This window comes from Meriones unguiculatus, chromosome 7 (genome assembly GCF_030254825.1).
Source record: "Meriones unguiculatus strain TT.TT164.6M chromosome 7, Bangor_MerUng_6.1, whole genome shotgun sequence".
NCBI lineage: Eukaryota > Metazoa > Chordata > Mammalia > Rodentia > Muridae > Meriones > Meriones unguiculatus.
Genome location: NC_083355.1, coordinates 77,316,518 through 77,556,662, shown reverse-complemented (window position 1 = coordinate 77,556,662; position 240,145 = coordinate 77,316,518). Strand labels below are relative to the sequence as shown.

At 46.0% G+C, this 240,145-nt stretch overlaps 3 protein-coding genes, 2 long non-coding RNA genes and 1 pseudogene across 14 annotated transcripts; 4 read left to right on the top strand and 2 right to left on the bottom strand.

Moving 5' to 3' along the window:
* The first annotated feature begins 18,447 nt into the window (after positions 1-18,447).
* Pygl (glycogen phosphorylase L) lies at positions 18,448-48,522 on the top strand. The gene is made up of 20 exons (XM_021653988.2): positions 18,448-18,805; positions 22,745-22,846; positions 25,558-25,636; positions 28,304-28,407; positions 30,406-30,537; positions 34,147-34,258; positions 35,508-35,590; positions 38,086-38,229; positions 38,695-38,787; positions 39,381-39,527; positions 39,824-39,987; positions 40,466-40,580; positions 41,220-41,321; positions 41,444-41,591; positions 41,723-41,781; positions 41,886-42,027; positions 43,247-43,454; positions 44,569-44,703; positions 45,094-45,160; positions 48,158-48,522. The coding sequence occupies exons 1-20, from the start codon at positions 18,563-18,565 to the stop codon at positions 48,329-48,331; spliced, it is 2,553 nt and encodes an 850-aa protein (XP_021509663.1). The 5' UTR covers positions 18,448-18,562; the 3' UTR covers positions 48,332-48,522.
* Positions 48,523-49,112: 590 nt separating this feature from the next.
* Abhd12b (abhydrolase domain containing 12B) lies at positions 49,113-102,866 on the bottom strand. Of its 3 annotated transcripts, XM_060387599.1 has the most exons (14): positions 102,746-102,866; positions 86,726-86,866; positions 71,559-71,686; positions 70,066-70,165; positions 67,664-67,783; positions 64,891-64,921; positions 62,711-62,756; positions 62,476-62,605; positions 62,033-62,070; positions 60,001-60,080; positions 51,308-51,390; positions 50,034-50,112; positions 49,412-49,530; positions 49,113-49,302 (listed from the first exon to the last, which is right to left on the bottom strand). In XM_060387599.1, the coding sequence occupies exons 3-14, from the start codon at positions 71,584-71,586 to the stop codon at positions 49,275-49,277; spliced, it is 882 nt and encodes a 293-aa protein (XP_060243582.1). In that variant the 5' UTR covers positions 71,587-71,686; positions 86,726-86,866; positions 102,746-102,866; the 3' UTR covers positions 49,113-49,274. The 3 variants fall into 3 exon arrangements, 2 of the variants coding, with proteins under 2 accessions (XP_060243582.1, XP_060243581.1); XM_060387598.1 differs by lacking the exons at positions 86,726-86,866; positions 102,746-102,866 and adding an exon at positions 76,662-76,836; XR_009592984.1 differs by lacking the exons at positions 49,113-49,302; positions 86,726-86,866; positions 102,746-102,866 and adding exons at positions 50,423-50,586; positions 76,662-76,836 and having other exon boundaries at positions 49,490-49,530.
* LOC132655427 (uncharacterized) lies at positions 93,171-96,504 on the top strand. The gene is made up of 3 exons (XR_009593240.1): positions 93,171-93,208; positions 93,975-94,086; positions 96,244-96,504. It is a non-coding gene; the product is annotated as an uncharacterized LOC132655427 (long non-coding RNA).
* Positions 102,867-107,516: 4,650 nt separating the features above from the next.
* Positions 107,517-114,535, bottom strand: LOC132655244 (uncharacterized). The gene is made up of 4 exons (XR_009592983.1): positions 114,493-114,535; positions 108,669-108,733; positions 108,009-108,125; positions 107,517-107,902 (listed from the first exon to the last, which is right to left on the bottom strand). It is a non-coding gene; the product is annotated as an uncharacterized LOC132655244 (long non-coding RNA).
* LOC110558842 (ubiquitin-conjugating enzyme E2 C-like) lies at positions 110,955-111,366 on the top strand (annotated as a pseudogene).
* A 1,901-nt stretch (positions 114,536-116,436) lies between the features above and the next one.
* On the top strand, positions 116,437-217,496 carry Nin (ninein). 8 transcript variants are annotated; one of them, XR_009592982.1, is made up of 32 exons: positions 116,437-116,597; positions 125,561-125,764; positions 138,257-138,338; positions 149,629-149,798; positions 164,131-164,170; positions 165,523-165,713; positions 170,381-170,527; positions 171,683-171,850; positions 172,336-172,472; positions 172,784-172,924; positions 173,153-173,327; positions 176,437-176,547; positions 176,932-177,021; positions 180,004-180,142; positions 181,738-181,859; positions 182,649-183,130; positions 184,009-186,042; positions 187,293-187,418; positions 187,517-187,586; positions 189,322-189,534; positions 192,851-192,964; positions 196,192-196,314; positions 197,037-197,150; positions 198,378-198,524; positions 199,986-200,165; positions 201,213-201,362; positions 202,668-202,769; positions 206,854-207,051; positions 210,985-211,098; positions 211,180-211,289; positions 211,817-211,896; positions 213,711-213,726. XR_009592982.1 is itself a non-coding variant. In XM_060387593.1 (31 exons), the coding sequence occupies exons 2-30, from the start codon at positions 125,582-125,584 to the stop codon at positions 211,880-211,882; spliced, it is 6,129 nt and encodes a 2,042-aa protein (XP_060243576.1). In that variant the 5' UTR covers positions 116,437-116,597; positions 125,561-125,581; the 3' UTR covers positions 211,883-211,896; positions 213,711-213,848. The 8 variants fall into 8 exon arrangements, 7 of the variants coding, with proteins under 7 accessions (XP_060243576.1, XP_060243574.1, XP_060243575.1 ...); XM_060387593.1 differs by lacking the exon at positions 211,180-211,289 and having other exon boundaries at positions 213,711-213,848; XM_060387591.1 differs by lacking the exons at positions 211,180-211,289; positions 211,817-211,896 and having other exon boundaries at positions 213,711-217,496.
* Positions 217,497-240,145: the final 22,649 nt, after the last annotated feature.

Sequence of the window (240,145 nt, the reverse complement as noted above, 5' to 3'; positions counted from 1 at the left end):
ATCATCTGTCACTATGATGTTTTTTCTAGTTAGAACCTAATTTATTGAATGGGTGCTATCCTGTCTACGTCTGTCTCGGGTTCTCGTGGCTGCAGAACACTGTTGCGGGACAACACGAGTTTGGTCTTTGGTTTATGCTCCAATGAGACTCGAAGGCTGGGCCGCTAGTTACTCTCTTTATTAAATCCATCCCGCTGGTTAGAGTTCTAGTGACTTGTAACAAATAGTTTACATTGAACTACAACTATAGATGCATACAGCTACTGTGCTAGAAAAAAAAAATCTGTCATTCCTGGTATCCCAATAAAGGGTTTTTATGAGAGGAAAAAAATAACATGTCTCTAAAGAAGTTCTTTCTAAGTGTGGACATATTTGGGGGCCCAAGTCACCTTTGTCACGGCAGCATAACAAAGTGTGACCAGGAAGCCGTCCCCAGGGGGCTTGAAGGAGAATGTTCTCCGTGCATTCCCGTGAGGCTCTGCCTCTGGATTTTCCACAGCCCCTAGCCTGGCCGTGACATAACACGTGTGCATATATGGAATGCTTTGGCCTGTATCTCCACACACTGAGATGTGACTTCAATGAGCCTGCTTCTCCAATGGCCACAGACCTGCGCTGCAGGATAAAAGAGGGTGTCCCCAGCTCCTGTAACGTTTTTAAACAGCTAAATGACACAACTGTTTTCCTGTAACCCTGACCCTAGAGATGGCCTTTTATTGTTATTCACCCTTACTAGAAGAAAAGCAGGGACTGGAGTGATTGCTCAGTCAGTAAAATGCACGCTGGACCCAACTCCAGTCTCCAGAACACAAGTAAAAATAGCAAGCAGAATGTCCCATTCTGTAATCCCTGCACGGGGGAGGTGGACACAGGAGGGTACACACACACACACACACACACACACACACACACACACACACGGAGGGGGGAGGTGGGAGAGATAGACTATGTAAGTCACTGAGTGCTGATCCGAGTTGCAGTTGCCCAGAGTAGCACGAGGCACCTAGCCAGCAGCTGCTGCCCTCTGTCCATTTGGTTTCTATCTGGTCTTTTCTTTGCCCTCTAGTGGGGGGACTTTTCTCTGCTTCTTTTATTTCTCCGGTCCATCCCTGCCAGGTTTTCTTCTCCTCGCTGCTTAGTGAAACCCATTAGCTGCTCTGCATTCTTCTGTGCTGCTAAGGTTAATGGACTTTGTGTTCCCGGTGTTTTCTCATAGGAGTGATGAACTGACTTGTTAGAAATCACCCTATTTTCCGGAAACAGTGTCTTTTCTTCTGCCTCTAATGTATGCATTTATCTTTCAGCCATCTACTTAATTCACAGATATAGAAGGGGGAGGTCGCTGTTATATCCAGATTTCTGAATAGAATAGAGGGAACTATAGTATTAAACCAGGAAGTTTTCAGCTCACACTGTAGTACAATCTTTATGAACACTAGAGACAACTGAAAATACTTCCCAAGTATGCATTTCAGCTGTCCCTACCAAGCCTGGGACTTAGTCAATCAAAGATCTTGCAATGTATCATCTTTAACCGAGACTACCTTGATCTTTCATCACTCTGAAGAACTAGCCTTTGGGGATAAGCATGGAATTTAGGTGCTGAAGATGGGTGAACCATAAGAGCACCCAGGAAAGCAACAGTCCAGACCTTTGATTAGTGACCTCTCCACTCTGCTAAGCTAAGAAACACTGACAAATACCTATGTGGGGTGTTTCTCTGGGCAGAAAGGGGGTTGGGAAGGAGGACCAAAGTGTTATCAAATTTCCTTTTTAGAAATAGATCTCAGAGACTTGGACAGTGACAAAAATTGTTCAGCCGTGTCAATGTCTGAAAAGCCACGGGGAGGTACATTCTGAGGGAAAGAATCAGGGCCCAGGGATATCAGTCGGCGGGTAATTGTGCGTGTGTCACATGCTCAAAGCTTTGTGTTCTGTTCCAGGATCATATAAACCCAGGGTTATAGCAGACTGCTCGGCAAATAAAAAGAAAAGTATTTGGCCCACTCTTAGCAACCCCAGCATGCATTTTTACTTCCTCATTCATTGGAGAGCATTCAGCTTTTAACTAAAGGAAGCCACATGGCTTCTCTCTAGCTCTCCCAAATCGTTACTCCTGCACCGTGGAGCCAACATTAAGTAAAATAAAGGCTACTTTAACAGAAGGACCTCAAGAGGTTGAGACAGTGTGTCAGACAGTCTAAAGTAGCTGCTAGGTGACTAATGGGCAAATGAGCAGGTAAAATACAATGCAGGATACTTCCTGAACAAAGGGATGGATGATTCATGGGGAAACGGATCAGGATGGCCCACAATTTTAGCACACTATTCAGAGGACATATATTTCATCTCTCTCTCTTTGTCACCGTCTCTCTCACACTCACTTTTTATTGATTCTTTATGAGTTTCACATCACGCACCCCAGTCCCACTCATCTCCCTGTCCTCTCATTTCTACCCTTTGCCCTTGCAACCTTCCCCACAAAATTAAAAAAAAAAAAAAAAAAAAAAAAAAAAAAAAAAACCTCACAAACAAATAAAAAAAAACATAGACAACATCTGTTGTGGAAGCTGTAGTATGTCACAGTGTGCCCAACAGTATATCCCTCTGTTCCTCCATCTTCCTTTCAAATGTTCATTACAATGAGCCATTGGTCTGGTTCGCCATCTTAGTGACACCCTCATATTGGTTCCTGATCAGGACTCCTACTGGTTACCCTATTATTGTCCTGTGTCACAGAAGTCCTTCAGCTTTGGATCAGCAGAACTGGCCCTTTCATTCATTCCAACCATTTATGGATAATATACATTTTTGGGGTGAGCCAATTCAGAGCCCTGGCTCTGGGCCTGGGTGGTAGCGGGGTGATCAGTGCACGAGCTCTCCCTTCTCCACACAACCAGGATGCGCTCTCCAGGTCGGCTCCAGCTGTGCCATGCAGTGCTACCTGCCATCAGCAGGAGGCAGGGTCAGCTCTCCTGCTCTCATGCCCTCTGGGCCGGCTCTCCTGCACTCATGCCTCCAGAGCCAGCTCTCCTGTGCTGGCCAGTCAAGTCCCAGGGTGCACTCTCTCAGCCCGGACAGGGCTAGCCCTCCCAACCATCCCAGGTGGTCATGGGTGAGGGAGGAGAGGGCATCACCGCACACCTATGCCACCTCACAGCAGGTGAGTGGTGGGGCCAGCTCTTGAGTGGTCTCGCCCCTGGGGCTGCCTCACCTGTGCCTCCACCATCAGGGTCAGCTCTGCTGTGCTGTCCAAGCAAGGGTGCGCGGCCTGCTCTCCCAAGTGCTGCATCTGGTGAGGGGCAGGGCTAGCTCTCCCGAGCTTAGGATCCATGCCCCTATGGGCAGGTTTCCCAGCTGCAGGAGGTAACAAAGGGTGGGAGTAGCAGGGAATCGCCTCTGTGCCTGTGCCACCCACGAGTGGCGGGATCAGCTCTCTCACACTCACGCCCACCACCAGGGCCAGCTCCTTTGGGATGCCTGGGAAAGGCACAAGGGCCTGCTCTCCTGGACACTGCAACCAGGAGGGGGCGGGGCCAATTCTGCACAGCCCCTGGACCTCCACGTGGTCCCCAGAGGCTGTCCCAACCAGAACTCAGACACAGCCCTCAGTAGCAGCTCGGGCTGGAAGCTCACCATGGCCCCAGGTGGCAGGGCTGGCCACCCGCACCTTCAAGTCTCCAGTTCCGTCTCTCTTCATATACTGCTCAAGCTGCTCCCCTTCTCGTTCTCTCTCCTCTGACCCCTCTCACACAGTGGTGGCTGGAGGGCCCTGGGAGGAGACATTCTTTGTCAGTGCCACACGGAATGGCGGCAAGCTGGTGTCTATGGCCCGCCTGTGCCATGCGCCATTCTCTGGCACCCTCCTCTCCTCTCCTGTGCCGCCTGGATTTGGTTTGGTTTGGTTTGATTTGATTTTTTTTTAAACAGCTTTGGCCACCAAGCCAGGCATCAAGCTAGGATGAGCAAAGGAATGCCATCTTCTCTAACCCTGACTGATCTGAGAACACCACCACCACCAAGATGTCTTCTTGCACACTGCCAGGAGGTACTTCTTGGTTTTTTAACACAGAGTTTCACTATATTTCCCTGGCCGGCCTGAAACTCACTCTGTAGTCTAGGCTGACCTTGAACATGGAAAGATCCTCCTGCATCTGCTTCTAGAGTGCTGGGTTTACAGGCCCAGGCCAGACAATTTTCAACTTGTGAATTGTTTGTTTCTGGAGGCTTCTATTTGATATTTTCAGGTTGTCGTTGGCCATAAGTGAGTAAAACTATAGATGGCAAACTATATGAATAACAAGTGAATAACAAGTGTGTTGGGGGGGGGGAGGAAAGGCATGTCAAACATAAGAATGAACTGTGGAGTCCAGGACAGCCAAGGCCACACAGAGAAACTCTGTCTTGGGGGTGGGAGGACGTGAATTCTTAAGCAGCCTCTGCTCTAGCTCTGGTTCATGCTATGCAGGCTGTGTGTGCCTGGAGAAATGATAACATTCACCCACAGCATCCCAAAAGTGGAGGCGATCACACAATTGTTCTGAGGGCTTAATCGAAGAATGTTAGCATCAAAACTCAAGAGAGTGCCAGCCATTCCACATGAACCTGAAACACCCTCTTGTAAGGAGGAGGGTGTCCACGAGACTAGAAGTAAACAAAACGTGCAAGCCCAAGAATGATGAAACAGGTTCCCAAAGCTGGTCCAGAGACTATACATGACTGCTGGCTTTGAACTTACAGAGATCCACCTACCTTTGCCTCCGGAGTGCTGGGAGTAAAGGCATGTACCATCACTGCCTAGATAAACTTTTCAGTATTTCATATTTGGTACCTTAATCTTTTAAATGTTATATGGTGAAGAATATGGTTTGTTTTCTAATTAACCAAGTTCTAAACTAAAAAATACTTTCAAATTTATGTAGAGAGTGTGTGTATGAGTAAGCGTACCATAGCACCATTACTGAGGTCAGAGAACAATTTGTGGGAGTTGGTGTTCTCCTTCCGTTCTGTGGGTCCTAGGGATCAAACTCAGGTCATCAGGCTTGATGACAAGACCCTTAGCCATCTCCCCCATCCTGATTGACCAGTTTCTGAATAATATTTTTCACCATTTTGAAATAATCCTTATCTCCTCCTTTGTGATTCTCTGTTCAAACTACATGAAAATTTCAATTAACTTTTTTAAAGTTATGCTGTAGTTGTTCTTGGGTATTGTTAGACCTTTATGATTATTGTTATAAAAGCTCCATCAGGTACATACTTTGTCAGAATATGATGGTAAGAGTCACTGAACATCTATGCGCCCCTGATAAGGCATGGAAGAAACAATTCCAACCAAGTGTAGCCTAGTGAGGCAGTGAGTTTAGTGGGGTTACTTACGGGAGCGGAAATGACTCAGAGGCAGCTGCATCACTGAAAAGCCCAGAATGAGTGACAGCTCAGGAAAACTGCATCTCGAGAGCTCTAGGCAGACATACACACACTCTCTCTACATAAATTTAAAAGTATTTTTTAGTTTAGAACTTGGTTAATTAGAAAACAAACCATATTCTTCACCATATAACATTTAAAAGATTAAGGTACCAAATATGAAATACTGAAAAGTTTATCTAGGCAGTGATGGTACATGCCTTTACTCCCAGCACTCCGGAGGCAAAGGTAGGTGGATCTCTGTAAGTTCAAAGCCAGCCTGGCCTACAGAGAGCTCCAGAACAGCCAGAGCTATACAGAGAAACCCTGTCTCAAAACAAAGCGTGAATGAGAAGGCAGTGCAGTTCTCGCCTTGGGCACATATGCTTCTGGTAAGCAAGCTAGCCATCTCTCCAACTGAGGAGATGCTTCCCTTGGTGCTTAGAGCATCTAAGCCTCTGCTGGGTGTGTCTTGAGGATGGAATCAGTTAAAGCACCGCAGCATCAAGATGTCAAACCAGGGGCCCAAAGGAAGCCCCAGGATACGGGAGCCTGGAGCTGGTGACAAATTCAAATTCATTTCACACAGCTCTCTTTTATTTGGTTCTTCTACCATTCTGGAAGTCTCAGGCATCGGGCTTCCTTCATCCAAGTCTTCAACAGGTACCAACAGGGAAACAGAATAAAAGGAAACATATTACTACTAGAAATATTCCTTCAAAGTCTCCACGAAACAGGGAAACTGAGGAACGCTGGTTCCCCCACCAAACTTGGCTACCCCAGTGTCACACTGGTTATGGTCTAAAACCTCCTGGGGCTAAAGTGACAAGAGCGAGGACTCCGGACTCCTGCACTTCATTATTTCCCAAACGCAAAGATGCTTGGTTTTTTTCCATTGTTTTTCACATTTAGCATCTTTCCGACGAAGACACATTTTATCAACTGGACTGTGTAATCTGGGCACTTGAAAGTCTGAGGCAGAGGGATCATAGATTTGAAGCCAATCTGGGCTTCCCCTGATGAGCACCTCCCCCACCAAACAAACAAACAAACAAATAAATGAAAAACAAAAACAATCCTGGTTCTCAACCTCTGCTGTCCTCTGAAGTCAACTCTGAGATTAAAGCTGGGGTTGAGGAGTACTTCGTTGACAAAGCACTTTGCTGTGCAAGTGTCAGGATGTGAGTTTAAGCCCCAGAACCCATGTAAAAAATCCAGACCCAGCACTGCTCTTGTCAACCCATGACTGAGATAATGGAGGCCGGAAGACCCCTGGGGCTCACTGGCCAGCTGGTCCAGCCTAATCTACAGGCTCTGGGCCAACAAAACACACTGTCTCAAAAAGGAAGGGTCTTGAAGAACAGTGCTGAAGGTTGTTTTCTCATTTCCACACACATGCTGGAGCACCTAAATCCACACGGACGCGCACGCGCGCGCACACGCCAATGCCGCACCGCCGATTTCATTGCTCTGGGATGCTACGCGGTGTGAGAGACTGTGGCTGTACCTGCTCCTCTGGTGGGTTTAGTAGCACAAAATGCTAAAAGGCCCCTCGTGAGGCCCGAGCAGCGCACACTTGACTCACACAAAGAACAAAAGGCAAGGTGTCGTTCCATCGGTCTGTGGCTTCTGTTGTGCCTTTCGTATTGACGGCTGATGACTTAGCCCACTTCCTAACTGCCACTAAAAGGGGCTCCTAGCAACCCCTTCGTGAAGCCGGGAAGGTGGCTTGGTGGTAAAGTGTTTGCGGCACAGGCGGGAAGAGCTGAGTTTGGATCCCCAGCACCAAACACAAAGCTAGGTGTGTTGCGTGCACCTGTAACCCCAGAGGCGAGCAGGGGAAGCAGAGACAGGCAGGCTCCTCCAGAGACTCTGCTTCAAAAATAAGCTGAAAAGCAATGAAGGAAGACACCCCTCCACACATGCCGCACAGGTCAGTGTACACGTGCTCCTGCAGATTGCGTGTGCACACATACACACACACACTCCATCACAATGTGGCATAAAAAAGAAAAGACAGTGCAGTGCGTATGCCTAGAACGATGGTCATACATTGGAAAATTTGTTGAACCAACCTACCAGTTTTCCTTTTGTGATTTAAATGTGCAACCGGATATTTAAAGTGTCATCACTTAGAATGCCTTCGGATGACTGGTGAGGATTCAGTGTTGGCAGAGACAAGAATTGTTGATATGCAGCTATTCTAAATAACACCCACTTTTTCTTTCCAGTCTCTTGGTCAAACTCCCTTTTTCCTTCCGTTATTTAACTCCTTTCCTTCAAAAGGCTGCACATCTGAATCAAAATGTCTTAGCGAGTTTTCTGTTGCTATAACAAAATGCCTGGGTAGTTATAAATTTTTAGAAGTCGATTTTCTCAGGTTAGGCTGCTCAGCGCTCCAAAGCAAGCTGCCCTGTCTGTTCAGCTCTTGAGAAGGCTCGCCTGTTTGTATCACATCGGTATAGTGAGGATAAAAAGAAAGCTGTCATATGACAATAAAGGAGGCAAGAGGGTTCACAGGCCAGGCTTGTCTTTTTATGCAGGAACTAACCTGGGTCCCAAGAGAACCGATTCTTTCTGAAAGCAGTGCTTCTGATTGCCTAGACCTTATCCAAGGGCCCCCACCTTTGAAAGGTTCCTCTACTTTACCATTGCCACACCAAGGACCAAGCTTCCCAGGGTATGAATCTTTGAGGGATACATATATATATATATATATATATATATATATATATATGAAATCTCACTCATACTGGATCTAGCAACTACAGTCCCCCAAAGAAATAAATGCATAGAAATAACAACAAAAAAAATGCAGAAAACTATTCACAGCAGCTCTGCTAATGACCCACTCTAGCTATAACTTGTCTTGGTTTCTTTTCTGTCATTGTGGTAAAGAGCAACGTAAAAAGGCAAACGTTTATTTTAGCTCACCGTCCGAGGTTACGGTCCCTGGTAGGAACAGCACAGTGGTAGGCGCTTCTGATAAATGGCCACATTACATCCAGGGCCAAGAGAAGAGAGCAGTGAACTCACTCTATCCTACTTGGGGGTCACAACTTGTGACCCGAGTCCTGCCTGGCCACCAGTCCACCATAAGCCAATGAAAAGAGCCTTATTAAAAATGGAATAAAAGAGATTCCTCCAACGTGACCACTTTGGGAAGAGGAACAAAGAGATCCGGTGAACCCCTCAAGCCTTGTGTCAGGGTCTGGAGATGAGACCAAAGTTTAAAAAGAGAGCCAAGGGTGTGCTCAGCCAAATGGACCCTATCCAGGTGTGTGCCCACCCACCGCTGACCCTTCATTGTCTGGGTATCGGTCTCAGGTGAGCTGACAAGCTATGTGAAAACTTCCTCTGGGAGACAAGTTCCCTCCCTGGCTGGTGCCTATTTCTTCTCCCAGCATGAGATCCTGGAGGAAATTCCCATTTATGGGGGGGGAGGTGCTCCCTTATTCCCATCACCTCACAGTCAGACTGGGGAGCTGTGTCTCTCTAGAAGACCTTCATTTCTGCCAGGCCGGTTGCTTTAACGCCTGCTAGCGCTCAGCAAGTCCTCTCCGTTGTATGCGGTCCAGGAAGGGTCCTGCCCGCACTAGAGATGAGTCTCCCCACATCAGTTAACTCAGCCAAGATGGTCTGTGACCGACATTTTCAGAAGCCAACCTTAATCTAGAGCAGTGGTTGTCAACCTTCCTCATGCTGCGACCCTTTAACACAGTTCCTCACGTTGTGGTGACCCCCAACCATAAAATTATCTTGTTGCTACTTCATAACTGTAATTTTGCCACTTTTACGAATCGTACTGTAAATACCTGATATGCAGGGAACTGGATATGTGACCCCCAAGGGGTTTGACGCACAGGTTGATAAACACAGCTCTAGACAATCCCTCACAGGTATGCCTGGAAGCCCACCTCCTCCGCATCAGGTTAACAGTTAAAACTGACCACCACACACAACTCAGATGCCTAGCAACAGGAAAACCGTACCGTGCTTACGTACTGGAAAATGAGACAATAAAACAAAAGCATATGAATTTGACAGGAAAACAAAACTTGCACACATAATGCTGAATAAATTAAGTCAGATGACCAGAGACTAGGAGAGTCGAAATTAAACAAAAATAAAAAGCAGGCATAAAAAAAGTCGTTTACACTAGGCATGGTGGCCTGTGCTTGTGATCCTGGCACTCGGGAGGCAGAAGCAGGGTGGCTGCAGTGAGTTAGAGGCCAGCCTGGGGTAGAAGACCCTGTTTGTAAACAAAACAAAACATTTGCACCCCTGGAGATTAGGATAACAACTGTCTGTAGAAGAGACAGTGACCAGAAGGGGACAATAGTTAGGAGTTAATGAATTATTTATCTCTACCCACTGTAAACAGACTTTAGATTTTACATCTGTCTGCTGACGTACTTTGCTGGTATGAACTGCCTCTCAAAAGAGGGGCTACAAAGAATCGAAGGCAATATCGTTTATTTCAATCTATCTATTACATGAAACACCAAGAACAATGACATATGTGATATTTAACACGTGTGTGATATATTATGTAGTACGTATATGGACTGTATATTTAGTAAGTCCTCATGAGCATAAAGCTGAGGATAGCTCATTAATTCCAGCACAAATGTCATCAATTCTTGCTCCCATTTCCGACAAACGTCCCAGCTTAGAACACAGTGTCCTGCATTTCCAGGTATCTCCAGAAGGTGTCCCCATAAGCTCCCACTCTGCGGCAATGCCCAGCTCCTGACCCCACTGCAGACTCCCCTCTAAGCTGTATCATAGGCGGTATAAGGGGCCCGGGGAAAACAGCGCTTCTGGGAACCGAGTAAAGCCCCGTGGGTAAAGTCTCCGGTATTTACTGACTGCTCGCCACAGCCCTGGGGTACACTGGCTTCTAGGCGGCTGAGCCAGGAAACAGAATCCAGAAAACTACCGCAGTGAAAATTAGAGCTCTGACAGCTAGGGCCTCTTCCTGGGCAGGCTAATCATCAGACTCCTGCCCTTAGGGTGGGTTCTCACCAGAATTGCTTCTGAGCCCCGCACAGCCACACACAGCTCTGAATCTCCACCGATCTCACTGATGTCACTCTGACCCGTCTGAGCAGTTCCCAGATGTGTCCCGACAGGCTAGACACCTGTACCAGATGCCAGCAGAGGCCCCCTTTACTCCATTAGTCTAACCTTGTCAGTCAGAATAGATGGCTGGGAAGTCATCCAATTTTGAGCATTTCCCAAATCCAGCATAACAATATTGAATTCCTATGTTTTTACTTATTTGATTTTCCCTAATGCTCTGCATTAGGATAAACTATTTCTTTGTATTTAAGTATATTTACACCTAAGACTTTGAGAGGGAGAAACCATCATCTACTCTATGCTCTGGGTAGAGAGGTAAAAATAATAAAGTCTTGTTTCTCTTCTCCTGGTTATGGGTTATTTTCTGTGGGTGTTTTGGTGCGTGAATATCCAGAACAAAAGGAAAAGGCTGTGATTCAGCCCCATGTTGCCGAAGCTCCGTGTGTGCGCAGTATCCAAAGGACAAAGTCCTCCACCTGCTGGTCTCAGGCTGAGTCCACAGCTCACTCACACACACACACACACACACACACACACACACACACACACAAGGTTCAGTAACCTTTCCATCAAATATCTAAAACAATGTCTGGTGAAAATTCAGAGCTGAGGGCAGCCTCGTGTTTGTATCTAAAGCTGGAAAGATGCTGTGATTCATGACTGATACCAGAGCGAGGAAATAAAAGAAATATTATTTCTCTTCAAAGAAGATTCAAGATACTCTTTCCATCCTGTAACCAGACTTCGGGTTTGAACTACTTGTTGCATTTGTCTGTTTGCTTGCTTACATCAGCATTTTCTGATTGTCTAGCTATTTTCACGAGAATGTGGAGCTTCAAACAATTTTAAAGCTCTTGGTAAGGAGAGATCTGGCCCTGATGTTTTTGGTTGCTTAGCAGCGTGCACAGAGTCTGGCTGCTTTGCTTAGTATTTCAAGCTGACCAATACCTGCAGATCTTTCATCCAGGATGAGAAATGACCATAGGGAGTCATAGCCAGTCCAGGCTGTAAACTGAGCATGCTCTTCATTGGTATACACACCACCGCTAAGTACAAGAAAGATCTGGAATTATCCTGACTGCAACCCACCTAAAACAAGACATGCAAAGAAGTCCTGCACTTTTAAGCTAACAAAGATCACCCTTCCACAGCCAAACCCTTTACTTTTAAGGTTTTAAAGAAAAGCAAATCAAAGCCAGGCGTGTTGGTGCATGCCTTTAATCCCTGCAAAGGAGGCAGAGGTGGGTGGATCTTTATGAGTTCGAGACCAGCTTAGTCTACGTAAGCCAGTCCAGGACAGCCAGGGCTATCACACATGGAAAAACCATGTCTCAAAAAACCAGAGAGTAAGAGAGAGATTGAAATATTTAGCATTTGTGAATCTGGGGTTTTTAAGTCTTCAGATTTCTTCCCTCCATGGAGCGAAGTCCAACACACCAATATGGCTTAGGTCGGAGTCTCTCCCCTTCTTGTTTTTAATTGTTTTGTTTCCTTGTGGTGCTCAGGTCGTTCCTCGGGGCTTGCACATGCTAGGCCCATGCTCTGTCACTCAGCTCCTTCCCTCAACCCGGGAGTCTCCTGTGCTCAATCGATTGAGTGCAAAGAGCAAGTCGAGGCCTGCCGTCCAGGGGCAGTTTGCTTTCGCAAAGGTCCTGGGAAAGGGTGAAGGAAGGTCAGCCCTTGACAGTGCTGCATCACAGCGGGCTGCGGAAACTGTGCTTACCACACTTCTCCCTTCCCCAATCAGGGTTTGTTCAGCTCTCTCAGCACTCTTCCAGACTTATTCTTCTCATGCATTCCCTGACACAGTTAAGTGACTGAAGTTTGTTTTGTTGCATTCATAGTGATAACAGAGGGTAAAGTCAAACTATGCATGTAATACAGCTGTGCATGACATATATATGTGTGTGTATACATATACATGTGTGTCCTCCAGTAAAGAAAAACATAATGAGTCCATTCAATTGCACATGCCTCAACATGGATCCCCTAGAGCCAAGGTACTCAACGCTAGAAGGAGGGCTGGGAAGCCTCCCCCTGGTACCTCTATCTTTGAGGATCCACTGAACTAGTGTTCAGCCAACAGCAACCCCCACAACTACTAAGGACCAGGGAGATAGTCCTTGTAAACACATCTAAGATGGGACTGCTGAGGCCCTTCAAGGAAGCCACTTCCTGCCTGGGGCTCTCTATCTGTTCAGGCTTTCTGTCTGTTCAGGTGTTCAAGCATGGATTCTCTGACATGCCCAGACAATCTACCGATTCTGCTATAAGCAGGCCCCTGGCTCCTCACTGCAAAACTAGTGACATACCTACCTACTCCCTCCATAGCCCAGTGGTATATCACCCCATCCTCCCCAGACACATGCCCCACAGATTAACGTGCAGTTCCAACATGAGAAGCTCATGCCTTCCACAGACAGTAAACACACAAACACACACCTGCTAGCCTAGCTCCTCGGGGGACACGGAAAAAGCAATCAGGAGAAAATGAACACTGTTTTGTATTCCAAAGGGCAAGTTTTCATCTCAGTAATGCCATTAGCATTTTCTGGCACTTGGCCACCCATCTCTTTTCCAAACTAAGCTGCCTTGAGGAATGAGAAGGCCAGAGCATTTCTTGATTTTGCATCATCTGATATTGGAGTCACCAGATTATGTACTGACACATCAAAACCATCCATTATTTGAGGGACAGGCCATACATCTCCACAGCTTTTCAGGAACTTCCACTGGACCACACCCAACTACTGTACTAATGAGCAAGTCAAATATGATAGGAAATGAAAGCTTCAGGAAGAGCTGGGTGTGGTGGCACACACCTGTAATCCCAGCACTCAGAGAGGCAGAGGCAGGCAGATCACTGTGAGTTCAAGGCCAGCCTGGTCTACAAAGAGATTCCAGGACAACAAAGGCTACAGAGAGAAACACTGTCTAGAAAGAAGGAGGGAGGGAGGGAGGGAAGGAAGGAAGGAAGGAAGGAAGGAAGGAAGGAAGGAAGGAAATGCCAGGAAGTAGGCTTGCTCCAAGATAAGCAGATACACTCAAGTTTAACATCAACTGGTTGCAGTCACAGCCAATTACCGAGAAGACGATACAGACAGCCACCGTGCTTGTGCCCACGGGGTACTTGGTAGTCTAATAACTTAGGCTCTCAGTGGATGTCTGAAACAGCAGGGTCTGGATGGGAGCATTGGTGGTCGGATTCATACATTCTGTGCACGGATTAAAATGTACTTACTTCTGCTCACTAAGCACCAAGTGTCACTCTGAGGTCACATTGCCCTTCTCTCCAGGCCATGTGACCTGTGTGGGGGGCCACTTTGGGCCATTTCAGAACTCAGGAAAAGCAGGTCAGAAGGCCAATCTAGAGCACAGAGCAGCCCAAGCAAACAGAGGACTCGGGTTAGCTGAGGTGCAGTCAGAGCTCAGGCTTACTCAAATCTCAAAGCTGCTTCATGCCAAAATCTGTGCTCAGGGATGTTAACCTCTGCAACGGACTTGTGAAGTGATCTTGAGCAAACCTGAGAGCCTAGGCTTCAGTTCTCTCAATGGTAAAGTGTGGAGAAAGGCAGAAATTGCCCCACTGCACTGCTGAAAGGTTCAAATGAAGTACTGTGCGTGAGACCTAACCAGAACCGCTGGGCATGATGGATGGCTCAGGCCCGGAATCCCCAGAGCCAATGCTGAGGCAGTCTTTATGAGTCTCAGGCCAGTGTAAGCTGTAGTATGGGATGTTATCTAAGAGAAACAGAGTCTCTGAGTCCCCGGAAATATTTTAGTGGTAGTTTTAGTGGCGCGGACTATGGCATCTAGCCCTGCTTTGAGACACGGAAGATATCCAGTTATCTTTATCTTGTATCTTTCTGTGATGGGCTTCCCAGTCACCTGCTACTCTGGGCAGAACCGTGGGGCTCTAGAGAGCCTGCCCTCTCTACAGTGTCTGCACAGAGGCGGGGCTTGCACGGCTGCACACCAACGGCTGAGCACTCCTCTTGACAGCTGACCAGCCTCAGAACTGCCCTGTGGTCTTGGGAGAATCTTCCTGGCACTCAGTAGTCTGGGACAAGTCTACCACCTATTTCTCCTTCGTGGGGTCACACTTGGATCTGACAGGACTCACTTGGCCAGCCTGGCTCCCTCCTGGCTAGGTCTCGCACAGGCGTTTGCCCTACGAAGAGCCTTGCAAGTCTAATCCTGTCCCCGGTGTCTGAGTCTATGAAGACCTGAACCAATCTAGGCTCCCAGGGTTCTATTCTGACAGTGAGTAAATTGTACTTGTCTTGGGAGGTCTGGACAGGCTGTCCAGCCACGAACAGAAGCCTTTTCATTACGGCGGTGGGAGAAGCAATGAAGAGGGCACAATACAGGTCTTTGTCGGTATCATGAGCTGTGGGCAACTTAAACCTGCTGCATTTTTAGAAAGCCATAGTGCTTTAAAGGTGAGTTCTTTAAAAATATTAATCTTCTTGGTCCAGTAAGTGAACTCTCACAGTCTTGGGTTCCTGGCCTAGGACACAAGGAATAGATGGTAGGTTTATAAGCAACCTGGAGCCCACTTTGGTTCTCAAACATCACATGTCAGTGCCATGCTTCCCCCCCCCTTTCTTTCCTTCCTTCTTTCTTTCTTTCTTCCTTTCTTTCTTTCTTCTTTCCTTCTTTCTTTCTTTTGTTCTTTCTTTTTAGTACTCACATACCAACCTAGATGGTTTTTCTAGATACAAATTTACTTTAACATAAAATTTAGAAAACAAAATTTATGTCAGAACATAAACTGGGAAATCAGCATTTTCCCAAACAGAAAGTAACTTAAGCACTGAAACCTAAAGAAGGCTAGGGTTCATCCCTGCTTTCTGATAAAAATGGATTAACCAAAAAAATAAAATAAAAAAAAAATAAAAAATGGATTAACCAATGCTAAAGATGGTCAAGAAAGTCTAAAGGAACTAAAGTCTAAAGGTGACTGTCATGGAAGGTCCCATCTACAGCGTACTTGGTTGATCATGTCCTCTTTTGTGTGTGTGTATGTGTGTGTGTGTGTGTGTGAAGTTACTTTGAGGGGTATTCTTCAGCCACCATCAGGTTTTTGGTGTTGTTTTTTTGTTTGTTTGCTTTGTTTTCCTTTCTGTAAAGACAAGGTCTCTAGGTAGCCTACGAACATCAAGTGTAGCAGGGGTCCTCTGCCTTTGACTCCTCAGCCTTGGCATTATAAACACACTCTACACTCTAACATTCAAGGGCTCCATCTTAGGTGTTCCTGTTTGCATGCTGAGCGCTTTACCCACTAAGTTATCTCCATGGGCCCAGTCATAGTCTCTTTAATGTGGCTGGTGGCACAGTCCCTCCTCACACTCCATAGCTGGAACAGCATGTGGTCTAGTTCTTCTCCCATGTAGAAGAGATGCTGAGCCCAGGGTTGGGGTGGGCTCCCTGACTCTATACCAAATCAAGAAAATAGTGTGGTTATTGTTATCCTTGCTCACAGCAGGAATCTTGTCCCCTTGGGTAGACCAGAGAGGTTGGACCCACCCGTGTGAAGACATCCCTAGCAAAACTGGAAAGTTGCCTTGGCTTTTGGAATCTTCCAAAGTTTGGGCAGTTTAGATATAGTCCATGACAGCAGGACAATCATGGTTGTGGCAGGTTGAGGAGCTGTCCACCCTGCACCCACAGTCAGGAAGCAGAGAGGTGAGCACCGGTGTTCTGTCCCTTTCTCCTTTTGTCTTGGTTTATTCATTCCAGGACCCTTTGCTGTTGCAGGATATTTGATCCCACTGTGAAGCCCGAGGTGAACTGTAAAAATCTGTTTCTTGCTTGGTGTGGTTTGGGCCTAACACACGCCTTTAATCCAATGACTTTGTGTTTATTGTAAATAGGAGATTATGGTGTGGCTCAGGCCTAGCACTCACCTTTAATTCAAGAGCTTTCTGTACGAAGGATTTAATAAAGTTAACCCTAGGTCAAGAGGTGGAGCAAGAAACCAGCTGACAGAGATTAAGTAGAAAAGCGGAACTTTTGAGAGAAGGGTATTTAAGACAGCATAGAGAAGGAGCTTTTGGCCTTGGGAGTTTGGCTTTTGTGGGGGTTAGCTCTTTGGCTTTTAGCTTTTGGCTTTTTCCTCCTGGGTTGTCAGCTAAGCTAGCAAGCTTTAAACTTTTGGCCTTTTGACTTTTGGGGCTTTTAGCATGGAGCTTTTGGTTTTGGCTTTTTCTTCAAGACATGAACTGAAGTAGGAAGGTCAACTGGGTGCTTTCTCTGCCTCTCTGAGCTAGCTGGTTCACCCCGGCATCTGGCTCCTGAGCCTTCACTGGTAAAATTGAATGCCTAGTATTTTCTTTCTTTATAGCGACACTTTCCCATGGATGGTGTCAACCACCTTCAAAGATGTCTTCCTTCCCTATATCTAAAAACACCATCACATCCCCAGGGCTGTGCCCGGTAATCAGTTATTCCAACTCCAGTTGAATTGTCAATGAAGATTCATTATTGCAGCAAAGATGTCACCTTAAAAAAAAAAATCTGCCAAACGACCTTCTCATTTGGGGCCCTTTCCGAACTTCACCATGTGGCTCTTTTAGGTCAGGCATTCTGACCAAACTCCACACTCACTCTTAGCTCTGGGTATTCTGGCCTCATTCAAATCCGACCCTTTCCCCATCTCACCAGGCCATGCTGTCCTCGAGGCCATTGCATAAAGCCACTTCAGTTTTCATCTGTCCCAAAGCCTAGAGCCCAAACCTTGGAAGCTAGAAGGATGGAGAGCTGAAAATGGAGCCAGACCTGTGATAGCAGAACTTCCATTTGTAGGGTAACGGCTGATTTGGTATGAATCAAGTAATTGAAATCCTACTCCAGCATCTACTTAAAATAATTAGCTTTATTTAAAAAAAAAAAGGGAAGGCAGGAAGGAAGATAGGAAGGAAGGAAGGAAGGAAGGAAGGAAGGAAGGAAGGAAGGAAGGAAGGAAGGGAGAGGGAGGAAGGGAGGGAGGGAGGAAGAAAGGAAGGAAGGAAGAAAGGCACAACTCTGACAGGGACCCTCTAGGTGGCTCAGCAGGTAAAGGCACCTGCTGCCGAGCCTGACCTCTTGTGTCATCGATCCCAGCAACCTCCGACCTCCACATGCCTGTGTGCACATGTCACTTCCGGATCCAGTGCAAAGATCACACACCAACCTCTGCTGGTGTCTCCTGAACATAGAGCAACTAACCAGTTGTGCCATGTACAAGTAACCGCGAGTGGCGGGTCTCTGTCACACACACACACACACACACACACACACACACACACACTCCTCTTGTCCCTGTGCTCCATTTGGTTAAAGCAAACTGCAAACAAGGGGTCTCGAGTTGAACTCCTGTCCCCCACGGAGCCTGAAGGAAGCTTCAACTCAACAGAACCCTTGCAGATCCCGGACTTTTACACCTAGTCACCCCACCGACTGTGGCAGGCTGCTGTGGGCTGGCCCTGCAGGATCTAGGGGTCAAGAAACCCCATCCTCTGTCCTCAGAAAAGAAATGGATAGATGATAGATAGATAGATAGATAGATAGATAGATAGATAGATAGATAGATAGATGAATAAATACACAAATAAATAAAAGAGTCCTCAGAAAATAAATAAATAACAACCGGGGTTCCCTGAGAATCCAAGATGGGGTGATGTCAAGGACTGGGGAGCAACACCGGGGCAATCAGGGTTAAATCACACTGCCCGAAAAGGCAACGGCTTTGCCGAGATCTCTGCGAGCGAGCGAGGCAGCTGAGGCCTCCTACCCAAACAAGCAGCACGACTGGGTCGGAGCCTCCGCGCGCTACGTGACCGGGACGTTCCGGGAGCGGCAGGAAGGCGGTGCCCGCAGGCGCAGCGCCGCCCCAGGGGCTCCCACGCCCCTGGCGGGCGGGCGGGAGGGACTGCTCCGGGCGCCCCGGGTGGGCGGGAGCCGAGCGAGGGGCGGATCCCCCAACTCCCCAGAGCCTCAAAAGCGGCGTGCAAGCGGGGGGGGGGGGGGGCCGGGCCAGTCCCGCAGCTGCCGCGCTCCTCCCGGGTTTGCCCCTCCGCCCTCCACCATGGCGAAGCCCCTGACCGACCAGGAGAAGCGACGGCAGATCAGCATCCGCGGCATCGTGGGCGTGGAGAACGTGGCCGAGCTGAAGAAGGGCTTCAACCGGCACCTGCACTTCACGCTGGTCAAGGACCGCAACGTGGCCACCCCCCGCGACTACTTCTTCGCCCTGGCGCACACCGTGCGCGACCACCTGGTGGGGCGCTGGATCCGCACGCAGCAGTACTACTACGACAAGTGTCCCAAGGTACCCGGCGGGGGGCGTCTGTCCTCCCTCCACACCCCGTCCTGGTCCCGAAATCTAGGCGGGCAGCGGGGCGCGGGCTCGGCCGTCCCCCCCCCCCACGCTGACTCCCCCCGCAGCGCCGAGCCACCGCGGCGCTGCGCTGCGAGATCCGGAGACCGACTGGTGGGCGGCCAGAGCCCAGGCCTCTCCCTCCCGCCAACTTTGAAAACTTTATGGGGTGCACCCTCGGCACTGAAGCAGGGGGACGCGCACCTCCTAGGCGCACCTCCTATGGGAAGTGTCTAACTCGGTTCCGGGCCCGTGACAGCCCGCCCCGGGGCGTTCGTTGGGGGGGGGAGGGGGCACTCGGGAAAACCAAAACAAAAAGCCCCGCCTTGGAGAACCGAGCTCCAGGTGTAGCGGAGGAGGAAGGAAGTGTAGAGTTCCTCAAGGAGCGACCCTGCCCTGGCCTCGGGGCTGCTCAGCCTCGCCGCGCGGCAGGGTGATGGGGGAGGTCGCGGCCCAGATCGGGGAGCGGAGGCTGCGGTTCTGTGCCGAGCGGCTCACCTGCAAAGGTGCCTGTGAAAACACCCCTCTCCCTTCCAGAGATGAGGGGCGCGCCGCCTTGTGAGGACCCTTTTCTCCTTCTGCCAAGGGGCCAGAGTGCGGAGTCCCTGGGGGTGTTGGGCTCGTTGAGGGAGGAGCACCGTCCCGTCGTGACCCGTCTAGGTAGAGACCAGAAGCTAACAGGAAAGGTTAGGGAAGACCGCGCAGTCAGACCCTGGCAGTGTCCTAAGGAGGACAGTGAGTGTTTCAGAAGAGGAAGCTGGGAAAACTGGCCACGGAGTTGTGTTGGATCCCGGAGGCCATGGGGGATTCGTATACATACTTATTAGGCGTTTTAAATGTATAGAAACGTCGAGGAAAGTTACTTGTGCCTGAGAACTATGGGCGTTTCTAAGACTGAGAGAGGAACTCCCTTAGTAAGATAGTTTGGTTGTGTAGGGCCCTGCTGGACTGCTACCCAAACAGAACAATTGCTCGTGTGTGTGTTCCCAGATCCAAACATGTGCTTAGAAAACACTTTCACGTCTACGTCCGTCCGCTCTGCAGCAGTGAGCGCCAAAGCGCGGAGAGATTTGCTCTTTCTCCTCCGATGGTAATCTTCCTGGTTCTCTGGTTAGTTTTTCCTGTGACTCTGTCTTCCTGGGCAAGGGCAGAGCAGTCAAGGCAGGGTTACGCCGCAGGGCGGCAGGGCACATGTTGCGACACTCTTCTTAGAAGAGCTTGCAGATTCTTCAAAGTTTGTTTCACGCGGGTTCATGGCGTTTCCTCCATGATGGCCTCTGTGGAAGCAGGGGCACTGCAGTCCTCACAGAGAGCGTGGGTAAAGCCGGGAGCTGTGTCCAAGCTCCTCCTCCAGCCTCGCTCCTCGGTGTGCCCATAAGTCACCAGGTTCAGACTCCAGCCTCAGCCCCCATCTACCCCCCACCCCGGTGTAAGCATGCCAAAGGTTGAGGAATAAGAGAAAATAATATTACTGAAGCCTCTTCCGGTCCCTCAGGAACCCCGAGTCACGTTCCTCACAATCCTGACCTGCCCTCTTGCTTTTTAATCTAAAGGCTCTGCGTCACCACCATGACAGTCACTCCAGCGAAAAATTTTGGGCTAGCTTTTGACTGCCTTTATTTTCCCCTTTCAGATGTCTGCAGCGCCCCTCCAGACTTCCCACTCTCCCAGGCCCACTTCCCGCCTAGCTGAGAGGCCCTACAGGTCTATTCTAAAGGGAAATACACTGCTTTGCTGGGTGGGGTGGGGCTCTAGGTGGTTTAATTCCGAAGCTTTGGGCTAGCCTCAGTCCTGCTCACTTCAGCGACTCCAGCTTTTTCAGTCACACCTTTACTGTCTCCGTGGGCTCCCAACGGCCGTGCGTTGCATTCCCATCGCAGCATAGGCCTCTGTCCAGCCGAGCTTCCTAAAGCAGCGCATCTTGACTCTAAGGTTGGCTCCAGACCCTGACATAGTCCTCAAGTGCTTCATGCCATTACGTGCCTTTGTCTACCTTCCTCTCTCTTCTACTTAACCGTTCCCCGCTTGAAGTGACCTTCCCAGCTCGGGTCTCTGGGTACCACTCCTACCCGCCCGGGCTTGCTGTCTGGTTTCACACACCTGACAGCGTACTCAGACAGCAGCACCGAGGTCTTCCTCTTAGTGCTGAAAACAACGTAAAAACTGTTCTTAAAGTATTGATGAGCGTTGCATCATCTTTATTCTACCTTTTCAAACCTTTTGCAACTGTTTTTGTATAATATAGATAAAATATTAGGAGTGGTTTGTGTGTGTAGGTTACAAGGTAAATGAAGACTCAAATATTTCATCATTAGGAATATGTAATAAATGTCCATAAGACAATAGGGGAGCAAAAGATCTATAAAGTATATTTTCCCTCAAGAAAATGTTATAGGCAGTCACCTATAGCTCCTGTCCTCAAAAAGTCTGTCATACATAAACACACTCTGAGCAAACCCATCTAGAACTGGAAATACCTTAAATATTTTAAAGACGTTATTTGTACCAATGGATCCTAAGTCAGTGCTGCTTTGGACTTAAAAAGAAGGTCAAGAAACTTAGCACAAATGCTGTAATTCCAGGGATGCGACTCTACAGTTGCAAATCCAGGGTATGGACGTGTTTACAAATGAGCTTTGTATAGATCACTGAAACAGGAAATGGGACCCTGCTCCATCAGAGAATGAAACTCCAAGTATGAGAGGCTAAAAAGAGATGAACTTGACCTCCCTCCTGCTCTCTGGCCTCGCGCACGGGAGCCCCAGCTTAGGGTCAGAGTGGGACCCAAGTATGCCCCAGAAAGATGCCTTTCACTAGCATACACAGGCTGGCAAGGGTCCAGGAGTTTTCCCATAAAAACTGGACAAAAATGCTGTGCTCTGAACAGCAGTGTGAGATGCCCTGGCAGGATACAGTGTTGACCGTGTGTGAGAAGGTTCTGAATTCAGTTGTTTCCTAAAGGGAAAGAGTGAAATTTCTAAGTTAGTGTGATAGTGATTTGTTACATGAACTCTATCATCCTTCTCCTCCTCATTATTATTTATTGGGTTGCCAAAAATACTTTTTTTTTTTTGTTCTTCTTAGCCTGTGGAAATGGGGAGTCCCAAAATTTGAAGTGACTGCTCTGTTTTGCGTCTGTTAGAGAATGGGGTAACTGATACAGAGAGCAAAGATTCCTGACAGAGGCCTCTGTAGCCGCTTACTACTCCATTCTTTTAAATTAGCAAACTGTGCTTGCATTGAAAACGGTTTTAGCCAGGTCTGAACTTTGTACCTCTAGCTTCTGCCTCTGCTCATATTTACCTGGCTTTTCCCATGCCAAAGGCAAACAGTTTCTAAGTCCGTAGGGAAATTTAACATCTCAACAAGAACAAATGCTTATAAGCCTTGGGAAGTGTTCTTGCTAAAAGACCTGCTCCATAGATTTCCTGGGGTAGTCTTCATTCCAAAGGTAAGCAGTCAATGAAGGAGGAATAGTCTCTAGCCACGGAGTGTAGGGGAGCCAGTCTGCGTGTGTCTTAAGTGACAAGGTCAGAACCAACCTGCTTGATCCTTAAAGTGAAAGGTGAAGAAAGGCAGTCCAACTGGTTTGTTTAAAACATGTTTTATTCATGGTGGGGGAGGAGGGGGACCATTGAAAATGGTTAAATAGACAAAAGATTTCGAACTGCGTAGCCAAAAAGTAGTGTATAGCATGGGCTCCTCATTCAAGTAGTAGATGTCTTACAGCATCCCATCAGGAGACTGTAAGAGTCTCACTTGACCATGAGTTAAAGTAGCCCAAGCCCTAATGTCTCTTTAATGGCAGCCTAGCATGGGTTTGCATGTTATGTGTATTGACAAATGTAGTTGACCTCACAGGAGAATGAAGGCCTTTCCTCTCTCTTTTAGAGGGTTTATTACCTCTCCCTGGAGTTCTACATGGGCCGTGCATTACAGAACACCATGATCAACCTTGGCTTACAAAATGCCTGTGATGAGGCCATTTACCAGGTTTGTTGTTCTCGCTCACCTCTTCTTTCTCTGCATTTCAAGTTCACTTTAACACACATGCACACACACACACACACACACAAACATACATGACCAATTGCTTCTTCTAATAGGGCTATTACAAACACTGAGAAATATATACAAGTTGAAGGTCAGGGCCTGGGTGTAGTGTAGTACCTTTAATCCCATAACTGGAGAGATAAGAGCAGGTGGGTCCCTGAGTTCAAAACCAGCCTGATTTATAGGGTGGAGGGGGAAAAGGAAGTTAGAGAATGGATTATGTATCACACATGAGGATTTTGCTTTGCAATCAAGGTCTTAGATAGTTTCTCAGAAACAAATTACATTTTTTAAGTGAACCTTTTAAAAGTCTTTATTGCCTGACAGTGGTGATACACGCCTTTAATCCCAGGCCTTGGCAGACAGATGTAGGTAGATCCTTGAGTTTCAGGACAGCCAGGGCTACACAGAGAAACCCTGTCTCAAAAACAAACAAACAAAGAAGCCTTTAAGTTTCTGTTTGCCTTTTAAGAAATGGTCGAAGTTTGACAGTTATTCATATATTCGACAATATGAAAATGATAACCTTTTGAAAACCCATTGTCATGGTTCTCTCTTGCCTAATGAGTTGTAAACACACTTCCTCCTTAAGGCAGTCTTAACTGGCTTGTTTGCTTATGTGGACGTATTTAGCCCTTCTTACTGGTGTTTCCTCACCAAAAACAAGTAGTCCTTTACCTTTTTTATGTGACTGAAAGGAGGAGAGTATATTTACAAAGACAAATATAAATGAGACACTCTCATAAAGGGTCAAAATGTTCCTTTTCCCAGGGCTGGGATGGTCCCTAGTGTGTTCCGCTACTTCTCACTCGGCTCACCTCCATCCTGTGGGTTAGGTAGAGCACTTCCTGCCAAAAGAAGAGTGGCTCTCCTCCACTTCCCTTTCTTTACTTCCCTTAATAGTAAAAAAACAAAAATTGCACACCTTCCCTGGAGTAGTGTGTAATCATGACCTGCATCTTCATGGTCAAAGTTTAGAGCCATTTCTCAATTTTCCACTCTGCAGCTTTCAAGATCCCGAGTGTTAGTTGGCATGGACCATTGGCTGCATAAGGACCTGGCATCCCTAGTTGTCGGGGAGCAAATCCAAAAGCCCCACCCTCCTGAAATGATGCGGAGCCATGTCTGAGTTCCTATAAGGGGCTGGAGTAGCTTCTGTAAAGATTTAGTGATCAGCCCTTACATAAGAAACTAAGCGGGCAGAAGGGAGGATCCAGAAAATTGACTCAGAGGAAACATGGTCATCACTTCAGGCAGGTCTTATGCATGTGTTTTCAATATTGAAATTAATTTCCCTTTAAAAGCTATCCAAGAGCCTGTGGGATGACTCAGCACGTAGAGGTATCTGCAGCCAAAATTGATGACCCAAGTTCAAGCCCTGAGACCCACGTGGTGGAGTAGAACTGACTCACAGGTAGTCCTCTGACCTACACATGAGAGGGAAGTGGGAGGAGAGCAGAGGGTTTTTGTTTTTAACTATCTAATTTGGAAGGGGGTCATGTGACTGTCAGGTAAGGCCTTGGCTGTTTCACAGCAGACTACCCTTCATTCGGGTCAGTTGAGATTATCATCTGGCCCACAGAGGACAGGCCGCTGGTTTTATCAGAACACGAGTTTTTTCCGGTAAGATAAGAGATCCACGGCGCACTCCGACAGAGATCCTGTGCTAGTGGCTTCAGAAGTGTGAGCCCAGCACTTTGGAGAAGGGAGCTAACCACGGTCTCCGAGTTCAAAGAGGCACCTTGGTCACTCACACATTACACACACCAGGGAAAGTGGTGGATTCTGGCCCTATTCATTGAGCTGTAGATGAGGCCTCCTGCTGGCTGCCAGGCACTGGAGCTCCTGGGCTATAGATCACTAACTGGTTTGGGCCTATCAACTTTTGACTGTAGTGAATCAACACACTGTAAACTCGAAAAGTCTGACCTTGTGCCTTTTGATCATCCTGTCACCCCAGGCCAGTCGATGTCAGTTTGGAACTGGGCTATTTCTGAAGTTTTAATCTCATGATATATTTTTAATTTGTCTAGATTTGATTTTTTTTTTTTTTAAATCGCACCTGTTTATTTGCGGGTGTGCGTGTGTGAGCACATGTGCGCTGTGACACAGTAGCATGCATGTGGAGGTCAGAGGACAACCCCTGAGAACCTGTTCTCTATTTCTGTCATGTTTGTCCTGGGATTCAAACTCAGGTCGTCAAGGTTAGCAGCAAGTACCCTTACCCACTAAGCCATCTCACTGGCCCCATACTTTTTTTTTTTTTTTAAGTAACAATAGCTAACATAGGACATACTTGCCCAAGATCAATGCTGTTGCTTTGTTCATATAATCTCATTTGACTCACAACCCTAAATTAGGTAGGTACTTTCATTTTCACAAGGGAGATTCAGCATTCTGTCTAAGGGTCAGTGTCAAGCAAGCATCACATGGTCCACAGCGGATACCTAGGATCCATGCTTCTCTGTGCCCGGCTAGTCCATCTTGTACCACTGGCACCAGCAGTTACCAACTTCTGAAGTTGATATGCAGTGCCAGAACAAGCTTCAAGCAAGCCAATCCCGGGCCCAGCGCACAGATGACCCTGGTACCTGGCTGTTGTCCCTGGAGTGGCCTGAGTGTGTATCCATATCCAATATTGTCTTTCTCAGCTTGGACTAGACATGGAGGAGTTAGAAGAAATTGAAGAAGATGCTGGGCTTGGCAATGGTGGCCTTGGGAGGCTTGCTGGTAAGTGATAGCAGGCATGAGTTATCTTGTCTGTGCTTTTTTAAGAAGGAGAAAGCATGGCCTCACTGTAGATGCATTTGTTCTTGACTTTCCCCTGTGGCCTGATCAACTGCACATAGAGAGGAGAACTTGAAGAAAAGAGGTGTTGCTTACAGCCTTTTCAGACGTTGCTTAAAACCCCAAAGCTAACCAGATCCTTCCTGTTCATTTGAGGGTTTCCAAAGCTACCCGTTTACTTCACTGCTGTTTGTTCATGGCTGGTCAGTTCCCATAAATCCTGGTCTTGCCTTGCAGGCTTTAGTTTGCCTTTTTGATTGACTGGTAGGCAGTGATGTCATTAATACACCCCTTTCTGTATACATAAAAACCGTGTTCTTTGCTCTACTTGAGGAATGGCTTTGCAGCAAACAGTGAAGAAAATAGTTTAAATATAATACTAGCTCCACTTGCTGTGACAAAATACTGAGCAAGAGCAGCGTGAGGAAGGCGGGGTTTACTTCTGCTCAGAGTTCCAAGGCACCGTGGAGAAGTTGTTCTAACAGGAGCCTGACCAGCTGGTCACGTGCATCTGCAATCCAGAAGCAGAGGGGAGTAAACATTTCTGCTCAACCAGCTTTCTCCTGTTGACACAGCTCAGGGCCCCAGACCATGGCATAGCGCTCTCCTCATTCAGGGTGCGTTTCCCCACCTCAGTTTCCCCATACTCAGTAGGGTATGCAAATAACCCTACTCAGGCATACCTGGAGATTTGTCTCATGAGCTATTCTAGATCTGGGTTGACCTGATATCAAGCAATGTACGCTATAATCAAGCATCTCCAGTGCTCAAAAGATTTCTCCAAAGCAAAAGAAGACAATGGGAAAGGGCTGTTTCTAAGACCTCAAAGGAGGGTGTTGACATGGACATCCTTGCCTGGTTGGGGAACTTGCCCGTGTGAACCACCAAGCTCAAAAACAAAGCGAGTTACATTAAAACCCAGACGGGGTGATGCCATTCATATTCTTTAAGAAAGTAAGTTCTGTGTATGGAGAGACACAGGGCAGAGTCTGGAATTGCAATCCTAAATTGAGGTTAAGTGTTAAAGGCTCCTAGTGACTCCTAGAGGAGCATGGGATTGAGGGAGGTATTCAAAGAGGATGGATGCTTAAAACAAGTCTCTTAATTTTCCATCTACTCAAGTTACAAGAAAGTCATTTGCATCATTAGCGGCAGCGTCCTTTAGTGTGGCTGCTGATAGTAAAATATAGAAAAATACTTCAGGGTAGGCTATGAAGTTACCTAACTGGATTCCCCAGACTTCCCTGGGCCATGGCAGCACTAGTGGAAAGCCCACCTAAGAATAAGAATTGGTCTGCTTTGCTTTTGTGTAAAACCCAGCTCTTTGGTATGGGCTGGCAGTGTTCACTCTGCTCTGGACCTGGCTGTAAAGGCCTTGCTCCTTTGCTGTGTGGGAAGGCCAGAGAATAGAGCTGCAAGAGAATAGAGAACAGAGCTGCAACAGAGGCTGGGTAGAGCTCAGATGATCTGGTCTCTTGCTTGACTAGGAAAGTTGGAACTCCACCTGCTCAGGCTCTAAGCATGAATGAATTCAGGACCTAGGGGATACCAAAAGAGCCACAGGTCAGACAAAGCAGGGACTGGTCCTGTTAGACCTACTCTAGATTTAGCTCTTTTTTTTTTTGTTTGAATCTCTGTCTTAGAGGTAGAGTATGAACCCAACCCTTTCATTTTGAGTTATTTCTCCAGTTCCTTTCAGCCTGAATTCCTCCTGTAGGTTTCCTCATACCCTAACAGCTCAAATTCCCAAGGATGGTCAAATTAATTTAACACTTTGGACTGTATCCAAGCACTAGATGGGACTTTTCTCTGCTTGCTGATTGGCCCTTCTAACTCAGATGCCCAATCATTAGGTAACAGAAAATCTAATTAACAGTAGCATGGTGAACAGGGAACAAAAATTCCCAAATGTTGGGGCTGATTGATTCAGCAGCTCTATTGCACCACGGTTCTCTATGGTTCTCCTCTTTCCTCACCTCACAGTACAAAAGAGAGACAGACAGGAAAATCTTCCACTGAAGCCCACTACTCTCAGCAGAATTCCTAGTACCGTGGGTGGACTGGAAGCCGTGGCTGCCAAGGCTAATGGCTGTTGCTGATGGAAGAAATAAAATTACTACAATTGGTTAGAAGGCTTAGTTCAGCAAACTGGGATCCACTTCCTGATCCATGTAATCTGCTTCCTGGAACATATGGTTACTAGTGTCCAAAGAGCAGTGGAATTCTATCCATCAGTTAGGTGCTAGGGAAGAACAGGTCTCAAATAAGTTTCTCTTTCTTGGGGAGACTGTTGAGCAGGCAACCAAACATAGAGACAGCGTCTCTTAGAAAAGCAACTATGTGTGACAACAGTCAACCTACCCCAGTAGCTTCCATATTTGTTCTCAAACAATGCTAGTGTGTGCTTAATGGTTATTCAAAATAGTGAGGAAGGACGTGATATCTATTTTCTTAAATATTTTTTTACTGTCCCTATGGTATTAATTCTATAGTTAGAAAAAAGTTACTTAGAAACAAATCATCCCTGGTAGAAGACTTGTTTTTAAAAGAGATTTGACATAGGTGTTAAGCTTGCTGATTCTGTCTTTTTGTCCCCTTGGTCAAATTCAGCCTGCTTCCTGGACTCCATGGCAACGCTGGGACTCGCAGCCTATGGATACGGCATCCGTTACGAATATGGAATCTTCAATCAGAAGATCCGAGATGGATGGCAGGTATGCAAGCCATCTTTTGCAACGCTGTCACCTGAGCCTTCGTGAGCTCTTTCTCTGTGTTCTGGCGGGCGCGTAGTGTGGGCACAGCGCTTCACTGATTTCTCTGCTGTTGGGCTGACAACAGTGGACACTGTCCGCTCCCCTCTGGATAACGTGCCTGAGCCGAGAGCCTGTCCAGATCATTTTCACCTTCAGGCTGATGTCACCTGGCACAGTGCCTGGCTCTCGCTTGCTGGGTCGTGGCCTACTTCCTTAACCTCATTAACTCTCAACTGTGTCATCCATAGAACAATAGCAGTCTATATGCCTCTCGTGTGATGATTAAGAAAAATAATCTTCAGTAAGTCACCCTCGAGACTGCCAATAGCGGGCGCTCACTGAGTTGGGGTGACTGCCCTCACTCCTGAGAGTAGGTGAGAGTGAGGCCTCAGGGGGAACTCTGAAAATATTCACCACAGGGCCCTGACTGTGGACTGCGCTCGTGTGCAACATTCTATGTCAAAGCCCACAGGAACACAACAGGAAGCCTGTGGGTTAGAACTGTGACCTCAGCAGTCCTCCACGGTAAGGCACGCATTGCTATTTTGCAAGACAGAAAACTGTCTTCCAAAGCAGAGCTTCCCACATCATCCTGCTGGTCAGCAGGGGTTCGTGTCCACAGATTCCCAGATCCATAGTGTCAAGATTCTTGCGTACACATGAGTCTCGCCCTCCTGCTCATGACCATCTTATACATAAGCGATCCACCCATCTATCTGTTTGTATCTAAAGCTGTGCGTTTGCATGTGGGGGCCAGAGGTTAGCATGTCTCTATCTCTCTCCACCTTGTTTTTTCATTATTATTGTTATTGTTATTATTATTATTATTTACAATTTATTCATGTCATAGCCCCCTCCCTCATCTCCTCCTTATTTTTGAAACAGGGCCTCGTGAACATGGAGCCCAGTGATTTGATTAGTCTGGCTGGCTAGCTGTTCCCAGATGCACTGTCTCCATACTCTTCCCCACAATGCTGGGGTTACAGATATTTACCCCCATATCGGGCTTGGATATTGGGACTGGGGATCCCAACCAAGGTTCTCAAGCTTGCTCCTCAAGTACTTTACCAGCAAGCTTTTAACCACCTGAAAAACCTCACAAATGATGTATTAGTGTTTTCTTAAATCTATAACCCCTCAATACAGTGGTGCTAATTGTTTAAGTCTTCTTGTTTGCTTACTACAAACCAAAATTAATACAATATACAGAACACCCTAAATAGGAATTCTGGTTTTAAATTTTTTGGTAAGAAACAGTTTGTTATAAAGTAACAAATACTTGAGGAAATGCTGAAATTGTCAATAAAATTAATTCCTTACATTTTAGTATAGTGTAACTCCAAGATGAATCATAATACATCATTTGTTGCCAAGTCAAAGTTCCATAAGGATTTTATGGATTAAGATGAGCAAAGACTGTGAACTTCTCCATACCTATGCTGAAATGAGCTTTAGAAAGAGAATGGTCTCTAAGAAGCATTTCCTAGCTCAGTTGGTACATTCCAGGCACCAAAATCTTGACTGAAAACCTCATGTAGGGCCTTATGCAAGAACTCAATGGCCAGAGGTCTCAGAACACCTTCCAGATGTGAAGACACGCATGGGCTCAGAACCTCCCAGATGTGAAGACATGGGCTTGGAACCACAGAGCCGAAGTCAATCTTAGCTCTATCATCGACCTTTCTAACATCAATCTTAACTCCCCATCTATGAAAACAGTGCAATTGTAGTTCCCTCCTCTAGGGATGCTATGCGAGAGAATAGCACAATAGCACATATGAAACACCCATGTCGCTGTCGGTGAGCATTGTGGTAGTTGTGTTAGAATGTAAGATGTTAAAAAAGATGAAGTGAGGTTTGAAAGAATTCCTGTAAAAGATATTTTGGTTGTGATGTAATTGAAGAAGGGCTAGGACCTCATCTCCTGAACAGTGCATTCTAAGCCATGTCCATTTGTAGGTAGAAGAGGCAGATGATTGGCTCCGGCACGGGAACCCTTGGGAGAAGGCTCGTCCTGAATTCATGCTGCCTGTGCATTTCTACGGAAGAGTGGAGCACACCGAGACTGGGACCAAGTGGGTCGACACCCAGGTAATCGGGTTTTCATGGCAAGCTCTTTATTTCAGACAGCACAGCGAATATTACGCTGAGCATACGGTGTACAACAATATCAAGAATGAAGTATTGGCCGGTCATAGTGGTGCATGCGTTTAATCCCGGCACTCTGGGAGCAGGAGGATCTCTGTGAGTTTGAGGCCAGCCTGGTCTACATAGAGAGTTCCAGCACAGTCAGGGCTATGTAGAGAAAGCCTGTTTCAAAAAAAGGAAAAGAAAAAAATTAGAGTGATGTCTTGTATATCAAATAGCAGAGTGAAATTGTGTAAATAAACACGCTTTTTCTCTTCATGCTGCCCATTCCTTTAGGAGATAAGGGCACTGAGGCCAAGAGGGAAGAGATTTCCCTGAAGTGAACTAATTTACCAGGATCATTCTGCAGTCAGCTTGCAGAGATTAATCAGCTCTGTAGCACCTAGCACAATTAGCTCTCTGACTTTATGTTTTGGTTCTTGAAATATTTTAAATGATTTTTCTCAGCCCAACATTGTCTATTTTAGTGCTGTACTTTTCAAAAGGTGATCAAGGCTTCAGCTCATGGCACAGTCCTTGTGCCGTGCCAGATCACTTCCAGAAAACTGACGCTGCTGCTGCTTCAAGGGTATTTCTTCTGGAATGAGGCCCCTCCCCCCCACACACAGTTCAGTTCATGTACGGCCCTATCACTGTCCAGTGGCATCTGTGATTCTCTTTTTCTCTTCTGGTGCATGACCTTATTCTCTCTTGGGCTGCCTTGTCTAATCAGCGCAGCTTTACTTGATATGTCTACTTAAATAAAGATGATCTCAGGCTGGTGTTTATCTTAGTCATTCTTCAAACCCCTAGTAAAAGCCAACTAAAATGATGTCCTTACGTGTGAAATGCAATAGCATGCTTCACCATGCCTGGCTTATAGCTATTCTTTTTTTTTTTTTTTTTTAACTACTGGTTTATTCTGCTAATCCTTAGGAAGATAATTCAAAGTTCAGGAAAATACTTTAGAAAGTGTTTGCTATCTGAGCGTGAACTGTCGTGGCATGCTAAGTGACAGGTGAGAACTAACACAGATAAAATGATGCAGGGTGCAGACTGGTGGTTTGACGTGAAGAGAAGTTCCTGCTTTGTTTACTTTGCTTTTTGTGTTGGTTAAAATATCTGGCCATAGTCTAAGTTGCAAATGCCGGTCACAAATGCTGCCGTGGGAAGTGTAAACAGACCAGTTTATCCACTTTTAAGAAATTTGGTACAAATTTGGTATTAAACTAGTATGGGTATAGAGTTTAATGCCTGAAACTTCATTACCAAAATCTATGCAAAATTATCCAGTTTATACAATCAAAACCAGAAGTGTTCCATGTAATGAAATTTTGGGTTTCTTTTAAAACTCAGTTATACAAATATGTTTTTTGTTTTAATCCCAAGTGTGGGGTTTTAGTTTGGGCTTTAGTTTGTCCACAGCTAATAATTGCCTCCTGAGGGTCATGGTTTTAATTTATTTTTTATATTTTTATTTTTATTTTTTTTTTACAATTTATTCATTATATATCCCAATTAAAGCCCTCTCCACTCCTCCCAATCCCATCCTCCCTCCCTCTTCCCCCCTTTCCTCTTCCCCTAGTCCACTGAAAGGGGGAGTTCTCCTCTGCCATCTGCCCATAGCTTATCAAGTCCCATTAAGAATACCTGGATCTTCTTCCTCTGTGACTTAGCAAGGCTGCATCACCAGAGGCAAGTGATCAAAGAGCAGGTAACCGAGTTCCTGACAGGGGCAACAGCAACAGAAATAGCAGGGGGGCCACTGTCTTTCCTCCTGCCTTGTGCAGCACGGAGAGGAGTGTGGTTTAGGACTGACGGATATAAATTCGAGAGCCGAGAAAGAGCAGGTGGCGGTTTGGAGAGGCCAGAGACGGACGATATGGCAGCTTGGACAGATGGAGAGAAATGTTTCAACACAGCAGCTTGGAGGAGACGGCTTGCTGAATTTGCTGCTGACAGATTGGTATATCCCGAAAGAACCTATTGACTCTAACCAGCTGGGAGAAGTAAAAGGGTCTGTGCCCCTCTCCCCTCTAACCTTCTCTCTCCTACCTAGGGGTTGGAAGAGAGAGGCTTTAAGGAACCCCAATAAAATAGAGTTTCAAATGAGTGTCAATGGACTATGTGGCCTGAGCTAGTTTGTTTTTACAAAGCACCTCTTTATATATTCATTGCAAATCCAGAAATTCAATTGGAAAGTGCTTGTTTCTATGCCTAGAAAAAACGAGGTTGTCGGTCAGACATACATGAGCTAACTGAAGCCTTGCAGGACTTTATGGATGAGAGAGTCATCCCCAGGATCAGCCCCACATTTGTAGCTGGCGAGGTCAGAGAGCATGAGGCCAGAGCATGCAGGGACTGACCTCCAAAAAGCCGAGCTGTTTGTTTGCTCTTACGTAATTCAGGTCCACAGGGAAGTGAACACCAGAGAGAATTAGCTGTGCTGGTGATGAGTGGGAGCAAACCTAGGAAAGATGAAGATGGGAAGCAGCAGGAAGAAGGGGGAAGTCTTCATGGGACAGAGGTGCCACCAATGTAGGAGAAGGAAGGGTTCTTGAAGGAACAAGTGGCTGAGGGACCACGGTGTCCCTGTGGAAATGCTGTCGTGTTCTGAGCATGTTGGAGCGTTGTTCCTCGGACTGCCTCTGTAATGCTGGGCAGAGCAGAAGGAAAAGTCTTGTTTAAACTCAGAGTCATTCCTGATCTACAGTGACATCTCCTAGTTGGTGACAATTTGCTTTAAATAAATAAATATGTGTGTATATATGTATATATACACACAAGGCCTTTACTTCTTGGTGAAAGATATTCAAGTAAGAATGATTTATTTCGTTAAGTTCACAGAGAGTGAGCCGGACCAAATGAAGTATCATATCCTTCCATGAAGTCATTCTGTCAGTCTTCTTCCTTGGACTTCGATGAGACAAGGAATGAAACCGGGTCTTTATTTTTTTTTTTCATGATTTTTTAAATATCCTGTGAAACAGTTCGCTTCCCTGTCCTTCTATCTGAATGGCTGTCACAAAGACGGGGCTGGATTTTCCAAAGCTGGCATCTTGAACCCAGCTCAACTAATTATCACCTGACTTGGCAGATCACTGTAGGAGTCACTAAAATAGCTTTTGGCAACATAAAAAAAAAAAAAAAGCTGGCTAGCGCAGCATTTGAAATGCAGTGTGGGAGGCGCCTCCATCACGTCCCTGTTCTGCTGAACTTTAGCGTACCTGACATCGGATGGTTGAGTGACCTCCGCAGAGCCCTTAAGTGGGTGACATTCACGTCCATGCACGTGTGTATCCCTTTGCTTCTACACCATCGTTTAGTAGCTTAAGCCCCTTTCCGCCATTAATACATCAGTCCTTTCCAGTGTCCCTACTTCCGGGCAAGGAGCACATAGGAACTCGACATTGATATGCTCTGAGGGGCCAGCAATCCGGTGACCTTGTCCTTCGAGTCCTGAGACACACTTCTTGGCTCTGACGTACACAGTCTGAGTATGTGATGCAGTCAGGGACAGAGTTCCGTCGCAGCCCCCAGCCACTGCTCAACCTGCGACATTTGACTCCGCAGGTGGTCCTGGCTTTGCCGTATGACACCCCCGTGCCTGGGTATATGAACAACACTGTGAACACCATGCGCCTCTGGTCAGCGCGAGCGCCAAATGACTTTAACCTCCAAGACTGTACGTATAGCATCGTCTCTGCTTCCTTTGTGGACGTGGCTTCTTGATGTCAAATTGAGGTTAAGAAAAGCCTTGAGCTTTTGATCTTTGAGCTTTTGATCAGTAACTGAGAAGGCTTTTTGTTGTTATTATTATTATTATTATTATTATTATTGGGTTGTTTTTTTTGTTTTGTTTTGTTTTGTTTTGTTTTTTGAGATAAAGTGTCACTTTGTAGCCTTAGCTGGTCTGGACCTCACTATGTGGACCAGGCTGGCCTTGAACACACAAAAATCGCTTGCCTCTGCCTCCTAAGATTAAAGACATATGTTACCATGTCTGGCTAAACTTGTGTTTTGATATAAGTATAGAAGACTTTTTACTTTTTATTGATTCTTTGTGAATATCCCATCATGCACTCCAATCCCACTCATCTCCCTGTCCCTTCATATTCACTCTTTCAACTTCCCTCCTTTCCCTTCCCCACCCAAAAGAAGAAAAGAAGGTAGAATAAAAAAAAGGAATAGTCTCATCATGAAAAGCTCTAGTGCCACAGGGTGTCACACAGTATCCCATTTTGTCCACAACAATGTTCATTGCAGTGAGTCATTGGTCTGGTTCAAAGCCTCTGGTTTCTGCCACACTACATCCTCAGCAGGACTCTTCTTGGATATCCTCTTGTTGCCCGGTGTCATGGAGGTCCTGCAGCTTTGGATCTGTAGGACCAGCCTTTCTCATGAGCTGCAGCAGATCATAAATGGAACAGATGTTGGGGTGGGCCAACTCAAAGCCCTGGATCTGGGCTTGGGAGGTAGCTAAGTTGGTCAGCCTGCCCGTTCTCCCATGCCCACAGCACCAGGGTGAGCTCTCCAGCACTGCCCAGGCTAGCTCACCCAATGTAGCAGGCAAGGGGCAGGGTCAGCTCACCTGCTCCCATGCCAGCAGGACCAGCCCTACCATACTACCAAGGCATGCAGCCAGTGAGGGACAGGACCAACTCTCCTGCTCTCATGACCTCAGGGGTAGTTCTCCCAACTGCCACCTGGTGGGCTCGGGTAGGGCATGACACTTTTTTTTTTTAAGCCATACTTTTAGAAGGTTGGGACTTAAACTCTTACAGGAAGCCCGGTGTTAAAATTTATTGAAACCCTTAGATTTTAAGAAATCCTAAGAATTGTACACATCATCAGGACATTGGATGAGATCTAGAGACTTGCTGTAACAGTGGCCAGCTTATCTATTTACTGTTTTTTTTCTACATTCCTTTCAGTTAATGTTGGAGACTACATCCAGGCTGTGCTGGACCGGAACCTGGCTGAGAATATCTCCAGAGTGCTCTACCCCAACGATAATGTGAGTAATACTGGGTCAGCTTGGACAGCTTACTTCCCAGAGCCTCTCCAGTAACCTGCAAAACACGTGTGCAAAATAAGCGGTGTCCCTTCTGTATGTCCCCCCTACCAGTGAAGTAAGGAAAACAAATCTATACAATTCATGAGATGAAGCTGGTATTTTGCTTTGACTAGTGGACCTACCAATTTGGAAGATCCATAGATGTATTTCAAAACAGAAGCTAGATATAAAAGATAAACAAAGTGCTAAAAAGGACTGATTTTGTGCCCAGATAGAAACTTCACTGGCAAAGTTAAAACTGAGGAGATTCCCTTCCTAGTTTCTAGTCTCCTTCTGAGGCACTGAGAGGCTTCTGATCATGCACAGGGTAGACACAGCTCTGAGGAATGCCTGACATCCTCCATAATTGGTTGTAGTGCTCAGACTCATCTCCCATGACCTTGCTCAGCAGTGAGAGTCCAGGGGCACTGGCTGGCCACCCTGTTCTTTCCCACTCCCATTGAACAACTCCAGAAAATGCTCTGACCTCTGTGTTTATCGCACAAATTCTGACTCATCTTGAGGGCCCAAATCAAGACTAGGTCTTCCAGATTTCCAAAGTACCATGACTTAAAAATTTTAAAGAAATTGTTCTCAAGTCCATCTCCTTACTACTAAGGACAGAGATACTTTTGTTGCCAGGACTTGAACAATTGTCTAGATTAATAGCTGCTCAGTTTCATCATAAGCAAGATCATTGTGCTTTTTATTTATTTTTTAAGACTACCTCCATTGTAAATTGTATAGTGGTATGTGCTATTGGAGAAACATTAATCTATATAAAATTAAGAATGTAAAAAATGTGATTCTACCATCTAGAAATTCTCACTGTTAATATCATCACAGACATCTTTTATTTGTTTATCTAGTTAGTTTCTTATTTATTTTGGTTTTTTAAGACAGGGTTTCTCTGTGTAGCCTTGGCTGGCCTCAAGAACGCACAGAGATCCGCCTGTCTCTGCCTCCTGAGTGCTGGGATTACAGGCATGTGCCACTGTGCCCACCTGACAATCTTATTTTAATGACTAAATCCTAATTTATTTTATTTTTAATCAAGCATGTACATGTTTGGAAAGACAAGTTTGAAAAGGCAAGGAGCCAGCCATTTCATGAAGCTATGACTTCAGGAAATAGTAACAAAGCTATTACTACTTTATGCTTTTTCCATGCGCACAATCGTTTGTTTGATCCCCCACTACTGAAGACAAGCCTAAGCCTCATCTTTTCACATCCACCCCACCACCGTCACAGAAATGTTTCTCCTTTTCTCAGTGTGAAGACCATAGTCTTCACTGGGCTCCCCAACTGGTGCTTGCTCAGTGTAGATTCGTGTTGTTCTGCGCCTTCTCCCCCACCTCCACCCCCACCCCCACCTTGTTTCAGAGACCTCCTATCTGAGGTCATTGTTTCTAGGTTCAGTTCTGGGTTTGCTCACCATTTCTTGTAGTGTACATTCTTCCAGACCTCCTGGGAACCGGCCTTTGTGAGCTGAGTTCCCCCAAGACCTTGTGTGTCTCGAAAGCGTTTGCATTGGACCACACTGATGCTTTGTCTGTGTCAGTGTTTAACAGGGTCTACTCTTACCGCTTTCAAGTTTTACTGTCTCTGAAAGCAAGTACAGCGTAGCTTTGATCTGGTTAGTTTCTGTGAATCATCAGTTGATGCTGGTGGAATCAACGGCAGCTGTCTGCGTTCTGCGGTTTGGTTGGGAGAAGACTCGAGCGTGTCAACACTCACTACATCATCGGCTTTCACTCACTGCCCACTCGCCACATTTCTCAATATGAGGTCTTTGGCATCCGGCCTCCACTGTGCCCTTCTGCAGGATTTCTTGAGGTCCAAGGTCAGCTATCCCTTAGGCAGCTTTCACGTCATCCTTCCCTCCATCTCTACCCCTACTTTCAAAGGAATTCGTGCTGCCAGTTTCCGAGCAACCCAGTTTCTGAGCTCTGATATACAAACTGAGGTGCCTCGTGGTGCTTCTCTGCTACCAGGCCAAGAGCTGCTTTCTTGAGTCTTCTGGCTGATCTCCACACTCCTGCCTGTTTGGTTGCTACTGTGCTGGAGAGATGGCTCAACAGTTGACAGCTGGTGCTGCTCTTGCTGAGGGCCTGGGTTTTGTTCCCTCCCCCACAATCAGGTTATATAGCCTGTAGTTCTAAATCCAGGAGGTCTGGTGCCCTCCTCTGGTCTTGAGGGCAGTGCACTCGACTGTACACACACACACACACACACACACACACACACACACACACACACAGTGTTACTACTGTTTCTTCCGGCCTCTTTACCTTTTGTCAGAACACCCACCCAAGAGCCCTTGGCTGTCAGGGAACAGGATTTCAGGGAAGCAAAGGTTTCTCATCCACCCTGCCACCTCTCCCCAGACGCCAGGCAGGGGACACTGATGTGAGCTCCACTGCCACCCACTCTGACTCCGTTTCCCTGGCTTGAAGTTTTTTGAAGGGAAGGAGCTGAGGCTGAAGCAGGAATACTTTGTAGTGGCTGCGACCCTGCAGGACATCATCCGGCGGTTCAAGGCCTCCAAGTTCGGCTCCAAGGAAGGTGTGGGGACCGTGTTCGATGCCTTTCCGGATCAGGTGAGCATGCAGACCAGTGCTTCTGAGCGTCCCTAATGCTGAGGCCCTTTAATGCAGTTCCTCCTGTTCTGGTGACTCTCAGCCAAACCACAAAATTATCTTGTTGCTACTTCGTAACGGTAATTTTGCTACTGTTATGAACCACAATGTAAATATCTGATAGGGGACTCCCAGGAAAGGATTTGTTCAGCCTCTGTGGGGGTCACGACCCACAGGTTGAGAACCCTTAGTTCAGACTGTAGTCATAGGGGATGATTTCCATCAGATGCACACACACACACACACACACACACACACACACACACGTGCTCAGATAGTTCGGCGGGCAGAGCACATGTTTCATTCAGCCATATTCCCTGGGAGGTGGGTGCTTTGTTTAGTGCCTCTAGATGCTTGGGAGGACAGGAAGCCAGACAGACCCAGGGCTGTCATCCACACGCACATTGACGTCATTTCTCTACCCAGGTAGCCATCCAGCTGAATGACACACACCCGGCGCTCGCCATCCCTGAGCTGATGAGGATTTTCGTGGACATTGAAAAACTGCCCTGGTCCAAGGTCTGACTGGCTTGGCTCCTTTGTCTTTAAAACCATTCAGAAAGCAGCTTTGTTTCTGTTCAAAATGAGTTTCTGTGGCTGGATTCCCACAGTTGAAGGTGTATCTTGCCCTGATGCCAACATGTCTCCATGCTTAGCATTTCACGGGCAATGCAGGCAAGCACAGCAGGAGGCGGGCCCATAGCTGCGCTAAGGATCATGTTGTGTTGAACATATTTTGTTTTTTTATCAAATGATCTGAAGTTCTGCAGCACCAGAAGATAGCTAACTAAAAGTGCTTTGGGAGGCAGCATTTTGCATGGGGTTGGTGCAGGGGTTGGGGCCAGGCACAGGCTTGTGTGTAGAGGCCGGAGGACAACCATGGGTGTTGTCCCTGGGGGGTGGGGGCAAAGTTGTTTTCTTCCCCTGAAAACACAAGGCATAATTAATAATACTGTTACCTGGACCATTCGTGCAGAATCTGTGCGTGCAGAATCCAGCGTGCCCGACCGTGCCCATTCAGAAACGCCTGTGGGACTCGGTGGCCGCCACAGGCGCTTGGCCCTGGGCGGGCGTGCAGTGAAGGGGCAGCAACTGACCATCTCTTCCTGCAGGCCTGGGAGATCTCGAAGAAGACCTTCGCCTACACCAACCACACGGTGCTCCCGGAGGCGCTGGAGCGCTGGCCGGTGGAGCTGGTGGAAAAGCTGCTGCCTCGGCACCTGCAGATCATCTACGAGATCAACCAGAAGCATTTAGACGTGAGTCCCCTCCGAAGCCGCTGACCCTCTCGTCAGAATGTGGCCGAAACACGCCCCCTGGCCTCTGCTGGTCTCCCTTCCTAAATGGGGGCCTGGCATCTTTCAGTCCCTGGTAAAAATCGCTCAGGTGGGAACGGGCCCCGTTCAACCTGTGTTCTTGAAAGTGTGAAAGGGAGGGATGGCATCTCCGCCACTAGCTCTGCCTCTTAGGAGATTTTGCTCAGGGCATGAGTAACATCCCCGGGCTGCTCTAAAACCCCCAGTGGCCAGCCTGATCTGTGTCTTCCTTCGCCTAGAGAGTGGTGGCTTTGTTCCCTAAAGACATCGACCGCATGCGGAGGATGTCTCTGATCGAGGAGGAAGGGGGCAAAAGGATCAACATGGCACACCTCTGCATCGTGGGCTGCCACGCGGTAAACGGCGTGGCGAAGATCCACTCGGACATCATCAAGACCCAAGTGTGAGTGGTGAGACTGGAGCTATGGGCCTAACCCGGATCAGTGAGGGCAGTGGGGCCTCTTCACACAGGCCCTGTTCAGAAACGAACAGCCTGGGAAATGCTTTCAAGTGCTGTCGTGTAGGGAGAGAACTGTTTTCTTTAAAAGGAAGAAAGATGAGAGTGCCTGATCCTCCCTGTACCTCCCCAATTCTACATTTATGAGCAAAAAAAATTTAACTGTCTGCTAAAAACCTTGATCTATGTGTCACAGCCAGGAAGTCATATGGAAGGGACTAGATTTGGGGCAATTGTTTTGAATTGCAAATGAACCTCTTCTATTTAAGATGACAGCCGTAGCTGCTGCGGAGTCCTCCCTTCCCCTTTATTTAATTTCCCCGAGCCTACACTTGGCTTCTGGAGTGTAACTCTGAGCTTTACCCAACAACAAGGACTCTGCCCATTTCAGCCAGAGTCAGCGGTCTATCGTTTTCATCTCCAGATTCAAGGACTTCAGTGAACTAGAACCAGACAAGTTCCAGAATAAAACCAACGGGATCACCCCGAGGCGCTGGCTCTTACTATGCAACCCAGGGCTGGCTGACCTAATAGCAGAGGTAAAAGGAGGTGCTGAGGGGGTGGGGGGCTGCTGGGAACGGGGGAGGCAAATGAAGATAGAGAGATGGGGCAGACCCCACCCGTGGCAGGGTTGGCCTCTGAGTAAGTGGCTCACGCTGTTGTGCAGGGGTGATTTAATTTTATTTGAATTTTATGTGTTAGTTACATGTTTATGGGAGGAGTATAAGCAGGTGGATGCGGGTGCCCTTAGAGGCCAGAAGATGGGGTCCTATCTCCTGTGGCTGGCCCGTTGTGAGCCTCCCCATGTGGGTGCTGGGAACCAAACTCGGGTCCCCTGTGAAACCAGCATGTGCTGTTAACCACCGAGCCATCCCTTCGTCTCCCAGCTTGAAATTCCTTCAACTTTGAACGAAGGGCCTCACAGAGCTGGTCCTGGCCAGCAGCACCCACTTGACACGCAGATGGGATAGGGTGTCCACTGGTGATGAAAGGCTACCAAAGCTCAGAAACATAACAGAACCTGGGTTCTTGGTCACCGCTGTCTACACATCTTTTATATTTAGAGTTCTTCCCACATAGAATGTCTAGGAGCCCCTTACCATCCTCTGGTAAAAAATGTGCCATGATGGGTCTGATTACTGTCTCAATTAAGATCGCCTTCTCCTTTAAACTGACAGAAAATTGGAGAAGATTATGTGAAAGACCTGAGCCAGCTCACAAAGCTCCACAGCTTCGTGAGCGACGACATCTTCCTCCGGGAACTAGCCAAGGTGAAACAGGTGAGGTGCCAGTGAGGGTCCCTGCCCTCCGCTTGACGTTGAGTATTTGGGCCCAAGCAGAACCCCCCCACCCCAAGCTCCCCAGTGAGGAGGGCCCTGACCTGTCCACTCTCTCTCCACAGGAGAATAAGCTGAAATTCTCCCAGTTCCTGGAAAAGGAGTACAAGGTGAAGATCAACCCATCCTCCATGTTTGATGTCCACGTGAAACGGATCCACGAGTACAAGCGGCAACTCCTCAACTGCCTGCATGTCATCACCATGTACAACCGTGAGTTTGGCTGGAGCATACCCCTACCCTGTAGCCCCTTCCTTGGGGTGGGGGGAGGCAGCGGTCTCGAGGTTGGCCCCACCGCCTCCACAGCCACCGTCTTCCTTCCCATCTCTATTCACCTTTTTAAGGCATCAAGAAAGACCCTAAGAAGTTCTTCGTGCCAAGGACAGTCATAATCGGCGGCAAAGTAAGTCGGCTGAATTTCATGGGGACTTGGGGGCCCTAGTCTCTTGCTGTGTGCCTTCCCTACCCAGGGGGCCTTCTCTCCACACACTGCTGTTTTTCCCCAAGGCGGCCCCGGGATATCACATGGCCAAAATGATCATTAAGCTCATCACCTCCGTGGCAGAAGTGGTGAATAATGACCCGGTTGTCGGCAACAAACTGAAAGTCATCTTCTTGGAGAACTATAGAGTGTCTCTTGCTGAAAAAGGTAGCGTCCTCATTGTGAAGCGTCAGGGAGGGACGGGGCAGAAGCTGGGCTTACTTAGGGTAGAAATGGAGCAGTTGACCCCAGGGAGCTAGTAACACAATAGGAGGCAAAGTAAGGTGTCTTCTACGATGACCTATGACCTATGAGGCTGGTGTCACACAATCACATTTGCAAGTGCCTGCTTCCTCCAGTTGGAGAGCCGGTGACGGTGACTGTGGAGATGCTGAGGTCTGGCCATAGTTCCCTGCAAAGGGGGTAAAGGTCTTCAGTTGCCAGCCCAGGTTTTGCAAGCGAGCATCAGTTCATGTTGTGACAGCAAATGAGGACAGACATGTTGCTGCCAAAGCACGAGGCTTAGATGTGCACTCAAGAATCAAACATAGAGTTCCCACACTGGGGCAGGCAGGCAGGAAGCCAGTGTCCCTTTCTTTACCACTGGGACCTTCGCTTATGCACAATCCACCCTGGCAGAGAGGCCACCCACCAGCCAGTGCCAACTGTGTATTCACCTACTTCCCAGACTGTAAAAAAAAAAAGTAAAAATCAACTTTCCCTTTGTGGCACTTTTGGGTCCCGTGGTGTTACTGCTTAAAGAGGAAGGAGCCAGGTTCCTAAAGTTACAAATGAATACAAATCCCATCCACAAATAAGCTCTCAGAATAAGGCAGACTCGGGGTTGACTTTTGTGTGAAGGGGCTTGGAGGTTCAGGCAGATCTGACTTGGGTGTGCATCAGGCTGAAGGGGCAGAGCTTGAATGTCTGTCCCGAGGCACAAGACACCTCAGCTGCAGTGACAGTGGTAGGAGCAGAGGAAGAAGTGGGACAGTCCAGTCCCTCACAAAAAGAAGAGATGAGGAAAGACCTGGGGATTCTACGGGCCAAGAAATAGAAGCTGCGACGTTTTATAAAGCAGAAGAAACAAAAATGGAGGGATAAGGGGGTGGGAAGATAGTGTCTCGTTTACAGCTCAGAGCAAGTAAGACACTCCTTACAGTATAGAAGAAGGAAGAGTGGTGTAAGCAATAGGTATAACGCATCTCGAATGAGCACAGTAGCTGCCCGGGTCAAGGAGAAGGTGAGAGCCGTCCTTCCGTACCACTGAAGGTGTCCTGGGGTGTGCACATACTCCTCATCAGCTCCAGGCCAGCTAGATCAATGCTCACATGAAGTTAAGGATCTGGAAAGGAAGCAGCACCATATTGACATGGCCTCTTTGCAGTCATTCCAGCCACAGATCTGTCGGAGCAGATCTCCACCGCGGGCACGGAAGCCTCCGGGACAGGCAACATGAAGTTCATGCTGAATGGGGCCCTGACCATCGGGACTATGGATGGGGCCAATGTGGAAATGGCAGAGGAAGCTGGCGAGGAGAACCTGTTCATCTTTGGCATGAGGGTAGATGATGTGGCCGCCTTGGACAAGAAAGGGTGAGAGAGCCGTTGCCCTTTGTGAAGCAGGTGACCCCCGTGAAGGGACGACATCTCCAAGGGTTTACTCCACATGCGGCAGCCCACTGAGACCTGGTCTCCTGAGGTGTAGAGACAGCATCTCCCATGAGAAGTCGGGACCTGCTAGCCACAGATAGCCTCAGCGACCCAGTGTAACTAAAGGATGCTTAGAGCAGATGCGTGGACAGATTGCCCATAGCTACCAGCCATGGCAGCTCGGCCAGTCATCCCAGCTTCCTGGGTCTGGGATTTCTACTTTGTTCAAAAGATGAGGCAGTGTCTAACCAGATGTTCTTATCATGTCAAACCATTCACGGTGCTCATTGAAGACAATGGTTCTCAACCTGTGAATCATGACCCCTTTGGGTTTGAATTACCTTTTCACAGGGGTCACCTAAGACCACCGGAAAATTTTTACATTATGATTCATGACAGTAACAAAAACAGTTCTGAAGTGGCAACAAAATAATTTTATGGTTGGGGGTCACCACAACCTAAGGAATGTATTAAAGGGTTGCAGCATTAGGAAGGTTGAGAACCTCTGTCTTCCGACCTCTGAGTGATGGATCCAAACAAGACAGAAAGTAAAGAGAGGTGTGTCTCAGCAGCGTTTTGTCCTCCTTTTATATCTGGTTGAGTTTATTAACCTGAGTTCAAGCAAGAGCTCAAAGGAGCCCCAGGAAATTCAGAGGATGCGAAGTATACTTTCTGACCCTTAGAAGTAAGTTTCACTTAGTAGCATCATGAATTATAAAACTGCTGGTTTGACGAAAGCAGCTCGGTCCCGTAACACCGTACAGTTTAGAGCCACAGTCTGCTTTAAAATAAATCTTACCTATCTATCAGATTAGACTAGAATTTTCATTATCTACTGTTATTAATGCTTTTGATTATAAGGAATGAATCAGTTGGGAGGGGATCAATTAGGATATAGCTTTAAAAAAAAAAAATGTACCCAGGTTGAAATCTATAATGTTTTCTGTGAACGCTCGTGTTTCTGTGTGTATTTTACAGCAAATAAGGTATCTGGCATTCTGCTCATCACACACGCCAACAGGGCCTTCTCTCACCACCCGCCCACTCTTTGCTACAGGTACAAGGCAAAAGAATATTATGAGGCCCTTCCAGAGCTGAAGCTGGCCATTGACCAAATAGACCATGGCTTATTTTCTCCCAACCAACCTGACCTCTTCAAAGACATCATCAACATGTTATTTTATCATGACAGGTGAGTCACGAAACAGTACTATTTGGTGTATAAAAATGGGACAAAAACATCTCTCCTAACAGCAGCCCACTTGTGTAATTTAGCACGGACTCATGATCTGATTCGCTGGCATAAGCTTGGGGGCAGGGCTTCCATCACAAATGGTTAAGGCTTGAGAATTAGACTCATATCTTGTGTTCTTTCGATCTTTCCACTTACACACTCTACTCTCGCATGCATACGCATGATGATGTATTTGCGAATGGGGAACCACAAAAGGGTGAGTATTCTTTCTGGACAGCCAGGCATGCTTGACAGTAAGCAAAGGGTCAGTTAAGGTGGGATGTCTGTTAATGAAGCTGTTCTGTCTGTTTTTCTTCCCAACATCGAACGCACCAAAAACAACAATAGATTTAAAGTCTTTGCAGACTATGAAGCCTATGTCAAGTGTCAAGAAAAAGTCAGTCAGCTGTATATGGTGAGTATGTGATGGGTTTTAAATAGTTTGCCATGAGCCAGGCATGGTGGCGCATGCCTTCAGTCCCAGCACTTGGGCGGGACAGGCAGGCGGGTGTTACTGAGCTCAAGGCCAGCCTGGTCTACAAATCGAGTTTCAAGACAGCCAGGGCTACACACAGAGAAACCTTATCTCAAAAACAAAATGAAACAAAAAATTTGCTATGGTTCATTATTTTTTTTTTTCTTTTTATGATATCTAAATAACAGGGCCCCACTGACCAATCAAACCCAGCAAAGATTGGTAGAGTACTTGCCTGGCAAGCACAAGGCTCTGAGCTTGACAGCCCCCTCCCACAGTGCCACCAAGGGGAAAATAAAGAGACAGATAGCAAGTGAAAGAACTTTCCAGATGTTCAGATCAAGTTTACAAGACATACTGGGAGGACCATTCCAGAGGTTGGAATTTGAGATTTCAGTAAGAATTGTAAGCTTTTACAATACTCTGATTTAAAAAGAAAATCATCAGTGATTTGTATTCATTGATCACCTGCTGCGTAGCAGGCCTGTCTCAGAGGCTTGAGGGGCCCCTCTGTGCTGAGCTCCGCCCCTCTTCCAGCAAGCTGCCTGTAGCCCCAGGTTTCTTGCCTAGAACTACACAGTCATCGAGGCTGCTATTTGAAAATACAGGTGACGACTTACCCTCCACCCACAGCGATACCCATGTGGTGGGCAGGCTCCTCCACTGATAGTTGAAAATCTTACCAAGATTATTCTGAGACCAAGCTTCAGTTTAGTTGGATGGGAACTGACCAGGCATTCTTCGAAAACTGCAAAATAAATTCCTCCCCTGGACCAGTCTTGTGGTGATACCAGATCAGTAGAATATAAATGTACTGAAAGAAGAGAGCTTTATATATGATTATTAAAAAAATAAAAAATAAATAAAAACCCAAAGGCTATGTGAACAAACTTCCACAAGAAGTTATGCATTATCAAACAGCGCTCCGGGAGTGTCCTGGAAAGGTGTGTCCAGAAGAGCAAGCTCTGAGCTGAGACTCCAGGCAGGTGAGGGACAGGACAGCACCCGCAGCTACCCTTAAGGCTCGTGCTGCTTTGCAGCCAGCCCTCAGCTCCTAGGTTGAGTCAGAGTATCTTCCTAACAGAATGTAAACATATGTTCAGGTTCATGGCTGTGAACAGTGAGGCGTTGCTGGAAGCTGCATGGCTCACTGGCCACTTCCTGAACATGGATGAGAACAGCCCTTGCAGCCCTGGGAACTCAGAGGGAAGAGAAGTAGAAAGAGCCGCCTGGAGAAGTAGAGAGCAACAGCGACAGGAAAGGAAAGCATGAGCAAGGGCAGGGACTGACGTCAAGGACAGTTAGGCACAGCGGGTCTTCCATTAAAATTAAGCCCAAATCCAAAGAATGCCCATCTGGAGCGCAGCAGCGTTTCATTCCTTCCTGCGTGTTTGTAAGCGCACATTGTAACCCTCTACTCCTGACGCTAGCTGCGTTGCTGAGGTCAGTAAATGTGCCTTGCATGGCTGGCCAGTGTCCTTGCTATCCTTTTCAGTTGCTGCTTTTATTTCTGTATAGAAGTCTCCAAGCCTGAGTGGGCTGCCATGCTCTCTTTTGGCATAGCTCAGGGGTATGATGATAGTTTAGTTCTTATTTTAAAAATTTCCTAATGTGTTAACAACTTTGAATAACTTCCAATAAACTCACAGGGATCCAGAAAAAAAAAAAAAAGGACTGTAAGCTAAATATATTTTATATGCTTTTATGTATATAAATGTAACATTTTGAAACATTTTTTGATTGAGAATAAGACCTTAGTTCAGTTTTGAAACCCCCAGAGGGGTTGTGGGGATTTAGAGCAAACCTAAGGAGGTATAGGCCTTCAAAAGGAACAGGAAGAGCTAAGTGGGTCAGCCAAGCTTTCCCCTGCTTTGCTAGCTAATGTTCACTGTTTTTCAGACTTTTGGAGTCAGAGGTTAAATCTCTTTGCATGACCTGAATATTAGTCCCTTTCTTTACGTGTATGTAGCTGAAAGAGAGGTCATTCCATTTATTTTTAAAATTTATTTTTATCTTATTTATGTGTGTCTGTATTGGAAGCCTTAAGATGTGCTAGACCCCTCGGAGATGGAGTTATAGGCAGTTAGGAGCTACTCTGTAGAGATGTGGGAACTGAACCCAGGTCCCCTAAAGCAGCGACAAGTGCTCTTAACCGCGAAGCCCTCTCTGCAGCCCTAGCTGTCTCCATTTATGATAAAGCATGGGAAATATGGCTTCCATGCTGACCAATTAGAGAATCCCTACCCAAAGATATTCTCTCTCTCTCTCTCTCTCTCTCTCTCTCTCTCTCTGTCACTCTCTCTCATACACACATGTACTTTCTCTATTTTTGTATCTCTTGTCCTTCTTCCTCTCCCCATCCCCTCTTCGTATCCCTTTCTCTTTTCCCCTGTCCCTCTCCCTTTTCTTCTCCCTCCCCTCTCCCCCCCTTTTGTCTCCCAATTCCCTCTCCCATATTCCTGTCCTTCTCTGGTTTCTCTCCGTTCCCCTCTCCCTGTCCCTCTTCCTTGTCCTATTTCTCCCCTCTCCCGCTCCCCCTTCATGTCCATGCTGTTGCTCTTGCTCACTTGCTTGCTCTCTTGCCCCCTCTCACTCTTTCCCTTACTCTCTCTTGAGAGATAGGGTCTCTCTATGTAGCCCAGAATGGTTTTGAACTTGAGATCTTCTTGCCTTAGCCCCTTGGAGGCTGGGGTTTCAAGCATCCACCACCACGCCATTGGTCATGGTTTCTCTTAAAAGGAAAAACACTTTTTCATCCCTAAGAGAAATATGTGCTGTATATGAGGAAAGCATAGTCTTCTCTGGCTGGGTGTCAAGAGCAATCTCACTTGTAAATCATTCTCCCTGTCATTCCCCTATGAAGTGGGTTTAACCCGTTGTTTGGCAAAGCTAGCCAGACACACGGCCCCGGACTGTACATGCTTATGTTATTCACAGACACAAAAGGCCTGGAACATGATGGTACTCAAAAACATAGCTGCCTCGGGGAAATTCTCCAGTGACCGGACAATTAAGGAATACGCCAAGGACATCTGGAACATGGAGCCTTCGGATCTGAAGATTTCCCTGTCCAACGAGTCCAGCAACAGAATCAGCACCAATGGGAAGTGAACAGTAATAGTGAAATATCTCTCAAAAACCCAAAAATGAGTGGCTCCTTATTGAGCTTGGGTATCTGTATAGCTTTGTTGATACTGTTTTGTTATTGAGTAATTAGTTCATTGTCTCTGGGGATGGGAAGAGGGAAAAAAATCTATGGCTGTATTAGAGCTAAAAATAAAATGTCAACTTCCAGTTGTCAATCAGTAGCCTGCTAGGATCACTTTCCTCAACAGTAATCAGCCAGAAAACTGCTTGGAACTGCTTAATACCATTTAAATGAACTGAGGTAAAATATTTTCCTTTCTTACACGACTGTCAGAGTCCAAGCTCCAGGCCGCTGTCTCAGTCTGCGCAAGCTGTCATAGCAAAAGGTGCTAATCCAGGTAACTTACAAACCTATTGAGTCTCACAGTTCTGGAGATGGGAGAAGTCCAAAATCAAGAGGCCCACAGAAGCCACTTTCTGGTTCCTACATGGTACCTTCTCATCCTGCCCTCTTCCAGGGGAAGGAACAGAAAGATTTTTTTGGACCTGTGTTTTAGGGACCTAATTTGATTCCTAAGAGCCCAGTTCTCAAGACCCACTCTCCTCCAAAAGCCGCCACCTCTTGTTACCACCACACTGGCGGGTAAATTTCAACACAGGAGTCCAGGCACTAGCAGCCACCTTACTCACAAATATCCCCAGCAGGTTTCACACGCAGACATTTATAGATGAGATCAGATCATGCTCAATTCTGATTCTCCACATTGAGGATCTGGCATGATTCAAAAGGCGAACGACGATGAACTAAAGAACATTCCATACAGCTTTCTTTATTCAAGTGGCAGGTGACCTTTGGAAGCCACCAGGACCTAAGCTCCTCCAGGCAGCCCCATGCAGTTTCGCATAAAGAAACCAGAAAGCTCTTGTGCCCTTTGTCTTCACCGGAGATTGCTGCTGCTCTCAGCTCTCACGCCCACTGCTGGCTCAGGAAGTCCCTGCAGAAAAAGAACCCAGGTCAGCTCATGCTTGGTCTGAATAAGCAGTGCTGCCCTGGTCACCCCTGCAGTAGAGGGGTTGGTCGTGGTGGGCGACAGCAGTTCTCACCTCACACTTCTTAGCAGCATGGGACTTTTACAGAGAAGGTTGTGATGGAAGCCGGGAGGAAAGACCACCATTTTGACCCTTTCTTTGTTCCTGTAGGCACTGTGTGCTATTTCATAGAGCTGTAAGAAATGCAAAGACAAGAGTCAAAGGTGGTCATAGAGTCAGGGCTCTCCTGGTGGGATTTTCCTGACAGGGCAGGAACTTGGGGAGTCTCTCATAAAGTCAGAGACCTGGGGAACGTCCAGATCCTCAGTTGGTCCTTATAAGCTGAGGACCAGAATGCCGGTGACTAATAGAGAATACTAATGAACTCCCATACTTGCCCCGAGCACACCTCACTGCAAAGGCTCACATAATCTCTATGGGCCCACTCCAGCAGTTTAAAGGACAACATCATGAGAGGTGACATGGGGGTCCCACTTAATCACAGACCCTGGGTTGTCAAGGTCTGCCCCTACCCCAAAACTTCTTTAAACTTAAGTAGCTGAGAACACTGACACTCATTGTTCAGATGAACAAGCATGGCTCTTGAGGGGTGTAAAGGATCCCCTGTAATGTCAGAGACCTCTAGGCTCTAACCAAAGGTCACCTAGCTGAAGAAATGGTAGGGCACTTGGCCTACCTGCTTCCCGCACTCCAGGGGCACTGTCCTGTCATCTTCTCCATGCAAGATGAGAAGTGGGGAGGACAGGTACTTCACACTGGGAGCAGAAGGGAGATAAACACCCAGTTTAAGAACTCAACCCACGCAGTTACAGTTTTAGTGACACATGGAGTTATGGGGTTTGCCCAAAGCACAATCAATCAATCAATAAAATCTTGCTTCCAAAAAGTCACAGCCTCATGTGTGCCAAACTTCACCTGGGAACCCTTTTATCCCCATCCCCGTGCCCCTCTGTTTCATCTGCTCAGACAACTGAACTGAATTGGTTCACTTCTACATGCAGTTTGATAGTGCTGAAGAAAATACACACTGAAGTAGCGGATCTGTGTGGCACTAGTAGTCCTTACCTTTTTCTTTATTCTGCTTCATTGTGTAATGCCTGAAGCATTTTAGAGATGGCCCAGCGGTTAAGAGCACTGGCTGTCCTTCAGGTCGACCTCTGTGGCAGCTCACAACCACTTACAACTCCAGGCCCAGGGGATCTGACGCCCTGTTTTGGCCTCCTTGGGCACTGAACAAACATGGTACCCAGACAAAGTACCCACACACATAAAATTAAAATAAATCTTTAAAAATCTATGAGATAAGACAAATTATAAAGCTACCAGAGAACCTGGGACCTTCTTGTAGCCATTTATTTACTTCTCCCCGTAATTAGAGAGTGGGCCCACAATGCCAGGTGCAATTATTCGCCTGATTAGCCCAGTTCGGCAACAAAAAGTCTTGGGCATGCAAAAAGCCTTCCACTCTCAGGGCCTACTCCGATGCTGCCCTGTCTCTCCAACTGCTCAGAGTGCTACTCTCCTCGAGGGCTGAAACGGGGGGGGGGATATATTTGCCTATTTGGAAGCATTCTTAAATTATTTCTGATCATAGTATCTATTGCTGGGTCAGCTCAATGGTATGATATGGGTTTGAACCACATGGGGAATAAGACCTAGCAGTCAGGGGTCCCCCCATAGATGGCTAGGCTAGACCCCAGCAGCCTTTCACATGGTCTATAAAGATGCATCTTTATGATGTCAGAGAACGTACTGGATTGGAGAAAGCACAGACTCAGGCCTAAGGAGAAGAGCAGATTCTGAAATGTGTAGAAACCCACCTCCAATTCTAGTGCCCATCTCCAAGACTAGCCTGAAATCCAGAGAGAGGTAAGGCCTATACCCCGAGCTCTCAACTAGTATGCCATGACAGTTACTCAGGAGCAAGAGCAAGCATCTTGGCTGGCTTACTTTTCGTCACTAGGGAAGACTATTTTGTCTTCTTTAAGGGCATCCATAAGCGTTCTCAAACATCTTGGAAGCTTCCGGTAAATCTATTTTTGAAAAAAGAAAAACCAAAGATGTTACTTCTTGTCCCATGGCTAGATTACATGGTTACATGGTCTCAGAACATCTTTCCCAAGCAGACATGCAATTTACTATAGCCTCTCACTACATCAGCTCCAAGCAGCAATGGAACAGCCACTCCCTACACTAAACTTAAAAATAAAATAAAAAACCTTGGGATCTTCAAAAGCAGTTCTTAGAGAGATGGTTCAGAGGACAAGAACACTAGCTGCTCTTCCAATGGTCTTGAGTTCAATTCCCAGCAACCACATGTTGTCTCACAACCATCTAGAGTGAGGTCTGGTGCCCTCTTCTAGTATGCAGGTGTACATGCAGGCAGAACACTGTACACATAATAAATAAACGAATAAAATCTTTAACAACAGCAACAAAAAAAGTAGTTCCTGTAATTAAAAAATTTGGAGGAAAAACGAGAAATGAGCAGAAAAACAAGACACGCATCAGTTCTACCACAAAAATAACCGTCGTTAACACTTGGCTGTATCTTCCTATATGGCTTCGTTTCAAATGCACGTGACAGCCAGGCTCGTATTCCTCCGTAAGGGAACAGTAACATTCAAAATATAATGCAAGCAGACTTAGCCAGTTTATTTAGGGAGCAGCGCTCAGATTAGTCCATTCTGGTAAGGGGATTTGATGCTCAGATAATTGGTTTGAGAGGGTTTGAACACTCTAAATGGTTGGAAGTGCTTTGTTTTCACAATGTTTTAAAACATTTCTGGTTTGACAATGGCTGCAGGACCCCAAATGCACCAGTTGTCGCACACATGCTTAAGTTTCCCTCTAATGACAATCTGTGGCGAGTCGTGTGGGAGCTCAGTCTGCCTGTCATCACATAAATTAGTCCATAAGCCCGAAAAGCTTCTGTTTTAACTGAAAAGATGGAGCAGGGGACAGGAGCCCTGCACACCACCGCACCCACCTCCCACCTTCCTGCACCCCCAATCCAATCTTTGCCCTCTGTCTCCATTGTCTCTGGCCACTCTCTACCTTTGGCCGGATGCAGCTTCTTGCTTCCTCCCTCCTCTCCTGTAAGTCAGATCCTAGCACTGGTTCCCTTAACACCCTCCAAGGAGGCTTGAATTAAGCCAAAAGAAGCCCCTTGGCCTTTGGAGCCCTGCAGACGTGGGTGGCTGCTCTGTTCCCAGCCTTTTGTCGCTTGCTGGCTGACGTCATCAAAACAGCATCCTTACTTTTGCCTTTCTTGCAGCCATGGACCTCTGGATTTTTGCCTCAGTAGGTCTCAGCTGACTTCACACTTTGTTTCCTTTTACGTTTTGTTTTTGTTTTGTTTTGTTTTCTAATTTTTGAGGCTATAACTGAATTAAAAACATTTCTAGTTTCCCTTTTCTCCCCCTCCCAAACTCTCCTATAAATCCACCCCTTCCATTCTTCTTAAAATTCATCACTACTTTTTTTCACTAATTGTTATTCTATGCCTATATGTATATATATGTATACATATACATGTACAAATATATACTATTTATATGTTCCTAAATATAATCTGTTCGGTCTGTATGCTACTTGTATGTATGTTTTCAGGACAATTTTGTGGAAGTTTTTTTCTAGCCAGCTATGAAGTATTTATTACTTTTAACATTCCCCATGATATAGTGTTTCCCCTTTCCATCAGTATTCTTTTATTGGGTCCGGTTTTCTATTTCTCCTACAAGGATATAACTTCTTCATTGGTCTGGGGGTGGAGGCGTGGTGTGCAAGACATTTCTCGTTTCTGCTGTTACTCTCAGGATCTAGAAGGCCTCCTGGTATGTAATAGATGTTCAATAAATATTTGCTAATGGTGGGATGGATCTTTTTGTGCAAATGTCCCCGGGTGGACCTTAAACAGTTCATCATTTTTTTTTCTCAGTGGAGCTGATTTTCAAGGTTTCATTCCTAGAATGGATTTTCACAAAGGAAAGACTGGCGGAGTCTCACACGGTTCTCCTACTTAGAGGGGAAGGTGGAAGGACCCAGCGTGATGAGCAGGACATTGCAAAGGGACAGAAATAGACACAAAATAGGCCAGCCAACGCCAGCAAACTTCACAGTTTTTTTGTTTGTTTGTTTGTTTTGGTTTTTTTGGATGAAAACTCAGAATCATGCCAGACTGGTTTTGAACTCTTGATCTTCCTGCCTCAACTTTCTGAATAGCTTATATTATAGGTACACAGTGCCTCACTATTAAAAAAACAAACCAAAAAACAAAAAAAAAAAAAAACAAAACATAACAGCAACAACAGATTTAACATCTGTTGTAGAACGTGTGCACACATGTGTGTGTGCATGCCCACACAAGCACACAGTCATGTGCCATGTGAACATGGAGTTCAGAGGGCAGTGTGTAAAAACTGGTTGTCTCCTTCAGCCATGCGGGTTCTGGGGTTCGCATTCCTCAAGCTTGATAGCAGGTGCTTTAACCCAGTGAACCATCTCACCTAGCTTCCCAATTTTTAAAAAAGAAAAAGAAAATCATTAACCTGCCTATAACCTGCCTCCTGAAGTGTGCCACTAGTAAATGGTGACTTCCTATATGTTACAATTATTTTAAATGTTTGTTGTTGTTGTTGTTTTCTGATCTTTTAGAAGGGGATTCACAACTCCATAGGGAGTTTAGTTTGCCAACTGGCACAGGGCAGGGAGGCCTGCCCCAGGAAGAAGGCACACTCAGGGTGCGGGCCGCTGCTTTGCCGGCTCAGGGTCTGTCTGGCCTGCACATCCTCCAGCTCTCCGGGAATGGGCCACCTTCAGGAGTGTGCTGGCTTCTCCTGCTGCCTTTCCTCCTTCTCCTTCCTCTGCTTCCCACACTGAGGGCTGAGGGCGAGGTGACTAGGTTTGCTTTCTCTTCTTTGTCTCCTAACCCCGCCCCTCCCTCCTGGAATTGGGACTCATGGGAGAAAAAATTCAATAAGAGAAACCCTTCAGCAATTCATCTCGGGTTCTAAAGAGGGAAGAAGAAAGCAGACCCAAGCCAGCCTCCTCCCAGCTTTCCTCACTCCCTACCAGTGGAGGTGGCTTCTGAGACTAAGAGGTCATATGGTTCCGCCCAGACCAGACCACAGAGGCAGGCTCTTAGTTCATCTTCCTTTCTTTAATGTTCTTTTTAGTCCACTCTGAAACAGAATGATCGGGGGACAGGAACAGACATTGTTTGGGATCCTGCCGGCAGCTAGGTACTTCCCAGGCTGTGTCTTATTTGGATTTGTTTATTTGTTTTGTTTTGTTTGGTTTTTTGTAGCAATCCTGTGCATTGGGCATTGTCAACCATATTATTTTTTTCCTAGTGGGAAACTCAGAGGAAAGACCAGCTTAGGTGATGCCAGGGCCCGGGGGAGGGGGAGGAGGAAGGAGCCATACAGGACTAGTGGCAGAGGCTAGGTTTGAACCCTAATATGTCTGAACCCATCGTCCATGCTCATCACTTGCACCATCCGAGCTTACAAGACGGACCAGCTCTCTGAGGTCACTTCCGGCTTCCATCATGTCCTCTCTGTCCAAGCAGAGCATGAGGTGGAAGCCGGATGTGGTACCGCAGTGCTGGCCTGCTAAGTGTGTATTATGCAAGCACAACTGTAGTTGCTTTCTGTCTGTCTGTCTGTCACAGCAAATCTGAATAAGCTTTTCTTATCCTAGTTTATAGATGAAGCCACGAGAGCATTAAAGAAAAACAAACAAACAGCTGTTGGGTGATAATTCAGAAATTTAAACCTGGGCAGTCAGACGTGAGAGCTAGGGTTCTTAAAGACTGGGAAATACCTGGGACAGTAAACTTCTAAGCTGTGGAGCGCCTATCACATCAGAAGGCTCCTGGTCTGCAATTTTAAACCGTACCAATGTGCAAAAGTCGCACCCACTGAGCATAAAACATAAGCACTTTGAATGCAGATCTTTCCTCCATGGTCTCTGTTTCAGCTCCTGCCTCCAGGTTCCCGCCTTGAGTTCCTGCCCTGACTTCCCTCAGTGGAGGAGTACAAGCATGGACAAAATAAACCCTTTCCTCCCTGAGCTGCTTTTGGCCATGGTGTTTTATGACAGCAATAGAGACCCCAGCTAAGAAAGCAGTCTACACCTAGATCGTGATAGAGTTGAGGAAGGAGTCAATGACACACCTAATAATAATTTCCCAAAACTGATAGGGGTTATAAAAAATACTCCTACTTCTCCTATATCGTCAAAAAGAAATCACAATGGTATTATAAAATATTTTCGCTAAATGACAATTAAGTGTGTAACAATGAAAATATTTAATTTATTGCATATGTATGTGTATATATGTATATGTATATGTGTGTGCACGCATGTGTGTGTTTTCATGCCACAGGGCAAATGTGGACATCAGAGGATAACTTGTGAGAGTTGGTTCTCTCCATCTCTTCCAGGGATTAATTTAGGTCACCAGACATAGCCGGTTGAAGGAGAATGGCTTCCATAGTCTCGTATAGTTAAATGTTTGATTCCCCCCATGGTGGAATTGTTTGGGAAGGATTAGGAGGGGTGGTCTTATTAAAAGAGCTTTGTGACTGGGGACAGGTTTTGAGGCTTCAAAAGACCCACACCATTCCCCCTGTGCTCTCTGCCTCCTGCCTGTGATGGGGATGCGAGCTCTCGGCAGCTGCTCCATCTACCTGCCACACAGCTTCATTCCACCATCATGACCCTAACCTTCTGAAGCTGTAAGCCCAGGCAAACTCTTTTTTTTTTTTTAATAAGTTGCCTCGGTCATGATGTTGTAATACCATAATAAAAAAGTAAATAGTACATCAGGCTTGGCAGTGAATGTCCTTACCCACTGGGACACCTCGCCAACTCTTGAACTAGCTGACAATGAAAACGAATTTCAAAAGTTGTGGGATTCAGAAGTATGACTTAGGTAGACTATACACTGATGCATACCCAAGTAAATTATTAGATGATGCTGGGCATAGTGGTGCACACCCTTAATCCAGCATGCAGGAGGTAGAGGCTGGCCAGACCTCTGTGAGATGGAGACCAGCCTGGTTGACAGAGAACATTGAGGACAGGACAGCCAGGCATGCCCAGAGAAACCTTGTCTCAAAAAATAAAATAAAATATAAGTAGTACTATCTCAAGAAATTTTCAAATAAATATGAAAAAAATACAACAAGAAAAATAACGATATACTTGCTCTGACCCAAAGGGCTGGGAAGAGACCAGCAAGGGAAGATAAAGGTAAAGATGGAAATTAAGGGAACAGAAGCCATTCGGTCAGATGACAGAAAACTCGACAAAATCAACTGCTTTTTGCTACGCTTGTAGGCTGCCTCTGACTCACAGATGCTTCCTCTTGTCTTGGGAGACAGAGGCCATGGTTTCTGTCCTTCCTCCATTCTCTACCACAGGGACAGCAGAAACAACAGGTCTTAAAGCCTAGCATCCATGGGGCTCACTTGGAGCTTGACTCTTCCTGCGGCCTGCTCTTCCCTTTTCCTTATCTTGCTGTCCCATTCCCTTGTGGGGCCTTCCTCAGTGTGCTCCTGCAGTCAGGCACACACAAAGTCCCTGCCTTGGGCTAGCTTCTCAGATAGAGTGTTAGAGGGCTAAAACTGAAGAAACCTAAACGACACATAAGCAAGCAAGCATAAATGTGAAAGTAAACAAAAGGCAGTAGAATGCTCAGGTATCATCAGAATTAGAAAGGTATCAGCTTCCCCAAATGGAACAACAGATCCAGTGAAATCCCAATCAACCCTCCAGAACCTGTTCTTGGCAAAAGCATTCAAAAATATGTATATATGAAAATATACAAAGGGTTGAGAATAGCCAAGGCACCAGGCAGCAGCGCTGGCAGATGCCTTTAATCCCAGCGTTGGGAGGCAGAGGCAGGTGGATCACTGCAAGTTTGAGGCCAGCCTGGTCTACAGAGTGAGTTCCAGGACAGCCAGGGCTACACAGAAAAACCCTATCTTGGAAAAAAAAAAGAGGGGGAGGAGCAGGGGAGAAGAGCCACGGCAAAACTTGAGAAACGGCTCGAAGAGCCCTTGTTGCTCTTGCATAAAGGACCCAGGTTCAGTTCCTTGCATCCTCATGGCGGCTCACAACAACCCCTAACTCCAGCGACCCTGGTGCCCTCTTCTGCCCTCCTTAGGTACAGCATGCATGTGGTTTACAGACATGCAGGCAAAACATACATAAACATGAAATAAAAATTACAAAGGAAAAAAAAAGTAAATTAAGAATACCGCAGGCAATGTCAACCATGGAGAAAAGAGAGGAATGTGTAGAGCAAAGCATCAAGATATGTCATATACTAGAGTGATTAAAATGCTGTGACAGTCACAAGAGAGTGGACAATGAGGAGAAGTGAGACTCTACCAACTGTGCCAGTGTGCACACGCCCCAGTACACGTAGACACTGGCACTGCTGCAGAAGGAGCGAGTTCATTTTCTAAGGGGTCCTGGCCCCGTGGATGCCTCTCCTCACACAAGCCTCCAGACCTGTGAGTTCTGGCTTTGAACATAAAAGATCAAACGGTTTCTAGAAAAACACCTGCATAAACATGGGTAAGCAGATTTTTTTTATAAAAAAATACGAAACACAAAATCACGAACTTCAAAAACAAAACTGGCAAAGTGTTCCACATTAAGTTTAGGAACAGTGCGTCACAGCAACAAGCCAGTAACAGAGGGAAGGGGCCGGGCAAAGTTCTGTAATCCACCTGCAACACAATTTGCTAATGACTCATGCGAGCATCTACAAAGAAGGTCCACGAGTAAAATACAGCTCAATTCAAAAATGGGAGAAAGACGCGAACACGTTCGTAAGAGATGATATCCAAATGGCCGATAAACACACAGCAATGCCTAATCTTGTTACTCGCCAGAAAAAATGCAAACACCAGGGCAAGCCTGTGATGCAATTATGATTCTCACACGCTTGGCGAGGTAGGCTGCTAAAATCCCTTTTGAAAAACACAGAGCAGTGTGAGGGCTACAGCAGGATCTTACGAGCAGTAATTCAGTCCTTGGGCCCACCCAGTGACAGGTTTGCACATCAGCAGACCACAGTAGAAAGCTGGACAGATGGCTTAGCGGGTAAGAGCGCTGGCTGCCCTTTTCAGTTTCCGAGTCCCAGCACCCACAGGGCAGCTCACAGCCATTTGTGACCCCAGTTCCAGGGGATTGAACGCCTTCTTCTGACCTCTGCAGGTTCTGCGTGCAGAACATGTCTCTTGTTCTTGTCATACACTCACACAGATGAAGAAAAAATAGAATACAAGTATAAGAACACACACCGAGGGACATAGCTTGGTGGTAGAGCATTCGCCTACCATGCGTGAGACCATAAGTTCAAGTCCCAATGCAGAAAGAGAGAGAGAAAGAGAATATACATAATAACAGTGTTCTAAATCGCCTCAAACCGAGCGAGTTGAATGTGAATAAGTAACAGGATGGACCCATTGATGGTGGAATCTGCTTTATAACTGAATACCATATAACAATGGAAATGGCCAAGCTCCAGTGTTACACATCCAGAATAAGACTGCATACGTGGAATGTTGGGTGAGAAAAATAACTAGAATGTAACCTGTGTAATTATACTTTTATACGGAGAAGCTCAAAGAAAACTACCTTTCAGAGACACACATACAGGTAGCACCACTGCAAATAAAGACATAGCTGTGGCGGCCTTCCCATGAAACCCTTCAGCAAGCTTCAGGGTATTCTGTTGTGGCTTGTGGTACCAAACATTTCAGAAATAAGCAGATGAAAACATCCCTATGATGCCTTACAGCGTGGAAAAGTTTACGACGTGTGCCTGCATCTCCTCTAAAACCGCTGCCTTTTCCTCAAACTTCTCTGCCAAGCCCTCATTTGCTTGCACTCCGTCTGAATGTGTGACTATAAACAACTGAAAATCAGGCCTGGACTAAGAGTGTAAAATCAGGGTCATGGTCAGGTGCAGTGCCTCGTGCTGTAATCCCAGAAACCCGGAAGCTTCAGACAAGAAGACTGATGCTGGTTCGAAGCCAGCCTGTGCTGCAAAGTGTGCGCTCAAGTGCAGTCGAACTAAAAGCTGTCTCAAAACAGTAAGAATAATAGGACTAAGAACAATACCAACAATAGGATAATGTGCACAGCAGATTCTTTGGACCCATATTTATGTTTTACTTTCCTGAGAAGACTGCTGTCTGTATCTGGAGTACCATGTGGGAGCACTTTCTCTAGAATCTTCTTTATGATAAAGTAATGTAAGAGATGGCTGCCATTCATAGAGCCGAAACGTGCAAACTCTTATTTGCAATTTAAAATGAGGAGTTACCATTGTAAAGCTACACCCAGTGAGTGTAACAGTTATAAAACTGTGTGCTCACTTCAGGGACACATGAGCTAAAAAAATACAAAATATACACAGTTAATTTGGGGAAGAAAATATTTCACGCAGTCAGTGCCTCGGTCTGTTAGGATGCTTGAGCTTTCAGTAGTCAACCAGCCAAGACTAGACCAACTCCGGAACACATGGAGCTCATTAAAGAACGGAGCTGTTCTCATAAATGCCTGGGTATGGAAACAGCCTGCACATCTACCCGGGGCAGGTGGGATGGGAGCCTCACCTTTAGCAGAGGATAGTTGATACTCGCCACCCACATGTTGGTAAATGGAGCTTCTAAGACAATGGCATCAACTGGGCATCCTAGAAAATAAAAACAGTTTTTTAAAAATGAGCAACTCCCCTCCCCAAATACCAAAATACCACCCTCCCTAGATAAGGGGTCCTCAGGGTCTTGTAGATAAACTGACTGCATCAAAACCATTTGTGTAGTGTTTTAATATACACACCCCACCCTTTAACCCCACACTGTACCTGGGGGGCAGTCTTGGGGCAGGGGCTAAGAACATGTGTGTGTGTGTGTGTGTGTGTGTGTGTGTGTGTGTGTGTGTGTGTACCTGCACAAACATCCACCCATACATGCTCACGTGTGCGCACATGTATATACAAGCATGAATGCACATTTGTATACATAAATGTGTAGGCCAGAGGTCAACCTCAGATGTTCATCAGGAAGCATTCACCTTGTCTTTTGAGATCCAAGAATACACACACATGCAGACAGAGGTATGCACAGAGACATGTACATACATACATACACCCACTACACACACACATACATGATTACTACATATTCAGGGTTTGACAAGGAGGTGGGGAGACTCTAGACCATTTCTCTGAGTTTTGGCTATGACCTCATTTTAGGACTTCATTTTAGGAAAAACAGTGCGTTAGATACAAAGCAGCTCCGATAAAGGCCGAGTCCAGCTTCAAATCAACTTAACATCTGATTTGTGGCTTTATCCACAGTGACTTTATCCCCACCCAAAATACTTAGAAGGAGAAAAGTAGAGTATTCCTGGAAGAAGAGAGCATCACCCCAAGTTCTCAACCTATCACTTTCCAAGTGATTGCTATCGCTTAATAAAAAATAACTAGGTCTATGACGAGACCAGGCTGTAGCTCAGTAGTGGTACCTACCGTGTATGAGGCACTGGGTTTGCTGCCCTGGCACACACTTTTAATCCCAGCACTCGGGAGGCAGAGGCAGGTAGAGCTCTGTGAGTTCAAGGCCAGCCTGCTCTACAAAGCAAGTTCCTGGACAGCCGGGGCTACACAGAGAAACCTTGTCTCAGAAACAAAACAAAACAAGCAAGCAAACAAAAACCCTCAAGTCCAACGACATTTTTACTGGAGTCTTAGAGAAAAACAAGTTAGGCAAACTGTTAAGTCTCCACAGCTGCCAGAAGTCAGGGGTGGCTAAGAGGAAGAAGAGAGAAACGTGGAATTAAGACACCACTCTGTGGACAGCTGCACTGTCCGCTGGAGGAAGAAGAACTGTTAAAGTGTTAGGGTAAACACAGGATATTTATCCTTAGGCATAAAGACAGACAGACACAGAGACACAGAGACACACGCAGAGAGAAAGCTTACATGTTTTTCAGTGAAAGTAGACAAACAGCAGTTAGGATCAGTGAGCAACTGCCAAACGAAACAAAACCACAAGCAATTGGTCTTGGGATTTTTTTTTAATTTTATTTTCATAGCAGCATTGGGGTGTTTTTTTTTTTCTATACATGGAGTAAACACTAATTTTTTAAACAAATGGTCTGGTCCTAAAAACAGGGATTCTAAATTCATAACGCCAGTTAGAAAAGCAAGAAAGTAAGCTGACTCTGATACACTCTACACAAGCTCTGTGACAATCACCGACATGAAAATTATGGGAAACGGGCTCCAGAAGGCAGTGTTTTTATGTGGTTTAGAAAGAGGACTCTTTGCGACCAAGACTTGCTGTATATAGCTCAGGCTACCTCAGTCTCAAGATCTTTCTGCCTCAGCCTCCTGAGCAGTGGGATTACAGGTATGTTCTCCCAATACCAAGTAATTTTAGTTCTTTTCTTACTGTTTATTCTTAATTTCACAGTCCAGAAGAGCCGCAGTCACACTGCTAAAACTCCTTCAAAATTGGGGCGCCTGGAGCGGGGGAGAGGACGCTGCGGTCAGTGTGTTCACAAAGTTGCTAGGACCTCCTGACTTTATGTTTCTCTACCTCAAGCCAAACAAACACCTTCCATTTTAGAAGTTTCCGTTACCTTTCGCCTCTAACGCCCTGGCAGCATTTGTTGCGACTCTGTAAAACAATGACAGTGAACATGAGTAACAGTGGACACCATGGTCTCCGCAACCCAGGACCAGCGACGGATGAATAAAGCTCTGGACTCGCCCTAGAAAATCCAGACGGACACGCAATCGTGCCCAGGCATCAAGGGATGCTGCAGAGCTTAATTTAAGCATCTGATTCTTTAACGCTCTCAAAAATTATTCCAGGATAGACGCCAGTGCCAACAGTGATGCAGGGAGTTTAAGGGACTTGCTACTGTGTTACAAGCAGGCCTGCTGACAGGGCAGGCTCTCTGACCATTGCTGGGGTGAGAGAGAGAACAAAGAACGGAGGTATCCCAGTTTGGCCTCCCTTCCACTGTTGGCTGTGCCTTTCCAAAGACCCACCAAAGATATCTCTTCAGCTCCCACTTACCCTGTACCCAGAGAATGGCCCCAGAGGCACACGGGAGTTCTACCACTTCTTGCCTTGGTCCATTCATAGACACAAATAGCGTCTGTGGTTAGTCCCTCCTCTGTGGGCGTCCCCGTGGAATCCCCAAACCCTGGCAGGAACAAGAGGCGAAGACAGTATCACGCCCTCCAAACCAACGAGCCGTCCAAAGCCTTCTGCGCCCGACACATCCCCGTGCTCCGCTCTCAACACCTACCTCTGTAGTCCACGGACAAGACGTGGAAGCCGCCCTCGCTCAGCACCTACACACCAAAGGAGCGGTTAGAGAAGGCTCCTCTCTGACACATCCATGTGCCTAGATGTAGTGGGAGGAAGATGTGTTCCGAGCGGCTGGGGTACATACAGCTCGCTGGTAAGGCTCATGCCGAGGTTTGAACCCCAGGATCACAAAGATTCTGGGTTTTTTTGGGTTTTTTTGTTTTTTAATCTAGAGATGAAAATCTGTGGGAAAGATGGAAAGCAGCCCAGGTCGCTTACATCCGGGCTCTGCCACTAACAAGCTGTACAACCTTAGCCTGCTAGTTAGACATTAAGTTATGTAAATGTTATTCGGGGTTCCTGGAGGGTTACCTGGGTATTGGGCTTATTTATGCACCCGATTCCGTGTCACAGTTTCATTTGAGCAGTTTCTAGAGCCCGAGGTGAGGCTCAGGGGTCAAGCGCTTGCCTAGCATGCTCAAGGCCCTGGGCTTCATCCCTGAGACCTCACACGCTCTGAAAGAATGAATGAATTTCTCTGAGAATGAAACACTACACAGAGTTGTGGGGAGAGGCAGTCTTATAATGGGGAGGTGTTTATTTTGATTATGATCAGAAAAAAGATATTTTTCAACTAAAAAAGAAATAGAGATCACCACACAAATATATGAAATCATTGCCTAGTGTTGTCAAGTAGGTAAAAAAAAAAAAAGAAAGAATATGAAAACTTAATTTTTAAATAAGCTAAAACACAATATACAAATAGATTTTTCCCCCACGTTGTCTTTTTTTAAGATTTATTTATTTATTATGTATACAATGTTCTGCCTGCATGTGTGCCTACACATCAGAAGAGGGTGTCAGATCTCATAGATGGTTGGGAGCCACCAGGTGGTTGCTGGGACTTGAACTCACGACCTCTGGAAGAACAGCCAGTGTTCTTAGCCGCCGAGCCATCCCCCCAGCCCCAGAAGAGATATTCTTAGAGATGTATTTTTGTAGACAAAGAAACTGAAGTGAAGAGTCATAGTAACTAGTTAGAAGTTGTTCATAGAGCTAGTTATGGGCAGAGCCAAGACTCCCTCCCAAGCCTGCCTGGGCCTGCCTGCGTCTATGTCCTGTGGCTTCCTGCTGCCCAGATGTGCATGGCTAAGGCTCACCAGAAATCTTCAACTTTCAGATCAAACTACAAGTAAGAAAGAAACTGGAACTTTCAGGTTTAGCCAGGTCACGTTACCTCCAGAAAGCTGGGTAGCACCAGGGAAGCGGAGGAGGAATGGCCAGGAGTGGCTTGTGGCAACCCACATAAACAGTAACAACTCTCACCCTCCTCAGAAAGTAAACAACACAAGAAAAAAAAAAATAGGTACCCTAAGTTTTCTGCAGCTATACTTTTTTTTTAAGTAAATCCAAGGAAAAAAGTGAAACTTTATTAAAACATCAGTGGAAGAGTTACAAGTTATTTTTGAACAAACTGAGAAAGGTATATAGCCTTTAAATTAGTAATTGTAACCACTATGTGAAAATATGGAAAATAAAGCCGTGTGTGTGATGCTGGCCTAAATGCAGCATTTGGGAGGCAAAGGCAAGCCGGAGCCCAAGGTCAGCCTGGTCTATATAGCAAATTCCAGGCCAGACAGGGTTACCAAATGAGACCCCATCTCAAAAATAAATAAATAAATAAATAAATAAATAAATAAATAAATAGGGAAAACAAGATAATGAAAAATGTTTATAAAACAATGTTAAAGCATGGAATATAGATTTTTATATACATACAACTATAGTATCAAAGATTTTATATGAAAGAGAGAAAAAGACCAGTGAAGTATGAACACAAATAAAAGTACTAGATTAGGGAAGTGGCAGGGAGGAGGGGGAAAAAGGAGAGAGCTAGAGAGAGACAGAGTCAGAGAGACAGAGAAAATAAAGGAAGGAAGAAATGATTTGATAAATATAGATTTTTGTTTTAAATCAATCACCTGTCCAGACAGGCTCCAAAAATTGTGGAAATGAGGTCAAATTCATAAAAGAGTTTTGAGGCCCAGAATTATTCCCATGTGTTTCTCTCTCTCTCCCTCTCCCCCTCTCCTCCACCCTCTCCTTCACTCTCTTTCTCCCTCTTCCTCCCCCACCTCTCTCTCCCAGACAGATCTCTCTGCGGCTTCTCAGACATACCTTCATCAGCTTAATTCTGTGACGAGCTGCCCTGTAGAGGAGAAAGATGGAGGGGAAAAGTGCAAGAATTAGGACATAGTATGGCAAATTCAATAAAAGTCACTCTCCGGCTTCACCTGATCCTGCTCATGCTTGCCCCCTTTTCTCTCCTAGTTTAGATTTTTGTTTGTTCTGTTGTCGTTATTGTTGTTTGAGACATGGTTTCACTGTGCAGCCCTGGCTGGCCTCAAGCTCCCAGAGATCTGGCCTCAAGCTCCCAGAGATCTGTCTGCCTCCGCCTCCCAAGTGCTGGTATTAAAGGCATGCACCATCATACCTGGCCTAACATTTGTCATTCTCTCTTCCTTCCTTCCTTCCTTCCTTCCTTCCTTCCTTCCTTCCTTCCTTCCTTCCATCTTTCTTTCCTTCCTTTCTCTCTCTCTCCCTCCCTCTCTCTTACTCTCATTAGTTATGAGAAATAAATAACCAGGAGAAAAAGAAATGCTTCTAAGTGGCAAGGCCAGCTTGCCCATGTCGGGGCAAATGACTGAGCCCCACTCCTTGCCTTTCCTTGGATGCACTGGTCTCTCCAGGGCTTCCCAACATGCACACTTTTGAAGTGCCTCAACCCATCTCCTCCGGGGTCTGTGCCACAGAGCTTACCTCTAGGTGTTTTCTTGTAAGCTAAAGGAGAGGTTGGAAAGAGCGACTTTGGAACCGGAGGTTGAGATGAGGTCACCTACACTCAATTACGATTTCCTGAACCCCATTATCTCTGCCTCAAAGTACAAGAAGAAATGAAAGACAAAGAGTTGCCTTTGCAACTACAAAACACTCCCCCCAAAATGACAGCATCTACCCTCACCTTAACAATAGAAGACAGAGACTTAACACAAAGGCAGAAAATCCCTTAAAACAAACAAACAAAACAATAACAACAAAAAACCTTAGGCCTTAGAAACAAAATCACTCAATGTCAGTGATCCATGGAACCCTGGAACGTCTAGTTAAAGCTGTAAACCCATTTCCTGGAAACAAAAATGGAACCACACTTCAAATTTTATATACGACTTTGCTGGATTCCCCCATTGATCTGAAGACCAAGCACACTGATTTTGGTGCATTGACAAGATCCCTTGCTACTTCCTATTTGGGGAACGGTGCTGAGTCTTCAGTACTGTGAGCTCATCGGTGGCAGGAAGCTTGGACTTCAGGGTGGAGTCTGAGGAGGATGTGGGCTGTCAGTTTGGGTCAACTGAGGACAATTTCAGGTTCACACAGAGGCACAAGAATGGCAGTGTGGTCTACTGATCCTTTAAATAGACCTACTGCAACACTGTCCAACTTCATAAATCAGAGCGATGTTAAGCAAGGCTGACCATGTTTGGTTTCACCGAAAAATCTCAGGGAATGTGATTCTAAAACAGACAGAGTGATGCCTGAGAAAGCCATCACCTGACAGAAAATGACAGACAATAGGCACAGGCGAGCTAGCCAGAGGGCAGGTTCCTGAGCCTGTCACTTGGTTTGAAGTGTGCCAGCCCCTCCTCCCAGACATGAGGGAGATTGTGGGTTTACCCTATATGGCCCCTCCCCCAGGCAGAGCAGTCCTGCTGTCCCCAGCTGATAGTCATCTGGGCCAGGGAAGGCTTTGAGAACACATCAAAGGACAACAGGCTTCAGGGAGGCCGGCTCTGTGACAACGCCAGACAGGGACCACAGACACTGGACTGAGGCATGACTACGTTAGGGTGGAATTTATCAGCGTCCCCAGTTCTCTGGTTAGAGTTCCAGGTGGCTTTTCCCAGACATCAGGATTCTGATGAATGGGATTCATGTTGACTAAGGGACTCTCCGCTGTCAGTTTCTAGAAGAGACCATCAATGTGGAAATTGCTCTTTGTTTGCTCTTTAATGCATTCCTAAACGTTTTCCAGTCCTTCGTGGGTTTGTCAATCCATGCATTCAGAGACTGTTTGGAACTTGCAATGGGAATGCATGTGGCACAGAGAGCCACGCGTATATCCAGAGAAATGCAGGGAAAGCTTTTACAGGCCACGTGAGGAGGACTGCAGGAAGCCGTTTGGAAACAATTATTCCTAGCTACAAGGACTGAAAGTCAGAGCTGCTCCAGTCTGAGGCTGTGGGGAGAGTGGCTGGGCAGATATTCCCTCGCACAAGAATCTGAGGTCCCAATGCCGTTTGTGCAAAGCCATGGTGCTGGCAAGTCCTCTGTGATGGCTCTTCCTGTCGAACGCACACGCGAGACCCCTCTCCTCCTTCCAGCCTGCTAGTTCTAGTCCTGTCTTAGTTTAAAAAAAAATTAATTCCATTTTGATGCAAGCCATCATCTTGAATCATCTTGAGGAGTAAAGAAGCCAGTGGCTTCACTGGAATGGAGATATCCATTTTGGAAGAATTACTACTCCCTCCCTTTCAGAAATAGTTCCGCGTCATTCTACACCCAGACTGCTTGCTTAAAGAGAGTGTGTTTGCAGAACACCTTCACATTCCAACAACGGAAAGAAATAGATGAGGCAGGTCTGCGGTCGAAAACTCCCTTCACTCTCCCATGGCTTAGGAATGTTCTTAATCTCTCAAAGAGATAGAAAGATGGATGGATGGATGGATGGATGGATGGATGGATGGACGGACGGACGGACAGATAGATAGATGGATAGACAGACAGATAGATAGATGGATGGATGATAGATAGATAGATAGATAGATAGATAGATAGATAGATAGACACACAAATAGATAGATAGATAGATACTCCAAGCAGAGGTGCTGACCTGTTCTGTGCACTGCCATGAAGATAAACAATAATCGGGTTCCCATCGTGAAGGGCAGCTTCGTACCAACAGCGACTCTTCCCCTTGGCCTCGTCTCCCCGGCAGCTGGGAACTGTGTGCCTGAAGAACGAGGAGAGGTTTTACAGAGCTGCCGAAGCAGAAACTCACTTCCCGTCCATATTTTTATGAGAGATATTATGTATCAAAAATAGCAGCTGTGTGTACGCATATGTTAAAGGCACTTTTAAAAGTTTTCATGTGAGAAACACATGCATATTCTCAGAGCACAAAACATCCAAGGAAAATTGCTATTCTTTCCCACCACACCACCCAGGGAGTGTTAACTGTTACAGTTTTGACTTTACTCACTTCTGTTTCTGTTAAGAAATTTCCAAGATTGCAGTTCTTCGGTGCAGGCCACTGAGATAACAGCAGCAGCAGCAGCAAAGGTTGAAACAAGTAAAAGATCATCGATATTTACCCAGAACTTGAGCATAAACCCGAGTGAATATTTTCTCCCTCTCGGTAACCCATGTGTTATTAAGACACTCATACATTTCAATAGCTGCTCACGTTTTGATGCTCAGAGTTCAGCATATGAACAGGTGTGCGTTTAAACACACAGTTAAAGGTGTTCAACATGATGTGACATAATGGCTAACACACCTGGGAAGAGGGAACCTGAGCTGAGGGATGGGCTCCCTCAGATTGGCCTGTAGGCATGCCTGTGCTCTGTTTTCTCTGTTGCTAGCTGGTGGAGAGAAAGGCCCAGCCCACTGTGGGAAGCGCCCCCAGGCACCTGGGTCTGGACTGAGGAAGTAAGGCAGCTGAATGTAAGCCTAGGAGCAAGGCAGTTAGCAGCCATCCTCAGCTTCTGCTTCAGTTCCTGCCTCCAGGTTCCTGCCCCAGGTCCCTTCCCTCTTTCCTCAACCATGAAAGATGAGATAAACCCTTTCTTACCACAACATAAAGCAAACTAGGAGAGCACTCTACCCACCATTATGTGATGGTTACTTCAGAGCCTAAGTTGGGCAGCTAACGGTCAGCCTGTAACATACTTCAGGCGTCTTCCTAGATTACACACACAGGTTTCTTCTCCACAGACAGGCCTCTTCGCTTTAATTTCTTAGCTACCCAGCTCTGAAGTCAGTGCTCAGGGAAAGCCATGCAGGCTGACTAAAGAGACCAGGTGGCCTCGAGATTATAAACACCTGTTTTTGAGTTCTTCTGTCTTGTTCAACTAACAAAGCACTCTGGCAATACAAGTGCTGCATTGTATCATTTCACAGGGTTCATGCAAGCCAACAGGTGATGAATCTTCAGTCCTCTCAGTCCCCAGCACTTCCGGAAACACAGATGTCCCTGTCTCCTGGGTGAGCTGATCATGAACACAGCTACTGCCCCAGGCCCATGTGGCCAACCAAAGTATTCGCTAGACCGTCCCTGAGGGTGAGGAAAAAGTTATATGCACTGTTCCAGAACAGTGGAACAGAACAGTTGGAACTTCAGACTGACAGAGATGAACTAGACAACAGAACATTAGTGGCAACTAAGAGCAAGAGGTCAAAAGAAAGACCCCAAGGGAAGGGGTCTTCCCAAAGGGAAGACCTCAACAGAAATAAAAAAAAAATAGAAGGCACATGACCTCCTTTGACCTTGGTTGAATATTTTCCAGATTAATTAGGCTACTGATGAACCCACCACTGGGTCTGTCCACTCCTGGAAGCTGTAGTCTCATTAGAAAGGCAAAAGTGAGGAAATAATCACAAAACATGTATTCTGTTATGATGGGAAGAAGCATTGGGCCCAGGTTCCCACAGCACATTTACCTAAAGAGGAAGATGAAGAGCAAGGGAAAGGAAGTTTTCCTGAAAATGACCGGTCGAAGTGAGACCCAAAACATGAGGTGTGGCTAGCTGGGCAAAAGGAGGGAGAAGTGCAAGTCCTGGCTGTGGTGTTGGTCATGGAGCTAGTGTGTCTGGAAAAGTGGAGGGATGACAGCAAGGGTGGGTGGAGGAAGGCAGAAGTGGGTGGGGCCGTTTGTAAGACTTCACACTCCAAAGCAAAAATACCTGTCAAGTAAAATGGAGCAGGGGAGCTGTCGCAATAAAAGGAAAGGTGTATGGAACAGCTTCTAGAAGCTTCCACAGCCAGTCAGGATCCCAGGCAGGCAGCATAACACCACCCCTCTCAGCACTTCTAGCAGAAAGTTCTGCACTTGTGCTGTCTGTCTGTCTGTCTTTCTCTCTCTCTTCTCCTCTTTCCTCCTCTTTCTCCTCTTTCTACAGTTGATGAAGGTGAGAAGGATCGGGAGGCTGTGACAATGGGTCAGCGGGTAAAGCATTTACTTGCCACGAAAGCGTAAGAGCCAGGGTTGGGAAGGTATCAGTCAGCTCACTCACCAGACGCCGAGCAGCACCCCAGGCTCAGGCCGGAGGTAGAAGTTCACAGTGTGGTCGATCTGCGACTCGGGTTTCTTTAAATCCACAAGGGGAGTTTTATCTGTGAAGCAGAAATCAGGATCAGCCCTCAGCATCGGGCTCCATAGCTGTTCATGACATGTTTTTTTTAAATTTCATTTTTGCAAGCCAGCAGTTCTCGGCCTTCCTAACGCTGTGATCCTTTAATAAATACAGTTTCCTTGTGTTGTGGTGACTCCAGCCATCAAGTTATTTTGTTGCTACTTCATAACTTTAATTTGCTACTTTTGTGAATCATAATGCAAATATCTGTGTCTTCCAGTGGTCTTAGGTGACCCCTGTGAACGGGTCATTCGACCCCCAAAGGGCTCACAACCCACAGGTTGAGAACTGATGTTGTAAGTGGATCGGTTCTAAGCTGCAAGCTAAGCAAGAAAGCGCTCGTGCGCTCCTCATCCTTTCTGGAGCTAAAAGTAGAAGAAAGAAGGTGAGTAGAATCAGGCGAAAATAAACCACAGGGAACAGCATTATCACTAGCTAGAAAGCAAAACAAAGCCACATACAATAGAGGGCATGACACTGAAAGCTAGGCCTTCAGTGTTCCAGAGGGAAAGAAATCAGTCTCTCTGTCTCTCTGTCTCTCTCTCTCTCCTTATGTCTCTGTGTGTGTGTGTCTCTCTCTCCTCTTCCTTCTCTAACTGATGCAGGTAAGAAGGAGGGGCAGAGGGCTGGGGTGATGGTCCAACAGATAAAGCATTTGCTTGCCACACAAGCGTAAGAACAAGAGTTAGGATCCACCACACCCACATAAAAGGCCAGGCGGACGTGGTGGTCAGCCTGAAATCTCAGCAACAGGGAGGAAAAGCGCTGTGTTTTCAGGGTAAACTACCGAGACTAGCATGATCTGGAACTCCTCTTCAGCAAGGGAAGAGTGATGGAGAATACCCACGTCAGCACACATACACACACAAATGTTCACATTCGCATAGGCATACACATATATGCACATACATGTCCACACACTCATATATACACCTACATGCACATACAAACATACAGGCACACACATGTACATGTGCACACAGACATCGTACATCACAGAGACAAAAACAGACATACAGACGCACGCTCTCTCTTTATAGTAGTTTGGATGGATTTGTGCTAACCTCCAAAGTTAATACAGTAGATTTCTGACCACATGAGTCTAGTCAGGGTTTTCCTTGTGTTGTGACTGTGAGAGAAGTGAGTTTTTGTTTGTTTGTTCGTTTGTTTGTTGATAGGGTTTTTCTCTGTGTAGCCTTGGCTGCCCTGGACTCGCTTTGTAGACCAGGCTGTCCTTGAACTCACAGAGATCCACCTGCCTCTGCCTCCCTGAGTGCTGGGATTACGGGGGTGTGCCGCTGTGCTCGGCTAAGCAGTGAGTTCTTTCTTTGGGAGAATTTCTGTAGGAATATTTATGGACAGTACATACTTACAAAAGTTAAAATAGATCAGCATATTCATCAGAGGAGGGAAAATGTGTTCCTTGAAAGATTTACTCGTGAAGCTTCGATATTCGGCAGCTATTTTTCTTCCAAGAGCTGAGCAGGAGCGTGGGAAAAATCTGCAAAATATTGAGGAATAGGCTTTTCAAGATCAGCCCAAGTTTTGTCTTGGTTTGTTTTTCTCTTAAGATTCAAACCCATCCTGGTAGTGGTAATGAGCTCCTTTAATCTCAGCACTCGGGAGGCAGAAGCAGGCCTGGTCTACAGAGCAAGTTCCAGGATGCACAGGACTAACCCTGGCATGTAAAAAAATCCTTCACATAGCTGCATGTAAAGTGGCATTGCATTGGGTGGGCAGCCAAGTAAGGAAGGGCATCAGACAGAGCCCCCTGCTGGTCTCTCTAAGAGCCAAGTACGGCTGGCGCAGGGCGGACGCTCTGACCATGCCTCCGGGTGAGCAGCCCCTCAGAGGCCTGGACGGAACCCCAAAGTCAAACACAAGGAGCTTCAGACAGCTTAGCCAATGCCTCAAGTAGTGCCCCAGCTCAGTTAGCTCTGAGTGAGCAGCCATCAGAACCACGCTCTTCTGACTGGGTCTCAGAAAGTAACCTATGGAAGAAGACTCCACCTCTACGAGGACAAGGAGCCATGAGCAGCAGGCACAGGAAAGGGCCTCAAGGGGCCTCACCAGAGCTGGAACCAGGACAAGGTACGATTGGATCACACGCATCTCCTCCTCCTCCTCTTGCTCTTCCTTCTCTTTGGATACTTTGTGTGTGTGGTGTGTGTGTTGCCAGCATGTATGTTTTCTTCTTAAATTTTTACTTGTTTATTATGTAGAGTATGTTCTGTCTGCACGTACACCTGAGCGCTAGATCTCGCGGTTGTGAGCTGCCATGTGGTTGCTGGGAACTGAGGGACCTCTGGAAGAGCAGCCAGTGCTCCTAACCTCGGAGCCATCCCTCCAGCCCTTTCCTTTAGTTTTTCAAGACAGGGTTTCTCTGTGTGGCCCTGGCTGTCCTGGAACTCGATTTGTAGACGAGGCTGGCCTTGAACTCAGATGCCCGCCTGTCTCTCCCTCCTGAGTGCTGGGATTAAAGGTGTTCCTCACCCATGACCCTCCTGCCTCTTTTACTGTTCTCTGCAACACAGCTCCTGGCACTAAATGCCATGGCAGCCCAGTGACTGCTCGCTAAGGCCATCTATGTCGAGAGCCACTTTTTCCATGAAGTTCAAGATTGTGTCCTACTTTTGAGACGTATGTCCCTCATTATGCACATCCTTTCCCTGAGGTAACTGGTCAGCACTAACTGCACGGTGTCATGTTCTTAGAGGCTGCCATGATCCCTCTGCTTCACCAGAGGGGATCAGGTGGTAACAGCTCTCATCTTGCTTTGCATATGAGGAGTGCCAAAAGCCAAGACTCCTTCCTTCCCAAGGTTACAAACCAATGAATGCACCACTGTCCCCCAGTCTACCTGACCCTGGGATTTTGCCATGCTTTCCACGAAGCTGTCATGGACCTGCTGAGTTCTACATGCAAGCAAAGAGGACCCCCACAAAGAGGACCCCAGGAACAATGCTGGCCTCCACCAAAACTCTGCTCCCAGAGAATGGTATTTCAGACTCCCTTCCCCTCACCCTGTCCCAGGGTCTCTTCTTATCTCCTTTCCCTTGTCCTGCCCCTGTATTTACAGGAGCCTTTGGTTATGGAAGTGGACAAACGTCTAAACAGTTCTCCCTCAAGTGCAGATGACTTAAAAACAAAAGCCCTTATCTATATCTAAGGCTTGAAGAGAGAGAGAAGATGAATCATGGATTTTGAACACTTCTGCCAATAGTGGAAAAGCTGTGCAAGCTTGGAGCAACAGGTAGTTCTTCAAATGTATAACACACGGGCGACTGCCTACCCACAGAAGCATCGGGAAAGGCATGAAGAGGACTGTTGCATAACACTCTAACACAGTCCCCAGGAAGGCAGGAGGAAGGGCAGGCCATTGTTCTGGTTTTAGAGATGAAAATCACAATGCCTGGGCTCTGCTTTGAGCCACAGATCAAGGCAACTGGGGCAGACGGACCAGGAGCCTGTGAGGGGGGGGTTCCTCCTGCTAACTGTCTCCGCATCCCAGCCCTGCCTTCCAGGCTCCTCCTAAGTTATCTTTTGAAGGCACAGTAGTCTCCTGCTAAGCTCCCTTTTGAAGGTCTGTCTGCTGGGGGAGCAGAGGCACTGGAAGGAAATATGTCTCTTTCTTTTCCTTTATCTTCTTCTTCTTTTTTTTTTAAGTAATAATTTATACAGGACCTTTTTCTCAAATAGCTCAAGGCACTTCAGTGGAAGCCGCTGCTGGGAAAGAAGAGAATGACCCTATCCCCAGCATCAATAATGCAAAGGTGCTTCTTTTAATGAGGGCGTTGTCAATTTGACTTCCCCTAGATCAGCAGAGGATCAAAAGTCACCAGTGGCTACCAGACCTGATTTGAGCAGGGGAGGCAGTTTCCGGCCAGTCCTGGCTATAGGCTGGCTACATCAAATGGCCACCTTGGTACTTGGGTGTTCTTTTACCTGCCTTTTGATCAGCTGCAGCTGTAACCACAGGGTGCCCCTGCCAGGGGCCAGAGGACCTTGCTGGGTGATTCTTCCTGGTGAAAACCTGCTGGACCCAGAGCTTAGGTGAAGCAAGTCATTCCTGCCCAGGGTGTCCACAAACCTGCTTTTGGGGCCCAAGGTCAGCCACTGTTCAGCCAGACAACTATCCCAAATATTAAGACAGGTTGTACCTCCATCCCCTGTGCCGACTGACACAGCCAACACGTGTTCGAGGAGTTCCAGGTTATGCCCTCCGCCAGGACTGGCACCCTGCATGCACTCAGGTGCTTGCTGGTGACAGAGACTCTATACAGACCTTCCTGCTCTCTGGTGGTTTTCCTGTGATTAGCCCGTCTTCTCCACTACGTGCCCGGCCCCGGGAATTATGTTCCATAACACAGCTAATTGGACATCCCTCTCGGTCTAGCACAGGGCCAGGCCCGATCCGTATCTGCTGACCCGAACGCGGTGCAGACTGGCCGATGCCTTTTCTCTACAAGAGGAGGCAGCAGCGGTAGGGGCGCAAGTGGGGACACGAGGGCTTCACCGCCTATTTATGCTTTAACTATAACCGAAAATTAATCAACATGAGCTCTGCGGGTGCAGGGACTTTTGTCTGTTTTCTTTACTCCTGTGGATACAAGACCCAGGTGAGCACGTGATAGATAAGAGATGGCCAGCACTGTGGGAAGAATTAGTCAGAACGTCTAAGGACAGAAAGGTGATGACTTAGAGCAGTGGCCAAACTAAGGGGAAAACAGCCTTTAGGCTTCCTCTTGGCTTCTTTCCTGTGAATGTTTTCCATTTCCTGTTTTAAACTATTTACAAGTGAAGATTTACTGTCATGGTCCCATCCACCTAAGTAGTGACCATGTCAGACAAACAGGGAACATATCTCAGTTTTTTGTCAACTCGATGGACTTATCTAGGAAGATGAACCTAAGCTAAGAAAGTGCCGCCACTAGATTGCCTGTAAACGAGTATGCTGAGGGAGCATTTTCTTAATGATTGATGTGGCCAGGCCCAGATAACTAGGGGTGTTCCATCCTTGGGCAGGTGGGCCTACATAATTTTGAAAAGCAGGATGAGCCAACCAGTCAGTCATCAGTATCCCTCCATGAGCTCTGTTTCAGTTCCTGCCTTCATGTTTATGCCCTAAGCTCATGCCCTAATTTCTCTTCATGATGGACTAAAAGCTGCAGGATGAGATAAAGCCTCACCTCCCCAGCTTGCTTTTGGTCATGGTGTTCTACCACAGCAATAGAAAACAAACCAGGACAAAAGCCCAATCACTAAAGATAGCGGCTGATTTAGGGGGGTCTCCTTCTGCCTCATACATCACAGTAGATAGCGCTGTACGGGGCTGGGAGTGGTCAGCACCCTGAGAAGGCTGGTGAATCCAAAGTCCTTGGGCTCGAAAGAGCAGCAGAGCTCTGGCCGCTGGAACTAGGTCTGTGCCTCAACACTTCTCATCTTAGATCAACAGTCCTCAGCTCAGATGAAGAACTGTGCCAATGTGTTATTCCTTCCTGAGTCATGGGAGAATTCCCTTTGCTGAGGCAAGTGGTAAAGGGTCCTATCAACTCTGTCTTCAGCAAAGTAGCTGGCTCTCAGGGACTGTGGAGCTAAGATCCTGTTGGTTATTCTCCCTGGAGCATTCCAAAGGGAAGGCTCCTGTGTTTGTCTGTGTTTGTCTGTGACCCTAGACAGTTTGTAACCGGCACAAATTAACATGTAACAGAAATAAGAGACATAACAAAATGACCAGTACCTTCCCAGGTCAAAACAAATGGGCTACACCCATCTCCTAGGGGCACTGGCTCAAACCCAGCACTCTGCTCCACGCAAATAAAACTAGCGATGTGGTACTGAGCAAAACAAGTGACTGGAGACAACTGATTGTTCAGACCATGAGACAGAATGTTTAAAAGCAAACAAAACACCACGATAAGCAGACATTTTCAGACATAAAGAATGCTAAGAATGTACGCAGGTAACCCCACACGGAGTGATTTCAATATACTCAGAAGTTCAGCCGGTCCTTTAAACACACACCTGGGAATCCACACCTGAGGAACCAGGTATTTGTCACTATGTCCTTCTCCACCTACACAGGCCCTTTGGCCTTAAGAGATACCACCCCAGATTGCAGCACACCGAATATCACGGCTGCCTCCGTTATTAGTAATATTTAAATCCACTGGTAGAGTTGCAAACTGAACAGGTAAGAGAAATGAGAAACCGTCTTTTCATGCCTCATTTCCAAAGCCCTTACACGGTTCTGAAAGGCCAAACCTGCAGGCCTCAAGAGTTAGCAAGGATGTGGAAGCCGGGAACCCCACCCCGCCCCCCAGAAAAACAACAACAAAACAGCCCTAACGCTTCAGTGCCCTCCAAACCACAGAGAACCATGAAAGAGTTCTGATGACCCCAGCAACTGCCTTAACCCTGCCTGGGACCCTATAGGGGCCTGTGAAAATGACTGACCCTCCGCCGAGCACACTCACCGAAGGTTCCTCAAGACCATTTCCCACCAGGAGGCCACGCAGTTAGGGGGCCTGGCCTCTGAGGCTGCTTCACAGTCCCTAGCGTCCATCCCGAAGCTTTGGCACGGCTGAGGGAGCTGCCTCAGCCACCGGGCCCAGGTTTGTCCTCTCCTCCCCAGCTGCCCTGGCTCCCGCTCTCTTCCTCCACCCAGAGGAAAGTTTGGCCACCCACCTGAGGTCCCACCCATCTCCAGAGCTGGAGCTCCCTCATTGGTTGGTCTCATACCCAGGCAGGCAAGGGATGAGTAGAAACACATGGATACATAAAAATAACTATGTGTCACTTTGTTTACGTTTCTTTGTTTTCATTCTGTATCCCTAGGAGTTTTGGCAGATGTTCACCTTTGGTTGGGCCCAGAGAAGAAGGTAAAAACTTTTAAATTAAATCATGACAGTGGTTTGCTGGGCACAGCTTTATAAGATCTGCCTGTCATTACTGTCACAAGAATTTCTTTGGCTCCTTTTGGTTAAGAAACAATTGAAAGACTGGAAAAATGGCTTCGTGGTTAAGAGCACTGACTGCTTTTGCAGAGAGCAGCATACACTTGAGCTCAGAACAGCCTATAACTCCAGTTCCAGAGGCTCCCATGGCCTTTGCGGGCACTAGGCATGAAAGGGGTGCTCAGGCAGACACACATGCAGACAAAACACATACGCATAAAATAACATACAATTTTTTAAAGGTTCATCTGTGGGGGGGGGAGGTTTATGAGCTACATAATTACTTCATGTGTTCAGAAGGAAAATCTTTTGGGTGATTTGCTTACTTCTCAGTATATGGCAGAACCCATCCTTGTGCCAAGGAGTGGACATCTTGAGATGGCTGGTACAGGTTTCATACAGTGGTTTTATCTTAAGAGCAGGAGCTACAGGCCTGCCAGAGCTGCTCTGCAGAAGCCTCAGGGCCAGGGGGTGGGGATAAGGAGGAAAAGGATGCAGTGTGATGCCAGCATTGAGACGTCCTCCCTGAGCAAGGCATGTCACCCCCAGAAGCCAAATGGGATTTTCTGTCGTGTAAGGGCTCTGTGGGATTTGACAGTGAGGTCCCAGGGTAGAGGAACTCTTCTTGGGGAAATGGAGCTCTCTGGAAGAAAAGATAGCAATCAAGAAGGAGGTGGTTTCATGAAGGCTAAACCATGTCATAACTGGCAAATGCAGACTATCCATGTCCTTTTACTCACTCTGACCATGTCCATCTCAGGGGCAGCAGCGGGGTTGAACCTCCCTCTGCCTTCCCCATGCCAAGCAGGCATTCTCCTGCTGAGCTATATCGCTGGTCTCCTTTATGTCTAGCTCTTGAGACAGGCGCTCACTAAGTGACTCAGGTGGGCCTTGAACACACTCTATACCCCTGGTAGAAGTTCAGCTTGTGACCTCTCTGCCTCGGCCTTGGGAGTAGGCAAGATTATAGGCCTGCGGCTCCAGGCCCATCTGCAGGTGTCCTCCTTCTGACTCACATCTAGACCACAGGGCAATGAGATGGGGCTGAGTCTGTGGTGCTCATTAGTGGGATTAGCTTCCTGGTAGGTGAGGCTGTTGCAGCTGAGAGCTTACAGGGCCACACTCGTCGATGAGAAATGTTCTCAAGATCCCATCCCAGGAGGTGGTCATGAAGGTGGCCTGGAATTTCAGAGAGCTTATCCCAGGCATCTCTGGAGAGACCAGGGAGAGCTAGCAGGAGAGGGAGCCAAGACCAGTTGGCCTCGGAGGACACCAGATTTTATTTCTGGGTTGAGAGAACAGGGCCGTTCAGTTGAGCAGAACCAAGTCCAACATCTGAGGAAATGTTTTAAATGATCAGCAAAGTCTCTATGGCTGGAAATCAGGGCATTCTCTTCTTGTTCAGATTTGTAAATCAATGCTCTGGAAGAGGCATTCTCCAACCTAGACACACACACACACACACACGGTTTCCTTTTTTCCAGGCTAGCCTTGAACTTTTAATTTTCCTACTGCCTCTACCTCCAAATTTTGACATGACAGGCATGCCCCACCATGCCTAATGCTTTTCAAATGGCACATTTTAGAAATCAGAGAGCAGGATCTCCAATATGATTTGGCATAATTAAAAAAGAAACATTCTTCCATTCACTTTTAGGTATTAAGCACCACACTGGGTACCAGAGGAATAAGAACCAGGATCCCCTGGTAGGGAAACCTGTTGCAGGATATTTGATCACACTGTGAACACCGAGATTCTGCCATTTACTGGAAAAACCTGTTTCTAGCTGTGGTGTAGCTCAGCCCTAGCACACACCTTTACTCCAAGAGTTTACTATAAACAGGATTAAATAAAGTCAACCATAGGTCAAGAGGCAGAGCAAGCAACCAGTTGACAGTGAGTGAACACAGGATAAAACCATAGAGAGTGAGAGGAAATCCAGAAGACAGAGAGACACACAGCAAGTAGAAAGAAGGGACATTCAATCTGAAAGGTTTTTAAGACAGCATGGAGAAGAAGGGGCTTTTTTCTTCTGGGACCTCAGCTGAGGAGGAAGGTCAGCTGGGTGCTTTCTCTGCCTCTCTCTGAGCTAGCAGGCTTTCACCCCAGCATCTGGCTCCCGAGTCTTTATTGGTAAAATCGAATGCTTGGGATTTTGTTTAAAAACAACAGAAACCGGTCCAAGAGGCAGTCCTAACCGAATAGAACAGGAATTAAAAAGTATTCTACATCAGAAACCAAACCAGAGAATAAGAGTTCTGGTGTGGAGAGAGGGGGTAGAGAAAGAAAAGGTGATGAGGCAACATTTGAAGGTCTCAGGCAAGTTTATGTCTCAGGAGTGCTGGTGGTAGCCTCAATATAAATGCTCACAGACCTGAACACCTGTCAAGAGTGCATTTGGAGCTGCCGGATCTCTGTGAGTTCAAGGCCAGCCCGGTCTACAAAGCGGGTCCTAGACAGTCAAAGCTACACAGAGAAACCATATCTCAAAACAAAAACTAAAAACAAGAGCGCACGTGGTTGTATGTAAATTTCACCTGCATACACCAGACTCCTCCCATGTGCTGGGCTGGGGATTGACCCAGACTCTTGGTATAGGCTAGCTAAGCCCTCTACCATGGAGCTGCACCCAGCCCAAGCTGACTTTAGTGTCATCAGCAACATGTACACAAACAACACATATGAACGTGCCCTGTGTCATGTTGTGTGAAGGTTAAGACAAAGCCCCTGGAGTAGATACAGCCGAGACCAAGATGTTCCATCAGGAAAGAAAAGCTCAGCTGGAGACACGATCATTTTACCACCTAAAATTATCCTGGACAAAGGGAATGGGTGACGCTACTGCCTCCAGCCTGCCTGCCAGCTGTGGAGGTAAACAGCTGGTGAGGAGGCATTTGTAGCTGTTGAACCAGCAAAACAATTACTGGTTTTCTGTTACCCCAGGGTGGGACGGATCTCAGACCAAATGCAGACAGGAAGATGCCATCTATCTCTCTCTTTCTGCTTTCCAGCTGCAGATGTGGGGTGAGTGGCCGCCTCCATCCCTGGCTGCCATGGCTGAGCTGATCTCACTCCCAGGACTCCCCAAACTTGAGGAGTTGCACCCTCAAACTGTGAGCCAAAATGAATCCTCCCTGCCTTCGGTTGCTCTGTCAGGTGTCTTGCCACAGGGATGATGTCGTCATGAATACATATGGGTAAATGAGCATTAAATTTTTAGGAGTTACAGCCTGCTCCTCAAAGTGCCCCGTCAGTGTGTGGTCAGTGTGTAATCAAACCAGCACAGCACCGAGCCAGCTGCCCTCCTGCATTTTACCTTCCCCTCCTTCTCACACTCTCCGGGCTTCCTGTGCGCAGAGAGATTTGAGAATTCAATTCTGATGAAATCCAAGTGAAATATTAATGGGTCTTAGGCTAGTCCCAGGAGATAGGGAGCAAGTGAAGGAACCCACTCACGACATTTAGTTTTCTATGTGGAAGTTAAAAAAATTTTTTTTCATGTATTGAAGACAATTTACCTCATAAGTTCAAGGGTGAAAGTTGGGTCAGTCTTGTGTGCCCACTGTAGATAGTTAATATGGGCTTCCTGTTAGCTGAAGGGGCCGTTTCTTTGAGAAGTCACGAGGTCATGGGTCCCTTTGAGCTGAAGTTGGAAGCGCTCAAGTGCATTTTCCCTTCTGGTGAGCTCTCCACATTCCACAGTGTGCCCTGTACCCCGGTTCCCCTTGTTCTTCTATGACGAGAGATGACAGGTAGTTATGGAAGGGCACCCCTGACCTCCCATAACTAGACCTCCCATTGCCTCCTGCCTGTCTGGGTTCCTGTCGGAGGACCTCCAGCTGGCGACTCCTTAGGTTAATTATTTTGGAGCTGGTGGTGTAGTGCAGTACAGGGAATCTGGGTTCAAAATCCTATCCCCAGCTCTTCCAAAGGCAAATGAACTATTTTCCACGGTTCCTCCCCAACTCAGCTTCTCTTCTTCTTGTTTATACAAGGATTTCAAAAGCTATCTTCAGTCGTTTGGGAAGCTATGCACTTAAGCACAATTAAATATTCTACTTTGGCCAGTATTTTAGGTCTCAAAATCTTTCCTTGGTCTTCAATAACCACTCAGAGGGAACTGCACAGAGAGGCTTGTGGCTGTCCTTGCTCCTCCAAACCCAACTCACTTGTAAGACTTTGTCTCGTATCGCAAAGAAGGGTACCATTACCTTCGAAAACAGTGTTCATCTCTATCTTACTGTCTCGCTAAGTCCAGCATCCCCGCCAGATGGAATAGGACTATGTCCTCATGTTATATTCATCTATTTGACAGGTAGTTTTTAAAGCGGGTGCTGTGTATAGTAATCATCTTTGGGAGCTCTAATTTTATGCAGGGGCCTAACAACATATGGAAAGCTGAACAACCACCCAGGAGTCACTGCCGCGTCATAAATAAATGTAAGAGATAGTACACATTCCCACAGGCTCAACAGGGAACATCTTTGTAGGCGGAAGAGGTCAGGGAAGGATTAAAGGGAGGCACCACTCTGTTGCTTAGAAACAGCCTCGGAGATGGAAGATAATTTAAAATGGCTTTCCAGAGAATCTCACAGAATGCTAACACTGGGAGCCATGCATAGGCAATCGTTTAATCTGCTCTTGTCTGTCATAGAGGAAACAGAGAGCCAACCAAGGCCAAACGACCAGAGCTACGCCGCATCACCCTCACAGAGTAGCCGCTGTCTACGCTGTCTACAAGACACAGTAACACAGCTACACTGATTCAACACAGCAGAACCTGTGAAGAAAGCATCCTGCATCACAGGCGCTGGGCAGGGCTATGATGGGAAGGGGGGAGGACCAGGGGCTGGCTCTGAGCCTGCTACTGCTTCCCTACTCATCCTTGAGAAGAACAGAACCCAATGGCTCTGATTTCTCAGGCACGAGGCACTTCTAATTCCTGCGTCAGATGTAATCACATCTCGTCTGCATGCACGGATACCTGGATGATACCCTCCAGGGGAAGGAGGTGCACATCGACTCTGGTGAGGGAAAGCCCCTAGATTTGCTTTTGGCACTGACAGGAAAGCAGGAAGTCACCCACAGAGGAAGATTTTTCCCCCTCTTGGCGCCTACTCCATTTTGTTTTAGGTTTTGTTTGGCTTTGTTTTATTCGATTTGATTTTTAGAACATCCATTAAATACACTCAGAAGAGTTGACTTAAGCCAACCCTAAGGTTGTTACCCTAGAGACAGTGTCACTGGAAAGGCAAAAATAAAACCACACACATGAAAAGATGGAGAAGACCAAAAAAAAAAAAAAAAAGTCCAAGCTGTAGAGAAAGCAAAACAGAATTGGTCACTCTGTCCCAAAACACACACGGTTTCCAACTAGGAGGCTTCTGGCTTCCTGACAGTGGGGCAGATGAATCCATTCCCTTTCTTTAGATCATCAGGCAAGCAGCCGCAGGTCCGTCCTCCCCCTCCCCCACCCTGGCACAGCTGGAGAGTGTGAGCCCTGGCACAGCTGGAAATTAGTGCAGTTTCTCATCTTTGCCTTTACTTTTTAAACAAGCAGGAAGCAAGCCCAGGAGACATCCCCCTGGAGCCTACCCAAACCATGATGTCAGTTAGCCTGGGGCTTTGTTCCTTATCTTCCCTGGGCCTGGCGGTGCTCCTCTTGGAACAGCCTGCCCCTAGAGAGGTGTTTTGAAATAATAATAATATGTAGTATGAAGTGAGATCATAGATATGAAAGCTCTTCTCTGAAGTTTTTTTTTCAGCCTACAATGCACAATATTGATATTATTTATTAATGACTTGATCTGTCTCGGGCTCCTGGGCAAATATGGCTTCATTTAAAGAGCAACCAGCAGCACAGTGACTTACAGAGTAACGTGGAAGATTAATTACTAATAAATACAAATATGAAGATGGACAAGAGTTCTGGCAGGTGCCTCTTCTGGTTCACCACTTCTCAAAGGGAATTAAGAGTTGCTATCAAGCAGAGCCATCCCCTTCCAGAGAGACAAAAGAGTGTGGGAGAAGGGCCAGGAGAAGCGTTCACTCTCCTGTCTGCTAAGTGTCAAAGAGGGGGTCGTTGTTCTCCAAGAGACTGAATCCCAGAACTCTAAACTGACTTAGCAGACCGAAGTCCAGAGGTGAGTGTTGACTCCCATTGTGAGGTGACTGATGAAGCAAGTTTCATTAATCCTTAGGTATATTGGGCGGGGTCATTCATGTGGGGGGGTATGTGTGTGTGTTGTGTGTGTTTATGTAAAAAGCCCAAGGTCAGCCTTGGGTATTGTTCCTCAGGAGTGGTCCACAGTTAATTTTTCTTCTTCTTCTCTTCCTCCTTATAATTTACTAATAGCCAAACTTACTCTAACTAATCTACCTTATGACATCACTGTTTTCTTTCACTAGAGCTATCTATGTCCCCAACTTTGAATGGAGTCAACCTTCTAAGTAGGTTAAACTATATTTATCCTGTAGGCCCAAATGTCCCCAAGACCTCTGACCTAGCAGTGTGATGGCGAGAGGGCTGTGCCCAGCAAGGAGCACGGTGGCAAAGGCAGAGGTGCGAACAGGATTAGCAGTAGCTCATTTTAGGACTTGGCTCCTTCAGCTCAGAGTACATAGAGAACAGATCCTCTGGGCAAACACAGAAAAGTATAAACTTGCTCAGCAGCTACAGGCCCAGGCTTTCAGGAAGACAATTCCATCTTGGTTATAAACACTGATGGCCTGAACAATAGAATTGTCTTCAATGGCGCCGCCATTGGGAAACTCCATGACTGACATCCGGAGCTGCGGAGGCTTGCCCTGTTGATTAGAACAGTGTGCTCACTGGCAAATGCAAGATATTTTCACCAGCCTTGACACCCAACTAGACAGTTATCCCAAATCTCCTCCTGTGGGGAGACTCTAAAGCAGCCTCTGCCCTATACAGAATTTCTTTCTCTCAGGGCTGCATGGTTACAGCTGTGCAAAACCTGGATCATCACTACACAGGAAAGAAGGAGTTTGGTCTGCAGGTTTTTAATAGCTCACAAATTATGACTTGTACCTCAGTGTGATCCATAAGCCCTACCTGACCTTCCGGAGAGACAACGCTAGCTTTGGTCTAGTTCACAGGGGCCTTTGAGCAGAAGCACTTGACTGAGCTCACCATAGAGCTGTCTGTGGGCGGAACTTGAGAGTCACCAATAGTCACAGAGGAGCGGTCAGGCTGTGACGGTGGCTATGGGAAGTGCCACTGCGACGTGGGAGGGCTTGGGGAGGGATGCTGGGAGTGGGCAGCTCTTTCCTCCATACCCATGATACGCAGGAGGAGACCTATGCATCCTTTCTGCATTAGAGGACATTTCTGCCTCTTGATCTATTCAGGACAGAGGGTTCTTTCCGGATCCTATTTAAGGCAACAGGATTATTTTGTGAGACCTTAGTTTCTAGGGAGCAAGAAACAGTGCATCTAAACTATATGGATGAGCAAGAAGACGAAAGAATTGGTGCCTAACAGAGACTTTAGGGACTCCTGGCTTCTCCTAAGAAAAGCTATTAACTAACATCAGGAAGCTTCACTATATATATATATATATATATATATATATATATATATATATATGTGTGTGTGTGTGTGTGTGTGTGTGTGTGTGTGTGTGTGTATTTTTTTTGCGATGGTTTCACCATGCAGCCTTGGCTGGTCTCAGACTCACTACATAGAACAGATTATCCTCAGTCTCACAGACAACCACCTGCTTCTGTCTCCTGTGTGCTAGGATTAAAGAAAGGCACTTGCCACCATGCCTAGATCATGGGGTTTTAAGATCTGCTTTTATTTATGTGCATGTGTGGGGATCTTTGAGGATATATGGCCTATGAGTACAGGTGCCTGCAGAGGCCAGAAAAGAGTATAGGATCTTCTGGAGCCATAGTTACAGGTAGTTTATGGATGCTGGGAAATTAACTTTAGTTCTCTGGGAGAGCAGAAAGTGTTCTTAGCTGCTGTGCCGTCTCTTCAGCTCCTGATAGAATGTTTTAAATCTATGCGTCAGATAGTATCTTCTACTGTAAAATGAATTCAATCATCCTCACTACAGAGTTGTTAGAGAATGTTAGCACTGAGTGTGCATCAGTGTGTCCGCCCTGTGGTTCCTCAGGAAAGCTACCACCAGTGGAATTGACATAGCTGTATAATCATGGTCCATCCCCTATAAGAGCTGAAAGTATTGCTTTAGCAAAGGCACAGTGAGTTGGGAGGGGACAATACAACGAGGCATCTGAAATTAAAGATGTTCAAAATTCGCTTGGAGCGTGCAACTCCTGTTTACAAGCTACGACCTCGTTTTCTTTTTCTCCCCTCCATCGTCCCAGGAGCTAACAGACTATAGGCAGCGAGCAGCATTAACCAAGGAGAAAACGGACACGCTGTTGTAGTTCTTACTGTCCAACACGAGGGGGAAGTAGTGAGCCAGCGAGGAGGGAAAACAATGCTGCATCTCCCAGCCGGAGAGTTTGAACCCAAGAAGAGATACTACTGGCTGGCTCGGCTGAACATCATTTGAATCTCTCTTAGTCGTCTAAATTCAGTTATCGCAAGTTCTTCTAGCATATGTTCTCTTCCCTAAGCTAGCGGTTCTTTCCCTTTTCTTTGAGCCTGAATCGACGGCCTTCTTTTCTGATCCGTTACAGAAGCTGATTATCTTGACGCTGACAAACTTCCTCCTGCCCAGTTCAAGTTGAAGTTCCGGGCGGAGGGAAGACGTCCAGCCCCGCGGCTGCGCGCTGCACAGGGCCGCCAGCGCGGCCTTGGTGGAGAGCCTCGGCGGGCTGGGCGCCCACGCAGAAGCTTGGAGAGGTGGGTTCCCAGCGGCGAGAAACAGGGGCGCACCTTCTTCCAGGAAGGCGTCTTTCCAGCCTGAAAAAAACCTGCTCTCCTCGCTCTCTCCCCACCCCAACTTCTGAAGAACAAGATGGGCCCAGAGCCAGCCCCCTAAACCCTCAAGTGAGCAGACATCAAGTAGGAAAGACAGATGGAAGGCAGTGAGGCTGCAGCAAGCCAGTCCTTCCTCCCGGAAAAGGCACACCCTGGAGGGAAGTTGGGGCTCCCCACGTGGCCCCAGGATGCAGCATGTCGGGGAGGGGGAGGTAGTCCCTCCCCACATGAGGCCTTTTTGTCTGCCTGTCAGGCTGGGTTGTATTTTTAGACTTAGCTGGGCCTTCGCACAGCTGCTGCGCCGCTGCTCTCCAAAGCCCAGTTTTGAGAGCTGGGCCTCCCCGACCCTTTGTCTGCCTGGACGAGCTGGAGAAGCGGCAGAGGGGGAGGAGGGAGGTTAACGGAGTTCTCGCCTCCGCTCCCAGACCAGAGATTAAGTCTTGCCTGCCTGCCGCACCTCGCAACATCTTGTCACCGGAAGCCAGCCCCGGACCTCCAGCCGGAAGTATGCTCATAAGCGAGAAGGATGCTCAGACCCAAGAACCACACTCAAAGCCAACTCTCAGGCACTCTGGTGAACGGGTTCTTCCTGCATGTTCTCTTGCAGGCATTAATTTCTTCCTCTCTCAATAAACAAACAAATTAAAAAAAATACACCATTACCATATCATTTCCTTTCAGCTTGCGACTCCGGAGGCACGATTTCCACTTCTGATGTTGGCGGCTAGTTTTGAGGTCTCGCTGGACTGTGACTTCAAACCTCTCCCATTCGTATTTTAAAACCTTATCTGCAGAAGAGGTTACCTATAGGGAACAGGAGGGAAGGGGAGAGGTTTAATTTTTAGTTTCTTCCATTTTCTAAACGGTTCGGTCTCTTTTCGAGCAATGAGCTGCTGTTTGACAACGGGAGTTCTTTAAATGGACCGTCCTGACTAGGGCATGTGTCCACCTCTCTCTTAAGCTCTAGGACCCTCTTCAGTGCAGACCGGGCCTTGTGCGCGCGGCCTCAGCCTGTGAGTTCAGCCGCGAACCAGCCGAGCTGTGGTCAGCGGGCTTTGTTTCCTTGGTGTCCTCCGTCCCTGCTGGCTCTAACACTTTTTTTTTTTTGCCTCCTCTCCGCAGAGGTCCCTGAGTCCTAAGGGGAAGGATTGGATGGAGACATCCCGTTTAGGACTGAGTGCTCCAAGGTGTCTCTGAGCATAGTCTGCCTAGGTCTCTCTGTTTGTTTCCATCTGATGTAGGAGGAAGCTTCTCTGATGGCTGATGGCGCCGGGCAAGGCGATGATCTATAAGCAAACTAGAATGTCCTTGGGCGTCATTTTATTGCTATGTTCCTCTAGCAGCCTGTAGTATTTGGTTTTCCCCTAGGTCCCTGGCCAAGTCTCCGGTACTTGGCTACCCAAACAATATTGAGTATGGATGGGTTCCACCTCATGAAGGGGGGCTGGGCCCGTGGCACAATGGATAATGTATCTGATTAAAGATCATATGGTTCTCCTCTCTCTCTCTCTCTCTCACTCTTTCCCTTTTTTCTTTGATTTCGAGACAGGGTTTCTCCATGTAGCCCTGGCTGTCGTAGATAGGACTGGCTTTGTAGACCAGGCTGGCCTCGAACTCTTGGATCTGCTTCTGTCTCCTGGGTGCTGGGGTGAAAGAAGTGTGCCACCACCCACGGGTAGGTTTATTTCTTAACCAAGTCTGTAGCCCATGCTGGCTTCAGACTCTTATGTAGCTGACGATGACCTTGAGCTCCTCATCCTCCTGTCTCCTGGACCTTGTAAGTGCTGAAAATACAAGTGTGCACCTCCAGGCTCGGCTGAGATCTTTACATTTTAGAGGCTCACATAGCCAGGCAGAGAACAAGAGGGCCTGTTCCCCACAAGGTAAAACCGGAAGTGTTAATATGGTCCAGGTCCTCTGCTCCCAAGAACGCCTGTACTCCAGGGCTCTGCTCTGAGTGTCACACACATAGCCTGTCACATGATTTCCCCCCCCTCCAGCCCTCAGCAGCACAGGGCCCTGCAGTGAGCCCCATTTGCAGGGAAGCCCTCTGTCCTGACAAAGCATCCTGCATCCTTCTTGAGCATGTCAAGAAGTGAGGGGTGGCTGTGATGCCGTAGCCAACACCAGCTAAAATGGCAAGCAGAAAGCTACATCACACTGAGGAGCCTGAACTGTATCCCAAAGACAGCAAGCAGGCTAGAAGAAGTGAGGCATTTCATGATCATATTTGGATTTTTAGATAGGTCGTAACTTTGAAAGGATGCTGGGCCTGTCTAGTATGGCAGTGAGATGGCTGTTGTAGGGGTCTATCCAAAAGAGAAGAGAGGGAGAAAGGACGGATGGAGAAAGGGCAAATACAAGGCGGGACTGGCATTAGGAAAACTAGCATGCATTCCAGCGACATAACAGGATCCATGAGACTGGAGGGCAGGTTGTACAAAGTGCAGTTTATGGAAATTTATAGACAGAAGTCTGTCCTAGACAGAAGCAAAATAGATCGCTGCACTGCAGGTCAGGAGAAAGTATTTCTATCTATACAAATAAAACCATAAATGTGGGCTGTGGCCACTGGAGTGTTACCTGGCCTCCTCAAAAGCTGCTGGCATGCCCCAATTCAGTTCAAGAGCACTCTGGCCAGCCAGACAAGCTCAGGTGTTTATTTTTTCTTGATGAATCCTGTAAGATTTGGGATGTGTGCCAGGTCATTCCTTGGGCAAAACGACACTTAGGACCAAGATGGCTGTCATTTTGTCAAACGGGGTTCCCTATAGCAATGGGACCTGATGTTCAGTGCCTGGCTGAACACTTGGTGGAGGGGGATCTTCATGATGTTCTGAGAACACTGGCATTAAAACAGGCTTAGAGGGAAGGGAGGGCTCTGTGTGAGACAAGGTAATCAGGTCAGTGGCTGGAGGCATGGAAAAAGGAAGTGTGTGCCCAGTTATCTTAAAGCAGCTGCCCCTCACCCAACTAGAGCTCAAGGGTCTGTGAACTTGGATGGGAGAAACATCCTATTTTTATTTTCACATTCCCCCAACTACAGTCTATTTCTTCTATGATTAATACAAGAAATTTCATATAGGATAGTAATATCAAAACCTGTGACCTCAGCATCAATAACCATCAGAGATTTTTGTATCATATTTTCATATCACATGTCAGTTGTGGAAAATATCTCTAAGTGTCATTTGTGTTCATCACTAATTTAAATGCTGGTAATTGGACCTGACACTGGACCTAGGTACTGTGTTTTGTATAACACCGGCATATCTGCATGTACTAGCGTATCAAAATGACTGTAATTTTGAAAACCATATTTCCAAAAATGGTGTCTTTCATAATCTTTTTTTTTATTTTATATATTAAGAAGTATTCTGAGAGGCAAGTCAAAGTTCGTTAGACTGTCGAGTGTCTTAGTGATAGCAAAACATAAAAATAATAATAATTTAAAAAAAGCTTTGAAACCCAGGTAAAATAATTTACACCATTAATGCCGAAGCTGAAGGATGAAGATGGACCCACGCTGGCTGAGTGACGGCGGGACTGAGAGCAGTGGGTTCCAACATGCCGAATGCAGGGCAGGCAGAGGTCATCTGTAGAACGTTTGTCCTGTGGTGGCTGTAGAAGGACTTGAGAGCTATCCGGGGGAAGATGAAGCGCCCATGGGAGAAATCTACTCCAACAACTGCCCAAGCTTATGACAAAATGACGGGCACGCCCCAGAAAGAGTGTGCAAAAATGGGATGGTTGAGAGGGCTGGACCCAGCGACACAGATCTAAGAAAAGCTCCAGGGAGAGCTGACAATCAAACGGTCTGAGGCAAGGCTGGGGAAACGAGAGAACATGGCAGCCAGGGTGAGAGCAGTTGGCAGAGTAACAGACAAGACTGAAGGGGCTCCAGGGGAGTTTTCTTAAAGCTAAGACAAGGAATTGCAGTGAACTGGGGGAAGGAATCAGAACAAGAAAGAAGAGGCCATGTTCAAGTCCTGTCTATACTAAGCTTGCTGTGTCAACACACACCAAGACTCCGGGCCACTCTGGAGGCTGGGGTAGAGGTGCAGCTTGAGCATGGGAATATGGCTTCAGCCTGGACAACATCATGAAATCTGAAGGGATGTAGACAAAATGCAGTATGAGGGGAAAAAAAACAATGGCTGGAAAGACACACAAGGTGGGGAAGGTTAGATGCGATTAGAAGGCCTCCAGAACAAACCTATGCAGTGGGTGACGAGTGGACCAGACAGGGTTGAGGACTGACCTTGGAGACTGGAAAGAGGGCAGTGAGAGAAAGCCTTGTCTTCTGGATGGATGGGTAGGTGGGTTGGGCAGAGGCAGGGACCTCTGAGAGACAAGTGGAACAATGGAATAGGAAAACAGGTTCCTTTTGATTAGAAAGCATAGGTAGACTTGTCCTTAGTTAAATCCAGGTAAAAACCAAGAACGCTGGGCTTTGGGCTGTAATCCCAACACTCAGAAGGAAGAGGCAGGAGATGAGTTCAAGATTAGCCTGGGCTCCAGAGTGAGATCCTTTCTCAAAACAAACCCAAAAAGTAGAACCAAAAGGTTTAATCCTGGCACTAGGATGGCACTGGGAGTTCAAGGCCAGCTTGCTCCACAGAGCGAGAGCCTGTCTCAAAAGAACAGAAATGAAGAAGGCCCTGCCCTATTCCTGTTTATTCTGGGCATTCAGGGCTGTGAGGCCGACCACGCCATTAGAGAGGACAGCCTATCGAAGAAGGGAACACAGAACTGAACAAACCAAAGCCAAGGGCCAAGCAAGTATTTCTGTAGAATGAGAAAGAATATCACACAGAGTGGAGACGTTTAAGAAGATAAATCTCACAGACCTCATGAAAATCAGAAAATGAGATTTAACTGATGAACACATTTCTGTAGGACTTTACTTTCCCATCATTCTTGGCTGTATATTTCGATCCCTTCTAAATGACAACTTTTGTAAAACTTCCTCAGGACCAGATGGATAAAGACAGGGTTTCTTCTAGTATGACTGACTGGCGTTTTTCATATTGCTGGTTGGGATGCAGCCAGTGACTGTGCAGCTTCACATACAGGCGTTTCTCTTTTCTAAAACAAAGTCTCACTCGTGGTCCTAGTTGGCCTAGAACTTAACATGCAGACAATATTGTTGAAATCATGGTAATCCTCCTGCCTCTACCTCTGGAGTACTAAGATTATAGGTGCAATCAATAAATCAGTCTTTCTTTTTTTTTTTTCTTATTTATTTATTTATTTATTTATCTATTTATTTATTTTTGAGACAGGGTTTCTCTGTGTAGCCTTGGCTGTCCTGGACCAGCTGTCCTGGAACTCACAGAGACCTGCCTGCCTCTGTCTCCTGAGTGCTGGAATGAAAGGCGTGCATACTCACAGGGTTTGTCCTTAAAGTGAAACACTTCTGCTTTGACTCTCTCAAGAGTCAAATTCTCTCTTGAACATTTCATACGTGAGAGGATTGCGAGAATGTTCCTGACAGTTCTGGCTGCACAGCTCTAGCCCTGCCTGTAGCCAGGTTCTACGGGACTCAATTCCACCAGTGGGTGCTGCCTTATGCCAAGGCCCAGACGGTGAGAGGCATCCCGGAAGTTGCATGGACCTTCACCAGGAAGGCCAGACTGTGTTTCCATCTCCGCTTCCTTTTAGCTAGACCCCCGAGCGCCTTTGGTCACTTCTGTGTTAGCAAATGCAAGTAAGAAGATGGTATGTTAGCCAGTCATAACTCTGAGCTCTCTCACTGTACAACATGAGGACTCATTGTTAGAAGCTCTCAGTGCCTGGAAAAGACCAAGCAATCGTGAGGCTTTGCCGTCTTGGAAACTCTTCCTCTGCCTCTAGGGCAGAGCATCGGTGGCCATGATAAGGCCAGCATTTCAGATGATGGGAGCTGGCAATTGCGCAGGGCCTACCCGGGGCAGCTCCCTGTGTGAGCAGTCATTTAATCCTCCTGTGGTTTGGATTCAGCTCGTCTGCCAAAAGTTTGTGTCCTGCACACTTGCTCACCAATATAAAGGTATTGAGAGGCAGAGATCTAGGAAGGTCAAGGGCTCCATCTTCAGATGGGATTAACGCAGTTCTCACAGGGCTAGATTCCTTTCTGAAGCAGGAAGTTCTCATAGAAGGTGAGCCTGGCTTCTCCCTAGTTTCCTGCCTCCCGGGCCATATCCGTGACCCCTCAGAGCCGGGCGGCCTCCTTTCCTGCGTCCCCACCATGTTGTGGGGTACCCGTGAGGGCTCTTGCCAGAGTCCACAGCACCATGATGTTTGGCTCTTTAGACTTTCAGCCTCCAGAGTCACAAGCCAAATCAACGTTTATACATTACCCAAAGTCTGGCGTACTGTCAAGGCAACCCGAAAGAGCTACCATAAACCCAGTGGCACTTGATGCTGTAATTCCCACTTTGCAGATAGGAAAAGTTAGGTAACCTGCCCATGGTCGGAAATGTAGTTTGAGACCCGGGATTTGAACCCAGGCTGTCTGGCTCAAGCACGCCCCGGGGACAGTCTCCTCACCAGCCCTCACTCTGCCCCAGACTGTGCAGTCTCTTGCCCTTATGACAGGGTACAATTGTGTCTCAGGAGCCATAACAATCAGCTCACAGGGACGCCAGAGTCTGCAGATGCTTAAGCCCTTTATATCAAATTAGCATCAGTCGCATAAAACCTACAAACATCCCCCTTTAAATACCTCAAAGTATACCTTACATATAGTGCAATGTAAATGCATACGCAGATAGCTGTTATGCTGTATTTTCTATATAATTCCAGTTTAGTACAGATAAAACCCTTAAAGACTATCGGCTTCAAACCAGACCCTTGGTTGAACATATGGCTATAAAACAGTGAATACTGAGAGCCAGTTGTGTCTGTTTAGCCAGCTTCCCCGTTGTCTGTCCTTGCTTCTAACAGACACTGTGAGGACAGGGCTGTCGGGCTGTCCTCCACTCTGTCCTTAGCTCTGAGAACAGTGCTCAGCGCACAACAGGTACGTTCTGCATCTCTGTGTTTTCTTAGACTCTTTATGCCTCTCACAGGAAGTAATCTGCCTAAGAAACTGAAAACGAAAGTGCAAAGAAAAAGGAGGAAACACACTTAACCGTCACCATCTGGTTCAGACACTGGAGGAGGGTAGGAACTTCATGGTCCCCGAGGGTCAGCTCAGGGAGGCTGTTCAGAGCCACTGAGAATACTCAGAGTTCAGGAGGTCCTGAGTGTCCAGCTCAGGCCTGAAATTTGTAATGTGAGTGGCCCACTTCCCCTTGACCCCCAGCAGTGTAAGGAAATGAACAGATGGCTGGATCTAAGTTGAGAAAGTTAAAGGGGGCAAGGACATAGTTTCTGGCTATGCGAGTGTCCCGAGCGACGAGTTATTATTATTGTTGTTGTTGTTGTTGTTTTATCTAAATTATTTTATGCGTTTGAGTGGTTTGCCTTCGTCTGTGCACCACATGTGCTGGAGCTTGAGGAGGTGGTGAGCCTCCCTGTGGGGGCTGGGAATCGAACCTGGGTCCTTTGCAATGAGTCCTCTTAACCACTGAGCCAGCTCTACAGCCCCATCTGAAAGATGAAAGCCTTTTGGGCTCTGAGGCAGGAAGAACTGATGTCACGTCAGGAAGATTGGGGCCTGGCAAGGTGATGCGCAGGAGAGGGGATGGATGTGAAGCCCGGGACAAGGTGGAATTTCAAAGTTCAAGGTTCAGGAGGTGAGGGAGTTCTGGGCACTGACTGTGCCTTGTAATAGGATAGGAGAAATGGATAGCAAGGGAGCGGAACCTAAGGTGAGTTATGGGAAATGAGAAAACTTGATAGTGTGTGACATAGGTCCAAACGTGTAGGGATATCAGCTCAAACGGCAAGCTGTAAGCCTTACGTATTTCAAATTTCACCTTCTCAGCAGCTCACCTGTGGTAAGAAATGCTCTCTGCATGGTAGTTCTAAAACAGCAGCCCACCTGAAAGTGACAAACCAGGATTCCGGCATCACCTCTGCCCAGGGGGGCTGTCAAGGTAAGAGCGGTCAGTTTGACTTAATGAAGGTCTGGTTCTGTCCCGAGAATCCTTTGCAATTAGATGCCAAGCTAGCTAGCTTTTGTTTCATTGCTGCAATAGAATGGAGTAAACAAAAGAAAGGAAGGCTCATTTACTTCATGGTTCCAGAGTGTCTGTCCGCCATGGTGGGGAGGGGAAGTCATGGCAAACAGGGTGCAGAGAGAATGAGAGTCGAGGACCAGGAACAAGGCATGTTCCTGACAACCTGCCTCCTGCTCGCCCCCATGTTTCCATTCATTACCTCATAAAACAGCCCCAGCAGCTGGGGACTATGTGTTCAGCACACAAGCCTGGAGATGACGTTGAGAAGTCAGGATAATTTGTCTCCGTTTTAAAACCAGGCCTGACTTTAGAAGAAAAGTCATCCATGCCAGGGACTAGACCACAGGTCGCCAATTCCAGGAACAAGACCATAAACCCTCTCCCCAAGGAACAGCCTGGAGATAACCACAAGAATGGGAAAATATCTTGTCTCAGGATGGGACAGCCTTACCTCATCCTGTGGCTACAAACATTCCTGGCACAGGAATGCAGCCCACCGGTCACTTGGACGCCACCCAGCAAGCCAATGAGGAATCCACTCGTGTAACTGCAGAGGCACCCACCAATGAGGTTTCAGATTACCTAACCCTTGCTAGAATTCATATATATGTGTGTGTGTGTGTGTGCCCCAAGTCACTGCAGCAGATGCCCCGGGCTGAGGCTGTCCCAACCCTCCCCAGGGTGTGGGATGGCCACCAAGCTGAGACAGCAGGCCACTCCAAGCCTTCGTGATGCCCCACAGGTGGGGTGACCCACTGATGCCCCTGCCCCCTTTCGGCAGCAGGGAATCCAAACTACCGACAACATATCCCACCCCCCACCCCCAAGAGCTATATTTAGAGGCTGATTGAATCGTAGCAAGAGTTTCCTGCCAGTTCCCCTTTCTGCCTCTGGGCAGTCAGCCTCTCCTTCCCGCCCTGGGGCTGCGGAGGCAGGAGACAAGATGGTGCCAACTCCTCAGCTGTCCGTGGTGACTCTTCCTGCCTCAGCCTCTAGGACACTCTCCAGCCTCGGAAGGGCCCCTGCTGTCATGGGAGCTGTCCATGATAAGGACAACCTTCCTGCTTCAGCCTGCTGCCGTCACAGTGAACTCTGTAAATTTTGGACGCTTTGTATTCTTTCTAGCCCCCCAAGGCAGAAAAGCCATCAGACTTCTGCCTGAGGAAGCCCCAGCAGCCCAGCCACCCCAGGCCCCAACCCCAACTCCAGCCCCTCAGTAGGACTCTCCCCAGATGATGCAAATTTGAGGTGAAAGGATTGGACAAAAGCCCACCAATCCCTGAGCAAGAAAACCGACCAATCCCTGCACAGGAAAGTCCACCAATTCCTGAGCTTCCCACAGCTCCGGACTTGAAATCCCACCAATCCACGCGCTGGAAATCCCTGCTCCCAGAAAGCTCCGCCCCCTAAGAATTCCTTGCCCCAGTTCTCGGCTGCCTCCTCACTGGAACTCAGCCTCCTAGGCTCCTCTGCTAATCAGAGGATGGGGCAACCCTCATCTCTGTTGAGAACTGGATTTGCCGCCCTGAAGAGTCGTGAGTTTTGGAACACCTCCCCACCCGACCAGGAAGGCAGGCCAACCAACAAAAATAACACTCTGCCTCCGGCCCCTGGAAATTCATCACCATCTTGCAGTGCAAACTGCATGTCGTCAGTTTCTTAAAGTCCCCCAAATGAACAGTTTGAGCACTGTTTATAAGTTGAAATCTCTCTGAGACTCAAGGCGGGCTGCAGTCCCTGGGGCAAACAGCACATCCTACAGCTCCCAAGATGGCACCTGGCACACAGCTGACATGCCTCAGCACAAATAGAGTTGTGTGGTCCCTCCTCTGTGATCTCACTGGTTGCAGCCCGCACGGCCTTTCTCTTGGACTGGCTTCATTAGTAGCTTTTTGTTTTGTTTCTGTGTGTTTTTCGAGACAGGGTTTCTCTGTGTAGCCCTGGCTGTCCTTAGAACTTCACCCTGGAGACCAGGCTGTCCTCAAACTCAGAGGTCTGCCTGTCTCTGCCTCCCAAGTGCTGGGATCAAAGGCGTGCCCCACCATGCCTGACTGGCTTTTTTTTTTTTTTCAGCAGGTGTTCCATGTTCTTGATAGCTCCAACATTCTACTGCCTCCATCACAGCCCAAGTCACCTTCACAGCTGCACACATCGCCCTTTCGGGGGCTGCCTACAAGGATTCTAACTGTGCCGTGGATTGCCGGATCTTCAGGCTTTCCTCTAAAGTCTCTTCAGCCTGGCAATTCCTGGCATTCCACACTACTGCAAAACCAACAACACACGGACAGCGCTCATGGTCTGCCAGCTGCTTGAGCAGCCGCATCGGCCTCTGAGTGCCCGTGCAGCCGGGCACAGTGAAATGAATCCTGGGAGCACACAGCTTCTGAGGCAGCTCTCTGTGCGACCAAGTCGCTTCCCAGGCGTTTCCTTCTCAGATGAGGTTAGATTTTCACATCCTCCAGCCTGCTAGGGGTGGGGTCTGGCCAGTTTCTGACATGCCCTGAGGTGCCTTTCCTGTTAGAATGGTAGGCACCATTTTCAGTGGCACCAGTCCCATCAGAAGCCAGGCCTTCCTTAGCCTCAGCTTTCCACTTTTCTTAACAAGCTGCTTGGGCAAAATGGAGACAAATTCTTTGCTACAATAGGATGTGAATGGTCTCCAGTTCCCAAGCCAGTCCTGGCTCCCAGCTGAAACCTCCTGGGCTGTTGGTGTTGGTGGCAGTGATGGTTGTATTGGTGGTGGTGGCGGTGGTGTGTATGGGGGTGTTGGTTCAGGTTTTACATTTTTAGACAGGGTCTTCAGTAGCCTACACTGCTGTCAAATTCACTATGTACCTAAGGATGGCCTTGAACTCCTGATCTTCCTGCCTCTTACTCTCAGGTGATGGAACTACTGGTATTTTTCAACATGTCTAATGTCGTTCTGGTACACTGAGCTCCCATAAACATCATCCATTAAGTTCTTAAAGTGTTCTAGGTTTCCACTTCTCAGTGTTCTAGGCTTTCCCCACTCACAGTGTTCTAGGCTTTCCCCACTCACAGTGTTCTAGGCTGTCACCACTCACAGTGTTCTAGGCTTCCACTTCTCACAGTGTTCTAGGCTGTCACCATGCACGGTGTTCTAGGCTGTCCCCACTCACAGTGTTCTAGGCTGTCACCACTCACAGTGTTCTAGGCTGTCACCACTCACAGTGTTCTAGGCTGTCACCACTCACAGTGTTCTAGGCTTTCCCCACTCACAGTGTTCTAGGCTTCTGCCACTCACAGTGTTCTAGGCTGTCACCACTCACAGTGTTCTAGGCTGTCACCACTCACAGTGTTCTAGGCTTTCCCCACTCACAGTGTTCTAGGCTTCTGCCACTCACAGTGTTCTAGGCTGTCCCCACTCACAGTGTTCTAGGCTGTCACCACTCACAGTGTTCTGGGCTGTCACCATGCACGGTGTTCTAGGCTTTCCCCACTCACAGTGTTCTAGGCTGTCACCACTCACAGTGTTCTAGGCTGTCACCACTCACAGTGTTCTAGGATTCCACTTCTCACAGTGTTCTAGGCTGTCACCATGCACGGTGTTCTAGGCTTTCCCCACTCACAGTGTTCTAGGCTGTCACCACTCACAGTGTTCTAGGCTTTCCCCACTCACAGTGTTCTAGGCTTCTGCCACTCACAGTGTTCTAGGCTGTCACCACTCACAGTGTTCTAGGATTCATTCATTATTCATGATGTTCTAACCACTCACAGCGTTCTAGACTTAACTAGAATGACTAGAATTCAAACTTTTTCAAACTCTTCTGAAATCCAGCCCTACAGGCTTCTGAACCTCATCATCAGAGAGGGACCGCCACAATCCCCCTTTGATACCAATGTCCTGTAGTTATCATTTACATTTTTGTAACCAAATATAAAAATAAAAAAGGAAGAAAGAAAGAAAAGAAAGAAAGAAAAAGAAAGAAAGAAAGAAAGAAAGAAAGAAAGGGGAGGGAAATGGTGACTTATGCTCACCATTTCAGTGGTTCCATTAACTTGCCAGAGAAGGAGTGGTGAGAGACACACATCCTCACGGCAGAGAGAAAAGAGGACCAAGAACTGAGCATGACTCTCAGTGGATGAGTCCTACTGCCCTCTTTCCTCCTGAAGTTCCAGTGCCTCCCAAAACAGCACCATCAGCAGAGTGCCAAGCACTCAACACGTGACTGAGGGTAGCTCATCTTAAAACCATAACAAATATACAACTTGTGATCCCAGTACCTGGGAGGCAGAGGCAGGAGAACTGCAAGCTCCAAGCAAGGCTGGGCCACATAGTATTTCAAAACAACAAAACACGAAGGGCAACACAGATGGCTTACTAGGTAAAAGTTCCTGCCATACAAGCCTAATCTGAGTTCAATCCCCTGAGTTCACGGTGGAAAAGAAGAACCAACTTCTGCATTTTGCCCCCGACCTCCATATGCGCACCACTGAGCATGATTGAGCACGCGAGCACACACATGAATAGTCACTTTATAGATACAGATTAAATTCTTTTTTGAGGGGCTGGAGAGATGGCTCAGCGGTTGGGAGCACTGGCTGCCCTTCAAGAGGACCCAGGTTCAATTCCCAGCTCACTCACGTGGCGTTACTGTCTGTAACGCCAAGAGCTGATGCCTCCATACAGACACATATGCAGGCTAAATACCAATGCATGCAAAATAAAAATAAATAAATTACTTTAAAAGTCTTTTTTTGAGATGATACAAAACCATCTCTACCCCCCCCCCCACACACACACACACTTCTTCCATGGTGAATTCATTATAAAAGATCTTTCATCTTTGGAAGTTCATGTTCTAAAGCTACAAAATACTCAATAAACACATAAATAAGCCTTGAACAATAGTAGAGTGGGAAAAAGCTCTTAGCTCTCCCAGAAACCTCATCTATGAAGTGATCCAATTACAAATATGATCAACAAATACATCTCCTGGGTATTATCCGGCAGCTTAAAAGAGAAAAGATAAGAGCTTGAAGCAGGATGCAATGTCCAGCGAGGAGTGCGATTTCAGTTTCTTTCTCTGTTAAGGACAGGAGATAGGGAGAGAAAAACATTACCTAACGAGGAGTCTGAAACAGTGAAGAAAGGCACTAGAAATCCCAGGCTAACTGTAGCCTGCAGATGAACCGATTACACTCCCCTTTAAAGAAATTTATAAGGAAAGCGCTCTCTATGTGTTTCACCTGAGGGGCTAAAAGAAAAGAAGGGGGCGAGGTGGGGGAGCAGAAGCTTCCGGAGCCAAGGTAGCTGGTTTGGCAGATTGACAGGCACCTGGGTAGGGTTTTGGAAGTCAGAAGTAAAGGAATCCCAGCACTGGATCCTCGTGTGGATTGGGTTTTAGACGCTTTCTAAATCGACAGAAGCCATTTTGCCCTTTCCATTTCCGCCTCTCCAAGACAGATGGAACACCCTCAACAAAGCCAAGCGAAGGCAGAGGATGCAATCTGGGATATTAAAAATAAGATCTCTTCCAAATCTTCACAGCTCTTTTAAAAACACTTCCACCGAGTGTTAAAGCATCTCACTGCAGCGCCTAAAAATGGAAAGAAGATGAGGTGCCCTGAGGGGCTCTTATTTCAAAAGCAGCCAGAACTAATATTTACTTCTCAGGAGGGGCCTTTTACACCATCAGCAAAAGTGACCAAATTTAGTCCCATGTGGACCTGAAAGTGATTACACCCCAGAAGGCTTTCCATTACAAATCTCTAAGTGTAAAAAAAACGCTGAATTGAATCCAGAACTGAAACAAATAGGCGAGTGTAATTAATGTTCAAGTTCAATATTAATATATTATTGGACTCCAATGAAACATCTTATCCCATTAACTATTTTGAAGCAACCCATGAAAACGTCAGATTTTGACATCTTATTCTCTATCCTTACCACTATACATTCTTTATTACACAAACAGCTTGAACTTTACATTTTTATAATGCTTAAAGTTCATTTTTTTATAATATTTAAAATATTATAAAATATTATAAGAGCCACCAATAGTGGCTCTTGAGTTTTTAATTTTCTATGTGAAACTAATTTATTCTGAGCCATATGTAATTTCCACTTCTCAAGGCATAGATTAACCTTATAAAAGTATGTTCAAATATCACTGTTTGGTTGTTATCATCTAAAAAATACATCAATATTTGATTAAGTGTAAATAGAATTAATATTTTCTTGTCTTCCCTTGCCACTGGAACATATAAACAAATTAGTTGAGATATATTACTGATGGAAATTACATAGAAATTACTACTCTTTCTTAATTATGGATTCTCCTTAAGCTGGGGAACAGCAAGAAAGAGACAGTTGAAGCTCATCCAAGACAACTAGAGAAATTGGCTTCAGACCACTGCTCAGCCAATGAACAAACAGGACACTTTCAGATAGTGACAAATAAAATGAAATTTGTTTTGGCCACTGATAGTGGCCAGGAAGAGGGTGACAGAAGGCCTGGGGTCAGGGTCAGGGAATTAGAAAAGGTTGTGTTTTGGTGAGGATCAGAGCTGTGAGGAGAGCATGAGGAAGGAGACTCCCAAAGGCTCTACCTAGTATAAAGCTCTCAATAATACCATGGAGCCTGCTGTGTTCTCCCAATACAAAGGCCAGCAGGACCAGAGAGGTGGAGAAAGTGGGCTGGAGTGTTAGTGAGAAATAGAATCTAGGAAGTTAGGCTGGGCCTGGGTATGTATGGAAAAGCAGAAGACCAAATTGCATTCTGCATTCTGAGAAAAACCTCCTTGTCTAAGATGAGGCCATTGTAATGCAAAAAAAAAAAATTTTTTTTCTCTGTTTCTATTTCCAACCATGGAGAAAATAAAACCTTTGTCTCCTAGCTACTTCCTTTGTTGTGATCTCACAAAATCAACTTGAGAGAGAGAGAGAGAGATTATACCTGCTCAAGGTCCAAGCATCAGAGTGAGAATCATCAAGGTTGCACGAACGAGAGCAGCTGGTGACATCGCATCCATAATCAAGAATGAAACACGTTGAGGCTGCACTTCATAATTCCCTAAAAGACAGACTCCGGGGGCATCCTCAGATCTAATAGTCAGCACTTTGCCCTGGTTTCTTAAGCTGTTCTCCAAACCCCTTAGCATTTGCTGGGTGCTGGGAAGCATCCTGTTAGAACAGGCGGCCGGGTAGGCTCCCAGGTGAGAGCTAGTGAAACAGAAACACCAAACCACAAGCCCATCCTTCCGGTGCCCTGTCCTCTAGCCAGCCTTTTCCAGACGGGGCACTGTCCCATCCGATAGATTCATTGGGAGTCTCACTTCGTATTCGTATTTGTATTCACATGGCCGCGACTCCTTCTGAGGGTCTGCCACAGCCCCAGAAACACTGGAAGGACCCAGCTCAATCCTGGGGTCTACAGTGACTGTTGCTTCAATTGTCACAGCTCCCAGTGAACAGGACTGTCCTCCGCCCTGATCGCAAACTGTGAAAGCACTCCCAGAGAGGATTAAAGTGACAGGACTTTTCACCAGGTTCCCAGCCTCCTCTGTCCCCTGCTTCTCTGGAACTTCTGCACAAAAAAAAAAAAAAAAAAAAAAACTACTCTAGAAACATCTCTTACCCATAAGCTAAGTGTCCCTTTTAGAACGCATCTCTGAAGGCTGAGATGGAATCTAAGTGCCGCCATATTTTAGTTGGACAAGATACTTAATCTCTGTGTGCTTGCTTTCTCACCTGTAAGGGAGAGGTGCTAACCATTCTGCCCCTGAAGGGAAGACGGAGGAAATGGCTCTCTACAAAGCGCTTGGAATAAGCCTGCAATGGACTGAGTGCATTCCTTCCCAGCATCATTTTCCTGTTCATACAGCTAACACATCACACTTAGATGGCAAAATGCTGGCTCTTGGATGACTGAGCCATCGTCGACCTCCCCGGCTAAGAGTAGGCTGCTAGGGGGAAGTGCATGGCAAGGTCACTCAAAAAGCTTGATGGGGCAAAGTGAGGAGGTGAGTGTCAGATGCTCAAAGAGACATTTAATAACTTGTGGTTCATTTACTCTGAATAATGCATTGAAGCGAGGACTCGCCGAAGCTTTATTTGGATTAAATTCCTGGCTGTCCCAAGGCTCCATTCCCTAGCCAATAAGCGTAGGGCGTGGGCAGAGAGATTCTGCCCTCAACAGTAAGTATCCAGTTATTAGCAGGTTCTGCCCCTCTGGGTCTCTACTGTTGCATGAACAGTCCCCCAGGGAGAGGGCAACAGGTGTCTTCCTCCTCAGAGCAGGGCACCAAGAACAAACCAAAGTCTGATGCCATCAAACTTGGGAAAGCATTGGTTTTATCGGTCTTATTTACAGAACACAGCTGAGGGGTTACTTACATGAACTTGGGTGACCCCAAAGTAGTTACGCCCCCGAAAAGTGGCGTGAGCCCCAGAGTGGATGATAACTTCCCTAGAGCTTCCTAGATGGAGTCCCCACTTCAGTTTGCCTTTCACAGTCTGTACCTTCAGATGCAGTGAGCTCCCGTGTAACTAGGGCAGGGGGATGCGCAGCCAGCCGGGAGGTGTAGAGCCGTGACCTCCCCCACCCCTTACCCGTTTTATGAAGGACTGTCTACAGTCGGCAGGCCTGATCTTGAGGGTGTCCTGCAAGCAGTCACAGCTGGTGAAGGTAGTGGCTGCTGTGCTCAGAAGGGCAGTGAGCCACGTCACCCACCCAGCTACTCAGTCAAGGCTCCACCTCTTGGGTTTTTGCTTGGCTTCTGCGGTTGTTAGACACCACAGAGCTTAAGACGTCTACTGGACAAACCAGACTAGGCTTCTCCGTGGTAACAACAACAAAGACAGCACATGTCAGCAGTTTGAAATAACCGTCACGTCTTGCCTATGTTCCAAAGCCATGGAAGAGATGGGAAGGCCTGTTCCTTATGCCTCTGAAGAACCAGGCTGGTACCGCTAAAGGTTCCCTGGACATAGGAACAGAAAGAATGAAGTATAACAAGCCACATGTTAGCTCTTAGAAACTTCTACCTGGAAATGTCTACATTGCAACTCATATTTCATTGGAGAAAGAAAGAAAGAAAAGTCATTTGGTCATGGGCTTATAATTATGTGAGCTCTTCCTGACGGGAAGTGCCTCAGATGATGGGGACTAATAAGACTAGCCGCCAGAACAAAGAGTTGATGGAAATGGCATTTGTAAACAATAAAGGGTTGTTTTCTCCTTCCACATAAGTCTAGAGGCAGATGGGGTCCAAGCTAGAAAGCCCAGTGTCTTAAAGATATATTCAGCAACCCATCTTATCTCTGTATTTCTACTTTGCAGTTCTTAGGCTAACAGCAGTATCTCAGTCAAGGCTGTAGATCTTATCCGTGGCTGGATTATCACATGTACAACCAGACATTACACAACACCCAGAGAAGAAGAGCAGCCACATCCTCCATGATTGTTAAATTCTTTCCCAGAGTCCCGGCCTACTTCCTCTGGGCCCATAGGCCAGAGTTCAGCTATGTGCCCATGCTCTAGCATGAAAGAAAGCCTCATTTCCCTATCTGTACAAATAGTCTTGTCTTTCTGACTTTGCTTCTGTTTCTCTTTTACAGATTAAGCCCACAGTCTTGTGCTTGCTAGATATACTCAACTCTTGGCTCTATTGAGACAGAGGCTCTCTAAGTAGCCCAGCCTGGTCTTGAACTTGATATCTTCATACCTCTACCTCCCAAGGGCTAGGAATACAGGTTTCTATCCTCATACCTAGTAGCAATTCTGGTTTCTATAGGAAATGGGGCACTGACTAGGCTGTTCTATGGAAGGATCAAAAGGCCAAGACCAGCCTAGGCTATGTAGAGAGTCTGAGGCTGGTCTACATAGAAAAAAAGGGGTCTCAAGAAGAAAGGATGGGAGGGAGGCAGGGAGAGATTAAAGAAGAGGAGGAGGGAAGAGGAGGGGGAGAGAAAAGGAAAGGGGAGAGGAGGAGGCATAGGAGGAGAACACGAACCATAAGGAGTCAGAAAAATATAACCTGTTTTTACCACTTCTAGGAAGATCTTTTGTTCGGAGTATAAACAGTGAGGGACCACTGTTTTGTGCATCCCTTCACAAAAGCTTTCATTTGCGCTTATGCGTTATTCACAGGGGACTAACTATGGACAAATAAAGAGAGCAAAGCTGGCATTTAAGAAGGAAGGATCGTTTACCTAAGGGTCAGGGAAATTAGAAACTGCTTTGGGTTGATATTCCATCCATTTCAAAAGAGTTGACCAAAAGAATCCACCACTCCCTTTGCTGTGACCCCTCCATTAAACCTAAAAAAATTAATGCTCAGTTCACTCTTTTCCTTATCTGTGTACCTGTCTGTCTCCTCCCCCAAGGCTGAAAATTTAGACCATTTCATCTTTTTTACGCCCTAATGGATAAGTTCAGTTGATCTCTCCATACACCTGAGCCTATTGTAAGTTCTGAGTAAATTAACTCTCGTAAGCCAACAACCTGTAAGGGCCCGTGTTGATACCTGTGTTTCCTAGACACAGAGGGCACAAAAGCTAAACCATCTGATAAGATAAAAGTGTACAAGCAGGAAGGCGGATTTCAAGCGGAGTCAGCCTTATGGATATGCTTATCACCGCTGAGCCTGACACACTTTCTACATGTGAAGGTGGAGAAGAAAAGGCATGAGGAACAGTGGATATCAGCTTGCTTTTACACGCTCATGTTTGCACCATGTGGGACCCATGCCGGCGCCCCTTAGTTCTGTCTCTAACTTCTAGTACTCCTCAGCACTTAGGGGGAAGGGAGGGACTGAGAGACAAGAAGGGAAAGCGCTAGTGTTTCTCTGTTTCATTTTCCCACCTCTGCTTCCTTTGCAGTGTGCGGGAGCAACTTTGTTTCTGCAAACTAAGTGTCACTTAAGATAGGAACTGTCAGAGTTTCTGAGGCTTAGGGGCTCTGCAAGAGAAAGTTGAAATGTAACATTGTAACCTAGCAAAGCAGCTCTGCTGGCCTTCTAAGTCACTCTGGTTTTGAAACAATGTGTCTCACATAAAATGTGTCTTTTTTTTTTTTTTTTTTTTTTTGTAATTTGGACTTGTGCTATTTCTTCTAATTGTGTACCCTTTGAAATGTCAGTGCAATGAAGGGATGCCAATTTCTTCTTGGGCGTACTGATTTATTTTCTTAAAAGCAATTCGAGGTCATAAGTAATGAATGGCAGTAATTAAGGACCAGGAAATGGCCATGGTCAGTTGATGGGACTATTGCTCCAACATCCTCTTTGCAAGCCGCTTGTTGCATTAGACAGATAATAGGCTATGAGCGTTAAAAGCACTGTTTTCCTTCTTCCTTTCAGTACCATTATCACAGGATTCTGCTCCCCAGGATTGTTCTAACAGCCACACAGAGTAAAGCTATCAGATGCGGTCTTCAGTCCAAGCAGACTCGGCTCCAGAGCAGAGCAAAACTGTGGGAAAAGGGAACCGATGCACTTTTTGCTGGCATGTGTGTAAAACTGTATTATTCTTATTCATGAAGGACATGCAAGTCTTCTGCTGTCGATTCTGTTGTTTTGAATCTTATCCAGACAGCTGTGCCGTGTGTGCACGTGTTCACCGGAGGTGGGGTGGGGTGGGGGAGGGGAGTGGTGTGTGTGTGTGTGTGTGTGTGTGTCCACGTGGAGCCTAGAGAACAGCCTTGTCTTTCACCCTCAGGATCATCACCCACCTCCTTTGAGACAGGGTCTCTCATTTTGCTGGCCATCACTCCATTAGCCATGTCTGGACAGTGAGGCCCTGGGATCACCTGTTCTTGTTCCCAGCTCTCCAGCACTCAGTGTGTTTGCATGGGTTCTGGGGGCCCAGCTAAGGTTCTCAGGCTGACAGAGATACAGCCCCAGGTGAGGCAGCTGATTAAAAATAAATCACATCTATTTATTTATGTATATCTGAGTACCAGTGTGGAGGACAGAGGACAACTTTTAGGAGTTTGTTATCTCCTTCTACTGTGTGGGTCTCGGGGATTGAACTCGGGCCACCATTAGGCTTGGTGGTAAGTGCCTTTACCTACTGGGCCATTTCACTGGCTCCCAAGCAGCTAGTTTTGTTTCTTTTTCAGGCATTTGATCTAAACTTGAACTAGAACTTTGTGAGTCTGTAAATACCTCCATTTTTTTATTTGTTTGTTTTTATTCTTGGGTTTTTATATTTTATTCAAATTTCTTTGAATTTGGGGGATTTTTCTTTTTAGGTGTCTTCTTCAGTTTCAACATGTATGAAAATGATCTTCTGGACTTTCCCCTCTGGCTTCCTCTTGGGTCCTAGCTCTTTGTCAACACCAGCCTCATACTCCCTCTGATCCAACTCCAAACTTTTTTTGCCACTTGTGATAGCTTTCATTTTGCTTCCCATGCCCACTTAATTGTTAAGCCCAAGTGTTTAGTTCAAAGAACTGTTATTATTATTATTTATTTTCTTTTCATGTCCAGGATCCTGAATCACTATTTTCCTAGAATATTGTGATAGCCTCCATATTGACTTTTGCTATCTGCCTCTTTGCTTTCTAGCTCATCTTTTATAATTTCTAAGAGAGAGAGATCATATTTATCCCCTGCTCAGGTATCTACAATAGCTCATGATTCCTAGTTTCTTAAAAGCATATTCTCTTTACTTATGTTCAGATCTCCCTTGGCACAAATCACTCCCCACGATCGCTCCTCCACAGACGCATCTTTCCCCCAGATTCATTAAGATGCTTTTGGGTGTATCCATCTGGCAGGCTCCAAAGTGCCTTTCAAGGCTTCACTCAAATATCCCCTCCTCCCATGGATCTCAAGGCAGAATTCCTCACTTCTTATTTTATTCAAGTCTTTATTCAAGTCCTGCCCTAGGTCAAGTTGCCAGAATCATACTCTGAGAGGAGGCTGTATGGGAATGCTCCCGGAAGAGGGCAGTGAGTGAGTGTAGCAGGTAGGAGAGGGAAAGAGGCTAAACAAAGGGGAAGAGTTTAACGCCAAGCCTCAAGGGAGCCCTTTACTGGGACTCTCTGGGTAGGCGTTTGTCCTTCTCCATGACAAAGCACTGGGCATTCATCCTCCCTTACTGAGCAGTCGCTGACTAGAGACTGCCCCTTCCCCACCAGCACTTCCTGCTCTTGCCCATTGACTCATGAAGAGTGGTAGAGGCAGGTGACTGGAACCAGAAACATGTTGTAGCTGCTGATAAAACGACCTCCGAGCAACGTCAGCCTTGGGCATTGTGGTACTCTGCCTGGGAACCCTCGGATTGAGCATGGTTACGGTGGATGCTGAAATACCAGGAAGCAGAGACTGCTTCTTAGTCATCTATATCCCCGCCGCAGACAGGATATCATCTTGCAGTTGGTAAGGGCTTAAATAGCATTTATTGACTCAAATCAGACACTGCTCGATCTATGGCTTTTGATCATTTTGTTGGCACTCCTTCCTCCCACCCCAGGGGTTTTTTAGCTCAACTTATAAAATTTATAATTTATGGAGTTTCAGAACTGGAGGTCCAACTTTTCTTCCTGGTACAGCAGCGTGCTCAGCACATCTCTTCCAACATTCCAAGACAGGCTGCTCGCTCTGTTCAGTCAAGATGCCAACTCGAGAATCATTTCTGAAAGATCAGAGCCAGCCTCGCTGCCAAGAGAAGGGGTTCTTGGCACGCAGCGGACCTGGTTCAATCTGAGATGGCAGATGGTGATTTCAACTTCAGCTGAATTCCTGCTGAAAAGTGTTTGAACTGCAGATGAGAAAAAGCTTCTATGACAAATTTCCAAGCGTGAGAAGCTTCAGAGGGAAATGGCAAGTGTCGACTCCCAACCCCCAGCAACCACATGCACACATACCTCGGAACTACTGCTGGCATCTGAGGCCAAGATTCCCACAAAGATGCCTTCGCTTCTGAGTGCCATGTGCATCCCAGCTGAAGCTTCGCTGAGGTTCAAGTGTCTTCACGGGGTCCGCTAAGGGCAAACACAAAGCAGAGCTTTGGCGGAGTCTGTCCCCATGGCTTCAGAGACGGCTTTCCCTCTCCACCTCCGGCCAGTAGATCATCGGCACATCTCCACTCCTTAAACACTTCATCAGGCCATGGACTGGGGGCCTGGCATCCCTTTTGCAGGTTCTTCATGCCTGAATCTGTGTGAGGACTTGACGATTGGCTCTTGCAACAGTCATCAGAAGACAACCTCTTTATAGAGAGCTGGACACCCCTGGAAACTTGCTGCAGCCCCGACAGGGTAACAGCCAGCGGCTTACTAGTGCAGCAGAATGAAATCCAGACTCCCCTGACTTAATTTAGGGACAACTCTGAGGTGAATTTTTTTTGCCCTAGAACTCTTGCCAACGTGAGGTTGAGGCTGGTACTTTGCCTGAGGTAACACCCTTATGTGATTCCTTCTCCCTCTCTCTGTCTTGCTCCACCCCACGCGCCACACTCCCTTGTCCCTTTCTTCTTGACACACACACTTAATTACCCTTAATAAAACTCTTGTACAAAGCCTCACCTCAGGGTCTGCCCGGGAGCAGACTTAAGATGATTGTGGACAGGAGAAGAGTTCTGGAAGTGCTCCTGCATGGTAGGTATTACACGTGATTACCATGCTACGACAGAGGGGGCGATGCTCTCAAGAGCAAGGGGTGCATGCATTTCCACTTTATGAACCCAGATCTCAGAAGGGGTACTGGGGAACTGGGTCCATAAGAGGCTTGTTTCACAAACATCAGGACCTGAGTTCAAATCCCCAGCACCCATACAACAATGCATTGGGGAAGCAGAGACAAGACAGGAGGATCTCTCAGCTTCACTGGTGAGGAAACCAAGTTAAATCAATGAGGTTCAGGTTCAGGGAGAGACTCAATCTCCAAATATAAGCTGGAGAATAATTGAGGCAGACACTTGACATTGATTTATGGCCTTACATTCTCCTATGTGTGCACATGCACACACAGGAACACATACATATACTTATTCAGAGACAAAACCCCAACTGGGAGTTTACAGGATACTTAATCATGGGAGGTCCATTTGCAATTGGCATTTGTAGAGGCAGAGAAGCAAGGAGAGTGAATCCTAGAAGATGGCCATAGGGGCCATGAATGACTGTTATCAACCCTGGACATCACTGGTGAGAAGAGAGCATGGCTTTGAGAGCTGATGACAGAGCTGTGGGAAGACAGCTGTGTGACGAAAGCTGGTCTCTGCGGCTGACCCTACCGAGATCCTACAGAGATCCTGTACAGTGGGCTCATTTCTTCTGAAAATTGAGGGGAAGAAATTTTTTTTTTTTTTTGGAGAACTGAGGGGTTTAGAAGATGGCCAGCCATCGTCATCATTTACTATTACTATAATAACAACAATAATTATTATTATTACTTTGATAACGTGCATTATTTCCTGCCTCCTTTTAAAATTTGCCAGCATCCCCATCAGCTGAAACCAATAGGGTTCCAGGTTCAGGGGAACATTTTGATGGTCACCAAGGGTGTCCTCCTAGGGCACGGCACAGGTGGAGAAGGGCAGAGAGTGGATGAGGAGGGACAGATGGGAGCTATCCAGCATACCTACCTCTCACAGACACAGAGGGGCAGACAGACTGACACACACACACACACACACACACACACACAGGTTTTGATTTTCGGGCCTTTACCAAATGCACATAAACAGACACCACTTTTTCTCCCTGTTGGTTTTTCTTTTCCCCCTTCTGCCTTATTTGTTTTCACCTTGGGAGACCCAGAGACAGACCAGCGACTGTGGGAGCAAGGGCCCGTAACAATCAGGAGGAAGTCTAAGTGCATTTTCATTAGAGTCTGGGTATGGCCACCAGGTACTTCAGAATTGGCTCTAATACAGCGGCCTCCGTGACAGAGCTTTATGTAGATTGGACACGACTCTCAGAGTTCGCTGCCGTAAAGATTTAGCACCCCTTTGACCTTGGAATTTTGGTGTACAAAGGTCTAAATGTGACCTTAGAAAGACACACCAGTTCTGCCACAGTTGAAAACAAAATGCAAATCAAAGGTTTTCACGTTGCTATCTGCACGGCCAAACCTATCTGATTGCACCCTCATCAACCTGTGCAGAGAGGCCATCGTTATTTAGATTACTTCCCAGTGTCCCTCTTCCTGAGAACAGCAATATCTTCTCATTGGTCTCATTTTCTCTTTTCATAATAGCCATTTCCCATGGGTTTCAGATTCCAACTGTTGAGAGAGTAAGAGTAAAAAATCACCTAGGGCCTTTGAGATTAATCACGGGGAACAACATGGGTCCTCAGGATGCTGGCGGGGGCGGATGTAAGTGGAGGATGGATGAGGCCGAGGCACCCACCCTCTCACATTTCCTTGGTGGACCAGCAGATGCCACTGCCTTCCTGGCCTCTGGTCTTCTTTGCTAGGCTCCCACCAGATTGAAGGAACAGGTGAGGTGAACTTAAACCGTTTCCTAGTTTATCATTTCTAGTTATTAATATGCTGTGCACTGGGCTGGATGTGGTGGCGCACGCCTGTAATCGCAGCTCTCGGGGAGGCAGAGGCAGGCAGATCTCTGTGAGTTTGAGGCCAGCCTGGTCTACAAAGCGAGTCCAGGACAGCCATGGCTACACAGAGAAACACAGTCTCAAAAGACAAAACAAACAAACAAACAAACAAAGAGCTGTCCTTTCATCTCCCAACTCCTGTCTTGGTGCCAGCGCTCCTGGGATGGCCTCACAAAACCGCGCACACGACCCAGCTGCTGCCAGCATCGCCGAGGGGCCCTGCGGGCAAGAGGCCACCCGCAGGAGCTGATGACACTCATGACGTCTGGTGAGAGAGGAATTTCCGCCTTTCCGGAATCAGACAACCTGTTCAAGTGGGTAGGGACCATCCACGGAGCAGCCGGCACAGTATAGGAAGAGCTGAGGTATAAATTCTCCCTAGAGTTCCCCCGTGACAGGCGCCCACGGAGAAGTTCCTCACGCCCCGCTACCACCCCAGCGTGGGCACCAGGGTAGCATCTGCCTGGACGGCCTCAAGGATAAGCGGTCCGCACCGTCCGACGTCAGGCCCATCTTGCTCTCTGTCCAGAGCCTGCTAGGCGATCCCAACACCGATAGCCCTTTGAACACACATGCTGCCGAGCTCTGGAAAACCCCACAGCGTTTAAGAAGTACCTGCAAGAAACCTATTCAAAGCAGGTCTCCAGCCAAGAGCCCTAATACAAACTGTCCAGCTTCTCTTTAGTGTCGTCTTTGTTCATGATGGTCTGTCCTTTCCTTGACTTCTAAGTTGTGATGTTACTTAGTTTTGTTTTCTTTTTTAATTAAGTCTGCTTGAACCCTTACAATGTAGATTAAATACACGTTTATTATTTTCGTATAAAGAAACATAAACACATATATGTATATAGAGAGATATAGATCTATAGTACATGGGCTCCTTTCTTCTGAAAATTTAGTTTAAGAACTATTTTTGAAGACCTGAACGGCATAGGTGACCAGTCTTTCTTGTTACTATTATTATTATTTACTATTACGTTATAACTATCATTATTACTACTGTGACAACTTGCATTATTTCAACACAGCTATTTGGGTCATCTCTAATCAGTCCCAGGGAGGAAATGCTAATGGGGACATGCCCAGGCTTGGGGGTCAGATACATCCAGTTTGTGATCTTCAGCTCAGCAGTAGCCATCAGTCTATATGACCATTCTGAAGAGAGATGGACTATAAGCAAAAATACCTACCAGGAGCCAAAGAATCACACAAACACGATTTAAAAAAAACTAATTGGTTCTAATACTGATTAAATGTTAAAAAGATAATATTTGGGGGCATATTAGATCAAATAAAATGTTAAACAATAATTGTATGTGTTCATTTTACCTTTGAAAATAGGGCCATCAGCAAAAGCTTGAGCAACACATGTGGCTTACTTTTTTTTTTTTTTTCTACTGGACAGAGCTGTTTTAAATAGGTTTGAGTTTTTGTTCAAATGTGGTCTCATTTGGGAAAATGTCATTTTTCATTCAAAGCTCTTTTACTTTAAATGAAGATTTCACATCACATGGGTCAAGTGTTTGGGGAAGGAACATCACTGCTTTCTAAGCTAAAATGCCATTTCCTTCTCCTTTGAATGAAGCTGCAGTGACCGGCATTTTAGAAGAGGGGGCCATTCCAGGTTCTGGACTCCTGGAACGGGATGGTTCCTGGAACCATGAGCACGCACCATCCTCTCAGTGTGAGGATACTGAAAGATCCTGGAGTCCAAGGGCCAATTCCTACTGTGCCTTAAGTTTTGGAGAGAATGAACATGGAACAGAGACCAAGGTGCCAACTATGTCACAGGACTGGTGATCTGGACAGAAAGAAAAGCAGTGGCAAGATTCAGAGGTGCATGTGCAGAGCGGGGTGGGGGGAGGTTGGCTTCCGTGAGAAGAGGCATTTTCACAATGGCTGAGCCGAACCCCAGGAGAGCATGCGAAATGCAGTGGTCTGAGCAGCAGTCATTTTTTAATGATATCTTTTGCTCTCTGCTTTGGTGCGCGTTGCCCAGCTTGTTAGAATCCAGTGCTGCCCCAAGCAATCCCCTGCTCTCTCACATGTGGGTGTATTTTTTTTTCTTCTCTCAGAGCAAGAACTGAGAATGCTTCCTTGGAACATGGAGACAGGCCTGGGTGCTTTCAAAATTTGAGCTGAGTGCATCTCCTCTACTTTCATATACATCACAAAGGAGAGTGAGAGCCCAAGTCCTCAGGAGAGTCCCCAGGGGCCAAGGCTAAATGGGCCACCTTCCATCCATTCCTTTTCTCCGCTTGTGTTCTTTCTTCCTGCCTGGCTGTTAAGTCTCCTAGTTCCTGGCATGCATCTCTGGGATACAGATTTTTTTCTTTCTCCCTCTTTCTTTCACTACCCTATCTCCTCAGGGAGAAAGCAGATGTCTCCTTTCACTCAGTTTCTGGGCTAGCCAGGAAAAAAAAAAGTCTACATTCCTAAACTCTCTTCTCACTTCTCCCCCAGTCTCTCTCTCTCTCTCTCATTCTCCTTCTCTTTCTCTCCTCCTTCTCCTCTTTCTTGTTTTTCAAGACAGGGTTCTCTGTGTAGCACTGGCTGTCCTGGAACTCACAGAGATCTGCCTGCCCCTGCCTTCTGAATGCTGGGTTTAGAGGTGTGTGCACCACCATGCCAGGATTATAATCTTGTTTTTTTCATCCCTCATTCCCATCTCTTATCTCTACTTTCCTCTTCTCTCTGTCCAATACATTTTACCTGTCCTGATTCTGATCATTTATGAAGTTTAAAGCCTGGTGTGGTGGTGCATGCCTTTAATCCCAACAGCAGGAGGCAGAAGCAGGTGGGTCTCTATGAGTTTGAGGCCAGTCTGGTTTACAGAGTGAGTTTCAAGACAGCTGGGGCTTTGTAGAGAGACCTTGTCTCAAAAGAAAGCAAATCAAACCAACCAACCAAACAAAAATAATAATAATAAAGTTTCCTCAGGAAGAAACACAGTGACATACTGTTTAAGACCTGTGCTTCAGTAAACATCTACGTTTTAAATGACTGACACCTTCAGCCCTGTACTGTAGAATGTAGCAGAAAACCCCCAAACAACAGTGCAAATACTTGGAGGACCCAGGCTCTCTTAACAAGGTTCTGTAAAATGAGAATTAAAATCAAAAGCAGATTTTCAAAAAATCAACAAATAAAAGGTGAAATTTGGCTTGAAAGATTACACTAGGCAAACGTTCACAAGTCTTTTTATCTTGTTATTTTATGTGTAAAGTAGAATTAAAACTATTTCTGCCATGAACTGATGGGCCTGCTCTTTGATCACCTCCCCCTGATGGGGGAGGGCAGCCTTACCAGGCCACAGAGGAAGACAGTGCAGCCAGTCCTGAGGAGACCCGAAAGGCTAGGGTCAGATAGAAGGGGAGGAGGACCTCCCCTATCAGTGGACTGGGGGAGGGGCATGGGTAGAGAGGGGGGAGGAAGAGTAGGGTTGGGAGAGGAGGCAGAGAGCTATAAAGGGGATAAAACAAACAAACAAACAAACAAACAAAACTATTTCTGCCAAGCCTTAGGCTGGTTCTGAGGGAAGTCTTTGGTTTTTATGCCTGGACCAAGGCTAATTCCTGCCCTGTGCAACCTAGGACGCAGTCACACACAGTCAGTTCTGGAGGTGCCAAACAAGCCTTTGACCCCAGCATTTAGGAGGCAGAGGCAGACCAGTCTCTGAGTTCCAGGACAGCCAGGGCTACACTGAGAAACTCTGCCTCAGAAACAAACAACAAACAAACAAACAACAACAACAACAAAAACCTGCCTCAGACAGGCTCTCACCAACCCCGCACTGCCCAGCGGCAGCGAACTGCCTGCCTTCCCGCAGCTTCTTCCTCTGTGAGAGGCTGGAGGCACTCCCAGCGCTAACTCCACCCCATCCCACCCTTGCAGAAAACCAGTTCTGGGTTTTTCTAATCACAGGATCCCTAGCAATCTGTGCTTCCTACACAAGTAGCGAGCACTGTCTCCAGTACCCTTTGCCCCAAGGAAAACAGCTCAGAACCAAGCCGCTACCACACCCTCAAGGATTCTTGGCGGTTAAAGGGACATATGGAGAAATGTCCAGCACCATAGCTTCCACGGCAAAGTCTGGGAAGGGCAAGAAAGCTGCCTCCTCGCCCTTCCCCCCCTGAGGCTGTAGGCGGCTTGAGTGTCCAGCAGATGTCATTCTCTTGCTCATGACATCTCTGTAAGTACCCTGGTGGTGGGCTGATGAATGGTATTGTATAACTGAACAGCCGTGATTACGGTTTGTAAGTTTCTATGTGCTAAAAGGGCACAGGAGCTTGAAATGCCCCTTATTCTCCCAGATGCGCTGGGTTGGAGAAAGATTTGGAATTTTTAGATAACTGGCTTTGTTACATGTTTCCTAAATTTTGAGATAATTGTAGATTCTTTTAAGTTGTAAGACATAATATAGAGAGAGAGCCTCTGAATGCTTTAATCAGTTTCCCCCACTCTGCAGAACTGTAGCACAATACAATCAGAAGAGGGACCAGGCCTTGGTCAGCGGGGGCGCGGGAAAAGCTCACCGTTTGTTTTCACAGGTTCTAGTTTGTGAGCACTGAGTTCTAGGAAGCTATACCACATGTGTGATGTTCTTCTGAATCCTTGTCTGTGAAGGGCTTTCTGTGGGAAGCTCTGGCTTCCGGGACTTCCAGCTTCCTGCTTTTCAAACGCTGTGGTGTCTACCTCCTCAGGGTGATGTCACGAGGGGCAGGTCACATCTGTTATTTCCAGGATCCTGAACTTTACCAGTTTACTCTCGTCACCTAGAAGGCTCAGCGGCAATGGGGGCTTTGCCCAGCTTCCTTGCGGAGCTAACCCGTGGGTATAATAACCCAGGTAGACCCTTTCCCAAGGGGGTAGAGGTGGAGGCTGCAGAGAAGCTGCCTCGGGCCTGTAGCTCCCTCCACCTCTGGCCTGGATTTGCAGTCCTGTCTGACTGCATTGTTGTTAGGAAGCATAGGGATGGGGGAAGCCCTGAGATGAAGTCAGCAATTGTTTTGAGGATGCTGTGTGGAGCAGGCACGGGAGAAGGCGGCGGGGTGAGAGGCGGAGACCCACCAGGCCACCTTGACGGCCCAGGGACCACCAATTCCAGTAACTTTCCGTGCACTCAGGCTGTGACACGGTTGCTCGCACCCTCCGATGGCTGCACCAGGGGCAGGGCAGTTGTGAGGATGAGGCGGCAGCCACTGGTGCTCCCAGGAGTGGTTCTGACAGCCAGGGAGGTCCCAGGGCCCTTTGCTCTCTGGGGCCCTTCCCCATGACCTTCCAAGGGCTTTCTGGGGGCTAGGAAACGCAGGGTGGCTTGCAGGTGACAGAGGGACCCCGGACCTTCACTAAGGCCGACCGGCCGGGGCCTCCATCCTCCAGAAACGCCGTGGACCCAGCGCCAAGGGCCACGTGCCGGCGGATGCTTTCGAGAGGACAAGGAGGAGGAGGGCCAAAGGGACCGCGTGGTGGCAGAGCCAGCCGGGGCGCCGAGGAGGCCGGCAGGGGCAGCAGGAGCGGTACGCCGAGGGAGGGCGTCCCCGAGTTCAAATCTCCCCGGCGGGGGTTGGTCCTCCCCACCCCGTAGGCTCTCAGCCAACCCCCGCCCCTCCCTCGGCCGCGGCCGGAGGAGGAGCCGCGCCCCGGCCCGGCGTCCCCCCCCCCCATCGACTCCTCCCCACGTGGCCGGGCTCTTCCTCCCCCCCCCCCCCGCGGCCCGATCTCCCGGCGGCGGCGGCGGCGGCGGCGGCGGCGGCGGGGAGCGAGCGCGCGGAGCCAGGGAGCAAGCGCGGCCGTCCCGAGCCGGAGGCCCCGCCGAGCCCGAGCGCCGCGGGCATGGCGTGCGCGGGGGCGCGGGGCGCCTGAGCCCCCCCCACCCCTCGGGGGGACGCGGTGAGCGACCAGCCGGGGAGCCCCAGCCCGGGGGTGGGGGAGCGCGGAGGGAGGGAGGCCTGGACTGCGGGGTGGGGGCGGGGGGGACCCCCCTCGCCGATCCCGGGGTTCCCGGCCGGCGCGGTGGGGGGGGGGACGGGGAGGGGGACGGCCCGGGGTGGGGCTCGGTGGCCGGCGGGGGGAGGGGCCGCGGCGCCGGCGGGGGCGGGGGCGGGGGCGGCGCCGGCGCGCTCCTGTGCGCGCTGGGTCCTTCCCTATGGAAATGACGCCCGCGCCGGTCCCCAGTCGCGTCCCCTGGAAGGACGCGTGCCCGGCTCGGCGGCGGCGGCCCTAACAAAGCCCGCTTGGCCCCCGGCTGGGAGCTCCGGAGGCGGCCGATCGCTCCCCACAGGCCGACGGGAGGTAGGCGGGGACGGCCGGGGCGGACGCGCGGGGGTCTGGCGGGTGAGCATCCCCACCCCTCCTCCCTCCCGGTGGGCGGGCGGGCAGGTGGAGCGGGGACGCCTCTCGGGTTGCTAGGGACCTGGGCGGGGCCGGCCCGCCCTCCGGCCACACCTCCGCCGCCTCCCGGCCGCCCTGGGGCTCCCGGAGCTGAGAGCCGCGGCTGTGCCTCTCGCTCCGGCGGCGCGGGCGAACAGAAAGGGCTTCTTGTTCCGTGGCTCCGGGCCGCCCGGGCAGCCCCGACCGCCAGAAGCCGAAGGGGGGGAGGCCTGAGTGGGGAGGCCCCCCTCCTCCAGGGTGTCGGAATGCGCCTCCTGCGAGCGCAGAGCTATCTGGAGTCGTAAAAGTGGAGATTTTTAGAAGGTGCGTGGGATCCGGGGCAGGTCGAGGCTTCGGGGGACAGCTGGCAGGAAGGGGGGACGACGACGGGACATCTGGACAGATGCTCTGAAACGCGCGGTCTCCGGAGCGGAGGAGTGTGGGGTGAAGCGAGGCCAGGGTGTAGGTAGGGGAGAAGTAGCCAAGACTTCTTGGCTACCAAGAAGATGGGAACCAGCTTCTGCTCAAAGCTCTGTGACACTGAGAGATGGGGGCGTGTGTGTGTGTGTGGGAGCTCCCAGCCCCCGCCGGGACAGACCAGGCGAAGGTGCAGATGAAAGGCGATCTGGAAGAGTGCTCCGCCGCTGATCGTGTTTCCAGACAACTTGGTTTTGATGAGACGGTCTCATTGTCCCTCACCTGGACTAGACCCCCCCCACCCCCGCCCAGGCGTTGAGAAAGTCCTGAGAGGGCTTTCCAACGCGGCTCAACCAGGACAGGTGTGCGGTTGTCTAAGTGGCAGCTTTTAGGGGGCTCGTCCCAATTAATCTCATCACAGCAGCCTGAGCTGGGGTCTTGAAAGCACCACCTGTGTCTCAGATGCGCCGTGCTGGTGTAAATTTGTCTGTTTGCATGCTTCCCGAGGCTTAACAAACCCCAGGGAAGGACTTTTGGTGGCACTTGTGTGGCTTGTTCTAGCGGCTTCTCCAGTGGCGAGCGTGGGCTGCCCTGGAATATTATTAGGATGTCTTGCTGTAGAACTGAAAGTAGCTGAAAGTAGCGGTGCATGCCTCTAATCCTAGCACTTGGGGGCCAGAGGCTGGAGGATCTGAGTTTGAGGCCAGCCTGGACTACAAAGCGAGTTCCAGGACAGCAAGGGCTATGTAGAAAAACCCTGTCTCAAAAAACTGAAGAGAGAGAGAGAGAGAGAGAGAGAGAGAGAGAGAGAGAGAGAGAGAGAGAGAGGGAGAGGACCTAGCAGTGAAATACCCTGTCAGTAAGGTTTCAGGCTGTCTGAAAGAAGAGTTGGTGTGGTCTTTGAGCTGTGGTTGGTGTTCACAGGGAGGTGATGGGAACAGTCCCGGGCAGGGGGTATTGGGAACCTGTTTATTTTCACGGCTCTCTGATGCTCTGGAGGGAAGCCTCCTGAGCTGCAGTGTTGAGAAAGCAAATGAATTGCCATAGGCAAAGCCATCGCCAACAGGGGTACGCTGGGGCAAGGAAGAGGAAGCCACTCTTGATGTGGTCATCTTGTCGAAATGTCACGGTGCAGTCATTTTAATAGGTCCTTGCTCAGAAGGTCACACGTTCTGTTTTCTTACTCCTTTTTCATTTTAGATATGTAATGGTCCTTCATAGCAAAAGATGTTAACTCACAGGACAAGAATAGGGCGCCACTGAATTCTGAACAGCGAATCTTAATAGTCAGTGTTCTTATCACGAGTCAAATGTTGTTAAAATAAATTGTTTTAAATGTCACTGTAAATGACTTTCTAAACTAGCATTTTACCAGCCTTGATGCTTCCATTTTGTGTTGATAATGAAAATACATTTTATAAGTCTTACCCTGATGGAGGCTTGGCAGTTACACCAGGACATTTTAGAAGGATTCAGACAGCCCCAGCTTTTCAGAAGATTTACTTTTATAGTTGCCAACTCATTTGTAAGCCAATAAATAATGCAGTTTGAATTCTGACTATTGATCTTGCATCTGTTGGCCAGAGACTTGTGGGGTGGGCCCACTGAACTTCACAGAAAAGATACATTTATCCAATTATATTTACAAATAAGACGATTTAAAACATCATGGAATTATGCAAATGAAAACTTCATTAGAAATGAGCTCATTTCTTTACTGCAATTTGTATAAGCAATTAGACACTCACTCTACATGGAAAGTGCTCAAAGCATCAATATCCTAACACCTCAGCACAGTTGGGGAAATAACGTTGGTAGATGTGAGAACAGACATTCTCTGCTCTTGCCCTAGGGAGCTCATAGCTTCAGCCATCCTAAATTAATTTATGTAAATGCAGCTCGAGAAATGAAAGTTGTTTCAGGCTCTCTCTTTTAGAAAAAAAAAACAACAACACAGTAACAAACCCAAAACTCTGGGGTTTTTCTCTTTTTTTTTTTTTTTTGTTCTGTGGCTCCTGTAGTTTTGCTTTAGTCATTGAATACAGGTTACTGGATCTTTGTTGTGCAAAGCTGTTTTTCCCTTCACTGATTAGGTAATCCACCTGCTATTAGGTGTAACAAAAGCCTGGGTTCGCGTCAACCTTCAGGGCACTAAAACACTAAAGCCTATTTAGGTTCCACAGTTGACGATAGATGCTAGCAGGACGCCCTTGGCACAATAAAATCTGAGGGTATGGGTAGCAAAGTTTTTCTTGCAAACTCATTTGAATGTGAGTTCTCCCTGTTCGGTGGCCTGTCGGAGTTCATGTTACATATTATTTTTCTGTCTCAGCTCTATTCCTGGTGATGCTTTTGGTTTTCAGCTTGAAGGGAGGAGGCACTATTTGAGTAGGGAGGAGACATTTGGCAGTTTGTGGCCGAGCAGCAAGCAGTACTTTGAAGAGGTGTTTTAGGTAAAAATGGGGCCATTGCTTACTCTGGGGCCAGTGCTAGACTTGAGTTTATTCTCCTTATTATATCTCTATCTACCAAAATTAGTACAAGATTATGCCTGGAAAATTTTGCAGCTGGTAAAAATGTTGGCGGAAAAGAGGGAAGAAAAAGAAACACTTTAATCTGACCATGGGCATTATTAGGGTCTAATGAAGGTGTAGATGAAAAGCTTTAGCAGGCAGGGTTTGTCTGTGCTCATCACTGCAGCCCCAAAGTAATGAAATGAGTCACTTGGTGGCCACTGCCTGGGCTGTGGACCCCCAACAGCTGTGTCTGAACACAGGTCCGAAAGCATCTATTATGATACTCTCGAAAGGAAAGAGGCTGAGCCCAGAGGGGCATGCAGACATTCCGCAGAGCTGTTCAGCTGCTGAGCCATCTGGAAGGGAAATAAAAGGCCCGGGCTAGGGGCTCTGGCATTGTGCTTGTTTATTATTTGGTTTGCACTAGCCAGACTTTGTCCCCTTTCCACTCCCTCCAGCCCAGAACAGGCACCCATGTTGGCCGGGCTTCCATTCTTCCAAGCTCCTTCCTGTAGCCAGGTGTGGGGAAGTTGACGGGTGCACTTCGCTCTGACCTTCTGCTGAACACTTCATTTCTCCAGTCCCGCCTCTACCTGTCTCTTTCGAAGCCTTAGCTGGCACTGTGTGTTCATCGGCTGGGGGTGCACAGATCTGTGATGGCCCTCTCTGGCAGCGTGCGGCCTCGTTCTGGGTTCTTTGGGAGAAAGATGCTCCGAGTAATTGTCATGAAGGGCAGTTATTGGATAGCCAGTGTTTTGATTGCTCATTCTGCCCGTGGGCCTCTTATTTAACTGTCTCTAGTTAGAATGCCAGCGTGTTGCCCATACCAGCCCTTTTAGTCCTAAAGGCGTCATGAAGGCTTCTGGCTAGCTGATTGAAGCGGGGGGTGGGGGTGGGGGGGGCATTGGTAAGGTTTCCCTGAGGTGATGCTGTCATCATTAAACTGGAATTGTTCTTTGCAAACTTCCAGGAGAATTTACTACCCTCATTCAGAATTGTTAAGTTCCTGCTGCTGCTGGCTTCCTGCTGGGCCTTGACTCTGGAAAGCACTGGCTTCCCAAATTAGTCATTAAGTATTCATTTGGGGGAAAGACATGGCCACCTTATACAAAAATGTATTTTTCAGCCTCAAACCCCAAAGCCGCTTCAGGAAAAGAAAGAGAGTGCTTGTTGTATCTGCGTATTCCTAGAGACTTGTAGACCGTACTCATTTGGTCAATGGACCAAGGTAACTGTGGGTTCCTCCACCCACTTTGCATTTCGATTTGGAATAGTGTGTGACCGGAGACTGGCCAAGGTTTCCTCAGCACTGTCCATCTGGTTGACACAGGAAGGGAACACACGTTTCCAGGGGTGTCATTTCAGTAGCCCCATCATTCATCATAGATAAGGCTGAGGGACAATAATGGTCACACTGGTAGACTCTTAGCCCCTCCTCCACTCTACTGCTGTGGCCTGGAAGAGGCTGCTTAATTTGCCTGACCCCAATTTTCTGCATTTGAAATGGGGAAGTGATTCTGTCTGTGCCCCTGAATTAGGAGGATTAAGTTATATGAATGAGGTGGTCTCCATAAAGTACTTGGTGTAGGCCTGGCTCACAGTGAGTGCTGGGAAGAACAGGATGATACCTTCTGAATTCCCTGCTATTTGTCAGTAATCTGTCTTTTAGGCTCAAGGAGCCAAGCATGACCCGCTATCATCATCATTTATTAATATAATGATGTTTACCTGGGTAATATCAATTATATCAATTGCCTCTTTTTTTTTTTGACACAGGGTTTCTTTGTGTAGCCTTGGCTGTCCTAGACTTGCTTTGTAGACCAGGCTGGTCTCAAACTCACAGAGCTCCGCCTGCCTCTGCCTCCCTGAGTGCTGGGATCACAGGCGTGCGCCACTACACGGGGCTCAACTGCCCATTCCTACCCTCTGTTCAGCAGCATTCCAAGTCAGCTTTCCAAATCAGCTGCTTCACTGTTCTGCCGGCTTCGGCCTGGCTGACGTAAATTCCTCTCCTAAGCTCACGCTTCCTTTCCAGACCCCCGGTGTCTTTTTGCTTGATTTTTCAGCTGCTGCTCTTGGACCTTTTTCTCTGAGCCTAGCCACTTCCACTAGCTTGCCCTACTTAGTTCCGGAACAACCCGTCCAGATGGCTGCTGTTACTCTCATTGTCTAAACAAGGGGACTTGACTGGAGTTTTAGCACAGAATCTCCTCTCGAGTCTTGTCTCTTAACCAGAAAGTGCAGCTGGAGTTTGTGACTCCGTCAGTGTAACCACGAGTGCCCTGACTTACACTTTTGATGACGTCACTGGAGCCGCTGTTGGTGCTCCGTTTCCCTTCAGTTATGCCCAAGCCTGAGAGTGCCCTTGAGAAGGGGAGAGGTGCATGTGGAAGAGGTCAGCGCAGAAACCATCTGGCCTCTCCCACCGGGGTTAAGTTTCCCTTTCTGGAACCTTCAGGACATGAAGTCAGTCCGTTAGTTAGTCCCTGGCTTAAAGAGCAGATTGTGCTGTTCGGTTGGGGGTTGGGGAGGAAAGACAATAATGAAGCAGAAACTATGGCCCTTACCCTCGAGTTTCTGGCAAGCGAGGAGGGGAAAACATTCTTGCACGGGGAGATTACAGATGAACATTTGGAGAACTGTATCAACCGGCAGGAATGCGTTTGGTGCCAGATGAGAACTGACATCTTGCCGCCATGTGTAGCACCTCGCCACCCCTGCCTTCAGGGATGGAACACCTGTCCCACTGGGGTAGAGCCCCCCTTCTCCCATGCCACCCTGCCCCCACGCCCTCCTCACCCATGCGCCCTCGTGCACCCCTCACCTCCTATCCTCATGCACCCCTCCCTTTCCACCCCCATGCACCCCTCGCCTTCCACCCCCACTCCTGCCTTCATCAAAAGAACACCCTCCTAAGCTTGCTGTCTGGGGAACCTGGGAGATGAAGTGGAGGGATAAAGGAAAAAAAAAAAGCTGCTTTCCAGTGAAAGACGTTTTGATCTAGTGAAAACCCAACAGCCTCCCTAAATCAGATATGCTAGCTAGCCAGATTCAAAGCAGCAGATAGGGCCAGGTCTTCTCAGCACTGGCTGAGTTTCATTCTCTTTCACTGACTTCCGACCAGTGGTTCTCGACCTTCCTAACGCTGTGACCCTTTAATACAGTTCCTCATGTTGTGGTGACCCCCAACCATAAAATCGTTTTCATTGCTACTTCATAACTGTAATTTTGCTGCTGTTAGGATCATACTGTAGCATCTGATATGCAGGAAATCTGATATTCAACTCCTGTGAAAAGGTTATTTGACCCCCGAAGGGGTCACAACCCACAGGCTGAGAAGCACTGGGTAATGTTTCTAAACATTAAAATAATGTTAGAAGGGGAAAGTGTTTGGATTGTTTCAAGTTTATATACAGCTATCAAGCAAAAGTAGACTTGTCTGGCTTTTCTGACGTTGGTCAGATCACAACCCAGAGAGGACTCTGAGGATGAGCCCCCCAGCTGTAAAGATTCCAGAGCCCCTGGAGGGATCCTAGCAGATCTTGGTTGACAATTAATTGGCCCACTCTAGGCGAATCTCATTAGCCAAGCTTGGCCTTGTCTGAGTTTCTTCCTTTTGTGGCTTGGTTTGACACCTTGGTGTTTCTTTTTTTCTGAAGCTTTGATGTTTACGTAGCACTCCCAACATATTTTGAAAACATTTACATACTGATGAGTTAACCCAACAGACCAACCCTGGGAAGGCAGCCAGAGTTGGCTGCACCTCAGTGGTTAGCTGCTGATGGAGGAGGCCTGGCGGGGCCTGGAAGCTTGGGCTCACCGGATGCCACAGCAGTGCTTTCCTGAGAAGTCCTGACCCTCAGCTTCGATGCAGCATCATTCGGCTCATCTTCCGAGGTCACCTGGTTTGGGAGGCCATGGGCTTGTCTTTGGTTTTGTTACTGATTTTTGTCTGTTTTGAGAACTCACTCTGGCCTCGAACTCACAGAGATCCTCCTTGCCTTGAAAGTGGTGGAATCAAAGGTGTGTGCCACCAGGGAGATGCTTGCTCAGGCCTGTCAGAGTTTGGACGGTTGTCTGTGGAAAGAAAGCAAACAGCCTAGTGAGGGCGGAGTTGTCTCAGAGAGCTCCATTGCCTTGGTGCCTTGCTGTGTGTCACAGCTTGAATTACAGGGTATCTGTGTTATTGGGAGCTGCTCTTTGGATTCTGACTCAGGGCTTTTGGTTAAAGGTGCTGCTTTCATTGTCAGTGCCATTGGAGGCTGAACCCAGGGCATGTCCATGCTAAGCATACGTGATGTACCGCTGAGCTACATCCCCAAGCCGGGTGGAAGGTGCTGTGTTTGTAGTCAAGGAGTTGGCTAGAAGCCTGATTGCAAACAGCTGAGGTCACCATCCCACGGGTATGTGTTATGTTTGGTACCCATTGGTTGCATCATGAAGTTTCTTCCAGGTGTACAGCACTTGGGCTGGATCCAGCACATTAAAAATTGATTATTGTATACAAGGAGAAAAAAAAGTCTTTTGTTTATTGAAATAGGGCTTCTCTGTGTAGCCCTGGCTATCCTGGAACTTGCTCTATTGATCAGGCTGGCCTCAAATTCAGAAATCCATTCACTTCTGCCTCCCAAGTGTTGGGATTAAAGGTGTGTGCCACCACTGCCTGTCCTACGAACATCTTATTCTTGAAGTAAAATACCTGGAATTGTGTGGTTTTATTTTTAGCAAAAGATGACTCAGAGTCTTTGATGACTTGGGGTTTTTGGTACTCCTGGGGAGGGTGAGAGCCTGGGACCTGGGGATTGGGAGGCAGTGGGGGATCAGTAATGGAAGACGGGGCAGCCAGGAGTGAGTTGCTGGAGATGGTGGAGTGTAGAGATGCTCTTTAACTCTCTGAAAACAAGCAGAGGCTCCTCAGGAAAGGCTGTGGTGTTTAGGCCTTTCTCTAGGCAACTATGGCTCACCTAGAACCCCCTGGGACTACAGAGGGGATCCTCAGGGAATACTTTCTGTCACACTGCATGTAATTGCACTAGCAAGGCTAATTGAGTTGCTTTTGGAGTAAAAAGGCATCTGGGCCCCTGTAAATTGGGAGGCGGCTGAGCCAATGTCCCTGTTGGAGCTGCACTGCACTGCGAATGGAGCGGAAGCCATCAGCGTGGCCACACCTCAGATCCCAGCACGGGGGCAGATTGTCTGGAGCTTGTTGCCTTGCCTGGCAGCTCTGACCTCTGATCTCATCTGACCTGGCTGGCTGCAGAAGAGACTTTCACTTTCCTGAGTCCTTGGGGTTGATAAGGGAGAAACCCTCTCGGGTCTGAGTCTGAGACAGGCCATTCACCCAGGGATGTGTCAGGAGGGCAGACTGCCTGCCTAAACCCTTCATGCTGGTAATGTAACATTGCAGTTGTGCCCCGGTGCTGATGTGTAGAAGCACTGGCCTGGCAGGGCCTTGCTGCAGAGTGTTCCAAGTGGCTGATGGGGTTTGGGGGAGATGCTTGCATCCGGAAGTGACCTGCCCCAACCTGTCTTCCTCTCCATCCCACACAGGTGAGCGCCGTGGGCTATGGGATGGATGAGGTGGAGCAGGACCAGCATGAGGCCCGACTCAAGGAGCTGTTTGACAGTTTTGACACCCTGGGAACTGGGTCTCTGGGTCAAGAGGAGCTCGCCGACCTCTGCCATGTCCTGAGCTTGGAGGAAGTGGCCCCGGTGCTACAGCAGACATTACTTCAGGACAACCTCTTGGGCAGGGTAAGACCTGGGGAAGAGCAGAGTTTGTGGGAAGTGGGGACAGTAGTGGCAAGCCACGGGTGTGTTGCAACTTGTCTCTTGCAACCCGGCCGTTGGCCTGGGACCTGTAGTTTGCTCCAGTGATAAGGGTGTGATAAATTTAGTCTGTGCTTGGACTTAAGTTGCACACAGAGCATGATGGGTAACAGCGAAGTAGGCTGTTTCCCAGACATATTTCCTTGTTCTTTGTGGGTCATTTTATTGAATCCACATTCATCATTGGGACAGAAAAGGGAGGGCTGAGATTTCCATGGAAAAGAAGGAAAGGGCAGGAAGGGAGCTGCCCTTTACAGGAAGAGTAGCTTTCTAGCTTGACTTTTAAAAAGCTGTTTTGTGTGTATGGAGGTGGGGGGTAGGAGTGGAGAGCCGGGGGGGTTTTGGAGTGGGGTGGGATGAGGGACATCATTTTGAGGTGAAGCTTAAACCTTCCATCCAGGAAGTAAGTCAGGAAAGTGAGCACAGCTCAGGCAATTTCCAATCCAACATGCCCAACACACACTGGAAAGACATGTATGTGAAAGCCAGTGATAACTTGTACAATCGACAACTTCGGCCATGTTCCTCCTCCCTGCCCCAGATCAAGTCATAGGTAAGAGAAAGAGGAAAGAGGTCCCCGTTGCCCCAACCCCCCAGCAGTGAGGAGGTCTGTTCCATTCTGAGAATGCCTTCGGTTCTCCCATTCGTAAGCATGAGCCCCTTTTACAGTGCTTTGTGTAGAGTTTCTCCGCTCTTGGCGCTGGGACAAGGCAAAAATGAAAGAGGCGGGACCTCAGAGCTCTGCGGGTAATTGTGTCACTTTGTACACAGGGTTTGCCATGTGCTCTGATAACTCAAGGAGGCAGGCATGAAGTTTAGCCTGAGTCTGGACTTCCAGTTATTCCTTTCTCGCTCACTGTCTTTTAACGGAAAAATGGATGAGTGACCCAGGGCAGACCCAGAAAACATAGGGTGCGTGTCATGCAAAGGAGACAGACCAAGCATCAACCATAAGATTAATGTACAAAAAAAAATTATACTGGAGGCTTGACATCATGGGTGTGAGGTCAATCAGCTCACACTTAAGCAAAGAGAAGTTGAATTTGTTGCCCAAAAAGTAGGGCCATTCATGGTCACTCTGAGAAAGGTCTGGTGTTTGTGAGTGCTTAGGAAATGCTAAAAAGGCTCACTCCGAGGGCAATACAAACTGCGTGGACAGTCAAACCGTTTACTTCATGGTGTATGATGTGCTCCAGGTTACAAGCACGGTGGAAAACAGAGTAGAATCTCCTCAGAGGATTCCCGTCCTTGGGGGATGATGAGAGTAGTTAGTTGCTTTAGTGCTTTAGAAGGCACGAGGAACCATGCTTTGACTGCTGGTCTCCCTGAGAACTTCTCCGAGTGAAGGGGGGTCCTCCACCGCACCCAGATCCCACTGGCAGCAGCCGCAGCCTGCTAACGGTTCCCTCTCCAGATGCTAGGCCCAAACCAGGGGCCAGTCATCGATTGATTTGTTAATGGCCTGACACCACCAGCCTGCCTTCTTACATTTGCTATTTGCCCGAGAAATGAACACCTAAGCGGTCCAGAGTGTGATATTTACTTAGTGAGCCGGTGATAAAGTTAAATAGATGTCTGCACATCGATTTCACGTGGGCGGTCCCTGGTGATTGTCTTGAGAGACAGGGTTGGCACGAATTAATGCACTACTGTTAAATTTGCATTTTTATGAAACTGAATTATTCTCCTTGGTTGAGCGCATAAACTTGGCCATATGCTGTGAAGATGTCTCTCAGTTTATGATTTTAAGTTGTAAAGCAATACATCCCTTAGAGTTTACTGGAGCCATGTTACATGACATTTTATGTGACTTCATGTTACCCTGAGTAGGGACCACACATTGTTAAGGAATAAATGTTAAAAATTACCTTCATTTTAAATGACACATAGTAACTGTGTGCCTTGCATCATGATCAGGGCGGCATTTCCTTGTTCTGCGAGTATCACAAATCCTTTCTATTATCTTTTTTGAAAATATATTTTGTTAATCATTATCAACTATAATTATTCTATTTTTTACATTTTGATTTATTTATGCTGTGTGTGCGTGAGACAAGAGTGACAGTCAGCAGACAATCTGTGGTAGTAGGGTCATTCCTTCCACCATTTGGGACCTGAGGATCAAACTCAGGCCATCAGGCCTTGACAGCAAAGCTTTTTACGAGTTTTTGTTGTTGTTGTTTGCTTGCTTGCTTGTTTTGTTTTAAGTCAGGGCCTCACTCTGTAGCCCTGGCTGGCCTCACACTTAAAAGATCTTCCTGCTTCTGCCTCCCAAATGCTGAGATTAAAGGTGTGTGCCACCATGCCAATCCCGTTTTTCCTTTTGATTGCTTCTTTGTTCTTTATGTCAACACTCTTCTCATTAGAGGAAAAAGTTCAGGCCTGGGCCTATAGCTTAGATAGTAAGGTGCTTACCAGGGAAGGCCCCAGGTTCAGACTCCGGTTCTACCACCAGCAAAGGCTGGGAGGAGTTTATAAGGACTAGAAGCTTAATTTAAAGAGTAGAGAAAGTAGGATGACAAGTCTAAATATATTCACCAGTTTATTAAATTAACAAGGATATATTGTATGTCCTGTGTGACAGCCATTGTATCGGTACAATTTACTAATAATATCTACTTACACTATAGAGGTTTACAAAATTGGCTTTTGGGTACAGTAGAATCCATCATCTTCTTAGATGCTTATGACTAGACTTACCTTTTGAATATAAATGCACACCCTAGCTGAATGTAACTTTTCTTTATGTGTGTATGTGCATTTTCACACATTTGCTAATGACCATTTCTTTTCAATGTAGAGTGAGTTGGTCTGTCTGGATTCACAACTGAAGTCTGTATTACCCGGGTCCTGTTGCATCCTACTGTCTGGATGTTTGAAAGGCGGAACTTGTGGACCCTTGATTTAAAGGAAAGGTGCTCGTGTGTGTGCTCAGTCCATGTCATCAGCCCAACACATGTGAGGCCCCAGCACTAGGTCCTCCTCAAGACACGGAAGCTTTGGGAGTCTGGTTGGGGGATGTGCTTAGTAAGTGGGCGGTGAAGGAATAGAGCACTCACACAGGAAGGATGCCATGTTAACTTTTACCAAGCAAGTAACCCGACATTAGGTGCCTCCTGTTTCTTGTGCCTTTATTAATTTGTATCAGTTTTAAAAATTAGCAATGGATTTTAAAAATACTTTGTTTCTTGTGTTTTTTAGATGAGGTGTTCCCTTGATCCTCTTTTATCAGCAATTAGGATACAAAGGTGATAGCTTGCTTTGGCTTGATAGATAGCTTCGATTTAGTTTAGAGGTGATTGATAGATAGTTTGGATTTGGTTTAGATAAATAGCTTAGATTTTGCCTGATGGTTTAGATTCAGTTGATCTGCAAACCTTCAGACTATATTCATGTTATGCAGTGCATTTATTTTCTCTTCCTTATCCAATATGGCAACTTTGAGATGAGACAGTTCCCTGAAGTTTTGAAGGCTTCTGTGGCTGTGTTCCTCGACACGAATCTAAAATGGCTTGTGCTCTTGGCACAGCTGCCCCCGTGAAGACAAGCCACCTGAAAGCAGAACTCCACTCCCTCTCAGAGTCCCGTGGGGACGTGGGCTTTGAAAGTAACATTAAGCTGGGCATATCGGTGTCTTTAACTCTTGCGCTGGGAAGCAGAGGCAGGAGGATCTCTGAGTTTGAGGCTACTCAGGTCTACAGAGTGAGTTCCAGGACAGCCAAGGCCATACAGATAATCTCCGTCTTGAACACTCCTCCCTCTTACAAAAAAAAGTTTGTTGTTTTTTTTTTGTTTGTTTGTTTGTTTGTTTTTGTTTTTCAAGACAGGGTTTCACTGTGTAGCTTTGGCTGTCCTGGAGTTTTTAGACCAGTCTTTGTAAACCAGGCTGCTTCAAACTCACAGAGATCCGCCTGCCTCTGCCTCTCCAGAGTGCTGGAATTAAAGGCATGTGCCGCCACACCCAGCTAGAAAGAAAAGTTTTAATATTAAAATTTGATAGCTGTGCAAACATGTAATTTAGCTCCACTTAACTTTTCATTTCAAAGTGCTTGGGGTTCTTTAAGAAATATCACAATTAAGTTTGAATGGTGGATTTGCCCTTCATTTCCAGGTTGTTAAAAGCTTATGGTTTCTTCCTCTTACACATAGTTATTTGAAGAGTAAATCTGAAACAGAGAAGGGCTTTCTGGCAGTGGTTATTTGGACTCATCCCGAGTGTATGCAATTACACTCGATCATCAGCTCCTGCCTATTTTTACCCTCTCGCAATCATGCTGCCGAGGGATGGGAAGAGCTCTCGTTTTCCTTCTGTTTAACCTAGAGTGGTGAGGACTGTTATTATTTGTGCTGGTTCTGTGACTCTGGGTAAGTCGCCCTTCTCCTCTACAAGAGCCTCATTAGGGCTGACGTAAGCTCCACCATGCTTGTGCTCGACCTGATGGGGGGGGGCATCTATTCTGTATTGATGATTTCATGTCAAACCCACTACAAAATGAACTCAGATTTCCAATCCTGTGACTCCTTCCATCTCAGAGTATTTAGTGTGACAGGAAGCAAGGGCAGAGAGGTGACCCTGGACTCTGAAAAGGTGGGCAGGACAAGACAAGCTCTGGATGGCCACTCTCATCTGTCTGCATTGTTCTCATAACACCCGACTTCGCAGCCAGAGATGATGCAGTCAGAATGGCTCATTAAAATTTTCCAATATTTCCTGATAGTTTTTATGGGTAGCTTCTTGTCTGCCAAAGGGTATTTCATGTCCTTCAGTTGTCCATCACAGCTATTAGTCATCAGGTCTCATCTGTGTGACAAAGAATCCTTGTACCTAGAAAGGCTTGTTCAAGGTCAGATGACTCATTTGAGGCAATGCCAGCCTGGGATGCTGGAATAGCCAGCCCTTGCATTTAAGCGCATGCCTCTGCAGGGTTTTCTATGCTAACTTTGAAAAGATGACTCTCACTTTTCACACTCCCTCTAAACATCATCACCACGGTCACTGCTACTGCGACAAGTTCACAGAGACAATGTACTGTCATAGTACACTTCTTGACGTCAGACCTCAGTTCAAATACTGTCTCCCACCACTTTTCAACTACTAATAGTGTCAAATACTCCAAGGCCTGTTTTTTTTTTTTTTTTTCACCTGCAGAATGGAAAATGCAATCAGTAGGTTTCTTACAAGGCTGATGGGAGCTGACTGAGGTGTGTACACCAAAGGCCTCGAAGAGAGCAAGAGATTAATAGCATCTGGTAGAATCTCCCCCCTCTATAAGAATGCATCTCTTTGATAAATGATGACTTTGCCCGTGGTGATTTTTCTAAGAAAGCTGTGAGAGTAGTGAATGGATTTGCTGGAAGCTTTCGTGGTTTTGCGCGTCTTTCCCTATCTTTAGCAGGACTCCTTACACCAGTCTTGAAGCATGACTTCAAACAGTTGCCGAATGTTCAAAACTTGCTGTCACCTTTTAGATGGTCTTTGCTTCTGAGCTGTCTGCAGCAAATGACTGCTAAGCATCTTGGCCACCAATGCTTTATTTAGAGTAAAACATTTCATAACCTGGTCTTGTGTGGAAGCACACACCTGTTTGCTAGTCTGTGAGGTTTCCCCTTGAATAGACTATTTTCTGATGGGTTCACGTTTCTGTCCCCACCTCAATGAACCACGTCCTGAAGTTTCTGTCATGGATTTCCTTGTGTATTAGGAGATACAAACCAAACTGTATTCAATCATGGTTCTGTAGCGCTTTGTCTTACCTTGTTCAACACTGGTTTGAGTTCTCTAAGTTTGCGTCTGTGGGAGATGCATGCACTTGATCTCCATGACTGTGCAAGCTGATCGTGTACAACTTTACATTCTTTATTCTGCTCCGCATTACAGCTGTTCTTGTTCTGAACCAGCAAACACCGCTTTGCAGCACTTCAACTCTCTCTTTTTTTTTTTTTCCCTTCCAGAACAGCAAATTGTTTTCCCAAAACAGCATTCATACAAAATGTGGCAGGGAATACTGATGAGGTAAATTCTGTCAAGCGGTGGTGACACATGACAGAGAGAGAGAGAGAGAGAGAGAGAGAGAGAGACTGGGACACTCAGACTTGACTAGTCTTCCTTTTACTGTAGTTTAAATGTCATATGTGTGTTTAGTCAGGCATGTAATTCCTGCAATGCTGCAAACTGCCCTTTAAGGCATAGATAGAGAGGTGCTTAGGAAGTGAATGGCAGCAATTATTCAGATGAGAAGTACCAGCCCGGGCACCCGCAACCTGGAAGCCCGCTCGCTGCCTTGTATATTTGTATATTTCTACATTTGGACCTAACCCAGTGGTAAAGCTCCCTCGGAGGGGAAAAAGGGTACTAAAACTTGTTAGTTACTGAACACCAGTGAGCTCACTCTGGATGTCATTCTTAACAATAGGGGCCATTTACCAGCATCTTTCAGTTCTGGGTTGAACCCTGAGGGGCTTTTTTTTTTTTTTTTTTAACTGAATCAGTATTCATGAGCATTGATGGAAAAATGCAATCACCTACCTCCATTACAGAATGGTCTCCTTGAATCAAAGATGTGGCATTTACTGCTGTTTAAATCCCGGAGCCCAGTGTCAGCATGCCCTTGCAAGAAGGAAAGGAAGATAAAACGAGGCTTGAAGCTGTGCTAATTGTTTAAAGCTGTTCAACGAGGCTGCTGAGTGCTGTCTGAGGTTTGCTCGAAAGAACGGACTGACTAGCATAAATGACATTAGACAGTGGAGAACCTCTGACGTAACAATCATAGATGCTTTATGTTCTAAAATGAGACTGAGTTTCCACTCTGTATGTTCGTTTTGGAAACCCTTAACTCTGCCTGCGATTATCTTTGAGAAGCCAAGGTCACAAACCAGGCCCTGTTTCCCTTTCCACTGGCCAAGTAGGACATGCTGACTGACCAGGGGCCCCTGCCAGCTTGCTTTGTCTCTTTCCAGGTACTCACCAGATTCTATCTTCTTGTCGATAATACACTCTCCTCTCTTCCACATTCCATTCTCCTGCTCCCTAGAGTGTAGCTGATAAACTCCTTGAGAGCAGAGGTCAGGTGTCTTGAGTTCAAGTTCTCCTCTGCACGATGCTCCCTTTCAATCTCCTGGGTAGCAGGCTCTCTTGAGAGGTCAGGTCACAAGTGAAGTGGGCTGGAGTCAGGCTGCATCTGGAAGAGCCTCATCGGAAGGTCTGGTTCCCCAGGTAACCCCTGTCATGTCTAACACATGTGGGCAGGAGCGAGGCACAAGCTTTCTCTCAGGAACCCTTAGCTCCTAAACTCATAGGTAGGATCTTGGATGGGTGCTGTAAAATTCAAAGACAAGCTGTCTAGGAGAAAACCTTCAAGAGTGCCCCGCTCACCTTGGATTATCTGAGACGCACAGGAATAACACTTTCCAATAATGGAATCCTTTTACTCCATGTACTGACAAGCACGGGAAAAAAGATTAACCACTAGAGAGTCAAAAAATTGGTTTTATGTGATCAAAGGGTTTATTACACATAATTAGACTGTACTTAATCATTTTTGCCATATTAGCTTTCTCAATGTGGTATGAAAAGGGGACCTCAGGCTTCATTTAGTAGCATGTACGTTCTCGTGCCAAACTAAACAATCCCAATCCCAGCCTATTAGTTTTTGAGTGTATATATTTCATCTTTTAAAATAGGTTGGGGGGAGGTTCTGTCTTTTGCTTGCTGTTTCTGGGCTGTAGTGGGTGGAGCACAGCAGGATGGTGTTTGCATAAAAGCAGTGGTAAGAGCCAGGTGTGGAGGGAGACACCTTTAACCCCAGCACGCATGTGTGGTGGGAGGTACTGGAGACAGGGCTCAGCAGTTAAGAGCGCTTGTGTTCTTGCACCTGGCACACACACAGTGGCTCACAACCATCCACGCCTCTGGTTCCACGGGACCCAGCACCCTCTTCTGCCTTCCGAGCACACACACACTGTGGGTGAGACACTCATAAAGTGGATGCATCTTAAGACAACAGCAGCTAAGAGCTCCTGCATGGGGCCTAGGCATCCTGCAGTTCTCATGGCAGGTGCGCTCTAAGATGTAGCCACCCTCTGGCCTCCTCGCTGTCTGCCATATGGTAGATAATCAGATAATCAAGGCTTCGGGATTAGGGACCTACCATCCCAGATGCTTCTGCCTGCTGCATTCTAGTAAAGGCCCTATAGAAGGCCTTTACCATTGATTGAAAGTAATTCCGGGTTATAGGTGCCTGTGCCTTGTGTCAGGGGAGATTAGCAGACCCTGGGGTGAGTTTATAACTGATACTTATCGAGCTGAAATAGTGAGGCCCAAACTTGGCATAGAGTCTCCTCAGGTAGAGTCTCCTGTAACTCCGGCTGACCTGGAACTTGCTCTGTTGTTCGAGGCTGACCTGGAACTTCTTCCAAGTCCTGGGATTATAGGGAAGCACCGCGACGCCCAGGTCACAGGAAGACTCTCTTCTGTGACTATCAAAGCAGAACTGTAGAGACGCCGCAGAGACCTCCGGGGTCACATATAAAGGGCCTGAGTTTCTCAGGACAATTTCTTTTAAATGAGCACTCCTCTCTGCCCTCCCCACCCCCACCCCATTTCATTTAGCACTGCAGGAGGGGGGAGAGGGGCTTCATTCAGGCTCCTCTCTGAGTAAGTCATTATGAAACTCAGAGATCTCCACGTACCACAGAGCAGCTTTATTATTATTATTATTATTATTATTATTATTTTATTCTGAATAACTCCACAGATGTCTGGAGTAGACGGGCCCCAGAATCTCCCCACTGCTATCCCACCCTCTTGGAGCTTGACTGTGGCTATCTATGCTTTAAAATATGGCCCCGTTTTTTTCTGTGTTGGGAACAGTCAGTCCAGGATTAGTTATGTTAGTATTAACTACCGCTTGTGGGGGCCTAGTAGGTCATAGAATGTCCTAGACATTTTACATGACTTCCATTTTACCTCCCTAGCACCGCATTAGGGGAGCAGTATTATGAAATCATAAACGCGTGCAATGCTCTCAGCACGGTGCCTGCCTCATTGTCCTACGACCCGTTTCCTGTAAGCCTGCTATGCATGAAGACAGCGAACCGTGTCATTCCCATCCCTGCCATGCATGGCACATAGCGGCTGCTCAGTCCATGCCTGCCCAGTGGGTCCTATGTGACATTTGCTAGATAGCTCCAGTTGGCGCAGGGCTGCGGACGAAGACTCAGGGCAGTTAGGCAAGCTAGGCGGCTCACAGCGGGGGATGAGCAGCAGACTATCTCCCAGCCCCTCTGCTGCCTGCCCTGAAGAGGAGGGATGGTTCCAGGCCTTAAGACACACCTGTCGTGTCAGCCGAATGAGCACGGTTTGCGTTCCTGCGAGTGTTTAATCGTTTCGTGGACCATCCCGTTGCTTTAGCAGATGTTCTCCTTGGACGCACTTCCGTTGAAGGTTTATTCTAGCGTGTTGATTTCGGAAGTCCATATCTTACAGAAAATTTGCCAAGACAGTAAATATTAACTGTTCTCTATATACACATACACAAATATGTATGTATGTATGTATGTATGTATGTATGTATGTATCAAGCCATCAAGTATAAAAGTAACTTTTATTCCATTTATGTCTCAAGAGACTTACTGCCTCCGTCTGCTAACCTAGGCCTAGTCCTGGAAGCTTCGAGCCTTCCTACAATCTAACCTAGGCCTAGAATGTTTCAGCCTTCGAAACTTACTGCTTAATAGGCTCACTTTTGTTCTTTCTGAGCTCATAGCGGGCTGCTTCAACTCAGCTGTTCTGGCTCAAACTCCTCTCCCAGCTGACTTATTCAATATGGCTTCTCTCTAGGTCTCTGAATTACTCTGCTTGGCCTCAAACTAACTCAAGCAGTCTGCTCTAATTTTCTGGCTTCTTCTCATTCTCTGGCTCATTCAGTCTTCACCTGAGTTCTCTCTCTGCAATCCATCTTTCTATTGACTGTCCCGGTAAAAATGCCTCCTCTCTGCCTCATTGCCCCCTAAGTAGCTTCCCTTTCCTCGATCTTCTTGTGAGAGTTGGCCGTATCCTATTCTGTCAAGTCTTTCTCTGATTTCTGTCACTGTTTTTGCCACTCATTAGATATCACTTTCAAACATGGGTGCTTCCTTCCACAAACTAACTTTACCGTCATTGTTTGGGATTAAAGGTACCACCATGCCTGGATCTAAGCTTTTTTTTTTTTTTTTTTTTTTTTTACCTGAAACTTGCTCTTTACCAGCCTGGTCTCGAACTCAGATCTGCTTGCCTCTGTCTCCTGGATAAAAGACATGTTTGAATTCCATCTGGATCACACAGACCTAGAAAGTCTTTGGGTGTGATCTTTTGCCAGGGCAGCCGTATTCTGAATTAAAATTCTTCTATAATCAAGTTATACTCTTTACAGAGTATAATTGCTCTATACAGCAATTAGAAAGTTACGTAAAGCCCACGTGATCTAAAAGGAATGTAGGGGCTGAAGTGATGGCTCAATGGTTAAGAGCAGTTGCTGCTCTCCGAGATCTGGATTTGGTTCCCAGCACCCCTCCCAGGTAGCTCACAACCACCTGTAACTCCAGTTCCAGAAGAGCCAATGCCCTCTTCTGGCCATGATGGGCACCTCTGTGCACATACAAATAAACAGGTGTGAGCACACACAAGTACACACATGTTATATATTTTTTTTTTAAATCTCCAAGAGGAATATAATTTGTGGGAAGTTTTAATGAATCAAAGTTAGTGTAGAAGACCTCACATCTACGTAGGAAGAATGTGCCAAATTATAACTAAATACGGTCTTGTTTGTTTTGTGGGGTTTTGTTTGTTTGTTTCCAAGGCAGGGTTTCTCTGTCCTTGAACTCACTCTAGCTCTAATTCGGGCTAGCCTCAAACTGATCGAGCTCTGCCTGACTGCCTCTGGAGTGCTTGGACTGGAGGCAAGCACCGCCATGCCTGGCTTGTTTTGTGTTGTTTCGTATTGGTTGATTTTAAGACCTTGAGCATGGTAGAACAGTGTACAGCCACTGAGCTACATCACAAGCCCATCTGAATTCATTATTTCTTTATTTGCTTAGGGACAGGATCTTACTAAGTTGCTTGGGCTAGCCTGGAACTTACTCTGTCACTCTGGCAAGCCTCAAATTTGTAGCCCTGGTGCCTTGGCTCTTTGGTAGTTGTAAATTCAGGTGGCAACCCCTAAGGCCAACCCAGACTTCGGTCTTATGACATAGTCTCAGGATGGAGTCCTCTGCTTTGCTTTGTATTGTGCAGATAGGACAGTATGTGATCTTTCCAATGTTTAGATAAGTACTATGCTTTGTTGATTTTTCTAAGTTTAATTTGGAAGTGTTTTTTATTCATCATTTCCATTGAAACTGCTGTCCATGCATACCCTGTGAGTAGCCCAATACAAAAACCATAAATTTACTTAAAGCGTTATAAGATTTTTTTTGTTTATTTGTTGAAAAAAAGTGATTGTGTGGTTCTCGAACAAGAACTTGGTAGATGACAGCACTGTGTCACACTGTCAAAAAGGCTAGGCTCACCTGCCAGTGCTTTGGAATGACATTCAAGAGCCCTGTAGTGGTGCAAATATCACCTTTAACTACTTTCATTTTTGTATTATGACGGTATAGGATTCTGGGAAAATAAGCGGCACACAATCAGACTCGAATTATGTTGACTAGAAATGCCACCTCTCCCTTCTGGCCGAGGCTGAGGTCACTTAAATTGAAGGTGCAGAAGAAATCGTTTGCCCTTAGAAGCACTTCTGAAGAGTGTTTCTGTAAGTCAGCCTGGGTGGCCCCCTGCTAGGCAAGGCAATTATATTTTCATGAACTGATGAAAGTGCTTCTCAGGCTTCTTGCATTCTGTGTGTTTGCCATTGATTTTTGCTTGTTTGTATACTCGCAGGGACCTGGGAGATAAATATTATATACTTGCCCCAGGCAAAACGGTATGAAAGTCTTCCCCAAAAGAGCTCACTCACTTCCAGACTATCTTGGAAGATGAAAGCATCCATGGGGCAGCGTGACAATGGGTCATTCACTTGAGAAGTTTTTCCTAATGCCTTCCCCTTCTGATCTTGTTTAAAAGGTAAAGGCAGTTGAGGGTTCAACACGTATCTTCCCGAGTTCACAGAGGGTCTGCTAGCTAGCTGATCTCCTCGGGAGCTGAACAGATACACGTGTTTGCATGAAAACACCAGTGTGTTCGTGGTTCTGCACGCCAGAGAGGATCAGCCCAGTTTTTCAGTTGCTTTAGAAAGATGAAGGAAGAAGAGAACAAACGTGGGTGATGATTTGTTTCAAGGCTGTTCGGATGGGAACAAAGAGTACAGACACCTTGCAGATGGGTTTGCCTTCTCAGGGCTGCGGAAAATGATTTTACATTTATTTTTAATTGCCTTTTAGGTACATTTTGACCAATTTAAAGAAGCGTTGATACTTATCTTGTCCAGAACTCTATCCAGTGAGGAGCACTTTCAAGAGTCAGGTAAGAGCACTGACATTTCTTTCCTACATTCCCGTTTAAAAGATCTCCAGGAGGGCCTGGAGTTGTAGCTCAGTGGTAGAGTGTTTGCCTGGCATGCATAAGGCCCTGGGTTCAGGCCTCAGCTCTTCCACAAAAAAGTCTGAAAAGCTTCCTGGAGGAAAAAAAAAAATGAGGACCTTATAGCATGCATGTGGAGGATTTGGGTGATTTAAACCATTATCCCCAGATTCTCTCTCTCTTTCTCAGATTTAGTTATTATTTATACAGTATTCTGCCTGTAGACCAGGAGAGGGCACCAGATCTCATTGTAGATGGTTATGAGTCACCATGTGGTTGCTGGGAATTGAACTCGGGACCTTTGAAAGAACAACCAGTTCTCTTAACATCTGGGCCATCTCACGAGAGCAATGAGTTTTAAATGAAGCTTCTTTACCACAGCAGCACATTACAGAAGAGGTATTATTCCGAGGCAAGTGTTGATGGTGTAGCAGTGATTGGTTGGATCATGCAGAGGGAAGCTGAACAGTAGCTCCTTTGGCCTTATTTCCCCTTGTCTGTGTGAGCGTTTGATCTGTGGGAAACTTTCCTGAAAGAAGAAATGAGCCCAACAAGAGGGAATTCTATGTGGGTCCTACTGAGTAGAAAACCCTCTATTTATAGACAGGATCAGATGACAGTGTGATGACATCTCTGTTGACCCCCACTCACAAGTGTATATTTCTAGCACATGGACACTTAGTAGCTAGAACACTTAGTAACTGTCATGAAAGAAGAATAACTGTGTATCTCACTGATTGGTTTGTTTGTTTTTTTGTTTTGTTCTGTTTTGTTTTGTTTTCCTTTGAGACACAGTTTCTCTGTGTAGCCTTGGCTATCCTGGGCTCACTTTGTCAACCCAGCTGGCCTCGAACTCACAATGATCTGCCTGCCTCTGCCTCCCTGAGTGCTGAGATTAAAGGCATGCTCTACCACACCCTTCTCCTCACTGACCTGTGTTTTTTAAAGAGTGCCATATATTGTAAGATATATAGTTATATCTCAAAAAAGAAAAATGTCAAATAATAATCTAAAATGTTATTGATGATAAAATATATCCTAATTAAAAGGTGTTCAAACCTGGCACTTGTGTACGAATGTCTTAGGATCAAAGAAATATGGTAAATATTTGAGGGAAATTCTGAAGTATAGAAACTTTTATTTAAGTATAAGGAATTATGGACTCATGGGCTAGAGATAAGGGCTGGAAAGGGGCATCAGGAAATTCTGAGTGCTGTAACTTCTGTCTCTTTTCAGGAGAACCCCATGATCACATGAGCTTTTCCTCCCCATACAGGGATAACTATACTACATAAATTACACCTCAATAAACCTGACTTTAAAAAAAAGAAAACAAACAAGAAATCATAGTTCAGTCTGAACAGGAATCATTAGCCTTCTGTGGCGTTCTTTAGTGTGACCTGTTTACATAGAACCCAGATGGGAACTCATTTCTTATTTTCACTGGTGGCCTAGGTCTCCATTGTACTTTGTAAAGTGTCCCAGATTTGGCTCATGTGTTTTGGGCCTTACCTTTAATGATGTTTTGGATTGTGGGTTAAGTCTCCTGATTTTGGCTAATGGTATCTCTCTTCGGTAAGGCCCAGGTAAGTTCCTGGAAGCTCTTTCTGAGCCTGGGAGAGAGGTTCTTGCCTTCTTCACACTTTTCTAGGCTAATAAAGACTGTCCATAGGTGACCACTACCGGAGCATGGACTTGTGTTACTTGTGGGATCACACACCTTTGTTGGTATTTTTGCTTTTTAAAAGTTTGTCATCTTGATAGCAGTTATACAAGATCCGGGGGTGCTGGGTGGAGGTGGTTGACTGTGGCAAGTGTGAGCAAGTTAGACACAGTTTTGTTGTCTTCCTGTGCCTTCAAGTGAACTTGGAAGGGGCGGCCTTGACATTAACCCACGCGACACTGTCACCATCCCTTTCTCGAAAACCCGTGCTGTCATCTGACGGAAAATTGTCACCGTGAAAATACAGGCTTGTGGGGACAGCACAGGTGAAGGCTGCCGCTGGAGTTGCACCGTGCCGGGGCCTAACAATAGAAGAGCTGTGAGCTCGGGAACTGCCAGGGAGCCGGGCCGACAAAGCTGGCTGCAGGTGGCAGCTTCGCTTCTGCATGTGGGCCACGCTGCCACGCAGGCAGGGGCTGCCATTTGGACCACACTTCCAGGACCAAACACAGAAAGCATTCTTGTCGTTTCATCATGTGCCCGAGCTGTCCTCAAACCGGTGTAAAATGCAGCAGTAATATGCCTGTGAACAGGGCAGCATTTCAGCCTGTATTTCAGTGATGCTGCTAACTAACCCTTGTTGTAACAGGATACAAATCCAGAACAGAACCAGTGCCTTGAGTAGTTTACCTACTAGAAAGCATATATCATGGCCCAAGATACCCACGCTCCCTGTTCTGTTCTGCATATCCTTGCTTTGTCTGTTACTTGCCTCTGTCTCCCTGGTCCCTCCGGTTGCTCATGGCTATCAGGCCATTTTTCCACCAACACATGCACCTACTTACTCTAAATCTGATTCTTCTACCCACTCAGCCTGACTGGCGTGTGTGTGTGTGTGTGTGTGTGTGTGTGTGTGTGTGTGTGTGCAGAGACAGAAGGGGCTCAAGGGCTGTTTAGCAGACTGAGTTCACCCATACCTCTCCATGATAATAACCGTCCCTTAAACAATAGACTGCAGCATTTAGGGCTGTCATTTTCTATAAGCCCAAATATGGGCCTAAAGGAGGGCAGAGCCTGTGTGAAGTTCCATGAATAAATTATAGAGAAAGACATTAATACTGTGTCACCAACACATGCACAGAACCTAGCTTTAAGCCTTTTTTTTTTTAAGATTCATTTGTTTTTAGCTTATGTTATGTGTATGTGCCTACATGTATGTGTGTGTACCCCATGTGTGTCAGTGTCCAAAGAGGCCAGAAGGGGTCATCTGATCCCCTGGAATTAGAGTTACAGGCTATTTTGAGCCACCACGTGGGTGCTTGCAACCCAACCAAGTCCTATGAAGGGGCAGTAAGTGCTCTGAACTGCTGAGCCATCTCTCCAGAACCTAGTTTAAAGCCTTTTAACCCTCAGATTTGGCCCTCAGTCTGTGCAGCCTGTCCCAGAGTCTGCCAAGGGGTCCTAGGTGACAGGAGGGAGCAGCAGGTCATGCCTGACGGTGGGTGACAGAGAGAGCTGTCCGTGTCCTGGCATCATTGGGATGCTCAGAACTTAATTCCTCTCTTACCACATGGACCTGCATTGTGGTGTATTTGTCAGGCTTTGAAATCCTAGTGGACTTTGAGAGAAAAGATAAAACCAGGAAGGACACTAAGAAGACAGGGCTACAGTGTATAGTGAGAGAAATCCAGATAGTCATGAAGTGGCAATGGTAAGATGTCTATAGGACAAGACATCTGCATCTGTATTAGTCAGAGACTCTAAAGGAACAGAACCAAAGGAACATATGAAATACATAAGCAGTATATCTACACACACACATACACACACACACACACACACACACATACTGCTTATAAAATGGAGTTTTCCAGACTGGCTTACATGATGGTGCCTGGACAACCCAACAATGGTTGTCAAAATGCTAGAGAAGCAAGAACAGGGAGCTCAGCAGTCCCCAGTGAGCCCTGAACACCCACAAATGCCCACCCTTGAGAGTCACTGGTATTAGGTACCTAAGGACAAACATACTGGAATATGATGTCGGTAGAGGAGAACAGGAACAGCTACAGACCCACCCACTCACAAAGACGGCAAGGCGGGTGTCCCACACGGTCTCAGCCCTTTCACTGGATTTTTTTAATCATGGCTGACCTTGGAGGGATGGCACAGCCTACTTCGAGGATGAGGTCCACTCCCCATCACCCCCCCCACCTGTCAGTCCACTCTAGAAATGTTCTCGCAGTCACACAAGTGAGTTTCATCAGTTACAGGCACTTCCTAATCCACTCAAGTTGACAGTCCAACCATCCATTACAGCACCTGACCAAGCAATAGTCTAGAAAAGACTTCTTGGTAGGTGTGAAGAGCCTAGAGCCAAAAGGTACTGGCTCGGCCTCTTCAGCGGTGCGACCTCACACGGCCTACCTTTGTGATCTTTGTCCAGCTGATATCTAAAAGGGTTTGGAGCCCTTTCAACTCCGAGTTTCACTTGAGTTGTCTCCTATTGCCCAGATGGCATCATTTACATCTCCGGGGAAAGCCGGTCAACACTAGCTTTCTCTTTCTATAAGATTTTACCTAACATAAATTGACACTGTAAAGTCCTCTGAAAGGCAGCTGCTCACTGCACTCCGCGCTCCCTTGGTCTTCCGATAAAAGGCAGTTGCACATAAATAATACAAAGCAAAGCTCTAAGGAGATTTGAGAGGATATGGAGCTGTCGTTATTTTTATTCTGTGGTCCTGAGCTCTGCCCTTTATAACTTCTCTGCTGCTATTTTTAGCACTTTGATAACACCAGAGTTTTAATTCTAAGACTGTAGGAGTTTTTTTCCTGTAAGAAGCAGTAACAGTAGAGACACAATGAAATTTAGATAAGGACAGGACAATGGGCTGTGGATGATAGGGTGTCCTTTGCTGCTTCCAGCCTAATTAACAGCCTAAGTAACGCGGTATGGCGTGGGCTGTTTAAGTTTTAAGTCACGTGTCTGGAATAAGAGAGGGGTAACAACTTATTAACTATTTATCCAATTTGTAATGACTTTGGATTGCTGGCCTTTTGTAGTGGAAATGCTGGCATTACAATGCACAGTGCCAAAATACTCCTGGCTCCAGTCTGCAGGGCTTTTGGCTTCCTTTGATGCCTCTTTCCACTACGTTTCTGTTGTAGAGTAAATGTTAGCATAATGCAAGAAGCCCACTGCCTTTTCTTTGTTCATGGGGCTGGGAGAGCTCAGTTTGGAAAAGCCAACCCGGGAAAACAGGATGGGGCATTGTTCTGGCAGGTGCTAGTTTCCGTCTCAGAGCTCTAATTCCGAGAGAGCCATTTCAGTTAATTGTAGTTGTTCCCCTTATATTAAAAAAAAAAAAAGCCTTAAATGTAAAAAAAACATTCCCTCTCATTCACTCAGCAAGCATATGGCAGAGTGAGTTCCTTGGGTATTAGACTATATCCTGATTCACAGTGATCAAAGGCGTGTTTGCAGCCCCTTACAGAGGCACTGGGCTGAGCTCTGGAGTCTGGCTGCAGTCTGTACTTGGTAAATCGTTGTACATGCATAGACAAGCTCAGGAGGCTTGTCTGGGACTCTGCTTTGGCTGAGATAAGAACATGGGCTCTTTTCGCCTGATGGTAGTAGCATGCTGATTGCAGTGGTCAAAAGTTATCTCCACCACCAGAATCAACCACAGAAGTGAGTATTAGAATGTTTATATCCGGGGCATGATGGTGCAGCCCTGCAGTCTTAATATTTGGGAGGCTGAGGACTGCAAGTTCAAGGTCAGCCTGGGCTGTACATTGAGATTCTGACTTAAACAAACAAACAAACAAACAAAAAGATGGTATTTGCAAGTTGTGAAACACTTGTGCCTGCTGGTAGTCAGGTAAAAATGATAGAACCTTGGCCGTGAACTGTAACGATGCTCTTGGCTCATCAGGGCAACGTAACGTAAATAATCACGAGTATGGAAGGGTACTCACTTTGGATAGTATGTCTGTAGGCAAATTGTGGCTTGTGTGTATATTTAGAGACCAAGCAGTTATTAAAATGCCATAGGGAGTTGCTTATTGTTAGGAAAATGTTACTAAAAAATAAAAGGCAATCTTTTAACAATCCATGCAATGTCCTACAAAGACCCATGCTGCTTACACTTAGAGAACAGGGTGCTAATCTCCATAATGAAAGAATGTGCTTGGGAGTAGTACATTTTATTTCAATTGTGGCAAGTGTGTAAGGAGGCTCCCACATGGGGGACACAAAGGACGTGAGAGTCTTCGAGAGTCTGTTCATCTCTCTCACAGCAGCCTAGGCATGAAGGTGAAACCAACTAATAGGGAAGAGAGAATCAGGACAAGATCAAGATCAGAACAGCTCTGGTTTCTGATATCTTATTGTACATTTGCCACTAATCTGACATGTTCGAAAAAAAAATGAGACTGAGGAGATGTGCTGTGACCTGAAGGTTGGGAGACTCTTCCTGACTCTGTTTCTCCTGGTGCCTACTGCTGGGTACCGCTTCCTACTCTGATGGCTTTGGGATGCCCCCAGCAACACAGCAGCCTGGATGGAAGGGCTAGAGTACAGGGCGAAGCTCCCATGATGAGCTGCTAGGCGGGACCATGACCTTGCTCCATGGCACTCCTTTAAGGAGGAAGTGAAGCCTTCATAAAGTTAAGAATTCCTAACCCTCAAGACCTTGGCGGAGGAAGTATCTTGTTCTGGGTTCATTTGGCTCCAATGCCCGTATTCTTTCCATGAAGTTCAAATGCCCCAGAAAGTGTCACAGTCTAAAATGGATAGGAAATTCTTAACATACAAAGGTGCTTTTAGAAAAACATGGCTGTGGCCATTATTAAATTGGAAGCTGCAGACAGTATGAGTTACACAACAGCACAGGAGAAAAGGTACGGAAAAAGTTGTGCCTAGAAGTTCCTTGAAGGAAATGCTTAGAGCTGAGCCTTGAAGAATGGGGAAGACTCAGTCAGAGAAATGTGATTGCTCTCTTCTGCAAAGTGATGGCAGATGTGGAGCCTCCTTGTGGCTCAGCCAATCAGTCCTCCCAGGCAAAGCCTGGGAAGCTCTGTAATTGCTATTGGTACACAGCTTTCCCTATCCGTGGCTCCTTGACTTCTGTACATCTAAGATAGACTGTGGAACTGGCCCAGTCAGCCCAGGGTGTGGCCACACCACAGTCCTCTACCCTCTTCAGCAAGCTTTCTCCTCAGAGCCTTCTGGATCTGGCAGAGCTGATCAGAGCATTTTTCTAAAACTGTATCCTCCTGCAAGAAGCATCTCTTGAGTAATAACTGATGTACAGACTGCCCCTAGAATTCTCTCAGCTGCACCCAGGGGTTGCAGGGTGGGGATGGGGTTGTCGCTGAACAAGGCCAGCGCAGTGAGACCCCAGAGAGAAGAGTAGTTGGGGAATAAGGTAGCAATGTTCCAAAACCCAAAAGCTGCTGTCTTGGAAAGGGTGTGTGGGATGGTCATGAACCCTTACTGATGTTGTCTTTTCTGGGAAGCAAAAGCCACGTCAGACGGCTACTGCCGAAGTCTTTCTGTGTCACTCATCCTCTGTCTTTCTTTTCTTTCCCATTTCTGAGCCAAACCCATTCCTTACCTTCTCTGGCCACTAACCTGATTCTCTACCCTCCTCCTCTTTTCCTTGCTCTCCTGTACTCTTCTCTCACCTTTGATCTCCTCCTGATCTTCTCCCCCCCCATCGAATTCATTTGTTCCCCTTCCATCTTCATGTTTCCCTATGCCCTCATAGTTCTGCCTCCATCCCTCTCTTCCCATCCCCATCCCCACTCATCCTCGCCTATCTGTCTGTCTGTCTTTGTAGTCTAGCTTGGTTGCTCTTGGATTCTAGCCCTTTGCTTTGATTGTATTTAGGCTCGGTTGTGGTTATGGACTCCCCAAAGCCGTCTACCCTCGGGATGTAGCAGGATGGGGGTGGGGTGATGCAGCCAGGCCATGCAGTAAGGGGCTGTACAACAGGACCATGTGACCCCCTAGGCTGTGCTGACAGCCTTTCCAAGAAAGCTTTTTGGGGATGTTTGTCTTGAGATTCACACACAGTTCATTTTTTATCCTTTCTCGTTTTCAAGCTGAGTTCAGGCATCCTGTGAGCTGAACAGAAAAGCAATTTGAAGGCTCTCAAGTAGCACCCTCACTGCTACCCTCCTGGAGTCTTTGGAAGGGGGAGGTGATGACTGACTCTAGAGAGAGCTCGGCAAAGACCCCTTGAGCAGATGCATCTGATGTAGAAACTCCACGAGAGAGGCATAGTCGTGGACTGAGGTGCCAGTGTTCCTGGTGTCTCTGGCAATGATGTCCTTGGCTCACTAAAGGGTCAGGAAGGGAGACAGGAAGCAGGAGCCATTTTGGAAGAAGGTTGGTACCAAAAATGGCTGGACTCTCTTCTTCATCCTTGGAAACAGTCTAAGAACATTCACAGAAGTTTGATTTAAAACATGATTTAAAACAAACACTCATCATGTCCCTCAATGGTCATGAGATAATCGCTCAGGAGTCCAGTAAAAATGAGTTGAAGGAATCCGCCTCACATTGATGGTGAAGCTGCAGGATTCTACCTACAGCTGGGACTATAGGTCCAGCTTTGACTATAGGTCCAGATGCTGACATTGCAAGCTCACGCTCTCATGCTCGTGAAACAGGCACTCCCAACTCATACCTCCCCCGTGTTATCTTTGTGCTTGAAAACAGTAGAAATGAAAAAGAAGAGAAGATGACTCATGACTATCCTTTGCAAAAGCTAACTGCCAGGGACAGGACAGTCCTAATGTCATGCCTTATCTATCCTTGTCTATCCTTGGAGCTCTGGCCTATGCTGAAGGAAGGCCTGAGATGTAGTTTCATTTCTCCATAAACCAAAGGACCCCATATTATCTGGCCCCAGTAAGATTGCTTCAGAATGAAGCTCAGAAAAAAACTATTGCTTCTGGGTACACTCGCAGAGTAAATCAATTTTGCCGCAGGGTGGCAGTTTCTTCCATTAGTTGTGTTAAGGGCAGACACTGCATTCTTCAGTTTGAGTGAGAGTATCTTAAAGTCTGCAAGTGGCCGATGTTTGGACTGCAGCTGCTACTGTGGGAAGTCCTGCTGAGAGGACTTCATTCTCAGATGCTCACCACTGCAAAGGCTGTTGCTCATGAATGTTCTTTCTGGACCTTCCTACTCCCGGGGCCTCTCCTTCTTTCATATAAACTCAGCCTTGCTGATGTTCTTAATAGAACAGGGATGTGTGGGTGTGTGCCTCTAACAGGGAGCTGTTTCTAACTGCTGAGGTGGGCTTACTTTTTATTGCTCACATAGATGGTTCGGGAAACTCTAACAAGGAAGCTCAGTAGTCCACCTTTCTTTTGTATGTGCTAACATCTTTATTCTGGTGAGATTTTCACAGGACCTGGAAACACACGCTGGCCTATTGTATATGTGCATTATATAGATATACATATGTATATATGCACACATACATATATATATTATACAAAAGATATTAACTTAAAATTTGCTTACAGTTGGTTATTATAATAAATTGTAATTTAAGAGGTCTTAAAGTTCCTAAAGGAAACAAAAAAGTAACCCCCAAATCTACAACAATTCCCCCATGGTTCACAATCAGCCACTTTTTGTTTGTTTGTTTAGAAGGAGAGCTATTTAGATTCCACCAATCTGTGTGCTGGGAGAGTTAGCAATACTAGCTAGGAAGCCGCTTCACCCACAGGCAAGCCTAGGGCTCCATCCCCAGGAGACTCTGTAGAGAGCGCTGATTCCCCCTTCTGTCAATTTTCCCTTTCGGGTGTACTGCAGCACACAGGAAGGACTCCTCTGCCAGTCCTATCCCCAGGTGCAATCTCCTTCTCATGCTCGGAAAGCCCCAGGTTTTCTGTTCTCCTTTTAGTCTTTTCGAAGCCCTCCTAGTCCCTAACGGTGTATCCTGTTGTCTGGCACTAAAATCTAAGAACATCTAATAAATTAAGAATGCTTCTGCATTGCTTCTTGTCTGACCAGCATCCGTGGGTGTCAGCTGCCAGCGAGTAGCTCGAGTGTCTGGTCCACTCCCGAATAGACACAGGCTGACACACTCCCTTCCGAGGAAAGGTACCTTCAAGGGTGCATGTCATTCTAAATATAAATTCTGTATGCTTAAGCACTTCCTGTAAGAGAATAGCTCTAGATTTAATGAAATGACTTGGCTGGGACTTATGAAAGAGCTGCATATTAATACCGCTGAAAATTGCATACCTGGTATAAATACTTCACTCTTAGCTTTCCTGAGCATTTCAGAATGCGGTGAGCTACATCTGTGAGCATCACAGAATCTGAGCTTGTGCCCAAGGAAGGGCCATTTGCCCTCCCAGGGATGCTGAAGTAAGAGTCCACCCACCCAACCAGGCTTCCACTGCGGGTGAAGGAATGTTTTGTTTCTTCAGCTCATATCTGATTACTGGTGCTTGCGCTGATGATATGTCCACACCTCAATGAAAACTCTTGTATCTGAGTTCTGAAATGTGACCAGACTGTCGTGTCCAAACAACACCCAGAGAGTGTGTGTGTATCTGCAGAGTCAGTGTGTATCTGCAGAGACAGATGCTAACGCAACGGAGAACAAATCATCGCCAGTCCTTTTTGTATTTTAGTACAACATTTTATGTTTATTCCCCTGGTACGATGCAAAGTGCTTGCAGATCTTGAGGATGACATTTGAATGGAGTGAAGTATTTATCTTTATTGCTTCAGAGCACTCAGAGTAGAGAGGGGCAGCCTGCTGGTGGAGGTGGCGTGGAGGAGGTGATGGCTGCGGTGGTAGTGGTGGTTAGAGGTGCGGTGCTTGGTGTGTGTGAGGCGCCGGTGGTGGTGAAGATGAAAGCGGTAGCTGTTGAACCTGAGAACTGCCACTCCAGAGCTCTGGAGTTCTTCAGAGCCCGAGGCTACTCTACCCTGGACGTCGCCCTTTCTGATGCTGAAAACAGAAGCGGCGCCGTTTTTATTCCCCAGCTTACTGTTCTGCGATCTTACAGTGAAACCTCAGTGCCAGGTTTCGAGGAAGCGAGGCGCTCTCGCTAATCGATGGGACCCCCCAGTATCAGCTCTGCTTCTCTGGGAGATCAGAAGGTAGAACAGTTAACGAAGGGGTCCCTGAGGGTGCTTCCCCCTCAATGGTGTGGACACTAACCTTTCAGAACCCTACCAGGTCCAGGACTTCCCACAAGGTGCCTCTTAGATTGTTCCCCCCTTCTCTCTCCTTCTTTTGCCCTCCCACACTTAAAGCCACCAAATTACCAAATACATAACCAATCGTCATCAACCCCTTTGCCCCTTTTTGCCAGTCACACAGATGCAGGTGTTGCTGGCTATCCGAGGCAGATACTGCTCTGCATCTGACCTGAGGACTCACGGGCGCACGGCCGCCCCCGCTAGCTCACGGGGCTAGTTTCTTTGCGGGGGGAATCATACAAGAGGCTGTGCCCCGCCACCCTGCAAGTGGCAGTTCGGGGCCTCCTCTCTTGTAACGGGGCCTTAACTCTCGTCTCCTTGTCCAGACTGTTCACTAGAAGCTCAGCCCAAATATGTCAGAGGCGGGAAGCGCTACGGACGAAGATCCCTACCTGAGTTCCAAGAGTCTGTGGAAGAGTTCGCAGAGGTGACAGTGCTTGAGCCGCTAGATGGGGAGGCGAGGCCGTCGCACATCCCAGCCGGTGACGGAAGTGAGGTAAGGAGCTCAGGCCGTCATCGATCGTGGGCATGCGCGCTCTGCGCAGGAGACAGAATGCAGGCGTTCATGGTGCAACGGGCTCTGCTCAGACCTGGCCCCTCTGTAGTTGTCCCTCTTATGACTCTTGGACAGAGATGCTAATCTTCCAGCCTGCATGTGTCGCAGAGTTCGGGAAACTGACATGTCTGCGTCTCGTTTCTGCTCAGTTATTTTTATACCGTTTGCTGTTCTTGTAGTTCTCCTTGGAATTGTATCTCCCCCCACCCCCGCCGCGCCCCCACCCTGCTATGGCACTTTCGTCTTAAAAAGTGACTCAGAAAGCTAACCAAGGGCTCAGCGGGTAAGAATATCTGCTGAGGACTTGAGTTCAAATCCCCGGAAGGCCTCTGTGCTTGGGACTGGAGACAGAGGCAGGAAGATCCTTGGTCGGGGTGGTAGAAGGGGAGGAAGGTAGCTGTAAGGATGAAGACAGGATTGTTTGGGCTTCGTGGTGGTCAGCCTAGTTCCAGGGTCATGAGAGAAGGATGCTGTCTCAAGGGAATAAGATGGAGAATGCTGAAACAGTACACACGCCATCCTCCCCTGGTCCCTCCACAGACATGGGTCAACCATCCATGCACACACGTGCGTACACACTACCCTCACAAACACACACCTCACATACATGTGCACAAGTTTAAAAAAAAAAAAAAAGAAATTTAAAAGTAACGGACTCTATCACTGTCTCCAACCTCAAACCATGAACCAGCTTCCGTGACAGAAGAATGGAAGTCACACATTCCAATTTTTTCCAGGTTTTTTTTTTTTAGATTTATTTATTTTATGAACATAAATGTTTTGCCTGCTTTTATGTATGTGTGCCGTGTGCGTGCCTATTGGTCGAGGATGTCAGAGGATAGCATCGAATCCTCTGGAACTGGATTTACGGATGTGAGCTGCCATGTGGGTGCTGGGACTTGAACCTGGGTCCTCTGCAAGAGCAGCCGGTGCTCTTAACTGCCGTGCTGTCTCCCCGGCTCTATGTTTTAGTGTTTTAAAATGGTCTGCATTTTATCTCTCAGGATGTGATAAACCAGTTCAAACACTGTTCTTGCTTCAAAGCATGGGCTAGGGGTGCTTTTCCAGGGCTTGGCCATTCCCAGACCTCTTTCTCTTCTCTGGGCTTGCCACCCCCAGGCTCAGCTCTCAGGCTGGTTCCCCCTGTCTTCCTTGGTGTCCTTTTCATCCTGCACACCATTGTAATCTGTCAGAGAAGAAGAAGCAGTGACGCTTTCTTTAGTCTTTTTTTATGGCTCATTTGCCAACAGCCCACTTATAGAGCATGATCAAGAATGCCTTGCTGAGCAAACTCTAAATATTTCTTGCAAATCTCAGCCCAGATTGGAGCTGTAAATATTCCAGACACGAAGATGAGCTGGGAAAGAGACAAAGCCCCTCCGATTTCTGGAAGAGTCTGCCAAATGCAGGCTGACTGGGTGTGTGTGTGTGTATGTGTGAGTGCTCTTGTGCTTTTCAGTGTTTATTGCCAGCTTCATTTCTTCCCCACACCTAGTGTCCTTTAGGTCTGCAGGTATCAGGATGCTGAGGACAGATGTTTGATTGCTGAGGGCATCCTTGGGAGCAAGCCTCCTATAGATTTGAGTAGATGGGGATGCTAACCAACCATAAATACACATGTGCACATACCCAGTCAGCCTGGGCAGGGACGCTGGCCTTCTCAAGTGCTCAGTTCGGTGGTCCCTTCCTTTCCTGGTCCCTTTGAAACATTAAAACAGAGACTTTTGCCTAGAAAAACACACATACTCACACAGGCACAAACATCGTGCGTAGACAGTTTTAAGGGGGCAAAAATCTGCATACATTATGCAGCTGAATATTCATAACACCGTGTTTTTCCTTGCTGTCAGGGAGGGTGTCCTCTTACTATATAAAATCTGTTTCATCGTGAGTCTGGGCAATATGAAATTTAATTGGGATATACATCTCGAAAAAGAGTCTTTAACGATTTAGGAGGTAAGCTTAATTATTCAGAGACTCTTTTTAAGTCCAGTATCTTATCTCTTGAACTGGTCTCAAGATATTATTACTTGGTGCCAAGAAACCCCATAACCATTTATATTTTTTCACACAGTAGTTTCTACTTACTCTCCAGGGTTACCCAGAAAGCCTCTGGGCAGAAGTGGCCATTCCTGGCAGTGTATCATTGGTCTTTGTTAGCCCTATCACTGACTTACTGGGTAACTGACTCTGCTGGAGTTGCTATTTTAAAAAGAGAGCCTCTGATTTCATCCGTAAGCAAACATGAGTTGAAGCCCGAGGCCGGAGAAACCTCGCTGTAGGTAAAGAGCAGGCTCATCGAGAGAATGCCCTCACCCTCCGTGTGCTGCAGCTTCCCACGGATCCTCCAGAAACCTCAGTGAGGACCTTTTGACACCCCAGTCAGAACCCTGTTCACCACCCTCTCCAAAAGAGCTGTAGGCCGAGGCCTGGACAATGTCCTTTCTCTGGGTGTCTCCTCCCAGCAGAGGCTACCCACTGTTATCAGCTGCTGCATCCCACACCAAAGCATCAGGGCATCAGGGCGCCAGATAACACACTCATGCCTCGCCTGTTGAGATCGTCACACAGCACCCTGCCTTAAAAAAACAAAACAAAACAAACAAACAAAAAAAAAACCTGAGTCAATCCTGCCATTTCTGTCTTTTTAGTGCTATAGATGGAACCCAAAGCTTGGTTACACTAAGCAAGTCGCCTCCCGCTGAGCCCCCAGGCCTGTCGTTTTCCAAATCACTTTATCTCTTCAAGTTTTGAATGTTTCCATTGAGGTTCAAAGGACGAATCCCAGTTTTGTGCGGCTGCACGCTGGCAGAGGTCTCGCTCTCACTGGCCACTTTTCCTGGGGCACTCAGCCCTGTGTTGTAGTTTTATGAGCGTGTCACTGTTGTGTCCCCAACAGTGGTCAGTTTCTGCTTGAGCCTCAGCAATGAAAAGCTACCTGTCCAAGGGGCTTGTTCTGGAATCGCCGTCCTTTGTACAGAAGCTGTCCGTGCATCCAAGGGGGCAAAGAGGTGGAGCTGTCGTCCTCGTTGGAGAGTCCCTCAGCTGCGGAGTGTAGGGAGTTTGTATCTGTCAGGGGTTCTCTGCACTGTCTTCATTTCTTCCTCCTTCCTTGTCACCTAAGAACCTGATGTTTCATGTCTTTGGGGCTGTTGAGTTTCATCATGGGGAGGTATTGGGGCTGGGCCTGCCCTGGGCTGAATGTCAGGGGTGGGGAAGCTAGAGACAGACTTCTTCTATCTGACAGATGACTGCTTGGCTGGCCTTCTAGGTCTGCCATTTCTCCTGCTTTCAACGGGTCTGGTTGCCACCTCCGCCCCCAACCCACCCTCCAGAGCGGCCTCAGAGCTTCCCAATGAAGACAACAAAAGGATCAGAACCTGTTATCAGGAGTTGAACAGGGGGAGGTCTGGCTGTGTTCCCCGACGACGGGAAACTAATTTTAGCTCCAGGTTGAGTCCAATCATGACTTCACTGAGGTCCTCTGGAGGCGTGGGCGGTAGGATGAAACAATGTCCCACTCACCTATCAAAGCTGTCCCCGGGCGGCTCACTTCCCACTAGGAACTCACCCTCGCAGGACAAATGAGCGAACTGTGTCTGAAAAGAATTCTTCTCTTCCCTCTGGGGTTATCCAGTCAGGCTCACACTTCTGCACGAAGGCTGTCATTTCTCGGCCCTGGGGATGGCAGTTCACCATGTCTTTTGTATCGTTGTTTGGTCCAAAGCCCTTCTCCCATAAGAACAACCCAGACTATTGGTAATTCTCTGCAGTTTACCTATAATGGCACTTTTTCTCATACTCCTGGAAAGGTCCACATACGTAGACAAGTGTGAGTGAGGCTATTAGAGAGATTGCTTTAAAGCAGCTAAATAGATATGTAATGTAAGGCCCGTGTGAAGCTCCAGGCTTCCTTAGTCAGGCACCACAACTTGATGCTCCTTACAGCATGCCTTTGTCATGAGCTGTGGGGGAAGGCTCATAGGGTCACGGGCATAGCTGCTGTGCCTCTCCTTGTACAGAATATATGAAAAGAAACTGTCTTAGGACTGGAGACACGGCTGAGCCGTTGAAAGAACAGGCTGCTCTTGCAGAGGACCCAGGTTCAATTCCCAGCACCCATATGGCCGCTCACTGCTGTTTGTGACTCTAGTACACAAGAAATAAAAGTAGAGAAAGAAAGAAAGAAAATGAACCTTGCCACTAGGCGGTTTTGGTCATGCTTAGCTTTTGTTTCTGTTCGCCTGTGTTGAAGCTCCAATAAATTGTAAGCGTATTCATCATCTCTGGCCCTTCCCCACTCCCTTGAGCTTTTACCAGGCAATTTGATTCTTTCCTGCTGAAAGAGAAAATGCCTAACCTAGCTATCAAGTATGTCTCCCCTGCCACGTGTAGTTTACAAGGCCGTAAAGCCATTCTATAGGAGAAGACCTCTGCGAATTCTGCAGCGCTGTGTATGGTCCTTCGGAATTCCATCTGGAAAGCAGGGCACAGAACGTGTGCCTTCGCAGGGCAGGCAAAGCCCACCAAAGGCCGCAATGTGCCTGGCCTCCGAGTTTAGTGTGTTTATCTGGCGATTGGATCCCTGGGGAGTCTGACCTCTCCTCTTGGCTAGGACTGAAAGGAATGGTGATTTTTCTCTTTCTTATGGGATCATTTTCCCCCGAGTCAGTTCAAGTGGACATTCTACTCCGAGTGAATCCTGGCCAACAAAGGGCACATTCTTGGTCCCGGTCTAAGGTGTGACTATCAAGAGGGTTTTGGTTGACACTGTTTGTGCTTTACTTTATTAAGAAACAGAAGTGAGATTTCAGGATCTTAGGAGTACATTTTTAGCCCCTTTGATGAATAGCTTGGGCTTCAGGCCCATGTTCCCTCACAGGTAGCTAGCAGGGAGGGGGACAGAAAGCCACACACATTTTAATTCTAGTCTCTATTCTTCAAGCTCGGCAGAAAAGACTGTGTAATTAATACAATTGGGGCAGGGCCACTTCGCTTTCTGCCCTAGTTGAAAAAACAGGGGACACCTTGTTAACTGCTTTCCTCTACAGGGAATAAATTGGGTCTATAAGATCCTTATCAAGAACAAGAGGTTTTGAACGATTATTTCTTCAACTGCAGACAATGATAATGAAAGTCAAAACCGCTGGTTCACAGGCTGCAGTTAAGTGAGAACCTGAGGGAGAAGTTAAATCTGACGGGCACACAGGCCCAGGGGTGGTCGGGGGGTCCAGGCGTTCTGTTGGGCTGTGCAGGTGAGAGGCTAGCTAGCATGGCGCTTGGTTAGTCCGCCAGCAACCCCCACGCCCAAAAATAAACCCTTAAAACAAAAAACAAAACAAAAAAACCCGATTTGCTGCCTACATCAATTCATACTGCTTTGAAAAATCTGAAACTATCTTTTCCTTATGTTATTTTCATATAGGTATAATCTGGTGCTGAAAGCATTGTATGGGTATTTATTCCATTGTAGGGGTCGATATTTAATTGTGGGACACATGTGCTTTTTTTAGTAACTAAGAGAAATTCCACTCAGGTCTTTCGTAGTTGAAACATACATATTCTTTCTTCATTGCCCCATTTGTATCCTTAAAACACCATTGACAAAGTAAGCAGTCTCCTAATTGATGCCATTTTTTCCCCAACTAACGGGATGACATCCTCAGGATACGCATTTTTGTTAATGGTACCTCAGTCTTCCCTTTCTGTGTTTTCCGTCTCGTTGATCACTTGTCTACTCCCATATGGGATTGTAGATCCCTTGAATGTGACCCATGACCCCAGAAGCCTCTTCAAAGATAACAAGACAACTCTTGTTCTTACAAGGCTTGCAGACCGTGGTGCCCTGAAGTGCATCTCTGGGGCTGGAGGGATGGCGGAGTACTCTTTCAGACAACCTGGGTTCAGTTCCTGGCATCCATGTCGCGGCTCACCACTCTCTGTAACTCCAGTTCTGGGGAATCTGACACCCTCAAGCAAGCATACATGCAAGCAAAACAGCAATGCACAAAAAACTAAAATTAATCAATCATTAAAAACAAAAAACCCTCCATCTCTACTCCACAGCCTTCTAGATCAGAAATTTCTGATACTTTTCAACTGGAAACTTAAGACTGACAGCAAATCAAAATCCAGCTAGTGATGATTCATATTCTAGTGATGATGGTAACCCTGCCCAACCAAACCGTGAAATATGTTCCATAGACGAGCGTTTTGCTTACTATCCATTCAGCGGCTGTGATGATTAGAAGTATAAATACTACCCATTCTAGTTAATGAAACCCACGTAGTGTTTTTCTAAATTTAGGTTCAATCTAATGTATCTTCCAAAGGGGTATGGAGACTTCCTCCTTTTAGGACTTTAAAATTCACTAACCTCCAGCCTTGCTAATGGAAAAGGCTGACACCGAGCATTTCTTTGCAGCACTTAAAGGCTTTTTGGCCATGCACACTAGGACTCACGTGAATATGCGTGCATTTAAAAGCCATGCATTAATTCTCGTTGTGCCAGGTTCTTCGGAGATGAAGGCACTAATTTGCATTCTAGTCCAGCAGCTCCTCCCTGAGTTCAAAACAGAGAGGTTGGAGGCTGGGCCTGTCAAGGTTCTCCACTGCCTTGGCCTTCAAAGGTGGCAGAATGGGAAAAGAGCCCCCATTCCCAGGAAGCTTGTCCCTGCAGAAACAAAAGCCAGACCTCCAGGCACATTCAGCTTCCAATACCTAGCTTAGAGTGCCGCTTTCTGAACATTTAAGACGAACTGAACACACCCCGGATGCAGTGCTCCCTAAACAGAATTTTGGTCCTCTTCAGAGATCCCTTTGCTTTGCTAGTTATGCTCCCCCATTTAAAGGAGACCCTTGAGCTCAGCCTTCTATGCCGTTTTGTCAACAGAGGAAATTGTGTTGCTCTTCCTCTGGGCTTACAAGGCCCTTCCCTTTTCAAAATTAATGTGCTTCAGTCTCCCGGGCCGCAGAGATCAGCCCAGCAACCTCTGTCTCGGAAGAATAGCTTCGTGTATGCCCATAATCATTTTAATTAGCCATACATTCTGTAGGGCGCAAAGGTCTTAGCTGGAGCAGATGGCTAGTGGAGGCAGTGGCTGGCCTATTGTAGGCAGGGGCCACACCAGGGCCCAAAGGCTGCAGATGCCGGCTCCACTTTGCGGCTAGAAGCCGGGGATCCAAGAGACTCTGGCCATCTGCTCTGCTGTCCCCCAAAGCAGGTGTCCCTCCGAAGAAAGCATTCCTGAAATTGGTGCTGCCCGAGCGGCTGATGCGTGCGAGGTACCTCAGCCAGCTGTAAAGCAATCCATCTGGCCACAATGGCCAGCGTGACACTAAGATGTGTGGCCCTTGGGACTGGTACAGGGGCATCTTTTGTCTCACCGAGGATGGTGAGGACCACTCTCTGAAGTAGCCGTTGGGGGCCAGACAACCTCTGACCCCAGGTTCTGTGTCTGCCCTGTAAGTAAGAAATCGCAGGGTAGCCCCTGCCCGATCGTACCACCCAGGGTCCCTCTGGGAAGCAGAAGGTTCCGGGGAAGCTCTCATTTCACGTTGACTCCCAGTTGGTTGTTTCATCATGATCACCATGCCAAACCCGTAGCTCCCCCGACCCCCAGTCTTCTGAAGGCATAATTGGCAACAAATGTATTATTTAGTCATGAAGATGTTTTATATCCGAGGATATTTTGTTAGTTGTGTACGGTCTGAACTGAGTTAATCAAGCCAGTTCACCTGTCAGAGCTGGAGTTGCTAATCTCTTCTGGGTTATTCCCAAAGCGGACATTGGACTGTCTGGTTTTGTTTTGTTTTGTTTTGTTTTTTTGTCCTCATTCTGCTTTGAGCATCCAAGTGGCAGAGTGTAACTAAGAGCTACCAAGAGCCACCTGTTTTATTTGGTTAAAAGCAGGCCCTCTCAAGCCTCACTGAGTTCTTGGCCCTGTCCGGTGCTTCCAGTATGAAGCATGCCTTCACAGAGAAGAACTTTCCATAAGGAAACTGAGGCATGCACAAGTTGGTTAAATGAGTAGGCCAAAGTCCCCATTTCCCCAAAGGACAATGAGCCCCAACAGTTCAGCTTTCGGGTTCAACTTCCTGGGCACAGCATTATTCTGGCAGGACAATAGCGACAGCTGGCCATTGCACGCTTACACCTCCATGCCCTGCTCACAGGTTGGTGTACCGTCCCCACTTTGTGGGTGAAATGAGTTCCTGAGCGGTGACAGGAGGTGACTGAACAGAGAACCCAGTCTGTGCCCCACTCTTCTCCACTCGTAGCTTTGCCTTCTGTCCTGAGTGGCTGAGTATAACGGGATGATGCTTACATGTGTGGATACCTGCCTTTTCACGAGCTGTTCACAGGCACCCACCCACTCAGGCGACCCATGGCTTCACAGGGGTGAATAGCCATCTCTTCTGGTGAACTCAGCATCCTTACAGCAGCTCAGCCTTCGCGCCCCCCTGCTCTTGCCCTTCAAAGACTTTCCTGATTACCCTTTCAGGTGCCCCGGACTGACCTGTGTCTAGAGGCCATCTGCCAACTCTCACGACTCCGGGGTGACCATCAGCCATTAAAGGACCCCGTTCCACAATAACGCCTCCTTTTGTTGGCGCTGTTTCAGTGGCTGAATGATTGAATCCCCCAACCTTCTAAACTGCACCCTCCCCGACCCTCCAGCTTTTTTAATTGGACTCCCTGGCTCCCGGCAGTAAGAATGAAAGTCAATGGAGTGTGAATGAATTGAATCTTCCCTTATCCACTCCACCCCCACCAAAATTGCAATTTAATAACAAACAATCAGCCTTCATGTGCTTCCCTCCCTCTTAAAGGGACAGACCCTTCCTTTCGTCTAGGGAGAGGGAGAGCTCCTGTCATGTTAAGGTGAAGAACTCTGGTCTCTGGCAGAGGTGACCTTGGAATGAGATGGAGCAGTTGGGGTTCCGGCAGGATGACCCCAGCTCCACCAGAGAAGCCTCTTATCAAAGATTACGGAAGAGTGCTGGGGAGATTGTCGCCCCAGAGTTAGCTCCGCTGGTTACCCCTCACCCTGCCTGCCCATTATGAGAAACTGTTGCTGCTAGGTGATGCCAGGGCTTTAAAAGCCCAGGCTGTGTTAGGCTACCCTGTAATTTTTTTACTAGTGTATATTGTACATAATAATAGGTTTCATTCGGAGATCTGCATACATGTATTCAATGTAGTTTTATTACATTCACTGCCGATTTCCTTTCTATTGCTAACTATTCCCCCTCCTACTTTCACATCTTTTCTGGTGATTCCCTGTGTTTAGTTCAGGTGGTTTTTAGGGGGAGTCCTTTATGGGAGAATGGACAGCTGACCAGTAGCTGGCTATCCCGCTGAAGAAAATGTCTTTCCCACCCACAGGGTGGGGCCTTGTGTGCCCCTCCCCGATCTGTGACAGAATGTTGAAGGTTTTGTGTGAATCGATCTTATGAGCGTAGTTAGGACTCTGTGAGCTCCAGTGCTGTGTCTGTGGCGTGACCAGTGTGGGACTAGCTCAGAGACTGCGTTTTGGGATGGTTGCCGTCCCCACCGCAGGTCTTAACGGGCAGGCCCTGATCGGTCCCACTCTCTGCTGAGCTCCAGAGGCCTCGGTACCTGAGCAACACTGGCTTTCCTCCAAGCCTGCACCCAGCAGATTCTGTTGCAGACGGTAACTTACCAATGGGAGCGAACCGGAGTGATTGCAGTTAGGTTAGCAAGGCCTGGGCGAGGGGAGGGGGCAGCAAAAACAGTGGAGGAAATAAAAAGTTTCTCTTCTAGCCCCTCAACTGCAACCCGAATTATTTTATTATCTATTTCTTTCCAGTCTTCGTCTGGTTATATAAATATTCGTTGCCAGCAATGATCATAGCGCAGATCACATTTTTGTCGCGCTCCTTCATTTAACGTTTGCTGAAATGTTTTTCCACGTTCCTACATGGGTTTGAAATTACTTTTAATGACTACATTATCTTGTACCATTGTGCTTTATGCTCCATTGTTGAATACTTAATTTGTTTTAAACACTTCATTGTTAGAAAAACTCCACAATATACATCTTTGGGCACATGGCTTTTTCTTCATCTTTTTAATTGCCTTTAGACAGCAAGTAAAATTATTGGGTTGAAGGGTGTGAGTATTTTTACTTTGATAAAGTCGGTTTCATTATGAAAATAATAATATCCATGAACATGGCTGCCAGTCACACGTGGATAGGCCTGCTTCCGACTTCAGTCTTGCTGGGAGTGAGAGCTCTCGCTTAAATACTTAGATAATTCAATACTAACGGTTTAGTAATGACAATCATGAGCCCTCGGCTTCAGTTCCTGTGACCCTGTGCCGAATGAGCCGTACTGCCGTGAGTTGCTGCCACGGCGAGGCGGCCATCTGCATCCCGTGCCTCTCTGCAGGCGCTCAGTGGTTAGGGTACTGTTCTTGCCCAGAACACCCCCGGCCCTGCTGTCAGTTCGGTTCAGTTCCCAGCATCCATGTCAGGCTGCTCACCGCTGCCTGGACCTCTGACTTGAGGAACTCTGACAGCTTCTTCCAACCACACCTGCGTGTAGCCAGCATGGATACACGCGAACAGATAATTAAAAAAAAAAAATCTTTTCAAAAGGCACAGACAGGTATTTCCAGAGGCACACCCAGATGAATGGTTTAATTCTGAATACAGAGTTGAAAAGAATTCCACAAATACAAAGCTTAATATGTGTCACATCCACTGACGTAACGGGACTTTAGAGTGCTTATGTGCCAGACCCAGTGCTAAGCACTTTGCCATTCCCCCAGTGAGTTCACACTACTTATTCCCATTTTACAGATAAACAAACTAAGTCCAAAGAGATCAGGGAACTTACATGAGATTAACCCCAGAAGTGAGCTGGGATCAAGTACCAGGCAGCCTACCTCCAAATCTGTGCAGTAGCTTCCATGCTAGACCTTCCATTGCTCAGGGGTGAGAGATGGAGAGAGAAGGAAGCAGGCAGACCTGTGAGACACTGGAAACTATGTGGGAGCCTCTTTGTTCCTCGAATGCTTTGCTCACTATTTTAACATGCATGGGAAAATACATGAGCAAATGAGAGAAACCACACATACCCCGTCACCTTAGGGACTGTTGCCAAAGGTGTTTTTTTGAAGTTGTGTTTCATTTTTGTTCCAAGATGCTATGCCCCTTCCGAGGCCCTTTATGGCTTGAGCTCAGTGATAGCGTTTTCCTGACCTTTCCCCCTATCCGTGTCTACTGTTTACAAAAGTCAAGAACAACCTGTGGTTGAATGCTTTTGTTTGGACCAGTGGTTCTCAGGTCATAAATTCCGTTTCTTAGGATTTAGTGGGTTTAATTTTAGGGTCCTGAGATGCTGAATAATAATGAACTTGCATAATTTCAGATGCTAAGGTAGGGTGAGGGTATGAATCGGTCTGCTGGCGGGCACGGTGCTTCTGGTATTGGACCTCTATTGATTTAAAGTCTTTATAACTAATGGTTTAATTCTGATCAGAAACGGTAGCTGGGGGGCTCCATGGAGGAAGGTTGACTGTTGCTCGATCCCTGCTTCAGCAGGCCACACAGCTTGCAGCTTAGGTCTCCATCTTTATCTAGAAATGGGGGGCGAGCGGGCTGATGAATCTGTAACCACAGGAAGCAAGGAGAAATCACCTGGCCCTGGTGCTTCAGTCCCAACGATACCTTGTCCCCCAGTCACTTTCAGTTGTGATCTGGATGGGCTGCAGCCAACCTGGCCGCCTTGAGGCATGACCTTTGGCTGTCTCCGGCTCAGCAAGAATAGTCTGTTTTAGGACTTCGCTGTGAGGTTTCAGCCTCCTGAGTCCATGGCATCACTAGGGTCCCTGTGGAATAAGAGTTGTGACTCGTAGTAGACACTTGTCTCTAGTTGAAGACATAACTGCCGTGAACGTGATGGTTAATGTAGTCAACTTAGCGGGCATGGCGGTGAGGGGTAATCTAAATCAGATTAACTGAAGGGACGACACCCATGTAAACTGTAGGCCATTACCATCCAACGGTCCCTGATTAAGCAAAAAGGAGAAAACGAGCATGAGCAGACGCAGACACTGCTCTCTGCTTCCTGACTGGGGACACAGTGTGTCTAGCTGTCCCCTGCTCCTGTGTCACACCCTCCTTTCCATGAAGGACTATGTCCCCTAGAACTGTAAATTGAAACAAACCCTCCCATCCTTCCTTTGCCCCTGTCGGCTAACCAAAGCAGTGAAACAGTGTGGGGAACGGAGCAGATGTGCCAAGGTTGCTTGAAAGAACATTAAGTCATGCCATCTCGAGCTACTGAAAGACAGTGTTTGATGTAAGTGTTTTGTGTGTGTGTGTGTGTGTGTGTGTGTGTGTGTGTGTGTGCCACAGCACCTGCCGTGGGAATCCAGGCCCTGCAGACTGGAGTTAGTTAGGCTCACCTTATGCTGTGTTTATTTCAGAAGTCTAAGAAATCAACTAGCATTATAGAGCTCAGCCATCCCAGAGAACGGGCTGGTTACTTAGTATGAAAGACAACTTTATTCATTCAATTATATCTGGTTTTCTTCCCCTTTTAATATTTTATCATTTTTTGGCTGGTGTATGAAAAAAATGGGTTTCATCTACTCTACCTGTAGCCATTATGAAGCCCAGGCTGACCCAAAACCCCAGTCCCATTCCTTTTTGCCTCCTGAGTGCTAGCTACAGGACCACCACATTTGTGGATTAAAGTTGTATGTTTGCTAAGACAGTGGCCTAGTTCTGAATAGAAGAGTCCTCTTTTCTCACTAGGACCTCCTTCACTGGTGCAGAGCCTCCATGTGGAATAGGGCATCAGGAGGCTTGCTCAAGAGGCCCAAGCCGTTGGCAGGGGACCCAAAGCCACGGAGGACTTACATGTTGTAACTGATCAGAGAAAGACTGACATAGAGCTTGGCCAGTGCAGCAAGGGCTGGCTTGTTCCTGACTTGTGATGAGAGGCTGGTTACCAAAACCACATGCTCTGACCTTGAAGAAGACTCACTCGAAGCTAACCACGACAAGGGGCCAAGTTCAAACAAATGCCGTTGTGGTCAATGTAATTTACAACCAGCACAGGGTGTACCTAAGTCGGCTTTCTGCTCTGACTGTGCGGACTACATCTGTAGTTCTCTATTTCTCTCAGCAGCAGGAGCACCAGACTCATTCTTTCTTCAGCAAATGTTATGGACTTGTGTTCCCCCTATTTCCTGTAGTTCAGAGTTTAGCCGTTGCTGCTTTTAGGAAGTCCCCCTCTTCTTCTAGGTCTGATGTGTCTTACCTAAGAACCAGCATATCCGACTTCCGCTTTTTCTGGTCCCTGTGTCTTTGTTAGCACGTGTACTTTTTTGAGATTATAATATAATTACATTTCTCCCTTCCTTTTCTTGCTCCAAGCCCTCCCCTCTACCCCTCCTTGCCCTCTTTCAAATTCGTGCCCCCTTTTATTCATTAATTGTTATCACATGCATAGATTGATGTATATACATAGATATGCCTAAATATAGCCTGCTCATTTTATATAATGTTACTTATGTGTGTGTTTTCAGGGCTGACTACTTGGTATTGCATAAACACTTGGTGTGTTCTTTCCTGGGAAAGATGATTTCTTCTGCTCTCAGCATTCTCTAGTTGCCAGCAGTTCTCTGTGTAGGGTTGAGGCCCCATCTACTTTGGCATGTGTCCTCCTTGTTCAGCTCACGTTCAGGCAGTCATGTTGCTTAGACTTTGTGAATGTAGCTTCTGGCGTTACTAGGACACATGCGCACAGAAGCCCCTGATCCTCGGGCCCTTACAGTCTTTCCACCCGCTCTTCCGCACATGTACTTTTTCAGACAAGAAGTGTGTGTGTGCTGCTCTTGCGTGTGTTCCCATGATGTAGCAGGAAGGTGAGCACTCGGAACATAGATTTGTAAATTTGGATGAACGTTTGCTGGTTGGTGAACTTTGGATGTTCCTTTATGGGCTGGATTAATGGGTCATAGTAGGTTCTATTGTTGAGTAAGGAACCTTGAAAACGATAAGACAAATTCCTAGTGATGTGAAGAGACAGCACTTAGCGCTGGTGAAGCCGGCAAAAACCAGTCTATTTCAAGAGGTTTCAGCGTCTTGATTGGTTGGTTGACTAAAAAGAGTCCACACTGACTCAAAGGCTAAAGTCACATGACTAACCCACGCGGTGACTCGTGAGCTAAAAGTAATCCAGTCCAGAAGCTGGGTTCAAATGCTCACCAATTGTCTCTTGCCTTTTCTAGCGCTGGGAGACCCAACGCAGTGAGGAGTATGAAGCGGAAGGTAAGAGATGATAGTGGGGTGGGGAGGGACTGCCGAGGAGGGAAGGCCCCAGCCTCTGTGGCTAAGGAACTCTTGGCACCCACTTCCCTGCTTCTCCCACTGGAAGTAAGCTGAGTGCTAACATTAGGACCAATAGAAACAGAAAAAAAAATCATTTCCAAGTGACACTTGTACACTTCAAATCTTATTAGCATTGTGAGAGAGAGGGCAGCTAGTTTGCAGCAGCCGCTTACATACATACCATTTAACCTGTGGGCAGACTCTCAAAGAAATGTGTGAAAAGCCCCAGTGTGAAGGATGTACTATTTATTAATACATCCCTCCAAGTGTCCAGGATTTATAGATACACCAGACGCCGAACACAACACTCCTACAGCCACCAGATGGCACTGTGGTTCAGCCGCGGGACCCTCAGGCCGCTTTCCTGCTTAAGCCCAGATGAGCTGTGGTTAAGTTTAATTAAAACAATGTGTTCTCTGGCTCTCGGAGCTGGAATAACAGGACAGTAATGGGCTTAATTTCCATCAATAAATAAGTACCCCTTTCAGTCCTCCATGGTTCTTCCAGGTACATAAAATCGTGCCCATAATTATCCCACGTTTAAGTGATAACTTCAGGGGCTGGCACACCGCCAGTATAGAAGCAGGATGGTTAATACAGAATAGCCTTGGCATCCCGGAGGGTTTGACCCTGTCTGTAAACAGAACTTATCGTTCGTCTACAAACACTAACAGACTTGTAGTTTGCATCCTCTCTTCTTTCAAGTTACAGTCTTGGGTTTCTTTCAAGTTTAGGGTCGTGGGTCAGAAAGATTTGGAAAATAGATGAGCCTTGAGAGGCTCCTTATGCTTTAATACTTAGACCAGAAAGAAAGCAGAAGTGAAAGCTCCTGGAAGCCGCAGTCAAGGCATCTGAGCTCGTGCATACGGGACAGTGTTCCTTTCCCATGGGTGACTGTCCCAGAGCACAAAGTACCCCCACTTACACCGGGACTTCAGCACAAAAATCAAAGCGGGGTCAGCATTTATAGTTGTCTCATACAGTACTTATCTGGGGGCTGGAGAGATGGCTGAGCGGTTAAGAGTACTCATGGCTCTTTCAGAGGACCCAGTTTCAGTCACCAGTACCGCAGGACGGCTCACAACCATCTGTAACTCTGGTTCCTTCATGGGCACTAACTTCCTGAATGTAGTGTGCAGACATACATGCAAGCACAATACTCATACATGCAAAAGAATAAAAACGCAATTGAATTACTTTCCAAGGGTGCATCTATATGTGTATATATAGGTAATAGACACTGTCTGTCTGCAATTCCTTTGGAGGCAACACAATTTTTGCTCTGATTTTAGGCCAGCTAAGGTTTTGGAACCCAGATGACCTGAATGCATCGCACAGTGGGTCTTGTCCTCCTCAAGACTGGATAGAAGAGAAACTGCAAGAGGTCTGTGAAGACCTGGGGATCACTCGGGATGGTCACCTGAACCGGAAGAAGCTGGTTTCCATCTGCCAACAGTACGGACTGCAGAACGTGGACGGCGCGGTAAGCCCCGCACTGTTCTGGTTTGAGAATGAGGAGAAGGAGCTTGGCTGCCCACTTGCTGGGAAGAGCCATACTGTGGCTTCCACGTCAGAGACGTGGCGTTCTTTTCTCCTAAAAAAAACATCCTACATGTCTTGGGGAAGGTCATGGTGTGTGGCAGGGATCGACGCTGACACAGCTGAACTTCCTGAATGTATGGTATGGCTGCCTGCTGTGTTAAGTGTGAGAAATCAGACGAGTCGAGCCTGTCCAGCCACACAAAGCTGTAGAAACAACCAAGGAGTAAAATGTGGGGAAACGTGGAGGAAGGATTAAGGAGAGCCACAGGCTTGACTTAGGAGAGAATTTTGAAGTCCTGATGCGTTTTCCAGTTTGGAAAGATCTCAATGTCCTCCTGGGGTAGACTGAGCGGTGCACAGGACAGGCGGCCTCACTAGCCACAGACTGATGTCTGTGTTCTGCTGTGAGGAGAGCCCTGGTTGTGTACAGCAACCGGATCCTGGCCGTGAGGGAGTGGGGTCGGCAGGTTGGTAGTTTTGATAGCGCAGAGTCTTGAAGCCCCCAGAGTTTATGGTGTAAGATTCTGCTTTACTTTTTTCTGAAGACTCAAGAGGGGATCTTCAGGATTAGCTGAGAAGCACAGAAAAACCTTGAATTCTAAGACTTGTCTTTCAAAAAAGCTACAAATAAAGATTAGGGGGAGTTAGAGGCTAGGAATACAGTCATTGCTCCAGAATCCTTGATTATAATGATATTTGACACCACGCTGGCTGCCTCCTCGGGGAAAAGCGGTAGCAGCAAATTCTAACTAAGAAAGAGAAGGATCTTTAAAAGCTGCCAAGCAGCCTGACTTGCAGGAAAAAAAAAAATTGGGTTTTCTTTTTTTCTTTTTCTCATATGACGTGACCATTATATAAACCCTCTAACAACCTTTGTAACATCTCAGTGCTCATTTATTTTTCAACAGTGGTTACTGAGTCATAAAATTAAATTAATTGTCCTAATTTCTGAACCAGTGCAGTACAAAGAGCCTCGGGTTGTTTTTTTCTCTTGTTTTTTTTTTTTTTTTTTTTTTTTTTTTTTACTCTTTTACCAAGAAACATTGCACAAACTTGAGTTATTGATCTGAGGACAATTCTTGGAAGAGAAGCTGCAGCCACTCACATGGAACTGGCTTCCTTTTCTTCCACGGGGGGGAGCTCCTAAAACCTGAGACGACAAAGGGGCACATTCAGTGCACATTCAGCTCTTTCCCCGCACTACGCGAATTAGGAAGGCATTGCTCATCCAGCACGCTCCCGCCCAGTGTTCCCACCCTTTCCCACCAAGAGGAGTCAGCAGATGCCCTGCAGCTCATGTCCCTAAGCTCTGAACCCAGAGGAGCTGAATTCGAGCTGATGTTATCAACGCGGGAGCCTGGAATTTAGCGGTTTGGACTTCATCAGCCCTTTGCAGAGGAAGCCGGTGATGTCCCTGCTGCTCCCTGTTTTTATGAAGGAGGACTAGACTCGATCCTCTCTGGTAGTCACTCACACGCCACTTTCTGTAAGCGAGGACAACGAAGAAGGCAGGGTGGTCAGGCTAGCTCCCTCAGAGCCACATCAAACCCAAGGATGACTTCGTTTGGCCCCGTTCAGTATTTTAAAAATTGGACTTTGAGGCACACTCTTTAAAACTGGAAGTTTGCCCTGAATATTTGGTAATAGCAAGCCACAGCCATTTTCTCCGGAGACCACAGGCAGCCATGTGCTCAGCAAGCTTGGTCCCTGCCACTTGCTTTCTGGTCTCTGAAGCCTCCATGCCTTGGTCACTTGTGTCACTTTTCAGGCCACTGTGGCTGTCTCCATTCTTGAACCTTATTCTACACACTGGTTTCCAACCCAACACACTGGGAAGTCAGCCACCCACAGACCTGGCCAGGGTGGGAAATGAAAATGTCCTTGTTCTAAGAGGGGCTCCTGTTCCCAAAGAGGCCAGGTGCGTCAGTTGCTCAGGTAACCTGCATTCTCTTGAGCTCAGTTCTGACCACCGAGCCCTTTCTGTAGTCATACCCACCACGTCTCACCCCAAGCTCTGACCTAAAATAACTGGCAAGAGTCTACTACTCCAGCAATCTGAATAGAATAAGTGATGACGGGTGATCAGGCCACATAGAAACTACACTCATTTGCCTAAGGTCATGGGTTTTACGGACACTTCTGGTTGGATGGTTCTCAAAGCCATTTCCTCTAGGACATTGTTTTTGTTTTTGTTTTGTTTTGTTTTGTTTGATTGGTGAGAGTGAGACAGAAGAGTTGAAGGATTTTGGCAACCTCGGCGTCTTGTCCCCAGTGTACAGGATTCTGTCAGCACCTCTTGTGTCTTCCCCAGATTTCCAACCTCTAAAAAAGTTTCCTAGTCTCAGAATACTATCCCAAAGGAATCATGTGTTCTCAGCGGTCCGGACATCACATGGGAGCTGCAGTGCCGCCTTAGGCCCCTCCCTTAGCCTGATAACAGCAGTGCATATTAGAAGATCTCGTGATTTCTGTTCTGTTCTCAAAGGCCTGGCTCACAATAAACTTTTATCATAGTAGGAGGTCTGTGCCTTTCCTCTTGTCTGTGGCTTCTGTGACTCATGCTACCCTTTCCCCTTTTCCATTCCTGTGGGACCAAAGAACAAACCATCTCTGACAAGCGCCCAAAAGGTTTATGGTCCAGTCTCCCTGTTCCTCGTTATATGAGGTTTTAAAATTATATGAAAGCCCTCAGAGAGTACAAAGCGGAGAGCCAAAACTCCTTCATCTGTCTATATCTTGAGATCCTCCTTTTACACATGCACACAAGATCATTTTCACAGAGAGCTGGTCTTTCCCGGACTAACACACTAAAACAAAACTTCAGCGAGTTCCAAGCAGCGGTCACTGCAGTCCGTCTCAGACCAGCTTTGCTGTGCTAGCATGCTGTCTGAATTTTCCCCCCTCATTGCTCTAATAAAAAGCCCTGACAAAAGCAGCTTAAGGGAGAATGAGTTTTATCTTAGTCACTGTTCTAGTGCCATGACAAAGCACCATGACCAACACAACTTATAGAAGCCTTTCACTGGGGGCTTGTTTACAGTTTCAGAGGCCTAGTACATGATCATCATTGCAGGGAGCAAGGCTACAGGCAGATAGGCACAGGACTGGAGCAGCTGCCAAGAGCTTACATCCTGATCTGTGGGCAGCCGTCAGGGGGAGGGGGGTGAAAGACTGCCTGATGTGGGTTTTTGAAACCTAAAGCCCTTCTCCAGTGACACACCCCCCTCCAACAAGGCCACACCTCCTAATCCTTCCTAAACATTTCCACTGTGGACCAAACATTAAATTATATGGACCTCTGGCTGTTCTCATTCAAACCAGCACAGATTTATTCTGCCCCTTCATTCATGCACAGTCCATCATGGCATGGAAGTTATAAAGAAGCAGGCACTTGAGTCAGCTGGTTATCACATTCCTAATCAGGAGCAGGTAACGAATGCATGCCGCTGCCCAGCTCCACTTGGACAGTCCAGGATGCCAGCCACAGTGGGCAGAGATTCCCATTTCAATTCATCAAGATAACCCCTCATGGACATGGCCAGAGGCCCCCTCAAGTGATCCTGAATCCTGTCAAGCTCACAGTTAGCACTAATCACCACACACACCAATTTGAAAACTTAAGTATGAGCAAGATATCACTTAGAACCACCATATTTTAAAGGAATAATGAATGTCTAACTTACATTTTGAGATTATGAGGAGCTGTATGTTTTAAGGAATTTTTTTTTTAAGATTGTGACATTTAAGGCTGCCTGTCCTAGAAGGATGAATGAAAGAAAAAAACAAAACAAAAAAAAAAGTTGATTGTTATGACTGCATATGATTACAGAGGTGATGGAAGTTGAGTTTTATTTCATTTGAGTGAGAGGGGACGGAATCATTTCTGGAGAGGGAAATTCTTTTATGAGAAGATAGAGACAAAATTATGTGTCTGGAGTCCTAGGAGTCAACAGTGGTGTGGATTTCTGCCGGCCGGAGGTGTGTTGTGCATGTGGTATTTGTGTGTTTAATTCTCTGAAAGACTCCACTCAGCAGGGGGTCAAAGCAGATGCTAGGACTCACGACCAAACTTTGGGCAGAGTGCGGGGAGTCTGAGGGAAGAAGAGGGAAGATAGAAAGACCCAGAGGGGACAGGAGCTCCATAAAAAGACCAACAAATCTGGACCTAGGGGGGCCTGCAAAGACTGATGCACTAAACAAGGACCGTGCATGGAGAGGTCCTAGACTCCCTGCTCATATTGCCCATAGGCAGCTCAGTCTCTATGTGAGCCCCCTGATTAAGGGAATAGGGGCTGTTTCCGACGTGGACTCTGGTGCATACTCTTTGATCACTTTCCCCGGGTGGGGCGGCCTTGCCAGGCTACAGCGGAGGACGGTGCAGGCAGTCCTAATGAGGCTTGAAAGGCTGGTGTCAGATGGGAGGAAGGCTCCCCATTTCTGAGGACTAGGGGAGGAGGATGCGGGCGATGGAAGCGAGGGAGGGCGGGACCAGGAGAAGATGCAGGAGGGAGCTATAATCAGGATGTAAAGTGAATAAACTATAAAAAATAAATTAAAAAAAAAAACCAAAAAAAAAAAAAAAACGACAACACATGATTACTTTCCTAGATGCTAGAAGAGGTCTTTCTCAGTCTTGACCCTGACGGTACGATGAGCGTCGAAGACTTTTTCTATGGTCTTTTTAAGACTGGAAAATCCCTCACGCCATCGGCGTCTACTCCCTACAGGCAGCTAAAGCGGCATCTCTCTATGCAGGTAAGAAATCAGTGTGCAGAGCTGGGAGTGGTGGCACACACCTGTTGTCCCAACACTTGGCGGGCAGAGGCGAGAGGGGGCGGTGCAAGCTGGAGGTTAGCGCCATCTACACCATGAGACCCTAGCTTAGAAAAGAAGAACCAGCAGAACAGTATCTTTCAGAATAAGTGCTTAAAACCCATTTAGTAATTCTGAGTGAATTAACCTGTTGTCTAAAGCAAAATACCAAGGAGAAGAAGTATTCAGCGAATGAGAAAGACTAAGTCATTTGAAAGGAAAGGAAGGATTGAAAAATGGCGACAAACTACAGAGTGTGAAGGCCACTAATTGTGCCTCATGATGAAGGGTAGAAGAAACCTGCTATCAAGTAGAGATGCATCTCTTCTAGGGTGAAGAAGCTCTCCCAGAACTGTTTCTTTCTGATAAGCTTGTGGGCTTGAGTCACCAGGAACCATACATTAAAGACACAGTATTGTAAATTTAAAAGGTATTGGGCTAAATAATGTTTCTTATTTGCCCTATAAGAAGACACAGACACCTGTTAGATTTTGTAATTGCTTTATTTACTTTGGGCTGGCCAGATATTTCACCTACACCATCTCAGCAACCTCACCATCTATCTCCCGTCCCCCATCCAATGTCATCTGCCTTAACCATTCCTGTCTGGTCTGGGCTCCCTTCCATCCCACGAGAGTTGCTTATATTTTTCATGTTGGTGTTTTCTCCATCCATGCCGTCCTTGGAGTCCTTCCTCCCAGCCCAGGTGGTTCCTTCTCCACACTGACCCATTGTGGTGTCCTCCTCTCCCCTCCCTAATTCTTCCCATGATTCTCCTGTCCTCAAAAGCCCAGGAATCTCAGCCACACCTACCAGTTCTGCCCTGCCCAGGTATAAGCCATTTAATCAGCCAATCGGGTAGTTTTACACAACAAGGAGAGGCGTATCCAGGCAGCCACAGTGTCTTGAGGGCCAGTTATTAGCATCAAAATAATACAAGCGCCAGACCAACCCCCAAGAGCACAGCATGGCTTTCTCCCTCTTGCCTCATAAATTAACTTCTGCTCTCTGTAGCCAGGACTGGGCAGTCCCAGTCTTGATCAGCATCTAGCTGGGTTTCTGCAGTCCAACTCAGTTTTCATAAGGCTCTTCTTCCAGTCTTTTGATGAGAGTGGACGGCGGACCACAACCTCGTCAGCAATGACAAGCACCATTGGCTTCCGGGTCTTCTCCTGCTTGGATGATGGGATGGGCCACGCGTCCGTGGAGAGGATACTGGACACCTGGCAGGAAGAAGGCATTGAGAACAGCCAGGAGATCCTGAAGGTGCGACCGCAATCCCAGGAAAGGGGTGTCAGCTTATCTTTCGAAACATACTTGACCTGATTTATCCTTAATGACTTAATGTTTGCATGATCTCAAAAATAATTTTTAATTTTAATTTTTCCTGCCTGCTTTAACCAGAAGCCTATGGCTGAGAGTATTTCTGTGTTTTAACCTCAAGTTATTGATACAGGAAAGTTCTTATCTCATCTTTGGTTGTTAGAGTTTGAAATTATACTACTACATTTGTTTACAGTGTGTGTATGGTGGGGGATGGATTTCATAAGATACAAGCAGCCTAGCTTAATTTCCTTAAGAAACAGTGTTTCTAGATGAAAGCTGTTCCTAAGGAGAGGGACCCCACTCCCCCCACCCCACCCCACCCTACCCACTCTCTAGCCTGGCTTCAGTCTGCCTCCACACTTTTCTGCTTTCTGAAGCTGGGGCCTGTCATTTGTTTTGACTCTATGTGGTGTTCTGATTCCCAGGCCTTGGATTTCAGCCTGGATGGAAATGTCAACCTCACAGAGCTGACGCTGGCTCTTGAAAATGAACTTTTGGTTACCAAGAATGGCATCCACCAGGCAGCTCTGGCTAGCTTCAAGGCTGAGATCCGGCATTTGTTGTAAGTTGAGCAGAAGGTTTGCCTGGCCCATTCCCTTTACAGCTTGCCTCCCATATCACCGCCACTGGGCACATTTTCCCATCCACAGGCCAGTGTGGCTGTCCTTTATCTCAGCTGAAGGGGAGTGAGTAGGGGTTCTGATTGGCTGGAGCGTCTGAAGGCCTTTTTGTTTGCGGAAGGTTTTGGCTGTCTGGGTTTTGTGTTTGTACTGAAGCAAGCCAGATGAGAGGCTTTTTTTTGGGGGGGGGGGGTCGAATCTCCTGGTTGCTTAGAAACAGCTTCCTACCAACTCACTTTATTTCTGATTCTAGGGAACGGGTTGACCAAGTGGTCAGAGAAAAGGAGAAGCTGCGGCTGGACCTGGACAAAGCGGAAAAGCTGAAGTCTCTGATGGCTTCAGAGGTGGACGATCACCATGCGGCCATCGAGCGAAGGAATGAGTACAACCTCAGGTGTGACCAGAAGGGCGACGAGGTTCAGGGTCCTTCCCTATCCCTCCCAAACCCTGCTTCTCACCTCTATCCTTCCCCACTCAGGGCAGGCAGGGAGGAAAGAGCTGACTGCAGAGGTTGAGGACACACTGAATCTGTGCTTCCGTCTCCAGTTTGGGGATGTCCACCTACTGTCCTCCAAGGGACGTAAAGGCCACCTCTTGGTTTTCCTATCGTCCCTCCTCACAGGAAACTGGATGAAGAATACAAGGAGCGCATAGCGGCCTTAAAGAGCGAACTCCGCCAAGAGAGGGAACAGATCCTGCAGCAGGCGGGCAAGCAGCGGGTAGAGCTGGAGCAGGAAATCGAGAAGGCCAAAACAGAAGAGAACTACATCCGGGACCGCCTTGCCCTCTCCCTGAAGGTAAGCTTCTTCCTGTTAGCACTATGGTCGGGGTCCACGCTAGGCCTAGAGCACTAGCTAGAGCACTAGCTCCCTGAGGGTGTAAGTCTGCATAGGGCTAAAATCCAAGGATTCTCCCTGGTCATGGCCTGGACATGGTGGTGGCCTTGCTAGCATCTGGACTAAAGGAGTCCCAGGTCTGGTGTGTGGACAGCATCCATGAGGATAGCCTGTTCTTCCCAGCAGCCTTGGCACTTGCTCCTCAGGACTGGTTGGGACTTGTCTGACATCGTCAGTCCCAGAGACGCTCCCTAGGTTTGTCCTCATCCTCAGCATCCCCTTCCTATCTGCCCCCCAGTCTCATCCTCTGGACCTCCAAACATGACTTCCCTCTTGTAATCCTCCCTTCCTCCCTCTGCCCCGGTGGAGGAAGCCGACCTCTTTTCAGGACTCCCATTCCAGACAGCATAGTACTAGGCTCCTGGGGCCCACTGCTTACAGGGGAGCCTTGATGAAGCTATTGAAGCCTGTTTCCTAATGGACAGAAGGTCACCCAGCAGCTCTTTCTCCTTACTTTAGTGTGGTTATCATATCAGATGGTACAAGTAAGTTATCTGCAGGACCGCAGGTCCAGGGAAAATGTTTGCTACTGTGAGGTGCCCCTCAGGTCCACACAGCTGCGGAAAGGCGGAGCCAATGAGTGTGGGAAAGGGCCAGTCCTGCAGATCCAAAGCTGCAGGATCTCTATGGCACGGGGCAACAGCAGGACATCTGAGAGGATCCAGTATGGACAGTGTAGCAGAAGCCAGAGGCCAAAGGTCATGGTAGTGAATGTTTGCAAGTAAAGAAGTGTGAATAAAAGGGAATACTGCGGAACACACTGTGACACACTACAGCTTTCATGACAAGATGTTTTTATGTCCTGTTTATTTTTTTAATTTATGTTTGTTTTTTATTTCTTTATGGGGGAGGTTGCAAGGGATGGGGAGATGAGCGGGACAGAGGTGAATGATGTGAAACTCACAAAGAATCAATTTAAAAAGTTAATTTAAAAAATGGAATGCTGGCCATCACAGACATTGCCATGGTGATCATCCTTGCTGCTATAACCCGGTAGTTCTCAGCCTTCCTAACGCTGCTGTGGCCCTCACGTTGTGGTGACCTCCAGCCATGGTTACTTTCTTGCTACCCCATAACTGTGATTTTGCTACTATTCTGAATCATAATGTAAATGTCTGTGTTTTCTGATGGCCTTATGTGACCCCTGTGAAAGGGTCATTCCACTCCCAAAGGGGTCACAACCCACTGATTGAGAATCCATGCTCTAACCTCAGCTACTCGCAGTGTCCCACCCCTCCCATGAGCGCCTGTTCCTCCACCATGCCCCTTTCACCATGTCCTATGGGCTACCTGCCCTCTCCTCCTCTTCCTGTCATTAGGAGCTCTAGCTTTGCTGTTGTAGTGGTTTGCATCCCTGCCTCCCTCTTGCGGTCCATGGGAGCAGCGTCTGGTCTGGTTTCCAGAGCAGCAGCAAGTATCTGGAATGCAGGGTTTGCTCCTACAGGCTCAGCAGCAGAGTGTGGATACTCTCTGAGAGACAAAAGTAAGAGTTGGTGTTCTAGGAGAAGGTAGTATTTTTTTTTTGAAGGCTCTAAGTACATTTTTTTTTTAAACTCCATATTGCTATGTGAGAGTGTGAACTAGAATACATTAAAAATATACTGGCTCTTTATTCTTTTGGCAAAATGTACTTTGAAAATAACATTCTTCCAATCAGCCCTTAACATTGGAGAAGAAAGAAAATATGTCAAGTGGCAAGTCTATACGGCTTTTTTTTTTTTTTTTAACAAATGTGGGTGACATCTTTCTAGAGAACTGTGAAAGATTTTTTTTTCTTTTTAATGGGAAAGAAAGTTTGTGAGTTTCAGTTGGTGTGTGACTTTAGCTTAAACATATTAGTTATGAACTATTTATGGGTAACTTCTATATCCTTAAACCAAAATTATTTATAAAATAACTATAACCTGTAATGTTCAATGAATTAAAATTAGTTTTAGATGCACTCTTTTTGTAGTTCTGAGTTTCTTGCTATGGCTAGACAAGGAGATTCTTTCTTTCTTTCTTTCTTTCTTTCTTTCTTTCTTTCTTTTTTTCTTTGTAATGTTAATTCGTGGGGTGGGCCACACGCTGACATGGGGAAGTCAGAGGGCAACTTTCAGAAGACACTTCTCACCTTCCTCCGTGTGGGTCCTGGTGAGTCACATCAAGATTGGCGAGTGCCTTTGTGCAGAACCTGCTGAAATGGAACTAGAAGTGGAACTTGTTATAACCAGGCTTCTTACACTCAACGATACATGAAGAATATGTCATTTAAAATGCTCCAGTGTGACACTGTATAGGAATAAAGTAAAGCCACATATGTGTATATATACACATACATACTTTCTTTTTTAAAAAAAATAGTTTATTGCTATCAAGATACATTTTCCATATTTAAAAAGTGAAATTAAGTTTGAGTCATTTAATTCAGTAGTTACAAGGCATCATCAATTTGAAATGGAACCAGTGAACACAAATCACCGTGTGCTGTCTTCTATGTTTGTGACTTATTCTGTGTGATCCAGTGTGTGTTTTCCTATGATAGTGCCTGGCTCAGCTGTTTATAGATGAATTTCAAGTGCTCAGTATCCACATGGATAGCTAACACGTGGAACAGCACAATTTTGTAAGGTTTTAATTTTTTATAATTTATTTTTACTTTATGTGCCCTGGTGTTTTGCTTGCATGCATGTCTGTGTGAGGGTGTCAGAAGCCTTGGACCCGGAGTTAAAGATAGGTGTGAGCTGCCACGTGGGTGCTGGGAATTGAACCTTGGTCCTCTGCAAGAGCAGCCAGAGCTCTTAACCACTGAGCCATCCCTCCAGCCCCTGTAAGGTTCCTGTTAAAGGCAGACTTTTGTGTCATGAGCTAGGTATTAGCCTTTTCATCATCGTTTGATTTCTGGTTTTCTCTAGCTTTCATGATAGACAGGTTTCTTAATCCTAAGCCCTGGCTTGTACTCCATACAAAATGATGAAACAGTTTTCTGATTTCTGACTTGTGCCACGTTTATTTTCCCAACTTTCTCAAGGAAAACAATCGCCTGGAAAATGAGCTTCTGGAAAATGCGGAGAAGTTGGCAGAGTATGAGAACCTGACAAACAAACTTCAGCGCAATTTGGAAAACGTGTTAGCGGAAAAGGTAAAGCTGTCCACTTCCGATTTCCTGGTGAGCTGCCCAAAATGTCACTCACCCGGAAGAGCAGAAGCAATGCCAAAAACATTTTTTATTAGGGAACTGTTTGGGTACCTAAAGGAAGTTGTAACGTCTCAGGATGGAATTTAGAGTGGTGGCTCTGAGGGGGAGCATTGCTTGGCACCAAGATGGGCTCCCTACCCAAGCTGAATGCGTCATTCTTGGATGTTTTCCTCCTCTTCCTGTTGGTGGTGTCTCTGCTTAAAGGCCTCATTCCTGTCATATTTGGGAGCTTGGGTGACACCCGAAACTGGGATCTTTGGAATGTGATAGGTCAAAGATGGGCCCTTGGGAAAAAATGACAGCTTTGTGTTTTTTTGTCCTTTCTAGTTTGGTGACCTCGATCCCAGCAGTGCTGAATTCTTTCTTCAAGAAGAGAGGCTGGTGCAGATGAGAAATGAATATGAGCAACAGTGCAGGGTGAGTGGCTGATGAAAACTCAGAAACACAAGGGGCCTGGGTTCAAATCCGAGCCTCAGCCCTTCCGGGACTTGTCAAGCCCCTGAAATCTGTGCATGCCCTAACTTCCTTTAAACACTGAAATGAGTGCCCTCCCAGAGGGCGGCTGCACAGGGTCAGAGAGAATCTGTCTAAATGCTGAGAAGAGAGCCAGGGAGATACTGAGCACGTACAGGAATGTTAGCTATTAATATTATTCAGTATCCTAGACTGTAAGCAGTCATACTACTAGCCTTCAGGTCGACCTTGTCTTGCTGCTGTATGGAGGACTATGCAGTTTTATGCTGAGTGAAGAAACACGTGGCTGTATTGATATGCTTATCCCAAATTAGCTTTCCCTAGCTGATCATAGCGAACTTGATATGACCTGATTTCGTTCCGTGATATTTTTCTGAACATTTTCCTTTGTTTGAAAAATGCAAAAACTAGGCGCAGAAACCATTCAAACTTTTAGTTTGTAGGCCATTTCCAGTGCCGAGCCCATACAGCTGTTCTTATGAATAGCAAGAGTCTCTGTTTGTTTTGTTTGTTTTGTTTTGTAAGACAAGGTCTTACTATGTGGCTCTGACTGTCCTGGAACTCACTCTGTAGACCAGGCTCTCCTTGAACCCAGAGATCCACCTGCCTCTGCCTCCCTGAGTGCTGGGACTGAGGGCGTGTAGCACAGCTGCCCTGTTCTGTTTGTTTCTTAAGTTAACTCCCCTAAGCTTAGGAATTTGATTTTTTTTTTCTTAAGCCAAACATAGTTATTTAACAAGGTACGCAGAACCTAGTTCTAGTTCAAATACAGTCCATACTTGGGCAGAGATGAGGAAATCTTTCCCCTCAAGTGATTGCTTCTGGCCTGGCTGCTCAGGAGCCGTGAGTGCTCATTTAAGAAGGGACACGTCTCTGGTGGCTGCATTAAGTTTTGTCTCTTAGGTCTAATCATGTAAATTAATGAACTCATCAGTAAGACCTGCTACTGAAACCATATTATATACCATACATTCCGCGCATTCAAGCAGTACAATGTGTCTTTAATTATATTCAAACAAATGTGCAGCCTGACTCTAACTCAGTGTGAGAGTTGTCATCACCCCCAAGAAAACCCTGCTCCACTTCAGCCAGCTTCTCCTACTGCCCCATCATCAACCCTCCCTGCCCGCCCCCACATGTCCTCTCCCACCCTCCTTTTACACCCACCGCCATCCCACCCCTCCTCCGCCACAGGCAACTACTGCTCTGTTTTCTCTCATGTAACAAATGGATGCCGTCCAGGTTCATCATGTTGTTACATGTATCTGTGCCCTGTTCCTTCCAGTGCGGAATAAATCCCATTGTACAGCTATGTCACACTTGTTCATCGTTAATAAACGTTTGGGTTTTTAGGGGCTGTCATGAACAATGGTTCTATACAGATTTTTACATGGGCTTATGCTTCATTTCTCTTACGGTTTATCCCAGGAAGAGTTCTCCTGGGCCATAAGACCAATCAGTGTTTAACTTCTAGGAACTGGTAGACCTCCTCTGTGGCGGTGGCACCATGTCATTTTCCTACTATACGACAGTCTCCATTCTCCCATCTTCGTTTACAATTTTTGCCACACACCATCATGGATTTTATCATTCCCCCTGATAGACAACAGAATTGAAGGTCTTCTAACATACTCGTTGGCTGTTTGTGTATCTTCTTTGACAGCTGTCTGTTATAGCCTTTGACCATTTTTATGTTGAGTTCCTTGTCTTTGAATTCTAATGTGAATTCTAATGATCTTTATAAATTCCAGATACAAGTGTCTTATCTGATAGGTAACAAAACTGTCTTCCAATTATATATTTTGTCTTTTTACTTGTATAAAAAAATTTTTTTTATTCATTATGTGTATATCTGTTTGTCTGTATTGTTTATGCGCATGAGTGCAGTAACCACAGAGGCCAAAAGAGGGACTCAGATCCTCCCGGAAGTGGGAGTCACAGGTAATTGTGAGCCACCTGACATGGGTGCTGGGAACCAAACTCAGATCCTGTGCATGAGCGAGATTGTAGAGGAATGTTGATTCAGAACATGGCTGCTCTAGTAAGAGATCACGTCCAAAGACCTTCTAGGTCTGTGTGATCTGGAAGGAATACAGACACACCTTTAATCCAGGAGACAGAGGCAAGCAGATCTAAGTTCAAGGCTAGCTTGGTATAGAGTACGTTTCAGGTAAAGAAAAGCTTAGGTCCAGGTGTGGTGATACAGGCCTTTAATCCCAAACAGTGAAGGTAAAGTTAGTTTGTAGAAGAAAGCACCCATGTTTGAAAGTGATGCCTAATTGAGTGGCAGGAACAGCGATGAGTCAGGGAAAGACTTGACAGAATAGGATATGCTCAACTCTCAGAGAAGAGAGAGGGAAGGGAAGCTACTTACGGGACAATGGGGGGGAGGACACAGTTTTTACTGGGGCAGTAATTCAGAGATGGGCTGCAGAGAGAGAACTCAGGTGAAGACCAAGTGAGCCAGAGAATGAGAAGGAGCCAGGAGATTAGAGTAGTTAGTTTGAGGCCAAGCAGAGCAGTTCAGAGGCCTAGAGAACAGCCAGACTGAATAAGTCAGCTGGGAGAGGAGTCTGAGCCAACAGTTGAGTTAAACCAGCCAGCCCCAGAGCTCAGAAAGAACAGGAAAGGGTGGGCTTATTAAGCAGTAAGTCTCAGAGGCAGAAAACATTCTAGGCCTAGGTTAGCAGATGGAGGCAGTAAGCCTCCCAGACAGCAACTGAAACAGGAGAATAAAGGTTGCTTGTACACGAGATGAGACAGGCTCCTACCCGCAGTCTCACTTCAGGCCCCATCTTTTTTACTTTCTTGGTGCCTTTTGAAGCACAAAGGTTTATATTTTGGTGTTCTCCAGGTTATCTGTTTCTCTTGTTGCTTGTGCTCTTGATGCCACATGTAAGACTGGCGTTGGTTTCTCTACTCCAGCTGTTACAAGACCAAGTGGATGAGCTCCAGTCGGAGCTGGAGGAATACCGGGCACAAGGCAAAGGGTTCCGGCTCCCGTGTAAGGACTCGCTGTCCGAAGAACTCGGTGTTCACAGTGGCAGTATTGAGCCCAACCAAGGTAAACACATCTGCACATGCTCTCTTTGGTATCTGGATTTGACTTAGTTTTTAGAACCATGGCTTCATGCCACACTGCAGAACACTGGCATCCTGGAGTGTAGGGAGGGAGAGACTCTGGCAGTCTCATTTCTTGAGCTATTTCACTCGTGGCTGGGTTTTTCATTTGTCCTTGAGGTCTCTATAAAAAAAAAAAAAATTGTGACTTTGATATTGCTGACTCCACCTCTCCAGTGTCTGCCTGGTATGAAGATGGTTTGGAAGAGTTAGCCAGCCACACACCACAGAACCCATCGCTGATTTTCATAGGCTGGCTAGGCTAAATGCCTTATTCGCCTCTCCAGAACAGCAAATAAGAGCTCGTGGCTTTGTGAGCAAGATGATGAGGAGCAAGGCTGGGTGGCAGTACTGTTTGGGATCCGTCATACAGTTGCTCTCAGCTCTTTGCCTGAATCCTGCCTCTTTCCCCAGTACCTTGGGTCCTCATTTCAGCAACGCTCCTATGGGTTCTGCTGCCTTCTCCCCTCCCTTTGGTTCTCAGGAAGGTATATTATTCCTTCCCGAACCTCTCTGCTACAGTATCAACAGGCAGCTGGGGAAGAGGTGTATGAAGTTGTGAGGGTTTTTGTTTTTTGTTTGTTCATTTTCTGGGCTCACTTGATGTAGCTCTTCCACCTGAATGTCAGCTCTTAGATCCAAGAAACTCTGCCATCCTTGAGTGGGTATATGCCAAAATACATGAGGAGAAAGCCCAAGGCCACACACTCAATCCCAGCTGCTAGAACTCCACTCAGGAACAATTCTCCATCTGTATACATGTATCCAGATGAAAATTATTTGAGTCTCACCGCCCTAAGAGATTTCTACCTAGTGACAGATATACTTGACCCGGCGCTAGCTCAACCCTCAGCTTCTGCTCATATTTTCAATTATCCCTTGGTGCTTATTGTGGGCAGTGGGAGAAGCAAATTCACATGAAGGTGTTGAAGATTTTCTCCCAAGTTGCCTTCACCCATACCGCTGACCCATCCCGTTTGTAGCTGATTGTTTAAGGTGAAAATAAGCTAGACCCCTATACACCATGACAGTTAAGCAATCATGTACAGTATTGAGGGTTGGATTAAGCATTGCGGCCCATGAAATTAGCTCCAAAAGACACAGGAGTAAGGGTGCTAGCCGTTCATCTGGTCCCCTGCCACATCATCCGTCTGAATTTGTCACTGGGTAGTTTCTGGATAGACAAAATGTTGGTTAGTTTGACCAAACTTTACCTCATGCTGTCTCCTCACCACACAGCATTTTTGCTGAGAGCTCACAGTCCACGTATCCCACATACACCCGTCTATCATTCAAAGTGATGGATCCTGCAAAGGTTTGGTGCCCCGCCTGTATTTATGAGGATCTATTTGCCTTCTCCCACTTGTTGCCTTGATGCTTGAAAAGCAGATAATCTTTCCATGACTTCTGTTGTTTCCAAGTGCTTTGTGCATGGGAAATCGGGCTGAAAAGGGTTCCTTAGTGAAGCCACCCCCCTCGCCAGAGTGTGCCACTGACTCTCAGAAGCTTAGGCAGGGTCATCGGTTCCGTGTTTTTCAGGGCTGGATTCTGAAGAATGCAATCCGCTGAATATGAGCATCGAGGCAGAGCTGGTCATCGGGCAGATGAAAGAGCAGCACGACCAGGACCTGTGTCACCTGAGACTGGAGCTGGAAGAGAAAGTAAGTTCTGCTTTACAGTCTCACTCTCTGATGGCTGAGTTCTGCCTGCGCATGGGCGTCTCTGCAGCTAGTCTAGCTAGGCAGCTTGCCCAGGGTATCCTTTGCCTCGGTTTCCCTAGTGCTGGCATCACCAATAAGAGCCAGCATGCCCAGCTTATGTGGATTTTGGAGATCAACCTGAGATTCTTGTTATGTCTCCTCAGCCTCTGCTTTCATTTATTCACTCGAGTTTTACTGGTTTATGAAGAGAGCGGATCTTCACATGTGCTTCCTTTTGCCTTCACATCTTTCCTCGCCTACTACAAACTCAGGGTTGTAAAATATCTAGTGTAAGCCTTCAAGTGTTTCTCCAACTCTGTAAAGTACTCTGCAGGCCGCATGAAACACAGAGTTGTGCAAGAAATTGTTAGTTCCTTGAGCGACCCTAGAGCTCGCCAGCCAGCCAGCCAGCCAGCCTAGCCTATTTGCTGCATCCCAAGCCAATGAGAAAACTATCAGAAGAAAGAAGGGACAGGGGATAACACTGCAGTGACTCACCTGTGCACACTCACTCCTGCACGCACACCTGCATGCACATATACAGAGATGTACCTAAACAAATAAAAGCGGACCTTAAAGCTTGCTTAAAGTTTAGTGTTTTACTTGAGGCAGTTTTGAGCTAAGTCACTTTCAGGCAGAATGAGAAAACAAGAGTTTCCCACGGGACAGACAGAAGCATGTTCTGCCCCCAGACCCCTTCTCCATTGCCTAGAACCCAGGCATCCCATGGTTTTCACTGTCCGGTCCTAGGTGCACCATTACGAAAAGCAGCTGGATGACAGCCGGGCGGCCCGTGAGAAGGAGCAGGCGGCCATGAAGCAGCAGTACGAGCGGGAAACGAACACCTTGGAGAGACAGATAGCTGACCTCCGTGGCGAGATCGCGGACCTGCAGGGGCAGGTGGCGGTGCTGAAGGAGGCCCAGCGCAGGGCCAGCTGCAGGCACGAGGAGGAGAAGCGGCAGCTGCAGGCGGTGTTCGGCGAGGAGGAGGCTCGGCTGCGGGAGGAGCTGCGGGAGGAGCACGAGCGGCGGCTGCAGCAGGCGGAGGACGGCTTCCGCCGGCGGGCAGAGGCGCTGGCTCGGGAGGCTGCCTCGGCGGAGGAGAGGGCGAGGGACCTGGAGCGGTCACACCAGGAGCAGCTGCTGAGCCTGGCGGAGAAGCACGCCCTGGAGAAAGAGGAGCTGAGGAATGAGCTCTCGGATCGGCACCAAAGGGAGCTTCGGGAGGGAAGGTAAGGAAGTGCGGGGGTGGGGGGCAGCCCGGACACAGCTTCCTGTCGGTCCTGGAGGGCCTGGTGAGGGGCGCAGAGCAGCCCATAGATTGAGCAGGTGCTTTAAAAATTAATCCAACGAATTTTGCCCCATTGACCAGGGAGCCTCCCTTGGTGTCTGGGGAGGGGGGTGTCACTCGAATTGTTCTGAGGTGTGTGCCTGTGGGGGAGGACGGGCAGTTGGAGGGATCGTTTGTTTGAGACCTACCGTCTCCCTGCTCAGGTGGGGACTAGGTCCTTCCTACTTCGGTGCTGTTGCTTTCTGAGAAAACCTATTTAGGAACTGGGTTCAGGACATGGCACACTTCCTCCCTGTTACGAAACGGCATTTTGTGTTTACTGTCCCTGTGTGAAAGCTCAGGCATATCTGAGGCATTTCAAGCTTCCCACCTTGTTTTATTAATTAAGAGGCAAAAGCAGAAGGTAGTTATTAATATGTCTGATTTATGCAACTGAAATACTACCATACCTGCTTCATTCAGGTGAAAAAAATATTTCCCGGATGAGGAATGAGGTCACTATGTCTTTGGTCACTTAATGTGAAATGCCAGTTCAAGGCATCCGTTTAAACCACCCAAGTACATTCAGGATTCCAAAGGATTTGGTTTTGTAGGCTTCCCCCTGATTCAGAGAAAGATAAGTTTTCTTCATTCATGGCCATTGGCCCAAGCTCCCAGAAGAGAGATCCCTTCCCAGTACACATGAACCACATAGGAATCAGATCATTGTAGAAAGTGGTCCCCGTTGTTTGCCCAACAGCCTCTGCGTGTGGAAAAATGCTGGGTTTATTTCCAGAGTTGGCAGCGGTTTCAGTAATGCTGTATGTTGACCACATTTAGGGAAAAAATGGAAACAGAGTGTAATAGAAGAGCCTCTCAGCTAGAAGCCCAGTTTCAGGCTGACTGTGAGAAAGTCACTGAGCGCTGTGAACATGCCCTGCACAGCCTGGAGGAGCGCTGCCGCCGGGAGCTGAAGGACCTCCTGGATCAGCACATGGAGGAGAAGTCTCAGTGGGAGTTTGAGAAGGATGAGCTCACTCAGGAGTGCACGGAAGCTCAGGAGCAGCTGAAGGAGCTGCTTCAGAGGGAGAAGGCCACCGCTCTGGCCCTGAGCCAGGAGCTGGAGACGGTGGAGCAGACGTACAAGGAACACCTGAACGGCCTGAGCCTGGAGAGAGAGCGGCTGCTGGGAGATCTGGAGGACTTGAGGAACGCGTCGGAAGAGCAGCACAGCCTCCTGTCCGAGCAGATCTGCGAGCTGAAGAGAGGTCAAGAGAGAGAGCGGAGGGAGCGAGAGCAGGGGCTGGGCCAGGCCGGGGCCTCCGAGAGGCTGGCCAGCCGGCAGCTCGAGAGGCTGCAGGCTGAGCAAGAGCAGGAGAGGCGAGAGATGCTAGGCAGGCTGGCGGCCCTGGAGCGAGAGAAGGCGGAGATGAGCGCGGAGATGCGCAGGCTACAGGATGCGCTGGGGGACGCGCGGCGGCAGCAGCAGCAGCAGGCCTCTCTGCTGGCGCTTCAGGGTGGCTGCCTGGAGGAGGAGGCAGAAGGCAGCGGAGCCCTGAGCCTGCTGCGGCAGGGGGAGCGGCTGCTGGAGGAGAACGGAGACGTCCTGGCCAGCCTGCAGAGAGCCCACGAGCGGGCAGTGAAGGAGAACGCCAAGATGGCCATGGAGATCTCGAGACTGCAGCAGAGGCTGAGGAGGTTAGAGCCGGGCTCGGGGGCGTCCTCCTGCACAGAGGAGCGGATGAGTGAGGTCTCCTGGAGCTCCCGGGGGCAGGCGGAGCCGTTTCTGTCACAGATGGGGCGAGGAGAAAATGCAGCCACTAAGTACATCCTAAGCGACCCGGGAGACCGCGAGGCCCCGGGCCTGGGAAGCCCAGGAACAAGCTCTGCGCGGAGGCAGGAGTCGGAGGCCTCTCTCGAGTGCTTCTCCGAGCCTGACAGCAGCGAGGACACCAGGACAGAGGACACCACGACAGGATCCTGGGACCCGAAGAGCCAGGTCCTGCAGCATCAGGGGCAGCTCCCAGCCTCACGCGCGGACTGCGGCCGGCTTTCCGAGAGGAAGCGGGACCTGCTCTTTGAGACCTCCGTGCTCAAGAGGAGACTGAAGACGCTGGGCCAAGCCCCCGGGGCGGCTCCCTGGGACAGGGCGTCCTGCGAGGACGCCCGCCTGCGGGCTGAGCTGAGGCTCGCCGAGCCCCGCTACGGCCGGTCGCTGGATGGCAGCCAGGAGCTCACCTCCGAGGTCCTGAGGCTGCGGGGCGAGGTGAGGAAGATGGAGGAGGTGATGGAGACCTTCCTCGGCCCGGAGAGGAGTCACGATGAGGTGCAAAGGGAGAATGAGGAGCTTGGGGCCCTGGTGTCGAGGCTCCAGGGGAGGACGAAGATGATGCTGGAGGACGCCCCGCTGCTGGGCCACAGCCTGGAGGTCATCTCCGACGAGGAGGTGCTCGAGCTCCTTCGGGCTCCGGGAGAGGCCCTGTCCACCGTCCACCTAGAAGGATGCAGGCAGGGAGCCCAGGGCCGGGAACAGGGTGGCGCTCAGCGGCTCGCTGCCACCGGAGCGCGCGGAACGGCCTGGTTCCGGGCACCACCGGAAGAGCCCGGCGCCGAGAGTCAGGTCCTTCCGGAGGAGAGCGCCGCCCTCCGGGGCCTGAGGGACACGCGCCTGCAACACCAGGCCGCCATCGCCGAGCTGGAACTGGAGAAGCAGAAGCTGCAGGAGCTCACCAGGAAGCTGAGGGAGCGAGTGGCCGCGCTCGTGAAGCAGAGGGACGCGCCTCCCCAGGGAGAGAGGGAGGAGGAGCTGAAGGCCATGATGCAGGACCTGCAGACCACGTGCGGCGAGATGCAGCGCAAGGTCGAGCTCCTGAGGTAACACCCGCAGAGCGCCCGCTCACCTCTGACCTCTGAGCTGACCTCTGACCGCCGCTGCTTGCCGTGCCTAGAGACACTAACCTGTTAGTCCCGAGAAGATCGGTGCCCCAGCCGTCCGCTTCTGTGTGTGTTAACAATAGAGTAACCCTGCCTAGGAGGCGTCCCCCCTTCCTTGTAGCAAATCAGTGTTATCCCTGCGGCGGTGGGGGTGTCTGCTATTTAACCACGTGTTCGTCCTTAGCCCCTTCCCAGCACTTACCTCTTCTGGATGGACCCGCACCCTCTCGCTCAATGCTGCTGTCCTCCCTCTGATGAAGCATGTTACATCGAGGGAATGCCTCTCGCGTAGTATTAACCCACCTGGTAGATGACAGCGTTCTTCTTACACTAACATAGGAAAACGTACCGAATGGATTATGCTTTTCCCCTCCATACTTCAAGCATATGCCGGTGTCCTGCAAGCAGTAAATTTTTATCTTAGAACATCTGATTTTTTTTTTTTTTTTTTACACCAAGGCCTTATCCAATTCTAATAAACATGCTTGAGGGACGAAGACAAAATGAACTACTTTTAAAAGCTGCCAACCTGACTTGGTGAAATGCGACCGGACCGCATTTTGGTATTCTAGCCAAGTTGGGTTTTTCTTTAATCTGTAAAACATCACATGGTGTCAGAAGTATCTTAATGGTACAAAACAAAATAATTCAGTTGGGAATGTTGAGTTTCCCCTTCCTCAGACTGTGTTTACTTCATAACCTCAGAACATAGTGAGAAGAATAAGCTGAATAAATTTTGGTGCACCCCTCGGCCTATGCGGTATATTGCCTTTCTTTAGGTCCCTAGGCATCTAAGCTAAAGCTCAAACCCCTAAATAATGTGGCTTTTGTCTGTTCAGAGCAGGGCAGACTTGAGACTGAAGTAAATGAAGCTGGTTGTTCAAAGCAGCCTGCCCACCACTGAGAAGTCAGCACCCGGCATTGGCTTTGAGTCCTGATCCCTGTCTCCATGCTCAAGGATTTCCAGCCACACAACCTCCCCCCATGTCTTTTAGTGAAACTCTTATTTCCCAAAAGTAGCTACTCAATATGGTACAACTTGATTTCCAAGTACAAAGAGTCTACCAATTTAGACTTCTACTTTAACTGGCATGAAATTCTTACTATATTGGAAGTTACTAGAAAATATTTCCCAAAGATGCCAGATGACTGCCATGTTGTAACTTTTTTTTTAAATCTCTACACTTCAGATATGAATCTGAAAAGCTTCAAGAGGAAAATTCTATTTTAAGAAATGAAATTACCACTTTAAATGAAGAAGATACCATCTCGAGCCTGAAATTAGAGGAATTAAGTGGATCTCAGGAAGAACTATGGTAAGACATAGCACAGTTAAATCTGACAAGGACTGGGAACTACTTACCTTCAGTTTTAAAAGCTTCACTCCTGAATCATGTTTTCATTGCCCCTTTAGGCAGAAAATAGAAACTGTAGAACAGGAAAAGGCTTCAATTCAGAGGATGGTTGAAAAATTAAAGAAACAGGTAAGGAAACACTTAAAATTTCCCAGTGTTTCTTGACTCAGAAATTTTTTAATGTAAAATTTACAAATGAAATAAGTTACTGGGATAGTATGTTGTGCACAATGGTAAGGTTGTAAATTCTGAGGCTGATGGTGGAAACTCAACTCATAGTGACTCAAAACTAGGTTCCTGGCCTCGGAAAAGTAGCCAGACTATTTATAGACCCTAAGTGTATAATGCAAGCTTTATATCTAATACATGTGGAAAGCCCTTATTGATTTTGATTAATGTCAGCTCCTTCGTTTTTCTGGTTAAATGCAGAAAGTTTCAAGCAGAATTCACAGATCCAGAATGCCAGCAAATCTGCATATCACTTCACAGACTTGTAGCTTGTTCAGCTGGCTTGTGCCATCCAATGCTCATTTTGTATAATCTTGCAACATGTATTCAAGGATGGGAAGATTATTTAGGGACACATCTGAAATAGTCACAAGACAAGGACATACTTGGAAAAGGAATATTTTTAGTACCCGAAGTAGCCAAGGTAACATCCAAAATATGTCTTGTACTACTTCAAATAAGTGGCAGAACTCAGCTGAGACATAGGCAATAGATGGGAAGGATCAAATCACAGACATAACAGAACATGCAGGAAGGCCAGCTTCAGAGTGTCAGGGAAATTTAAATAGCCTCAGTTTTTTTCACCTACTAAAAGTTAAACATCCAAGAGTATGAGAAAATAAAATCTACATTGTCGAGAGTAAACTGATAGCTCTCCTACAGAGACTTGAGAGCCTTCTGCCAAAGCATCAATGTATATGCTTCCTTTGTAACTCAGTAAGGCTGGACTAAATAAGCAGAAACAAGTGAACCCAGAAATGCTACCGTTTTGTTGCTTAATAATAATGAAATGATAAGACAAATGTGTATATCCATCTGTGCGGAAATGGATAGCAGCTATATGGGAAGTCTTTTTACGTAAAATCCTGTATTCATTACAATATGTAACATATGGTGCTCTCTAGACACACTAAGAAAGAGAACATCTATACACTATCATAAGTGGAAAAAGCAGGCTGTTCAAGCATACAATGACTCTTTTTATCTTTATTTTTTGGTTAAAAAAAGGTGGTATTGTATGTGTACAGAAAATGATCTAGTGGTGTGCACATTCAACTACAAAGAATCAGGCACCCTGTGGCCTGAGATTAACCTGTGTCTAACTTTTTTTATACATCTCTAAATTAGTTGAATTTGTAATAAGGAGCATATGTTGTTTTGTTATTATCTGTGACTAACAGAGAGCATGCAAAGGAAAATTAAATTTATTACAAAAAAAAGGCTCTTTATTACAAAAGGGGCTTCCTCCACAGCAGTGGTTCTCAACCTGTGGGTCATGACCCTTCAGGGGGTTGAATGAGCAGTTCTCAGGAGTCACCTAAGACCATCGAAAAATACAGATATTTACATTAGGATTCATAATAGCAGCAAAATTACAGTTATGAAGTGCAACAAAAAATAAGTTTACAGTTGGGGATCACCACAACATGAGGCACTGTATTAAAGGGTCCCAGCATTAGGACAGTCAGGAACTACCATTCTACAGTCAGAGGGACCAGGGATAGACGCAAGGCTGCAGAGATGTGTTTAAACTGTACATTGAGAGAAGAGAAAAGTCTCAAAATCTGCTTAAAAAAAAAAAAAAAGCAAAAAGTAGGGCAGCAAGTTTTTTAAAACATATTTCAATTTTAATTAGGTTGCAGATTTAAAAATCAAAAACCAACAGTTGGATTCAGAAAATACAGAACTCAGCCAAAAGAACTCCCAAAACAAGGAAGAACTGCAAAAACTTAATCAACGTCTGGCAGAAATGCTATGCCAGAAGGAGGAGCCGGGAACTTGCAGCTCTGAAAAATGGGAACAAGAAAATGCAAGTCTGAAAGAAGAGCTGGATCGCTGCAAAGTGCAGGTAGGGTCTGTCTGTCTGTCTGTCTGTCTTGGTTTTTTTAATGTATGCTTTTTTCTTTCTAATTTTGCTTATTTATTTATGAGTGCTCTGTTTACATGTATGCCTGCACTCCAGAAGACGGCATCAGGTTCCACTATAGAGGGTTGTGAGCTGCCATGTGGTTGCTAGGAATAGAACCCGGGTCCTCTGGAAGCGCAGCCAGGGCTCTTAACCACTGAGTCATCTCTCCAGCCCCAGCCTTTGCTTTCTTAATCCAAAGAAAGGAAATTTCTTATACATAAGGCCTTAATGATTAAGTCAATATGGTACTGGCCCATAAACGTATACTCCAAGTCTCTCTAAGCTATGAGCGGGGATAGACCGTTCTTCACAACAGGTGGAGTGCAGCTTCGCAGAGCAGCTGTAAACCAGGAGTGCATCTGTGAATTCATCTCACCTGTGATCAGAAATCTCTCTTGAAAAGAATCACGCTTGTGCCAGATATGCACAGATTTCTTTTTTAGTTGATACTGTTGTTGATGTTCCCTAAAGAACACAGGTAACAAATATTTACTCACTGTTTACATTGTACTACTGGAGATGTGCTAAAGCCTTTCAATGAATGTAAGTAGGTTCTGTGCAAATATTGAACCAATTTATAAGGGACCTTGAGCACCCGAGGATTTGGATACCTTGTGGGGGGAATGAAAGGGGTCACTCTTGCAACTAATCCCCCATGATATCGAGAATATATGTAATCAAGGTGGTTTCTTAACCCACTGGGGTCAAGATGGAGTTAAAAAAAAATGTACCTGGACTAATTGGTAGATATGTTGGAATAGATTCAGATTTTATAACATGAGATGAACCCCAACTGGAGTAAGACACTACATATAAGAAATAAAACTGTCAGACACCAGAAAAACACTAGTGGGAAGTTGTCTTTAACCTCAGAAAGAAGAGATGCTGCCTCTCTCTCTCTGTAAAAACCCTTGAAATTTAGGGACAGGGCTGAAAAGATGGCTTGTGGCGAATAGCATTAGTGCTCGAGTGGAGGACCCTTGTTTGTTTCCCAGAATGCACACGGCAACTCACAACACCTACAACTCCAGTCCCAGTGGGTCTGATGGCTCTGTTGCCCTGTGAGGGCTACTGTGCGCATGTGGTGCACATACATACAATTCATACATACATACACACCCACGGTCCATAAATTTAAAATAATTATTGTAAAAAGAAGAGAAAAACTTAGGGACATAAAAAAAAAATAATAGCAAAGTAGGAAACCAAGAACAGAGAAGTTTGGTTTTTGGTTTGTTTTTTTTTTTTTTTTAAGATTAAAATGTCTCTCAAAACTTTGAAAAGACACTCAAAAATCAATCATAATTAGAGAAGTGCAAAATAAACAGTACTGGCATGTAAGTCCTCACTTGAAAGACTGGTATCTATTTTAAAGAGTACAACAGCCTGTTTTCTTGGCAAGGCTGCGTTGGCAGACGTCTCTGTACGTTGTGGGCCTCGTGCACTGAAACCACCCATGCAGAGGTATTTTGGCACTACCTAACACTGTTACATTTGTGTTCACCTTTTGCCCAGCAATCTCACTGCTAGGAATTTGGCCTCAAAGTATTCCTGCAACAATATGATAAGTTCTACACCTGAGAATATTCATCCCAGCTTTGTTCATATTTGCAGATTTGTAGGGACAATCAGTATGCTCGTGCACGGGAGAGTGACTGAGTTAGGTGTTGTGGCGGCATCCGTATTATGGGTACAACTATTAAATAGGGAGGGACATGCAAAGAATGAGAAGGTTAACTGGGTGGTGGGGGCAGAGAAACGATCTCCGGCATGCTTCTGTGCATGTAAGGACAAAAGGGAGACACTGGAGAAGAAGCACACATGCCTGTCAACATATCTAAAGGAACTCTAGGAGTGATAAACAGGCACTGAAGAAATGGTTGCAGAGGAGTCAGGTGGGAAGGCATGCGCAGTGCAATGGGAATGAGGTAGAATGGCTGAGGGTGAGAGCCACGCTTTGTTGAGTTTATCTTGTACAAAGCTCTGACTCATGTGTTTCACATGCTTTGGTTCCGTTGTTTGGTTTGGTTTTGCTTTTCTCCCGATTCTGGGAATTTAACCTGGAGCTATGTAACTGCCAGGCAAATGCTCTGCCGCTGAGCTCCATCGAAGCCCTGTTTCACGCAGTCTTTACAGACCTCAGATAAACAAAATCAACCGTGATGGGTGTGGGAACACAAAAAGAGAACACAAGCACTAACAAATGGAACTGACACTATGTAATAAAAGCAAAGTAGAGAAAAAAAGGATTAACAGTCCATAAATGCTTTAATAATCTAGCCAGAAATCGCAATTCATGTGGGCATACAAGCTTATTTTGTGTCGCCAGAAGTGAATGAATAAGTGAATATAGCATAAACTAAGAACTGTGTTTCTCACTGTTGGAGAAGAAAGTTGGCAGTGTCAAAATGTAGAGGGCTAAGGTGAACCCTCTGATGTTGGTTCACGACTTACGACATTAGTAAATACACACACACACACACACAGTACATATACAGAGAGCTAGAGAAAGAAACATAGTTGTGTTTTCATATGGGATAACCAGATCTTGAATTCTAAATACCATTTTCCTATAAAAGCACCTTGGAAAAATTACTGATTCCAAAGTTAGAACGGGAAAAAAATAAAAGTCAAACCTGAAAAATGTCTCACCATGCCAAACAGAAAAAGGTGCTACATATACAAATAAATATTATAAACAGGATAAATTCAAAACACACACATAAAGGAACTCCTAACAACCCAGACTCAAACAGTTTGATCAGTGAAATAAAGTATAGAATGAAATAAGTGTGATAGATATCTGAGTACATATTAGCATAGATTGATTGAATAAATAAATGGAGAGAAACAATTGCTCTTATAGAACCTTAACAAGTGCAGAAATGAAGGAAGAAAACAGAAATTCACCCATAGGAAAACCCCAAGTGATAATTAATCATAGCCAGAATGTACTGGTGTATAGTGGGATGGATAGGCAGAAATTCGAGGAAAGAATTTACACAATATCAATATATCTTTATTCAAGGGAAGGAAACTTTACAATAGAGAAACATCCAAAGACTTGGACCGGTCATAAGGCCCATGCTATATACATGGAAAGTCTTTGAACATAATTTGGCTCTTTCACTAACTATGAGGATCAATGGTCTAGAGCAATGCCAATCGAACGGGTATTGTTTCCTAGAGATTGTGGGCTTGGTGAAGTTTCCCCAGGCAATGACTGTGTCCGTTCTGTACCTGCCATCTCTCTTAGACTTCCACTTTGGTGTCTTCTCTGGAGGCAGAACTTTCTGAAGTTAAACTACAGACTCACATTGTGGAACAGGAAAACCTCCTCCTTAAGGATGAACTGGAGAAACTGGAACAGGTAAATCTGGGCTGCTGGGGTGGCATCTCCAGCCACCAAATGCCCTTTGCGCCATGGTTGCTCAACCAGCTTTCAAGTTGAGGACTTGAATTCACAAGGGTGTTCCTAAGGGCTCTGGCTGCTAATTCCCTAGTGGAACAGCTTGTTTCTGTGGTAGAGTCTAAAACTCTATGAATCCCAACCATCTTAGTTTCAAATTTTTGTTGCTCTGCTTTCTCCCAGCCAAATAAAAAAAGTAACATTAGTTTGTCTGATAAGATGGTGACTTTCTGACTCATGAATTCCAAAACTGTTCTCTGATTTCTGGGGGCCCAGATGAAGTGGGTCCCACCCGGGTCTTTTCTTTGTGGCTGGCGTGAGACACTGCCTAGGCGAGTAAGCTCTCTAGCATCCTCAGATTACACTCTCACACATTAATAAATTTAACGTGTAGAGCTTAACAGGATGTTGCCTGCTTGTGTTTCCAGCACTCAGGAAACTGAGGCAGGAGGATTGTGAATTCAGGATTAATGGAGGCTACACAATAGGGCCCTATCTCAAAAATAATTAGTTTGGTTTTCAGAAAGCTATTTCAGAGTTCCAAACAAAGACTTGATTTTAAATGTAGAAGAGGGTATACCTCAAACAAACAAACAAACAAAAAAACTAATGATGAAACATTGTCCAATCTTTATTTTTATTACGTGTAAGAAGGTTTCCGTTGAACCAGTCTCACTTTATAATAGAATTTAGTTGCTCCGCTCCTTTGTCTCACCCTCAGATAACTTTGTTATTTGTGATAGCAGATTATAGAATGCTCCTTCCTGCATCTGTTCAGCCTGTAAGCATAAAGTGTCCTTCCCTAGATACTGTAACAGTCAGCGTAACTTGGTTCACGCTACAGCTGAACCATCTGTACTGTTTGAGCTGATCTCTAATTGACTCCTAGTAATGGTGTCAGACCTCAGAGCACTCGTGTCTTTGGTAACGCTGCACACAGGACTGCTGCCAGGCACATGTCCTGTAAGACTCTTTCTATGTCAGGCACTGCAGTAGAGAGGATCTTTTCTGCCACAAGTAGGAACTTGTTGGTTCCATATACCGTGCTGGAAGCTAACCTTCAGTCTTTCTGTGAGGGGAGAGTCTCCCAGAGCCATTGCTTCCAGTGTCCCATTTCTGCTGGACCATTGAACGCATTGCTTGCTTGGCCTTTCAGTGATAATGACCAGTCCGTGTGCATGCCGTGTGCCATGTTTGCTGTGTGGCCTTGCTAAGCTACAGAGCACAAGAGAAAGAGCAGAGTTGGAAGAAAAACGACACGAGGAGGGCATCATTTGGCACGTCTTACTACACACTTTTTTCCAGGGCGTTGATAGAAATAGATGAGATAGCCATGAGTCCCTGTGTGCACACAGAAGGAAGTCATTTTGTCCTGAGGGCTTTTGAGTAAGGTGGCGTTGGCTGCCAGCCCGTCCTTGCCGTGCAGCTGGGAGCCAGAGACCATTTGTTACCCTGTCTGACACTGGGATTTAGAGCTCTGGAAGCACTCCGTATATATTATGTATCAGGCCAAAAAGAAGCATGAAAGTCCCCTGCTGGTCTGTAGATACTCAAGTGGCAAGCATTGCAGGTGTGTGGTAAGGTGGCCAGATGCTGGGGAAAGGAGAGGGTTCCATATTAAATTAATGCACAGCTACTTTAAAGGATGCTTTCTCATCTCTTTCTGACTTGAACAGGCTTATGATGTATGTTGGATTTGCTATAGGTTGAAAACAAGCTTCAACCTGTAAAATCTATTTTTTTCCTAGTTATTTCCAATGTTCTGTGGGAGGCCTTCAGGTAGGAAGATGGCTGATCATGCTGGTCGTAGAGAATTGAATATGGGAAGGACCAACACACAAGAGGAATGCTCTTATTTAAAAAATGTATAAAGAACAGGAAGGTGTAAAGGGGCATGGGACACAATCTGCTCCTAAGAGTGGTTCCCAGTTAGGTTGGGGTGAGAATTGTCTCCCAACACCAGGGAATCTTTGGGTTTCACTAGTTGGGGGATTAGTATTACGAAGGGTAGTCGATAAAGTGGATAAAGAGATGCTGTGAAACATCCTTCAATGCACAGAAAGACCTTTGCAGCAAAGTATCGCAGGTGTTGATAGTGCCAGTGTGGATGCCGAAGGCAACAGAAGCAGCCTAGTTTGCCTCAGCTGTCAGTGGAGAGAAGGAAGCCCACATGTCCCTCCAATAGCGTGCCACTGGGAAGCCCATCAGGCTTTTCCCAGGGGAAGGGCACAGCCCTAACTTGCCACCTGCTGATCCTTGTGTGTGGCAAATACCAATCCCTTAGTTGGTTTTTGTTTTTGAAGCAAGATCTTGATGGGTAGGCCAGGCTTGCCTCATACTTCTCATCTTCCTGTCTCAGCCTCCTGGGTGCTAGGATTATAGGTATGTACAACCATGCTATGTAACTCTTTTCTTATCTTTGTGGAGACAGGGTCTTATAAAGCCCTGGTTGAACTAGAAACACCTATGTATATAGCCAGGACTGGCCTTGAGCTACTGATCCTCTAAATTAATGCTTCTCAACCTTCCTAATGCTGCAACTCTTTGATACAGCTCCTCATATTGTGGTGATTCCCCAAGCATAAAAATTATTTTCATCGCTGCTTCATAATTGTAATTTTATGACTGTTACGAATCGTAATATATAAATATTACGATTTATATTATATTTATATTATATTTATATTCTGTGGAGACAGAGGTTTGCCAAAGGGGTCACACCCCACAGGTTGAGACCCACTGTTCTAAATCCATCTCCACCTCCCATGATGCTCAGCTAATCCTATGGTCTTGACTGAAATGGCTTGAGAAATATATTTTGAATACCTTTTAAGAAGCATGATTAAAAAGACTGTAACATGTGTTCCATGAGCAGAAGTTAAACTGATGGAAGGAGAGCAACGAGCTGTTTAACTGTGACAGGAGAGCTGAAAGCTAGGATCACTCTTTGGCAGCATCTGCCTCCACATATTGAAGCAGACATTTCAGTAGTCAGCTAGGGAACAGTGAGAGGCTAGCTGGGAACAGTTAGTCAAAGTTAATGATAGGCTGCTAGAAGATGTATGTCCCTTGAAATGTATCCGAGGTTTCAGGGCCACGAAAATGCCCTGTTAACAAATGCCTCCCTTTCAAGTCTGTAGTATAAACATAGCTGTGATGGCAAGGCTCATTTGTTTAATCTCTTACAGCTGCACAGATGTCCTGACATCTCTGACTTCCAGCAAAAAATGTCTAGCATTCTAAGCTACAACGAAAAACTCCTGAAGGAAAAAGAGGTCCTAAGCGAGGAATTAAACAGCTGTGCAGATAAGGTAGTTAGAGCAGTAGGCTTTCCATTATTGCCCAGTGCTTGCCACAGCAGGCACTTCCCTACGGACTGTGGCCCCTGGGCTCCCGGTATTGGCCCAAAGTTATAGACGCAATTATGCGACCCTAGGCTAGTGAAGTCCAGAATATGATGTTGTCTCATTGAACGGATCATGTTACCTTTGCTGTGTTTATAATATATGTAAAACACTATTCTATGGTAGAAATACGGCTTTTATCCCCTGAGATCTATTTCATAGGCAAACACTTTTTTTTCTATTATGCTTTCACTAACAATACAACGATGTTGCTTTTCTTGCTCTGCCTGCCTCATAGGCATTATTTATTTTCCTGTTACAATACACTTGGAAGATTTCCAATTGCCTTTTTAGCCCATTTCTCGGCCCTCAAAATAGGAGACATTGAGTGGAAAAAAATAGAAAAAGAAAATCCCAGCAAAGAAGAGAAGCCTGACATTAAGTAGGACGCAGCCAGGAATGCTCCACCCCGCCCCCCGCCCCCCACCCCCTACCCTGCCTGCTCCTTAAGGCAGATAGGCCCATTCTTGATGGAAGTGATGGACACCTCCCAGCCCCCATCTCCACCCCTACCCCGCTTGCTCATAAAGGCAGATAGGCTGGTTCTTGATGATGGTGGTGGAAACTGTAGCTGGGTCTGTATGAGCTTGCAAAAATGTTCTTCTCCCTTTCTTCCCTTCCTGAAACAGTTGGCAAAATCCAGTCTTCTAGAGCACAAGATCGCTACAATGAAGCAGGAACAGAAGTCCTGGGAACAGCAGAGTGAAAGCCTCAAGTCACAGCTGGTGGCTTCCCAGGAAAAGGTGTGTAGACAGTTCTTGCTGTATCTTCATAATTAGTATTTTCTAGTATTTTCACCTTCCAATAAAAGGCCCAGAAGAAAGAATATTCCAGATGAGACTGGCCCAAGTAGCCTTAGAATGATCACAGGACCTCATCTGAGACATCTTTATAACATGGCAAAATAATTTAAACAGTGTCTCCATCAGAGCTTACTTCCCCTGAAGATTTCAAGATAGTACCTAAAGAGACTGCTTGTTCCTAATTTAGGGCGGGACTTCTAATGCAAGTACCTGCCCTCTAATGCTGAAATAACAAACTATCAACCAGCCTTCTGCAAGGTTAAATTGAGCTGAGATATCAGTGTAAAATAGAACTCTGCAAGTACAAATTATTACTTTCAACCAAGAGGTCCTTAGCAAACCAGCGCCTAGACTCAGAAGACATTTCTCAAGCCTCAGTGTGAGCATGGTTGGCGACGGCAGCTGGCGTTCCTCGGTTCTGTCCCCCAGCTGCTGGCGGTCTGTTAGATGCACATATCAGCAGAACCTGGCTTTTCCTAAACATAACTGGGTATCCTGTAAATCTGTGTAACATCCCGAGTTTCTGCTGAGTAGCTGGAAAGAGAACTAGATGTAACAAGGTGTAACGGAAGGCTCCTTGCTGGTCTCCAGAGATGTGAGATGTGAGACCGTGAACTGTTGTGTCACTGTACACAATTGTTCTTACCGTGAACATTTGTGTCACCTTGCACAACTGTTCTAACCTTGAATGCTTGAATCGCCATCCACAGCTGTTCCTACCATGAATGTCTGTCACCATCCACAGCTGTTCCTACCATGAATGTCTGTCACCATCCACAGCTGTTCCTACCATGAACATCTGTGTCACCATCCACAGCTGTTCCTACCATGAATGTCTGTGTCACCATCCACAGCTGTTCCTACCATGAACGTCTGTGTCACCATCCACAGCTGTTCCTACCATGAACGTCTGTGTCACCATCCACAGCTGTTCCTACCATGAACGTCTGTGTCACCATCCACAGCTGTTCCTACCATGAACATCTGTGTCACCATCCACAGCTGTTCCTACCATGAACATGTGTGTCACCATCCACAGCTGTTCCTACCATGAACATCTGTGTCACCATCCACAGCTGTTCCTACCATGAACATCTGTGTCACCACACATCGGTATTCTCCCCAGGAACTCTTGAGTCACCGTGCACAACTGTTCTTCCCATGCAGGTTCAGAATTTAGAAGATACCCTGCAGAACGTAAACCTTCAGATGTCCCAGATTAAATCTGAGCTGCAGGTGACTCAGCAGGAAAAGGAGGCTTTAAAGCAGGAAGTGATGTCTCTACACAGACAACTTCAGAATGCTGTCGACAAGGTCATTTCTGGTTTTGTAATTATGCTATAAATTCTTTCAGTCTGCAGTTTGATTGGGTTTGCATGTATATGTCATACTATGTTTTTACAGATAGGTTTGTCTTTATGTGTTTGTGTAGCTATTATTAGGACCAAACAGGAAAACAGTTCCCCTTATATCCTTTGTCTCCTCCAGCTGATAACCCCAGGGACCCATTCTTGCATTTTCTGCCACCATAGGTCGGGGTTATTTGCTTCTGAACTTCATATAAATGGAATTCTAAAGGTGCAAAATGTACCATTTTTGTTTTAGGCCAAAGACGTTAAAAGACTGTAGCTGAGTTGAATTTTAGAATAATAAAACTAAATAAAGCATTTTCAAACTTTAAACAAGAGCATGTGTGGGAACCTATAAAACAAGCCAAGAAAAACATGAAAAGAAATTAACCTAGGAACACCCATCTATGGGTTGGGGTAAGCGGGGGAGTAAAAGTACAGAAAAGGAAACCTGTAGCCTGAGACAATGGTGCTGACTTAGCCAGTTAAGTCACTGCTGCCAAGCTGGCTTGCCTCCGTGGTAACAGAGAGTCTCGGAAAAGCTGCTTAAAAAATAGCTGGCTGGCCTTCGTGGGGCTGTAAAAACACACCCCGTTTAAATATCACAGAGCTGCTTAACGTGTCCACAAATGATTAGCAACGTTACAAATGTCTGGGGGATGTTGAAATTTTGTTCTATATTAAAATTAGGTCCATTTTCAGTTATTTTTATCTCTTGGTTGCTAGCACTTAAAATAAAATGAGGTAGTGTTTTAATTTAAAAAAAAAAAAAGAAAGAAAAACAAGGGGCTGACTTTTTTCTCAAGCCTTTTAAACTTCCTTTTCTTTTTCATGTTTGACTTAAAAGGCAGCAGTTTATCTGACTGTGCTACCCTTTTACATTTTCTGAAGTTATTTTTAGGGTTTAAAAAAAGAAAAAGGTTACTTTGGTAGCGTGAAGCGTATTCCTGAAATCAAGCCTCAACTACAAGACCATGCGTGCTGTGGAGTCTCAAAGGAGCACACTTGCCTGTGTGAAAGCCGGATGGGATTAGCCTGTGGAAGCATGCAGGTTGCAGTGCCTCTGAGTTTTCCATGTTTTCTGGTAATCGAAAGAGTGTTATCTGGGTTCTAAGAGGGCTTCCCAAGAAGGAGGCAATTTTTTGACATCACCTCTAGACCCTGGAGTGCTTTGAGTACCACGTCAGAGCCCTTCCATGACACTTTCTATCGAAGTCAACTGGACTATTTTGCCAATGACCATTTTGAACCTTAAAAAAAAAATCTAAATCTAAGAGTATTATTTTCTTCATATCTGTATCTATATACACATAAACTTGAAAAGCGTTCACTTAGGATTGTCATTAGGTAAACAGGAAACCTGTATCATGATGGAAGTGACCTGTCAGTTTGCTAGTAAGTTTTAACTCTGTAATTCTCTCTTCAGGACTGGGTCTCGGAAACAGCCACTCAGCTCTCAGGGCTCCGTGGCCAGCAGAAAAGACTATCCTGGGACAGACTGGACCATCTGATGAATGAGGAGCCGCAGCTGCTTTGTCAAGACAGCAACAGACTCCAGGCTGTGGTGCACATCACCCAGGCAGACCTCACAACCTCCCGGGAGAAGGTAGCTCAGAAGCTGCACACTGCTGAGAGCGACTCGCTAGGCAGGAAAACGAGCTGTTTGATGTGGTTTTAGATGGATTTGAGTACCCTGTGATGGCAGGCTTACTTTGAGAATGAATAATCTTTCATTGACTTATATATGGTTATCTTCATATATTTAAACTATTTTCATTTTATATAAGCAGTTGTATATTACAGCAAATCCATGACTTTAATCCTCCTATTAAGAACAGCGGAAATTATGATATCCTTATATTTATTCCTCATTCAAACTGGTTAGCTGCCAGGACCAATAATAACAAAGTGGCAAAATCAAGACTCAGGGCTTGAGGGTCTGGCTAATTCTTGGCAAGAGAAAACTTGGTGCCCCTTCTTAGAGACTCAGTGTTTCGAGGCACGAACAATCTTTGAAGTTTTTGCTAACCACCCAGGCGACACACCTGTGCCGTGTTGTCAGCCACTCGGCCTGTGCATCAGCACGTCTGCCGTGGAATTCCAAGAGCCATGACTTTTCCTCTAGAACACCTACTATGTGCAGAAAAGTCTGCAGTTGCTGAGACTACGGTGGGAATGGGACAGCCAACTTAGCAGATGTAGATACATGAGTCCAGCAGCACCGGTCTCAACCGGAGTCAACCAGCCTTGCGCCTCAGCCTCTCTGAAGGTTCTCCATGACAGCATAAGGACCCAGGACTGCTGTGCCCTTCCCTTGTTGAGCCTGTAAGCTCAGCCAGGTTTATTTAGAGAAGATGTTCAGAAATAAAATTTTTAAAAAGTGGGCTTCAAGAATTCAGCAACTAGGTCTTGCTATGTCTCCCAGGCTGATTTGAACTTTAGGGTCTCAGGTGATCCCCTGCCTCAGTCTCCCTGGTAATCAGGACCACAGCCCTCTACCGCCCTGACCAGCTTTAAAAAAAAAAAAAAAAAAAAAAAGTGCTTTTTAATACCCAGATAGTAACTGGAAGTATTCCTTGTTTGCCATCTTTGTTTTCCGGGCTGGGTGATTACACAAGTAAGCATCTCTTCCTCTTATATTTGTTCTTACTAGGTCCGTCACCTGGAATCCAACCTTCTTCCCACCAAGCACCAAAAACAACTCAACCAATCATGTACTGTGACACCCACAGAACAAGAAAAATTGTCCTTAAAGAGAGAGTGTGAACAGTCTCCGAAAGAACCATCTCCTGCCAGTAGGAAGGTAGATTTTTTTCCAACAAGCCTGACCCCAGCGTTTGCTTCTTGCTGTGAGTGGCAGGCTTTGAGCCTTCCTCGGATCCTCTGATGCCTCTATAGTCTTGTCAAAACAGTGTCGCTGTTCTTTTTTTATTGAGTAAAGATTTAAAAAAAACAAAAACAACAAAAAAACAAAATTTAAGCTTTCAGGAGGAGGACAGTTCATATACACATACACACACACACACACCCTTAAAAGAATTCGTTTTGAATTGTATGTCAATGTATGGGTATGTGCACTTGAGTGTAGAGGCCAAAAGAGGGTGTCGGACCCTGTAGGGATGGAGTTGTGAGCCACACAACATGGTTTCTAGGAGCTCAGAATATCAGGAAGAGGGGCATGTGCTCCGAACCACTTAGCAGTCTCTCCAGCCCCTAAAATCTAGGTTTTAGAAGCAACACACACACAAACAAACCAACAAAGAAAATTTTCTGAAGATTGAGGGGTTTTTTGCTGTCGTATTTTTAAGAAGAATGAGTGATAGAAACAGACAGCATGGCACGGCTACCACCTAATGAGAGGAGAAAGCCGAGTGGATCGTGGGGAGTGCTACTGTGATTCCAGAGCTCCTCCGAGGGAGCGGATTAGGAAACTGGAAAATTCCTTACCTCCCAGCTAATGTTTGATAAGAATTTGGAAACAATTGCGCATCTTAACCAGAAAGAATTTAGTTTGAAAAAAATTTTATAAAGAAAAGCTTTTGATTTTTTTTAAGCTTTAGATTTTCATCTTCACTCTCGATTATGAAATTAAATGTGTAAGAGCAAAGAGAAAATTTCTGGGGGAAAAAATGAAGATTATTAATAAAACCCTAAAGAGAAACAAGTATCTGAAGTCAGAGACAGAGCAAGATTGTGTGTCTGACACTCTGGGGCAGTGCCAACTCAAGGGGACTGGGAAGGACTGTGTTTTCTCGAGTTTTTCCAACTACGCATGTGCTTAGAACTGCCTGTGCACACGTGCACTGGTGGGCATGGCTACCGTGTTGTGGGGTGGTGTATCTCTCTTGCAGTGGGTGGCAGAAACGCTTAAAGCCAGCTGCCTTAGAAGAGTCTGGAATCCGTGAGACTCGGCGGTTAACTCTAGATTGCTGAGAATCCAGCTGTGCGCTGAGGTGTTGTTTGCTGGTTTTCTTTGCTGAATTATCTTGGCTTTCTTCCAAGGCTAGTGATCTCTAACACAAATTTATCAAGATAAAAGAGAGCAACTTTTTTTTTTTTTTTTTTTTTTTTTTTTTTAGTTATTATGTTTTGTTTTGTGTTCTTACAGGTTGGTCAGATGAGTTCCCTTGAGCAAGAGTTAGAAGCAATTCACTTGGAAAATGAAGGTCTGAAGAAGAAAGAGGTGAGACTGGACGAGACGCTAACGGAGGTGAGTCCTGTGGAGAGTGCCCGTCCGGGAGCCATTTAATGGGAGAGGCTAGACATCGCACTGAGTTCCTGTAGTGACAGTCTTCATCGTCAGGCTTAACTCTTGGGTCTCTCTTCCCAAAATGAGCAGACACGTTTGCGTACTGAGTCACAGGTGTCTGCACTGCTTTACAGAATAAAGACTAACTTTAGCCCCAGATGGAGAGACCTGTATACGCCAATAAATGCGGATCACACAGACCTTGCCTGCGGGGCCCAGGGCCCTCTTGGCATTGGTGTATATGTAACAGTTTCCTGACCTATGCTATCCTTCCCTGCTTTATGATATAATCACTGTCTGACCACCTATCTGATGTATGTGGGCGGCTGAGAACATCTGCGTTCAGGCATCTTTTCATTGAGCAGATATGGCTCAGTGGTGGGGACTTCCCTTGGAAGTGTGAGGCCTTGGGCTGGATTCCCAGTGATCAAAAAGCAAGCAGTGTCCATGGCTTATGCTGCCTTTGTAACTCAGCTCTACCTTGTGAAAGGTGCAGCTGACAAATGTTAAGCTGATTTAGAAAGCTGGCCAATGTTTGTGCATTGGGCCCCAGGAACTAGTGTGCCTTTGTGTACCGTAATAGGCTATGGACAAATGTACAGCCCTCAGTAAGTGAAGACTTCCCTGAGATGTTTTGCTGTGGGTAGATGAAAAATTAATCCAACATTAAATGAACTATAAAATTTGTATAAAGAAGCACCCATAGAATATACCTCTCTATGTTCTTAAATACTGTGTACATACATTTTGTTTTGCTTTAGTTTTTTTCAAGGCAAGGAAAGGAAGGAAGGAAGATATTTTCTATTTATTTTGGTTTGTCAAGGTAGGCTTTCTCTGTGTAGCCCTGGCTGTCATGGAACTTGCTCTGTAGACCAGGCTGGCCTCAAACTTAGAATCCACCTATATCTGCCTCCCAAGTACTAGGATCAAAAGGCATCACCACTCCTGGTGAATTCTTTTCTTTGTAAAGCTGTATGTATGGCAAGGTGGCTTTAATGCTTAGCTTTAAAATAATGTGAACTTTGGGGAAACATATTGACATTTAAATGACCACTGAGGTTTCTGAAAATGTTACATTCTCTGGTCTATCCACTAATGAGCAGACTGATGGAGCTGTAAATAGTGAGACCTAAACTGTTTTTGACAGCGTATAATAAATGCTTTCAAAACTGTAGGTTCAACCTGGGCTTTGATATGCTTATGCTTCTCTGATGAAATAATTATAGGCTCTAAAGAGTAAGCTATCTGAAGCTGAGCTGTGTGTGTCTGGTAAGGTGACATGTTGTATGTCCTTACTCTCCGGATTCTGTCCCCATGCTCTCCCAGTAAGCTGCTGCTTCACCTAGTTGCCCTAGCCTAGGAAGCCCCCTTCTTCCGGGCCCCAGTGTCTATTATTAACTGTCACCAGCCATTTCCTGCCATTCTTTTTTCGCTAGTAGTAAACATTTGCTGATAAGGAAAATCAGTGTTCCTGGCACCGGAACCGAAGGAGGAAAAAGCATGAATTTAAACTAAAAACATTTCATACACTATTCTAATGAAACTCTCACTAGGAAGCCAGATTGAGTTATTAACTATACAGTTATACAGATTGAATATTTTTTTTCCTCCTTGACTTTTCTGAGACAGGATCTAGCCATGTAGTTCAGGCTGTCCTTGAACTTACAGTCTCTCTGCTTTAGTCTTTTTTTTTTTTTTTTTTTTTAAACAGCTCTTTAGAAATAATTCACATGCTATACGGTTCACATTGGTTCACATATTTAAATTATACAGTTGGGCTTGGGCTATGTTTTTACTTCTTAAACCCTTGGGAACATGTGTATTACAACTTTTTGCAACTTTAACCATTTTCAAGTTTATAGTCCAATGGCTTTATTAAGTTTGTTGTTTCTAAAACCTTTCATCGCTCTCAGCAATAACCCTTCAGCATTAACCATTCTTCCCACCAGCCTTGTTAAGTCAGGTTACACTATGGTTGTACGGGGGCTTGCACACTGTCTTCTGTACTCACCCGAGGGAATGTGTATTCCTCTCTGGAAGTATTCCCACCTGTTGGGGTTGAGGGGTAGTGAGGGGACGAGGAGGCATTCCCTTATCAGAGTCTTTGGGGCCGGGGATTTTGAGACAAGCTTTATAGATGATTCTTATATGCTGCATATAATTCCTTGGGAGAATCTTCCTCTTCTACAAACTGGTTTAAGGGTCACGTGTGACAAATACCTACTCCAGTGCAAGTGAAGATTGCAAAGTAGTAGACTGAGAAATGGAAGAATTTTGCCTTGGAACTGACTCCCGTTCCTGGGCTCTTTCAACAATACAATAGTAGTTGAATATTCAGCAAGCCATTTATTTTGAACATTCAGAGAAAGGTTTATACCAGACTTTAGCAGTTTTTGTCTGCTATGTCTGTCACTTTGCAGCCCACAGTTTAGAGGGTAAAACAAAAATGCTTTTATTCTGTGTGTCCATCTAGCAAGGGATTTAACTTCAGATTGGGTGCTCACTGGATCTGGGTTCGGGTAAAGCTGGCAAGTTCACACCCAACCAGATTCCAGCAGATGAGGGTGCCATGGCAGAATAGCAGCTGTAAGGCCCTTTACTGTAAAACTGGCACACAGCAGGAGGTGACCCTGGTTGCTTGTACACTCTTACTCATGTGCATAATATGCCCACTCTTTTTGTAACTTGCACTTTTCTTGCTCTTCCTGTAACTCCTGTAATTTTCTTCTGTTTTTGTTTTGTCTGTGGCTAACCTCTACCTAGAACTCAGTGGTTGGAAGTGGCAGAGAAGGGTGCAGTTCTGTGCCCGAGCTAGTGTGTGAAGGTAGAACACTCTCATTCCATGATCCTTCATAGCATGGGGACATCTCCACATTGTGTCCATGTAGTATTTCTGTTGGTTATGACAGTTGATATGTACTTGAGCAAGAGCCAGTATTCATTTTCCATTTCGCTTTTATGTGGAATTAAGGGGGTTCCTCGGTATTTAAAACAGTATGAAAAAAAAAAAAACTTGTCCCCGCTGTTAGAAACTTGTGGGATCAGAATCCACAATATTCTCTATTCATAAATAATTTTATATTTTCACATCTGCGACTACTACTGCTCCTATTTCAAAATGGACAGTAACCCATCTCAGAGGTGTAGAACTAAGAAAATGGATAGTGGCTCTGAAACGACCTAACATTTCATTACAGCTAAGTCTGAGGAGTCCCTTTCCCTCCCCGCAGGCCCGGGGTGCTTCCTCTTAAGTTTATCCCCTGCTCATATGTGTTGCATGCCTTCTCCCTGGGCCTTTTATCCGTTGGATGTGTTGACAGATGAAAAGTAGCATGTTCCACTGGCTAAAATGCATTCCCTTCCATCCCTTAGATTTGATCGGAATGTTGGCAACACTGTTTCCTTGCTGTTTTCCACAAATACTTTTATTCCGATTCTGGTTTGTTCTGGACGCCACACTCTTGCCTGTCTTGTTACTATGTAAGGGTGTAACTCCTAATAGATAAACTAAGACAGGTTGGAATAATTTTAGATACAATGGTCTTAAAATATTAACTTGGGGTCAGAAGATACCTAGCCAATGAATCTTTATGGATTTCATGAATATCTTTACAAATCTTTGTGGATGAGAGGGAAAATGGGAGAAACTTAAAGCAAATCCACTCTCTTCCATCTTCCCAGGTCCGTCTCACTTTTAATGAAAGGGAAAAAGGCGGTTGAATGTTCTAGAATCAAAATCACAGATATAATTTAGATGTGCTAGGTCTAGCTGTGGCGTGTACCTCCAGCCCTTAAAGTCACTAAAGAATAAAGAAGCTCCGTTCTTTCACGTCTTAAATTTTTTTGTGAAAACCTGGCCACTTAATGTATTATCTCCAAGAGGCGACAAAAGGGCTTTTCCCATGCACATCCACCAGGCCTTGTCCTGTTTCTAAGTGATCAGGGACTAGAAAGCCATGACGGGATCCTGGGCTCAGTGCTCCCTGCTTGGCCCCTTCCTTGGCAGAAGGCCTCGCCCTTGACCGAGCTTTGTCCCGTCTCTCAGATGCAGCCCCTGAGGTCCACTGTGACGCTTAGCCCGTCCTCTCACTGGGATCTGCAGCTGCTCCAGCAGCAAGCCTGTCCGATGGTGCCCAGGGAGCAGTTTCTGCAGCTTCAACAACAGCTGCTGCGGGCAGAAAGGAGAAGCCAGCGCCTGCAGGAGGAGCTTGACAACCGGACCTCCGGAACCAACACACCTCAGGTACAGAGCGCTTCTTCTCCGTGGGGAAGGTTACCTCGGCCCATTCACTTAAGCTCTGTTCGAAAAAGAAGCCCAGCCAAGGGTGGGGTGAAGGACTACCTCCCCCATCACCGTCCTGCCTTCCCTGAGTCGCACACCCACCGAGCCGTGGTGCCGGCATTTGCTTTGGTTTTACACTTTACTCTCAAGCTCTCTGCTTGGCAGTTGGGTATGCTGGCCTCCTTTGCACGCTTGTACATGACAAAGGAGGCCCAAGGTTACTTGTGTATAGTACATAGTTGGCCTAACATTCTTGTGAGATGCCCAAAATGTCACAAACTCAATCCTCGAGATGGAATCTCTGCTGACAGGACATTCTTAGGCTTCCTACACGGTGTGGCCTGCCAAGGTCTACGAAGTCCCAGGTGGGGATTTTTCATAAGGAATGATGCAGAACGCACAGCTAGTTAGCTGGTGCCATGTTCTTAGTTACCTAGTTTATTTCACTCAATAGTTGAAAGAATCAAGTTTGAAAAACTACTTAAGCTCCAAATCGTTGTTTCTCGTTAGTACATGCTCTTCATTTTTTTTTCCAGAAGTTTCCCCTTTGTTCTCACCCATATAATTAAGTCATAGGTAAGAGTGAGAGTTCAAAATAAAAATCTCTCTTTCATTTAAATCTACATCAATTCTTTCTAGTTCAGAAAGACTTATGCCCCGGTAAATGTTTGAATTTTCCAGTTTCTTAACCCCCTTAGAGGAGCTTTGCAAGTCACACTAGCTCTCTCTCCTGTCTTTCTCCTCTTGTCAGTAGATAGCCGTTACCTGTCGTGCTGTGCTGTGCCATGCTGTGCCGTGCTGTGCTGTCCACTTTGTCATTTATCCTTCTCAACAAAACCTTCAAACCTTCAAAAAGTCTCTGTTTATGTGCTTTAAAACTCTGTTTTGGAAACTTTCTATGTACCATTCCCACCTCCCATTATTAGAGTCAGCTTTTTGAATGAAGATTGTTGGGGTGGTGGCGCATGCCTGTGATCCCAGCACTTGGGGAGGCAGAGGCCTGTGAATTTGAGGTCAGCCTGGTCTACAAAGCGAATCCAGGATGGCCAAGGCTGCACAGAAGCAAAAAGAGTGTTAGGGTAGACTGATAAAGAGATAGTCCAACTCTGCATAGGCCACCTCAACTACCGGGCAGTAAAGTGAAATTTTAAAATAAAAACTGCTATGGTTGAGTATGAAAGGGAAGCTTCAGTTTTTCATCATGTAGTTGAAATCTGAAAACTTGGCCTCCGTTTTTCAAAGGACCCTCTAGTGATTTGACTGAGATGCACTCATTGCTCTCCCATAGACATGCTTTTCTTAATCTGCCCATCAATATTTGAGAATTTCTTGTGCCAATAACCCCAGTATCACACAAAAACTATAAGAAAAAAAAAGAAGGGGCTGGAGAGATGGCTCAGTGGTTAAAAGCACTGTCTGTTCTTCCAAAGTGCCCGGGTTCAATTCCCAGCACCCACCATAGCAGCTCACAACTGTCTGCCCTGCCAATTCCAAGGGATCTGACACCCTCACACATAAAATAAATTTATGAAAGAAAGAAAGAAAGAAAGAAAGAAAGAAAGAAAGAAAGAAGGAAGGAAGGAAGGAAGGAAGGAAGGAAGGAAGGAAGGAAGGAAGGAAAGAAAGAAAGAAAGAAAGAAAGAAAGAAAGAAAGAAAGAAAGAAAGAAAGAAAGAAAGAAAGAAAGAAGAAATCTACTGGACATGGTGGTGCACGCCTGTAATCTCAGCACTTGGGGAGGCAGAGGCAGGCAGATCTCTGTGATCTCAGAGACCAGCCTGGTCTATAAATCAAGCCCAGGATAGCCAGGGCTCCACCAAGAAACTCTGTCTCCAAAACTGCCCCCCCCCCCCAAACAAAAAAAAAAGAAATACTTGAGCCAGAGCAGAGAGTAGACCAGTTTGCACAGTAGACTGGCGTGCAGGCCTCTCCTTTCTCCGTTGGCCGAGCTGACCCTAATTTTAAGAACACTGCACACTGAACCAATCTGCACGGGGCCTGCGAATGGAGAGGGGTTTTGTCTGCCTTTGCGTTGCTTTGCTTGCACACGTGGCGTGGCTGTGCGTGCTTCTGAGTGTGTTTGCCTTACAAGTACCTGAACGTAGACTCCCCCAACAGGAAGCCGCGATCTTGACATCAGGGTGAAGTGTTCCGCTTGCCTTCTTTCTCTAGGCCTTGCTACCGGAGCAGCGAGCAGTGCACGCAGATTCCTGCAGAAGGATTGGGCACCTCTGAGAACTGGGCTGCTATTGATGGCATTTGTTACCATGACAGAGTCTCAGACGCACACACCCACACACGCACACCCTACACAGACATGAGCCGGGGCATGTCGGAATCAAGTGCTCTTTAAGTTACCAGCTGTCCCCGTCACTGTACTGCCGCCACAGTATTGCCTCTTATTTATGCAGACTCTGATTTATGCAGACTCTTATTTATGCTAGACTCTGGAACTTGTTACAAGTCAGCTTATTTATATGGATTCAAGAGCGGATATATTGAAAAGATATATTCTATATATTTTCTCGTTCCATATGTTGTAATTATTTTTTAAGAAGGTACTACTTTTATATATGGAATTTGAAGAAAATCAGGGTTATTTATACTGTTTTATATAAGATGTATCATACTTTTTGACGGAAAAAAAGGGAAATTTTGATGCAACAATAAAATGAAATTTAAATATATAACTGTCTTCTTTGTTTTTCTTCTGCCTTCTCCTTTACAGTACTCAGTGTTCTTTGAATTATCTGCTACTTTGATTTTCTTTTTTGCTTTTTGAAACAAATATTTCTCATTATTCATAAACATTAAAATGTGATTATATCTTTAAAAATATAGGCTTTTTAAAAATAAAATAAAAGCCAGACATTCAAGGCCCTATTTATTGAAATTTGCTTTGTATATTAAACTATTACCAAATACAGATTTTTTTTGTCTTCAAATTCTTCACATGGTTTAGTGCTGTTATTTAGATCTAAGCGATAATGGGTTTCAATTCATGATTGACCAGCCTACATTTTTTCAAAATGTGCATTTTAAAAAATATTTATCTGTTACCCAATCATTAAAATCTAAATTAAAAATAATTATGATTAGTAATATTGATCTTAAGGTCTTGAAGTACCTTCTGAAATGTGAACTTCCTGGGGTGGGCATTTTTGTAAGCAAGGGTCATTTTGCTTCCTACAGTCAGGTTCTCCTAACTCCCACCCTTGTATGAGAAGGAGAGGAAAGGCCCCGCCTCTTCCTTCCCTGTGGTTTTATCTGGGTTAGAATGCCTGGGAAGAGACTTTGCACTTCTAATCTGCTCTGATGATAAATGCATCCTCTAGTCCAGATGTTTGCTTCACACTGACAAGTCACTGGGAAAGAGATGAGTAGGGTAACTGGCAGGAAGAAGCTGATGATTATGAATAAAAAGTTAACACTTTGGGGGTCACTAGTCATTTCAAAAAAAAAAGATGAAGGGCGTGTGTTGCAAGCTGATAGGAAACTTTAGGCCACCCCAAATAAACCCAGTGTTTGCAGTGTTCAGAGGCTCACAGAATTGCAAAGACTCAACTCACAGTGGACGGCAGGTCACTGCTTTAATGTGTCTGTGGACCCACCGTATTGAGAGTGCACATGGGTTTCGGTTACGGGGTTGAGAGTTCAGAGCAGGGGACAGTGGCGCCACAGGTAAGAGCCTTTGTTGTTTCTTTGATTCCTCTAGGATAGCGCTTCTTTTTTTAACATGTTCAAGGCGAGTAGTGCCCAGAACTCCTGTTTCATTAGAAATCCATCCTTCTGGTTACAGAGACAAAGCATCAGCTGTCCTTTCTCTAGGTGTCTTATGGGGAGGTAGGCATGATTTTCAAATGATAATGCACCTCTCTCTCCCTCTTTTCCTTAGGGAAGCCAGGAACACCTTGTGAATCTCATGGAAGAACGAATGATTGAAGTTGAACAAAAGCTGAAGCTGGTGAAAAGGCTTCTCCAAGAAAAAGTCAATCAGCTCCAAGAACAAGTAAGCCTCTTTGTCACTTCTGTCTGTCCTGACCTTCCAGTTTTTATGGGCACACAGACTGCATTCTTGCTCTCTCACCAGAGGCCAACCTCAGCTGTTGTTCCTTCGGCGCTTTCCACCTTGTTCTCTGAGAGGACCTGGGTCTCTTCCTCAGCCCAGGAGCTACCACTGTGCACCACTCGGCTTTTTATGTAGGTACTAGGAATCAAACTCAGGTCCCCGTGCTTTCAAGGAGCACACCTTATTGGCTGAGCTGTCTCTCCAGCCCCAATGCTCCGGTTCTAACTCCAGGTTTTGCATCCTATTGCTATTCACTTGTGTTGTTAATAAAAGTTAATTCTTCTGGAACTGTCCAGAGAACTCGGGAATCACTGCTATATATGCCCCAAAATATGAATTCTGCATTCTGTGTTTTCTTCCTAGACTCCTTTAAGGCCTGTGTCCACAGTTTCATAAATGTACATTTGCTGACAGTGGCTCTTATCTGAAATATTCCTAAGGAAGTTCAGTAGCTCAAACTGAATACGCAGAGATTTTTTTATATCCAAGATATAAAATATGAAATATTTTTAGAGCTATGAAATATATATCTCTAAATAAACAGAAAATTATATATCCATTTTTTAAATTGGGTAATAAGTGGAACGTTGGCTTTCCTGTTCCCAGTAGTTTACAGCAACTTCAAAAAGTACCTTGAACTGATGAAATGTCTTGTTAGGTAAAGGTGTGTGCAACCAAGCCAGACAACCTGACTTCAATACCTAGAACCCACGTGGTAGACTGAGAGAACCAGTTCCCGTAAGTTGTCCTCTGACCTCTACACATGTGTATGCACGTGACCCCACACACATAAATAAACACACACACACACACACACACACACGAATGGATGTTTTTAAGTACGTCATTGCCATCACCAGGCTCTAGAAGAATAGGCTTTAAATGGGGTCTGAACCCCAAATTCTAGACCACTGAACTTGATCTTTTCACCCGCTAATTATAGACGTGAGCATACTGTTTAGAAACTACTTGTGTATGCACACACAAAGAAAGGGGAGGAGGGGAATAGGCAGGAAGTACCACCCAGGCAAGTGTGGCAGCCTCTCAGAGAGCTGAGAAGCCGAGACTGAGACAGACTGGTTGGATACAGAGCAGAATTTACCAACCCTGGGGTTCTAGATGCATTGAACCTAAAAACGACAACCCCAGGAAAGAGGTCCGAATGCGGGCAAAAAGAGAAGCAGAAAGTTCCCTTTGCTCTGTATCTTAAACAAGGGAAAGGGGAGGAGAGAGCCCTGCTACTGAGCATCTGTCCATGCAGTCCTTTGCGCATTCGTATAGTCGGTACAAGCTACTCTGTGTCAGATCCTGTTCTGGGCACTAGAGATGCAGCTGTGAACAAAGCAAAGCCCCCTGGGCATGGGGAATGCAAACTCTAGCACACCCAGAAGGAGCCAAGCATCTCACCAGATGGCAGCTTTAAAAATAGACAGGAGCTAACTCTATTTTCAGTATCGGGACCCGCGAGAGATGCGCGATCCGATCTGGAAGCCTAATGAGAGCTTCCTGAAGGCCTCTTAAGCCAAGTCTTGAGGGCAGAGTAGGAAAAAAATGTACAGGAGGCCATCTAGGCAGCAGTCACTTCACGGACTGGGGAAAGCACGTGGGGTGTGGACATCTATAAATGCACAGCAGTGCCATACTGTCCTGGGAGAGGAGAACACAACGGAGAGGAGACTCAGGGAAGGAGATGCATTGCCATGCCTCGTAGCCTGGAGTGTGTGCTATAGGCAATGAAGGGTCATTGAAATGTCTTAATTAAGAGAAAGAGAGGGGAAAGGCAAGAAATGGTTAAGTTACAACCTTTCAGTCACAGTCACAGGTAGGTTCTGAGATGTGGTCTACCTGCCAGTCCTCTAGCTCATTATGACCCCGGAAATGCTAACAAGGCAGCCACTCATTTTGTTACTTGCTTGAACTTGGCTACAAATGGTGAGACACGGGAAAGAAGACTGAAGGCATTAACAGGAGCAGGAATTAAAGCACCCATGGTTGGCTAGCAAATTTGCCCTCTTGATGTGGATTAGAGATTCTAACCAAAAAAAAAAAAAAAAAAATATTCCTTTGGGGGAGGAGGGCTGATAGAAAATGGGGTGAAGGAAAGCAATTGCCCAAATAATTCCTACACTAAATGTTGGAACTATCCTACTATATTTATAAGTACTACAGGTTGTAGTTTTGAATGAGAAAAACATCTGTTAAGAGTGGGTGTCAACACAGTTGACATCTAAAAGTGCTATGTTGGAGAGGATTTTTGGTATTTTTAGAAAATGGATTTATTTGGGTGGGAAAATTCATTTTGGAGCCCTTAAAAAATAATCCACTCTTTGTTTTGTAATAAATATAGCTACAACATTAGAGTTGGTATTTGGGAATACAGACAGAACAAAGCCATGTTTTTCTTTGCGTATTAACACTTTAAAAGTTACTGACGCAAAGAGTACAGCTAGCAGAAATGATTTGCCATTGCTAAGTGACTTCTTCTCTGTTAGCCCTTAAACTTGGGAGCGGTTAACACAAATGGAATCAAGATGTTTCTGATTCTGTCTTAGCTCTGCAAGAATACGAAAGCAGATGCCATGGTGAAGGATTTGTACGTGGAAAACGCCCAGTTGTTGAAAGCTCTGGAAATGACTGAACAGCGACAGAAAACAGCGGAGAAGAAAAATTACCTCCTAGAAGAGAAGATCGCCAGCCTCAGCACCATCGTCAGGAACCTGGCACCAGCACCGCTGACTTCCACGCCTCCCTTGAGGTCATAGCCATACCAAAGGATGCACTTGCCTTTGTGCACTTTACTGAGGTTCATGGAACACGTCAGTAGGTTCTCTGAACCCTCTAACTAAAAAAACTGTCAATGGCAGAACATCAAGCCCCCCCGAAGTCAGCCGGCAGAGGAACTAGAGTCTCCAAATGGATGCTTACAGGAATCCCACAAATCACTTATTTCACTATTTAAACTACAAATGAGCATTGAACCTTTAAATTACGTTCTGGATAGCTAGCTACCAGAAAATAACTTAAGAACCTTAAAATCCCAGTTTTTAATGGTTTTTTTAATTGTGTACACAATCCAGACACCCTTTAAGTTTGACATCTAACTAGAGCGGTTATTTATTATTATAATCTTTATTTTTGAAAACATTTGAGTACTGGAATCATTCTGCCTATCATAGTTCTTTCTCTTTGAACTAACTGGCTGACTGCAGTTCTGTTCGGAGGAGGCTTGGCCAGTAGCTAGCCACTGAGGTCAGAAAAGCCCCAAGTTCTGCCAGTTCTTGCAACATAATAGGATCAGAACTAACTCAACTGCACTCTCAACTGAGGATAAAGCTTTACTTTCTTTAAACAGCCTTTCTCCTCCTTTTAAAGCTTTTGTTTGGGACATCGTCTTCTACAAAATGGATGCAGCTGCGTTCTTGAGGTTCTTGAGTCCTAGCGAGCCCACTGAACAGGCTGCTTTGGAGTAAAAAGCCACTCTTAGAAAAAGACTGCAATGGAGCATTGGCGGAGGCACTTCCTCTCTCCAAGCCTTGGAGTTCATGGACCTACCTTTGAGTTTGCATCAAGAGCTCAGGGAACTACCTGTAAACTGTCTTCCTGAAGTACTTACTGCCCAGCCTCTCTACGAACTGGAGATGTGGAGACCACATGACCTTACCTGTCTTCTATATTAACAGCCATAGAATCTTTGTTTCTATATTCTAGTGCACTTAGCTCTCTGCAAAGGCCTTGACTGTAGAGAGCCTCTCTGACTCCAGAAGAGTTTTCTCTGTTTGTTTAGTGCAGGTCAGGGTTCCCATGCTTCTGACCTTTTGATACCTCATATCTGCACATAGGAACTTCGCACTGTGGAGGCATGCCATAGAGGTGAAGGAGAAAAAGTAGCAAGTTCTGCTTTGCAAGAGGAACGAGAGAAGAGTGAACCGTTGCTTATGGGCAGGAACACAGGAGAAGTCAAACAGGCTGAGAAGTTACATAATATGAGGAAATCTCAAGCCATTTCCACTAGAACTCTGTGGGATTCTACGGGGCCCGACTGTCCAGTGCTGCCGGCCCTGGACCTCTACAGGGGCTCTGACGTGGCACACTCTCTGTGGTCCAGTAGTTCACACTGGTTCCACACTACTGTTATTATCAGAAAGTTCTGAATTTCCCATTGGGAAAAGAATTAATTCTTCCCCATAACCATATATCTAATTGTTTGACATCTGGTATTATGCCTCCTCTAAATCTTTTTTCTCAGCTACTTGTGTGGCATTAACTTTAGCAGAAAAAAAATTTTTTTTCCACTTAAAACTGTGGCTAGATCTAAGCTAAGATCAGAGGTAAAATAAGCCTGTATGAAGTGCTCATGTAAGATGCTTCAAGTCCTCAAGGTTAATGCCACTAGCCCTGAACAGCAGGCACATTTCTCCAGCCATCGGCTTGGCGTGGGGCCATGTCTGTCATGCTTTTTAATTTTTATTTTTTATATTGTGAAAGGTGTAGGTTAGTGTTTCTTATACATTTGTATTTATGTGTACATAAAGAATTGTATAATGACTGTAAATAGGATTTTTTAAAAAGTTTCAGAGTACAATTTAGAATTTTTTCAAAATCAAAATGCTACTCTAGTGAAGTGTTCCTGTCTTGTTTTTCCCTACTTTAATTAAATAAAGGGGGATGATCAATATAAGAAATATCCTACAGAAGCTGGGCACGGTGGCGCGCACCTGTAATCCCAGCACTCGGGGAGGCAGAGGCAAGTGGATGTCTGTGAGTTCAAGGCCATCCTGGTCTACAAAGTGAGTCCATGACAGCCAGTGCTACATAGAGAAATCCTGTCTTGAAAACAAAAAATAAACAAAGAAAAGGAAAGAAGGAAAGAAAGAACAGAAACATTCTACAAATACCTTAAATATATGCATTTGTACAACAGTTTATTTTTGAGAAACCACTTAAAGGGGCCCTGTGGAATATAGCTTAAAGCTGTAAAGACATCAAATGTAAAATTCTCAAATGATATATAGATTTGACTCTTAGATTTTTTCAGTGACTCTCTTCAAAATCACAAGTTATGTGTTTTATGGTCATTCAGCCACTTTGGGTTTTTTTTGTTTTGTTTTTGTTTTTTTTTTTTTTTTTGTCTTGTTTGGTTGGTTGTTTCTCACTATAGCCTTGGCTATCCCGAAACTCACTCTATAAACCAGGCTGTGCTCAAACTCAGAGATCCACCTGCCTCTGCCCTCGCGCCCCCCCCCCCCCCCCCCGAGTGCTGGGATCAAAGGTGTGCGCCAACGCCTGGCTGCTACTTTTCTTTTTTTAAAAAGCACTGTTTTTTAGACTTTGAGAAAGTACTGGAGCCCTTGCTGAGAAGACCCCCACCACCCTGTCTGCTGTCTTCTACTCTTTAAAGGCCTTAAAGGGAGAAAGGATTTGTTTTATCTGAAGGCCTTTACTCACAAAGTAAATTTGTGAATGGAGAGCAGTGAGGAGGTGTCTCATCTTTCCAGTTGTCTTTTTAAACTTTAATTCTAGCTGAGCCACTTTAAATGTGAATCCCTCCTTGGAGCTTCAGTGTGCTGTTTGTGTATTTGGCCATCAGCATGTTTTATATAAACAGATCATGCAAGCATAGACTTTTAAGGTGGAGGAAACGTCTTATAGCTCTATTGTTTTGTTATAAATGGACATTTGGAGAAGGTATTATTTTGAAAAACCTTTTTTTAAAGAAATAATTAAGGCTTCTTGGGAAAAGTTTTTTTTACATGTTGAAAAATGAATTTGTGATTTCCCTTTTTACTTTGCTGAGCAAAGAAAAGGAGAGCACACTGCTCTGTCTGCCTCTTTCACGGAAAGGCCGAGTGCGCTGGAGCGCGGTGTTAGTCAAGGCCTGGTCTGAGTGGATCACCCTCGGTTGGGCAGCATTCCGGAGAGGCATTAAGCAAAGCCAGAAACCAGGCTGAAGCCTAACAACCAAAGCACTCGCGTAGGAAAGTCAGCCGGTTGGGGTTTGAACATCTCAGCACTCTGAGGGCTTGGTTTCCAGCATCTGGACGGCTATTTGATAGCAAATTAATGTTACTTGTTTTTTTTTTTTTGTTTTTTTGTTTTTGTTTTTTTTATTTAATGTTACAAAGTAAGTTTATTCTCATTGTAAGAACAGTACCACAGCATTTAAAGGAATATGTTATGAAACAAAAACTTGAGTTAATTAGAGCCCATCTCCAGAATTGTGTTCAGATAAAGATCAATGTGAATATGTTTATATCAGATTTGTAAATTTCATCGTAGCCATTCTATCCCAGAAAGATCTTAATGCGAGCTTCAAATATAAATAAATAATTTTGCAAATACGCCTCTGGTTTTGTATGTCTTAGAGTTTTGACGAGCAGTTTCAGTGTGTTTTATCATTAGACTTTTAAGTGAAACCACGAAAATGCTGCAGGAAACAAATTCCACAAAAGCAAAATCAAAGTCCCATTCTGCATGCTAAGTCAGAATCATCATTTTAAGAAGACTGCCCCAGGGGACTTGGAGAAATGGCTCAGTGGATAAGATCCTCACAGAGGATCTGGATTCAGACCCCAGCACCTACATCAAACAGGCCAAAACTACCAGTTACTCTAGCTCTGGGGGATCCAATGCCCCCTGGTGGCCTCCAGAGCACCTGCATGCGTGTGGCGCACATAAACTCCAGCAGGTCCATACTCACACACATAAATTAAGTACGTCTTTAAAAAGAAGATCCCCCAGCGATTTGCTGTGAATTAGAGCACAGAGACTCAGTCATTCCCTCCCTGTCAAGGAAGTGATGACATTCATACCAGCCAGCTTGTAGTATTTGTGCTCTGTAGCAGTGGATAATTCACCCAGGATCTTGACTTGACCCTAGAAGTCCTTCTTGACATCTAGGATGCTTCAGAGGTGGAGCTGAGCCATCTTCATAGGTGAGCAATTCAGACCGTTTTAACGGAGCTCCTCACAACTGATGATAAGGTGATAAAAAAAGAGACCCCAAAGTGTAAAGCAAGAGCACATTGTTAACAAGCCAAGCGCTAAAATGTAGAGTGCAAAGGTTGGTTGACCCAGACCCATCTCAGGAGCTCTTTTATACCAGCTTCACATTTACTGCTCTTATGAGGCAGAAACTATTTATCCCCATTTTACATATGGAAAAAAAATGAAGCTTTCAAAAATTGAATTCTTTCAAAGATACATTTCCATACCAAGTTAGAAATAGATGTAGGATTTCGTCCGTTGAATAAATTTTGTCCGTTGAATAAATTTAATCTATGCTTACAGACATCCTAGAAAGAAAGCCCAGGTCAGGTGGCTTGTATAGGGAATCCTCATTTAAAACGAAAGAAATGAGGCTAGAGAGATGGCTCAGTGGTTAAGGGCACTTGCTGCACTTTCAGAGGACCCGAGTTCAGATCCCAGCACCCAAGTCACGTGGTGAAAATTGCCTATAATTCCAGCCAGCCGTTAAGGGAACCCATATACGTGGCATATACTTAGACAAATCTATGTAAACAAGATAAATCTTTAAGAAAAGAAAGGGTATCTACACAAACTCTCGTCCCAGGCCAGTGGTCTATCCTTTCTCTCTGCCTCCATTCTCTGGGGATCCATCAGATTCTCCCAGGGGGCCCAGCCTTCCTCACACCATTACTTTGTGTCAGCTTCCAGTTCCCAAAGGCACTCTCCACCTGGAATCCCACTGGTAATGCAGGCCTAGAAATCAGCTAGATGGTCTCTACTCTCCTTCCTGTTCTCTGTTCCTCTCATCCCCAGCCCAGTACCAAAGCACTTTCAAGGGTCTGTCCTCTCTGACTCCACTTCCTGGGAACCTCTCCAAACCTCTTGGCAGACCCAATCTTCCTCCTTCCCGTGAACCCTTTCAGCCCCCGCCCCACTTCTAGACCATCCCCATTCCTTTGCCTCAGCCTCCAATACCAAGATACACATTCTACCCAGAACACCAGCGGCCACACCTAGCTAGAACTCAGAAGCACTCCCTGCCAATCTACAGCCACCGCACATTCCAAGATCCAAAGAGGGCAACAGAAACCAAGTAATGAAAGCCAAAACAGACAAGCCAAGATATCAACACCTAGAATTACAATCATCCCCAATCCAGACAGAAAACACAATCATTAACACCCGAGACAACACATTCTACAGAGCCTAGCCACCTTACTACAATAGGCCCTGAGAAATGCCGTACAGTTGAAGCAAAAGACAAAAACTTCAAAGCAGGTATTGTGAGTATGCTCAAGGACCTCAAAGAGGATATGATGAAGTCCATTAATAAAGTCTGTGAAAACACAATGAATGAAATGACATGAACAATTCAAGACATGAAAGTAGAGATAGAATCATTCAAGAAAATCCAAACTGAGAGAAAACCGGAAGTGAAAATTTTAGGAACTCAAACAGGAGCCTCCGGCAAGCCTCACCAGAAGAATACAAGATGAAAAAGAGTATCAGGCATTGAAGACAAGATGGAAGAAATGGATACTTCAGGGGAAAAAAAAAAGTTAAATCTTAAAAAACACAATCTAGGCATAAAACATTCAGAAAATCTGGGAAGGCCAAAAATTTTAAAAAAGGGCGGGGGGGGGACTAAATCTATGAGTGATAGGACTAGAGGAAGAAGAAGAAACTCAGTCAAAGGGACAGAAAATATTTTCAAGAAAATCATAGAAGAAAATATCCCCCAGTCTAAAGAACGGAAATGTCTATCAATGTATAAGAAGTAGGTAGAACACCAAATCATCTGGATCAGAAAAAGCAAACAAACAAAAAAACCTCATGTCAGATAATAATCAAAGCATTAAACGTTACGGAACGAAGAAAGAACATTAGAAACTGCAAGAGAAAAAGACAAGGAACATACACCACTTTTGGACATGTACCCAAAGGACTCTACAACCTCCTCCAGAGACACTTACGCATTTGTGTTAGTCCCTATTCTCTCCGTAACAGACAGAGCTGGAAACAGCCCAGATGCCCACCACCAGATGAATGATGGGGTGGTTTGAATGAAAATGGCCCCCATAAGCTCACGGGTTTGGTTCCCAGGGAGCAGCACAATTGGAAATGATTAGGAGGCGTGGCCTTGTGGGAGGAAGTGAGTCGCTGGGGTGGGCTTTGAGGGTTCAAAAGCCCATGTCGAGCTCAGAGTCTCTTTCTTTCTGCTTCCTGCGCGTCTGGATGCGGAACTCTCAGCTACCTCTGTGCAGCCATGCTCTCTCCCATGAGGATAATGGACAAAACCTCTGAAACTGTAAGGCAGCCCCACTTAAATGTGTGTTTGTTTTTTTGTTTTGTTTTGTTTTGTTTTTGTAAGAGTTGCTATGGTCATGGCGTCTCTTCATAGCAATCGAGCACTGACTAAGACAAAAAGATAGAGAAAATGTAGTACTTTTCTGCAATGGAATATTGCTCAGCTACTAAAAAAAAATTTAAATTCACAGATAAATGGATGGAAACAAACAAACAAAAAGCATCCTGAGAGAAGTAATCCAGACCCCAAAAGACAAATGCAGTATGTATTTGTTTATGTAAGGATGTTAGCAGTTAAGTATTTGATAACCAGTCAACAATCCATATAACCATAGAGGACAGTTAATAGTGGACGAGGGGTGAGGAAAGAGGAAACAGAATGGACAGTTATGGATGGACTGGATAGGAGGACAGGAATGGGAGGCTCAAGCAGGGAGAGCCAGGAAATAAGGGGTAAGGGAGGGAATACAAGGGGAACAACTAACAGTCAAGATTATTTGGGGGGTACTATGGGAACCTAGAACCATAGAAACAGCTTAAAACATATACATAAATGAAAGAAATCTAAATGGAATCACCGAATAATGGGGAAGATAAGGCCCCAAGTGGACATCTCTCGTCGCCAAATGAAACCTCCGGTACCAGGGATGGGTTACATCCATCTGAGTTATTGGAGCTAAAGGGCCCCCATGGAACCCCAAACAACCTAGGCCATTGCTAAGGCCCTTGGCCATTCCCAACAAACAGAGTAAGGACCTGTTGCTAAAGACAACACGTAACTCTCGGAATACAGAGAAGTCGAGCCGGGCCCTGCCTAGAGCCTTTACCCCTGCTGATTAGTGGGCAGGACGCTGGAAGGTTCTGCCTGCTGAGCAGCAAGCTTTTACAGTGGTGACCTTCCTGTAAGATACCCCACTGCAATAGTGGCATAAAGGTTGTGGGCGCAACCACAACCATCTGATCAGATTTAAGGCCCACACTGTGAGATGGAACCCATGTTGGCTTGCTCAAGAACCTGAGACTAAGTAGAAAGTTGGCATAGTGGAAAACCAAATACTCATGTTCTTCTAAGCATAGCAATATGGGTAGCAGCGAAATGACTCCTAGCGTCACCCTGCTGTCCTCATAGATCAGTGTCTTCTTGCTCAGCCATCGGAGAACTTGCTCCGGTAGTAGATGGGAACAGGTACAGAGACCGTGCTGGACAGCGTGTAGAAAGCGCGAGACCTTGGACCACTCAGTTCTAAATGGGATGTCTCCAGCAAGTTCCTTCCCTTGGGGGCTTGGTGGACTCTGTGGGAGAGAAGGTGGAAAGATTGTAAGGGCCAGTGGGAGTGAAAGCCACAAGGGAAACAAGTCCATCGAGACACTGCAGTCCAGATACACACATGAGCTCACAGTGACCGCAGCAGGACGCACAGGTCCAAGCCCCATGGGATCACAGAGCTGAGGGAGGGAGTAGACACAGCTCCTGTCCCTCACTCAAAAGCTATCTCCCGTCGATAACCACGAGGGAAAAACTGGTTTTCTCCAACAGAGTCTCACCGTTTAGACAAAATATACTTAAAGGCAGGCTCCATGCTCAGGAGCGGATGGCCAGCAAAATAAATTCACTGGTAGTTTCGGAAATTTGTTTTGTTTTGTTTTATCTCATCATGACTTATCTGGGCTTTTCTTTTTTCTTTTCTTTTCTTTTTTTTTTTTTTTTTAACCTTGCAGGTCTTTTGCTTATCTGTTATGGTTTCTGATTTGGGGCTTTTATGGTGTTTCTGTGTATGTGGGTGAGTATGTACTTTTTCTTTGGCTCTTTTTTCGGTTTGCTTATTTTGTCCTATTCTGGTTTGTTTTTGTTTTATCTTTTATTATTATTATTTTATTAGTTTAGATGCCAGTTTGTTTTTTAAGGAGAAAGAAAAGGAAAGGCTGTGGATTTGGGTGTGTGGGGAGGTAGGGAAGATCTGGGAAGAGTTGGGGAAGGGAAAACTGTAATGAGAATATATTATATGAAAAAAAACTATTTTCATAAAAAAATATTTAAAAAAATAAAAAGGAATATGTGCCAACTCATTTTGTGAGGCTACAATTAACCTGGACCAATATGAAAGTCATCATACGAGAACACGATAAGGATACTCCTCTTACTATAAGTGCAAGAATTCTTTTAAAAATTGTTATGAAGCAAATCTAAGTATTTACTGAAAGATTAGTGAATGTTCAATACTCATCAATAAGTAAATCCCAGAAAAGCAAACTAAGATTTCGATAAAGCAGCAAGTACCATATAAAATATTTCATATGGTGCATATTTTTAGTATGTTACACCAAAAGCATCTATACTCCCAGCATTTGGGAGGCCGATTTTGAGTTGGAAACTTGTAGAGCTGCAGCGTGAGGCCCTTTCTCCAAGTCACAAGGCAAAATCAAGAACTCTTTTAACCACCCACCCTCCACAGTGAGAGAGCACTTTGCCCCTGCTAAAGCACTTAACTCAAAACTACCAAGCAGAATCCCAAAACGGCCAGTAATTGCAACTCACACACTTTGCAGGAAAGGCTGTACACCGACCGAATGAATGGCTTGTGGGAAACAGCTTAGCCTTCTCTTAAACAGTTAAAAGTGTGCCTAGGGCGTAATCCAGCCACAGCACTCCCTCACACTTAACAGTGCTGAAGCGCGCCGAATGTCCGCGGTAGCTTCGTTTGTAATGGCTCGAATCTGCAGACAGCCAACGCACTTCTCAGTCAGCAAGCAGACCAGCACCTCTGGCACATCCCTCCGGGTGAACTATTATTCCAGCGAAGAACAAGTTACTGTGCATGGAAGATTATCCTAAGACTAGAAAAGTTAAAACTAGCTTGGAAAGTTGGCACCTGCCTGTAATCCCAGCACTCAGGGAGGCAGAGGCAGGTTGATCTCCGTGAGTTCGAAGCTAGCCTGGACTACAAAGCCCTGTCTGAAAAATATATATATAAATATATGTACATATACGTGTGTGTGTGTGTAAAACAACAACAACTTGCTATTTCATATTTGTGGAAATTAGAGGTCCGAATTCAGTCCCATTGGGCTCGCAGGTATCAGAGAACTGGCTCATCCGAAAGGCTCCGGGAGTTTTTCAGTTTCTGGAGTTGGCTGGTTTGGCTCCTCACTCGTTCCTCACATCATGGGAACACTTTGCCTCCCCAGCTGTGTCTGCCACTTCTGTTAGCTTGCCTCCCTGCCACCTGTAAGAACCCTTGTGGTTACAATGTGCCTGCTGGGGTAACCTGAATTCATTAACCTACCTGCACATTTTTAACCCATCGTGCTCCTAAAACTAGTGTCCTAGTTTGCTTTCTATTGTTGTAACATGCTGATAAAAAGCAACTTGGAGAGGAAGGGGTTTATTTCCCCTTATCCTACCACATCGCAGTCCATCGTGAAGAGAGAAGTCAGGGCAGGAGCTCAAGACAGGAACCTGGAGACAGGAACTGAAGCAGAGACCATGGAGGGGCGCTGCTTACTGGCTTGCCCGTCACGGCTTGCTCAGCCTGCTTTCTCATACAGCACAGGACCACCAGCCCAGGAGCGGCACCTTACACCAGGGGCTGGGCCCTCCCCTCCCACATCCATCACTAAGAAAATGCCCTAGCAGCTAGGCTGCAGGCCAATCTGATAAAGGCATTTTCTCGGCTGAGGTCCACTCTTCCGGATGACTCCGGCTTACATTAAATTGGCAAAAAGCTACTCATAGGTTCTAGAGATTAGGGCCTGACTGTCACTGGAAGATCATTCTTTACCCTTATTGTTTTGGGCCCAGGAATTCAGAGGAAAAGTGTGCAAGGATTCAACTAGAGGGATATTTACATGTAAGACCAAACACCGGTTTGATCATAAAAGGAAACCTTCAGGTCACCGTAAAAGGCCGTGCTGTCCAGTGTTGCTCTGAACTCTTCTAAGTGTGGGTCCCCCAACTATACCCGCCAGTGACCATAATTCAAATAGTAGCTATTACTATTAACGTTAGAACCCAACAAGGACTTGGGCTTTGAAATGGAACCGTTTTTAAGCGAAAGACCATGGGCTCATCTCAGAGTAAAATAAATGGAGGCAGCAAGAATGCTCGTTGAAATTCCCCCCCCCCCACTTTTATATCTTTAGATACCATGATCCCAAGTCAGAATTACCCTCAAAGCGTGGCTGGAAAGGTGAATGGTTCTATGACTAAGGAGATTACCTTCGTTGTCAGCTGTGAGCATTCCATTCCATTAAGTAGTCATGTCTGAGCTCCTCAGGTCCTGCCTGGTGGACAAGCCTCCACGTGCTCAAGATTCGCAGGCGACACTGGGAGGCTTCTCAACAGCAGCTTGTCTGGAAGCCTCAGGCTCCTCACAGCGCTGCGAATGCAAGAGTGGAGCACGTAATGGAAATATAAAATTTGGCTGTCACTGGTTGATGGTCTGGAATTCCCAGCAGCTGAGTAGATGCGCAAGAATTAGGAGTTCACTGAATGATGCAGGAGCCACAGGGAAGAACTCCATTTCCTTATGCATTTTCTTTACACTAACATTTTCTCTTCTTTCTCTACTCATTTACAGGAAATTTCTTTCATCCTTTTCAATTGCTCACGGTTTGTTTTTAGCCTTATCCCATGATTTCTAGCAGGCCGGATTGCTTAACCTTTTTGATTTCTTTATTTCCACCTTTGCTCCAACCACGGACTAGTTAGTCATACCTGATAACTGCTATCATCTCAAACTGGAATTCCTTTCTGACCACAACCTCCTGTTCCTGCCCTCCTCTTTCCTCATCCGCTCAATCTGGCCTTTGTCTACATTGTTATTTGTAGGTCTTCCTTGCCGATCCGCATGAGGTAATCAGCACCGCCAGCCAAAGGCAAAGAATCTTGATATCCTACGTCTGTAAGTCCTAGTCCCGCTCAGACCTGCCTTGACCCAGGTTATGAGTTAGGTGAAGTTTTAAAGATACTAGGCTCTTCAAGGTGAAAATTTAAAGATGTGTTCACATGGGAAAGCTCACGGCAAAGTACGATTTGAAACTGTCTTTCCCTCACCTCTTTGCCAGATTTTTCTATATTCTAAAGCATATCCAACATTTCATTTCTAATTTTTCTTTCAATTACTTCTGAAATCCCAAGTTCTTTTCTTTTGTGATATTAGGGATGGAAACCATGCACCTTAAGCTTGCTAGGCACACTCTGTCTTCTGAGCTACATCCCAGTCCCTCTAGACCAGCGTAAATTCTGTATGTTCTACAACTAAAGCATGAGGTCTCTTCAGGTCTAGGGCATTGCTACATAGTCCATTAGATAACCAGCAACAGTGGTGGTAGCCTATACTGTTTGGGGGCTATGGTGGTTTAAATAAAAGTGGCCCCCACAGGCTCATAGGGAGTGGCATTATTTGATTAGGATTAGGACTTGTGGCCTTGTTGTAGTAGGCCTGGCCTTATGGGAGAAAGTGTGTCCCTGGGGGCGGGCTCTGAGAGTGAGGCCCAGTGGCTCACTTTTTCTTCCTGCTCCCTGCAGATCAGGGGATCAAAACATAGAACTCTCAGCTCCTTCTCCAGCACCATGTCTGCCTGCGTGCCACCGTGCTTCTCGCCGTGATGATAATGGACTAAACCTCTGAACTCTAAGCCATCCCCAATAAGTGTTTTTATTTATAAGAGTCACTGTGGTCATACTGTCTCTTCACAGCAAAAGAAACCCTAACTAAGACAGAGGTCCTCACAACAAGACATCTTGTAAGGAGGTAGCCCATGCCTGACACTAGAATTTTCATTTAATAACTGTATGGCTTCCAGGAATGTTTTTGTTTTTACATGTGCATAGAACACTCCCATTCAACCTTGAAAACTCCTTTTTATTTCCTTTTATGTTATAATTAACTACAAAGCAGTAGGTTTCCTTGTGGCTTTTTCATATATATATAATTCTGGTTGACCTTCCTCCCTTCCCCTCCCCCCCATGGCTGCTTACACTCTTTATTCCTTACTTTCCCCTTCTGCTATCACATCTCATGTGTTCTATTGCCTCCGCACCAATAAATCTCTTTCCCCCTTCATGTACCCATTTCTAGTTTTCCATTTTCTGTACAAGTTTCCCTGACCTGTACACGTTCGTTTCCTCAAATACACATGTAAAAATCAGAAGTTAAGATCTGAACATGAGAAAGAACATGTGACCCTTCTCCTTCCAAGCCTGGGTTATCATAATTTTCTGTTTTCCTGTTCCATCCATTTTTTTAAACTGTCATTTTTTTTAGAGCTAAGTAAAATTCTGTTGGGTATACACAGCACATTTTCATTATCTGTTCTTCGGCTGATGGACACCTAGGCTGCTACTGTGAATACAAAGGCGTTAAACAAGGATGGTCAAGCATCTGTGCTAAGATATAGAATCTGCTAGATATAGGCCTGGGAGTGATATACCTGGCTCACACGAAAGTCCTAGTGTTCTGTGAAACCTCCAGAACAATTTTCATAGTTGTAACACCAGTTTACACTCTCACCGGAGTAAATAAGGGTTCTGTTCTACCCACATCCTTGCCAGCATTTGTAGTCATTCATTTGCTTGATGGCAATCATTGTACTGGGGTGTGACAGAATCTGAAAATAGTTCTAATTTGCATTTCCTTGATCTCTAAGGATTTGAAATATTCATTGACTATATGTATTTTTTTCTTTTTGAAACTCTAATTCCTTAACCCATTTATTTGTTTGTTTATTATTTTTCCTGATTTCTTTTTCAGTGAGTTTGTTATTCATATATGATTTTTGTAGATTGGTTTTGCATCCTGAAAATTACTGAAAGTGTTTACCAGATCTAAAAAGTTTTCTCTGGAGCTCAAGGCTGGTCCTAATCAGAAGTCTTCTGAATTTTAAAAGAGGATTTAATGTCTCATACTTCATCACACTAGAAAGGGAAGAAACACTACCAAACCAGCATAATCCTGTACCAAACCCAGGTACTTTCAAGTATAGAATCATGTGGCCTGCAAATAGGGATAGTTTAACTTCTTCTTTTCCATTTTTTAAAACCTCTTTTATGTCCTTATCTTACTACTCTAGTTAAAAGACCTCAAGCACTGGGTTGAGTAAGAATGAAGAGAAACACCACCTTTGTCTTATTTTAAATTTTCGAAGAGTCTTATGTCTCCCTGTTTAGTATAAGGTTAGCAACAACCTTATGTTTAGGTATGTTCTATCTATTCATATTTCCTTCATGAGGGCATGCTGAACTTTGGCAAATGCTTTTTCTGTAGCTATAGAGATGATTATGTGATTTAAGTCAATTAATGTAGGCTGCAAGTTCAGCTCTATAGATGAGCGGAATTCAATAGTTAGTTGGATGTGGTCTGAGCCAGCTGCTCCATACTGTGAGGGGAATTCAGGTGAGTTCCAAAGTTGTGACATGCGTGCAATGAATTATGATGATGTGCTTGTAAACTTCACTCAGGAAGAGGAAGTTTTACTGGATCCTTCCCAGAAGGGTATCTACAAAGATGGAATGCTGGAGACCTACAAGAACCCCACTGCTATAGGCTACAATTGGGAAGACCTAATATTGAAGAACATCGTCAACATTCTAGAAGAAATGAAGTACCATGTATGGGAGAGAAACCCTACAAATGTACTCAGTGTGATAAAGCCTTTGCATGTCATAGTAGTCTCTGAATACATCAAAGAACACATACCAGAGAGAAGCACTATGAATGGAATCAGTGTGGTAAGGCCTTTTCACAGCACAGTCATCTCCGAACTCAAAAAAGAACCCATACTAGAGAAAAACCCTACGAATGTAACTAATGAGAAAGAGCCTTTGCATGTCCAAGTAATCTCTGAAAACCTAAAAGAACCCATACTGGAGAGAAACCCTACAAATGTAATTAATGTGATAAAGCCTTTTCACCACACAGTAATCTTCAAATACATAAAAGAATACATACTGGAGAGAAACCCTATGAATGTAATCAATGTAATAAAACCTTTGCACATTGCTGTGATCTTCAAGGCATGAAAAAATTCAGGCTGGCGAGAAACCCTGCAAATGTAATCAATGTGATAAAGCTTTTTCACAACACAGTAATATGTATGCAAATACATAAAAGAACACATAGTGGAGAGAAACTCTACAAATGTAATCAAGGTGAGAAAGCCTTTAAAACATAGTAATCTCAGAATACATAAAAGAACACATACTGGACAGAAACCCTAAGTATGTAACCAGTGTGGTAAAGCCTTTGCATGTCTCATTGATCTTCAAAGGCATGAAAGAAACCTTACTGGAAAAGAACCCTATGAATATATTTAATATGATGAAACTTATGAACAGTAACATATTCTTCATTATAACGAAATATTTCATACTGGAGAAAAATGTATGAGCATATTTAATGTGATAAATTCAATCTCTGCATTTTCGTGTATTTTGTAGAGACATAAAGGAGGGCTCAACAGAAGGGTTAGCTGAGATAGCCACAATGCGACAGAGGAAGCCAGGGAAAAAGGGTTACACGTGGTTTTACTTTTCTTTATTCGTTTGTGTTCGTACCATAAGGAACTACAAAGATGGATTGTGACCTGGGCGCATTAACCAGTTGAACTTGAGCTGCTTTTCACTAGAGGGTTAACCTGAAGCAAAAGAGAAGCAGGTTACAACCAAAAAATGGTCCTTCAAAAGTGATTTTGTTGAAAAAAAAAAAAAAAGAATGTTGTCTTTTAGAAGAACATGAAAGACATTAGGAATTTCAGTGTGACAGAAAGTTGTACACAGAGCTTCAGCAGCTGTTCTTGTAGGACCTGGAAGATTGGAGTGTTGAAAGTAATGTATAGATTTCAGTGTGAAATGAAATCTGTGAAAAATTAAGCTAGAGGCCATTTGTGTTGCATTTTATTAAAAAATGTTTCTTATTTTGCCCAATGTCTTACAAAATTAAGTAAGGCAGAATTAAAAATAATGAACAGAAAAAAGTCTACTGATGTAATATATTACATTTATTGATTTGTGTATGTCGAACAAAGCTTCTATCCCTGAGATAAAATTGACTTGGTTATTATGCATAGTCACCTTGATATGATTTCTGAATTTAGTTTCTGAGTACTTTGTTGATGATTTTTGCTTCTGTATTCATGAGAGAGATTACATTTCTCATTTGTTGTGTCTTTTTCTGGCTTTGGTAGAGAATTATACTGGTTTGGTAGTGTCTTCCTTCTTTAGGGTGGTTAAGTTTGAGACATTTGAATTATATCCTCCTTAAAGTTCAAAAAAATTCAGATTAAGGCCAGCCCGGAGGTTTACTTTGTGGGAAGAATTTTAATTATTGTTTCCTCCATTGATTTCATTGGAGGCTGTCCTAGAAACTCTCATCTCTAACTTTATTATCTCTTCTCTCTTTGTTTGCCTTGTTGATGTTTTCAAAGGACCAACCCTTTGATTAATTGTATGTATTGTTCTTTCAGTTTCTATGCCGCTAATTTCTGCTACCATCTTTATTCTATCGTTGTTATTTCCTGAGATATGCTTAATTTGGATTTTTTTTCTTTTTGCTTTTCTAGAGCTTGAAATGCATCATTAGGTTATTGATTTTAAAAACTCTTTATTTATTTTGTGTGTGAATGAGTATGTGTGTGACATGTCATACATGTGTGGCGGTCAGAGAACGCTTGCAGGAGTCAATTCTGTCGTGTGGGTTCCAGGGACTGAAATCAGGTCCTCACCATGGTGGCAGGTGTGCTTACCCGCTAAGCCATCTTGCAAGGCCTCCTCTGACCTTTTGATGTGAGCAGTGATAGCCCTAACCTTTCCTCTTAGAACTGCTTGAGATATGTCACAGCAGTTCTGGTATGTTGTACCCTCTTTTGTATTAGATTCCAAGAATCTAATTTCATTAAAAGACCAGGACCCACCACTTGTTCAAAAGTATATTTTGGAGAGCTGGGCAAAGTGATGCATGCCTTTAATCCCAGAACTTGGGAGGCAGAAGCTGTGTCTCTGTTCTAGACTAGACAGGACTGCATAGTGAGACAGCCCACCTCCCAAAAAGTCTCCTGTGAGGTCAGGGAAATGGCTCATCGGATAATCACAGTAGCCATCCAAGGCAAAACAACCTGAATTTGATCACTGTATCCCACATCAAAAAGGCCAGAGGTGAGAGCTTTCATCTTTGATGCCAGCAGTCCTAACACATAAAGGATGTGGAAATAGAAGGACCATAAGTCCACAATCCATCTGGTCACAAGTATACAGTGTCACAGCAGAAATAGGAGAGGCCTTACCTCAACAGGTGGAAGGTGAGCACCGACTCCTGCAACTTGTCCGCTGACCTCCACATGCATACCACACCAAACATGTGTGCATACACATGAACACACAGAATATTAAAAGTATATTGTTCAATCTCCTAGTGTTTTATGTTTTCTGAGAGTAATGCTGCTAATGAGCTCTAATCTTTTCCTACTATGGCTTGATAGGATACAGGAAATTATTTTGTCTAACTTATTAAAGCTTGCATTGCAGGCTAGAGTATGGGCAGTCTTAAAGAAGATTCCATGCACAAAGGAAAAAAAAATGTGTTTTACTTGTTATGTGAATTAGCTATCGATAACTGTTAGGTTCAGTTGATGAATGATGTAATTTAGCTCTGAAGTCTCTTTGCTTATTTTTTAATTTGAAAGATATATCTGGATATGAGAGTCGGGTACTAAGATCGCCCACTACCATCATTACTTTATGTGTATGTGGTTTATGTGTGTACCGCAACACGCATGTGGAGGTCAGAGGTCCATTTACGGAAGTCAGTTCTCCCCTCCCATCATTTGGTTCCCAGGGGTCAAACCCAACTCCCCAGACTTGGTGGCGCTCACCTTTACCCACTCAACCATTTTGCCAGTTCAAATTCTGCCATCATTATTTTGTCCAGACCTATGTGGTCTTTTATGCTTTTTAGTGTTTGGTTTATGAAATTGGGGGCCCAAGATTTGGTACATAAATATTTCCAATAGCGAAGTTTTCTAGAGTAATTGTCCCTTTATTACTATGTAACATAGTGTACTGTATGAAGTATGCTACGTAGCTGCTTGAAGTCTAGTATATCAAATAGAAATAGTGCTATACCAGCTTTTTTTGTATTTTTATTTTTATTAATTACAGTTTATTCACTTTGTATCCCCCCTGTAGTCCCCTCCCTCCTTCCCTCTCAATCGCACCCTCCCTTCCTCTTCTCCACCTATACCCCTCCCCAAGTCCACTGATAGGGGAGGTCCTCCTCTCTTTCCTTCTGATCCTAGTCTATCAGGTCTCATCAGGACTGGCTGCATTGTCTTCCTCTATGGCCCGGTAAGGCTGCTCCCCACTCAGGGGGAGGTGATCAAAGAGCAGGCCAATCAGTTCGTGTCAGAGGCAGTCCCTGTTCCCATTACTATGGAACCCACTTGGACACTGAACTGCCATGGGCTACATCTGTGCAGGGGTTCTAGGTTATCTCCATGAATGGTCCTTGGTTGGAGTATCAGTCTCAGAAAGACCCCTGTGCCCAGATTTTTCAGTTCTGTTGCTCTCCTTGTGGAGCTCCTGTCCTCTCTGGGTCTTACTATCTCCCCCTTCTTTCATAAGATTCCCTGCATTCTGCTCAAAGTTTGACTATGAGTCTCAGCATCTGCTTTGATACCTTGCAGGGTAGAGCCTTTCAGAGGCCCTCCGAGGTAGGTTCCTGTCCTGCTCCCTGTTTTCTCCCTCTTCGGATGTCCATCCTCTTTGCCTTTCTGGATGGGCATTGAGCATCTTAGCTATGGCAGCCTTTTGTGCTTCCAGTTGCTTGGTAATCTGTTTTCCAACCTTTGACCTTCAGCTTATGGATTCATTCCTAGCTATTTAAGTTTCTTGAAGACAGGAGATGGTTGGATCATATTTTTGAATATTGTCCGTTAGTCTGTGTTTTAACTGATTGGTTAAGGCATTTGCGTTCAGGGTTATAGAATTGAGAAGGGCTTGTTATTGTTTATGACTTTTTTGTTTGTTGTTCTGGTTGACTGGTTGAATGTTCGCTGTATTGTACAAGATTAATTCCTTCCTAGTTTTCTTTCATTCATCTATTGCTTTCATGAAATGCATCTTTCCTATGTTCTATGTGTAAAAATGTTTTTCCCCCCTCTCTGTATAGTATTCCTTTGAGAGTTTTCTGTGGTGCTGACTTGTCAAGAACTGCTTTGTTTGGTCTTACCTTTTAATCTATTTTAATAATTTTGCTGGGCACAGGAATCTTGGTTGATGAGTATTTTCTATCAAAGCTTGAAATATATCATTCCGTGCTTTTCTGGCTTTTGGGTTTGCTGATAACAGATCTGTTAGATGCTGTTTCTGGGTCTGTGGGAAAACTGCCAGTTTTCTCTTACAGCTTTTAGTATTGTTTCTTCGCTTTATATTTTTGACATCTTGGCTGTGGTATATTGTAAAGTTTCTTCTTTAGCCATACCTATTGGGGTCTAAGTGCTTTCTTGCTTGAATGTCCATTTCTTTACCTAGGTTTGGGAAATTCTTGGGTATAATCTCATTGAATAGCTTTTCTGATCCATTTGTTTTATCTCAGCATATTCTGCCCCATGGATTTCTAGGTTTGGTCTTTTGAGTAAAACTCAGACTTCCTGGGAGTTGTGGTCATGTTTATAGAGATGCATCTTCCTGGATGAGTATAGCTTGTCCTTTGTTTTCTATGCCTTGGAATGAAGTGACTTCTTCTCTATGTCCATGATTTTCACAGTGTCCCAAATGCCCTGAAGTGCACCTTATTATCTTTGTCTTTGTTGGAATGTTCCAATCCCACCACCTTGTCCTTAAGCTCAGATTTTCTGTCCTCTCTATGACCTAACAGTGAAGCCTTTCAAAGTGCTTTTGTGTTTGTCATTTCCAGCACTTCAGTTTTTCTTCTGTATTTTATTAAATTCTTCTTCTCTATAATATAGATTTCCTTATTACTTCCAATTGTTTGTGTTCTCTTGTTATCTTTTTTTTTTTCTTTCTTGGACTTGCTTTGTAGACTAGCATGGCCTTGAACTCACAGAGATCTGCCTGCCTCTGCCTCCCAGAACGTTGGAATTAAGGACCTGTGCCACTGTACCCAGCTCAGGTATCTTCTTTTTACTTCTTTCTTTATATTTATAATCATTATTTGTGGGCTGAGGTTTTTATCTACTTCACTTTCACTGGAGACCATTAATGTGCAATTAGTAATTCATGAAAGTTATGTTGCTTTTTATGTTTCTTATATTACTGCATTGAGACTTACACATCTGGGTTACTTTGTTGCATGTGTGGTTATTATCAGTTCTATTCTTTAATTGGAAGTATCTGCGATGTCCAAGTGGGGCTACATTGTGGTAGAGTTGAGGTATGTATTTCAGAAGTTACATCCTCCATCTAGGCGTTCAGAATACCTCCATATTATGTGGCCTCCATATTACTCTTAACCTAGACAATTAGGAACAAGAGTAGGCATAATCAAGTGTCACACTAGTCAGTTAACAGTAGTGGTCTCTTCAGCCTCCATCACTCTGTGAGTCAGTCTGTGGTACAACCACACTGAATAAAGCAGCGCAATTTCCTGCTTCCATCTCCCTCCTCAGCACCCTTCCCCATGCTCAGTGACACTCATGGGAAGCAGGAGTGGGAACCCCTTCTACTCTCTAATTTCAGAAGACCTTATCTCTAGTAATTTACTAGATTAAAGCAGTTTATCTTCTGAATCTTCTCAAACTCTCTCATTCATACTCTCTCCTTGTTTTTACATATTTTGGATGGATATGGACTTGTAAACTGATTTTCCCTCATTTATTTGAAGGCATTGCTCTATTGTTTCCTGACACATTTTTTTTTGTTGATGAAAAATATGAAACTAGCCCTGATTCTCAATCCTTTACAACTGTCTTTTATTTTTAATATTAGCTTTTAAGAACTTTAATATTTAAACTTTAATATTTAATAACTTTGATAGTCTGAAATTTCATAATGACATAATAAAATGTCACTTTCCCACCAATTTTTAGGGGCACTCAGGATTCCTTTCAATTAGGAAATTCCTTCACTAGGAAACCATCTTACACTAAATTTTCATGATATCTTCTCTACCCTTTTTCTGGGCCTCATCTTTATTAGGCTTCTTATAAAAAGCCCCTTTTATTATCCCTTACCCATGTGCCATCCTGGTGTGTTGTTCTGTTTTCGGTGGAGTTTTCTTAGCTTTCTTTTACCCTTGTTCTATTTTTATCTGGCAATCCTTGTATTTAATTTCCAAGAGTTCTTTATTGGTTGCTGAATGTTTATTCATAGCATTTACTTATGGATGCAGTATCTTCTGTCTGTCTGTCAATGGCAGTAATCATTGCTTAACGTTTCTTTGGGGCTTATTTTTCTGTTTATCTTTCTATCACTAATTTTACAAATTTTTCTAAAATTTCTGGAAATCCTTGATATATTTATATTAAAAATAACACATTAAGCCTGCAATTACACATTTGGAAGTGGTGGCTAAGGGACCATAGGCTATTTGCTGGAAAACTGTCCATGATCATGAGTTGGCTCTTTCTGTTGCAGGCTGTACAAACATTAGATGGCCAAAACCTTTGTTATAGGACCATTTGATTTCTTCAGAAAAAGACATGATTTTTCTTCTTAGGTCAGGTGCAACTTTTTGGTGATGGTTTTGGTGGGATGCCTATTTTCGACTCCATTGGTATTTCTATCCTCCCTTATTAAACTAGGTTCACATGAGTCCCAAGCTTCTCCTAAGCCATTAGCTGTGCTTGTATTTTAGGCTGTGGCTTCCTCAATTCTGTTTCATCTTCCCTTCATCGCCTCCCCACATCACCTCACCTCACCTCACCTCACCTCATCTCACCTCACATCACCTTACCCCTACTGTGCTTTGTCTTTCAGGCACCCAGTAAGGCTATTTCTGTGGATGGTCCATCTGTGCTTTTACAATCCTTAGGAATTTTTTCGGTCTATATTATTTCAGTGTCACGTATGGTTCCAGGAAGCAGATATGTATATGTGGTATAATCTAGTCATCAGAATATTTCCATTTCCCTCCTGTAAGTCTTTGCATCCTAGATCTACCAAAGGAATATGGCTTAAAATGTTCTAGAAAACATTTTAATTCCACACATTTTTCAAAGCCTTTTTGTTTAATCATGCTTGCCTTGAAATCTAATTAAGATTAAAATTTTTTTGCTCTAGATAAAGGTCAGAAAAGTCTTCATAAAAGCATTCAGTGAGACAGAAAGGAGAAGTTACAGAGAAGTCTCAGCAGACATGAAACTGAAGTGCAGTGTTTTGGGCAGGGAGAAGAAAGACTTCATAGTAGAGGGAAGCTTAGGCCTACACTGGGAGAGGATAATGCTAAGAGACGAATGAATTCTCTAATAACTTGTTGAAAATACACAGATATTTTGTCTCCATGTCCATTTGCCATTCTTCAAGATCATTTTTACTGGGACCCTTTAAACCAGCAGGGAGTGGCTTATCTGGGGAGATGGGATTGCAATGGAGTTTCTGACTACCACTTGGTTCCCATGAAATATAGAACCAATACCAGTGTTTCCATGTAGTGCTCATAGTAACAGGGCTAAGTAGACTTTACAGAATTCTAAGAAAATAAAAGAAGAAAGAGAAAAAGAAAAAAAATGAAAAAGAAAAAAAAAACCTTAGTATATACCAAGCCAAGACTATTTTCAAGGAATTAAAGTTGGAAGTGGCTAAAGATAATACTTAATTTTAGAAGACAAAAGTTTCTAGATCCAGAAAAGCCAAGAGAAAGACTGATAAGAACAGACAGCTGACATCAAAAGACAGTACTGCCAAGAGTAGGACTCACTGACTCTCAGAATTCTACATGACTTTTAAACCCAGGCAGTACAGTATTATACAAACCAACTTTAAACTACTATGATGAAATGCCTGAGGAAGCCAGCTCACAAGAGAAAGAAACCTTCTTTGGTTCACAACTGTAGATGTTCAAAGGCATGGCTTGTGCATCAGCTCAGTTCAGAGGATAACATACCAAGGCAGGAAGGGATTCATATAGCATCCTTCTTCTAGCTCTTATCTAACTAGGATGGAGGGATAGCAGAAGAGAAGGAAGAGAAAAAGAGGTGGTGGAGAGGGGAGACAGGACTCAAAGCAGGCGGGACCTCATGGCTATGGGGCACACCCTAATAGCCGAAGCTTCACCATCTTCAATTGCACCATCTCGATCAGATAGTCAAGCACAGACCTTTTAGAGACACTCAAAACTATTTTCTGAACCTGAGTGTCTTAGGGTTCCCATTACTGTGAAGAGGCACCATGACCGAGGCGACTGTTCTAAAGACAAATGCTTAATTGAGGCTGACTTAGTTTCAGAGGGTTAGTCCATTACCATCACGGCAAGAAGCATGCAGGCAGATGTGGTGCTGAAGGAGCAGAGACGTCTACAGCTTGATCCAAAGGTAACCAGAAGGAGCCTGGAGTCCACACTGGGGAGCTTGAGCATAGGAGACCTCAGAGCCCATTCCCACAGTGACACACTTCCTCAACAAGGCCACACCTCCTGATGGTACCATTCTCCACAGGCCAAGCATTCAAACACTATAGTCAATGGGGGCCATTCTTATTCAAACCACCACATACAGCAAGCAACAACCTGGAATAAGAGCTGAGTTGTATTAAAAGTTTGTTTAGAGAAGACAACAAGGTGTGACCTGGGAAAACCTCATAGCTCTCTAGTCTTTCTAATCTGGAAATGAAGCAATGCAACGAGTTGATTTTGTCTTACTGCCTCCTCCAAATAAACATTTAATAATAAATTAAAATGGCTGCTAATCCTGTCTCTGGATCCCTTTCCTCCAGCTGAGCTGCCTTATTAGGCCCCAGTGGGAGAGGACATCCTTAGTTCTTCTGCAGCTTGAGGTGCCAGGCTGGGTTGATACCCTTTGGGCCTTCCTTCTCTGAGGACAGGGGATAGTGGAAGAAGGGGATCCTTAGGATGGGACTGGGAGGGGAGAAGGGAGGGGCCTGGGATCAGGAGGTAAAGTGATTAAATAAATAAATGGAGGGAGAAAAAGCTGCTAATAGGATATAGCTGCCTAATTGCTATTTTTTTTTGTGAGAATGCAATTTCAATGAAAAAAAAAAAAAACCTCTATCATGTAATATACAAGTAACAGCAGCAGCAACATCAGAAGAATTATAGCTGCAAATCCTGGATGCCTCAGTTGTTACCCCAGAAATCTGGGGGTTTTAGAACAGAGATGTGAGTTCAAAGCTCCATCTATTTACTACACACTGCTATTGCTGCCCTAGACTGTTGACTCTGGAACGTACCCTCCTTGGGAAGAAAGACAATGATAGGCCTTAAAGAAAGCACCTAACTGAGGCTTTCTCTCTGCTGTAATTCAAACAATCGAATGGCTCTGGAAGAGAGAGTGCTTTGTGGGGAGTGTGGATGGCTTTCAAAGCAACTGTGGAACACACAGTCTGGACTCAGATTAGTATGATTTTTAATGTGCTATAACAGGAAAAAGGCCAAGATGGGAATGGAAAACTACAGTTCTGACACTGGCTTTGTTGTGGTTAAATATAAAATGTTCTCTCCCCTGGCTCATTGCTTTTGTTTTGTCATTTTGTTGAGACAGGCTCTCATTAGCACAGACTGACCTGGAAGTAAGCTTCCGGAGCAGCTGACTTTGAAATCTTGTTCCTCCTCTTCACCCCTTACGTACTGAGATCGCTTACAGGCTGGCTCACCATACCTGGCTTTAGACGTTGTCTCTGGCTGGTGGAGCGATTTCAGAAGGATCTAGAAACTTTAGGAGGTGTGCCCAAGCTTGAAGAAGTAGGCTGTAGGCTGGGCAGATTCTAGGAAGTGACCTATCCATGAGGCCTTCTTGTTTCTCTGCTTCCAGTGTGCCATTCGATGAAGACCCTCCCCAGCTGGCCCGGAAACATGAGACCAGTGACCATGGTCTGAACCTTTTAAAATCATAACCCTAAATCAGTCTTTTCTCCTTTACATTGTTTTTGTCAGACATTTGGTCACAATTACGAGAAAAGTGACTAATGGAGTTCTTCCACTAAACAGAAAGGTCATCTAAGACAACATGTATTACTTTTTTTCATGAGCTTAGCATAGTTGATTTCAGATTTCCATCGAGCTACATGATCCTACACTTCTTCTCTTCACGAATGTGGAAAGCATCCTTTATTTCAATCTCTGGAAGGCCCCAGGTAGAAAGAGCTATCTTTATCAACAAGATCCCGAGAGCCACATTCTATTCGCCTCTAGGAACTCCATGGCAACTCCTTTCTCCTTTACCTCCCTTTTTCAGATTCTTCCTGCAACAAAATCCCACTGTCACTTATGTCTCGTCATTGCTTGTCCTCTATCTATACCACCAACACTTTAGCACTAGCGCTTTTATCTGAACCACGGGAACTCTTGCCTACTTTTCTTCTCAGCGCACACTGTGCTCTGCTGAACTCCATTTGGCCACTGAGGGTTTACACAAGGAACAACACAGAGTTCTTACTCTAGCTCCACCACCAACGTCCGCAAACCCTGCTGTGACTCTAAGATGTCTAAAACAGGACTACCTGTGGCTTTTCTGGTTGCCTTTATCCATAGGCACGCTAGCAATGTTTTTCGGTCACCTCCCTACTTTTGAAACCCCATTCCCATTTGGTCTACTCTCAACACAGCATCCGAAGTGGATGCGTTTAAATATGTCACTCCTCCCCTCCAAGGGCCTAGGGCTTGGTCTCTCACAGAGGAGCTTCATGTCCTTCTGTTCTTTGTTCCAGCTACGTGAACCCTCTTACGGTTCCAGTTCCTACAATCAGCCAGGAATATGACCGCTTGCAGTGACTTTGCGTTTGCTGTTCTGCTTGAAACATGCTGTGTGGCAAGTTAATTCTAGCATCGCCTTCTCATGGGCTTTGTTATTGTCACCCTTCCCGAAACTGTGAAAATCTCACTTGTTTATGCTTCCTTCAGCACTCACTATGTAACACACCATGTTTTACTAGTTTTATTCTTTGTGATCTCTCTTCCCTGAAACATCAGGACTTTTACTGTCATATCCTAGACACCTAAAACAGCACCTTGCATCTATTTGTTATAGAACTGTAGGAGTATCAAGGAAACATTTCATAAAAACACAGAGACAGACAACTGATAAATTGTCTCCGTTGTTCATGGGTAAAGGAATTTGACCAGTTTTGGTATCTTATATAAGGAAACATCATACTGTTTGTTATGTGATTGTTGTTTCACTTCATGGTTTTTGAATAATTTTTATTTTAGCTTTTCATGTACACTGGTACTGTTTATGCTTCTGTGTGTGTGTGTATGTGTGTGAGGGTGTCAGAGCCCCTGGAACTGGAGTTACAGAGATTCCTGAGCTGCCATGTGGGTGCTGGGAATTGAACCTGTGTCCTCTGAAGAACAGCCAGTGCTCTTAACCACTGAACCATCTCTCTAGCCCCTGTCTATTGTTAGTTTTTTTTTTTGTTGTTGGTTTGTTTTTTTTTCTGAGTCAGGGTTTCTCAATGTAGCCCTGGCTGTTCCAGATTCGCTTTGTAGACCAGGCAGGCCTAGAACTCACAGAGATCCACTTGCCTCTGCCTCCCTGAATACTGGGCTCACAGGCATACTTTTACGCACATTCTCTTCATTATGAAGGC

Excerpts from the sequence above, each read along its gene's own strand:
- Pygl (XM_021653988.2), top strand. The coding sequence starts at position 18,563 with ATGGCGAAGCCCCTGACCGACCAGGAGAAGCGACGGCAGATCAGCATC. Across the intron at positions 39,528-39,823 it reads TCAACCAGAAGCATTTAGAC|AGAGTGGTGGCTTTGTTCCC; the intron begins GTGAGTCCCCTC and ends TCCTTCGCCTAG. Across the intron at positions 39,988-40,465 it reads GACATCATCAAGACCCAAGT|ATTCAAGGACTTCAGTGAAC; the intron begins GTGAGTGGTGAG and ends TTTCATCTCCAG.
- Abhd12b (XM_060387598.1), bottom strand. The coding sequence starts at position 76,750 with ATGGACGCTAGGGACTGTGAAGCAGCCTCAGAGGCCAGGCCCCCTAAC. Across the intron at positions 62,757-64,890 it reads ACAGAATTAAGCTGATGAAG|GTGCTGAGCGAGGGCGGCTT; the intron begins GTATGTCTGAGA and ends TTTGGTGTGTAG. Across the intron at positions 62,071-62,475 it reads GGCCATTCTCTGGGTACAGG|AGTCGCAACAAATGCTGCCA; the intron begins GTAAGTGGGAGC and ends ATTGTTTTACAG.
- Nin (XM_060387591.1), top strand. The coding sequence starts at position 125,582 with ATGGATGAGGTGGAGCAGGACCAGCATGAGGCCCGACTCAAGGAGCTG. Across the intron at positions 172,925-173,152 it reads AGGAATGAGTACAACCTCAG|GAAACTGGATGAAGAATACA; the intron begins GTGTGACCAGAA and ends CCCTCCTCACAG. Across the intron at positions 187,419-187,516 it reads GGATCTCAGGAAGAACTATG|GCAGAAAATAGAAACTGTAG; the intron begins GTAAGACATAGC and ends TTGCCCCTTTAG.